The following is a 288358-nucleotide window of genomic DNA, read 5'->3' as shown; positions in this document are numbered from 1 at the left end:
AGGCCGGGGCTGTCCCAGCCAGACACATCTGGTTCCAGCCAGACACAGCTGGTTCCAGCTGGACACAGCCGGTTCCAGCCAGACACAGCTGGTTCCAGCTGGACACAGCCGGTTCCAGCCAGACACAGCTGGTTCCAGCCGGACACAGCCAGTTCCAGCCGGATCCAACCGCCCACTGCAGGGCGTGGCTGGGCCAGGCCAGGGTGGGAGCACCGTGGGAGCAGGTATTCAAGAAGGGAGAAAACACTGCGGGACACCCAGGGGGGATGGAGAGATGGGGACAGAGGAGGAGGAGGGAACCGAGGAAAGGACAGCAGAGGGAACACAAGTTCAGAGGAGCAGGACGTACACTATGGCAGAGCAGGCACACCCCAGAGGCACTGCGGCCCACGGAGGGGACATGCCAGAGCACAGTGAAGCTGAAAGGAGGTAGGATTGGCAGAGAGGAACCACTGTGAACTGAGCCTCATCCCCTGTGCCACCCATCACCTCTAAAGGGACTGATGGACCTGCAGCAAGAACAAGGAGAGAGAAAAAAGGACCGGAGGGCAGAAGTGACATGGGGGCCAGCTGTGGGGAGGAGAGGTGCCTGAAGAGGAGCTGAGGCTGGGAGAGGATGACAGGTGGCTTTTTCCCTCCTTTTATTTTTGCCTTTTCCTCAACTTTTCTGGATCAGTTATTAAATTGTTAATTTAATTGACATTAAATCCCCCAGGTTGAATCTGTTTTGCCCAGGAAAATGCTTGGTAATTGGTCTCCCTGTCTTCATCTCAATCCATGGGCTTTCTCGCTCCAGTATGTTCTATTTTGTCCCTGGTCCTGCTGGCTCAGGGGCATATGCATGGAAGTGTGGGTGAGGGTTGGGGCCAGCCTGCCGTACAAACTCTTTCCTAATGGCTGTTGCTGTGACACCAGAAAGGGTCTCTTACACCTTCATCGTGCAGGTGTGGCCTTGTGGATGGAATTTGGCCCATTTCTGGTGTCAGTGAGAAATAACACCTCTCAGTGTTCAGAGAAATAACACGTCTCCATTCAGTGACACAATGAGGATAAAATCTCCAATTTGGATAGGCCTGAACATTCTTCAAAGTCAGACGTGAATGAGAACAACCCCTTCACTGCTGAATCCAGAGCTCCTGAATCTAGCATTGGCCCTTCTCTTTGGACAGTCTTTAATGACTTAAGCTGCATTTCCTTTATTCCTGTGGGAATGTGGAGGAATGTTGAAGGAGGTTTATTGGGTTCCTGTCACTTTTCTCCAGCAAAGACAGCTTTCCAGGCTACACATTAAGGTCAAGATTGTGACTGTGAATGTAAATACAAGAATATATTGTCTCTTAGGACTGACCGTTCTGATCTGTGTGTCTGAGATATTAAATCCCTTGGAAGGGATCTACAACTTCCTGAAGGAAGGTAGCCATGTAGGGGTTGGCCTTTTCTCCTAGGGAACCAGTGATAGGACCAGAGGACACAGTCTTAAACTGTGCCAGGGGATGTTTAAATTGGATATTGGGAAGAATTTCTTCATGGAAAGTGTGATTAGGCATTGGAAGAGGGGTTGTTGGAGTCTTTTCTCTGGAAATGTCTAAGACTGGATGTGCACTCAGTGCCATGGTCTAGTTGACAAGGTGGTGTTCAGTCATAGACTGGACTCAATGATCTCAGAGGTCTTTTCCAACCTAATTGAGTCTGTGATTCTGTGAAGACCAGCTAAGAGGAAAACTAATTCTTAGCTATGCTACAATTATTTTATCTTCTGGCATTGTTCAGATTAAAGGTTGTAAAAATTGCATCTCATTATATACTGGAGGGCTTTTTTTTTGGTTTTTTTTGGTGGAATTTACTGTATGTAACCATCTACAAGAAACTGGGAGGGTTCTTGAAAGCACTGTACCATTATTTGAAAGATATTCTAACCAGTATATAGGTACACTGTCTTTTAATCCTTTGCATTTTGACAGCAAACCATCTCAGACTCTAGTTGAAACTGAAGCTATTATTTTGGATTCCTCCTTCAGATTGCCTGATATTATGATGCTTTGGTCCTTGGAACATACTTGATATGCTTAAATTAAATTATGCTCTGAAGCACTTCAAGTGATAAAGTTATGATAATAAACCCATCCAATGTCTAAATTTTGCATTTATAGAAGCCAATATTAACGACTAATTTTCTGGGTGGGCATTTATCTCAAAGAAGGTTTCTGAAGTGAGTCTGTTTTTGTGCTAAAACAGTTATACTTTTGTTTTTACATATACTTTTATATATGGTAAGTGTATATATAAGTGTATATATATATACTTTTTGCTTATAGTTTTGCTTTTCCAGTCAGTGCAAGTGGCTTTTCGGAGTGGCATGGAAGCAGTGAGCCTGAAGGCAGCCTGTGAGGCGCTTTTCCCACTAGATGGCAGAAGATACTTTGGACCAGAATATTTAGCAATTTGAACAACATACAGAATTACTGGACTTCTATACTATGTTTTGCTCACAAGTACAGAGATTTTATTTATTACAAGTTTATCTGGTCATACATTCTCCAGGTTCCTTTGAGTATACAGTCCCATTCTCCCTCTCTACAAATAAAGCAAGTAATAAGTAAAATAGTAAGTAAAAAAGTAAGTAAATAAATTTAAATTGCAAGGGTTTGACTGCAAAGATCTCTCATTAGTTCGATGACACTGAAATCAGAAGTGCTTATCGAAATTTCTGTATTAAAAAAATCTATCTAAATGAAGCTGCAAAAGTACAATGAAACTGATGCAAATAATATTGTGTACACTGTTTCCATTATAATATGTACCATGTTTTAAGATTGTATATATAACACATTATTTGTGTTTTAAGTGTTTTGTATTGAGTAACATATTGAGTTGATAAGTTTTTTTATCTTGTAATAGTTTTGGCTAACATTTGCATGGATATTCAGTTTAACATGGCTTAGGATACAGCACTGTGATAAGACAATAATTCTTGTTTTGCCAGCTCTTCCTAGAGCATTTGCAACTCCAGCATCTGGAATCTTCATTGAATAATGCAGCAAATGTGCACTGCACATATACATAGATATAGAAATCTCCCTCTCTGTTGTACACTGGCATTTATGTAAATATGGACCATTGCTTTCACTTACTTTTCCTTAAGTGTTTCTCTCAGCATCAGCTAACATAGCTGATGATAAAATTGTTTACTATGAAAGTTTTTCATCCACATTTGGCTTTAATATCATCTGCAGGCTGGAAATACTGAAAAAACCAGCTACCTCACAGGCTGAAGGTAGTAGAATGTATTCTGAAAAGGTCAGTGGAAAGCAAAAGGGTGTAAAAGACCTTAACTCCAGCTAAACTTTTTTATGGGTTTATATCCATGGAACAGATGAACTACTGAGTGTCAGTAGAAAGTTTCCAAACATAAAAATACTTGGACCTCAGTCTGCTTTAATTAACTGTTAGTTTGTTATCTTGTCCTTTTGACTTAAAACAATATCCTAGATACTATGTAAATGATTTATTATTGAGACTAGTTGAATCACCCATGCTTTTAATATTGCCAGTTCTTGTTGGCGTCTGGCTGCTGGTCTTCCCTTCTAGGCCCGGTTCGTGGTGGCTGGGAAAAGGCCGGCAGTGCCTCCGAGGGTCTGAGGGAGCAGGGAAAAACTCCCCAGCTTAGAGCCTTGACAGTGGCTTGGTTGTGTGGGGTATATAACAAAGGGACGAGAACAACAGGAGTACTAGAAACATCAAGTTTAATATCATGAGACATTAAAAGGAGCAAACAAGGGCACAACATAGAACACGAGCCAAACTCGCATAGCTGCTACAGAAGACTGGTGCAGGTTTATATAGCACTGCAGAGGACCCCGAATTTTGGGTGAGTACAAGTATATATAGTCTTAGATGGAACAGTCTAGAAGGGTTCTAACCAATCAAGGATCACTCTTCTTTACATAATCAGTCCCACAGTCCTTTGCTTCTCACCCTAAGTGGGTTGGATGTCTCTCATCTAGGCCTCCTGCTCTCTAGGACTTGATGTTGATTTCCACTGTGTGGCCAGCATTTAGCTTGTATTCTCCAGAATGGATTCCCACAGGTTCTAACCCCCATTTTTCATCTCCTTATGATTTTCTGAACTGTAACACTTTTTTCAGGGTACTATTTTATAGCCTGACTGTGCCTCAGGCCGAAATTCTTGAAAAATTTTGGCTGAGAAGATTCAGGAAAATAGATTATTTGTTCCATATTAAAAAAAAAAAAAATCTGGGATCTTTTCTTTGAATGAGTCTTGCTGTCTGGTGCTCTGGAGTAAGGGATTTGAAATTCTAGTGAGGAGGAATTGGTAAGGAAAGGCATTTTGGAGTCAGAATGTGACCTTTGTTACTCACAGGAAAGGCTGTCATAGGCCTTTGCAAAATTTTTCTTGCCCATAGGTTGTATAATTTCCATGGTTTTTCTTGGTGAATGTTTTCAGGAAATGTATTTACACATCCAAGGTCTGCCAGGGAGGGCACAGAGCACCCCTACAGCATGAGTGAGCACGCTGCCCTCCGACCATGGGACTGTGGCCATAGACAGGAAAGGATCAGGCTGGATTCATCACTCCCCATTTCATGCATTTCTGTCAGCCACTGCGTGCTGCTCCCTGCACAGCCTTTCTTAGGCACAATGCATGTTCTGTCTTTTAAAGTCTGCTGCCAGGGAGTAGGGTAACCCAGCTCAAATGTATGTATATATTTCTAATCTGGATGAATTTGATCTGATGACTCCAGTGAGAGAACTGATTATGCAATTCTGCAGAAGGAAAATTGGGCTGACTGAGCATAAAAGAATGTTCTCAGCATAAATTTGTTTGAGGTACAGTGTTTTGCTTGATGAAAGAGACACCCTGACAGTATCTGAAAGCACCTCAGTATTTTTTTGGCATCAGGCAAAAAGATAATATACTGGTGGAAGTTAACTATGCTGTTTTCTCTCTAGTGTCTTTTGAGCCTTAGAAAGACACTGTGTTCTTGCAAGAGCTGTGTCTCACAGAATGATGTCAGTACCCTCACACTACCCTGAAAATTCTAAATTCTTGGATTACATATGAAATGGCAAAACACAAAATATTTTTTGAAGAATACCCTTCCTTGTATTGTGTAGTTTGAGGATATCCATTGTATTACTTTTAACTACTGAAATTATATGCTGATACAAGCATATAATAAACATTATACGCATATAATAAGCAAATTATTTTGTAACTTGTTGGAAATTTCCCTTTATTTTGGATTTTGGTTTTATGCTGTTGTTTCTTAATCCTTTTATCAGGCAGAAATATAAACATTGTCAAACTTGTTTCCCTTAAATCATGTCTCTTGTAGAAACATTGTGCTGTCAACTGAATTTCTTAAGTGATCTCAACCTTGCTTTCCCTGCTACCATTTGCAGACCTACAACTTCACAAATCATGCATCTCAAGAAACAATTATTGCATAAATATCTTAAGAGCACTGTGTGGAAATCTGCCTAATCTCAACGTCTCATAGAGACCAATTAGGCTAAATAAACCCATTTTGTTCCTAGATTGGAAGAAGATTTGCTGGATAGTATAATGCTATTTCTTTCTACATTGCTTAAGGGAACTATTTCAGTGAGGTCTGTCACACAGAATGTCATCCATGTCAAGAAATACTCTTTCTTGTGTATGTGAAGTTATTTTAATATGTATATTAATAATTTTGTTGAAAAGCTTGCCTAGGTATTAGTTTTGTTTTTCCTAGTTTTCTATTTATAAACATAAAACAGAGGGCAAGTGTTCAACAAAAGGAAATTCCTTCTGTGAAATAACATTTCCAACCAATCAGGTATTCATTACAGTTCTGGACAGATTAGCAGACAGTAATGCTACTTTGGGGTTGTGGTTCTAAGCAGACTTTAATGCTCTTGCTGATACCATATAAATATTCCAAGAATACTTACACTTAAAACCAGTTAAAAAAATCAAGTATGTCACTTGGGGGTATATTTGGGTCTATATTCCCTTTGTTGTAGCTGTAAAAGATAACACAGCCCTACTTTAAATATACGTTTCCTGTCTCCCATAAAAATCTTGGCTCTTAGTTTGCTTTCATGTTAGCAGAAGAGATTAGTTCCAAACAACATTAAGAATCAAAGAAACTCAGCAAATTGAAGTGCCTTGAAATATCTGTCAAATAAATCCAATATAATGGGTTGTTTGGGCTTGATAGTGAAACAAAACAAAAAACCCAACATCCCATGTCTGCTAAAATTTCAGTACAGTGCTGGAATGGAGGTCAGAGCTTCCTCAATATGAAAAGGAATCCTGTTACTGGGATAAGTAATCAACCACCTGGGAGAATATAAAACTAAAATGAGAGGTGTCCACGGAGACACAGCAGTGCTGCCAAGTTAAAGATTTAAATCCAAATAAAATATTACAGTAGTCTCAGGTGATAGCATCCATAGAAGTTTGGACCTCATTAGGGGAATTGAAAAGCTTAGAGCTGTTTCCAGTAATAACACTCAATTTAGTTGGTTAAATTAAAGCCAAACTAATCTCCTTTCCATGAAGTGTTTGAACAAGTTGTAGAAAACTCCCCCATCAGTTTTCTTGTAGGAGAAAGAAATCTCATATAAATAGTGCTGCAAGACTGAAAAACTCTTTGCAGCAACCTGGCAATTCCCATTTACACTTTGGTGTGGTCCTATCTCTTCATCTATTAAACAAATCTAGAGATCTTGCTGTTTCATCCTTCATCAGATTGTATAAAATGAAGCTTCTGGAGAGTGTTTGGGTTCACAAGTGTCAGCTTTCATAAAGAAAGTGGTGAGTTCATGATTTCAACAGAAGCTGGTGCAATTTGGTTTGAAGGAACTGAAGCAGAGTTTTCCTATTCCTGCGGCATCCTCCGTGTTTTTTTCATTTAGACCTCAACCTCTTATAAAGATTCTTAGGAAACATTTAACTAATCAGAGTAAAAGTGAAGAGATGAATTTAAAGGAACTGTTGAACTAAGGAACAGAACATGCTTGATATATTAGAAATCAGAATTAAACTGAAAAATCAGCCAAACTAAGGAAAAGTTATATGTCTTCATAATTCAAGGAATAGCAATTACAGAAAATGACTATGTATATACCGTGTATGTGAATATCCATCAGCAAAGCCTTTTCTATGAGCCATATTGACAACATGACGGTAAAATTAAAAACTTAAAATGTGCATTGGTGATTGCACTTAATCAGTCATTCTTGGTCTACCCAACCTTAAAAAGTATTAGTGTCCCTCACATTTTGCATTTTTCCATGACACTTGTCAATCAAGTATCAGTGGTACAACAAATTTTGTTTTCCCATTTTCCTTGGCATTTTTGAATGTATATACAGCCCGGCTGAATAAGTTGTCTGTGTTTAGCTCTATCAGCTATATTAATCCGACTAAAATCGGGGCACTACATCAAATGCTGTAGTGATACCATCAGGATAATTAGTTGTGGACATCATGAAGACAAAATTACCTTGTTTTGTATACAGAGTTTTAGTAAATGCTTATAAATAAATCTTTAAACATGTGACATGTCTGTTGCCAGTGTCTGTTACTTAACTGTGTTCTAAAACTTATCCTGGATCTAATAAAGTGCTTAAGAGGAATTGGCCTCAGTGAATTTTTGCATGTGTTTCAAGGTTAGCATATGCTGGAGGGCTTTGCTGAACTGGACATCTTGGTTGTATCTTATGATTTATCATGCTTTTATTATGCTGTCTAAGTTTCTCATGCTTGTCGCCTTTATTTTCACAGCTTAGATAATTTCTTTAAAAATTCACTTTGGTCTTGATAAGTAGTGAAAAATGTCCCTTTTCAAAGCACAAAGTGTCCCATGGAAACTGTGTACAGCAGGGATGAAAAACAAAAGATGAGAAGATCAGTGAGAGCTGTTGAGTCAACTGGACTGAAATCAAGAAACTGCTTTCCTATCCTCTTAGATAAGGAGGCATGTTACTACAAACTCTTGATGCTTCAGTGTGCTGCCACCATTGTATCAAAAACTTCAGTGTGGTCCATTCAAAGTTTTTTTATGTGGCTTTGAAAAGATGCTAAATGTGTTCATGGCAGAGCTTAGAGTAACAGAAGCCTACAGAAAGGATGACATTACACCACTAATGGATACAGACATCCACAGTATTCTTCTTGGGCAAGTTATGGTTACTTTTCACAGGAGAAACAAAACATTACATGAATGGGTGCTTGAGACTCACCAACTCAAGTCACTATTGCTCAAGTCACCTACTCAAATGCACTATTGCATTTGTCTAAAGTTTAGGTAAGCCTTGGTGTTGATGAGGGAAAAGCTGTTGACTTAAACTGGCAAAACTTCAGCTTGACATCAGTCTTGCAGATATGGTCATGTAGTCACTGGTCATACCAGTGATTTTTGGAAAAAGCCCCAAGTTTCTGCTTCAGTGATAGATGGGAAAAAATGTGGGAATATGCTGGATGGGTTGGACTTAGCAGCCTGGGGTGTGACAGGAGCAGAAAGGCTCTTTCCCAGACTATGATTGTTTCTTTGCTGGCTGACCCAGGCAGAGCATGACCAGGATACTGCTAGTAATACCCAATTCTTTTTAGACACACATGTGTCTAAATGCCTTAATGACTTGAATAGTCATAGAGAACAAATAAATTAACAGCCTCATTTAAAAAATAAAATAGCAAAGAACAACATAAGAATGTTCAAAGGTTAAACTGATATTCCATTAAAATATACCCTGATTTTTGCAACAGTTGAGGCTATTTATGCTCTTCAAAATAGCTTGTGTTAATCTATGTTACACAACACAGCCTTAAAGGCACAACGATGTGTTTTTGATTCAGTTTGGTCACAAAAAATTGCCATGACTTTTTCAGTTCCCCTTATTAAAGTCTCCTTTTGTACTTTACTAGGGCTGCTGGTACACAAATTGAGATAACATGAGGCAAAAATAAATTTCTTTTTAGGAAACAATTGATCCAAAGGCTTCTTAAAGACTCATTCTAGATAAAAAATATTAAAATTTAGCTGAGCTTACTTAAAAGCTATCCTACAAAAAGCCCAAGATAGAACTTCTTGTTGAGACAAAATTCAATGGAAGCTGTGCTATTGAAAGGAAGGCACATTTGGACTCCAAATAATAACAAAATTATAAAGGGATTTCATTTTATTCCTGAAATTGCTAGTCAAAGGAATTAAATTATAGGTATGAAACATGTGCCTATGGAATACAGCACATTGTGAAACTAGCTTCTCATTTATGTTTTATTCCTATTGTATGTAGAGTCAAGAATGTTTTGTATTTTTTTTTAATAACCAAGTATAGCTCTCTTAAACTGTGCAAGTCTCTTTGGAATATAAGCCTGTTTATTTTATTGTGCTCTGTTTAGTTATTCTAAAAAAGAGTTACAGACACATAATTGTAGCCATCTGTTGTGTTTTAAGTCCAATCTAGCCCAAAAGTCAAAAAAGTCATGGCAACAACTTATAAAAACAAAGGCAATAATATGAACTCACTATGGTTACTGGTGAACCTTTATTTCTCCCTTCAAATGAAGTAAGTTTCCTCAGAGAATTATTTTAACATTTGATTTATTTCTTTATTAAATATGCCCACAGTATGACCAGTTTCTCTATCAAGATTGTCATATAGCTGTCTCCTTGATTGTAAATCTGTGTTTCTCCAAAAACGTGAATTCTCTTATGATAAAACATGAAGCTATAAGTGAAACCACAGTACTTGCCATATATTACTTTAGCATAAACCAGCAAGCAGGATTAAGATTGCTTAAGAAAATTTATTAGTGGTGCTGACTAATATTTATCATATAGTATATTTTACCCATATTCTGACAGATTTAAAATTCATTAGTTATACATTTTAGATATTTGATGTATTAGGTTTAATAATTCACTGAGATATTTAGTAAATAGTTTCCACAATTAACTTAATCAAAGTGTCAGTGACTTTTATGAGACATTGTCAATTTTCAGCATTATTCTGTCTTCTGGACATATTTGGTTTGTAAGTGTATCACAGTTACTTCAGCACTGAGCGATGCATTGGTACTTGCACAGTGAACAGTAAAAGGTGTTGAAAATGACCTCTACCTGTATTGGATAAGGTCAGATAGATGCTTTCTGCTACTGCAGATTGTTGACATGGTATTTTTCATCAATTCCCTTTTCTCTATATTTATGGGAAAATCCCAAGAGAGAAATTAACGTACAAGTGCCTTTACTGAATAATTCACACACCTAGCTCCTGTTAAACAGAAAAGCTGAAGTGTTTGAGGAGCATTACTGTCCTTTGAGGAGAATTACAGGCTGCAGAATTCTAGTGGCTTGTAACTTGAGAACGATGAGGATGCCTGAGAAATGAAATGCATCCTGGTTAGACCCATTCCTCTGTTTTGACTGTGAAGAGCCTACCTTATACTTGCCATTGGATGAGTACAAGTCCCAGCCACCTCAAGAGAGATGGTGGCCCAATGGCAAATGGCTGGCTGTCCTACAAAGTCTATTCCCTAATAGTCACCAACAAGGAACTAGGTTGTTTTTGTCAGACTGAAGTGGGCACTGGAACAGTGAAGCTAAGATGAAAAATAACAGAGATCAGTTTCCAGTTTTTCAAGCCATTTTATGGGAAATAAGAGGAGATTTAAGGAACGGGCTATTTGTAGATTATTTTATTCCGGTAGTAATAACCTAAATAAAATGGCAGGTAGTTCACACTGCCGTAGATTGGAGGTGAAATAAGAAGTGTAAATGATAGTGTCTGTGCAAACTTCACTCACAAGCATAAATGTCATGTAAATGTGAGCTCAGTTTTTTACTTCTCATTCCCTGAGTTAATTGTGTGTGGATATCTGTGCTTTTACTCTTGATTCTTTTGTTAAATAGTGCCTAGTGAGCATGGGACTGAACCATTCCTGTTGGTATCAGTTTCATACTACCATTAGAAAGGATGGTGGAGACTTGCTAATTATTCTTTTTCAAAGATGTACATAAATATTGGTTTGTAACCTACAGACGACATATTTGCAGCATGATGGTAACCACAAAGCTTTGGTCCATAACATTAACTCTGATTTTTGTTTTTTCCTTAGAAACTTAAGATGAACAATTTCCATGTTTTTTATTGAGCTACAATTAAAACATTTCTATTAAATATAATCTCTTCAGGAATCACTCCCTTTTTTTACTCTCCTACTTTTGCTTTTGATAGACTTTTGGCTCTCTCATATTTTAAGTATTTTCCAAGTATTTATCATTAACTCTTGTTTGTGTATGTGTTTGTTCATCTGTAACTGTCCGTAGCCACTGTCTTTTAAGTTTTAATGAACAATATTTTCTGGTTTGATGCAGCATTTCTTTTATTACCTTTTATCAAATAACACAGTAATTTAAAGTTGTATTTTATGTCATCAATACAAGGCATTCATTTCTTTACTACTTTATTATATAAATATTTCTCTGAGTATTATTTCATTACAAATAAAACAGTGGGTAAAAGCAGGGCATGCTCATGGTTCAGAAAGTGAAAGGTGGCTGTGGAAAAGAAGCTGTGCCAGACTGGAATCTGATCAGTAGCACTCTTGGTAGCCTCACTCAGACATCACCCACAGACAGCTGGGGCCACCTGCAAGAGGTCCTGATTTTGTAGATATTGTGTAATCTGTAATGGGTAAGAGAAATAATTTTATGGAAAACAAAGACCTTGGGTCATTTTTAATTTTCATCCCAGGAAACTGAAATACTGATGACACCAATTTAAATGCAAGTGGAATGGTTTGGGATGACTTAAAAACAAGGATATTTCTTTAAAAAATTAGTATTCTGGAAGACTGGAGGCTTAAGTTTCTAATCAGAGATCTCATCTGTTCAGCAGGTGGTTGCACAAAACCATTTGAAAAGTATTAGTAGGATTAAAATATTGCAGTTGTGTGTTGCTTTGAATGTCAGTTTGCTCTAAACCACTCTCCCCCATTTCATCTCTTTCAGTCTCTGGTTAGTATTAATCCAAGCAAATAGTGCAAACATTCTGGGTGTGATGGAACAAGGCATAAAAGCGTGTTCATAATTTGGAGTATTTGAGTTATCCTTTCAACTGATAAGCAAATGATTGAGTGCTCTGCTGGAAAAGGGCCAGAGAACATTTTGCTGCTGATTAGAATGAGTTTACATATGTGCTGTAACATACACACCTTTATAACCAAGTACCTCCCTACGACCTTTATAACCAAGTACCTCCCTACGAAGGATGGAGTTGGTACATTGTGGACAGGATTGTTATTGCATTAAATAGCCAGACAGTGCTCATGTTAGCCTTCAGTACCGCACAAAACAAACAAACAAACAAACAAACAGTGAGAATCATGTTCTGAGTGAATAAAGAGAACAGACCCATTTCCACAGTTCAAATGAAGGGAAAATCTCTCACTCACTTAATTAGGTGCACTGCCTGACTAAAGCCTGCATGATTTGGCCAACATTTCCTATCATTCCAATGTTATGACAAAAGTTGCCAGAATAATTCCAGCTGAGGAGTCATGCTCAGCACTGCATTCAGAGGACAAATGGAAGATGCATGCAGAACCTGAAAATGGATTCACAACTGCTAATGATAGCACATTATCCTGTTGCTCAGCTCCTGTTGAGCTCTCAGGTTTAATAACACTGCTATTGTCATATAACATGAGATAGAAGAGGTTTCCTGTCAGGTAAAAAAACCAAAGCTTTTGCTCTTAGCTCTCATACATTTTGTATAGGAAACCCTATTTTGACAAATACTGTAAAAATAGTATTGTATTTCTAATAAAAATCCTTAAATTTAAAATTTAATATTTTAAAATTTTTACTTATATTTTTTCTGCTTTTGATATGTGGTGGCAGAGATTTAGGTTCATTAGTTTCCTATTTGTGTATCATTCTTGGGAGACTGACATCTAATTCTGGTTTTCCAGCAATGACTCCTAATAGTATTTTTAATTATCTCTCTTCTTGAGTAGTCTAAATCTTGACAATAACTCAAGTTCATATTACAAGATGCTTCAAGAGGAAAATCTATTGATTTTCAAGAACTTCTCTGTCTAGCTGTCTTCCTGTTGACCACAGAAGAGACAATAATTCTCTTTTTGCTTTTTCTGACACACCTCTTTTTCTGTAAGTTTTGTTTCTGTTTTTGCTCCTTTTAAGGGGACATATTAACTTCCCTTCTATGGCACAAAAACACAAAGTGCTGGAGTTAAATACATACATCCTAGGAGATGGATTCTACTAGTTTCTGCTTTCACCTTTGTAGGCATCCTTTTCTGGGAATTAGAAGAAGTTTTCCCATAAAACATGTGGAATTGATAAATGTGATGTCAAGGCAATCTGTCTAGTCAGTTTGGATAAAGGAGTCAGATCATGGAGCTGGATTTTTTATCTTTTTCATTGTCACATGCAGTCTGTTTGTTGGTCCCTCTCACTTCCTGCTTAATGAAATATTGCTCAAGCTGTATTTGGAGAATCAGAGGAAAAGGTGTTTTAATATATGACCTACATTAGCACTCACTACAATAACACTTCATTAGCAGTCCTCAAATCTACTATGTTGTGTAGAGTCTGGTGGTCATACCCCACCCCGATTCCTTGCTCTCAGCTCTGTAACCCTGCTTGGAAGATGCTGGGTGCCCCTCTCGCTGGACAATTTCCCTGAACAAGGATGCTCCTTCCCTTGTGTAGCATCAGCTGAACTGGAACTTGCTTGGCATCTCACCTTACAGCCTTCCCTCTTGCTCATGATTAAAAGCAAGGGGCATGTCAGAAAATGATCCACCAGTGCATCAAATAGACTTTCCTTTTCCTTGGGACCTCACTGGACCTTGGCTAGGTGTGGATTTGTAGGCTCAGTCATCCCACAGATTATTTTTTGCTTATCAGTTCTTCTGACTGAGCATCATCACTGAAACATATTTTACAGCTTTTTTCCCTCACAGAGTTGAAATCAATGCCACCTAATAAATAGCTGGTGAAGAGTGATTTTTAAGATATTTGATTTCTCAAATAGATATTATAGATATTTGAGAAAGGCCTGTGATATAATTTCTTTGTATTTTCTATGGATTTTCTTGCTATGTTTTCTTTCACTTACTCTTCATTTTGGATTTGTTCTCCAAGGACACAAAATAGAAATAAACCCTTTTTTTCCCCATTTTTTTTAGTCATCCTTTTGGCCATAATTATAAGTCTTTGGAAATGTAATACTGGTAAGTGCTTCAGGATCAAAAAGAAAGTCACAAGCCAATGCCACTATTTACTAGATTTTTTTTTTCCTCCCATACCATGCAGTGGTAGATTATATCCTGTGCTCTTTTCCTGTGCTTTTCTTCACTTGGAAGATCCAAAAGCAGCAAAGTCTTGTTGAAGGTCCTCTTGGCAGGAGACAAACTTCTGTAGGAGGAAGCAGAGAGAGATCTGCTGGTAAGGCTGACTCGTTTGTCTTTTTTCCTAGTCTGCAAGTGTGTTGGAGAAAGGAAAGGAAGTGACATAATTAACTTTGATAATCTCTCTGGTTGGTAGACAGTCCTGGGGGGAAATGATTGAATCATGTTAGAACAACATTGTTCCGAGGCCAAACAGAGAGAAAGAAAGGGACTATGAACAATGCTTTTAGCTGAGTCTGCTGTACTCAGTGCCAGTCAGGCATAGAAAAAACACACACAAAAATGTTGAGAAAAATATTCTATTTGTTCTGAACTCCTTCAATTCATATGTTGCTTCCAGTTAAAAATGCTAAATGTTTCTCTAGATCTCATGCCTGTTAAGTTACAGCATCTTAAATTGCACATAGGCTGGTGTGACCTGCTTAATTTTGTGCATATCAGGGTCCTTCTCTGAACATCTAATTGCTTGCTGTCAAAATTAGATACCTGGTGCTTATGGACCAGGCACGTACAGAGTCACTGCCATTTGTCAGTGTGGGCTGTGGGAGACACACTCCTGCAACGGGGAGAACAATTGAAAGAATTCAGGAAACAAAGGTAAAGCTGAAAACGTAGGGAATGTGTTTGTAGCATCAACTGCTGCAGAGGTAAGGGGTGAGGGTGAGGGCAAGGCAGGTGGGGGAGCATGGCCAGCAGAGGCCACTGAGGGTCTGACGTGCTGCGAGGTGGCAGCAACCGTGTGGCATTGCCCCAGTGCCCGGCTGGCTCCCCCCAGCACTGACAAACTGCTGATGTGTCTGAGACCACCATGTGCCATCTTTTTTAATTTCAGCAATGTCCAGGGAGCTTGTAACAAGTAGGATATAAGGCTCAGTGCCAGGAACTGAACTTCTCTGTCCCTGACATGATGCCCGTGTTGGGACAGCAGAGAGACACTCCAATGGTTTTGGCATCTCTGGGTAACAAGGCAGTAGTACCTGCCTAGGGCATTAGGACAGCATTGCCAAAGAAAATGCTTTCTTATGGAAGGCCTGCATGGCACGGATGGAGGCAGATAACACAGATATTATAGTCTTATCCTTATCAGAGACCTAAACTGTAAACTTTTTTTGGTCACAGATGAGAGGAACAAAGATCTCCATTAAAAAGCATATAGAACAACTGAAGTCATCAAAAGACAATAATGATCTATAAAATGCATGCAATCTTCTGGTCAAAAATATAAAATGTATTTAAAATATTTAACAAAGAAAGACTACTAGAGGCAAGAGTCTCTTGTAAAAGAGTGTCCTGGCAAGAGGGGCGGCATAACAGTCAATTATTACAAACAAAATCCAGGTTTCTTAATTAAAATACAAAATGCTGGCTCTGCTGTGTAGCCTGTAATAAGTTATGTCTTGAGAAGACTGTAATTATGCTGGCGCCTGCTAGTGCTGCCATAGTTAAGTTTGTCACCATTTCCATTATAAACCCCATTTTTAAGCAATTTATAATGTAGCCATAAAACATGATTTTAGATTGAACTTGGAAACTAAATTCTTAGACTGAAAAGTTTTGTTTTTCTCTTTTTTTTTTAATTTTTTTTTTTTAATACAGATAATCTGTTTGGTCATCTTTATGCTTTTTAGGAGAGCACTAAATAAGCCTGAAGTTTTATAGCTTTGAGGCTCTCTGGCTATTCCGTAGTATAAACTTTTTTTTTTTTTTTTGTCTGCATTAACAGGATCAGTCATTGCTTGAAAGCAGAGAATTTTAGTTCTTTTAATGTCCATAAATATAGAAAACAAACTTCACAAAGCTTTACAGAAATAATGAAGACTGATTAGCTTTGAAGTACAGTGAAGAAATGAGAACTTAGTTAACCTTGGGCCTCAGAATGAATTGTTGCAAAATGCTTCTGCCATGAGACTGACCCTCCCTTTCTAGCACCCTTCTCATGCCAAAGGAAGGTGTCAGAGCCAGGAGGCAACAACATCTCAAAGGTGGAAGCATTTCTCCCAGCCCATTGAATCTGATTCTTCTAGCAGTGCTCACAGAAGCATACAGAAAATATCCAAAATGCCTAAAAGTCATAGAAAATTCTCATTGATCTGTCCCAATGTACATTTTCTTACTAAAAGGTGATAAAGATGAGAAAAAGAGCACATAAAATATTGGGCATCTGCTCTGAGAAGTCATGATGAGAAGGTGCATTCACATGCTTGGGCTATGCAAAAGTATTTTTATTATGTGTATCATTCAAATCTAAGCTGTTTGTGAAAAAGATAGTTTGTTTTTTGTGATTCAGTGCTTGTTTCTAGAGAGGCAGATATATTTTTTTGTGACAACAGATAGCAAAATCTATGAAAATATCACTGTGAGCCCACTTCCCAAAGGAAAACACTGTCCTGCAGTCTCAATCAGTATCTGTAGCTGTTTCATAATTTCCATGGTTTAGCTAGAATTCCTTTGGGAAATATTTTTTTCCAGTTTAAAGGTCTAAATGTTAAAGAACAGACACTGAAAGTAGTAAAGCTAAAAAAACAGAAATGAAGGACTGCTTGAGTCTCTTCCATGTTTAGATTACAATGCAGTTTCAGATGCAAGGATTGCAATGTACATCATGTCCCTCTTGCCTAAGCCTACTTTACAAGAGACTTGGATTACTCTATTTAACATCATGCAGGTCATGTTTTCAGACGTCTGGGTACATAAAGGGAAGTTTAGTAGCTACAATAATCCTTCAACTTCAATGTAAAGATTTTGCAGCAAATTTACTGCAGATTTTAGGTATATATTTCTCCAGTATTTCAGTTTTTCTCAACTATCATAAAAAACATCTGAGAGAAACAAGTGGATTTTCTAGACCAACATCATGAACTGATTTTTCACTTTATTTCTTTGCTTTGCCAGCTTAACAAATTCTGGTTTGAACAGACTGCTGTACTAAATACTGGCAATGGTTACTCACTGTTAATTAAATAAATTTCATCAGCAGTGGCCAATTGTAATAATTTTTTGTAAAAGATGAAGACATTACATGCTAGAAGAGAGTATGGTCGAATGAGAAAAATTCAGAAAACAGTATTTTATTCTAAAGACTTTTCTTGGTTTGTGTTTTACCATTGCCACCACAGTGCTATAGCATGTTGGCTGATTAAATAGACCCACATCTTAAACAGTTGCATTTTTTGCTGGATTAAAAACTGGATAGCTGGGCCCATGGAGTGGTGCTGAATGGTGCCACATCCATTTAGTAACTGGTCACTACTGGTGTTCCCCAGGGATCAGGGGTTTGGACCAGCCCTTTTTAAAATCTTTATCAATGATCTGGACCAGGGAATCAAGTACACCTCAGACAGTTTGTGGATGACACCAAGTTGGGCAGGTGTGCTGATATGCTGGACTGTAAGAAAGGGTATTTGGATGGGCTGAATCAATAGGTAAAAGACAATTTTATGAGGTTCAACATAGCCAAGTGTTGAGTCCTACATTTGGGTCACAACACCCCCACCCAGAACTACAGGCTGGGGGCTGAGTGGCTGGAAGTCTGCTCAGCAGAAAACCTGGGCGTGCTGGTCACCAGCAGCTGAACATGAGCCAGGGTGTGCCCAGGTGGCCAGGAAGGCCAGTGGCATCCTGGCCTGTACCAGCAGTAGTGTGGCCAGCAAGAGCAGGGCAGGGATTGTCCCCCTGTGCTCAGCACTGAGATGAGGCCACACCTCAAATCCTGTGTGCAGTTCTGGGCCAGACTGGAGCAAGTCCAGAGAAGGGCAATGAGGGTGGTGAAGGGCCTGGAGCACAAATCTTATGTGGAGCATCTGAGGGAGCTGGGGTTGCTTAGCTTGGGGAAGCCTAGGCTCAGGGGAGACCTTATTGCTCTCTTCAAGAACCTGAAAGGAGGGGTTGGCGATGCAGGGGTCTATCTCCTCCCAAATGACAAGTGACAGGACAAGGGGAATTGACCTCAAGTTGCACCAGGGGAAGTTTAGATAAAAAATTTCTTCACAGAATGGATTGTCAATCAGTGAAACAGGCTGTCCCAGGGAAATGGCTGAGATGCCATCCCAGGAGGTATTTAAAAGACATAGATGTGGCATTTCAGGACATAATTGAGCGGTGGACTTGGCAATGCTGGGTTAATTGTTGCACTTGATTATCTTAGACCTCTTTTCCAGCCTAAATTGTTCTATGATTCTATGTAGAAAGATCAGTTAGCACATATCAAAGATTTTAGGGTGTACATAGTCTAGCAGTTGTACCATGCACATCTTTTTGTTTCACAATCCTCCTCCAACAGCAGGAGATTGCTAGTCTCTCAAGGACTGTGTGATTCATGGCAGTGATCATTTTCAATTGAAAGTACTGGAGCAGCAGCTCCTTTTTTACTGCCGGAGAGGCCAGCTGATCTCTTACAAAAGGGGAAACTTTGCTAAACAAGGGAAGTAATTTTAAAAGAAGAAAATAACATCTGTCTACAGATATGTGGAGAGGGAAAGAAGAAATGTGAAAATGGAGATGGTGGGGGAAAAAGATTTAAAGTTTGAAAAGCTGAAATGAAAGTCCATGTGGGATCAGAGGCAGCACATTCAAGTAGCAGACTAAATGTAGAGGGACATAATAGAAGAAAGTATTGGGAAGAGAGGGAGAGTGTGTATAAAACAAAGCAGAGGAAAATGGTATAAAAGCCCTAAAACTAATTTAGAAAGAGATTAAGAGACTGCTGCACTATCCCATTGCCAGTAGAGGTGCTAAAGCCACAGCTATGGAATAGACTAGCAAAATACTCAAGGGAAGAAATAATTCCTATATTTAGATAGGTAGAGTATTTCACGATATGAACAATAGTGTAGTGCAGCTACCCAGAAGGCATCTATTTAGAATTCATTTCTGTATAAATCTGTAGCTGAAAATCAAAAGAACTTCAGCAAGAAGCAGAAGAAAGTGCTTGAATGAGCCTGGGAACAGCACAAGATACTTCTGGCTGTGCTGCAGCCAGAGAACAAGGAGACCAGCAGGTACCAGTCTGCAGCTGGGGCACAATAAAACCCTTCTACAAGCTGAGCCAAGAATAATCTTCTTTAAAAATGCTTTACTACTTACAAATGTTGTTGCTCTTGTCCAAGTGTTTTGTATTTGCTTCAGTGCAGTTCGTTTTTTATTTTTCTTTAATACAAATAGGGGCTTATTGTAAACCAAAGGGGATTTCTGGGAGCTCTTTGAGTTTTTAAATTATGCAAATGATAGTGCTGTGATGTTGAATCAGATAATTAATTGTATATTTGGTTGTTCTCATTTCTGAAGTATATGTATGAAACAAGGATTTTTATTTCCAAGTTCATGAATACAATAAGTTTCTAAAAAGTCTTCAGGCAGATTACAAAATTATTTTTCTCAATTTTCTTGATGTTAAAGAAAAGTATAATTTTAATACTGCAGAGAATTCTGTGCTGATAGTTTTACAACATTGTGTGTGTACTCTGAATAGAAAAAAACTTCACAAACAATTGTACTTAAAGCCGGAGCCCTTTCTGTAAATTTTAAACGAAGTGTTCTGTTAAATGCCACCTATAAAATGCTTGATGACTTATCTCCTAGGCTGATTTGTGATTTTTGCCTGTGCTTTTGAATACCAGGATGAAAAACTTGTTTGCTACAGCAAACTGGTTTGTAACTGAATAAATAACAGTGTAATCTAAATACTGAACATCTCCACATAGTAAGTGTTATTTTGCAAAGGACTCATCTTGCTGTAGCATAAATTGGAAGTACTCTGTCTATAAATAAATAATATTCTGAATAAAAGGGGTTTACAAACATCATACTTAATGTATGTCTTAGCTGCCAATTTCTGCAGTTAATTCTACCAGTTTTCACACTGTGCCCATTACAAATGGAATTATCTTTGCATTAGAAGACGTGTCTTTCAATGATACAGAAAAATACATTAGTGCTTCATTCTTATGTTAGCAGGGTAAGAATACATCAGTCATACAACATCCAACTCAATAAAATAAAAAACTGAGTGAACGTTGTCGTATAAGGTTTTTTGATTGGGCATTTGGAACATTTGGACATGTGCATACTTATGTCCAAAGTCTCAAGTGTACACCTTATGCAGTCCATACCACTGTAAATCTGAGTTGGATACAGTTAGTGTAACAGGTTTGCCAAATTATGGTGTCTGTGTCACATTGCTCCTGCAGGAGATGTCCAGACTACTTGCTTTCTTTTTGCTGGGGAAGCTATAGCTTTAGCAATTAATTATTCTTCAGCTCTCATGAAACCTTTTAATAGGAGTTCTTCTCCCTGTACCTTTTGCAGCAATAGCCTTGCAGGGAGGTAACAAGAACAGATTTAATAATTTTTAATGCTGGACTATCTGTTTATGCATTATATTGAGCTGAATGTCAAATTCAGCTGGCCATTAAGGTGGGAAAGGGCCATCAGAATCATTCTGCATGCATGCATAGGTTTCAGATTTAGGCTGCAAATGTCCTGAACAGGGTCTGCATTTTAGCCTAATTTGCCAAACAGTTGCAAAGGATCATTGCTGTGGGGAATCACCCTCTCTTGATGTGACATTGAGAACCAAAGGGATTCTGCATTGAGTAGCCACCCACTGATTTTTGTATATTTTTGAGTAGTGGGCATTGCCCACAAAACCACTTCTACCTTCAATGATTATAGTGGTCTGCTGGGTAACCATAATTTTTTTTCACCATTATAGTGAATGGTGATCCATTGGAATGCAAGATTGGCAAGATCTGGATTCCCAAGTTTCATTACTTCCCTTACGATATTTTCTCTAACATTGTTTAGATGAGTACAAACGCAATGAGCTCTGAATTCACTCCTCATGTGCATACATGCCACACTGTTGAAGAAATTTCATGCAGCTGCTTCCTATCTTGCACTGCCAGGGTGCCTGCACGGTGCTCTGCTGCTTTCCTGCCTCCGAGTCCCTGCTCTCCAGGTGCTCCTCTGTCAGATATCTATCCCGAAGGGGAGCTCACTTCTGGAGTCATTTTAGTCTTCCTTTTATTTTTAAAGGGCTGTTCAGGTGATTTCTTATGTCTCTACCAGGGTTAGCATCTGGGGAAGAAAGGAGTTCATCTGTGTATATCTTGACATGCTGAAATGGTACTTGGTATTTTTTCTTTCGAAGTTCCTTGTTTCAAATTGGAACTGCAAAATGGGGTCTATCAGCCATTACAGACACCTTTCCCTTTATGAGCAAAGACTCTCAGTTTTAGAGCTGTATCTGCCCTGTGTGAAATACCCAGGCTAAGAATGAGTGTTTATGGAATATAGACTTATACAAAAGTACATAGCATTTATACTAATAAAAACTTTTTTAAAGTTATGTTTGTATTCTAGTCCAGGACATTTGGTGACTCAGTGTAGTGCAAGTTATTGTAAAAGAAATCCTTTGTATTTATGTTACTTGTTTGGTTGTGGCTCTATCAAAAAATAACAGGAGCTCTTTTCACCAAACATATGATTACTGGTTCCAATCTGTTCTTATTTAGTTTCTGTCTGGAAACTTTTTTTTCTACAGAAAAATATTCTTGAATCTAAAGGCATTTTTGGCTTTTTTAATGAAAAAAATTAACTAATGTGGTACTTCTACACTAGTGACATAATATAGGAAATTTCTATTGCTGGACATATTGATGGGCTGAGGACTTAAATCCTCTGAGCAATCAATCCAATGGCTTTTATGAATGCTTAGGGAAAAAAAGGAAATATATTACTGGAAAAGAAGGAGAGATCTTTTTGCAGGATATGCGATGGCCAAATTCAGAAAAGGCATATGTATGGTAAAGTCTCATGTATCATTGCAACTGACTGAGCAGAACAAGTGAAAAGAAAAAAAATCAGGAAATAATACTTCTCTTTTAACAAATAGATTTTGAAGGAACACCTTAGCAAGGAAAGAAAAGTATTCTTATTATGATTGCTCTTCTGCTAAGAAGATCAAGACTTTTGCTAACTATCTTCCTAATTTTAGTGCCAATTCAGCAGGTCTAGCATGAGACAAATCCTTTCTTGGGAGAAGCATTGTTCATTACATGTGCTGATTTATGAGAGAGGATCAGCTGTATTTAGGTGATGGCTGTACTAGACTGTAAAGCTTGTTTGTGCTTAATATACTAGATAAATTGTTCCTGGCTTCTTAGGGTGTGACTATACTTGCTGTCACACTCCCAAGTTTACTCAAGGACTGTGTGATTTGCTGAGTAGGTGTCATGTAAAGGAAAACCCAAAGGCATGGATTTTATATACCTAGTTTTTCCCCCTAATTTCATGTTGACAAAACCCCTTTTTGTCCCTTTTTTCTACCCTTCCTCAAAGTAAAGTCTTCTGAAGGCTAAAGGCAAATTTTAGCAGCAAGGAAAATGACCACCAATAATCTGAGCAATATGAAATTGAACTCAGTGATTTTGTTTTAGTGAGAGGAAAACACCAGTTACTGGCTGTCAAAAAATTCTATACTGAACCTTGACTTCATGGGCAGCAGCTTTAAAATCTAGTTAATAATCTTATTCCTTCAGCTAAACTTTTTCCTTCTTCAGTTAATAACAGGCTGTGGGATTAAATCTTAGCTTTTCATATTTACTGGGAAAAGTAGTATAGCAATTTATGAGCAAAAATGTTCTTTGCATAAATTATCATTGCAAATTACAGTTTATGAAAGTTGTGACTATAACTATAATTACAGCATTGGCTGTGCATACTTTGAAATCTTGCTTGCTGAATAAATTTGTTTCCATTCAGATTGCATTCCCAACATTTTTAGAAAAGAGTGAATCAAACCTCACTGACAAAATTTCCTACAGAGTTTATTAAAAAGGTCACCTGTGTTTGCTAAATCTGCTTAAAACATAAACTTTTCTCAAATTAGTGAGATGCTATTTTAGTCTGTTATGAGAATTTCCTACTCAGGTTTACTAAACTATAGACTCATAAGGAGGCTCACCAGAGCTTCTGTATTACGCCGTCTATATATCCTAAAATTGTTAAAGGTACAATTGATTGTGCAAGCTGTTAAGGAAAAAAAAGCCAATAGCCAAAATTAGGTATATTACTGCAAATTGGAGAGATGGGGGAGAGATTTAAAGCTCTATCTGGCAAGCAAAGGGTTAAGGACTTTTTTGCTATACCCGTTTCAAATTACAATGAGAAGCCTCTTCTTTCCCAGCAGGGTTGTGCTTACATTAGTCTTTAGATCTCTCTTGAAGAGAGCTGTTATATTTGTGCCTGCTACAGTTGGAAATTACAGTTCAGAAGCTGAAAAGGGTTGAATGGATTTACAGAAGGTTATTTTTTGCAAGTAAATTCATGGCAACACATTAATTTGATTAGTACATGCTTTAGAATTACTTTACACTCAAGCGATTCAAAAGATGTTAAAGTTATCTCCAGGCTGCTGGACAAATATGTGTTACACCACCAAGGTACAGATCAAGACAAATCTGTGACTCAGGATTTTATCTTGGGAAGAGCGCAAGGTGTACGAAGAACTCAGAATAACGAGGGAAGATAACTCTGGGAACTACAGTGTGTCAGAAGAACATCTCTTGCTAATACAGCTCCCCACCAAAGACCTGGTTATCTAAGGTTTATATAGGAATGCCTAGGTCAGCTGACAAAACACTGGTCTTCTGCTCCATAAATGCAGAAAAAACGATAACAACAGTGGAAAACTGGAAGTCTGAATTTCAACTTTCTTAGAAATAACTGCAACCTGACACATTCCATAACATTTAAACAGGGTGGGGGGAGAGGAATCACCAAAGATGTTACGATGTTACGTTTAGAGATGACATTGACATGAAGAATAGGTAAATTTTGTTTTTCAGCTACTGGGAAAGCAAACCTCGTAGGAACTCAGAACAAGTAGGAGAAAAGTTGTTGGTTTTTTTTTTTTTTTTTTTTTTTTGGTTTTGTTTTGTTTTTTACTTGTTCTTTTTCTTTTCAAAGATGAACCTAACTGCGCTCAAAGCTTTCGTGGGCTTGCTCTGGAATTGCTGGGTTCTGGTGGGTCACGCACAGGGAGGTTTAGGAGACAATCATGTCCATTCGAGTTTTATTTACAGGAGGCTGCGGAACCATGAGAGAAGGGAGATTCAGAGAGAGATTCTCTCTATCCTGGGTTTACCTCACAGACCCAGACCATTTTCACCAGGAAAGCAGGCTTCTTCTGCACCCCTTTTCATGCTGGACCTGTATAATGCCATGACAAATGAAGAGGATTCTGAGGAGCTGGAGTACTCACTAAAGGGATCAATGGCAGGGGAGAGCAGAGGGATACGAAAAGGATACCCTGCCTCTCCAAATGGATATTCGCGGAGAATACAATTATCTCGCATGACCCCCCTGACCACACAGAATCCTCCCTTAGCCAGCCTGCACGACACCAACTTTCTGAATGATGCTGACATGGTCATGAGCTTTGTCAATTTAGGTACGTGGAAATATTTTTTGTTTTTGCTCTCTCTGACAAACTGTTAGTCTGATCTTGTGAAGGGCAAACCTCTCGGCCGAGCTGTAACCTGTTCTAAAGCAGCAGGATGGGGCCCAGGCTGCTGTGCCACTGGTAAAAGAAAAATCATACGGATGGTAAAGTAGCTGCTTTGTAGGTGGCCGTGGAAAAAGATTTTTCTCACTGTTTATATAAAGTCAGTTTCTATAACTTCCCTCTGCTGGCTTCTGTTTTCTTTCTTTCATTGATGTAATGAAAATTCTAGCCTTAGGCCAACTAACTCCTTTTTTTTTAAATCTCTAAAAATCAAACACTTATGCCTATTGCTCAGTTATTTCCCTCAGTGTTTTTCTTAAAGCTTACATATGAATAAACATCAGTTGTTAATATTGTTAAGTCTAGAAAGGTATGAAAACGGAAAAGCTAAACAAAACAAAACAAAACAAAACAAAAAAAAAAAAAAAAAATTCTTAGGTTATTTAATGGGGTATTTTTCTTTTCTTTTGTTAAGAGCCAGAGTTTCAGATTTTTATTATCTTTTCAGTTGAATGGCTGGATTTTAGATAATCTGTTGCTGTTCCTTTGCTATTTCTATTTAATAACAACAGGCTGTGTTTTATTATACTGCTGTGGTGTTCAGAATCTACAATGGTTCCTATTTTGTCTGTCATAAATAAATTAAATGACAAGTAGAGTATTAAACACTACAAACATGCAAGCAAAGAATGCTTTTGAAAATTATATAAATTCAGATACAAAACCTGGTAAAACTAAATTATATTGGCTTCTGAGTGTAATAAACATGCTTGCCAGTTACATTGTAGGAAAAATAGCAGTTACAGATTTTTTTACTAAAACGCAACTTAAATCTTATCTAGAAAGCTGTAAATAATTCATGAAATTAATTTAGTATTTTTTAAGTATTTGAAATGCTGCAGGACACATAAATTTGGCTAAAAAGCCACTTCTCATTGGACCTGAATAGCAAGAGATTTAATTGAAAACTTGAAGTTTCATAATAAGCTGGTACAAATGCTGATGAACTCTTGTTTTCCACGGTAATACTTTCTGGAGAAACTTTTTAACAGTAGCACATGTGCTAAAATACCTTCATTTTAACACACACATTCTTTTAACACACACAGACTTTTAATGTCTACTAGGTTTCTTGTAAATATTAATACTCTAAATGCTAACATTCTAGGAAAGTAACAATCTAGAGTTTATTTGCCATAATAATAAAATCACTTTTCATTAATTATTTGGCTGACAAGGAGGTGTTCAAGTCTGAGATAATTTTCCTTAAAAGTAACAGATGTCCTCACCTCTAAATACATTTGCTTGTTGTTTTTGCTCAGGAAATAGAGGGTTAGGAAAGAAATGGAATCTGGTTTTGGAATAAGCATTCCTTATCATTAAGAAACAGTTTTATATTGCTCATGTATTATTTTTAAATTAACATTGTGTGCCTCGATGTACCCAGAGGATCTGGAGTCAGCTGAATTTAAAATAGCAAAGTTATACAGAAAAATTGGAAATGCTCTTAGCATTAGTCAAGGCACCAATCCTGCAAAAATTTTCCTTGTGTGTCCTGAGAAGTACTCTCTGTAAATATATCAGGATCCATTCCATCAAAGTCCCTGAGGACTATTTACATGGGACCTAGCCTTTGATTTCAGAAATGTCTTTGATTACAATAGGACTTCTTGCAGTGAATGAGCAGAAGTCTTTGAAGTTTCAGTGTCAGATATGTCCTAGGCTGATCCTACTGTGCTTTCCCAGACAAAAATCTTCTCTTGAAGAACTCAGGTTTCCACTGAGTGTCTTACCTTGGGTAGGAATTTTCCAATAATTGTCTTATTTTGTTGGGATGTCAGTGTTGCCTTAAGAAAGTAATTCTGAGAAGCTAAAGCTTTTCTTATGTTTCAAAACTGTGAAAACTGGGGCTGAGAGGTTGTATTTTTCTAGTGATTAATATTAATAGACACCATTAACTTATAACAAACTACCGTGTAAATATCAGGTTTAATTTGGCATCTGTAAAATCAAAATGTGTCTCAGCTCTAAGTTAGTTTAAATCCTGATTCACTTTAAATACCCTTCCATACAAGTTGGATATTTTGGTATAGCACACATTCCACAGTGTAAAACGCGTAAAAAATATTGATGACCAATTAGATCAGCTTCAACATTTTTATTAAACAATCCTATGTTTCAGAATAATTAACATAAAAATGAGATAAATCATGGAAACAAGTAACCATTTTATTTGATTTATGCAGTATGAGATTGTGACAGATGAGGGGAAGCTTTTTTAATGGACAATGGGGAAAAATATGCAGTGTTAAGTGAATGCTAATGCTGTACCTTAAAATCAATAAATGCTGATGCAGCACATTAATAACTCAAATGGATTTAGAATTGAAGCCCCAGTCAACTTACATTAAATAAATCTGCTCTGAAAATAATAATCACCATGTTCATACTTGCACACCATTAATTACATAATATGTAATTATAAAACTCTATTAATCATCATGATATTTTAAATTGAAACTTTTGTATATCGTTGTACCAGTTATAACAATTTAAGATGTATATATTGAAACAAGAAATATGTAGCTGAGATCTTGGATAGCAATTATTCAGCATAAGAATTGAAAAGACTCAATAAGATTAAAAAGTAAAGAAAAAATAGAGAAAACCAAATAATGTTATACTAGAGAATAAAAAAATTAAATTTATGTGCTAACTTTGATTAAAACCCCAAGCTGTTGGAGCTGCAAATAATTCACTTTCAAAAACAAATTTAGAAAATTATTATCAAGGGAACTGCAATCAAAATTCTGTCAAGCAACCAGGGAGAAAAACAAGAATGCATTTATTTCTCCTGAAGTTAAAATTGTAAACACCTGTTCTTTCTACTGAATATCAGAATTTCCATCTCTTCTTTCTTGACAGATACAACAGGACAGATACAATAGGACAGAGACTATGTCTTGTCCTGTGTTTTGTATAAGGCTGTGCGTGTTGGCAACTCTCCATATATATTGATGAGTGTAACAGAGGAGTTAACTGGGTTTGCTCCAGCAGTCAAAGAATAAATCCTCCACGAAACACACCGAGCTTTTCAGAGATCTGATTATATCACCTTCTAATTCAGAACTTTGTTCTCCTGGCTGGGTGTTTTTTATCCTATTATAATATTTTATTATATTGCAAAGTCCCGTCTCCTTAGGGTTCTGGCATCTTCTTTTTGGCTGGTCTCCCAAAATGACATATATAAGATACCCTGTTCCCCAGAGAACAGGCAAATAACACTTATGCAGTCCAACTCACTTTTTGCTCACTCAATATTTAGTTAGGGAAGGACTTTTTTAAGACAAATGTTAGTGTTCCCACTCTTCACCTCTTACAAAAAGAGGAAGATTGAATGAAATATATCTACATGGATGAGGCTTGCAAAAACAGCAGCATTTTTGTAAAGTACATTTAAATATTTCAAATACTGATTTTTCCATTATCATCAAAGTGATCATTAAATCTGCTATACTTAGATATTCCTTCTCATGCCATTCAAAAGATCTGTATTTTAATTTTTTTTTACAATGTGTTAATTTTTCTCCTAACAGATTGTTTCATTTGCTAAGCAAATTTGTTTTCTTTCTTCGTATTTTCCTGTTAATTGATATAAATCTTCCATAAAATGGGGGATATATATATGCTTTTGTAGTCTTCTGTTACAACTTCTTTTTTAGCATATAAAATTAATTTCAAAAACTTGAATGTGGAGATCACAATAACATTTGTGACCCTGATGTATATGTACTAAGGATACACTAATTATTGCAATTTTTAAAGTAACCAGCACACCCCAGAAAGACAATTTTTTTTCTTCTTCACAGACAATGTGAATGATTCCACAGTCTTAGAATAATTTCAAACCCCCCTGTGCTGTGTTCACTTCTTAAACCAGACAATGTTCATATTTCTCCAGCTTCTCTATCCCAACTTTGAATACTGTTTTACAGATTATATTCTTCTTAAAAACCTGAATCATTGAGCAAATACATAAATTCAAAAGATTTATAGCCCATTGTACTCATTGGAGAATGCTAACATGGCATAGAACAAATTTTACAGCTACTTTGAGAAACCTATAGTACATCAATCCACACCAAATACCTGTACAAACATACTTTTGTTACACACGAAAAAGAAAGGATTCCTTACTGCAATCAGACCCTAAACATACATAGTAGCTCTTTTCTTAAATTAAACTAATTCAGTTTCTACAACCTTCCACTCACCGCTAACATATCATCAGCGAGGAATATGGACTACTAAGCTATAAAATACCAGGAGCTGAAGAAAGGGTTTGAAGGATACAAGCAAAAAGGCCTCAGGATCATTAACTTCTCTCCTAAAGCTTAGGAATGAGCACACTTTCTTTCTTTTCCACAGGATTTCAGATGTTACTGTCTTAATTTTAACCGTACGTGAATTTCTTTGGCTGTGGTACAGTTTTGGTATATAAACGCAGGCTTCTAATGAAAATATTGACACAGCCTTAGCTGAAGTGGTGGAAAAAGCACTATTATCTTGCCTCGAACAGAGGCATGCTATTACAGAGATAAAACTTGTTAAATAGCAAATAGACCCCATGTCTTTAATTGTGGAATGTATTAATAATGAGAAAAAATGAGAAAATGTTTGAAGATTTTACTCAATGGCAACCCCAAGTCTATAAGGTGTCGTTTTTCACTCTTTTACATAACATTTAGAGCAAACTGGATCAAGCAGACCTCACTTAATTTTCATCCGAAGTAGACATCACTTGGCATCTTGAAATCCTAAGACTTTTTTTCCTTTATTAAAGTTTTGTCACCCAGTTGGTGAATGGAATGAATTTCTTGTGACCTAGTACAGTCAGGCATAAGAAATAACTATGAATTATGAAATAATTTTCTATTTTCTAATTTCTATTACAAATTAAATATTGAGACATCTCTTTGCAAAATAATTTTATTTGTTTCTAGAACAAAAGGACTTTACTCACAGGATGACATGAGCTAAAAATCCTCATCTAATACTTACAATTCATTAGAGTTTTAACCAATTTTTGTGCAATGACAGAGCAGGTTTTTAGAGATTGCTTTTAATTTTTAGCAAGAAATACTCGCCATATCCCTTTTTTGAATTACACTGCATTTGTTGTTTTATATTGAAATATTTTATATTTCCTTTGAAATCTCTCAAGTTACATGAATCTTAAGAACTGTATAGCTCTACCTCAAAATAGGTTCGTGTGATCCATAAATATCATCTAACAAAATAATGTTTTTATAACTGTCAATTAATTTTTTTGCCAAAGTTAACACTTTAAATCCAAGTAAATTATTGGATCTACCCAGCCAAAGAAATGTCAAGCTCTCCATTAACTGGGGTATAAAACTGTCTGACTCTCCTTGCCAACAGGTTTGAAAGAAATTGCAGATAGCTGAAGAGAAACTGATTTAGCAGATGGTTAGACGTGCATGGTGAAAAGCTATATATATGTATGGATATATAAAAATATATATTATTATTAATATTTTTCCCATTGGGAAGAACGGCTGACCCAGTTCCGCTTCGTCTTTAGAAAGCGTTCCTTTCCAGACTAAACACAGACTTTGGGTGGGGTTTTGGGGATTGTATGTATTGTACAGTGCATATTTTCCCAGGAAAACACAATCTGGCAGTGACTCTGGCTAACCATGAAAGAGAAAGAGGCCGGCTTGTGGAGACATCTCTGTGTGGAGAGTATTCGGGGAGGAATCCTCCGTGCATTGGATGGAGAGCCTCTTGGTTCTCTCCCTAAACTCTGCACTGTTTTCTTAGATAACTGAACAACCTTGGAATCTATGTCATCTCCCACACTTACTGGTCCTGTTATTATTTTCTCTGCATGTTAAATTATGCAAAGAATTTTACTGTGGCTACCTGCCTACTTACTGCCTGATTTATGGGGATAATTATGACAGGGCCAGTTCCTTTTTCTTTTCTTTTTAGCCATGGCAGTTCCTTTCAGCTTGGTTTCATAGGCCCACAGACTAATAGAATTTGGAAAAAAATTGATTGATTGCAGTCTGATCATTCTAGGTGTCATCTGGCGTTTCCACATAGCTGAGAATGAACAGTTTATGAAGTGCCAATTGCAGCCTCCAGCTAAAGAAAGGCTCCCCAGGGCTTCAGGAGAGCTCTGGCTGCTACCAGACTTCATAATTATTTCCCACACTTTTCCCTATCCTCTCCTCCTCGTCCTTTCCCTTGTTTCTAACCCCTGCTGCCTAGGCAGGGTCACTGAACTTTAGTTTTATGTCAGTAGCATTTGGCTGTAGAAAGGATTAAAGGCTGAGAAGTGGTGAGACCAGGCGACAGAGTGGAGATGGAGAGGGAAGGAATGAGAGCAGGCATGAGAGAAAAACGGCAAAGCACAGGCTGGGCTTTGGAAGGAGGACATCACTTGTCTCAGTAGGCAACAGCCTGCCTGCAGGGCTGGATGCAGACCTGCTGGGCATGGGAAAGGTTCACAACAGAGAAATAGCCTCTGCAGAAGTTGCTGGAAGATATAGCCTTACTCTGTGCCTCACATGGAGTGTGATGTTGCAGCACTGAGAGCATTTCCCATGCCAGTAGAATTACAAAAGTGGAAGTTTGTCATGGTAGGGAGAAGGTGAATGCAGACGGAGAAAGAGCAAAGAGCATGATAAAGATAAATAATGTACAAATGATAGGCAAAATTAGCCCAGTTGTGGGTTTCTTCTCTGAGTAAGCCTTGAAGGCAAAGAGAGCACTTTTCTCCCAAATCCCGCGTGACAGAGCAGCTACCTCAGCCTCCCCAGGTGCTTGGCTTCCCAGGCAAAACTTTTCATCCTTGCAAAACAAAATGCAGCTCCCCCCACCCTTCGGTATGTGTGTGCTGGGAGTACACAGACGGGCTACTAACATTTGCAGCCATAAATAACTTAGAAGCTGCTTTTAAAAACCGCAGGTTAAAGGATGAGGGCTGCCATGACGCACACAGAGGTTGAGATCAGAGGAGCAGCTAAGAGGGGTCAGGAGAAACAATGAATCCCCTTGTTCTGAGTCATATTTATGAGTGCTCCATTGCACCTAAAGTTCATATTTATTGGCTAGGCCATGGGGTTTCCCCATTTGCTCATCTCTTAAAATAACACCCCTGGTTAAAATTTCCTATAAAACACAGAAATTCTACAGCAGGCAGAACTTGTCAACCCTGACAACTACATTATTTAAGTTTGTGGGTGGGGTATATCAAGCAAGAGCTGGTTTGTGTTTTGTACCAAATTATGAAATTGTTTCTATACAAAATATGACTGTAATATAAATAGAACAGGAAAGATTTTATAGCTCAGCTTTCCCTTCAGAAATTTCCCAGTTATTGAGAGATGCTCCAAGAGGTGAATTTAAGTGTTTAGTTCCCAGCTCTTTTTGAGGAATTATTCTGGTGCAATAGATCCAGCTTTCATGATTCTGTAATTACATCCCTTTGTTGACTGGGTCTTTTAGATAAAATTACTGCTGTTTAATTCACAGGTATTTGACTATAGTCAAATTAATGAAGTTAAATTAGTATGATATGGTATGCTGTACCCCTATTCCAGAGTAATTATTGTCAGTTAAGAGCAATTTGGCTAGGCATACCCATTTAAAACATTCATTTTGAAAAAATGGAGGGGAAATACACATGGGGTATGCAGCTATAAGATACTGCAAAACAATTTCACAAACTAATTTTATTGGACTTTTTCAATTGTGAATGGCATCATTTTTGGATGTAGAGGTGTTAAATTCTGTTCTGACAAAGAACAGAATTCTGGAAAAAATATGTGTTCTGTTTTGTTCTAGGCCTTAGAAAAAGAAGGAGCAGGGACACTGATCAGGTACTCTGATTTTAGGGCAATGGGCAGATGGTATCTGATGGCATCTGGTCCTAGAGCCACAGGATTCTGGTGGCACAGTTTTAAAAAAACACTAGCTGAGAAATTGAAGGAGTGGGAGAACACTGTGGATGTTCTGTACCACTGTAGTGTGGTATTACACTGTATTATCCACTGTAGTGTGGATAATATCGCTATGGGAGCAAGTCCAAGCCCAGTGTACAACCCCATAACAGCTGTAGTCTTTGGGGTGATTTATGATGGTGGAGATCCAGCAGGAACATAGCTCTGGGAAGGTTTTTCCCAAGGTTAGCTCAGCTGGAATATTTGTCAAGAGCTACAAGTCATAACATGCTAGTGACACCAAAGGTTAATCTGCTGTTCCTGACCAGGTTACCTTGCTGCCTCATACATGAAAATTAAATGTGTGCAAAGGTTTTCAGTGAGTCATTCCCATCCCCAGCCAAGTCACAGTAAAATGTCAAGTAACCTAATAGGAAAATCCTGAAGAGCCTCAGAGAGAGAATGAAAACTGTGTACCTCTGTTTTCTAGTCCATAAAATGAGAATGAGCAAATACTCCTGTGTTCATTTTCTCTTCTGTGCATTGTCATTCTTTGAAGTTGCAGAGCACTGGTATAGCTTTCTTCTTGTGAAGCCTTTTTTTACTCTGGCTGTAGGCTCTGTAAAATATTTTGCTTCTAAAAGCCTCACAACACCTTGCATTTCATCATGGTGATCTCAAATTTTACTTTAGAAAGGGCTAAAAAAGGCTCTTCTATAAGGGCAACAAGGTTCTTCAAATAGACAGTCTACAAAATAATGAAAATTAAAAAGAATCTCTGGAATTTAAGCACCAAAACTGAGATTTGTGTTTTGGTGTAATGAAGGGAGGAAGTGTGGCTAGCTTAGCTCTTGTTCTCAGAATACAGGCTTGTGTCTCTGAGTCATGTATGCATGCATATCAGTGCATGGCTTTGTGTATGTAATATAGAAAGCATGCAAATCTCTTCAGTTTATAGTCACTGGAATTTTTTCCTCCTTAAATCATAATATTCTTTCCCATCAATACTATGTGGCTTTAGCAGCCCTGACCTTTCAAGCTGCCTGTTTGGACCAGTGTTTATCAGATGACCATTTGACCTCCTTGTTAATTGTACTTAATTACATCCTGTTGTAACATTTTGAAATAAGGAGGAGAGTTTATGGATCTGCTGCAAAGACCTGAAGACTGAAACAGCAGCAGAATTCAGTGGTATGAGATGCTGAGTAATCTTGTAGTGAGGGTTGTGAGAGCTGTGGCTCTTCCAGTCAATGGCAAAAATTAGATCCTTAAACCAGTCCTTTTCCATTTAGGATCTTTGGTACTTCTGTGAATAAAATCACAGATTTTTTTTTTCGTTCTGAGAAAGGCTTCTCCTAACTGACTATGTAGCTTGGATATTTCTCCAAAGAGATCAAGAAAGTAGTGGGATACCAACAGTACTGCGAGGGTTGAAGTTCACACCTGATGATATAAGAGACAGTAGCCTCTGTTTCCACAAATGATATCTCCATAGTTTCCTAAAATTTCACAGTTTCCATGGGAATTCCGTAGAATTCCCAGTTCCCATGGGTTTTCTGAGACTTGTATAATATTTGCTACAAGATTTTCTGGGCATTGATGATTTATGAGCACATTTAATGTTTTATTAAAGAGAAGCAATCGTCCCCTACAACTGCAGAAAAACCAAAATGAAAAAAATCAACATCCAGAAAGAGCTGTAGTTCTTGAAAAAGGCTCAGAAAGCTACTTCAAGCACTTTTTATCTTACAAAGCTTTTCATATAGTCGATTTCTTGTGAAACACATTGACCATATCACTTTCATAATGATTATATATATACACATATATTTCTTTTTCCGTTGCTTTTCCATAGATTACTTTCCACAAAATACATGATTTCCTAAAATACACGAAGGAAAAAGCTATAATATTTATCATTGCCAGGTGAATATCTACTCCCAAAATTTTAAGGCAAGACAAAAGAATGCATCTTCAATTTTGTTTTATTATAACAGTGATAAATAGTCTTATTGCAAAATGAAGTGCCCTACAAAAATTTAGCTGTTTGTAGTGGTTAACTGCACATGATTATGGCATTACTGGAATGGGTTATCATCCAGCATGAGTCAAATTCTAGCCAAAAGAGATAAGTTGGGGTTGTGTTGTGAGACCTTTGGCTGATGCAGTACTGCCCATGGTTGTCACTGTGAACTGAACACTATTGTAAAAGCTAAAACTCTGCTCTGTCTTTCATGTAGCAAAAGTTAAACTTATAGTTCAACTAGACACAATGGCTTTTACATAGTTAAATTTCTTTTTGTGTACTGATTTAAATTACAAGCTTATATGATTAAAAATAAAACAGAATTTGCTGGATGTCGTAGTAAGGTATTCAAAAAATCAGAATTTTTAAATCCTCTTGCATGTTAATCAATAGAAAGTGTGCTTGAAAACATACAATTAAATATGATGACATTCAGGAAGGGCTGGTTTCTTTTTCAGAATTTTGAGAGGTAATATAGTGTGACACTATATAGTATTGTATGTGAGAGTAATTTAAAATTAAATATTATTTCAGAGTAAAGTTTTTTCTTTTATTTAATTCTTTGGTTATCTTCCATATTATATCCTATAATTATCAACTATGGTTCTTCAAGAGGTAATTTTTTTTCATCACTTCTTAAACTATTGAAATAATAATCATGTTTAATGAGGTTATATATAATACTGGGATCACATTTACAAGGATAAGCATTTTTAGATATATCAAAATTTTAATTTAAGTAAGTATATCTTAAATACATTTATAATTTTATAAAATAGGTGTACTTATATTTTTCTACAGAAATATAGATATGTGTTAAAGCAAAATCCAGATGCATTTGATGCTATGAAGTAAATTCTAAGATACAGATCACAGAATATTCAGAGTTGAAAGGGACTCATGAGGATCAAGTGCAGCTCTTAAGTGAATGGGTCATATGGGGCTTGAAACCCCAACCTTGGTCCCCAGCATTAGCACCATGCTCTGGCCAACTGAGCTAATCTTGAGATCAAATAGTTCAAGTTCATGCTGCAATTCATTGGGTCAGAATGAAGAGAGTAATGTCATTAAGATTAACAGCATATTGCCACTATTTGATTGCCCTGCAGTTCTGCATCCTCCATATTTGTATGTATTCCTTATAAATGTAAAATATAAAAGATATGCTTATTAGCACGTGTGTGCATGGGAGACCGTGTCTAAAAGGTGTTCATCACTCAGCTGGAACTGGTACACAAGCACACTCAGGAACTGAAATCTTGGCTCTGTGGGCACAGCTCCCAAACAAGTTATGACCTGTTCATGCTCTGTTTACATCACCATGTGCTGCTGTACAGTAATGAAGCTTCTTTTATTAACATATCACCATATCGTTAACATTATATCATTATATCAGTGAGATTTAATACAAACTCCATTAAATCCTGCTGCTTCTCCTTGTCTGCATGTAGGGAGCACGTTTTCATCAAAATGGGAATGAAAGCCTGTCTCCAAAAGATGAGATTGTGATGCTTCCTTATTGACAAATGGGGTTTTTACCTCATAAAAAACCTAAGCATATCCCCAAAGATTAGAGAGTTGTCACTTCAAAACCTAGTGGAAACACAGGTTTAGAGCAAGTGTGGGCAAAGGTTGATCAGCTGCTGCAAAATGCATGTGAAATGTTCTTAGTGGTGTTACACCAAAAAGATTGCAGGTCAGGTTCCCATTCCCTGCTCATTCTTACCTTCTGCTCAGAAAGACACACAAGTTTTGCTGGGGGCATATCAGCTCAGCAGAGTACATGCTCCAGGAGATGATCTTTGCTGTTCCAAAGAGGTGTTACATCTATAGTGTGATTGTAGATACCTCTACAATCAGCTTGGGCATTGTCTTTGTAAGTAACCATGTGAGAAACATAAGGAATGCAGTCTCAGGTGGAATAACACTGAAAATGCAGAAATATTACAAGCAAGTCCACAGTCCTAGGCAACTAGCTCTAGGTGGCTGTGCCTGAGCCAGGAGCAGATGATCTACTCAAGTTCCCTCCAACCACAGCCTCTCTGTGACTGTGACAGAGTAACTGCAAAGGGGGACTTTATTCTTGTCGTTGACATCAATCATTGGGGTTTTTGGTAGCAGAGTGACAATCTTGCACCAGACAACTGTTGGATGAACAGCACCATGTGCTCAAAATGTCATAATTTCTACTTTGGAAATCATTTTCTTTCTTGTTATATCATTTTGTGTCTTTCTCTGCAAGTCTGTCCAAAAGAACCTCCCGTGAGGGATCAGGACCTACTGTCATGTCATGTTACCTGGAGCTAATCTGAGCTCTTCACAATGTTTGTGAAGGTTATTTTTCCTTTCCCTTGGCAGTGCAGGTGTAATGCTGGATGGCCAACCCAGAGGTATTTTATTCACTAACAGTCAGTGATTTCCTGCCCAGAAAAAGGGTCAAAATGAATAACCCAGTATTTTTCCTGCTTGTTGAGGGGACTCATTCCATATGGGGGTGAAATTTTCTCTGTGAGAATAAATCATGGTCAGATTAGACTGACAGAGCTGCAGAGGAAAGGGTAAATTTTGAACCAGTATTAACAAGCTGTTAAAATCAGATCTCAAACTGGCTGTTAAAACCTGCTGTCTGAAAGTGCCATTCCTCACTACCCCTGGCCAGTCTCCTGTCTGGTCTTCCTCCTCATCCTCCTCCTGTTTGCCTTCACTGCAGTGTCTGTGAGGGCCTGCCCCTGCTGTGCTTCTGGTCCCATTGCTCTGTCCCTCAGCACCACTGCTTAGGCTCTCCTAGGTGGCCAACAGCAAGAGTGTGCAGGACAAACCTTCAAAACAAGGGCCAACAAGTTATAGAAGATGATGTTTAGTCTCCTTACATTTTTAATTTTAAGGTGATGACTCAGTATAGCGATTAGCCCAATATACATTTGTGCAACCAAAGCATAAATCAGAGGACTTCTGATTTTATTTGAGCCAAGCTGACATAATAACTAAGTACATAGCCTGTGAGTGGCTATTTTTTGCAATTGTATTTAATGTCTCGCCTATAATATAGTCTACCAAAATTTTTTTGATTTCTTATATGTAAAGAAGCCTTCTTCTACTCTAGATGAGATGTTCTTGAGGGCTTCCTTCCTTTTCTTTATTACAGCTGGACTGCTTTTATGGGATGTTTAGTCAGTGTTAATGGGTATGGGTAATAAAATACTCAGATGCAAGCACAGAGTAAGCAGAAAATATTGTCTATCCAGTCATATCCAGTTTGGCGTGCAGACACAACTTCCATGGAAGCATTTCCAAAATATTCCACAGCAGAAAATAGATGGAGTTTATTAGACAACATGTGTGAATGGTAAATGGTAGAGTGACTTGCCACCTCTGGCTGGAAGTGAGCAGAGGGTTAACATGAACAGAAACTAAGGAGATGTGAGAAGATAGAGTGCACTTTAATGTTTGGCTTTTCCTCCCCTGCCAGTTGCCCTATGATGATATATGCCCTTTCACCCTCCTCAGAAGTTATGTTCCATCTGTATACTTTTACAGTGTCAAAACAGTTATAACTTACACCTATTTTCTGACCATTGGATCCCAGAGGTATAACTTTTGTTTCTATTCAGTTGCAGTTGAACCCAAGAGGGATCTTTTTTTCTGTCATTTGTTAACCTTGAGGTTGTGTTGATCTGACATCCTGACTTTCACACACAGGCAGAAACCTGGCAATAATTGTTAGTTTTCTTTGTGATGATCTGTGATTATAGAAAAACAAAATTAAATGGGAGAAAGAATGGAAGTCTATTGACAGATGGTACCAAATTTTTCTGGCTTTGCCAAAGGTGAGGCAAAATAGACATCATTGAAAATAGCAGACAAAATTAGCAACTTGAGGCTTGGTGGTGTAAGGATTAGCTAATTTGTCTATGCATTAGCACAGAATTATGTCATAGAAGGATCTTTGGTGAGTTCTGTTTTTCCAAGTAAAGATTTACTTATCACTGATGAAACGGAACTCAATCAGAAATGTAGTGGATTTAGAGTAAAACACATATTTGTGATTGAAGTGCTTTTGTAATACAGTTTGTCTTAAAACAATAAAGAAACCAAAGGCTCCTTACTTGTTAAAGATAAAATAGCATGCATGAGCAGTTATATCTTCTGCTTTGCTTCGTGCTACAGCTGAGCAAGTGGAGTGAAAGATTTGCATTTGTGAAGTTGAAAGATACAGTGCACTTTACTGCCAAAACCATCAGAAAAAGGAGATTTTGAGGAATCACGTTGCCAACCATCTTTTATGTTAGAATTGTAATAATACTCAGACTCTCAAAGCCCTGTTCACTTCTAAAACTCGATCTCTTTGGTTACTTCTTCTCTTGTCCTGGCCGGGTTTAAGGCAACATAAGAAAAGCAGGGTGTTGCTTTCCCACTTATTTTGTATCAACAACTGAAAGCCTTCCAACATTTAATTATTATCGGACCAGCTGCAGTGCAGCACTTGTTTTGACTTGTTGAGCAAGTGCATTTGACTTGGAAGAAGAGTAAATTGAATGAATAACACATGTTCAGCAATGAATTTTTTAACAAAACATTGGCTATTGAATGAAGACCAGCAATTTCTTTAAAACTTCAATTTCACTCCATATTTTAATGTAAAGTAACAAGAAGGTATCATGGGTAATCTCACAGTGTCCAGATCACCTGGGAGATTATGTGTGAGAAAGCCAAGCCCAGTTCTGCCTCTTTGATTGAGGCCTTTCTTCAGGCATCTGATTATAGGAGTTGCTGGCAGGCACTGTTACATGGTTTCTGGGAACTCTTTCCTTCTCATCGTGAATGCTGGAAGCTTTTAACTATTAACTGAGTTCTAATTCTTAAAATAATTCATGGAAAAAAAGAGAAAATAATCGTTTTGCATTTCACTTATATTCTAGCATGGATGTATAACTCATTATTTACATGAGTACTGTCTATAACTTACTAAAGTGAAAACATTCCATGCACATTTTGAGGGGATTAGAAAGTAGAAATCACATAATTCAAAAGTCCACCTTAATAAAATTTTAGTCTTTACACTATTTGGAGTTTTTGAACTGTGTGTTTTGTTAATTGGCAAGGATCTATGAGCTCTTATTGACTACAATAACAAAATGAAGAAATTAACATTTTAATAATAGAAGAGCACTCTCAAAAGATATAATACTAAGTACTTGGCTAAAATACATTAATATGTTCTAACTTTTACTTTTTCTATGAAGTATGGGATATTGAAATGCATTTCTTTGAGGGTTAAACAAAGAAAACCAATAAGCGAAATATTTGCTTAGAAAAAAGACAGGCAATGGGTTTTTTTGTTGATTTTTTAAATCATATTTTCTCTTTTCCTTCTTTCTCTAGATTCTGCTGCCATTGTTGAAGGTTCTTTTCACTGACATTATTTTGATTTAAATTACTATGCAATTCATGCATTTGTGTAAATCTGTTCAATTATAGAAGGGATGTTTTACCACTAAAAGTTTGGATTCGATAAATACTATTTCATTTATTACAATTATCACTAACTGCACAGTATTTCATCAAACAATTTTCAAACTGCCTCTAATTTTGGTAAAAAAATAGGAAAATGTTGTTCAATGATGTGAGTAGCTGATCTGAAAATAAAGAATTTATTGAAATAACTCTGAATTTATGGCAGTATGTCTAGCTTCTGCATATGACTGACCAAACTTTATTCTTTGTGTTTTGAAAAGACAGTGTATTTTGTGTGGAAGTAATTTACATCATTATTTCAAAACTGTATCTGTAAATATATAATTACTTTAAATACAACTAATATAATAATAATAAATGCAGAGAAAACTCAAAAAGTACTGCAATAAATCAGTTTTTAAGAAACAGAACTCTTGCAGTGAAAAAAAAATTTCCAGACTTGCCCTTTCTAATTAAGCAAAATCCCCACTGATAAAGGAAATAGCTTTGCTCTAGTTGGAAGGGGATGTGAACGTAGATAAAGTTTCTGACAATGACTTTCGTGCCTAAGATAGGGTATGTGTGGAATGTAATTTTGGGGACTCCTATTTTCAACCTCTGCCTACATTTTTAATGTAAGATATTACAGAATCTTAGAATCATTTATATTGGGAAAGGCCTTTAAGATCATTGACTCCAAGTACTAAACATGCACTGACAAGTCCACCATTTAGAGGGCTTCGTTCTGATCCCTTTACCTCTCTTCAGCTTCAGGGAGCTGGCACTCAGAGAGCAACTGGCCCAGCTCTACTAAAGGGCGAGACAAAGTACCTCAGCCTTTTCCTTATCCTTTGTCACTGTCCTTTTTTCCCCACATCCACTAGAATAAAGATTCTCCTTAGCACGCCATTTGTTGCTGATGTATTTACTGTAACCTTTCTATTGTGTTTTAAGGCAGTGCCCAGATTACATCATAGTCGGACTTCAGCCCTTCTAATTTTCTCTCTGCATAACCTCATGACATCCTTGTAGTTCTTCTCATTTCCTGCTCCTTCGTCCAAAGTGCATAAACTCCCCTTTTTTTTCTGATCTCCAGCCAAAGCTGTTTTTTCAGGCAGGCTGCTCCTCTTCCCCATTGGCTGGCTTTTGGCACATGGGGACAATCTGCTCTTGGTCTTTCAGATTTCTGTCATCCAGGACTCCTTTGCCCTTCAGATCAGCCTCTCAAGGGACTCTGCCAACCAACCTGCTAAACAGGCCAATGGCTGCCTGCCCTCAGAAAGTCCAAAGGAGCAGTTCTGCTGGGTCCCTACCTTCTTCAAGGATTAAAAACTCCATTAAAACTCCATCATTTTGTGATTGCTGTGCCCAAGAGGCCTCCAACTATCACATCACCCAGCAGTTATTCTCTGTTCACCAGCAGCATGTCCAGCAGGACATCTTCTCTGCTTGAATCCCTCACCAGCTGTGTCAAGGGGTTTGCATCCACACATTCCAGGAACCTCCTAGACTGTTTTCTCTATGCTGTGTTGTATTTCCAGCAGACATCTTGTAAGTTGAAGTCCCCCATGAGAGCAAGGTCTGGCAATTGGGAGACTTCTCCCAGCTGCCAGCAGACATTTCATTTGCCTCTCCACCCTGGCTGGATCTATAACTGACTCCTACCAGGATATCTGCCATTTGCCTTCCCTCTGTTTCTTACCTATAAACATTCAACCCAGTTGTCACCACAACTGAGTTCTAGGCAATCGAAACTCCCTAATATAGAAGGCTGCCTCTCCTTCCTATCCTGTCCCTGCTCAAGAGTTTATAGCCATCTTTGGCAGCACTTTAGGTGTGCAAGCTATCCTACCATGTTTATGAGGTCACAACTCAATCATCCTAAATGGAAGACATGCAATGGGGTCTGTAACTCTGAAGTTCTGTAGTTAAAACACCCAGACAAGTGATTATGGTAATGTAAATGTCTAATGCCAAATAATAAAAAAAGTCAGATGTGGGAACAAACACCTATTCTTATTTCAGCCCTCAACCCCAGCATTCCTTCTGTGGAATGGCTCAGGATGTCCCATTGCTGGGCTACTGGCATCCTGGCAGTTAGGACAGTCATCGAAATCAGCTGATAAGGGTTGAACTGTTCTTTGGCTGAGCAAGGACTATCTCATTCTGATTCTCTGGAGCTGCAGTGAACTAAAGGGGAAATATAAATAAACTCCTTTGTTCTGTTTACTGGCTGGCACAAGACAGTTGACCCTTAACAGAATTGTCTCTCCACTGACTGTATCAGGCAGCCATCTCTGGTGTCCAAAGCAAGGCTTTAAGTACAGGTGACTATTTTTTTTTTTTTCAATTTCAATGTCTAATTCAAAATAAATTCCCTGAGTTCAAATCATTCTAAAAAACAAATAAACCTAGTGGAGTAGCAGTGCTTAGAGAAGTGGAATCATAGTCTGCCGTTTTTTTGTTTTCTAATCATCACTGTGGGAAGTTATTTTTCTTCATTCTTGGACCTTAAAACTCCACCTGATTTAAAACCTTTTCTAGAAGACTATGATCTTCATATAAAGGCCAATGAACAGAATCAAATGGCTGCCACTTACCTTAATATTAACAAGATTTTACATTTTTAGGACTTTCAGGGTGAAAAGATTAAAGGTATGCCTGCCCAAATAAAATTGATATTTATTTTCTATAATCCAAAAAAATTACAAAGCTTAAAAATATCAAAATACGTGTTTTGATATATGTAATCTGATGTCTCTTCAACAGAGAATAACATTCTGATGAATGTCCTTAACTTCTCTCAGATGCACTTCATTAAAATATTTACACCTAGCATACCTGTTTTATTTTCGCAGGGTTTTTTTAACTCTGTATGTTTCTCTAGAATCACTTTTCACCTTTCCACACACCCTACAAAACATTTATTGCCTTAATTTATGAAAGGTGACTCACTTGAAACAGTCTCATCTATGAGACTGGAATTTGAAAGAGAGAGAGAAGAGCAAGAATGAGGTAAACAGCTATTTGATGTCTGTCTTTTCACAGTAGCACAATAGCTAATTCCTAGGGCCTCTGACCTTTCAGTGTCCTGTAACAGAGTACTTGCATTAATCTGTTGCTTATCTGTCACCTACCACATTTGATATTTCCAGCCTCTGCTTTCAATTATCAGTCATTAGAGGCAGCACTGAGTAATTTCAGGAGAAAATGCCTGGAACCTTTGACCTGTTTTGGTCAGATAACCACAAGTGTTCACTGTAGATAAACTATCATTTCATTATATTCAAGATGTAAATAAGTGTCGTTTGTAGTGTATCAGCTTACTGTAAACTTTATCACCTTGGAGTGATTAAAACTGACTGGTTTACTTAGTACTTACACAAAGAATTTCGAGTCAAACAGTGAAATTCAGTGAGATTAGTGTAAATGACCCTTTATAGTTACACAGGTCTGTAAGTGGCTCCTTTTTGCCTTGGCACATACATTTAGTAGTTAAAAAGTGGCATGGATTAGTGAGGCTTTACTGTTTGTGAATCCAGTTGGGATCCTGGGATCTTATATTGTAAAATCAGCTTATTATAACATGTCTTTCAGCATGTCTTTGGTTTGTTAACCGTTTGCCAAAGCACCTTTCACTTTGCCTATGTGTCACAGCCACACACCAACATCTTCAGGAAAAGTGAAGTACATATCAGTGTGCAGCTAATCACTAATGAAAGAAAACAGCTAATAGTCCTTCATGCACTATGACCTAAAGTCATTGCTAGCAGTTTTTATATTTTTTAAGATCAGTCAACATAATCAGATATTTATAGCCAAATTTCTAAAACACTGATTACTTCTTATACATCCATATAAGTGATTTGGGGGTTTTTTAGTTGTTTTTTTTTTTCATAAAATAAATAGTTTTGTTAATGAAAATCAGTACACGATATTTTCTTTTGGTCTAAAAAAACACCTCTTTTGCAAAATACCCTCTTTTTGTAAATTTGACTTTTTTTTCTTAGAGTTGGACTTAGTGTTAATACAGTGTGGATGTTTCATCAGTTTGCCACATGAGTGGAAAATATCATTCTTTCCCATCTTACACACAGGTGTTTGTGATATTCCCCTGAGCCATGATTTGTCTGATGTAACTGCAGTGCTGCATATATTAGTTTCAGGTGGTATAAAAATACCATTTTTAAAAATCAGTGCTAAGAATCTTGATCAATGAGAGCAAAGGAAGATTTTTGGGGTTTTTTTGTAATCAGTATTGACCCCAATATTCTACTTATTTTGAAGTTAGAAAAATTATATTCCTCCAATGATTAAAAAAATACTTACTGATTTTCTGGTCAACCAGTTTTCAGATGTTGTGATTTGTTCCACAGAAATGCATTTTGGCAAATGTGCTGAGCAGGGCTGGAATGACATGAGAACGTTCTGAAAGGACCAAATACTTGCAAATCTTAACCTGTGTTTTTCAGGCTGCCAGTGTTGAAAAGCTCTTGCCTGTGGAATAAAAATATTTGAGAAAGGGTGTCTCTCTGCACTTCATGCCATTTCAGCAGGACAAAGGGCCTGACAGATACCCAACTGTGCATTCATTGTCTTGCCTGATGAGGCATTTATTAGATGAAGAAGGGATCAAAATTTGTGTATTATTTTCAGTAATAAAGTATTCAGTACAATTAAATAATAGTTTACTTTTTAAACTTGGCTACCATTCAAACCATTGGTCATTATTGCAACATCACCATCACTGCTTTTTTGCAGTCTGCCATATAATGCAAGATTTTGAGTTGTCTACATTTGTATGCAATTTTGCTTTGCTTTATATATTGGCTGATACAAATTTACAGAGAGAAATTCTGGATTCATTGCAGGGAATGGGACCTCCTTGGACTTGGGGTGTTTTTGCAGTGTTTTTCAGTGCCTGTTTCCTACCACCCTTCACTTCTGCAGGCTGTTGCTGCTCTGAAGTCCTGGCCTGCCTATAAATGCTGTCTCAAACTGAAGAAATTTTGAACTTGTGTCCCTTTCAGATGACAGTGCTGCATCTTCCTTGGGTATACACATGAAAACACAGATAAGTATTATCTGTGTGAGTTGCAACAATTAGAGGCCCACCAGAAAGTGGCTATCAGTATTCTTTAGCAGTTGTGAGTGATCCTGAGAGATCCCCATTGATATTATTATGGGTACTGTGGAGGTTTCTGTTCAAGTTATAACATATAGAGTGACAAGTACTCTTTCTAAACTGATGTTACTAATTAGAAAGCACTTAGTAGAAACTAGACACAAGGAAGGTTCAAACCCAAATAAAAATCAATCAGTCCAGGAGTAGTGGCACTGAAACCTTTTATTCAGTGTCTGAATATTCAATATTTACTCATAGTGAGTAGTGCTTAGTTACCCATGCATGCTGTAAATATTTTTTGAAAAAATATTATCCAGAGACAGCAGAAAGGTTTGCACTACACCAAGTCTGTCTTAAATATACTTCTCATTTGAAGGTTATTGACATATCTGTTCCATGACAGTTTTGAAATGCTCTGTTATAACCTCAGAAACTTGCAGCAGAGTCTTTGTGCTAGAAAAAACCCTCCCAGCTCAGTGCTCTTGCATATGCTAATCTCTGCCAAGTTCCTCTGAAATGAAAGGCTTTACATGGGTATTAAAAAAAAAAAGCAAACAACTCCCAAACCTAAAGTCAGATCTCTGTATATATCTCACAGTTTAGAATCGGGCAGTGGAGCTGCTAAATAGACTGTATCCTGTTTCTCTTCAGTAGCAGCCCATTCATCTTCAGGTCCAGAGCAGCCAGTTTACATGCTTCTGCTGCTTTTCTGCTTTGCTTTTTCGACATAGCGTTCGATGGCAAACCCATGTAAGTTAAATATGCACTTGAGCCAAGTAAACCTCACAGTTAGCAGACAATTTTCCTTTTGTCAGCCAGGAGAAAGTTCATTTTCACTGAAGATAAACTGTTCTTATAACCTATATGTTTTAGTTTTGGTGGTTCTTAAGGCAACACAGATTTGTGCGTTTAAAAAAAAATAATAAAAGGTAATGAAAGCAAGGAGAGTGAACATTTTTGAAAAGGTGACAGGGAAGTACACTCTAAAGGACTAGTTACATGACCCCAGGTGACTTAACTAGTAACTACTCCTCTGAAAATACTGTTAAACCTTTTTGTTCAATAGCTCTCACTTTAATATGTCCATAACTATATCCTTATATGGCAAGCCCCAAATGATTTTTTTTTACCTTTTAGTCCATTTCTATTTTGTAAGACAACATATACATTATAAAAATACATATATATAGGCTCATATATATAATTATATCATTATATGTATATACATGCAAATACAAAATATGTATGTAGAAAAATTTGTTTGGGAGGGATGTATATATGATCATATAAGTAAATACTGTAATAAATACTGTAAATAAATACCGTAATAATTTACACATTATTTATACATGTAGCAGTTAGTAATCCAAATGTGTGCTTTTTCAGAACTGCCATTGTTCCTCCTTCGGATCTGAGGACTAAAATGCAATGAAGGAGCTGAGGTTACAGGAGAAAGTGTTTAGCAAAGCTGAATGCAGCCACAAATATGTTGGTTATCTAAACCAAATCCCAACTCTGAGTTTTAGACTCTGTCCACCATCAGTAAAACAAAGCACGTATGTCACGAGGCAAGTAGAATTTTTCCAGGAGAGAGCAATTCTGTCTTCCCACGGAGCAGAGCTTATTCATAGGTCAATGATATGTTGTACTCTGTGGAAGTGGAAACCATGGATCATTTTCTTTTCCACATCCTTAAAATCCGAAGTATTAATCCCATAAGGTGATCATCAGTCAGCACTATGGCCTGTAGTTTCTGTTGTCACATCAAAACATATATTCCATTGCAAAAGCTGCTCCTAACTCAGAATCAGAACTGCAGCAGACAGTGGAAGTAGACCTAAACCTGTTGTAAATTAAAATCCTCTGGTTTCTTCCTCTTAAAATTCTGCAGAAACCTTAATTAAGCAATAATGAGGTTTGCTTTTTTTAGTTTAAATTGTGGCAATGTCAGGAACATTGGGAGCTGCACCTGCCCTCCAAGAACAGGTTTGGGGGACTTCTCAAGCCAGAATTGTACATCCTATGCTGCTGGAGTGCCAGAACCACTTGGCCCTCACCCACAGTTCCTTCTTCTGACCACTGACTGGAAAGATGACATGCATGCCATTCGAGTCCAACTTGTGTTAATTTATATGACTTAACTCCTTCTGAACTATAGAGTTGTTGCAGTGCACTTTAGTACCTCTTTTATTATGTTAAACGGAAATGAGCTGCATTCCTCTCATCAGCCTTGTTATTAGAGGCAATTAGTGTTTTCCAAAGTCATCTATAGTTCTGACATTGCTATTTCTGTGCTTATGGCTACACTGAAGTCCTAAATCCTTTCACAGCTTTTAGTTTTTTCCATATTTCAAGTTACTTTACAACATACCCTCTTTCATCCATTTTTGATATTCTTTCCACTCCAGCTTCTGGAATTTATACAGAAGCCACAGAGGTTTTTTTCCTTTTGAACTGAAGATACTGGGCTGGTGGAATTTTCCTTTAACTGGAAGTTTGTCTGGGCTTGTGGTTTTATCATTTGCACAGTTTTATATTGTCATGTTTGTTTACCCCCAAGCAGAGGGAATGCTCCATTAATCATGGGAAATGGGTTTCACATCTTTAATTTACATTCAGTTCTTTTTCTCATAGTTGAAAGGGACAAGGACTTCTCCCACCACCGAAGGCACTACAAGGAATTCCGCTTCGACCTTACTCAGATCCCTCACGGGGAGGCAGTGACAGCAGCCGAATTCCGGATATACAAAGATCGGAGCAACGGCCGCTTTGAGAATGAAACCATTCAGATCAGCATCTACCAGATCATCAAGGAGTATCCCAACAGGTACCCTCCTGGCATGGACTCACCACGTGTTGAATACCGTCCCATCCACCTGTCTTAAGCAGGAAGGCAATAGTGGATCATAAGTGTACACCTGACAAGACCTCGTGGCTACCTCTGTGGATTGTGCAGTATGAATTCTTGGGCAACAACAGCAAACACTGAACAAGAATAAAACTTACCTTAAATGTAATTTATTCCAGGTTTATATCCAAGTTCACCAAGTAATCTGCCCATGCACAGAGTAGGTGAGGGTTCGTGTTCTCAGTGAGCAAATGTCAGAGTCCCATGCACAGTCTAAATGTCTAGATTTGGGAAATGCACCTGACACTGAGGTGCTACAAGTCAAGATTCACTTAGCTCCTTAGAGGCAGAAAGATTGTCTAACTTTGATTACTTCTGAAGAAGTATGGCTTTTTTGGTTGTGTTTGACAATTCTGCAGAGGGTAATTAAAAGATAAACTCATGCACTAACCTTAAGATGACATGTGCATACTTAACACATGCTGCTCACCTTAACTGAAAACTAAAACAAATCATAGAATCATCTAGGTTGGAAAATATCTTTGAGATCGAGTCCAACCATAAACCTAACACTGCCAAATCCACCATTAAACTATGTTCCTAAGTGCCACACATGATGTTGCACATGAGCAAATCCCTGAATTTGTCTTTGCAGAGCTCTGTGTATGACGTGTTTCCACGACTCTACAGTACCTCAGTAAGTTAGCAGATTTCTCCAGACAAAGTAGCTAAATACTTGAAAATTATGATTAAAAACTAGTGTCAATTCCAAGATGCTTCTAAAAGAGATACATAGACCCAAAATATGGGGGTTGAAATTAAATCAGTTTATAAAGTTATAAAATATTTATGGCTGTAAACAGGGATTCATTTTATACCAATTGAATCAACAGGAGGGAAAACACTCATCCTTCTAGAATACCTTTCATTTTCTTAGTAAATTTGGGGATGAAGAAAACAATGTGGGTTGTTGTTGTTTTTTTTTTTTACCTCTTCAACTTCCCCAAAACTCTTTGAGTTCTAAAAGAAACTTCTAAAAGAAGTTCTAAAAGAAACTTTTTAGACTAGACTAGACTAGACTTAGAGGAAGAAATGAAGCAGGGAGGAGCAAAACACATCTTTTTAAAGAGCACAGGTCAAGGCTAAGGTGATGAAAGCTCTTCACCTGAGAACTGATTTTTAATGAAGTAATGGGAAAAGTTAATTATTCTAATACTTTTGATCCTTTCTTCTCAAGCTCTTGAATATTTTCACAGTAGATGGTTTATATTCTACTTTAGGGAAAGCAAAACTGTTTGCCACTGATGAAAATCACCGTTAATACTATCAGACTTGTGCTGCTACAATGCTTTTGAGTTCTTTCAATGCATAAACAGAAATTTATAAATGCTTTACATTTGCATTTCCAATTATAGAAGCCCCATGCCCTCTAATGGAAGCATGATGCTGAAATGAGAAACAGGCAATGACATGCCATGCATTTGATTTCACCAGTGTAACTACAGAAGCTTTAAGTGTTTCTCTCCTATTGCTGAATTTGACAATTTCTACTCATATATAGAGATATATAGTCAACTGCCTCAGTGGAACAGGATGGGAGAAGACCACAAACTCTTCACTGTTCAAATCAGAAACAGGAAAATTTTTTCCAGAAGCCCTTTGCTGTTTCCAGACAGAAGAGACACCAAGATGAGTTCTCAGGAATTTATTTTTAAATTTAAATTTAAATTTAAAAGTCACATCTTTTGCTTTTGGGCCCAGACTGTGATTTTCTTGACTTTGTCACCTCAGGTTTGTTTTACATATGTACAGGTTTTAGGTGCAAAAGTTTTAGAAGCTGCAACAACAGAATGGGAGAGTGAGAGAACTGTGAAGGTGAGGAGGTACTGGAACATGTTGCCCACATAAGTTGTGAATGCCACATTCCTGGAAGCTTTCAAGGCCAGGCTGGATGAGGCTTTGAGGCACAGGTCCTACTGTAAGGTGTCCATGCCCATGGCAGGGTGTTGGGACTTGATGGTCTTTAAGGTCCCTTCCAACCCAAACCTTTCTCTGATTCTGATTCTGTAAAGTCCCGCAGTCCATACTAGTGACATTCCACAGCAAAACTGCTCCTCCACCCTTCTTTGCTTTGAACAGGAAACATGAGTGTCTGACAGTGATGGCTTGGGAAGGTTGACCCAAAACAGAGACTGGACAGAGCTAGAGAATAAAGTAGGCATTTATTGAAAGGCGTCCAGGATCCACCTTGGGCAAGACAGGAGCCTTACCAAGGCTGCACCTAGGGTGAACTCAGAATGGTCACAAAATGGCTGACTGGTCATGAGATCTTACATTTTTATAAGTTTTGGTTCATTTGCATATTGGGGTTTAATTGTCCAATTACAGCTTCAGGTTTGAGGTCTCATCCTTCTTGTTTTCTCTCTTCAGCCCACCGTTGTTTATGTTGTTGGGCCTGAAAGTTGTCCTTGTCCCTCAGCAGGAGAAGGATTTGTTTTGTCTGCCTCCTCTGTGAAGAGAGCTGACTTGCACTTAATATGAGGGTCAGAACCACACCCCTAGGCAGCACAGAATGTGAAAATATGAAAGCTAAAGCTTAAGACATTAACAGGACTCTGCAATCTCAAAAACAGTCCTGCTATGATTTCAGGGAAGGGGTGCTCGGGTTCAGGGTTTCCAAGTTGCATACTAAGGATTGTGCTGTAGCCTTCGGCATTTTTCCATCTCCATGGCAGCATGGTTACGGAAGTGTTTAAGTCTGTTTAATTCCCTTGGAGTTTGCTGAAGTTCCAGTCTTTGGGATTGTAGTTTTCTATTTGGTCCAAGGAAGCACGTACAGCATGGCCCATAGCAGGCTGACTTCCTATGGGCCCTCACCATGGACTCCTGCCTCGATCTTTTCTCAAATGTAAATATTGCCCAACATGCCAAATCTTTGTTCATGATTTGGTGACAGCTGGCCACTATTTAAGTAAACCCTGAGGGCTGGCCCCACATTAGGGAATGCTCAAGTGGCAGTAAGGCACAAAAGCAGGTTTCTAGAATGAGGCAGAGGTAAAAAAAAACATTATTGCGTTGGCCTATTACATTGTAACAATTATTAGATCTGATTGAGAACTGTTCTGGGTTTCAAGGAACGTACGGATGGTTTGTTCCACCTTCACTTCCTTAAGTGTCCCAGGAGATGTGGAACCTCTTAGACGTTCTGCCTGCAGCCTCTTTGCTGAAATTCTTGCCTGTGGCAGCATTTCTCCTGTAGAAAACTGATCACTGGAGACCAGGCTGAAAACACTAAACTTACACATCCTCTGTAAAGGTAAAGCCAATTGGCTGTATTCTGCCTGAATACATTCACTGTTACATTTCGGGCTATTTGCTACACAATGCCTTAGGTTTTTATTACATGTTGTGGGCTGTGTTTAAATAGAAATACTTTTTAAAATTCAGCCGAAATTTGCATCTGTTTTTCATTTTAAGTGTGATTGCATAGAATAAAGGAGAATTCCAAAATTAAAAATGTCACAAAATGTGACGGGAAGTTGGAATGAATGACATGAGCTAGTTGGAGAACCCTGATTCCAGAGTTCCCACTGCCTTATCAGGGGTCAGGTTTTCACTTTTTATCCATATCAGTTGTGAAAGAAGTTGTTTTTTTCCCCTGACAAATACTTTGAATTTCTGTAGTAGCATGCTGTTATGCGAGCTAAATCACTAAAATTGGTCCAGATACATTTTCTTTATTTTACTATGTGTTCTCAAGAATCAGTTCTGGTTTTCTCTAGGTGTCTCCAACTCATTTTCATTTGCTGAGTTAATGAGTAAGAGAAATCTGTTTCTTTAACCTTTATTACCTTAGTCAAATCACTATACTTGCAGGAAGACAGACAAGTAAATCAACATATCAATACCAAAGACACTTTAGTTTTGATTTTTGCTGCAGCACAAAGTAAAAAAAGTCACATTGAGGAAAAATTTGTCCTTCATAGGAATTTCTGAACTATTAGTTGTGCCTTATTCTGATCTGGCATGGGAAACATTGTGATTTTTGAGAACATTTAGTATCAGTCCTGTATTTGGAATGGAAAGACTCTATATGAGAAAACAATTATGTATTCTAGAAGGAGAAAAGATTGGTATGTATATAGCATTGTAGTATTTTATATTCCAAACACTGTTACAGTGTTTTCTATTAAATCTACTGAGTGATGCAAAAGTACTTCTAAATGAACATCTCAAAGACAAATACAGTCAGAATTAAACTTTTCAGGTTTAAAGTTCTGATAATACTGCTTATTAGAGAAAAAAGTTGGTATTTAAGACTCCAGAGAGTATTATTTACAACCTTGTGGTACGTTGTTAATTTGTTCAGTGCTAGCATAGCAGGTTGGGCTCTTCTGAATGGTAAGATTTGCTTCATGTTAACTCCAGAGGGGGAATGTAGGTTTTCTCCTTGTGTGGTCATTAGCACAGTTCTACCAGAATGGAAGTGATAAGAGCTCAGCAAAAGATTATCCTTTCACAGAAGAAAAAAAAAAGGTGACTTGAAAAAAAGCCCATTCAATTCCCTTTTTTTTTTTTTTAATTACCTTCCTTTATAATTTCTGAGCTCTTTAACCTGATTTTGCAGATATATCTCACATGTAAAAAACCATATGCTTGTCATAGTTCACTTGGTCTTATTTTCCTCAGTATTTAGCAACCAGGGTTTTAAAAGGTGCACTTGATGTTTTTTCAGTATCAGACCTTCTAGGTGCATTTACTGTGTTTAGATAAGACAGGAACTTTCTAAGGTGTCATTGTGATTAAGCATTGTAAGAATACAGTGACAAGACACTAGCAATTTTAAATTCACTTTTTTACACAAAGCCTGTTCTTTATGTCTGTCTTTCCTCTTTAAGCATATATTCTTTCTGTTTGTAAGACAGAATGTACAATTCTTAGATCTACATGAGCCAAGTCTGCCTTTAGCTGACTTGTACAGTAAAAAAATTAGAATAAAACATTTTTTTTCTTGTATCTTAATGTTTTGACTACTATTTATAGCATAAAAGAAATAGGTTTCTATAACCATAGATTTAGGTTTAAAAGGATAAATGGTGAAAACAGTTTTTAATAATGCATGCTGCTTTGTAGAAGTGTGTAAAATGAAACTGATGAGAGTTAAATACCTTGGGTTTAGTCTGGTCATTGTAGTAAATTATTTGTAATACAGATGATGATCTGGAACCCATTGTGTCAGGAGATATGTGAAAACAGAACAAATAAGTGACCCATGCTAAAAATTTAGTAACACAATTATGCTAACTCCCCTGAGCAGCGCTTCTGAATTACTGGAAGATTTCATGGGAAAAAATTTGAAAATATACAAGGCAACTGAGGGTTAAAATATAATAATTATATTATTGAATAGATATGTAATTTCTGCTTTGATATAGAGACTTATTTTCTAAACATCTGTAGTAATAGGAAACAGTCTGAACTGCATCTATTCATGTTTTGTCAAAGGATACAGCTGCCGTCACATTATTAACAACAGATATCTTTTTAGCAACGCTATGCCTCTGAGTTTTATTTGAAATTCAAAAGTGATTTTGATATTTTTTTTGTCTCTTATGCTGAAAAGTTTATAAAAGTGAATCTTCCTGAGACATTCTAATGTTGAAAGATGATTTTTTTTATACACAGCCTCAATTATGTATTTCGTGTAGTTATCTCAGGAAGTTGTATTTTTCAGATTTTTCCAGAGCTATAGATTTTACATACTGAAATTAATTTCAGAAAGGCCTCTTAGGGGAAATACCTGTATTATACTTAACAGCTAGTTAGCTACAGCACATGCTGCACAGTGTCATAATGAGGATATGTCAAAGGATTATTAATTTGGACTCCAGGAAGCTATTGTCAGCAAGAAAATTAGGGAAAAAGGTAATAATATTTGAATGCCTTGACTCTCTATTTTCTTTAACTTAGGGATGCAGACTTGTTCCTGTTAGACACAAGAAAGGCTCAAGCTTCTGATGTGGGCTGGTTTGTCTTCGACATCACTGTGACCAGCAACCACTGGGTGATCAATCCGCAGAACAACCTGGGCCTGCAGCTCTGCGCTGAAACTGGCGACGGTAAGAGCCCCACTGCGGATCGTGATGTGCTCCTGTCAAACCCTGCTGGGGCTTTTTTCTGGATGGGTGTTTTTTAACCTGACTGGGTGACGATTCACTGAGAGCTTACAAGGAAATAACACAAATCTTATCCTGCTGTTGTTGTGGTCTGCAAATTTCCTATTATTTTCAGTTCTGTAGAATATGTCACTTATAAAACTAACTGAATCAAGTGTGATTGGGGTCAGGATAAGAGCTACTACATACAAGATTAAGTTCCATTTTAATGTTCTACCACTTATGATTACATTCAGGAAACTCAAACAGATTTGCAGAACTTCTTGGGCTGAAGCACGGAGAAAGTTATAAAATAGACCTCAGCCATTCTGAAGGTACAGCAGCTGTTGATACTGATGTTGAAGAAAGATTAACAATAGGGCAATGTGGGAATTGGTTTTCTTTAATTTGAAAAAAAAATATTCTTTTATCTTGAAATGGGTTAGAATTTTGAAATCTTGAAAATTAAAAAAAGTCACTATCAAAACTGAAGTTTTGAGCTGTGGGAGTTTCAGTACAAATTTACTGGGCTACTGTATTATTCATAGTTATGCTCTTCATTAAATTTGAAAATGCGTCTCAATGCAAAACAATATTTTTAGAAGAAATGTTCTTTACTTAGACTTCTTTAGAAACTAATAAAAAGAGACTTATATACTGTTTTTTCTGTGATGGTTCACTTAATCCATACCACTTTACAAGCAAACTCAGATTTAACCCTTTTTGTCAAAAAGCTTTTTATGTCAGAGGTCAAGGGATCTATGATGCCAGTTAATCTAAACCTTAGCTGACATAATGTTAATGAGTAGCAGAAGAAACCCTGGTGTAAGTATTAATATTTTTTTCTTCTTTGTTCTGGCTACATTTTCTCATTGGTTTTGATCTAAATTCTCCCTCAGGCTCAGCTGGGTTGTGAACAAAGAGTCTCATACTTTTTCAGCAAGTGCCCTGGCTGCCGGAGAGTTATGCAGAAACTGTCCTTTGGGCACGATGCTTAAAAAGGGAGCTGGCAGGCTTGCACCAAAGCTCGTGGCCATTTCATCTAGTGTTGCCTTCATGGTCAGAGTACAGTCAGTGGACAAGGGGGCACCAATGCAAAGCAGACCACGTTGTTGCTGCCTTCACCCAGCCTTCAAAGGCACCACTCCTAAGCCTGCTGTTTGGTTGGGGAGTAGATCTCTTAGGCAGCCTGGTTTAGTGAGGCCATTTTAAAGCCCTTACAATTCTGGGGAGGTGACACCTCCGTCAGGAATCCAAATTAGGTGGGCTGGCATCTGGCCAGCTTTCCTGCTCCAGAATAAACTCCATCCTTGATTTTTTTTTTTTCCAGGAGATTTGAACACAGAAATTGTTGAAAATTAAATATCCGTGAAAGGCATTCATTAAGAAACCCTACAACCAGCAATTTGTTGGTTCTAGCCTCAAAATTACATCCGTTTGGTAAACTACAGGAAAGTTTGTATGAGTAAAAGAAAAGTAAACCTTTAGGTTTTTTTGTATTAACCTTTAGGTTAATACACTGAAGAAATTGTAAAAGAATAGCTCACGTAAATATTTCGCCTGTCCTACTCCCAAGATCAAAAAGGTGATAGATAATTTTCTACTTTAAATTCCAAAGCCACAAACAGCTTTACCTTTTTCACCTTACTTTTTTGATTTAAGAAGTAATTTGCCTTTTCCCTCACTTTCTATTCCCTTTTTCAGTTTATTCATACGAGGAGTCCACTTCCAGGGACTAAAGTTTTAAAACTATAGGATAGACCTGTGCTACAACACTTCAGCTTTGCACAAGCAAAATCGTCCTTTCATGCTCTTACAATTTTGCTCTTAAGGCTTTGATTATTTTTATTGGGTTGCTGTTACTTCTGGAAACTATTAGAAACACCAGCAGTTGAATGACACGTTTGTGTACAGATGGAACATGAATTTTTATACAACTCAGTATGTAGCAGACTCGGTTCGTAACCCAGAGAACCCCACCCACCTTTCCTCCAACCAGTTCTCTCTGAGAGCTCAGGGACTGGTTCAAATCAGCAGAAAAACCTTCCCTTGGCTCGAGTGAACTTCAGGCCACGGTGGTCTGGAGCACATTTCTGTGTGCCTCCAGCTGTCAGTCAGAGTTTACAAGAGATATCCAGGGAGTCCTGGATAATCAAGTCTGTAAAAACATACTAATTGTTAGATTTATTCATACAGCCAATGTGTGACACCAATAGTTGCTGAGAGTCCAGGGTGCTACTGTATTGTTATCTCTACCATTAAAAATCAACTTTCTTACAGTTATCTATCAGAGACATTTTGGCAATTACTTGTGTAGATACATTTCTTTGCATCCCTGAAGATGGTGCAATAATAATAATAATAATAATAATAATAATAATAATAATAACAATGTCTACATAAGGATTAAAAAAAATTGTAACTATTTAATATAACAGTGTGGAAAAAAATCTTTGGAAAAGTGTCTGGTTGTTGTAATTCGTATTTTTCCCCCTTTGAAAATCCTGAAAAAACTACAAAAAGCCACATGACATTGGAATGTGTTTTATTTTTTCTTTAGGACAGTATTTGGTATCATACGTCTCATTTTAGCATGAAATGTAGACTTTTTCTCTTAATGGGACGTTTTATTTTGAGCAGTAAGAATAAAGGTTTGCATGACACATATGGAAGCTGTCAACATATAATGTACTGTTTCCCTGGGGCTGTGGTAAATTAAGGATCAGCTTTTTTTGATTCTCTTTTTTAGTGTGTCCTCAACATTCTACAGCATCCCCTTTTGGCTGATTCCCTACTTTTGACACCAAAACTCTGTGTCATGATTCAAATGAGGGGTGACCTTTTTCATGCTGATGGATGCACAGGTGTTGGATGAACTGCAGCATAAAATCAATACAGATGCACAAACAATTTGAAAAGCTCCATGCAACCTTTTCCCATATATATACCACATGTCTCCTGAGACTTAAAACTTGTTCTGGTGAATCAGCACTTTCGTATTAAACATTTAGCATTTTTATAAGCGGACACTAGCAGTAATCTGAAAATCACTGTTGCTGAAGGCATATAAACAGCTACAAGAGTAATCTTTTTTCGGTTTATGTCATTGCTGAGGAGAACCTAGGGTTGTTTACAGAGAATGGGAGGGATATAATGTGCAATATGATTGGTGGTGATCCACAGAATAAAACAGATTCCAAATACACATCTGTCAATACAACATCCTAAGTAGCCCCTCAGCCATGTGATTCTGTGCCTTTTATTAGATTACTGCAGCTCTCACTTATTTTTCATCTACCAGTGCACCAGAGGGGAAGAAACTGGTGTTGCCTTTGAAAAAACCAAGATTAAGATTTCTGTTATCACATAGTCCCATAGAAGGTTTCTTTGGCTTTCCTGCTTTTTGAGGTGGGCAAGCAGCAGGAATCCTCAGCTCCCTGACTCTGACTCTTGCTTCAAGTATTTTTTTTCCTCAAAGCAGAAGCAAACTTGAAAGAAATAGGTTCCTCCATCCAAGTGAAGCCTGTGGAAGGCCAATTCCCCCTTCAGCATGAATTTGGATATGCTCTGATGTGCATCCCCTGGAAGGTGGTTTGGTTCTTAACCCTACATGCTGCACGAAGAATTGGTGAAGTTCTTCTCCAGAGATGTTGGGGAAGAAACTAAAAAACACAGCCTCTCTTTTTCAGCCTCTCTTCCTTTTAGTCTGGATGTGCCAAGGCCCCTTTCTCCAACTAAGCCTCCAGAAAGGCAGCCTTCTTGGGGTGGCATGGAGTGGCTGGTTTGCTTTCAAGACATGACAACCTGTGGCAGCACTCTGGTCTCCTCATGTACTTGGCTGTATATTTGATGTTGTTTTGGCCTCACCATTACCACACTAAATGTCATCAGTTTATCCCACAGCTGCCCCTAGACCACCTTGGCACCTCGCTTACATGACCATGGTAGCTACCAAGTAGTCTGGAGGATGCTGCTGGGTTGTTACCCTTAAACGTCTTGATGGATCTGGTATTTACAAGGCAAAGTGTGAGGAGCAACTTCACCTTCATTACTGTCCTTGTAGTGGGGGAACTTAGGAAATATGTATTTATATTGATAGATATATATGGACTTTGGCAGGCAATAGCTCTGACTAAATTCTGAGCCATCTGGAAGCCATACAGCCATGTTAGCACAGCACTGAACCCAAGCTAATACATCCTGCCCCTCAGCAGGTTTTATTAGCTTGGGCTCAAGCACTGCCTAAGTACAGCTACATTCATTTCTGCTTCAGAGCTGACTTTGGCCAAAATTGCACTAGTTTTAAATTAAACATGCTCAGGAATACTGTGGTGTGAAACAAGCTGGAGGGATCTCCAAAACAGGGTGATCCCACAACAGCTGTCCCCATGAGAAAGGTCCCAGTGCTGCAGTGCTGCCTTGAGGTTCTTTATACTCTGAGGTCCACCTGGCTGGCACAGGATGTAAGTGCACCAGGAGCACACTCCTAGACTGAGCAGAGCAGATGATTGAGTTCCAGCACTCTTTAATTTCCTCAGATAGGTGAAACCACTGTTTCCAGCTGGGTCACAAATATGGTCTGCATTGTGTTGGCTTGTAACAAGTGAACACAACCTTTGTTGTGTTAACCCTTTGTTAGTAAGGGTGCACTCATCTTAAGCAGAAGGGCCAAGGAGGGGAGTGAAATGGGCTCCCACCCCTTCTCCCAGCACCACTGCTGCACACTGGTCCTGGCTGTGCAGCTGTGCAAATCACCTCACACTTTGCTCCCCAGACAGATGAAGGATACATCTGCTTCTCAACACCATTAGTTTAGAGATAATGGCATTTGCATTCCATTCCATTCAGAAGGCTTTTATCCATTTTTATTCTTTGGTGAATGACCAATTAATCTAATCTCTCCTTTTTTTATTGTCTTCCTGAACACATTTTTAAATGGTGCAGAAAAGCCCCAGGACTCCCACAAGCTGCTCACAGTTTAAGTGCATTAACTTGAAAGGATAAATCAAGTACTTACAGAGCATTTTTGTGTATAATTACATCTGATTTTTTTGTGTAAGCATATATAGTACTGCCACACTATACAGCAAATCAGGGTTCTTTATGTGTTCCCAAGTGCTTTCTTCAAGAGCTTTATGAATACCAATATTAACACAAAAAGATACCCAAAATTCCTTCAAATGAACTAAGTGAAAACAACTAAATGTAAGATTTAACAAACAAAAGATGAATCTAGTCTTGACTAAAGCTGTGAAGCCTATGAAAGGCGGAGCAGAGCATCCAAGACCACCCATTTGTCAGAATTCCTTAAAGCCTCCAGAGAGAAGGAGAGTTAATAAAACACATAAAGCTTGTGTCAAAAGCATATTTTATGTTGTTATAGATAATGTGTCAACCAAAGGAAAATTCGTGCAACAGTTTATGTAGATAATACAATAGAGACAGTAAAAATATTTTAGAGTTGGAGTGTTGAGGATGTGTTATATATGGACCATCACGTTGGCATTATTAGCTTTTCTCTTGTCATTTTTAAAAATAAGCTTGGTTAGCCAAACTCTACCTCAATTCTTTTGTTTCAAGTCCCACTGGTCTCATGAGTACTGTTCAGGCATAAGAAACCACAAAAATATCTCTCTAATTTTGTAAACTACTGTGTGAGCTTTCATAGTCAGAGCCTATGGGCAGTTTTTTGCTCAAATATTAAATATTACTGGACCTTGGATGCTCAGGATCTTCCTTCAAAAGCCTTCTCCCAAACCTTATTTCAAATGTCACTCCCCAAAAGAGAAAACCGTAGGTGTGGCATTGGAATTTTATTTTTTTTTTCAGCAAACTATATTGAAATGAATTCTCAGAATCACTAATTTTTTTCATTTCTAAGTACAAATATGTAAAATTATTACCCAAGTGACAACTGTGACCCAGCAGTTGTGGTTAATCTGTAAAATGTGTTTTGTGACTTCTTGAACACTTTTGAAAGTAAATAAGTTCTTGTTTTTCATAACAAAATGAGTGGTTTGGTGCAGGCTGATGACTCAGGACAAAATAATGGATTTTGGAATTACTCATTGTGCAGTGTTGCCAGTGTAAATCTGGCTAGGATGCATAATGACTGAAAGCTCTTGCAAAATAAGTGTCTGATCAATATTTTACTTAAAATATATGCTGTCTGAGGAGATGAAGCCAAGGCACAGATCTTACTGTCATTGGCATCCACACCGGCAATCTCAGAAAAAGCCAGCTTTCTGAATGTTGTGAAAAACAAGGATATATCTCCAGGTCAAGACTGCAAGAGACATTGTTATTGAAAGCTTGAAGGGTTCTTGTATTTCCATTTGGAGCAGCTGGAGGAGAAATGAACTTTTAAGATGGAACTCGATCAGTTCACGAAAAGAATTGTATGATATTGCTGCATGTGACAGTCCTGAAGCAGGCATAGTTACACAGCAAATAGCTCTGCAGTTATCATCCTGAGGGCTATTCCTATTTTATGGGTGAAAAAACAAAAAGCACAAAATTGCCAGGATTGTTAGGACAGGACCTTCCTGTAAGCTGAACTTCACAGTCATTTCTGCAGCAGCGACTCCTGTATTATTAGGGAAGAAATTGTGAAAAAGCAAATGATATTCATTCAGTTCAGTCAGTCAAACCCAAACTTCCGTGCAAGCTTTTATGCAAACTGCTAAGGGCACTTTACTATCAAATAGTATAAAAGCCAAAAAGAAGTTTAAATGCCAAGTCAAACAAATGTATCTTGCCAAAGACTCAGAATCCTATGAATAAGGACTAAGGAGTTCAGCAAATTTGAAACATAATGCTTTAAATAAGTCTTAGTCTCCAAATATACTTGCCAGTATGTAGAAGAGACAATTAATTGTCAGAGCAGTATTGAGAAGTCCGTGCCAGAAAGTGAAGAATACAAAGGCTCTGGACTATCACCACACAGAGTAAATCCATCTTTTGTGGTTTAGAGGTTTTTCCTAGGTGCAAGGGCAATTGCAGTGGCTAAGTTCAGTGGAGCAGGCACTAGCAGACTGCTGGTTACTTGCAATTTCTTATTTTCTTCTGAAATCTGAAGAAATTCTTTGAAATCCTCAGAATTAAAGATATGATGAAAGGAAAAAAACCAAATCCATTTTTGAGGATGCTGGACAACATTGTTCAGAGATGATCAAGAGAAGCAGAAAGACAAACCTTGCTGTTTTGGTTTTACAAGAGTTTCATCTGGCTGAAGCTCCCAGTGTAGTTAAGCAGGTCAGCCTGAGTTATTCAGCTGACTTTAGAAAGTATTGCTTTAATGCCACAGTATAGGACAACCACGTGCCTGAGAGACCTGGATTTTCAGTTGTCATTGAAGCCAAGAGCTTTCTAAATGTTTACAAGAAACAATAGATTAAAAACATTTACAAAAATGAAGCCCCTGAATTTTTTTTCTACAATAGGAAATTTAGGGTAAATTTTTAATGTATTCTGAAATTGACACTACAAACAAAAATAAGGACTAACTAACAAGACCATGGCACACACAATGGAGCTACTGCTATGGCAGAAATCTTCATGCTTTTCAGAGGCAGAATGCTTTAAAATGCCTCCTGCTCAAGAAGGGGCAAATGTTTTTTAGACTGAAGGCACATATCACACATATACACAATTTTTTTTTCTTTTTTTTTTCCTTTTTTTTTCTTTTTTTAAATGAAGGATAATAGAAGTTCTGTAAATGCAAACTTTCTTTTGAAAAGAAACAATCTAAAATGGAGACAACATATGTAGTTTGAATTTCCAAACCAAACAGTCTGGAGATCCTCCTCAGAAGAAATATAGTGTCTCAAGGGCAGTGTATATTTTGATTGCTTCTTCTTCTGAAAGTTTCAGTTAAGCTAAGGTATATGATAAACTGAGAGAGAAAAGTTTAACGATGTACCCACAGAAGTCAATAAAAGTTTTCCTCTGCACTAGAAGTGGATCCAGCACATATACCATTCGTGAATTGAACAAATGAGTCCTAAAAACTTATTCTGGCTGCTTGTAAGATCAAGCACATAAAGGAATATAGTCACGTAAGCTGTTTCTCTGTGTAAAAAAGCTGTGGGTTAGAGGATCAATTTTTTATAGTGTATCTCTATACCCTGGATAACCAAGTAAGCCTTAACTTGTGGAATCTTAATAGCCATCTCATTGCTGAAGTCCAAAGGAAACCCAGAGGAAACTTAATAATATTAAAAGTTATTTTAAAGGGAGTTCACATTGGTTTGAAGGATATTTTGCTTCGCACACAATATCCACCATTGTAAATTCAGAGAACCTATATTTAAATTCAGAAAAGCTTCACACACCTTTACAATTCTCAACATATAAATCTATTTGTATTCTTAAAATGTCCACCAGTAAAGCATTAATATTTTACAGATAAAATTAAAATTCTGAAAGTCATTGGAATGAAAAATAAATAAAAATAGTAAAAAAATATTCCCTCTAGAAATGAAGGGAAATGTGGAATTTTGTGGTAAGAAGCTAGCCTGTCTGTGTTGTTATGAATAGAGAATAACGGGTACAGTTTTTCATATCTGACTTGCAACGGAAGATTGGAACATATAGCAATTAATGTTACTGAATTCTTTAATAGTAACTCAAACACATGAAAAGAAGAATTAAAGAAACACAAGACTAAAAAGGCATTTAAAATGAAATCAGAAGCTTCAACAAATATATTTTTCCCTTGCAGTCAAAAAAGTAATTATCAAAATTGTTCAGAATATGTTGCCAATTACTCTGCTCCATAACTGCTAACTTTCTCAGTTCTTCTCTTGCCTTTTCTGGGTTCTCTGTCACTGGAAACATCTTAAACCAATTTAAAGTGCTACACCTGAATAAACATGTTGTAAAAGTGTTTATGTATTGAAGTGGGTCAGTTCAAGGTATGGTATTTGGCTGGAACTTCTAATTTCTCTTTTTACTGCAAAAGGGCTGCCAGAAGGAGGAAGTCTGAGCTGAATTAATACATTTGTTACAGTGGAAGTAGAATGGAAACTACTTTAACCACAAATCAAACTGCCTCTTTCATTTACGCCAGTGATAGAGTTTTTTTAAGAAATATAGACTCTGGCGTGCTGCCACTGTAAGTTTGTGTTTGAAAAGGAAACCTATATGCTTATTTCTATAAGGTTTACTCCTGTGCTTGTTTGCAAGTTCTTTTTCAGGGTGATTGAGTTAACAGCATTATACATTTGTGAGGCAGATGCTCCCTCATTGCCTCGTAACAAATTTTCCAGTGGGTTTAGAAGAACCCCGCGGCGCCCCGATGCCGTGCAGCACGCGGTGCCAGTGCCCCTACCTTCCCGTTTAAAGGACCTCTGTGTCCCCACCCTGCACAGCTGCACAGCTTCACATGACACTGTCTCATTTTCTGACGGTTGAAGGGCTCTGCATAATACATGTACGCACAAAAGTGTTTATGCTGCCAAAATAAATTCGGTTAAGAGCGAAGGTTTATTTGCTAAAATGTCACTGATGCAGTTTCAGTGACTTGTTTTGCTTTCCTTTCTTTCAGTGAGGTTTAGACCACATAACACAGTGAGGTTACAACACAGTCCTGACTGAACAAATATTTTAAAGAAATATGCACATCCCCTGGGAACAGAACCAGAGTCAATAATACAAACATTTTAAACTCTCTTCTCTTGAACAACTGAATGGCTTCCTACCTTTACTAGTGAAGAAACATCAGTTCGAGTAACACTGCACAATATTTATTTTTAAAGCAGAATTATATTTATTATCTGCACTTCTATTTGCTACTGATTTGCTTTGGGGATATAGGGTTCCACATCCTACTGAAATGATGCAAAGTTAGGAGACTGCATTATATTATCCTTTCTATAGAAAATAGATATTAAAGGGGCTCATTTATTTTTCAGTTCTATAGATATATGCATGAGACTGAAATGAAACGCCTCTGTAGTGAATGAGATATATGTCACACAGGGGCTGTAATTTTATGCAATAACAAATTGTACCTCTAAAGCTGTTGAAACTTTTGCAAGTTGCTGAGCTTTTTGTCTTTTTAAGTTGTGTTCAACAAAATGTGGATTGGATTCCTAATCACTTTAATTCAGGATTGTAGCAAATTCCTTGCTATGATTCAGTCAGCAGTTGAACTCCTGCTGTGTCTTTGGGAGGGGCAGAACTTCAGCTTTTAACTTGCAATTTCCACTGTTTTTAGGTCGAAGCATCAATGTTAAATCGGCTGGCCTGGTTGGAAGACATGGGCCTCAGTCAAAGCAGCCATTCATGGTTGCATTCTTCAAGGCAAGTGAAGTGCTTTTCCGCTCTGTCCGAGCAGCCAATAATAAAAGGAAAAATCAGAACCGCAACAAATCCAGCGGTCAACAGGAGTCCTCCAGGATGCCAAGCGTTGGGGGTAAGATGGAGCTGTGATTTACTGGTGTTTTTACAGGATATGGGCACCTGCTCAAATGCAACGTGGTCACAACAGCTCAAAATTATGCTTCTCACTGGCTGAACTGTAAGGAACAGTGCTCCCACTCCTCTGTTGTTATGTTGGTCCTGGGCATGGTCTACCTTCTGTGAGTCAGATCAATTAAATGTCATGGGCTCCAGGAGGGTGAAATGACCAAGCAGTTTAGGAAAGGCTGTGTCTGATCTTGAAACTAAGCCTAGGCAGCATGCAAGTGGATGATATCTTTGCTATGCATAAGTAAAAAAATAGAGGTAAAGAAAAGAATTGCACCCCTACTACTTGTCTAGGAAGCCTCAGCAAAACTGCCTCTCAGCTGAAGAAGGCAAGATGTAACAGAAAAATCTCAATACTGGAAATGAGGAAGCTTAACCAATCTGAAAATCTGTAAACTGTTCAGGAGTTCAGACCAGCAGACAAATAGTGATGTAAATATAAAATACATCCCTTTATGGAGTGAATTTGGTCCTTTACCTGAAAGGTAATGCACATGAAAATGTTCTTAATTGCTTTAGAGCCTGGAACAAATTTTGCTCCACTTTTTCCTGAAACAATCCTTTCAGCTGAAGGCACAAAATCACTTTCTAAACATTCTCACTTTTGAACAAACATTTCTACTTTTTGGGAAAAAGCTGTGAAAGTGTTTTTTTCTAGAAGCATGGCAGATTTAATAACAGCGTATCAAAACCTTAATGTAAGTGCTGTTCTTAAATGCCATGGCTGTCTACAAGTAAATCAGTATTTTGTGGAAGGAATTTAGTCTCAGGGTGGGGCTCACCTATTTGAGGAGAAGTGTTATGAGCAATATGCATTACTCATATCTGTCTCAGAACCTTGACAGAGGCAGACTAGAGACTACTCTAATGCAATGCAAAAGCCTTTCCCAGATCTTTTGCAGAAGGATAATTTTACCATAACAACCAAAAATTACTGCTGAGTTGCTAAAGAAATCAAAGAAATTATTTAAATAATTTTTCATATTCCCTGGAATGTCTGCTAATTTTAAGAATCACATTATTTTTGGTGAAGGGATTATCACTGAAGTCCATGGTACACACAGGATACCTAAATATAAATACCACTATGTAAGATCTCTTTCAAATGAGATTTCAGTTCAACAAAACCAGACTGGTAAAACAAGATCAGGTTAAGAAGCAATTGCACATGAAATTGCATCAAAATCAGAGGCATTGACCATTGCCTGGAGAAGGAGGCAGCAAGGCTGGAAAAGATGGCAAAGCTAAAGGTAGATAACATAGCTTTACATAGGAACATCCTCTGTGGCAAAACTGCTTGGAGGTGTCACAGAGCTCCTGCACTGTGGCAAACCACATTCCATGCTCCTGCCTTGCAATTTGCCTCAACAGTCCCCATGTCACATATAAACAAACTTCTTTTATTTGGGTGTCATTAATGATCACTCACTGGACTTTCCCACCATGGGTGATCCAGAACACTTTTAATAACCACAATACTTTTGGAACAATACTTATGAAATACTGTAAATGAGCATGTGAAGGCTACAAAGGCAATGTACGGATTCTATCCAGATGTCACTGGCTTGTGAAAAGACATAGAGAAGGGAACATATTCTTACTTCTCTGATCTCTGAGTCTTTTCAGAATGGATTCCCTTCAATGCAGAGAGCCTGCTATCAGAGAAAAGCTATGCTCTTTTTATCTCTTTCCCAGCCCCAGGATCTGGGGGACATATTGCATCCCCTTAGGTTTGTGGAAAAGGCTAATTTTGCAATTTCTCTACAGCTTCAGTAATAAGCAGAACTTCAAAAGCATAATTCATGTCTTCATATTTAAACACAAAAGCTTTTGTGTGAAAATCAAATTTTGCCCATCACCTTTCTCATGGAAGACTGTCAATAGATGATATTCAATTCTCATTCACTCGTTGATGCAAGACACTTGACACAGTGACAGGCAAAGATAATTGTGTGATTTAGGTCTTTTGTTTCTAAGCTTCTTCCATATCTTGTATCTACAGCAGCTAAGACAGACACAGTGAAAAATGCTCACTTACATAGCCAGAGGTAATGTAGCCAGACCCAGATAGGTCTGTTGTCATTCATATATGACAGACTTTTGATATTTCTCTCTTTATATATCAGTCACAACTTCACCACAATCACGTCTTCACTTCCTCCTTGCTTCATTCTTCATTTTCTCTTCCTTTTTCCCCTTTTCTTTTTTATTTCTCATTTTTCTCCTGTTTCCCTTTCCTCTCACTTTTTGTCGTCTTTCTTTTGCCTCTTGCCTTTTGCATTTTTTCTTCTTTTTCCCTTCTTATTTTTTAAGTTCTTGGATTTCAGCAATTAGTTTACTGTCTTCTCAGCATGTTGAAAAGCTCCACTGGACAACTCAGCTCTTTCCTTCCAAAGAACAAGATGCCTTTAATTATTCCTGAAGTTTCATGAAATCATAGACTGGTTTAGGTTGGAAGAGACCTGGTCTAGTGGAAAATGGAGTCCCTGCCCCTAGCAGAGGAGGTGGAAGTAGATAATCTTTAAGGTCACTCACAATGAAAATTCTGTGGTTCTGTCATATACACAATCACAATATGAAGAAAATAGAATCTTATATATCAATTATTATAACACCTGAGAATTGTTGACAGACTTGGGGTCATCATCCCCATGTTGCCAAGAACTTCAAGGGCAGATGACGTCAATGCAGTGTAAAGGCAGAGAGAATTAAGCTTAGCATTCAGGCTCTACCTGCCTGCTATGCACAGAGGATTAAACTCTTTTTTATTTACCCAGTTTTATTTTTGTCAAACTGTAGATAGAAGAAAAAATAATTAAAACCCCCAAACCAAAGCCAATCAGATTGTTGGCAAAGTGCATCACATAACTGTGCTAAAAAAAAGCTGGCTTGATTTTAATTTTTTTTAGCATTATGTAAAGAGTTCCAGTGTAACTGGGCACTGGAGAATATCCAAATTTAAATACTGAATAGTGACTTACACCAGGAAACTAAAAAACAAAGCTACATGATTTTTGTTCATATGGAGATAAAATCAGAAAGAGTACTTAAGGCGACATTTTGTGTATGCTATTGAATGGTGTTATGTTAACTGATTCAAAATATAGTATTTTGAAATAGTTTGTATAAGCATTTTTATGTCTTTATTTCCCCTGGAAAAGAAATTCTCATGAAATTTCTTATGTTTTATTGAGTTCCTTCCACAGCTCTTTCTGCTACGTAGGGGTTTTGATTCCAACTGCAGTCCCTGAATAGCTGAGGAACAATGTTTTCTCAATCACAATAGCCTGTGGTTTTGATTCTTGACAGAATAAGTATATGGGCCTTGAAGCTACAGTGTGTGAAATTGAATCCTTAGCACCACATCTTATTATAAATGTTACATTTGATACTTACATAAAATGTTGTATTACACTCAACATTTGTCTTACATGAAAGATAGAATTCAAGGAAGGAATTCAGACTTTCCTGAGTCTCACTTTCTTCATAGGTGAGTGGGTTAGATGGCTTACAGTCTGTACATGCTGGCCATCCTATCAGGTGTTCTGGTGTGACCACACATCATTTGAACCCATATTCAAATCCTTCAGAATATCATGGCAATGATAACATCTGTGCAATGACTTGCATATATATCATTCAGATTTTCACCTTTAGATGTGGGAACTTCTGCTACATCCTGGCCCTAAAATTCTAAAATTTCTGTACATGTTCTTGAATATGAAAATGTCACTGCAGAGAAAGCTGACAAAACCAAAATCTTCAGCTTTCATTTGTTTGCCTGTCTGGGTGCTCTAAAAACCATTTTGTGGCTTTCCTGACTTTCTTATGTGCATCTTTTCCACATTTTTAAATCACAGTTTTTGCAAAGTGACTTGTGTTCTATGTGCATGAATTTTAAATTCCCTCTAACAGCTGAGTCAGAAAAACTCTAATACCTCCTATGAGCACTTATGTTAATGAAAATGAATGTATAGATCCTTGTGAAGAGTGATCAGTGAACACAGCTTCATTTTTTGAAATTCCTTTACTTTCAGCTACTTTCACTGTACTCCTAGAGTGTTTGCAAAACCCATTAGATTATTACCAACAACTCAGCACAAGGTATGACTCAGGGATTTTGGTTGTATTAAAAGAGTACAGATTTTTGAAAAATTGAGATGTCTTAGGGCATTAGTCCAAAAAGACATAGATATGCCATGGGATGTGGGTGTATATTTTGATTCTGCATGCCCTGGCACAACTGAGAGTATCTGAGAAGGCAACAGATAACCAGCTACACGTGGAGATCCTTTAATGACTGTCACTGAAGGGATAGGAAAGTACCATAGGAGAGAACACTGTGTTTGTCTTTGAAAACTATGAGGATCAAAGCTTAGAGAACCTATGAGGCATCAAAGCTTAGAGAACCTAGCTTAACATCCTCGATGCTTATTTAGTATTGCAAATGGATGTATCATGACTTGTAGACAGTTTTTGGCACAGTTTTGGAAGTCATATTGGGCCCATATGTATTCAATAGAAAGTAGGTACACAGCCTGTTTAAAAAATAAAGAAAAAGCCTATTCAAAGAACGTTGCCAATAAGAGAAATAAATAATGTATTTTGAATGATGTCTTGTCAAGTCTCTTCTGAAACTGGTTCAGTCCAACCTTTTATTGGTCATTTGGATGATGGAACACTCCTCCCAGATCTCATATCCTCTGTGAACTTCCTGAGAACACATTCTGTTCTATTGTCCAAGCTACTAAAAAGGATGTTAATACCAATACAGATCCTTTAGGGGCCTCCCTAGTAACTAGCTGCCAGGTGTACTTTGTACCACTGATCCCAACTGTTTGGGCCCAGCAACCCATTATATTCTTACCTACCAAAGTTACTGATTGGTTTGACCAATTTGACACAAGGAATACTATGGAGACCACACCAAAAATCTTCCTAAAAGCAAAGGGATCAACACCCAGAGCTCTTCAAAAGCCTACAAAGCTAGTCAGATCATCACAGAAAACAGTCAGGTTGGCTAGGCACAGTTTGGAATAGTAAACTCATGCTGACTGTTCCCAAAACAACTTCTTGTTCTTTGTGTGCCTGGACAGTTTCCATGAGAATTTGTTCCAAAAATTTCCCAGAAACTGAGGTTAGGCTGATTGGCCTTCTTGAAGATGGGTGTGGCATTTTCCATTTTGAATCATCGGAAATGTCTTTTGGTGTATGAATGCTCAAAAAGGGCAGGAAGTGACTTTGCGGTGTGGGTCTGCTCATTTCCCACCCTGAAATTCATCCGCTCTGCTCACACGGACTCATGTATCTTCAAGCTGCTTAACTGATTCCTAACTCTCTAATTCTAATCTCTTCTACTGTGGGTAGAGCTTCAGCCACCAGGGTCAGGGACTTGGGAGTCCTGAGGGTAAATCTTGCCAGTAAAAAACAAGACAAAGAAGTCATTGACTACATTAACCTATTCTGAGTCCTTGATGCTAGGTCCTTTGCTCTCCTGAACAACAAGGCTTTTCTTAAAGGATTCTTTTTGCTATGAATGTACATGTAGAAGTGCTTCTTCTTGACCTTCACATCCCTCCAACATTTCAACTCCAGCTAAGCTGTAGCTTTCCTAACATCCATCCCTACATACCCAGGCAATATTTTTATATTATTTCTGTGTGGTTCATCCCAATTACACATTACTTTCGCTTCCTATTTGAATTTGAGTTCAGAGAGGATTTTCCTAGACAACCACAGTAGATTTGTGCCATATTTTCTTGACTTGCAACAGCTTGCAATGCTGTTGTTAATGTCATCCCTCAGAACCTTAACTCTATTCTACCATGGTCATTGCAGCCCCATCATGCTGCAGTTCTCATCAACATCCTCATCCCCAATCAGTTCTTTATTCTTCGATTTGTATAACAACAACAGACCCCTAAGGCTGACAAGATAGGAATACATTAAAATAAAGGTTGGAAGCTGATTACTTGACAGTGTGGTTTTACTGGAAAACTCCTATTCTGGTTTATACTACTAGGAAACAAGCCTGAAATAACTATTTTTCTTTATTTTATACTGTGTTTGGTTGTGGCTATCATATCTTTGGAAAGAGAAGCTGAGGAGAACCCAGAGAAGCAATGGCAGCAGAGGTCAGGATGGCTGACAAGAAGCACTTGACAAATTTGCAGAAAAACTCCTCTAGGCCATATATTCGGAAGAGTTTTCTGCAAGGATGATGGAGAACTACACAGATTAGTTTACAGACTGTAGAAGGTCCTTTCATTTCACGTGAAAAAGGAGTTTCTCTCTGACTCTTACTTATTCTGAAATTTTTCAGAAACCTTCCCATTTCAGTGTCAAGTGTTCTAGTGTTAAAAAAGAAATGTGCCTAAAAAATTCTTTTTTCTGAAATGGAAAGATTTTTTTCTTTTTCCATGTCTTCCTTGTTAGGGTTTTGTGGAATTTTGTTTGTTTTTTTGCTTTTTCTTGTTGTTGTTGTGAATTTTTTTGTGAACTCCTTTTTTTTTTTTTTTTTTTCCCCAGAATGGTTATTTTGGTTCAAAAAGTCAACTTAAGCAGTCTTGAATTGGAAACAGAGGAGACAGTCTGTACTCCCTGCTCTGTCACATGCCCCACTTATGGCATTGCATGAATAGGTCTATAAACCAATTTTGGGGCTAATGTGATGAAGGCATGACCCTGTTCCCTTCCCTTCCTGTTACATAGGAGCAGTGAGGAACAAGTACTAGAATTTCTCCAGGAGTAAGGTTGTCATGGAGAAACATGTATGGAAGGTTCTCAGTGTCCTTCTATCCTGACACATCTTTGGCAGTGAGCTTTCAGTCCTTTAAAAAGCACCTGTTAGTCTACTTGTTTACACTAGTATTAGCAACTAAAGATCATCAAGTTGTGAATATTTCCAGAATATATGGTAAAAATTTAGAAGTATAATATGTGCCACTAAGAGACTTTTGGAAATTCCCTTGTTTTGGGACATTTTTTATTGTTGTTAATTCATCTTTTGAACTGGGTTACTTTCTTTACCTGGCAATTAAAACCGTGCCAACCTACTGACGATTTCCCCATATTTTGGATTAGGCTCTCACTTGTCCTCTTTGATTACCCATGTGGATATTATTAGAGATTTACCCAGCTGGCCAGCAAACAGACACCTTGTAAGGCTGTTTCCCCTAATGCTGTATGCATTATTTTGCCAGTGGGCAGAAATTGTATCAGTCTGATTGCGCTGATTCTGTATTTTCAGGTTTACATTGCCTTTATAACTAACCCTAGGAATATAAATGACAGTATGGTTTTCCTTTCCTTCGTACAGCTTGGTAAGGATCTCAAAAATAGCTAAATCTCATCAGTTCTAGCAGTGCTTCCAAATAATTTATTAATGTTATTTACTTCCTGTAGATTATAACACAAGCGAGCAAAAGCAAGCATGTAAGAAACATGAGCTTTATGTGAGTTTCCGAGACTTAGGATGGCAGGTAAGATTATAAATGCTCTTTCCTTACAGTTCAAACTGGGACAATCTCTTTCAAAGTCCCCCATTATTTACACTCTGTTTTCTTTATGGAAATTGGTATTACAACGATGAGAGAGAAATTCTTTAAATGCATTTTGTAAAAAAGCCTTATCAGTATTGCTATCACTATAACTTCACATTTTTTAGCTCTTCTCTCAAAGATATTGCATACATTAGTGGCTTTATGATTTGGATTCATTCACATAAAGATACATTTAAACTACTGCTCAAGAAATGAGTGAATCTGCAAAAGTGTAAATGTAAATGAAACCAAAATCCTCACACCAAGTAATGAAAGGTTTTAAATTTTCACTAGTTCAGATTTAAATCTCCCTTGTTCCGTCCTGTCTGCTGCAGGTCATAGAGATTTCACTGGGGTAGGGTTCTCAGGGAAATAAATCTTGGATCATTGCTCAGTGATCTTTATGACACCATAGCTAATTTTATATAATTTTTGAGGAAAACTTATCCTGCCATACAGTAACAAAAAAAAATGTACTTACAGTAAAAGGTTGTGAAGTCAGAGGCAGGGCATTATGGGAAAAGAAAATAGAGTTCAGTCTAGGTTTTTTTTCCAGAAAGCAAGGAACTCTCTATAAAGAAAGAACAAGAAGGCCTTCAGCAAACCTATAACTATTGCATATGTAGGTAAGAGCTCAGGGATGGTTGTCTGTGCATTTCACATTTCTCTGAATTATTTTAAAACGACTCTCCAGGAGCAGAACAAGTCTATGAGGAGAAAAAGTATGCTATCTCTTTAGTGACAGCTCATCCCTTATGTATCTGGCTCAGATTCTCATATGGTCTCATTATTCTCTCTGATATTTTGTACTATATTTATCTCTACAGCAGCCTGAAGTAGTAGGCAGAGGCTGTTTTCCCAAGTCTGCAAATTGTAATTACTCTGTCCAGGGCCACAGAGCAGGCTTGTGGTATTGAACTCAGGCCACTGAACAAGTGAGCCATTGTCTCCTGATTACAGGTTGGGTTGTTTTGGGTTTTTTTTCAGATATCAACAGGTTTTTTGTTGGTTTTTTTAAACAGTATATTCTGGTATGCTCCAGGATGTGCTAGGCTCTCAGATCAGTGGCCACACTAGTCAAAGAAAAAAGAAAATTTATTTTTAACACAAAGACTACTGTAAGAATTGACAGTTTCAGCTGGAAAGCTGTACAATACAATACTACACTGTACAATATTTGATCAGTGAAACACGGAGTGAAATATGACACAGAAAAAAAAGATATAAATCCCAAGAAGTAGCTACTTGATCCTCTCTGCCCTTCCTGCAGCACCTCCATTACCTGGCAGAGGAGGAATGCAGCAAACTAAACACACAGCTTTCATTAACATTTTAAAATATTTTCCCTCTTGTGGTCTTTTGGCCATGGTGTGTTGCTTGGAATACTGAAAATGTATTATTAATTGACATGCCAACAGGTAGTCACTAGCAATGCTCAGTCTCACACAATAATACAGTTGATAGTATTGAGTATGCTGAAGGAAGAGAATGCATTTTAATTGATTTTGTTGCACCAAGAACTGCTCAAGATTTTTAGTGTGTAAGGAAAATTGTTCTGCAAATATATTTTAATCTTTAATCTTCTTTATAGCCTCATTAGTTGGTACTCAGTGCAGATTTTAGGTTTAATTAATTTTCATTTCAATTTTGCATGAACAAAGCAAGTACTTTTTCTAAAAAATAATACCCATTCATTTAACATGCCACCTTCTGAAGTTCATTTTGTCATTGAACAAGCCTTGGTTTGATATAGTTATAAATTTCCTGAGTGAGAAAATATGACGAGTGGATTTCTTTGTTCTTGTTTTAGGACTGGATTATTGCACCGGAGGGTTATGCTGCGTTTTACTGTGATGGAGAGTGCTCTTTCCCCCTCAATGCCCACATGAACGCAACAAACCATGCCATTGTTCAGACTCTGGTATGCCTCTGACTGTGTTAGAGTTGCCTGTGCTGCTGTTGTTTGTGTCTTTTCTCAGAGTCTGACTCCTCTGTTTGCCACTACTGAATTTTGATTATTTCTGGGTAAATCATAACTCATTTCAAAACCTGCTTTAGTGGTTTTGTTGGAGAGAGGATGAACTGCTCACAGTGGCCTGTGTGGTAGGTTTCATCTCCATTTCGAATGCAAGAGCACATGAGAAAACTGTGTTATATTACTGGAGAATTGTGTAGACAGGAACCAAAGGGGCCCCCTATTCTGACTTCCAAGAGTTTTTGCAGCTTATTGAAGCTCAATGTTAACATCTACATGTTATACCTTCCAGAAATGATGACACTTGGCCACACTGTGGACCTCTGTTGTCAACTGTTGGCAGAGATTCTTACACTGTAATTTAATGTGAAGCTTTGCAACCAGATGCATTTGCATGTAAGAAATTGTGTTCAGTCATGCCTGGCTTACAAATGCAATTTAAAAATAAGTGTGTTTGGATCTGTTGCTCTGCCTGGTACATGTAAAAGGGGATTTGCAGCCAGCTTTCTGCCTCTGCTAATTCTTATGTTAGTCCTGTGCCTCAGCTGGAGCAGCCAAAAAGATGATCTTAGTTGAGGCAGCTGGCTAGGGCTCCTCTACCCCAGCAGCATTCAGCTTCAGAAATTATGACCTTTAGACTATGACTAAATGTAATTCTGTGGGGCCAATGTCTGGTCAGTCAGGTCAAAACCTGATTTTTCACCTGTGCCAGCTGAAGAACTGGCTCTGAATAGCACTGGTGTTAGCAGGATGAATAAGGAGAGCAGTGAGAGATAATACGCAAGGAGGGAGTCACAGCATGAAATGAGGACAGGAAAGGGTTATCAACCCCAATTAGTTTCTGGAAAGTTCAAGGCACTCAACTGAGATTAGGGAAACATAGATTTAAGGTTCCATTGGATTTAAACTGATAATGGTAAGGTATCCTGACCACCAGATTATGTTGATGAGTCTGTCCAAGGATAATGATATTTTTCTTTTATTTCACATTAAAACCTGGGCCTGAAAAGACTTTCCTCCTTGAGAAATGAGTGGAGTCACTACCTGGGATATTGGCCCAAATGCTTCCCTCAAATTTAAACCCCACACCAAAAAACAATAACCCCTACCCAAAACCAAGCAAGCAAACAAACAAAAATAAAATTTGATTTCTTTCTGATGGAAAACAAGTTCTGTTTGTGAAAATTGCCAAGTATTTCTACATGAGAGGGACATTTTCAAAAACTCAGCATGTGCTGAGACCCTTTCCCTTCTATTCAATTTTTCATTTACTCACCTTCTCCAAGTCTAGTCACCAATACAACATTATTCCTCTATAATATAATTCTAATCAGCAAGATTTACAAAAAGAAGGGAAAATGTCAGAGGCTGAAAATAAGTAGAAATGTGTGAAGGAGTTCAGGTGAAAAGGAACAGAGAATGACAGCTGGCAAAGAATATAGCAACGTTCTTAGAAGACAATGAATAACAACATATCTGCAGTCCTGAGCTGAAAAGAAGTAGGTCAGCAAAGCAATAATTTAGTATTATGCAAACATTGTCCAGAAAAGTTGCCAATATCACTGAGATCCCCAGGTTAGAGTTCCCTCCTGCAATTATGGAGTGTTAAATAAGAGCTGGCTCCATGCTTTCTCTTGTGTGTCTTTCCTGTCCAAAAAAGGTTATTTTCCCATTGTTAAGAAATGTGTGTAGTTTGTCCTATTTTTTAAATTGGATACTTAATTTTCCCTCTTTTTATGGCCATTTTGGAATTGTGTGTCTCCCTTTGCATGTGCTGTACATTCATTCAGCACAGCCAAAAAATCATGAGGCCAATTACATTTTAGCTGTACATAAATTTGATGAGATAACAGTAGTTGAATGTTTTCTGGTTTAACTTATACAAAATTCAGATTTACATAAGGTGTGCATATGGGGATGGCTTGGGAAGCAATTATTCACATGCTCCACCCTAATCCAAATGCAGTCACCTCCTGGCCATATTGATTACACCATTCTGAAAAAGCCTTTTCTTTGGGTTGGGAAGTGATTGTTCCTTGGTACCCCTCCAAACTTTACTGAGTCTTTTTTATTTTCTTTTGTAACAAGAATATGGGCCAGTAGCTCACTCTCTCTCTCTTGTTTTTCTGCAACTGAACTCAGGCAACCAGACAATACAGATGCATATAAATAAATGATAGGGTGCATTTAATGAGCTCCGTAAACTTTATTCTCTCCTACATCACCCTCAGAACAGGCACAGGGGTAGCATTGATTTCATGCAAGGCAGTGGATCACCAGGTTGGCTTGCACTGAATTTGTGGTAAACATTTGAAAAGGCTGTGAACATCCCTTCCACAGGGGTAGTGTGGAGCCACAGATCTTCCATCGGGGGTGGCAGGGGCTGGTGGGACCAGGATTTATGGCTGGACAAACATCTGTCCGAGTCAGGCACAATAATTTTTTTCTCATGTGCTTTGCTATTCATTCGTTAAATACTTTTTAAATGTGTGTCTAAACTGTTACAAAACAGCTACTTCAGGATTTATTATTGCTCATTTCAAAAGACCTTCTCATGGTAACTGTTATGTAAAAATCGTTTCCTGATAGACTGTTCTCTTTTGTCTGGCAAAGGCTCTGGGTTTATATCACTGCAACACAGATGGCTCTAACAGATTTGCAAAGACTTAACATACAAACAGAACCTATTACTGCTGAAGTCTTCATCCATGCCTTAATAATCTATTGCCCTCTCTATAACATAATATTAATAATCTATAATCTTAATAATCTATAAGCCCTCTCTCTGGCTTCCCCAGTTTCCAAGTCTTCAGCATGTGTAGAATATTACATCAAACCTTCTTTCAAGTACAAAGAACTTGTATTTCCCCCATTTTATTTCCACTAGGTCTTGTTTGTTTCCTTTCTCTTTAACCTTTCATTGATATATATGTCAGCCTGGTGAACATAAAGACTTCTCTACATTAGCCCCTGCCCCAAATATTCTGTCCAGCTGGCACCCACCTTATGAACTGATTTTGATTTCAGTGGAAGTAGAATTGGATCCACTGATACCTAAGTAATACATTAAAATGCACTCATGCTGTCTGAGACCCCATATCTTACTATTTCATAGTCTGAAAACAGTTTTGTTATGAGGCTTTGCCTGCACAACCTTTGTTGTCTGCAGTAGATTTTACCTCCACACTGAGCCCCCGACACAGGAAAGCATTTTGGTTCATGCTGGGGTCCTGGTGAGACCTGAGGCTTGAGCTTTTGCTTTATGATATGCCCTGCCTGTGGCAAAGATGGTACGGACAAGACGTTTAAATGTTTTCCTGAGCAGCTGCCTAACTCCAATTCTCTAAATTTCATCTGAAAGCAAACATTCTGTCTTGGCCACTTCTCATTTATCTCCCCATCTGCTTTTATTGTATAACTCTGCCCATGCAATTGAAATCAGAAAAATGTGCTGGAGGTAAGCTGTGCTTTAAAGTCGTTAACTGAGGAAAATCTGTGACCACAGCCCTTGCTGAGTTGCAAAGACATGTTTTGCACTGACATTGTCCTTGCACCTCTCTGTTTGATATTTGAGCTATGTATTTATCTGTCTTTCAGGTTCACTTGATGTTCCCCGATCATGTACCAAAACCATGCTGTGCACCAACAAAACTGAACGCAATCTCCGTACTCTACTTTGATGACAGTTCCAATGTTATTTTAAAAAAATACAGGAATATGGTGGTGCGTTCATGTGGCTGCCACTAAAATAATAAAAAAAAAATAATCTAAAGCAGAGGGTTTTATTCAAAATTGTAATAAAGTCAAGATATGAGCATTGCTGATGAAAAGGCAGGCCTAAATTTATTCCATTTCATGTCGTCTCTCATTTAATTGTACAGTATAATGTATATAGTAGCTTTTATTTATTTAAAAGTATATAGTTTCTTTTGTATGAGCAAAATTTCAGAACCGTTTATTTAATGGGTCACCTCACTATGCAGTAGAAGTTCACAAATTAATTTTTTCAATTGACCATGTTGAAATCTGCTTTATCCCATTTCTCTTCAATATGGTAAAGTAAGGCTCTTTTGTAGAGAATTTTTTAAACTAGGAACTCCAGAACTTCTGTAACTGCTTTGTATTGTTAGAAGAACTAAAATGCATTTGTTCATATTATGCCAATGAAAACTGTGGCAAGGTATTTATTTAGAAAAAGGCACAGGAGGACAAAAACTAAACAAAACTGCTCAGCTAAACATATTTTTTATTTTAGAAGTTCTGCTCCATTAGAAAAAGTGAAATGTTGAACAGTGCTTAAGTAAATTAATAACAGATACAAAATAGAAGTGAAAAAATTGCACATAATTGTTATAACTATTTTTTTAACAAGATGAGTGTAAGTGGAGGAGTATGTTAATTTTTTGGCTTGTGAGCTGCAGAGTTTGCAAAAGGCTCCAGGCTTCAGAAATTCCATGTAGACAGACTCTTGCCTCTATCTATGACTTTCCAAGTTAACCCTAAAAATTGAACTACAACATTCTTACCTCAAATGAAATCATGTATGACACCGCTCTGGCAGGTATTTTTATAATATGGTAAAACAAGACAAAGTCAAACAAAAAAACCCACACAAGCCTTCCCATTACATACACAAGTTATTACATACAAAGTATACAGAATACAGGATATGGAAGGGCTTTGCTTGATTTAGCTCCCACTTCTGGATGTATTTATGAGTATGCAAGGGAAGGCAAAGGGGATGCAGCAGTTGTCACTTGTTTAATCAAAAAATCTCATCCCTGGTGGTTGCTGTTTTCAGGAAAAGATATAAACACCTTTCCTAAGAAGATATTGGGTAGCTTGCAGCCTACTTGAGTCCCATCTGTTTTTCTATCAGGTGGGAATTGGTTTAAATAATGAGATTCAGTATTGGATACTTTACTTAGCATTATCTATTGTAACTTTAATAGTTCTTAAATCCATTTGAATAACTTTAATTCCACTAAATTTCGGCCTCAAGTTAAATCCTTTGGCTGTGAATTACACAAGCAATTACAAATTAACCTTCCCATCACCACTACACAGAGGTCTATTTTGAGTTAATTACACTTGATGTCTTTGGGCACACTTTTGTTTTAGTGTTATGAAAATAGGAACATAAAAATGTTTTTCTTTCTAGTACATGGCTAATTATAACATATGCTTTTATTGTGAACTGCCTTCATTAAAAATGCTTCCTTTAAACCATTCTCAAAGAGTTGCTAAAAATGGATAGAATTTATAAGTTTCTTCTTAGACAGTCTATTCATGTAAACTCTGACTTCTCTGGTTATTTGAAACATCCCAGAAAACTCAGATGATTACAGACTGATAAAATCAGCATGTGTGTGACTATATGTATGCATGTGAATAGGCAGCTGTCATTTTTGCAGAAACTAATTTATTTTATCTTGCTATTGGAGTAATACATAAATCCATGCTATGCATACACTCAATTAAAAAAAAAAAGAAATTAGCAGTTCTGATTTCAGCCTTGGGAACTCTTTTCCCTTAATAGAATAGTTCCATTTTACACTCCCGTCTGTATTTTATATTGATATTACCTACATATCCACATTTAGTTGCAGTTCATGCACAGGAATGTACAGGAAAAAAGGTCTGCATCTGAATTAGCATTTTAGAAAAGTTAAACTCTTCTGTTGTCTTCAAAAAAATGACTGGGTTTTTGTATAAATTAGGTAGGTGGATATGCTTTTTTGAACTCAATTTATTCTAAATGGAATTTGATGGATACTAAATTTTGGGTACATTAAGTAATATATTTTTAAATAATGGTGTACCATTTTGAGACTAAAAAGCTGAAGATTATTGTTATATTATTCTTTAAAATATGCTGTTGGAATATATTTCTATATTTTGAGACATAATAAACCAGTAATAATGTTTTCCTCTGCTGTGGCTTTGCTTCTTAGACACATGACAAAATGACACTGACTTAATGTATCCTTTTAAAAGGAGAAGAAGGAGATCATCAATGGTTACGAACAGATTTTGTTATAGTTCATTTTTAGTATAGACATTTTGAGAAATTACTTCTATTTTGTTGCTTCTTAAACAGCAGATTGTGAACCACCTACACTACAAATAAAAATCGTACCTTCAAATCATTACTTCCAAGTGCTAGTTCCCTACTCAAAATACACTGGAAAAGAGAAATGTTTTTTAAAATTCCTAATAAATCCATAACTGATCATTCCCCTGTTTGCAATAAAAGATAGTGGCAGCAAGCTTTCTGCATGCTCTGGAGAAGTAAGTGTAGGCATGTTTTCATGTGAACTTGTTCAGATAAGCTATTCTTCAGTAATACCAACTAATGAAAGCCTTCCTGTTCTTTTCCTTCATGCTATCAAATACTTATTATTTTATATATGCATAATATATGCACACTTATGTTTAATGCAATGTGTACATAATTATATGAAAATTTACCCTTCTCTGAAGCTGTATCCATTTCTCTAGTTATTATAAGACTATTCCATTATCATTTAGGACACAGGAACTTTGCTCTTTTTCAAGTTGTTTAAGGTTTTGACATCCTTAACAGCTGAACCTCAAGGGCTGAAAACCCCAAACCCCCAGAATTAATGTTACAAAGCTAGAGACACGTTGGAGAGTCGTTGATGTGGATGTCCTCAAACACAGTGATGATCATACTTCGTTCCACGGTGCGTCTGTCTGAAAGGCCGCTCGGACCGACATGTCCTTAACAACGCCACGACTCTTCCTCCTGCAGGATGCTGCTTAGGTAAATGTGCATTTGTGTGGGTGATTAGGTGGTGAAAACGAAGCCACACGAGGAGCTTGGATATCGTTTGGAATAAGAAACCAGGCTTTGCTTGCTGCACGTGAGAGAGCAGCGGTTTGCTTTGCATACTGGGATGTATAAAACTATAAAGCTGTACTTAGTCGTCTTTGCATTATGTTATGAGTCAATTGTCAGACCAGTTGGGGCCCCATTTTGGTAAATGGTAGATCCATGAGTGGTGTGAGTTACACCTGTGCTGTAGACACCTTAACTGAGACTCTCTTAAGGACAACATAAAAAAGTTGCTTTTTTGGTTTGCAATTCACTATTTCTCTCCAAAGACTACAGAGTAGGTTTAGTACAGTGACTTTGCTTAGACCTTGTTTAAGCAACTGTAGCCAGTGACAATCCCTGACACCTTAAAAATAACATATTGTTGAAAAAGTTTTACTCAGATGTTTATTTTGTATGTGAAGCTTTGAGAAATCTTCTGTTATGATGATGAGATGTCACACTTTTGCTTTGGAATATAATTTTCTCTACCATTTACTGGGGAAAGGTTTGATTGCTCACTGTGTACTTCTGTTTTGTTTTGGTTGGTTGTTGTTTTTTGGGTTTTTTTGTCAATTCCTCTTTTGGAAAAGTTGCACGATAAATTGAGTTTGACTCAAAGATTTTTTAAAAAATGGCTTACGTTTGTACTCATAAGACTCTGAATTGTTTCACAATAGCCAAAGCATTCTAATTACCAGGACTTAAAATCATGTTATTTGTTGTCTCTACAGCATTTTTTGCTCACACATTCAGCTGTGTAGAGGGAGAATCTGACATGTGCTGCCTGAATGACAAACTAGCCACATGTGAATTATACAGCATTATCTTTTACTATCTCATCTGAAGTCACAGAACTTGCAAAATGTGATTTACAATGTGTTACTGAATTGTTACTCACAGGGCTTGAGCAAGAGCTTGATTAAAAACAAAAGAAAACTAAACTAAAAATGCAACAAAAAACAGTGAGAGGAGGTTTTCTTGCCATCTAAATTCAAATAAATCAGCATCAAATGTGGTATATGAGGGGTTGTGAATCTCATGTGAATTAAATGGGCCTTTTGTATTCTATTTTCCACATTTACAACACATGACACAAACACTTCTTCCAACTGCTATATTTCCAGCTAAATGCTTTCTGTTCTCTTCCTGTACGTTTTTGCTTCCAATAGGCACCAGTGATTATTCTTATTAATATGAATGAATATTTTCATTGCTTTAGCAGATGTTAATGCTTTACAATAAAAGTATGTGTTAGTAGTATTGCTAAACTTTACATGTACATGGAAGTGGAGCGGCTTGACAAAGAGAAGAGCAGATGAGAGGCAGTATAGGGAGGACAATTAGGCCTCCAGTTCTCTAAGCCCTGTTGGACACTCTTGGTGAGTGATGTGTACACTTGGCACTTCTGTCCATGAAGCTCATAACTTTAAGGAAAGATAGGCAGTCTTAGGGGTTACCTGGACATATACTTTGCACTTGCAAAATGTTTTTCTATTTTCATGGTTATTTGTGTGCGGGATGTAGACCAAACCTTTCCTATGTGGGAGTGGTTTACTTAAAAGCTACTTCTAGGGGACCAACCAAGATTATCTTGCAGCAGATCTTGGAGCACCTTTTCAGCAGGGTCGTAAATCTGTACCGGTAGAGTTGAAGGCAGTGTTACATCCCTCCTTTTTCTTACATTTGCCTCCTCCTCAGTGGGAAGTTCAGCAATGTGTTAAGACTGGGACTGTGTTCCTATCTGTATAGCAGGGGTTCTCAGGCCAGATGTTGGCTGGAGATGTGAGAGCAACTTATTTCCTAGGGAACAACTCTCAGGGAATAATATTGAAGCAGAGATATGGGAGCAGATCTCTGCAAAACTTGTCCTGGTCTATTCTGGGTTTCCAGCTGACTTATGAGCAGAAACCCTTGTGAAAATGAGAAAGGTCTTTGACTAAATTATCAGGAGAAAACTTTGCAGGGGATCTTTCTGGCATCTCTGCCCCCATAAATTCTTTGACAGAGAAGTTCAGGCTTGAACTGGGAGCTACTTGACTGCAGAGAGACCAAAAGTTGGACAAGACATGGTGGAGAAACACAGTGCATATATCAAACACCCTAAACTGATCTAATTGGAAAAATAAAGCTTTTCATGCCTGGTTATTTTCTTGGTTGCTGAGTGGTTCTGCCACAAGAATGTGTGTTCCCTTTTATTGGGGCAAATTTTCACATCCACCACTGGGATTCTTTTCCAAAATTAGTGTTCCTCCCTTAACCTCTGCAATGGCTCTTTTCAGCCCTCTTTCCATGTTATCTGTTTTATCATTCAAGACTAACAGCTCCCCTCAGGAATGTTCTTTCCTAGACTGTGCTGCAGGGACAGAACAAAGACAAGACCTGCCAAGTCAGTTACTTGTTTAACTGGGATGTGGAACTTTGAGAAATCTTTTTGCTTATTTTTTCTTTCATTTCTGCATGCCTTTGGATTTTTCTTGGTTTGCTATCTTGGTAAGAATTCTTGTGGATAAGAATACATAGGCAAGTACATGGGGTTCCATGAAACCTGTCTGTGAAAAGGATTTGTGCATTTAGCAAGAAACAAAACTCCCTAATTGGTTTCATCTTTGAAAATTGAATTAATATAACTGATTGTATTCCCCCTAAAAGAAAACAGTTTTTAGCAAACTACTAAGCCTGAAATATTTCATATTTTGAAATCTACTAATGTAGTGAAAATTTAAGAGTTTCTAATTAGCGAGACCTTCATTGTGTACCTCAGGACGTATATCCAAAGCCCAATATTCAAGATCAATATTCTCAGATGTATCCGTATACACCCAAAATCTATCAAAATGAATAGTGCCCTTGAAATACTTGTAAACATATTCCTGATTCTTTCTGTTTACCCATGTTGGACAATGAGGTAATAAGAATGGTATTCATGCCAGAATAAAATTAACACCTTAATTCTCTTAATATGGGTGAAGATTACAGGAAATTAATTTAATGCTTCAGAATTGAGCTGAATGTGGAAGTTCCCAAACTTTCATTTGAAGTTTTAAAAACAATCATGAAAGCAGTTTTTAGAAAGTTTTTGAAATACCCTTGCAGATCTGCAGAACTCACCCCAGCTGTAGAAGTGGCCATAGGGCAGAGGAGCCAGGACTGTGCTGACAGCTGGCAGAAGCCCCATCAGCCTGGCAGGGGCTGTGGCTGCAGGGCACTGACGTGCTCAGCGAGGAGCCAGCAGCCCACATTTGTGGAGAGGAGCCTGGAGGCTGCAGGGTTGCCTTCTCTAACACAATGCAGATGCAGGGGCTGTCCGGCAAGGAAACACAAGTGTCTCATAGAATGGTGCACAGCAGAGCTCACTGAAAATGCTTGCATTAAATCATAAAAGTGCTTAAAGATATGGCTCTATTTCAAAAAAACAGAAACGTATTCATTGTGAAATTCCCACCCTGGCTAAAATTTCTCCTGATATTTCTGAGTAAAGCTTCACTGACATTTTCACAGAGGTTTGCTCATTTTTGGCAGGAAAGAATTTGACCCCTCTCTTCAATCACGTTACACCCCATTTCCACTGACTGTCTCTTTTCCCATTCTCTTGGTTTTTCCCATGATGTAAATACAGGCTGCAGTAGAAGCAGCAGTGTTCCTCTGGATTTACTCTAGAACAGCTAAATAACTAATAATAGCTAAGAACAGCTAATTGCAAAATATTTCCTACAATGTTTTCCTCTCATTTCCCTGAATCTTTTCCTGTAGCTGACTTTTGTTATTGAAAAAAGCTGTAAGAAATGAGCCAAATAATTATTGTTAAGGCAGAAATCATGTGAAATGTACATATTTAAATTGTTTTAATTAGGTAACTAAACATGACATACAGCTGTTATATCCTGCTGCTTACAGTCCTTAGTTACATGGCACTGCCCTGATTCTAAGCACTAAGGCCTATCAGCCTTCCAGAAGAGCAGTCTGCTTGAACTTTCAAGCAATGCCATGCTATCAAGCTGTTTCATCTCACAGACTTTTGCAATTTTTTTAACAGATTGTTCCACTAGAAGTTTACTCAATACAGTAATGTTCTTCAGAAGGGCACTGCTGTGCAGCCACGAATGGTAAACTCTTCAATTAATGTATTTGGATCATGATGAGAACACTTGTCCCCAGTTTGGTTTTCTCCATGTACATGTACATTCATTATATTCTAGATATTAAGAACAGCACTATGGCTTTTCTAGCAAGGAAGAGGTCTCTGTCAGACAGTAAGACTCATCTGTAGTATTTTATAATTAGTGTTTCTGCCTTTATAATTAAGTTTTTGTGATTGTCCAAAGACTACAGAATCCATATCACTATATCAAATATAACAATTAACTTTCCTGTGGACTGCTCTAATCTCATGCATTTCTAATCACTCATTTGTTGTTTAGGTAATTACTATGCTCATTTACTTGCAACCAGATGTTTTAGTAATTATGTTTGTTTCCTCATTTTCCCACCAACATCAGCTTTTTCTCCTTCACAGTCACAATGCAATCTTTCCACATTGCAGAAAATTTAGTATTCTGGTTGTGAGGAGTTGTCCATTTTTTTCCCTTGTAAAGAGAAAAGGAAGTGATTTCAAAGCTATTTCTATATGACACAAAACACTGGTTCTATGTAGATATTTGAGCTAATAATGCTCCAGAGGCCATGAAATTGTATTTCTGCCTATTTCCAAGTTTTTTGAATACCAGCAGCAACTCAGTCAAAACCCATATATTGACATGGAAATGCACTGTGTGGGGTAGAAATACATAAAAATGTTGTTGGTCATTTGAGGGTCACTGAAATGAGTTAAGATCCAAATGAGTGTGCAAAAGTTTGTGAATGGCAACTTAAAGTGTGTTTTCCTGTGCATTTCCCCCTTGATGCAAGCAAGCCAAGGGGTAGAATTAGAGGGTGTCCCAGTGAGCACATTTCTGTGAGGTGTATTCAGTGAGATGCAGACCGCCAGCTTGCATTGAAATCAGCTTTTAATTCACACTTAGGATTTACTTTCTCTTGTGTTTTCCCATAGAGACTCAGCTGCCTTTAAAGTTCTGTTATAACAGCACCATCTTCTGACTAACGTCCTGTCAGGAGTACTTTGGAGTATTTTTATCTTTGGTTCATTGCAACTCTGAGGGTCCTACTTCTGTGAAAGGTGGCTGCCACCCTGCTTCATGCAGTGCTCCAGAGATGCAGTGAAGTGGTTAACCATACAGTGCAATCATCTGTGCAGAGCTGGGGATTCCTTGACTTTGGCAGCCCAATGTTGAACTGTACGCACATTTCCAATGAAAATGTTGAGAGAATTAAATTAAAACAGAAAGTGCCTTGCTGACATTTTTGGTGCTGACTCAGTTTTGCCTAAGAACCACTGACAGCACTTGCATTCTCAGTCTCTTCCAAGCTCAAGACTGTGTGCTAGATATTTTGAAGAGTCTACTACAGTATAAATACAGCCCAGCTAGTAAAGTTTTAACCTTACTCAACCTTTGCTTAGGCACAAAGATGTAGATCTTCAAACTACTAGACATTGTTGGATGGATTTTGCAAGAGGAAATGGTATGATTTTCATATCAGAAACACTTTGGCTCTTGGCTGTGCTCTAATACATTGTGGGTTTTTTCTTCCCATTTCTATCTGGACAGTAAAGACAGGAGTGACTTTCTGCTGACTATCAAAGCAATTTAGTCAATTAACTTTGGAAAGGTTAGAGATTAATATTTGAAGTCACTTGTCCAGTTCATTTCATATAAATTATTAATCTTCAAATACAGTTTAAAGGGCATAAAACCACAGACAGAAATCTCCTTGATGCAAGAAAATGAGATGGGCTTAAAAGTCCTGGATTTCTTCCCTGCTTCTATCATTGATTCACAATGAAACTTTGGAAAACAAGTATTCCATATCTACATGACTTTTTCATGAATTTATAAAGGACAAGTGAAACTAATTAGGCTTTGTGAGACCTTTTGACATTGAAATCCATTAAGCAGAGGAAAAATAATGCTATTTTTGGCCTTAGATGCTGCTGTTGGTTTGCTTTTGAATTCTTATCTGCTATACACTTCTTTTAATGATAAACCAAAATTTTCACAGTATGTTTGCCTCTTTCAGTTCTCATTTTTAATATAATAATAACAACATTTACCAGTATCAAAGGAGAATTAAGAGGATAAATACCTTAATATTAATGAGAGGGTCAGATAACAGATAGTTCTGTTTGTGCATATTTGTTATTTGCATATACAAATGCAAGTGTGGAAACACATGCCATCTGATATATTTCTTAATTAAAAGAATATTCCTTAATTAGAAAATTGTATCTTTTTTCTAATTTTCACTTCAATTCAAGGTACTATTTTTTTAATACTAAAGAACTCCTTTAGTCATAAAAAAGGAAAATTATTTGCTCAAGCTATTTTTTTGTTTATTCCCTTCAAGTGACTATCTCCAGTCTATGAAATGTTACTGTTCATGTTCTCAGAATTTTCTAGGTATTGTGAAAAAGTCTGAAAAGCATAATGTGCAGAGATGATGACTCATTGAATCTAAGAGGAATTTTCCCTAATTAGTGACTTAGTGGGATGATTCATTGCACTGTAGCAGCCTTTGCAGAATTTTGCATGTTAATGCAAGGTGCAGGGCAGAGAGAACTGAAATAAATGCCTAAATGGATATTGTGGTTGTGTTGATCTTTATTCCCCTCGTGACATAAAAGTGAATAAACCAAAGAAAAATATGTTGTTGGTTGTAGTGATATTCTTTACTGTATAGCTCCATTGGGATATTAAGTGTCACTACAAACAGAGCAGTCTGGTGCTTATGCACACTCAGGGCCATCTACAATTGTTCACTGCAGAAGCCTTTCTCCAAAGTCATGGTGAACTGGCTGGATCTCAGTGCTACCATTTCTCCACTTATTTTCAGAACATAAAAAAAGGTAGATGTAACTACAGACCTCATCTAAAAGGTTAAGAGAAAGAGAACTATCTTAAAATAGCTTGTAGCAAGATGACAGACTCTGTAGTCAATTAAAATATTAGTGAGATGATACCCCCAGATGGATTTAGTTCTAACATTGGTTTCTAGCTATAAGTATTTGTTTCATCTTCTGCACATCAAAAAGTAGGGTCAGAGCACCCCAGGGGACCAAAAGCCCTTAGTCAAGAGTATAGATGCCCCAAGAATCATAATTCTCCTAATTTTCTTCCTAACTTTCCCAGCTCTAACCCCGTTTACACTGGTAAATTGTAATGCATACTGAATTCACATTCAATGCATTAGTGACTCTACCATGCAGATCCCTTTGATATCTAAGAACTTTTCCTCTTCACACACTATCAGTGAAAAATGGCTTTAGATGTCTATTTGTTAACATATGTTCTCAGTATTTGTGTATCTGTGTGTCTTCCCATGTGATATTTGTTTGTATGTATAAATAAAGAAAATGTTTGTTGTTGGGATACAGATTGGTCTTTGGAAAGGATGTCAGCCGTTTTCACTCTATCCATTTCAAAAAAGCAAAGAATCACTGGGCAAAACAAATTGGGCTTAATATATTGGTGGAAAGATCAAAGCACAGTGTGATGGTATCAAACTCTACATTTTGTTTCCATCTTTCTGAATTCCCTGGAAGTAGCTAAAGATCACATGGAAAAAGCCATGTCTCTCTGGGAGATGGATCTGTGCTTGGCTGATTTATGGCTTCTCTAGGCAGTGTATGTAGCAAAGTGTTCAAGAGTAGAACAACATTCTGTCCCTGAAGGAGTGCACATGTAGCACATCCTTTAGGGCTCCCCTGTCCTCTTTGTTCAAGTTTTGCTGTTATTTCAGGATTGTTGAGCACCAGTGTTTGTCCACCTGTATCAGCTCAAATTGACATTGTCAAAAGGCATCAATGTCTTTGCATGAAAATAGAATTGTTTGGGCTTGTATTTTGGTGCTTTGCTCATTAATTTCTGAGATGTCATGCATAAGACTAGAAGCTTTAGTCCTTGAGCTAGATCTGCAATTGGTTCATTTTGAGGCACTGTTATTATGTTTGGCTGGTATCTCCTAGACTTTTGACGCTGTCATCCCATTGCAGCAGAGAAAAATTAAGCTTTCCCACATCATACAGTGCTGTATGTGCTGTATGCACAGAAAGGAAACCTGGATTCAGAATTTATCCAAAAGCAAGCAATTATCTCAATAATAAATTTTGCAGCTTTACAAATAATGGAAAGATGCGAAAAACCCAGATTTTAATCCCATGGGTTGTACTGGCAACAGAAAAGTCTAAAAATTTGATTATTTCTAATCTTACTCTTGTTTCATGAAAAGCTACACATGCTGTAAGTTGACAATTTTAATGGGTGATTCTTAATATAGGTTTTATAATTATAATACAGATAATAGAAAATCTGATTAGAATGTCAGTATAAACCCTTTTTCATCTTGGTTCCCATGAAATTTTCTGGTTTAATTCTGTTGAAATAAAGTTTGAGAATTTACCTTCCTCTTGTGGTTTTTTTTAATCTAATATTTAGATTTTGTTTCTCATTTCTCAGAGATCAGACATTCACAGGAAGATAATAATAATAATAATAATAAAATACAATGCATGGAAATGCATAAAGATGTGATCCTCTATTGTCCTTTTTGCTAGCAGATTTTTTTAAAACTGCTATAATTGCATTTCAGATTTCTTCACAAAGGTCTGAAGAATAAGTAGAAGTATGCAAATGGCAGCCTGTTGGTTTTGCTGCATGCTCCTTAGGGGATCACTCAGAAAGTGAGAGAAATCTAATCAAGGTTTGGATAAAAGTGCCTTAAGGAGAATAAGACATTATGGATTGTGGTTTTTATGTCTTTCTTAAGAACTGGGAAACACGATTGCCTCAGGCTAAGTTATTAAAGTAAGCACTGTAAGTTATATAATTAAAAAAAAATATTCATAGGCATGTATTTTTCAGCCGCTTATTCTAGCACTATAACAGTTACCATAATAATAGTTACCAGAAAACAGAATTTATGACACTCAATTGCAATCTGTCTTTCAAGAAGGCTCTAGCCTTCTAGATAACAGGGTGCTTAGTAATATTTGGCACTTGGAATCAGGAGGCTCTTGTACATCATAGAAATTATTACAGCCTTTACAATTAGCCTTGAATGGTTTGGAAATAGAATGGCTAAAATTCTCAGAGATACCCAGGGTAATTAAGAATTTTCATAACTTTTTCAAAAATACCTTTGATATCATGAGTTAGAAATCTCAGATTGATATAGGAAACCAAACGTTATTTAAATGCTGCAAAAACAATCATCCAAACATAAATTCAGATAAACATTAATATAGGCATCACTGAATCCTTAAGTTTCCTGAAGTCTAATTTCTTCTGGTAAAGTTCCATAAAATGCTTAAATATCTCCCCTTGAGAGGTACTTTAGTACTAGCTACACTTGCTTAGTAGCCTGATGTCTAAATGTTTACAGCAGGCATTCCCTACCTGTTTCCTTGCTGGCTCAATGGCCTGGTGTGCAATCATAACCTGCCTTACCTTTTCCAAGACCCCACCCTTTGCCAGGGTCCTGACATCTTCCTTTCTGAGTTTGTTTGGCCTTCTCTGTGCTGCATCATTTCAGCATGCAAATCCAACAGAAAATGTTGGATGTGAGAAAAGGTGTTTTTTCCCTCAGCATGCTGACCAGGATCAACACACCACCAGCCAAATGCTCAGGTGAGTGTCTTAGAAAGGGTGGGAGCAAAGGGTGGGCGGAATCATCTAGCTCAGCCTGCTGCAGAAACCCACCATGGGCAAATGCTGGATTACACTGTGTGCAAAAGCAGGAATGAAGATGTTTTCTTCACCCCAGTGGTTGTGAAGGTTGTTTCCAGTCACTTAAACCATGGAGGATTTGCACACTCATTTTTCCATCTGCTTTATTTGCCATGAGCAGTTTAAGTTTGGCTCTTATTTGGAGGCCAAATCTCCTGACTCTGTACATGGGCTGCTGTGCATCCCACATTTTCTCTGTGGTAGCAGGTGACTCAGGAACAGAAGCAGACACTGCCAGACCTTCCTGCAACCTGGCTGAGCATCCAGCCCAGCTTACTCCACCCTCTGGGAATCGGGGCAGCCAGTGGACTCATCTTCCACCCACAGACTATTCCTGCAGCTCCTCCATGGCCCTCTGCTTTCCCAGGTACGTGCCACACAACTTCTCATTCTCAGCCATATGTGTGTTAACCAAATATTACAAGTTGACTTTCTCTTCTGAAGGATATTTTGGGATAAAATGGTCTCTGTGTTGTCTGACAGAATTGTTCCTCTTTCAGTAGCATACTTAAATCTTTGTGTAGGAGAGAAAATATGTTTATGATTATGAGGATTATTACCTTCATGACTGAAGAACTCATATGGGATATGTGGGCTGTAATCTCCTCAAGCGGCTCTGAGCCCCATGTTACCTCACCTTGCTCTCTAAAACTCAGCTTTTTGGGTAAAAGGAAACACTGTCACTGGCATGACTACTTTTTACCCTAAATACCACACTTTTTTTGCCTAAGACTGCAAAAATATTAGTTCACAAAGGAATTTATGGCACGAATTCCAGTTACACAGGGCCTTCTTCTCTGGCAAATCTTCAAAAATTACTTTAGCAGTATCTACTGCTTAGCTTAGTCAGTTCTCCTCTCATTTTCTGTTCAGAGCCAGCAGCTTTAGTCTTGCTGATTGCTCTTGGGGATAGTGAGCTATGCAAACCCTTGGGGTTATGGTGCTTAGCTTTTTGGTGATTATGCCCTGTATACAGACCAGGGTCCTGACTGGAAAGGGAATGTGCACCTTTAAGTCCCTTCGAAGCTTTTGAAAGTATCATTGCCTGCCATATTAGCTGAAAAATGTTTTATGTCGAATGTGATACTCCCTGCTTGCTTCAGGATATGCAATCTGGACTCTGAACCCTGTGGTCACTGTGAAGCCTCCCATTCACAGGCACATTAGAGAGATGTAGCCCAAGAAAGCTTATTGCATTTCTCTGGAAAATGTAATGTGAGACCTCCACATTAGTAGCTGATCTAATTTTCATCAGACTCAATCTTTTAGGAGATTTTGCTGCAGAATGTAAAGGAATTGCTTCCATGATGATATTTCAGCAATCAGCTTAAAAGTGCGGGAGTTTTTCCTCTTGTTTTGCATTGTTGGCTTTAGTTCTGTTCTATGATTGCCAGTAAAAATTGCGTTTTCCTTGTGACTTTGGTGTTTGAGAATTGTCTTTAACTAAAACATTGTAAGACCATGCACATCAGATCTGAAAATGCTTACAAAAATTTTGTCCATTTGCCTCATCTATACTCTTGAAATATATCTCATGATACAGAATGGCAATTTTAGCCACTATAACTATGTCTGCTCTGGCTTAACAGGGACGGGCATGGGATCATCTTGTTTCTGTGTTCTTCTGCTGTCCATCTCCAGACTGCAGGTTAACAATTGCAGGTTTTTCTCTGGAGTTTTGGCTCATGCTAGCTAGCACTGTCTCACAGGCTCCATTCAGGGATGGTATGTGCCAGGGGCTGCTGCCAACAGGCAGGATGGGTGAGGCCATCCTGCCTGGGAGACAAGCACACTTAGTGTACCTAGTGTACTCAGTGGACTTGGCTCTGTGGACATCACCCTGCCAAACCATTTGTCCTTTGAGCCACAGGGTCCTCAGTCATTTTATTCCTTAGTGTGGATCTACAGAGGGCAACAGACCCACTTCCAGGATGAAAAAGAACTTTCAGCAAGGATAAGACATTTGTTTCAGCCAGAGAAGACTGATCTGTCCAGACCTCTCGAAGAGCAGAGTATAGAAAGAGCAGACAATTGAACGTGGTCATTTGCTAATAGGCTGTTTCACTTTTTCCCCCCAGATTTTATGCCCACTTGATTCCACCCTGATATTTTAAAAGAGCTGGGTGAGGTGCCACTGTCAGTGGAAAAAGTTATGATGAACAAAGAAGCAGCAATTCAGGATTGTTCTGCAGAGACCAGGAAAGACTGAAGACGAAGTAAATAGTTATAAAGAACAGAAAAAAAAATTAGTGATATTGGGAAATTCTTCCCTCATTTAGACATGATTGACATTTTCTGATTGAATACTACTGATTTGTGTATTAAAAGGAAAAAAAAATTAATTCTCCAGACTGTTTAACTTCATGTTTCTTTTTCATTTTGAGTTGCACATGTCATATTGGATCAAATTCATATGATATTTGACCTCAGAACATTGTTTAAAATTTTGTTTCATATTAATATTAACAAATATGTTTATTTTGTTTTGTTCGCTCATTAAATTGGCTTAAAGGTTTTTATATTCCTTTTAGGATATACAACTATGTTCATTAATCTTTAATAAATTATGTATCAGTAGCCTTATAACTAATTATAACATACATATTGATTGTGGTACTGAATTTCAAAAGTTTATGTTTAAAACATTTCTTTAATCTATATTTTCTATTTTTGTTCTATAATTTTCCCTTTTTGTTGTATCATCAAAAATTGTTTGAAATAAATAATTTCCCTAAATGATATTGCTTATTTAGTTTTCTTTTTCCTAATGTAGCAAAAATAATAGAATCTTTTTTATATGATTGAGGAACAAGACACCCAGAGTGCCTAAAAGACACATGAAGATATAAGGGAAAACCAGAATCAAACATTAACACATATGCTTCAAAGAAAAACCTTTAACTGAAGAAATGAAAGATATAAGGAGTTCTCTGTCTTCATCAGAAAATACCATTTTATTGTGGGGGTAAAAAAGGCATTCTAAGACTTCTCTGAACAGAATATTATAGTCTGGATGTCTTTGTGCATGCTAAGGGAAGATTTGAAACATTTTTTCATTAGTCTGGCACTGAATTTAAAATTTGGTAACACATTCCTTGAATCAATTTTGCTGAAGATGGCAAAAAGGTAACTTTTGGAATGCATTTTCTGCTAATCCAGCTACTTAAGTTTGCACAGCTGGGAGACTTCTATTTTTTCCTGCAGCCTTTTCTCCCCCTCCCTCATTCTGATCTGTTATTGTTTGAAATTCTGAGAATGTTTTACACACATTTTCAGTGTACAACATTTGGATCCTGATAAACGAATGACAAGTATGATATAAAGCCTTGTGGAAGACCCTGCAGGGTCTGCCCAGGGAGAAGAACACATCTGTCTCCAGCTGTGCAGTTCTTTAGGAGTGAAATTACTTGTCCTGTGTTGGGCAAAGATAGTAATTATTTTTTTTGTTGATGTGAAGATCAAAGGTTATTCCCAGGAAGGAGGGACAAGGACTGTGGTATTTAGCAGGAGAGATTTATCCAGAACATAATTTAGTGCATGGCTTGCACGTTAACCTAGTGCTAATGCACGTAGATGGCAGAGAAATTGTAAACAGTCTGATGTAAGATAAGTTATAATTGGTGAAAAGTAAATTAATCTACTGGTCATGAATCTTCCACAGTTAGCAGAATCTTGAGCAGCTGCTATATTCCACAATCACACTTTGAAAAGAGGCTGCTTCATCTGAGGATTTCTTGCTACAGTGCAAATAACTTCTTCCTCCTGTTCCTGTGTAGCTTTCTGTTTATTTATGTATTTATTTATTTATGTATTTTAATAATGTAACCATGATTTTAGGAGCAGTATCCAGCTTTAGATGGATATAACTCACAAATTTCTTCCCATATGAGTGAATCCCTTGGTTTTGTGATTTGCAGCGTGCAAACTAAGAATACCCTCCCCCTCCTTCAAAACCACAGAGGTAGGAGCTTATAAATATGACTTTTCATAACTGGGTGTAGTATGACCTCATGGGCAGAGATGAGATATAATATTTATTCCTGCACAATTTCCTGATGCTGTTTCCATGAAATAGGTTTCTCATGTTTCTCATTTCTAAATTTGACTTATATATGCAAATACATTTATTCTTTCAAAAGTTACCCAGTATAAAATATAAATATACAAATTGTGTGAGAAAAGTGGAAAAAAAAGCTACAGAAACAATGACTGAAATCCCTCGCAGCAGACCAAGACTTAATTAATAATTATGCACTATTGTGACACAAAACATTTTTCAATAGTATTGACATAGGCAGAGATATTTTTGTTAAAAAAATGTATGACTTTCACTATCCATAGAACCTCCATGGTTCTCTTTACTAAGTAAGATGCTGCTGACATTTGTGCTGCTTTAAAAAAGGAAAGTGCCATGAGCTAAAATGAGATATACTGATATAAATCCAGAATAAATGATCTTAAATTTATGCTCATGCATAAAATGTTTATGGCCAATTCCCATGACAAAAATAGTCCGCCTGGAAGAGGTTTGGCAAAAAAACAGAGACAGCAAAACAGTTTCATAATTGTAGCTCATTCACAAATATTAACGGAAACATGTTTTGCCATGTATATTAAAATTCAGTCATTTATCTCTTGAATAATTGATAGGCTATGGAGAAACAATGAAGAGAATGAAGTTCTAGACTTTTTTTGTTCTTTCTCTGTCTTTGTTTTCATTTCAATATGTTCATGAAAGCTCATCCAAGGGATCAAAACAAAAGACTTCTCCTTTTTCAGATGCCTTGCTATGATCCAGTCATCAGATGTCTGAGGGAAACAGGTAGTGATGGATTGCTCAGAGAATACCTAACTGAGCTTTGACTTGGTAGAGAAGTTTTCACCATAAGCAGATTTGTTTTTCTAATTTTGTGCAGGCCCTGATAAATCTCTCAGCATAGACTAATCTGCTATTACAACAAGTGCAGCCAAAATCCAGAAATTCTCCAGCTAATTCTGGCTGCAAGCCAAACCTCACTATTTCCCCACTGTACTGCCCTCCCACAGAATAAAATTTTACTGGGTTCCCTTAAAACAGCAAATGAACTTTGAATTCATTGAGGGAAAATCAGCTCTAACCAGTGAAAGACAGGCTACCAAGACTTCCTAAGGGTTACATGCCATTTAACATAAAAAGGCTACATGTAACATATATTTTAGCATCTCAAGAACTGGATAAATGTAGCATTCCTGTGCATTTAAACTCTTAAGATGGGGTGGTTCTATGGGTCTGCAAAGGAAAGTCAGCAACAGTATGTCTTGGAAGAGGAGCCTTTCACTGGGCTCTTTTCAGGTACACCAAGCAGAAATCAGCAGGTACAGCAAGGTTCAAGGAGAGGCCATAAGCAGTCACTACAGGGCAGAGATAATCTAAAGCTTACATGCTACAGACTTCAGGTACTGAAACTGTAGCTCCCTTACTTACCTTGGTGATGAAGAGCTTCCATGTTGAAAGATTGCAAGGGTGCCAGCACTCCATAGTGTCAAATTGCTGGGAAAGGAGCATGGTGAAATCAATAGCAGAGTTTGTGGGCATGCAAAGATCCCTTCCCTCCAGCAAAGCTAGGTCATATCAGGTGGAGTATCAGGTCATATCAGCTGCAGTGGTGTCTCTGGGACTGAAACAGCCATGTGTGCTTTCTGCCTTTGCTGACAGCAGCTGTGGTACAACACCAGAACTACTATAAATGTAATAAAATTTGGGAAAAGGTTATGCGTAGTCCCACTGATTAGTAGCCATAGAAAAAGTTTTGTTTACTCAACTACCAACAATTAATTTTTAAAAACCCATTAATGTCTTACATTGTCTGTAACTTCCTGTTCTTTTTTAATATATTTTTTTCATTTTCAGAATGTCCTAATGCATGTCTTTTAAATTTTTTTTCAATTTTACACTTATTACTCAGCTAGTACTGTTTTTAAAATTTCTCTCAGTAAGACTGAAGAAAAATTATCTATTCCTTGGAAGGAAAAAAAATAAAAAGAGACCCCAGACTTATCTCTTTCAAATGTTCCCTAACAACAGAAGGGAAAAACCTTCAAAAATATTTTGGAAAAAATTTGCTCACATAACAGACACTTTATACACAAAAGCATGTGGAATAAAGGTATGCATAATTAGCCTCTATAGTACGGGATGAACATTTGTAGTATGGGATGAACATTTGCCATATAACTTGTGTTTTTCAGGATGAATCTACACTCTATGATTTTACTTATTTTATATATCTTGTGGTAGAAACTCATAAAACTTAATAGAACACTGTTAGTCACTTAATAAAGACTAACAACATTAATTGGCCAGGGATGGGGAGAGCAACACAATCAAATCATGCTACTGAGTAAGACAGATTTCACAACTTTCAACAAATATATAAAATATGAACAAACTCCTTAGAGGACAATCTGATCTTAAAAAATAAATAAATAAATAAAGCAGACAGTGTCATTATAAGCATGCAAATTTTGCCTTGCAAACCTCATAACTTCCTAGTATCACAAAATCATTGTTGTTTCATAATGTATCTGGGGGAAATGTGGTAAACACATACTGTTATAAACTGAAAAAGCAACCAAAGCATCATCACATCCAGTGCATCAGAAAATTTAAAAAAATAAAAACGAAACGACAAAACACCATTTCTTTCAAGCCATGCAGATTTTACTTTTTTTTTCTTTCCAAGACAATAGCTGATGATCTGCTAATAAGGCCTTTTATTATGCAGGAATGTTTACAGTCATTAATCTTCAGGCAAAGTTCATCAAAAGAATACAAACAACAACTTCAAAAATACCTGTGGCACTTAAAAATAATACCTGAATGACATTTTTTCCATAAAATTTTATGGAAAACATTGTGAAATCTGTGCATTTGGGTCAATCTTTACCCTGTGCTGTGTAGTGTAGGGGCATTGTCTGGCCCAGCAAGAAACTTGCTTTAGAACAGCACTGCCATGAGCAGTGGAAATCCTGTATTTCCCACTACGAGGGAAATGGATTGCCTTGTCCCAGCCTGAGAGCAGAGTTTAAACAGCACCACACACTCTGGACTGGGCAGCACAGTTTGGCGAAAACCACGAAGAAGAAAAGAAAGACTGACTGATGTGTTAAATTAGAAAGGGAACATAGAAAGGAAAAAAAAATCTTTGGAAATATTCCAAGAAATAATGAAGCACTGTGAACCCCCTAACTTTTGTCTATATTATATGGTTTGTATTGCATATTTATATTGTGACTCTTGTATTGCAAAAAAATGCTCTTACAAAATGTTTGAAAAGTATTCCTGTACAGTTAATGAATATTCTAAAAAATTATTTGGAGGACGAGTCATGTGTATAATTCAGAGTGCAAATATACATTCACTTTGGTTAAGCAGAAGAAATAAAACTTTTCAAGATTAAAATACAGTTTCTCAAGTTTCAGTTTTAGAATGATTTTCCATATATTATATGTATTCAGATTAATCTTAATTTTAATTTGTTTTGAGAGCCCTTCAGTATTAATCAATAGATTTTTCCAAAAAGCATACTTTTTTCTACCTTCCTTTCTTTGAGTCCTTGTATTTAATAATGTTGGGATTTCCTGCTCCAAAGAGGGATCTGCTAAATAAATTTAAATGAAATAAAACACTTTAAAAAAAAGAAACGTGTGAAAAATGTAGTCTGATAAGATCAAGAGTCTGAATCTATAATCCCCAAAACATGACAATTTGAAATAAAATCTGAATTGATGTGTTCTTGAATTACTATTCTGAAACATTTACTTCTTTCTTTTAAAAAAATGTTTTCCCAAGTCCATAACCTGAACATGAAGTTCATATAGGAAAATATTCTAGAATAAGGTTATTATTATACAAGCCCCATGACTCCCACAGAATTTCCCTTATGAAAGGGAGCTCCAGGCTGGCCAGTTGGCTTTCCAGTCATCGTTGCTGGTAGACACATTCAGTGGGGTTATTATTGTGGGGAATGCCCCATATGCTTCCTGCATTAAGAAGGTGAGGGGAGATGAACACCTGCCATGACATAAGTCATAATGAAATTCACTTCACAAAGTAGAAAAGTCCTAAAAAATGAGTGGAAAAATCTCTGTTTCTGAATTTGAAAGTGGAGCTGTAGAGGGGACTTCCAGCCAAAAAACAATCAGGTTTTCAAATGGATGACAGGGATAGTCTGCATCTTGCATTTGGAAGATTTTAGAAAAGAAAAAATTTTAGAAAAGAAAAAAACAAAAGTTGCCAGATTTTTAAAACAGAATAATGAATTCTGGTTTTGGATGGCAGCACTGACAGGTCTCACAACTTCCTTGGTGTTAAGTACCAGGCAAAGAGAAATGTTCAAGAGTGAAAGTACATTCTCACATGCCTCACCACAGGCATTTAGACACGGCAGAATGAACTGACAATAATATAACTACTTAGAAGCAGGTTTTATGATGTCAAGTACAGTATACATCTGCTAAGATGCATCTTAAAAGAAAAAAAAACCCAACAGAATAACTCATTTCTGTGGTGAACATGTAAGACAATGCTATGACAGTAGCTGGAGGGGCAGAGGGATCATTTTTCTCTAAGCAGGCAGATGCTGAGCTTGGACAAATACCTGGTCTGACCCATCTGTGGGTTCTAATGCTTTCAAAAACCAGCCAACAAAAAGGACATGTGAATTGAATCCTCTGCTGGTTTAATTTTAGTTGTTTAATTTAATTTTTTAGTTGCTTCATCCAACATTTCAAACAGAGCTGTATGAATGATGCTTTTTTTTGAAAACCAAGCAATACTTTTGCCTCTAAACCTTTTCCAGATTTGATTTCACAGGGTGAAACTAAGCCACTGTGAAAATCTGAAGTGCCCAGAATGGAAATGCTGACAAACTTTCAGGTGTGGAAGTGCTAGCAACCCACCTCAGCTGTAGTGTCATTAATTAAGCAGATGAAACAGAAAACAGAGGAAAATTAGCTAAAGTTCAGTGGTTAGTTGTTGCAAATTCGTTAATGGGCTCTCTACCATTTACAAGGTAGAGATATGTAAAATAATGCTCCTGTTAAAAGTTATGTGGAAAATAAAGGTTCTCAGCAAGCTAATTTTACTCTGTTAACAAAGCATGGTTTCAAGCTATTCTTGTTAACCATCCACCCACTTTCTTTTCCTTCACCACCTCAGATTTGCAGATAGGAGCTAAAATTACCATCCTTTGTTTCATCCTGAGATCTCCTTACAAAATAAAGTCTGCTTTTATCCTGTTGAAACCTATGTGCTTTCCTTCATTGTGTAAAGCTAAAGGAGTTGATGTCTAACTTTGAAGTAATCCTTTGTGCTGCTCTTTTCCCCTCCTCCCTGCTTTTTTGTTGTATGTATAGCCTAACTGTGTGCCTTCAATTGAACTTTTCCCCTGTCAAATCACACTTAAAGCAGGAAAAGAGGCTGGGGTGAAATCCTGGCCCCACTATGCTTCATGGGCTTTAGTGGGTTAGGTTTCCACTCTAGTGGCCACTGCTCCTTGAATTGCTTCTTTTAGTCCTGCCTGAGATGCTTTACCACTCATGGAATGGAAGTGTTCTGGTGGACATTTCTGGGCAGATGGTCTGCTGCAGCGAAGGAAAGCCAGGAAAGTGGGTGATTTAACTGGCTTTGACACTGTAGTGGGATCATGATACAAGAATTTAAGGACCCCATTCTTAAAAAATGCGCAATTTTGAATATAACTCTGAAAGAATTACAATAAAGAAATGATATATTTGTAATTATATTTGCATTTTTATTCCTCTAACAGCCTGTTTTTCATCTGTCAGAACATGCCAGGAAGATTGACTTTTCCAGTGTACTTAATAGGGTGTTCTGGGCATTTGTAACAGAAGAGGAAGCTGAGACGCACACCATCACGATCATCGGAGAAACTGCTTATTCCAGTTTGCTTCTGAAACTGAAGGCACTACCTCTCTGAAATCAGTGCTGTATTAGTGATGCTTAAAAGATGCAAGTCTTCATCCTGCCCTCAAAGAGATGTGCAGGATGCTCTGAACTTGTTCGCAGAAAACTTGCTTTACTGCCCATAGGCAGCCATAATCTTCCTACCATCTATACCCATCCTCAGCTGAAAAGGAAAAGTAGTTCCACTGTCCTTACAATATCTTTTGATACTTTGAATTTTCCCCAATATTATTTTTCCTATCCTGTTCTCCTGACACTGTAGGGAGCAGATTTTTAACTTCATTTATGAGACGGATACTAAAAAAACATCATAGATATCTCTGGTGTTTGTATTTTGCATAGGATGTTGAGAAACTGGAGAGGCTGCAACATGATTTGAGAACTGGAGAAAATGTCTAAACCCCTTCAATCTGCTTAGGTTACCAAAAAGAAAACAAAGTGGTGACTTGCTCACTGTGTTTAAGTACATCTGCTGAAACATTTTGACCTTGTAAACTCATACAGAACAGGAGCTTCATGAGGACTGAAACCACAAGCAAATGTCAATGAATTCAGAGCATAGAGACAAAAGTGGAAAATCTTTTTGTTTTGGAACTTCTAAAGCTAAAGCTTATTTCTGCATTTGAAAATATTTTAATTTAAGATTTAACTACGTGAAAAGAGTTTAAAAAAAAGGGCCTAGCTAATCATTTTATATTGACCCAAACCTTTTGTTTGTTAAAGCAAACACTGGGCTGACTCATCATGTTGATAATAACTGCTCTAGTGGTACAGCTACCACTGTGTTAATTATTCTAGTGCTGAAGACAAATCCCCTGGGGTGGGTTTTGTACTTTGAAGCTGATGTAATTAAAAAAAAATGCAACAAGATTCTGGAACTATCTGAGGATTCTTGAGCACACAAATAACCACCATCTTCTAGCAATGAGAAAGTTAGAGCGTGGCCTCCCAACATTTCATTCTGATAATTTTTCTCACAAATACTGAGAAGGAGAGGTAAAACCTCCTATTATTATTATTGTTGTTGTTGTTGTTGTTTGGTCTTAGTAATCATTTAGATCTTTTCCATGACAACTTTCTGATGTTACCAGCAACCTTCAGATGGAGTTTTCTTATATCATCTAATATTTTTGATTTGAAGATCAGCTTCATAAAAAGTATTTGCTAAAATAATCATTATAAAGATTCCTGCACATTAACCAAAATATTTTAGATCGTTTAAACTGTTACGTGCCAGGTTGTAGGGAATTCAAGTAAAACAGACACCAGGGTGAGACTGTTGAAGCAATCAGGGAAATGGGCCCCTTAGGCAGACAATCCAAACTTTTTTTTCTGAAAGAGGAATCTCAAGCTTAGGGTCTAGGTGAGAGAAAGAAAAAATTTGAAATGAAAGAACACATTTTCAAAATTCTTATGAAGCAAAGTCTCAATGTGTTTGGGCAGCCCTTATGCTTGCACTCAACATTCTGGCTTAAGTGGTAGTATTTTTCTCTCCCTCTACAGAATACCAAGTTTAAAGACAATAAGATTAACTATCTCCAGCAACAGTACTTACATCTGCTCCATAGGCCAGCCAGCAACTCTGGACTCCTCCAAGCTGTTCTGAAAAAGAAAGCACTTGGATAATTGGACAAAGGTGCTTGGTGGAGCTCTAAAATAATCACTACCATCCCTCATCTTTCCCAGCCCTAAATATACATTTGAACTCTATCTTTTCATCCTGTTTTTTTGGCAGAACATCTTTAATCTCTTGCCCTCCATTCTAAGAAAAATTCATCCGCATGTGAGTTTAAGTAGAAGTTACTATTTATAGCAGTTTAAAGTGGTTTATATTGTCTATATTTTTATTATACTGTCATGATAAATTTGCAGGCTTTTTTCCCAGTGTTCTGCTGTGAATAGAGGCTTAGATGTGTACTCTGCTTACACTGTCTAACTACTGAAGCTGGATAATTTTTTTTCTTCCCATAACAATTACCTTTACCCCTTCATTTCCTTTTCTAAAATACAATTTGAGGAGATCTATAAAAAAGCTGAAAAGTTGACTTGCATTTTTTTAATTGTTCCTGCCAAGTGAAAAATAAAGACAAAATTTGGTAATGAGAATTTTCCAGATGCTTTAAATCCTATGGTTTTGTTCACAGCAAGTCTAAGGCACCATTCACAACTCTCTTGCCACTGTCAGTGCACCCACAGGTAAGATGCAACATGGTAGCTTGGATATTTGATTAAAAGATGCCCTACTCAAGTCCTCTATCTTCTCTTTTGGAGTGCTTCAAGCCTCTTCCAGTTGAATGCAGTGTGATGGTTCTCACTGCCACTCTTCGTGAACTCCTGTTTAAACTCCTAAAATGTCTCAGAAACAAATAGTTAATCTTACTTTGATTAGTGAGAGAGGAAATAAGAATTGCATTGTATATTCTGGTTCTGTGGTCATGTAGAAAAGCAATTATTTGCACAGCCTGCTACTCACTCCCTAAATATTTGGGTGATGATTTCCTGGATACATTATGTTGAGCTAATACAGAAATTTGATGCTGTGTTTTGAGTAGGGGAAGGTCTAAAAACTGGCTGGATTAGTCACTGGCCTAAGGACTGCTTACTTCTTAGTGACCATTACACAGGATAACCCAGGTTCTTAATGACTGTTTTATTTTGTTTTAATTCCACGGTTGTTGTGATAGGATGAATTATCAGATGTAGGAAAAAAGCCAGCTGGGTTTAATTAATCATTGGGCCCCTCAACATTTGCTGGGAGCTGTGGCAAGGGTGGGGAGAAAGTTCTGAAGCCTCTATGAGATGGACTTAACTCATGTACAGAGGAAGAATTTTGCAGAAGTCTCTGAAGTATAAAGAAAGGTCTTCCTAATGTAACATTATCAGACTGAAAGGTTCATTAAATAATTCTATTCTGATCAAGTCTTGCTGTGCCCAGTTCCATACCTCACATTTCAGGAAAAAGGCGTATTTCAAGTATGAAAGGAAAGCAGAATGAATTATCTAAGGTCTTCAAGATGTGATTTATCTGGGAAGAATGAATGGTGTTAAACTTCAAGTAGTGTGCCTGGTGAGAAGATCTGAAATAAAGAGAGGAAGAAAAAAGTTTGATTTCTTGGTCAGTTAAGGACTGATCAAGAAGTATTAGGCAGAAGCCAGAGTAGGGGAGGTACAAGTAACCAACAGGAGAATTTTCAGTGATTAAGAATAAGGACCATGTTCCTGTATTCCTGGGGAAAACTTACCTCCAAGAAGGCTAGGGTTGAGCCTCCAGCACTATCGTGTCTTCTGCCACCAGGGAAACTGAAGTTTTGATCAACCTCCTTTAGATGAATGATCTGAACCTTAGACCAGTGGTTTCAAAATTGGAAGATAAGACATGATCACAATGTATGTGAATGAGCAATCAAGTCTAAATTAATGAGCTTTGTTTCTGCAGGACAGTACCAATATCTTGTGACCTGCAAGGAGGTCTGCAGGAGGGAGCAGGCAAAGGAGCCAGACCCAGTAATGTGCAGGACAGGGCTGATTTATGTTCCTGACTCAGTAATATAAATTCGGGTTCTAGTTAACTTACACAACTATTTGTTGCATGGGTTTCAGTCCCTGATCTAGTGTATAAAACAGCAATGCTTCAATGGAAGAAGTTGAGTCTACCCAATTGCTCCCACAAGGTTTCTAATTTTCAAACCCTTCTTTAAAGGTAAAATCCCTCAACCCAGAAAATTCATTGGCTACTGCCTAGATTAGTGCTTTAACCCCTGAACTACTGGATTAAAAGTAGAGAGAAATGTTCTTCACACCAGATATTTTGTGGAAAAATTTGTCTTGAAGAAAATCAAATGAAGCTATTATATATATATTCAGCAGGATTTATGTATAGTTTTAGAAGACTGAAACTGAACTTTTTGAGGGGAAAAAACCCTGCGCCTTCTTACCACTGTAAACTACTGCTAAGATGTTCTTCTAGCACTTTTAATTATGTTACAGTGTTAACACATTTAGTAATACAAAGTTATACCTCATGTTTGGACATAACCTTTTTGAATATAATGTCTTCACTCTTTTCTGGAAAGATATGACCTGACAAGAGCTGTTACTGTTCTGAGAACAATGTCCTCAGTATTGTTCAGATGTTTTAAATGTCTTCATTTCTTCTGCTGTTTAAAATGTCTTCAGGAGACCAGGGAACATTGCTTATCTATAGTTTGTTTTACAAAGGCACAAAAAGTTAACTGTGTCATGATCCTAGAAGATGAAAAAAGAAAAAAAAAGACATTCTGTTTTGTAATTAGACCACAATGCATACAAATACCTCTTTTTTACTCTGCCCTCTGATATTAAAATGTGGTACCAATTGCAAGACTTAACTGTTTATAACATGACAATATTTTTCCTTTTTTTGCCCATTTATGAAAGTAACAAAGTACTAGAACAACCTCTCACACTATTTACAAATTATAAGAAAAAGTTTAAAATTATATTCCCATACTGTTTGCAGAGCAACTGTGATATAGTAGAAGTGCCAGTAAATGGATTATCCGTTGCAGCACATAGAACCTACATATTTCTCAAACAGCCCAAATAAGCACTCAGCTACTTCTTAATCCCCCATTGCTCAAAGCAGAGAACAACTGTCTTCTGAGCCATGGATCTGACTACTGTTCAAATTTGATTTTTTTTTCTCCCTTTTTTCCCCCTCAGCTATCAGTGATGGGATTGAAAACCATCATGGAGAGAAAGGTGAGCCCACTACTGCAAAAAGAGAAATGCAATAAGCAATATAAGTGCAAGCCAGGAAATAGAAACTGGGCAAAATAGAGTATTTTTGGTATTTTTTCTTTCCATGTTGTTTTTTACTATTACTTCTCATTTCAAGAAAGAAGTTTTCCCATTATAAGCTGCTTTTTTAAATTAAAAGAAAACAAAACTGGCACTAGTAAAGAGTTCTATGTACTGTTTTAATGGGGGAATAAATGTTGTAAGAACCTCAAGAGTAGATGAAGGGCTGTCAAATCCTATAGCTATGACAATGCTTGTGGGAAAGTCTGGAACAGCAGGGAGGAAAGTGTGAGCCAAGAAACCTGAAAAATTGTCCAAGAACTTTCATAAAGTCCTTCTTTTAATAATGTGGGTTTAATTTTCATAATATATTACCATTTGGTTTGTTTCTTAGGGACCTGTGTTTATTAGAGAGCATTCCCTGAAGCTGTCAGTCTATGGGAGTTCCCCTAAACTCCCTCAACATGCAGCTTTAGTGGTTTTCCTCTGTTTTGAGAGGGTACATTAATAACCACATACTAGTCTAGGCATTAAATAGGCCACCCGCCCTTCAAGAAGCACAGTTCACATTTCTATCCACTCTTAATGGCAGCTAGCCTAATGGGAATGATGTCAAGGGGTGCAATGAAATACTCTGTGTGTCTCTTTACTCCTGTCTCCGTGAGGACTTTGTCCTGTTTGACAGCTTTTGTTCAGTCAGGAACTGTTCAGAGGGGTTGATTTAGTGCTTATGAGAAAGGAATGGTGTTACCCTCGTTATTAGCAGGACTGGTGTCCAGATTTGCTGTTGCTGTTGCCCTTTGGTCATGTCTGCACATGTATGACCTAGAAGACATACTCATAGCTCTCAAGTTTGCCACTCACACATGCTGCACAACCACGACCTACGAGCAACATCTGCAGAGGTGGGAGCTTCATTTTCTGGCTGACTCCTGACTGTTCATTCTTGCTCTTGTAACTCTCTTCTCATCTGCCTCTGGCCAGCTCTGCTGAGTCTATCCAGGAGCAGACACATGGGCACAAATGAGGTTTCTGAGGAAGTGCGTGTGTGTGTACAATTCTTTATTAACAGCAGGGCTGGCAGCTCTGTTTATTTAAAGTTGCCTGGCACTTTCCACTACAAAATCTAATTTCCAGTTGCCGAAATTGATCTATTTGATCCTACATATTTCAAGTCAACAGCCAGCCTCTGATTCAGAAGTCTGTAAGGAGTGTGGACATATTTATTTGAAGTTATCAGGCAAGCCCCTTCAGCAGTTTCCTGAAAGTTAAGGACACCAATACTTTGCTTTACAAGCAGTACTTCTGCCACATAAGAAAACACAGATCTCTGGCGAGAACCTATGCCTTCACAGTAGCAGGAGTGTCTGCCAGCTCAGTTGCTGGCATATTAGCAGCTGCTAATCTAGGTCAATACTCTTTCATTGATAATGTGTCCAAATCTGGCTGAGATTTAGGTGAACACATCAGAAATTGCACCTTGCCCTCTAACTGCAGTCTTGTTTGCTGTTGCTACAGGCACCTGAAGGAACATCAGCTGGTTGTAAGCTGCACTCTAGTGTCCCTTGATTGACAGGGCTCCAGATTCTACTGCTGCCAGAACTCAGGTGGCTGACACCCTCCTACAAGTCTTTAGGACATGCCTCACAATGCATCATGCATTTGATAGCTCCACATTACACTTGTGACCAACATTCAGTGATCTAAAAGGGCCAGGAACCACCTCTAGCTCTGACACCTGATAACTTGGCTGCATCCACACTATATAATACTCCATCTAGTGTCCCCAAAAACGTGTAATATATATATGCATTAAGCAGTTTTATTTGTGACATGCTGAAATCACTGCACTGAGCTGTTTCTCTCTGATGTACTGCATTCACCACTCTTCCAAATCTGCCAGTGCATTGTAGCCATTCCTTTGATATTGCTCAGCATTCCATAGCCCAATTAGCCACTTCCCTGACCAGAAAAGCACACCGGTGGGGTATGCAAATACCTCCAGGACAAAGATCCTTCTTTGAAGAAAAAAATAAGGGTACTTATAGCAAGACTCCAATATTCAGTAATCACATTTTCAGACTGGTTGGTGAAGAGGCCAAAATCAAGGAGGCTCAGAAGGACCAGAAGGGGCACGTCCCAGCAGGCAGTTCTTACCCACCAAAGGCAACTCTCCTCCATCAGAGCACAACGCTTGTCCCGCTATCACGCCGCTATCAGCAAATGCTAACAATGTGACCCATCCCTTCCAGTGATAATCAACAAAGAAGAAGACCCATCCAAGTGTGATATCAAGTTACTTCATTTGTTCAAGTAGAAGAAACTTTGTCTGGTTCAGTGGGAGATCAAAGGGCTGTTATATCAGGTTTCTCTTTTATCTTTTTTTAAAAAATATTTATTTATTAAATTTTCTTTAAAATGAAAACCCCAGATCTTATTCATACATAAAAGAATAGTAGTCTAATCGTTTATTCAGATACCCATAATTTAGGAATATCCAGACCTAAAGGCACTTCCACCCTTTTAATATATATTTTAAATGTGTGATTTTATTTATGATTTAATAAAACATAAATATAGAAAATACTATATAGTTTGCATTGGTATAAAACACAATTAGATTTTTTTTACATCTTAATCACAATGTGCATTTTTCTCTGTTTCCTAAAGTAATCTTTTATTAGTGTGTCTGCTTTAAAAAAAATTCTTGAATTTTTTTTTAAATGTCCATTAGTTGTCTAATATAAATTTCTAATCAGCTGCTGAAAAAATCCTTAGTTTGATTGCTCCTTCTTACTAGAATTGCCTTCCTTCCATGGATAATGAAGTCAATCACTTAGATACTGGAAATACCAGATTAAAAAAACAATCAATCATTTCTAATAATTTTAGTGTTGTGAAAGGAGGAAAAGAACCCCTAAAACAGCACACGATGTTTTCAAGTAGAGCAGCTTTTGAAAAGCTTTTATCAACAGCAGCTGTCACAGATGGGTTATGTTAGTCAAGAAAATTCCAAAACAGAGAAAAAAAGCGCCCATGCTTATATAAATGAGAAGAATATCAGCTTGATTATAATACTCTTTCACTGAGAGAATATACAATGTTGGGCTTGTCTGTCTTTGCTTAAACATGAGTAAAGAAGTGTAGACCATAAAATACACTTCATAGTCCCTTTTCCCATCTAAAAAACTCCCACCAATTCATATGCTGAGTGATTAAACAGAACACCATATATCATTCTGCATGTTTTGAGGACTTTGTAGGAGCCTGGATGAGAGAAGTGCTAAGAAGATCTTGAAGCCAAACATTGAATTCTTCAGTCAAAGTAGAACAATTGCCAGATTTGTTTCTGAACACTATAGATATTTTTATCTTAATGTATTACAAATTGATGTAGTTACTAATTTTTATTTTAAAATCTTTCCAGAAGATTTAATTCCATTTAAACAAAACTGCTTTCCATAAAATTAGCATAGACAGTCACAAGCCAAAAGATATTAATAAACTGAAAATTAATAGAACTTTGTCTGATGCAAGCTCACATTTTATGATTTGAGTCATGTCAATAGAATTAAGTGAATTGTACTCAGTGATTCTTGTAATCTGTTATAACACCACTCTTCATGAAGTAAAAATGATGATGGTTTTATTTGTCAAGTTCATTGATGAAATAGCAAAATATTTCTCTAGCCATATCTATCACCATAATCTAATAACAAATTATCTCTTTTAGTCTTTGCTATCAAGATTATGTTCTTTATTCTTTCCATACGTGTAAAGAGCATATAGATAAAAAAAATTCAAGCATGTTCTTGATTTATGTACACAGCACTTGTATGATCATAGGGTTGTTTGGGTTGGAGAGAACCTTAAAAATAATCTAGTTCTAAAGCCCCTGCCACGGGCAGGGACATCTTCTGGGTTTCTCAAATTCTCATCCAACATGGTCTTGAACACTTCCAGGGATGGGACATCCACAACTTCTCTAGGTAATATATTCCAGTGTCTCTCCATCCTTATTTTAAGAAACATAATTCCTTTAGGTTCCACAATTTGTGTTCTTGGCAGTCCAGTGGTGCACCTTCAGCAAAATAGTCACTAGATGGTTTCATTTTCTGAAGAAAATAAGGATCCAAATCACCTGAAGTTAAAATAGGACCTTGGCCACAAAACACAGGCATCAGAGTACTACTGAATGGTGGCAGTACTACTGTCACATCTTATCTGAAGAACAGGCCAACCATTCACATCAAAAAAACCCAGTTTTAGAACATCAGTTTCAACATCTGAATTCATATTAAAGAGCAGGTGAAGTATATGTGAGGGGCAGAAGTCTGTGCACTCTCCTTTGGCTATGTCCCTCAGACTAATGTAGGTTAATGTTATCCACACCTTCCCAAGGAGGCTGTCTTTTTCAATTTATTCTATAGGGAATGAAGAGTCTTGACTCAGTGTTATGAATTCAATTTCCTAAGATTGGCACCTGCAAATCAGATGTATTTAAGCCACATCAACATGCTCTTCTCATAGTGCGCCCAAGCAAGAGAATACCACTCACACCAAGTGTACATTACAGTGTACTGCAGTTTGAATTGTGCAGGTTGTTGGATGCAGAGGATCAACTGGAGAAAAACTTGTCTCCGTATTCACTTGCACTTCTTTACAAACTTCTTTTTCCCCCTTATACCTGATATTTTGGTATCCTGACTATATTAGAAAGGTTTCTTTAACAACCTGCCTGACATAACCATTGGCTTTCTTTGAGCACGGAGGTGTCGAGGGAATCTTAGGACAGAAGTTGTTCACTGTAATTTATAGCATGTTCTACATTCTACTTCAACTACATTCAAAAGAGCCCCTACCTTCTGAACTACAATCCTTCAGAGAACAAGGTTCCCTGATATCTGTCTCTTGGCTCTTTAAAGACCACAAACTTTGTAAGTTTTCCTGTTGCTGACATCCTCCTTTATTCAAATAGTCTGAACAATATAATTAATTCAGAAGAGTTAAAATTAGTCTGCAATTAATTTGAAGGTTGCTGCCTGCATTTCAGATCAGCCAGGTTCCATGTTTCTAGGTGTTATTTCTAACACTATTGATCTAGTAAATACCTACTCCTCCTAAAATCCCTGCCCTATATAATTGAAAACCCCAAACTAAGGAATCCGTAGGAGATCTATTCTGAGCTTGTCTGTAAGTTCATTTTGTATATCTGCTAAATATACAGAGTTTTCTAAACTCTTTTAAAGATAAGACACTGGCAATTCTATGTGGGAGCTATCATATAACACATTGTAAAACTTTTAAAAGTTTAAAATGTTTCACTGTATCAAGATGCCAGAAAGATAAGACAGGAATGTGTTAGATTGCTTTTAATAAAGACAAAAGGGTGGGTCAGTAAGTAATGAATAGTAAAGCTACTAAGATTAGAAGGTGCAAAATTATAAGTAAAATGACAATACTATTTATTACAATTACATTCTCAGTCAGATTTTGTATATTTTGTTATTTATATGCATAGTAGCAATATATTTAGTATTAGCAGTAATGTTATTTTGATAAAAAACTATTTTGCAAAATTATAATGCAAGAATAAAGATAATAAAAAAGGTAATTAAAAATAGAACTTTCCTAAATGGCTCATAAATCTAACACCTAAACAAAACAACAAAATTTACTTCAAGCTCATGGTAAAATTAAATTTGTTCGAATATGAAGTCTTCAAATAGTAATGAACCAGTAAAATTGAAACATTCTTGAATGTACATCAAGATACCATCAAAAATCCACTGCATCTAGAAGTGGGAGACACTATGAGTGAATTCCGCTTAGGAGTGAACAATGAAAATGGCAAGAAATGCAAACAGAAATGTTATTTATTTTTCTTATTCAGTCCTAATCAAACACAATAAAAATTTAAGATTGCTACTTCTCAAAACATATTCAGAGTGAAATACTGAGGCAACCCATCCTTCTATCTAGCAGTTTCTTTCTCTTTTCCCTTCTTTCTTGTTTGTACTGCAGGAGGATTTTAGCCTAGGTCCTACCAAGTGCTAGCCCTGACTGTCATATTCTTTTCCTTATTTTTCTTAAGATGCAATTTTAAAAGATCTAACAGCTACATTTCCAATCATACAGCTGTAGTGGAAAAGCCTGTATAGAGGTAGCAAAGACATCAACCTTCTTGTTCTTATTTCTATCAAGTAAATGTAACTGTTCGGTAAACCAGAGGAAGAAATTCAGGCTGTACATAATATTTTCACCCAATTTCCTCTTCAAAGTCATTAACTTAGTTAGCAGAGTTGTAGTCATTCTGCCAAAACACTGTGGATCTTTGGCATTCCCAATAATCAGACATAGAATATACTCCTGTAAGTATTACTGAATTCTGAAGTAAGTACTTTCTGTAGTATAAAATACACTTGAGCAGCATTTTTGTTACAGCAGTTAATCCAGCTGAATTCTGTATGAGTGCCTCAGAAGAGTATTGTATTTGCAAAATAGATTTGACAGGTGTACAATAGTTCACAAAGTATTTCATAGAGATAAAACCTCCAAAACATAATTACTTCCAAAATAAAATGAATAAAAAAGAGCCTTCAATATAATGAATCTGAAAGCCTACTTATTTTATTGAAGTACCTAAGCGAGACCAATCTTTCCAAGAAAAGTGCTGAACTCTCTTAAAAGGAGAGGCAGAATGTCTGCACTCTAAAGAGGACTTTCAAAATACCAATTTTTTAACGTGACTTTAGTAGTTTTAAGACATAGATTGGTAGGAAAAGTATTTTAGTTGGGTTTTAAAATTAACTCCTAAGACTTGTGAAAATTGTAATGATTTATTTTCAAAACCACTACAGTTCATTACAAGACATAACAAACGTTATGAATAAGCATAGTAGCCAAACTGGTAAATTAAGGCAAATCTGGAGCCTTTTTTTTTTTCTGCTTTCTTTCTGAGATTTCAAAATTTTGCAAAGCTATACTTAAAGAGACATTTATTTCCTTTTGGTTACTTCAGATGGTGTTTCTGTCTTTGCTGAGGAGATTACAAACTGTAGAAAGCATATCTGGGTAAAAATAAAAGTTAAAAAGACAGACATCTGATAAGACATTTCATTAAATATATATTTCAATTCCCTTATTGTCCAAATTTATGTCCAGATAGATATACTTAATAATATATGAAACAGATGTTTTCAGAATGGAAAAATGTAGAAATTTTATGCAATTATCAAAATTAAGTCTAGTGTCCTTTTTCTGTTTATGTGTTCAAATGCTGCAGTGAGAGGTGTCTGAACTGCACAACTACACATAGCTGCTCTTTAGCTATGTAGTTGGTAATCTGCCAGCTCTTGCTGCCTAATATCAGCTGCCAAGTGATTGGAGTGGAGTAATTTGCATTATTGTTATATATTTCTTCTTCAAGAGACATCAGCTGCATAGGCAGATCTCTACCCAGTGTGATACCTCCTGCCCTGAAGCTTTTCAGAAATGTCAGGGCCCTGGGCAGCAGTTTCTCTCCTCCTCCCCTCTTCTCAGCGCAGGCACACAACACAGTGCAGCCCAACCCTGCCCAACCCAACTCAACCCCATGGTCCATGAAAGACAATGAAAATCTCACTCCCCCCACGCCTAACTCTGTGGCAGGTGGACTCAATGGAAGTTTTGCCAATGACCTTAGTAAGAGCAGCACTCTCTAAGCCTCCTTTATTCCAGCAGGCCAATAAACTTCTTATTTGCACAGTGACAGCGACATATTTGTACCACATATTTTTGCTTAGTTAGACTAATTTGACATTTGAAAAAGTTACATAGTCATAAATTCTGAAAGCATTTAATGAGGCTTTTAGGTATATAATCTTCTGCAAAACAATAGAGATTAGGCAGCTGAAACCTGATGTTCACTCTGAAAGCGCTATTGAGGTACCATTTTCTTGTACATAGTATGGTTGTTAGTAGACATGTGGGCTTTTATACGAGAATAATGAATGAAAACTAGACATTGTTTATTTGTAATATATGCTATGGAGCATCTGAATTAATGAAATTGAATTTATGGATGGATAGCATGTCCAAGGAAGTAGAAAAAAATATTGCTTATAATTCAACCTCTGACATAAAGAGTGGCTGAGACAGAATTTTGACATGTTGCTGGATATGCTGTCTCGTCTTCCTAAGAAAATGTTGTTTCAGTAATAACTTCAGCTTTAGAGGAGGGAGAACAAATATCCATGTTATGAGCACAATTAGAAAGTAAACCGATTTAGGCAAAGCTTCTTTCCAAACATCAGTCTCTAGCTAGTGCAGATGGGAAAAGGCATCACAGACTGAGATGCCTTTTCTGGCTGGAGAAAGAGAAAAAGGTAACTGTGATGGAGTTCTGGGGTGACCAAGTCTGCCCATTAGGAGCTGGACATCCATCTCTCTTTACACAGAGAACCCAGCAGCCATGATTCACAGAAGAACTCTCAGCCCATTACCAACAGCTGACCTTGTGACCTTACATTAAATACTTCACATCCCATTACTTTCCTCCCAAGTCATCTATTTTCCTAATTTTTTACAATAATGCACTTCAGCTTTGTCACACATTTCTGGCTCCAGTTCTGGAAAAAGTTTCTGTTCAAGAAAACACTCCATTGGGTGCTTTATTTTGCTTATCTCCTGAAATCAAAATGAAGCATGCTGTTACCATTTGCTCTCCATAGAGATAGAACGAAAACACACTTACAGGCTTCTCCATCCTGGGCTCTGAATGATGGCAGTTATTTTTTCCAGTCTGTTTCAAACAGAAGAACTAATGTAATCATAAATGCATTGAAATTAAATCCTAATAAAGGGTCTTCAGAAGAATATTCATGTTCCCACTTGAAAAAAAAGGTTTATTATACTTGTAAAAGATATTTGAAGCATTCCAGCTTTCTAAAGCACTGTAGTATACTTCTGCAATAGCTAGCTACCCATTACTGAATAGATTTAATTATACTTTCTCTGTAGTAGAATTACAGTTACAGATGTTTTTTTGCTACTGATTGGAACATCAGTAATAATTTAATTAGATATTATGACAGTTTCCATAGCTTATATGTTAACACAGTTAAATTCTCTCTGTAAACTAATTTTGAGAACAAATGTTTCTATTCAAAATCTTTTACAGTGGAAATGTTTCAAAGGTAGAAAAAATTAATTACAAGGGGCTTTTTTCCCTTCTAAATCCTCTGAAGGAGCAGGAATTTTTCCATGGAAATATGGTCAGTCACTGAAATGTCAGAGGCTCTAACTGAGCAGTGTATGGAAAGTATATGAAATTTAAACTACCTCACAATCTAAGTTAAATTGTACTATTTATTTATATAACTAGAGTGACCCTCAGTGTGCAGAAGATACGCTTTTTATTGCGTGGTTTTCATGGATGCGAGAACATTGAATGGCTGTATTATATTTAATTAAAAGCAATAGTGGGCCTACCCAGATGTTAAAAGGGCTTGATCTGAGCTCTGTGTTGACATCAGATGAATAGGAGAGGCCACCTGCTAGCTCCACTTTTGGCTTTGTGGATGATTTGCATTCCTGTGGCCTGTTGCTCTGCATGATTGCTCTCAGCACTTCACAGCCACATGAACTGTTTAATATCATGGATACCTTCCAGCCATGCAGGCTATCTCCTTTTGTAACATCAGTGCAAAAGAAAGAGTGACCACTTGCATGATTCTGATGGGTAGAGCATGATGTTTTCACTTAGCATATACCACATCAAAGAGGAGGAAATGCTTTTCTATAAACCAGATTAAGATAAAAATTAATCCATTCTTGCCTAAGAGTGCTAACAGACCTTTTTATCTCTTTCTGAAAGATGCTCATCATCTGAACCTGAGTACAGTACAGTTCAGACTGTATCCTTCTTTTTACCCTTGAGCACAGAATGTTTCCTGTTTAAATATGTAAAAGTTAAATCATTCACTAAATATGTGTATTGTTTGAACACTGAGAAACCCTTCAGTAGCATAAATGTATTCATGAACACAAAGGAAACTATTAGACTTCATGTGCTTTATCACTATTAGATTGCCAGCGCTTTCCTAATTGCTGTTATCTTCCTGAAAAACTAAATATTCTAGGGGGAGAGGCAGGAAAAATGTAATTAAAAAGAGAAAAACATCATAATACCATTTTCCAGCAGATAATACTAAAAGACAAAGGAAACATTTCAGATCCATGTTTCTGTGAACTGTCCTTTCTTGAGACTATATGTACTGCATGGAACTATCCAAATTCCTTGTAAGTTCCCAACTTGAAGGTTATTGTATCATCATTCAAGGAGTGGAGGGATGCCATTATCTAAAAATACCCATAGGTATTTTCCAGATTCCCTTGTATTTCCAATCTCTATTTATTTCTGGAGTGATTAGCTGACTTCATTGCAGCAAGCTCTCTGTGACATTTACTTACAGTTTTATACTTCAATACTAATTAATAAAATAATACTGTGCTTGTTTTTGTGTTTGATGATTCTTTTTCCTTAGGCAGTATAATAATTTAAGGTACAAGACAGAAAAATCAGATGTTAATCCACAACAGATTTATATACAAAATATGTGATAATTCACTTCTACCTTGAGGTTAAAAAAAATTTTAAATTTTGAACATTTTGAATAATTTTTTTTCTATAACCAATTACTTTCCTGAAAAATTATTCAGTTACTTAAGAACTGGGCTAATAGAGATTAAAGAAGAATTTATATACCCAGATGCCTCTTTACCAGCTTAACTCTAAAGCACAGATTTTCTGACTCCTTACTCAGCCAGCTGCAGTGTTATAAAATTCCTATGGATTTAAAGTCATGATTCCAAAGTTGTTCTAGTATCACAAATTTTATTTCTCAGCATATCCACAGACAACTCAGTCTTAAGGCAAAGAGAGAGCAGAGAGTTAATTTTGAATTCCACAGTAGACAATGCACTTATCACTGTTGGGAAATGTGGTTTCAGTTCCATCCTTTGGCTGAAAGGGTCTGGATCTAACAGTGTTTCTAAACTGCCAGGCTTCAGAGGTTTCAGGGAATAGGAGCTGTCACTTTCTCCTGCTTATTTAACGTTTTCCACTGCCTGATTAAATGTTTTCTAGTCAGTGGCTGTGATTAAGTCAGTAAGTCCACAGCCTGCTGATTCGTACTACCCCAGGACAAATTCTAGTGATGGTTAGGGAACTTCTGCAGTTAAATACGAGTGCTCAACAGTGCTCAGGCAGGATGTGGGCTGCTACCACTGGACTGTGCACTGAATAGAAGGAATTTGATTGTTTCCTTCAAAGAAAATAACTGCTCTCAGTTTTTAAACTGAAACATCACAAGAGAGAAGTATCTTTTTAATCTGTAATTAAACATCCCAAACTTTTAAAGGCATGGAGCTGAAGATAATCTCCTATTTATAGCATTTTAATTTGAGGTGCTCGGGGATGTCCAAGATATCTGTGGCATGTTTGACAGACTTCACAGGGCCTGCAGGAGACTACTTCTCTAGACGGGCATCCAGGAGACTTATGGCATCTCAATTTTTGTAAGCAGGCATGTTAAATTTAGGCAACTGAATCCCAGTAAGGGCATTTGAGCTGGTGTGATAGCAGTTATCTAATCAGCACAGTCTAGAGAGTGATTTAATTCTCTTTGTGCCTGGAGCTGGGAATGGCTTTTCCATCTCTAAGGACTGCATATGCTAAGTTTTTCCTGGCTGCCACTGGAGCTCATGTACCTAGCACAAGGAGAGACATTTGCATGTAGATATATTTTTTTTCATATATTATTTTGCATATAAATTCAGGTGTCTTAATTGTGCACTGAATCTTATAATTACTTGTCATATTTTCCACTACTTTCACTGTGATCAGTAAAACTATTAGGATTTAGAGAAGATATTGCTACAAAAGCAAATGTTGAAAGTCACCTAACTCTAAGCTGGCCATGGAAGCCAGGTATTACACATGTGGACTTTCAGAGCTATCTAGCAGCACTGGGTTTGACCAACAGCTAATATAGCTCAAGTCCACCACACTCCTGGACGGGCCCTCCAGCCCTAAAAAAGCTGAAGGGCTTGTGATTGGCAGCAAATGAAAGTTTAACATGTAGTGCAATTTGTATCTTTTAGAATCCTACATCACTTCCCCATCATAACTGTGTGTTAACTGCCATTACATCCAAGTATATGAAGTAATAAATAGGTCCCAACTGCCAAGTAAATGCTAAAAAAATCTGAGGCATTTCTTCTCCATGTGGGAACCATCTCAAGTGAACTGTACTTCTGTGAAAGGAAAGTTATTACTGCTGTTCTACAAGTGCTTTCCTTCATTAGAAAGGAAAATGACAAAGAGTTTACTCTTTTGTTGAGTGCTCTGTAAATTCTGTATGCCTTCTCCAGATACTGTTTGCAGATGGAAGTATTTGAGGTGAGGATGAATATCTTACTGAATTGTGACCTGCTATAAGTTTTCTTCTCAGCCTAATTCTCTCTGGCTTGCACTACTCAGGTGCTGCAAAACAGCTGCTGGATTAGCTGATCTATGCAGATTTGAATTATCTTGTGTGCCTAAATCCCCAAGTCATGGGGATGGAAAAAAAATGAAAAACTATGTACCAACTGACTTCCAGCCATAAAAAAAGAAGTGGGCTCTCCCTGAAGAGCTAATAGTCCACGGCATTTCTGCACTCCACCAATTCATGTATCTTTGGCTCTATGCACAGATTTGTGTAATTTTGAAGCAGAGCTAACGTCAAAAACAGTCAAAATAGTTTCTTCTGAACCTCAAAAAACAGTGAAAGTGACATAAAACCATCTTTCCCACCCATACATGACAGAGGCTTGTGCTTAATCAGCACTTAGTAAGGAATTCAAGTAGAAAAGAATAAGATTATATAAATTTCACTTTTAAAAGCAACTAGATTATCACCACTTTGACCATATCTCAGAGACAGCTTTATGATAATATCTCCATTTATATCCAAACATGATAAGGAATTGATAGTGGATGTTTTTGTTGTTATAGCAAATGGAGTGGTAAGGCATGATGATAACTGCTGCTAGGCATTGCTATTGTATATATAATGATGGGGTTGCTGGGCACCACACTCTTTAGGGCTTATCTCTGTCTATTTTTAAGCAAAGTGTTAATTGAGTGCAAATGTGTCTGATTCTCTGATGTAGAGAACTGTTCTTTGTTGACCGTCCTTAGTTTCTTGATTGTTCTTTTGGTATTGGCCAGCTGTGGTCTTGAGTGATGAAACACCTTAAAATATGAACTGTGGTTTCTTCAAAGTGTGTATTTTGCCTTCAATATGGTGAAGCAATCAAACTCTTACACATAGCTTACAGGAAGAGAACAACTTTGCTATAATAAGTACTGGGGGGCCTCAGTTCAAGGAAAGAGAGGATGCTGAGGAATGTTAAAAGCAGACACTGTTATCACTCCCTTTGAGTACTGACTTTACCTTCACCCATAGTTGCTTCAGCTCTTCCCCCTTGAAGAAAGCCTTTCACAAATATAGTGACATAATTTATGGAGGGTGTACCACTGGGGAAGGATGGAAAAGAGAATATCTCCATCTTCTCTTCGCAGTATTTTTAGAGAAAATGTATAGGCAACCCTCTGGATTCATGTAGGTTTTTAAAGCTCTGCCTTCTGCTAAAATGAAAAAAAAAAAATGTACCCCTGCTAACTTAGTAGAGGATCAAACCCAGTTTCATTGATATTCTGACATGAGAATCATTAATGGATTCTTTTTGAAAAACACACTTTTAGTATCATTCTACAATTCAAAACCTTAAAATTTCAGGGCCTTCCTGATTACAAAATAAAGAATTGTCCCCAACATTGACAACACCTCCTTACTCTCTAAATGGACACCTAGGTGAGAACTGAAAGCCCACTGAGGTCTCTGTCTTCCCTTGACCTGGAATGAGGCCACTGATTTCAACAGAGCCACTCAAAAGGAATGCGAATTCACAGGACTGAGCACTATGTATGTGCTTGTCCCATATAGAGAAAACATCTCTCTCTCTCTTGGTTACAACTTGTCACTTGTATTTTCTCTTTACTGTATTCCCTGAAGTACCTCACAACATTTCTTCTTGTCCTTGAAAAATAAAAGTAATGATCATATTTGTGGCTCATGTCTGTTCCAGTGGGATTCCTGCTTCCTTGCTCTTTTGAAATGCTTATCACCTATTTCCCACTCTCCGACACTCTCTCTTATCTTCATTTCATGTCAGTGGGAGCAAGTGAACCCTTCTGTGACTCTTGGGGAGCATTTGGTTCCCTTGTTCTCTGACTAGTATTTCTTACCTGTTGAAGGCAAGAAAGTTTTTTCTCATTTGATTTAATCATTTTACCAGCTATCCTTTCTGCTGTCTTTCTTCAATAGAAAGAGTTGAAGGCCTCCTGGTCCCACACCTTGTTTACAAGTGCTTTGGAGAGATTTACAGGTGTGGGCAAAGTGCAAATCTCAACAGCTAGAAATCGACAGTTATAGGAAAAATTTGGTGCAGTTCTTAACAAGCTGTATGTGAAAAACATTAAAAAAAAAAAAAAAAGCAAATTATGCTTTGAATCAAAAAGCCACCAGATAATTGCCTTTCTATTTGCAGTGATCATGGGAATTGGTAAACTTTAAGTTGTAAAAGTCTTTCACATACACATCACAAGTTTATATACACCTATGAGACTCCATCTTGCACCTGGTAAGATCTACAATAAAGCTAGGAGGGAGTAGTATTTGACACTTTTTTCTGATTTTTCTGTAAATCTTTAGTTATGTCATAAGTTCAAGACATTACTTAGGTTGCTCCCTTGAGATCATGGTAAAAGATTTGTTTCTGCTGTTGCTGGTGAAACTCAGTAGGAAATAATTCCACAGGGTATAAGCTTGGAGACACAAGAAATTTCTTGCAATTGGTGATTGGAAAAGGGAAAAAAAGGAAGGAAGAAAAAGCAGAAGAGGTTAGTAATGGAGCATGCTATTCCTTTTCCTTCCAATATGAGATCTGGAAAAACAAGACTGCTTTCAAGATTGTGCTTTCAACCTACAGAAAAGAACCTGGACTTCAAAAACGAGGGCGGATTTCCATCTTTCAGCCTCCTGTAATATTTCCATGAAACCAGCAAAAGAGAACATCCATAAAAAAAGGAACTAGTATGAGACTGAAAAAAAATGAATTTAAAATTCTGTTATCAAAAAGAAGTGGTATTCCTAAACCACTTTATTTTGCTTAATTACCCAGTAGAAATATGTTACCTTTGAGGATTTGATTTTTTTTCCCCTCTCTGGTACTTATATGCACACTAGCAGGAATCCTGAATCTGGAATATCTCCTGCTGAAGCATGACTATAGTTATCTACAGTCATGAAGCACTGCACTCTTCACAGTTAAGAAGGCAAAGCAAAGGTCAGTAGAAGCTCAGCTCATGACTTTTTACAGTTCTCTTCAGCACACAGCTTCAGGAAGTCCAAGCTGTGGTGTTTCAGTCACATGAATGTCTTTTGGCTTTCATTTCAGCTTGTATTTAAAGGCGGATAACTGTTTTAAAGGGCACTTGAATTCAGTGTCCTTTGTAGCACACTGACCTGCATTGCTTAAGAGGTGTTCCATGTGCTTTTGGCAGATGATGTTTCCAGCCATTCTGAAATGTTTAAAGAGGCCAGTTTTCTGAACTGCCTGCTGATATGCTGTAATTTAAATTTGGACTTTTGGAGTTATGAATAAATTCAGTATTTTAGATGTACTTTGTTGTCAAAATAACAGTAACAATAAAATACCCCCTCAAAATACAAATAAAGGAAAAAATATCAAAATACAGGTTTAATATTTTTATGGTTTATCTTTTTTTAATTTGGAAAATTAAGTTTTTGGGGCTTCTGACACTGCTGGCATCCAAAAAAATCAGTTCTCACTGTGTCAACATGGAATTTATCAGGCCCAAAATATATAATTGCAAAAGAACAAATCATCAATTCTGGCTGAGCAAATATTCTCAGAATATGATATTATCAGAATGAGAAGAACAAATCTTTATGCGATTATATTACAGATTTTGACACTTCTCATTGCCACACAGGAGACATGAAATCAGAAGGACCGATCAAAGAGAAAAGCTGTTTGACCTTGCTTCATTATGCAAAATACATAGCTGAATGAGTAAGATGGAGTGATATATATGGATGCTCTTTCTTTCCTTTCTGTTTTGTTCATTAGAAAAAAACTCAGAAGTTTTTGTGAGAGAGCATATAACAGCTTAAAATTCAGAGGACCCAGAACTGCTTATCTTTCTGTTAGCCTTAAACTACTTGTTAGACAATTAAGGCAAATGCACAGCCATTCTAAAAAGGCACAGACCACAGTCCCCTGTGTCTGCCAATCCCATTCAAAGCATGTATCCTCTCTAATTTTGTGTTATTCTCACATAAATATCTTGTTAAATACAGTGCTTAAAGATACCAGGCATCCACGTTTATGAACCTGAGTCACTACTCAAGTAATTCTGAAGAAGCCATAAGGGAAACTGGTCCTTGCACCCATTTATGACGAGTGGTTCACTTGTTATGTCTGGTGCTGCTTTCATGGGTAAACAAGTACCCTGTGTAATTTAGATATAGTAAATGTAGATATATCAACATGTGAATATTAGTAGAAATATCTGTGAATGATGTGCAAGCTCATGTGAGGCTTCATCTCAGACTGGTTTCCACACTCTGTGATTTGCAGATCAAGGACTAAAAAGTTTACACCTCAGTGGGAAATGTCCTTTATCTACTTTCACAGCAGGTGAGTTTGTCAAAGGTGAAGAAGGATACCAAGAAGACCTTTTCCAGTCCACTTTATCTTTCAGTCTTGTTATGCTTTATTAAATTTTTTAAACAGTTCATCAGGCTAGTCACCAAGCTTTATTCTCTATTATTACACTAATTTTAAAATGATATTATTTTGACTGCAGGAATAATGAGAAAAAGTCTCTGGGGATCAGCTGTGGATATATTGCCACTCTTTTGCTCATGGTCTTGTGGGATGGATTAGTCATGTGTTGGTTTAAAACATCCCTACAGGCAATGTCGTATTGCTTAAGGCTCAGAAATATGAATAATAATAAAACTAGACCATAAGATATTTAGCTTACTAGAAATTAAATTTAACAACTTCAACTCATGAATCCAGCTGTAAAAGTACATACAAAGCATTAAATTAACAGCAACACATGGAAATCTGCAGGATCGTATTCCAGAGGAACCAAGTTTTGTGTTTGTTTTACCAGTTAATCTGGTAAGACTAGACAAAACAGATTGGGGTTTTTTTATAACATTAAACTTCTTATTCCATTAACCAAATCCTTCTGTGAAGAAACTTGCTGCTGCAAAACAATATTTGTAACCCTGTCTTGTCATTTGTTCATAAAAACACTGAATCTGTCAACTAGTCAACTTCCTTAACCCTGTTGCTAGAAATTGATGGACTAGGATGGATTAATGTACCCAAGAGATCATATGGTTTTTTTCTAAAAATATTGATGAATACTACTTAAGATAATCATTACACTCACAGCACTGCTTCTAGTGTTTGTATTTGAGAATATATCCATATAAACAAAAATTAGCAACTATAATCTTGCCTCTCAAGAACAAGCTCTAGTCCAAAGGAAGCTTATTTTTTTTCCAAAGTAATTGCTGTTTTTTCCAAAGTAATTGCTGATTCTGTATATGAAGCAATCAAACACTGCAGGAAAAGGCGGCAGTGTAAAATCCCAGGGACAGAGCGCTTCACTGATATTATCATAAGATATATTTGAGCCTTGTGAGGTCGAAGAAGTTTCATATAGGAAATTTCTGTGTTAAATTATATGACTGCTCTTAAGAAGGGATAGGTAACGAAATAGGGATGACAATACAGTGGGCTTCATGAAAAGGTGAGCTTCGTATCTGTTACAAATACTGTTAGCAAATAGGCAGTTGACACTAGGCTGGGGGGAATGTCAATCTGCTGGAGGGTAGGAGGGGTCTGGGAGGGATCTGGACAGGCTGGGGAAATTGGGCAAATCCAACAATATGAACCTTAACAAGACTAATTGCTGAGTGCTGCACTTTGGCCACAATAACCCCCTGCAGTGCTACAGGCTGGGGACAGAGTGGCTGGACAACAGCTAGAAAGGGACCTGGGGGTACTGATTGATGGCAGACTGAACATGAGCCAGTGTGTGCCCAGGTGGCCAGGAGGGCCAGTGACATACTGGCCTGTATCAAGAACAGCATGGCCAGCAGGTCTAGGGAAGTGATTCTTTCACTCTCCTTGGCACTGGTGAGGTCACACTTCGAATACCAGTTCTGGGCCTCTCAATTTATGAAGGATGTTAACCTGCTGGAGCATGTCCAGAGAAGTGCAACTAGAGTGATGAAGGGTCTGGAACACAAGTCCTATAAAGAGCAACTGAGAGAGCTGGGGTTTTTCTGAAAGGGAGGCTCAGGGAAGACCTTGTCACTCTACAACTGCCTGAAATGAGGCTGTAGCCAGCTGAGGTTTGATTTCTTCTCCCAGACAACCAGTGACAGGACAAGAGGATGCAGTCATAAGCTGGACCAGGGTGTTGGAGCATGAATCCCCCTGGTCCAAATCCACACAGTCCCAGGAGTGCCTAGAAATGTGAGGATTGAATTAGAACCTTCAGAAAAACTAAAATATATAAATACACACAGACATGAGGTAGAAATGCAAATTCAGTTTTAAATAAACAGAGATTTTTTAAGTGCCTTAAACAAATAAGAGACTGAAGTAGCTAGTAAGAAAAGGACAGAAAACCTAGTTTAAAACTCCGTAGCTTTGCCTTTTGCAAAGATAGATAAACGCTAGACATAATGAAAATAATGTAACCTTGCTAAACATTCCTAGATGGAACACATAGAATTATACGTGTAAAATTTGTGTAAGAATTCACAAAAATTGTTGCACATCAATTTTAGCTTAGGATAGGTCCAATACTTTTGTAGAGAGTTTGTGTTTAACCCTGACTGGCTAAAAATAGAATAAAATGCACTGAGAATGTTAGAACACACATAAGACTCACAGAAAACACCGATGCCGCTGCTGTTGCTACTGCTGTGACTGCTATTGATAAAACACTCACGCAACACAGATTAAGAGTGCTGTGGTTGCTGCTAGAATAAAACCAGTAATATTAAAGTGCTTAGCTGTTAGTCTCTGAAAAACATAAAAGAATAAAACATAGCTAGGAATACTGCTTGGGACTTAGAAACTTTATGTTAGAAAGCTTCTGTGTATTGCTGTGGACTCTGATAATTTTGCCTTAGTGGGACTGATTTAGCAATGCAATAAAGGACTTTGCCATTTGTAACTACCTATCACCATAGTCTTCAATGAAGACAACCCAAAAACTTGACACCAGTTGGGCTGGACAATACGAAGAAGTTTTCCACAGAAAAGGTGATTGGGCATTGTAATGTGCTGCCCAGGGAGGTGTAGAGTCACCATCCCTGAAGGTGTTGAAGGAAACACTGGATGCTGCACTCAGTGTCACAGTCTAGTCAACAAGGTGGTCATAGGTTGGACTTGATGATCTCAAAGGTCTTTTGCAACCTAATTGATTCTGTGAATACTTGTTGGGGTAGTGCAAGAGTAGAGCAAAAGAGAACATATGGCAGCTTGTCTTCCTCCAGACAGAGGAAGGCCAACTACCTTGTCATTACACAGGATATCAGAATTTTTTATTTTGCAAGGGGGAAAAAGTGCTTTTTCCCTTTTTTTGTCCTTTTTTTCTCTTTTTTTCTCCTTTTTTCTCATTTTCCCCCTTTGCCTAGGGGAAAATCCTACTTCTGAGGCCAAGATAACTCTTTCTGTGTTGCACTTGTATTTTGGCAGCACACGGCAGGACAACAGACTTTGAGGGTTTGTCTGTGTACAGACCAGTGTACCAGTAATGGCTAAGAATGGGAACCAGCCCAATGACCAGCTGCTAGTGAGCTCTTTTTCTTCTTCAGAGTACTGAGTGACACCAAGAATAGGATGCTCTGCTTACTTATCGCCCAAGCCCAACCCCCCGCCCCCAAAAGATCAATCACTATCAAAGTATTGATTCATATCTTGTATGAAGTCAGGTGCCCCTTGTTGCCTGGACATCCTTTACTGCTAGCCAGCATTTTTAGAAGAAAGTTGATTTTATCACAGCCATAGATCCGTGAACTTTATTGATTTCTGACATCATCCCTCACAATGTTGCTAGGTGAAATCATGATTGAGCATTTCCTGTTCATGTTATCATGGTTATTGTCTATTCAGCTATTGCATATGGTCTTGTGTTTTGTAGTGCTACAGATGGAAGGACTTCCTTATGGCACCATAAAAGGGAGCAATCAAGTCTTTAAAATTAGCATCCATATTAAAAACATAACATTGCATATTGGTGTACATGATGTGTTTTGTTTACATCAGATGTACGAATTAAGATACATTTTTTGTCCATATTAAGATGCAATTAACATCAGCTGTAAGGTCTAGCTAAGAAGTAACGTGTCTCAGGATCTGGAATCCATTGGTTACTACACAAAATCAGACAGTAATTTATACATGCTTCAAGTAGAAGTCTCTAATTCCACCTACTGTCAACTGGGTAAATAATCGCTATATTTTTAAACTTTCTTTTGTAGCTATCTTTTCATGCAGATAGACAGTAGTCCTTCTTAGAATACTGCTGAGCTCTTAGGTTCCAAGATCTTATGCAAAGAAAATAATCCTTACAAGTTAAGAATTGCCTAAATATGTACCATAATAAGAGCATTGTAATGAGTTTGAAGTGTTCTGCCTGACATGTGGTACACCCTTGTTTTGAAGTTTTAAGGAAAAATGTGACACATTCAATTTTAACCTGGATCAAAACGTCATAATTTTCTGATTTGTCATGATGATGTATTAGGAATCAAAGGAATCACTTGTTTTCTTAATGGTACAGAGATATAATTTGTTGTTGAAAACTGAATCACTGTTTCCAGGTATTATTCCTAGGAAATATGTTTTTAGTTATATCTCCCTCCCCTTTTTCTCTCAGACTAGTGACACAACCTATTTAAGCAAGGCATATTATTTTTTTTTCTTAAAGATTTCTTCTGAACACCTTCTTTTCCAGGTCTCAATTTTTTGTTGGAATATGTAGAATAATAGGCGACTTATTTTATGACCAGTTAATCCTGAATGTGCATCTCAGTGATTGTGGACTTCATTCACTCTCACTTTGATTTGTACACCAAATCACTGGTGTTGTTCATAAAGACTTTTAAGGCCCACTGACAATAAAAATTTTATATTTCTTTAGTTCTTTAATGAATTATTTTATTCCATGTCTGTATATAGTACCAGCTGCACAATAATTCATGACTGTAAATTTCAGATAAACCACATTTTGAATATAATGCAACAATTACCGCCCTTAACAGGCCATTTATGCTTCTAGAGAAAGATCCCAAATCCATCTGGATGGACTAGAGGATTAATGAGAATAATGGTGGTGAATTATTCATCAGGCAGTACTCATTAATTTACTGCTGCACATTTTCCAGCAGAAAAGACACTTCAACTATTTTTGCTTTTTCCATACAATTGTTTTGTGGAGCCTTCATCAAATTTATCCTTTGAAGTAGAAATTTATGCCTTGCTTAGAATTTTACCTCCAGCTTCAGAGATCCCCATGTACTCCTCTGCTGCTAGACCTGGCTTTGACCTCTCTTCCCTCTAAGAATGGCTGTACAAACTCCCTTTGTACCATATCACTGTTCAAATGGTATAGCAATGATTTGTTCAGATATCTAACTTTGACAAACAAAATTTTTTCTTTGTTTTCTTGGAATGTTTTTAACAATGCACACAGTTCTTCATAGTTAACATATTAACTTCTAAAATCTCATCACAGATAAACAGAGAACAGCAAGAGCTCTTGTACACTGTCTACCATATTTTCCTAGCTGCCTCTGTCTAAAAGGAACAGGCTGGCTATATTTTATACTATTTTGTCAATAATAGGCTTTGAAAAGTTGATATTTTTTCTGACTACCTTTCTCTAACCATATTTTTATTTTCCTTTGATAAACTGGGATAGGAAATATGTTTCGTTTTATGTCTGGATACAGTCAATCTCAAGGCAAGCATGTAAGTGGGGTTATATTTTCATATGTTCGTCATTAGCATCTTATACACATTACCTGAATGATCTCTTGCTGGAAATCATTGTTTTAGTAGAAATAAAATAGTCTACAGGTATAACCAAATTCCTTTAGAACTTGCATTTTCTGAATTAGCATTCTATAAACTTTCTATCCATACTATAAAAAACACATGCATCAAATGTGTAATCTCTGAAGCACAGCATCCTGTCCATGATGGTAGCCAAAATCCCCCTACAGTAGGCAGATGTTGGATTATTTATCTATTAAGGAGGTCTCATCCTAAACCCTGATACTTAAGAGATTGTCTGAAGTCCAAAAGCATGAAATTTTATTTTCATTCCAGAATTCCTCCTTAGTGTCTCACTAAGTTTTACTCTTTGAGAGTGTTTTGTGTGGAGCAGTGGCAGGAACTGAGTTATGTGGGCTCCAGATGTAGGTTCAGTATTGTTTCCCATGCTGAAGTAACATGCAAGAGCAAAATCTGCTCAGAGCAACTGAAATATTAAACTGCTTAGCTGTTAGTCTCTGACAAACATAAAAGAATAAAACATAGCTAGGAAATCACATTTCTCAACATTTTAGAAATTAAAGTGATATTCACTGAGACAACAGAAGACATGTTCCTGACTCCAGGCTACACTGCTGCTGAACTCCAAATTCTTGCTACAAGACATGGAGATCTCTGTCCTTTTAGAAATAGTTCGACATACTTTTTTAACAGGAAAGTATTGGCAACTTAAATAGAGTGGTCACTATATCAGGCCCAGATGTAACACGGGTAAACACCACTGTATTTACAATGGGAACACAAGGTCATTCATTGTCTCATGAACATATGTGGTGACAACACTATGGGAAGGAGCAGGAAATGGATGCTAATGAGGCTGAAGAGCCAAAGTCTCTCTGGGACCAATTGTGAAAGAAGGTTAAAGCTCCCCTTCCTGGCTGTCAAGCACTGGAGCAGTCCTTCTGCCTCTGTGGCTGCAATGCTGTCTCTCCTGTCTGTGCTGGGTCTTCTGGCACCCCATGGTGACCAGTTCCCCTTTGCTCATGCTTCTCAAAAGACTCACTGAAAGAGAATTTTAAAAGCTCATACTACCTCAAATCTCCATTAGTGTTCTGCTTGAGCTCAGAATAACAAATCTGATTTAGAATAATTGAGGCATTGTGTCAAATGATGTTCCTTAACATAGTGCAAAACACCTCAAAAATTTTAATTGAAGTTCTGCATGAGCAGAAAGGAACTAAAAGTTTTACCAAAAAAAACCCCAAAACAACAAACATCGCCCAAAACCACAAACCAAAACACAAACAAAAAAAAAACCAAAACCAAAACCAAACCCAACCCAACCCCAAACCCAAACCCAAACCCAAACCCAAACCCAAACCCAAACCCACCAACCAACCAACCAACCAACCAAAAAAAAAAAAAAACAAACCAACCAGACAAACCCCCCCCAAAACAAACACCCCCCCCAAACCAAAACAAAACAAAAAACAAAACAAAAACCCACAAAACAAACAAAAAAAACCAAAACCAAAACCAAACCAAACCAATCAAACAAACAAACAACCCACAAAAAACAAAAAACACCAAAAAACCCCCCAAATCCCCAAAAAACAAAAAACCACAAAAAACCAAAAACAAAAACAAAAAACCAACAAAAAAAACCCCAAAACAAAACAAAAATCACAATAGTTTTAAGTCCAAAAGTCTGTTCACCTGTTGACCTTCTGGAAAACTACAGATCTTAAAGAATCTTTCTGCACTAGGACCCGTGATACATTAAAGTCAAAGAAAAGTCGGAACAGTAACACTAATGTATTATTATAGAACTTAATGAAATACTTTATGTATTGTTTTTGATTCCTTATCACTCAAATTCCTGGCTATACAGTGATGCAGTATCAACACTTCGTTTGGAATTTAGGATCCTCTCTTAGTAAATGGGAAGTGTACGTATACTCTGAAGGCTTCTCAAACTCAGCCAGAAACTTTGTAGCTATTCCTCTGTGCTTGATGTTTCCTACTGGCCAAATTCAGTGGCAACCTATTCAACATATGCACGTATTGCCCTGCCTAGAAAACACAAAGTTTCCTTCATCGAGCTGGAAAAGCAAGTTTGTAGCTGAACTGGAGAAATTCTTCCTGAAAGTGATGTGGACACCTAGGTCCCTCAATAACTCCAGAAAAAATGCAGCTTAGGCAGCTTAAATCTCTCTAAGGGCTTATAAATGCTGCAATGCCTAATTTAAGTGCCTAAAGTAGGAGGTTTGACTAATGCTGTTCATGTCTATTTTTTTCCTCTGCAGTCTCATGCAGATTGGATCTGTTTGCTGTGAGTTAACCCTGGTATGGAGTTCAGCCCCACACTCACTGACTTCCCCACAGTGGGACTGGGGAGAAAAACAAAAGCATGAAGGTGAGAAAAATTTTGAGTTGAAGTAAAGACAGTTTAATAGGCAAAGCTAAGCTGTGCATGTAAGCAAGGCAAAACAAGGAATCAACTCAGCACTTCCCATTGGCAGGCAGGTGTTCTGCCATTTGCAGCAAAGCAAGGTTCCATCACATACAACTGTTACTTGGGAAGACAAATGCCATAACTCTGGATGTCACCCTGTTTCCTCCTTCCTCAGCATTTATTAGTATGTTGATCACTTTGGGGTCGGCTGTGTCCCAACTTCTTGGCAGTTGTATCTCAACTTCTTGCCCTCCCCCAGTCTACCACTGGGAGAAACAGGGAAGGCTTTGACAATGATCAGGAATAAAATAAGAAAGCATGGGTGTCTTATCAACGCTGTTTACATCACAAATCCAAAACACAGCACCATACAAGCTGTGATGAAAACAATTAACTCCATCCCAAGCCAAAACTAGCACCCTGTTATACTAGGACCACACTAACACTTCTTATAGTCATTATTTGCAATCAGAAAGATGAGAAAATTATAAATTTCCCTAGGAAAATTCTAGTTCTTGTGTTGTCACATAACTGTGATGCTTAGGCACTTCAATCTGACCCTGAAGTTAAATACAAACAGAAATGGAGAAAAAATTGATGCACACATCTACTTGATCTCAGATTACTTTGCATGATGGCACATGTGATATTTGTTTTTATCCTACATTACACACTATTCTAATTTATTTTTCATTATTTAGGAGTATTTTGTCCAAAAGTTTTTGTTCTGTTGATAATCTGAAAACTGAAAACTGCTTTCAGTTACTGTGGATATACATTTTAATTGCACGTTGTTTAGGCAAAATGATATGAAGTATATTGAAAAACATGAAACTGTCATATTAAACATGAGCAAACTACCTTGGCAAGCACATTCTTTATGTGCAAACACAAACTTTTCTTTGTCTCTTAAGTAATAACTCTGCCTTTTTTACTGTTTAGTTACCAAATAAAACAAGTTTTAACTGCACCAGAAAACTTCTCCATTGTTTGGGGGTTTTTTTGTCCTAAGTTAAGTAATGTTGATATACAGAAGAAATAGAAAAAATCTAGTGTGATTCTGATCATTATATTAGAATTTAAACTGTTGCTATTGCTCTGGAACAATTGCTACAGAGGTGTAGCAATTTGGGACATACTGCAAGTAATTTTAAAAGTGTATTTATATGGCAAATTCCTCAAAAAAATCCTCAAACACTTACTCCTGGTAATAATGCCCACAAAACATGTTTTGCAAGTTAACTTAGTAATTACAAGAATAAAATTTAAAAAGAACATGTAAATTTAGCTTTTAGATTCATAGCATCTACATACATTTGCGCTTTATTGGATAGTGCCTAATTAATTTTCACTTGCTGGACAAGTTTTAAATAAAGAAATTACATATTGTTTGTAAAAGATGGTTCATTTGATACTAATATGTATATCTAAAATAAATCAGAAAAACTTCTCCCTAAGAGAACAGAAATGATTCAGTCTTTAACTCTTTTTTTCCTGTTTGGAAAGCACTACTCCCAGAATGCAAAGCAGGTAGAATTTTCAGGTGGTTATTTTGTTCTGTTTTGACTAAATGCTGATAAATGCTCTCTATTTGAGAAGCCATGGATATAACATAAAAGCTGCATTTCTTTATCCAACAAACATTTCCTGAGAGTAATTTATGGTTTATCCTACATGATGTAAAGGGTCACTTTTGAAAAACAAGAAAACTGGCTTCACTGACAATCAGTACTATTTTGTTGTCTCTCAATAATATAAGGAGAGGGAGGAAATCAGAGGTTATTGCGTATTACACCTTATAATCCCTGTAAGAAATCATATCAGTATTTATTGGCAGAGAAGACTGGGTGGAGATGGAGATACTAAGTACATTGATGTGAAAAAAAGAGGTGGAAACAAAGTCTGTATAACAGTAGGCAAAACACTTGCTCTGAAAAGCAAGTGTTAAATATTTCAATAGCACCTTGAAAATCCATTCAGGAATTGGCTCATAGTTTCTCCTGATACTGTCGAGTGGTAGGTCAGGTCACTGAGACAAAGAAATTACAGTTTAAATGATGCAGTCAGACAAGGGACACATTTGGTTCCGCAGCATTTCTTTCAGTTATGGAAAAATCTCAAATGGAAAATGTTATCCATAAATAAGCACTTTCTGCTACAATTCTCTGCTGTCCTTGATACATCTCATAACAATTTTATCTAGCTATGTAGTGCTGGTACTTTGGAGACCACCCAAAGACTCAAAGGGCTGCTGAGTACCATTTTTGCCAGTGTAAAAGTCAGCACCCTTTACAAATGTAAAATAACATAGCTTATGACATGCCCCCTTTTTAATGACTCTGTGTATGGGTGTATAACTATGAAACCAGGTCTAAACTCACAGAATTTCCTTCTTTTCCTATTGGTGCTGCATAGTAGCGTGAGAATAAAGTTAAAATGTGTCCCTTTTTGTGTTTGCTTGTTTTACATTGCAATCTAGTTGTCATAAACCCTGCCATCTGACCAAATTAGTGAAAGAATAGAGAAGAACAGGCTCCAACATCTGGCAAGACGTTAACTTGGAGTTTCTTTTTGATTGTGTCTGTTTCAAATGCCAGGTGTCTATCACCTGGGATATAGTTTTACTTTGGCAAAGTAAATCTGTTACTAACTCTCTGAAGAATGCTGTCTCTGAATGATGCTGCAGCTAATGGAATACTGATTTACTGCCACAACTGTAAAGGGTATTTTTTAACATTGTGTTACACTTCCCATCAATTTAGATGAACCAGACCTACCATATGTGAGAAGTTATCTACATTTTTCTCCAATAAAACTGAAATGATGAAAGCTTTGCTTTCCCTGAGGTATGATCCAGTGTTGGTAGCCCCATTGTTTTTTTTTTAACCCTCATCTTTGTCAGGGCTGGAGCATATTATTCGTGCAATGCTTGCCAGAATTCTATAGCTTACTTGTTGTTTGAGACTCACCATATGTGTCTTTGATCCTTGCCTAGTAGGCACTTTGGCTGCTTGCCAGTTTGGCACTTATGATTATCATCAGTATGAATAGCTCCCTTGCTTCTGATTCTGTCCTTCTTGCTGTCATCAAATCACTCTTTAAACAACTTTCTTATTTTCTTTTAGATGCTTATAAATGATCAACCTATTTTTACCATGACTTTCTTGGCCAAAGTTTTGTGTCACACTGCAGGAAATCCAACAGTTCTATGTTTCCACTCCTAATGATCTGACTGCCAATTACCTGTGTAACTGCATGGGAACAATAAGGAGTACAGAAACATCTCCTGTGATAGTGTTTGGAGTTACTCTGCATATTACACAAATATGCCTGTTCTCCCCATCTGGTTGGCTTGGTGGCATGACTTCTATAAGAGATTATTTATTTCAGTGAAAAGCATTCTTTTTAATAAATGTTTTAAAACCTTTGACCAGAACACAGTGTGAGCCAATGACAATGATAAATTCAGAGGAGTATCAGAATGATAAACAGTTTTAAGAGACAGATGAAAAGCCAAAAGCCAGTCATGCTTAATTTCTACTCAGTATCCTGATACAGCACTAAACACATCTGAGCCCTTCCATGTGTTCTAGTAAACTGAAGTTGTTCCAAAATGCTGTTGTTGAACAAAAAACATGCAGAATCAAAATGGGGAACAGCACAGGGCACATAAAAGTCCAGACCACGAGAGGCCCATGTGCTGTTACAGAAAGATCTGCCAGAAGTGTCCATTATTCTTTACATGACCCTGCAAACCTTTCAATTAGTAAATATACTGGTACTATCTATCACAGGACAAGGGTATCTGCCTTCACATTGACTCATGAAGTGGGGTGGAGTAAACTTTGTAGCATCTGCAAGCAAAGAACATTATCAAAATGATCGTGTGTGCCTAAAACCACAGTCCTTTTGGAGCTTCTTGCACTCTGTGCTGTCCAAAGTGACTCATGTTTAGCAATACCAATGCATTTTAGCTCTAAAGATTTTAACACACGGGGCCTTTCTCAACAGAAAAATTATCACACCCTTCTCCCAAGAAATATTCACATTTCAGTTGAATGTGTTTTATTTGTGCCTCTTGTTTTTGAAACAACTCCTTGCATTTAGAAGGACCAGTTGAAAAATTCAGTGCAAAATTGGCATGGATGAAAAACAAATTCCAACTGCAGAGAGAATGAGAGGAAGAACAGAAAAGAAACAACGAGAAACTGTTGCTTGAGAACCCAATTTGGGATTACTTTAGCATGTATCAGTTATATTTTCCTTCTCTGCCCAACAATAGTGGGATTTCAGATAAAGATGTTCTTTTTCAGCACACGTGGACTCAGCACTCCGAGTCTTGAAGGAGGTTTGCGGCAGTAAACATTCACACTGGATGTAGGCTGGAAGAGCCCACCAAGGTTTTAAGCCCTACAAAAGCAAAACAGTAACAGACATAAAACAAATACCATTAGAAGGGATTTAAAGTGGAGAAAATAGCAGTTTGATATATAAGCTACCTGCAGAGCCTTACAATGCAGTTAATTTCAGAGGTATTTGTGAGAAAGATGATTAAAGGCCATATGAAATTTGACTTTGGAACTGGAGTAACTCAAGAACAGGCGAGGTAGGTAGGAGAGGTGCACTTTATTCAGACATACTCCTAACTTTCTTGCAATTGCAGGTTTTATCCTTTTCCCAGCTGGCTACGGATTGTACAGAAAAGTGAAAATGAAATTATTGATCTTAATAAAGTGCCTTTCCCTTCACATATTGAGAAACTTTCTCTCATGGGGAGACAAGAAAGAAAGGCCTGATTTTTTGCCAGCTTCCCTATATTTTATCCCTTACTATACAGGTAACAAGACCAAAGCAGTCTTTTGCTGGTCTCTAACAAGACCAGAGCCAGCATTTAAGTGGAATTTTGAATTATGAATATAAAAGCATGTTGAATTCACAAATATTTTACTGGAAAAAGGCAGAAAAGATACTTTTCAGTGGCAAAATTGCAGAGATGACCACCAGTAATATTTTTAAATTTTTATATTGTATTTTAAATATCTTATTTCTGAAAAGCCATGATTATCCTTGAAAAACAAAAGCTTCCCAGCCAATCAGTCAGCATCCACTTTCGGTTTACAATAGCTATGGAAATACAATTTTTAGATGCACAGAACAACAAGGATGAAATGCAAAACTGCAAAAAAAAAAAAAAAGATGGGGCTTTGGGAGCATCATGTCTGTCTGTGAACAACTGAAACAGAGACTTGGTGGCAAACCTGATAATCTTTAGCAGAAAATGATTGACACAAAGGTTAATAAATTTAACAAAATACCTCTGATACCCAGAAAAGGAATCCAGAAACACTTTTTCTTGAGAGGAGTTTGGAAAGTTGGCTGACACAATGAACGTAAAGGAGCAGACAAAATACAACTTGCTGCCGCGTAGAGAGTTGTTGAAACCTGAATAGTATTCCATTTGCTATGCTCTAAGTTTTTGCTGCCTACATGGAAAGCAGAAATGCCAGTGTGTGCACGAAACCCCGTGTCACCTGCGCGCCCGAGCGAGCACAACCTGGTTCATCTTGCGCCATTTGCACAGCCCCGAGATGCCGAACAGGACACGCAGGCTTGGTCTGGAAGCCGCCCTATCCCTTCCCCTTGCTCCTCTCTTTCCCCCCTGCTGCCTAAAGCCTTGCCAGGTCGGGCTGCGCCCGGTGTCCCGCGGGCGTGCGGGGCGCCAGGGCGGATGTGGGGCAGGACGGCTGGCCGTGCTCTCCTCAGCCGTCTCTCCCGCACTCACGGCCCGCGATTGCGGGCTGCTGCGGCGCCGGCCGAGCCCGCAGCCAGCCCGGCCACCCGCTGCCGCGGCTCCACAGCCGGGAAGGCGAGGGGGGCAGGAGGCGAGGGGGGCAGGAGGCGTGCAGAGGCACGAAGCGAGCCCGGGGCCGGCGGGCGTGAGGCGGCGGGCGCCGCGGCCGCGCGGGAGGGGACGCGGCGGCGCTCGCGCTCCGCCAATCGCGGGGCTGCTGGCGCGCGGGCCGGAGGCTGCGCCCACCCTGCGGCGGCGGCTGCCGGGCGAGCCATGGGCACGGTGCCGTCCGCGCTGAAGCACTGCCTCAGCTACCAGCACCTCCTCAAGGAGCAGCTGTGGATCGCGGAGCCGCCCGCGGCCGCGCACCCCGCGCAGGTACCGCCCGGCGCGGGTCGAGGGATGGGACGGGGCCGGCCCTACGGGGCGCGGCAGCCACCAGGGGGAGGACGGGGCGCCGCCGCCCCCTCGCCGCCCCTACGCCCCTGAGGGCCGTCCCCCCGCGCCGCTGCAGCCCCTGCCCGCCGGCAGCGCCCGGCTCTTTGCTCTCTCTCCTCCCTCTCCTCTCTCCTCCCTTCCTGTCCGGGGGAGGGGGAGAGGCCCTCACCCAGCGCCCAGCGCCGCTGGGCTGTGCCTGGTGAGTGCTTGAGCACACGGCCGGTGTTACACCGTGTTCCAGGCAGTGCGAACACAGATGCGTGGCGACGGGGGCGCTGAGACAGCGGCAAACCCACCCAGCAGTGGTCCTCGCCACGCGTGAAAATCACCGTGTGAAAATCATGAAACGGCAGGGGGACACGCGTTTGGGGGCTCGGCACTGCCCTTGCTCCTCGCAGCTTGTGTTGCTCACACGGGTGCGGCGGGCGCGTTCGCTGTCGAGGGAAGAGTGACTGCGTTCGTGGGGGTGCGGAGGCAGAGCCCAGGGCTGTCACGGAGGCAGAGCCCAGGGCTGTCACGGCGGGGAGGGTGAAGGTGGCTGCGCACCCTCCTGGCTGTGAGCTGTGAGCAGCTGTGGACAGTGGCTGCAGCGAGTGTAGGTTGGATGAGGCGCCCGGGCAGGCTGCCAGATCAACACCGTAGGCCGTGACTGTCCTAAACATGGCTTTGTAGGGGAAAAAGTGAAGGAAAGTTACCAGCATATCCTCTCTGAACAGTCATTCAGTCCAACTCCATCTCCAGTAATCAGTGCTTCAAACCTTTAAAAACATTAGCCAAGCCTAGAACAAAATCTTTTAAAATATATTTAAGTGTGTTTTTAATTTTCTTTTTTTAAGACTACCTCTTATTTGTTGCATCATCTGTTTCCAGATAGGCGGTGGGATCATCTTCCATTTTTCTCCACATGTTGGAAGTGAAATTCAATTACTAGGTAATGGTGTGACTTCAGAGGTGGAGAGATGATGAAAAATGTTCTGAATGGTATGAAAACTGCTAGCATTTAAAATTTGCTTCACAGGGTCTAAGCCTCATATCTCAAAAGATGTGTGTATAGAATACCCAAAGCAACATTGTTGTGAGTGTAGGGCTTTGTATAGATAAACCCCATACAGTTTCCAGCTATCATAATTCCCAGGGAATAGTGTCCATTCAGCACTAAATTTTGGGGGAAAAAAATCAACCTGTCTTTTTTTTTTTTGTGGAAAAATGTTTTCTATGGTAAAGAAATAAAATAGAATTAACAGACTTTTATGTATTAGGCCTGAAGCAAAGCACTATAGTTCTTTCTGTTCATGTGCCCTCACTACGTTTTGGTGCATCATTTCCTTTCAAAAGATCTGAACACTTTTTAAAAGTTTTCTTCAAAATACCTTGATATGCAACTTGATTGTGTCAGTCTCGTCCATCAGATGAAGTGTTTGAAAAGGCTTTTGCAGTCAAAAACAATAACTGACATCTTCTCAGAAAATAGTACATTAAAAGAAAATGTTTTCTTTATTGTAAAGGATCTTTTAACTTAATTTTTGCAGTGCTCTTCTTTAATTTTCATCACCATTTTTCTTCCTCTAAGGATACAGCATGATGTCTTCATCAGTAAACAGCAAACGTGAGAATCAACAGCAGGCATTCTCCCTGTGCACATTGATGTGGGTGTGAACTGCACAGTACACTAATTAAATCCAGAGTTGGTCATTGTTCATGTTTTAACATTTGCTTCTGCATTACCTTGCTGTGATTTTACATGAATCTGTTCCAATTTCCATTTTTCCTCACATGAATTCTTAAAAAACCCACAAAGGTTTTCCCTATGTAGGAGTGCATTCCATACCAATCTGTTCAAGAAAAAAAAGGGTTTCTTGTTATGTGATCTAGAAACTATACTGGCTCAAGACATGCTTGTAAAAAGGTTTGTTGGTCTTTTTTTTTTTAAATGACCAGTGTATGCAAGATAGTTATGGTAGCACCATTATGAGGGTACACGAAGAAATAAAATAGGAAAAGGAGTTTAGGTGCAAGAACAGTTTCCCAGAAATAATGCTTTCATGGCTGATAAAAATAAAGAGTTTATTTACTTGCTGAAATATTTTCAAGAGTTCCTCAGGATTTTTCTTTAACCACCAAGTAAAATGTAAATGTTGCTGCCAGGGCTCTTGTAAAAGATAAAATCATTGCATTTTTTCTAAAACCCCAAATATATAAAAATTTGGTTATATACTGTGCTGACTAATTTGTAGTCCTGTCTAGGTTTAACCACTTGAAGCTGTACTGGAGGTGAAATAATGGGTTCTAAAGTGAGTAGTGGGATGTCTTAGTCTTTGTTTTCCCTTATTTTTTCTCTTTCATTTAGCCAACCATTTTTGTGGTATTTTTAGAACAATATTTGACTTTAAAAGATAGAATTTCTACTAAAGACTAGTAAAGTTATTAAAAAGGAGAGATGAAAAGTAATAGGTAATATGGCTAAGTGGCTAAATAGACAGTAAATAGAATTTTCTACTATATATTTATAGAAGTGACTAATACCTATTTCAGTCTTATTTAGACTGGTCTGTATTGCGTAAAAAAATCACAGAAAACCTGACTAGTCAATGAGACACCACATTCCTGTTGCAGTGTGTTCATCTTCATATTCTAAATTTCTTAACCATTTGCTTCAGAGTGCTTCCGCAATGCTTCATAGAAGGAATACAGTTCAGCTTCATTTTCTTAGCATTACCCCAATGTACCTGGTTTTTATTAACAGATCTGATTAACTTAATACTAAAGGTCTGATTTATTTTTACTAAATAAGAGCTATAGTCACAGGAGAATTTGTTAAAGACATGGATTTATATCAGAAACTGATATAAATCAGTAAAATGTGCTGGCATCTATGCAGAAAAGAGGTGGCTGTAGATGTTGCAGTATTGGGGAGATTTCTGCAGCAATCAAGGTCCTTACTAATGGTGACCATGGTCCTCTGGTTTAGCAGGAGAAGAGATGGTCTGAGAGTCACTGACATTGGTCTTAGCCTACAGACTTAATATTGTATTTTCATGTAGGCTAGAATGGAATTTTGATGCACTAGGAATATGCTAAGGACACAGTAGGGAAGAGCTGGATGGCTAAAAATGTGTAAAAGACTGGGATGAAATTCAAGGATACAGAATAATTAGGTGCTTTGAGACCTGTAACCCAAACTAGAAACTTTGACTTTATTGTTAAAAGACACTGAAGAACTTTGGAATCCTCACTATTCATAGGATGACTATGAGTTGCCAATATAGCTGTTAAAAAAAAAATCAAGTCCTTATATAGAGTAGATCAAATATTTCCAGTCAAACAGGGAGATACTGATGCCATTGCAAAGAAACTGTATCTGTTCAGTTTTGGTTAGTCTTGTTCAAGAAATTGAATTCCAGCTGGGATAAGTTGGGTCTTGCACCACTGGAATGATAGGGAAAAGGGAGGTGAAATGTAAAATTACTTAGGTTTGTTTGATAGCTAGTGTTAAGACCTGGAGGATGTGCAGGCGGGGTGGGAAGAAGACAAATTAGCTTCTTAAAATAAAGGAAGATGTTGCTACCCACAAACACACACTTATACTCAGTACCTGTAATAAATATAAAGTAGAAATTTAAAAGCTTATTATCCATTAGTGGAGTTCTTTAGGAGCATTGTCATCACAGTAATGAGGATATGATTTAGGTTTACTAAAAGGATTATATGATGTGGCTTCCAAAGTAGTGAAAATTATTTGGTTTTTAAGAACTTTTAAAGATTATATAGTAAGGAATAGAGGATTAGATAGTTAATTGTTTTAAAACAGACAATTCCATGTTGGATTTTTAAATTACATTGCATGGTTTACAATACTTTGTTAAGGTCAGAGTGTCAACTGTTGCGTGACTACTTATTTGCTGCTTTAAACAAGGAAATCCTATTCTGCAAGAGGGTAGTGGTTAAACATAGCTAAATTATAAGCATCTTTGTCTTAAACCCTTGCATTTATGTACTACTAGCTAGATGTACTAATGGGTATAGTAAAATGAGAATACATTAGGGGTTGTGGTTTGGCGAGGGCTACCTACACTTACAACAAATAAAGCAAAAATAAGACAAAAATAAGACTCTAGTCTCTTATTCTGCAGGATGTAGCTATGACTCTGGGAAGTGTAATTTGTCTAAATAATGCTAATATGTGTGATGTTATGTTGTAGGATTTCTGTCACAAACTTAGGCTGTCATATGGAATGCAATATCCAGAATCATTAACAGTTGTTCAGGATATTACAATTGGAAGGTTTTATAACTGGAGAGGAACAGAAATGCAAGGTGCTAAATACATAAAATAATGAGCAAAAACTTGGGTCCTCTAATTTAGACAGCTAACTTCTGTTTCAGAGCCTTGATTGCAGTGATTTATATGCTACATGCCTCAATATCCAGGCTGAAAATGCACAGACTAAGATTCCCTCAGCTCCTCACTGTATGACACTCTTGGATCAAGAGACACACACACGTGTCTTACTTTTGCAGTTTTAATTCGATAGTTTAGATTTTGTAACAGATTGTCAAGTTTTAAACATGTGCTTGAAACCTCTCAAATTTATTTTTAATGTAACTCAAGAATAGCAACAAAACCCACAGTTCATGTGACAATTATATATGTCTTACTTATGTTTGATTCTTGATTCAAATTACAGCATAAAAAATGAAGGGTATTGTAGGAGAGGAGGAGACAGATCTCTTTTATTTGAGTCTTTTAGGTACATCTCACAGGAACTGATCTGAGACATACTGTATTTCATGTTCTTTTTATCTCCATGTAATTATATATTCCAGGAATAAATTAACATTTGCAGGCTCTCATCAAATAACTATTTAGGCTATTTTCATGTTTTAATTTAATTAATTCAGTTAAGAAGTACTGTAAAAATTGCTGATAACAATATTGCAAATTTATTAATTTACCATGACAATTACCATACATTGCTTGCACCTTTTTTTTTTTCTTTTTTTTCTGATGAAAATTGCGTATAAGAAGAGAAAAAACAAGGTAGTTTTTCTGGACTTCATGTTGCAGTTTTTGTTTCTTAACTCTTTCAAAGGATGGCATTATTTAAAGATAATTAAGGAAATCTTTATAGAAAAAGTATGTTAATTTCACTGGGCAAAGATCTTTTTTTCCCTCTTTCCTTTGCCCACCATTCTTACCTCATTCTGTGCTTTCGTCCTGACCTTGTGTTGTCTTTCATATAACCTAAAACCAAATAATTGATCACTAAGACACTACAAAATTCCTGCTTTCCAGTCCTACATTCTTCCAGCCCTTCTGTGTTCTTCTGCAGGCAGAGGCTTTGTCAATACAGAACTCATTAAATGGATCTTTTTCTCAGTGAGTACATTACAGGAATGTCCCAAGAATGGGACATTTTTTCTTTGCTTTGTTGCATATTCTAAGGAACATTTATTTTCTTAGTGTTCATAAGATGTAAAGCATACAAAGTTATTATAAAAATAAAATAGAAGAATAAAGTAGAAGATACAATTTAATTTTAAATTACAGCAATCTATTAAGTTTGTATCAGCATGCTGCTTTTTCTTGTTGAATTTTGAAATTGTGTATGATATACAATATGTGCTGACACTGAAGGTAGTAAATAAAACACCCTCCCACAGAATTTAACTGGAGTAGGGAGAGTGCAGTGCTGAGCTCTTTGTAAAATATTCTTTGAAGTCAAGAGGAGTTTCCCCTTCAGAAGATCCACTCACTAGACTCATGCCAACTTCTTCAGTCGGGTATTTTACATGCTGCAGAGTAAGATCTCAAGAACATTGAACAGAGAAAATCAGAAAAAGCTGAGTAGCTGGTTTGTGAGGGGTGCCAAACAGGATGTTAGAAGTTAAGAGGCTGATAATAAAAGTGTAGGTGAAACCTGCAGCAGAGTCACTGACTTTCAGTTCTTTTATAACATTGGCCTGAAAATACTGGACAGATAACAGGAGCTTTTTAGTTGGTAGACATCTATGCTATACTGGGATTATTAAGGGAGTTTAAAATTTTGTAATAAAGATGGAGATATTGTAAAGGATTTGCTTTGCAAATTTAGGTACTAAAAAAAATGCACGGGAAGTTTTTACGCAGACCCTGTATCTGCTTTTTGGTGAGATCCCATTTTTGACTTTACCTGTCTCCATCTCCTTCAGAGCTTAAATATGGGCACAGCGATGTTCATTTCCTCACATGCCAGCTCAAGGAGGAGGATTGATTTAAGACACCCCACATGACAAATCATCGTTTTAAAATTCATGCATCTTGTGATAATTCTTTTCTCATTGCTTCACCTGGGAGTGAAAATAAATGAATTGCCAAAGATGAACCAGATCCAAATTTAATTCCTACTGAAATAAATGGGAATATCCTTTAATAAGGATCTTACTTACAATTTGTGGATCTTCTGTCTTTCACTTTTGGTAAGGAAATCTCAGTTTAGAAGATTACTGTACCAGTTGGTCAGACATAGAAGTTTCCATAAAGCAAAATATTTACTGTTCCTAATTAATCAGATTTTCTGGATTTGAACTGTCTGATGTGGTTACTAATAGATAGTAGGAACTGTTGTTGCTGTAGTAGCTTGTATCTCACTTGAGGGGTTGTTTCGCTTTGAAGGAATGCTGAGTACCTAGAATACTTAGGGTGGAAGTGCTGGGTACCTAGGATAAAGTTAGTTATTTTCTCTTCATTTTAATGGTAGGACTATTTTTTTTGTGCTTCTGAGGAAAAAGGTAGCTTTAACTCTTGCAGCACCTGGGTTCAAAGATTCACGTGTTTATGGAAGTGTGTTTGAATTTCGGTTTATATGTGAATGTCATGCAGTAAGAAACTGGTGTATTGTAGGTACAGTCCAGAGATAAGGCTGAGTTCTTGTCATCTGTACTTCTTTCACTACATAAATATTTGAGGTGTTTAAACAAGGTGCTGATTCTCTGAAATTTTAGGAACTGAGGGCTATTGAGAATCTTTAATGTGTCAAGTATGAAAGAAGGTGTGTTTAAAGAAACCGTGGAGGGCTTCAGGAAAGTAGTTCTTTAGTACTTCAGGCTGTGTTGAATTCTCTTCTATTTTTTAACTCTCTGGTTCATTTAACAAAGGTATAATATTTTCTGTAGCATCCTTCTTTTTCCCTAAATGTATATTTTAAAAGATAGATGAAGTATGAAAGAGAGGATGTTGTGTGATATTGTGAACTTGCTGGGCAAAATGTGCCACCTTAAAAGTTTGCTGCTGGACACAATAATGCAGATGTGAACCTTGACATACAGCGTCATGTACTATGCGCTTAGTAAGACTCACAGTTAATTGAACCTCAGAAAATGCTAGAATGGAAAAATAATAATTTTAAGAATGGAAATAAAAATCATGCAGAAATTTGTAGGAAAAGGTTCTCTCTATCTAATCCATCCATCTTCTGTCACTTAGGAAAACTCATCAAGATACTGACATTCTGAGAGAAGTTGCTTTATTGGTTGATCTGAAATTTTTGAGATGAGAGCATGATCAAAATCAGACTTTCATACAGTGCTAAATACCTGTAAAAATTCAGTATTTTTGGTTTTCAGCAAAAGGGAAATATTTTATTATTGCTGTGTTAATGTATGCTTCTATAGCCCTTTTGGGGTAGAAATGCCAAAATGGTGCATACGTTTTAAAATTAAGCACTGCAGTAGAGATGAAGGATTTTTTTTCTATTTTTTAATATGTTGATAGGGACATAACATGCAGTGAATATTAAAAAGAACTTACATAAGATATTAATAATCAGATACATATTTTATTATCTGGTCTTTTAGTCAGTCACTTCAGAGGAACCAGAAAACGGCTAAACGCATGGTTTACATTTCAGAAAAATACTTCCAGGGACAGTTCTAAGGATTGCCTTTCAAACTTGAGTTTATTACAGCTAGAAGTAATCAGCTCATAGCTTTTCTAATTTTTCCTGGGTTAGGCATTGTGTCAGTGGTGAAGATTTTGATTAACATTTGGGATAAAATTCTAATTTTGCAAAAGATGGAAAAGATGCTGCAGGTGATAAGAAGGAAATGATATTTACTGTTGGAATGTTGTTGTAGCTGGTATTATTTTTAGATAATTCCCTTGTTAAATGGAGATTTATTTTACAGTTTGATGTAAATGAATGAAAGTTACTCCAGTTGTGGCATACTATATGAATTTATTTGGATTAAATATTCTTACGAGAGTCATTCTCAGCAGCTCTTGTGACAAAACCAGATTTATTACATGCAAAAACTGCTAAAAGATGCACTGGTGAAAAAACTGTGCTGGGTAGACATTTCTTCTTTGAGTGGGTTTTTTTTTTGTCCACAGATGTTAGCTGTTTTGTGTGGGAATAAAGGTGTTAGTTTATGAGTTTCTTGGAAAAAGACATTTAAAGGCTTTGAATGGATGAGATGTGTGAACTGAAGCGCCAGAGGACATTGCCGGAATGTTTGGTGAAACCCATAGGGAAATAATTCAACAGCAGCATCTGGAAAGGAACTGTATGTGGCTTTAGGGCTTACTTTTAATGCAAATAGTTAAGATGAGATTAAATATAGGTGTTAGTATGTGAGAAATGGAGGAACAAGGTAAGTGATGAAGGTATATCATGTGGAACACTGGGATTAGGGAAAAGATTTAACAGAATCCACAGCTGATCACAGCTGAATTTTTAAAACCATGGAAACATAATTTGAATTGAACTATATACTAGCTTTGTAGAAAGTAAAGCAGCGTACATTACTATTTCACTGGGGAAAGGGAAGACAGTGTATAGACCAGTCCATTTGCCTTGGCACGTCGCTTTTGCCAGAATGGGATGAATGAAGATGATGGAAAGTCAAGCTACTTAGCCAGTTGACTGTTGGCTATGCAGAGAGGAATCAACTGGTGATTGAGAATTTTCTCTTGTCTGCCTGCCATTTTTTGATATTCATGACTTGATTCAATTTCATAAGCACTCTTTGTCTTGTGCCATGTGAGATGCCCTGAGGTAGCTGAGATATTTTATAAGGTTGGCAGGTGTTGACTAGGATTTACTGGAGACTCATGCTTTCTGGCACAATGACTAGAGGTCAAGTCAGATGCATCCCAAATGCCCAGGGGTGCCTGCATTTAGCCATCTGACTTGTGCCCCTTGTGTTTGCTGAGTTGTTGGATATACTTTTGGCCATTGCTGACAGTGCTAAGAGGTGGCTTCGTTCAGTTGGCCATTCTTCATTGATGGCGCCATTTAAGAGACCCTGTAATATCCTCCTTTATCTCTGGCTTCCAAAAAGCCATGGGCACTGTGTCCTGCATGCTGTGCTTAGGGAACCTTAAGACATTTTGTGTGAATATATACATTGACTGTACAGGGATACCTAGGACACCTGAAGATATAACTGTGTAGATACTTAAGTTCAGGTGTTTTGAAGTCCAGTTGAGTCCTGTCATTAAGAACATTTCAGGACATTTTGGGCTTAATGAGTAGGATGGTTGCATTGCCATTTAGTCCATGTAGTATTATCTATTGTCGGTGTTTGGAAAAATCTTTCAGTTAAGATTATGTGTCACAGTAAAATGGAAGTACAGCTAATAGTAGTACTATTAGATATTTTTTTCTTTTTTCTTGTCATTAGTTAACACTGGTCTTATTACCAGTTTTACAACAACATACATTTCTTTCTCATCAGTTGAGCACTTTATTATCCAGAATATGGAGGCTTAAAAACCCCAAGCTTCCTGAATATTCAGAGTATAGAAAAGAAAGCAATAAAAATTTAAGAAATATCATGATTCATTTTGCCATGACAACCGTTAATCTTTTCAAACATTCCAAAGTGATATGTTCCAAATTTGGTTTTGTCTTTCTCATAGTTCCTCCAGTACCAATATATTTTCTTCTGCTTGTTCCACTTTACTGTTTTCAGGTTTGCATGATTAGAATGTGCTAAAATTTACTATGACATTACTACTTACTGTAATAAATTAGAAATTTAACCAGTTCAGAAGATGTGACATATCATTATTACATGAGTATTTTTAGTAAGCCTTTAGAAAGTGATAATTTATTTTAAATGTTTATTTAAAAACTAGCACCCTATATCTATATATTTTTAGAATTTCATATGAGGAAAATTTTTAAAGCCTTAAATTGTTTTCAGCATTTCAGAAATAGGAAGAAAATTATATTCTTTAAATATGCTACATTTGACTAATTTCATTGTGAAAATGGAAGATTTTTATAACATCAAGAATGGCATAGTATTAAAGTTATAATTTCCTTACCATTATTGAGAAATTATTATGATAACACTTTACAGATGTTATTTTTTAAAGAGCTTTATAAATTGTAAATTCCCATTCATGGAGCATGAGTTGCCAACAGTGATGAAATAAATAACCATTAAATTTTAATTTTAATCAGTGTCTTTTGGAAAGAGAGATGTGGAAAATGGTGGTGGCCCACCTGTACTTGAATTCATGATTTACTTGATCTTGTAGGCCCAGCCTTTGGACACAGAAGATAATTTTGATTTCAGTATTGATGGAGAATAGTGATTTACTTTCAGCTTTTAATTTTAATTCTTAAAGAACTATGCATAAATCACTTTTATTGACAATGAGTTATTTGGAGAGACTTACCTGATAGGGTGGATGGGCTGAATTGTCAGTATATTCATTTCCCCCCCCACTGATATCTGAAAGTATTTTAAAGAGCAAATTACTTGCACATGTTGGATTTGTAATGATGATCATGCTTCTGCTTTTTCAATGTGTGTGGAAAAACACCACTCTTTCTCCTTTCTAGAATTCTGTCTTTAGTTTTGCCTGTAAAACACCATACACACCATAATACTATTACCATAAATAACAGTAAAGGAAAGTGTGGGAGGTTTTGGCTCCAGTGTCATCAGTATGCTGTTGATCTCCATTCTCTGTATCCTTTTAATCCAGCCCAGATGGCAGAGTATAATTGCTTTTCCAGGCTTTGACCAAGATAGGGATATGGATGAAAGTGAGTTGGCTGTAAATCAGCTTGGTTAATGGAGAAATGCTGCTTGTTTGCCAAGGGAAGCATTTAGCGAAATAGAAAAAGGTAATGTATACACCATGTCCTGAAAATACATTTTTAATTTTTGCTGAAGTAACTGACTGTGTTGGCCTCCTGTTAATAATAGAAGTCTCTAGTACCATTTATTATTGATTTCATTGTTACATAAGTGTGGTTGTCTATGCCTCTGCTACCACCTGATGCTACTAATAGATTCCTTGATCATTATATTTCAAGTTATCAAAAATTGTCTGTGACTACAAAAAATTGTCTGTGACTACAACACATCTTTTTAGGTTTTGTGCCTTTTTAGGTTGCATGAGCTGTTGGCTGTAATTTGGGTATTCAGATCTCTTCTATTCCATGTACTCTACATTTGTTGAGAACAGCAACAAATGTTTTTTAGAAGGTGTCAAGTCATCAGTTATAATTCAGAAAGTTCAGTCTCATCCAGGGGACTATTATTGACAAATGTGGCCTATAGTTTTTGTTGCCAGATTATGAATGAATTTTTGTAAAAAAATTAATATTAAAATAAGGTATTTCTTTGTTTTCAAAGATAGCAAACAATTGCACTTGATTTTATCTTTCTGTTTGTCCTGTAATGCTGCTACTTTTTTTTTTTTTTTTTTTTTTTTTTTTTGAGAGCATCCAACATCATGGCAGAGAATTTGGACATGGTTTCCAGTTACTCTTAGAACTAGCTGCTGCTGCCTCTGTTAGACACTCAGTCTTCAGTTCCTGAGATTTCTTCTTTGAAGAGCTGTCAGAACAGCAGTTTTGTTAGCCTGCCCTGTGCCTGTGGAATTTTCTGACCCACTGGAGCTTGTGTTTGGTGAATCTTAAGCTATGACCACAGGAGATGTCTGTGTGACTCTATACTGACATGTAGTAAGTTGTCCTCGGCTGCATAGTTAGAATGTAGCATAAACTCTCATGGTTTTGATGATCACAATTTAAAATGTGTAATGTATACAATTCAATGTTTGTAATTCACATTTCTTCCCTTTGCTTATTAAAGGGAAAAGCTTCTGGGGGTGTGTTACTATCTTCAGATCAAGATGGCTTCATAATATTTTCTAGTATACTTTCACTGGCTTTGTTTCTATTGAGTTATGAAAATAACAATGAAATGTATAAATTAATAATAAATCTTAAATGTTGAAAATTACATGCTTATCTTTCCCCATATTTATTAATATTATTTGAAATACTACTAGTAATTGTGTTTTGTGTAAAACTTACATGTGTTTCTTCATAACTGCTTATATTAATAGATTTTGCTCATAGCTATTGTATAAAGTGGGAAATACTACTTTATTGGTTTTCTGTCTGTCGTAGCCTTTACTGTATCCCTGAGATAGCACCACTGGTTAAGCTGTGTACTATCATTTCACCATATCTATTCTTTGTACAAATTGGGGTTGAAAGCAATTTATGAAAAGTTACAAAGCAAGGATTTAGTCAGGACTAAGGCTAAAGAATATGGGCTAACAATTCATGGCTTTATATCCTGCTACTCAGAAAAACACTTGCCTGGCATAGTAGTTCAGTGTAGCGTGTCAGTTTTGGAAGAAACACATTTTGTGTTCTCTTCAAATGGAAGAGAGATCAAGAAAATCTAGTTTATGAAGAAATTGAGAAGGTCATAAAGAAATACAGAATAATATTGTTGCAAGATCAGTATGGTAACCCATGTAATTTGTTTGATTAAGAGTAGTAGTTTCAGAATGCATTCCAAACCCACAACATGGGGTAAAAAACAGTGAAGAGTCTTTAAGCTTGTTTACTACTACTGCATTTCCTCATGGAAGGAGAAAATGAGTAATAACCTAAGAAGGAACATGAGTTTAGTCTTCGATGTGATATGAAAAGTACAACAGAAAACAACTTTCATGGTCTCATGCATTTAAAAATGTATTATTATTATTATATTTTATTCTTATGCTTTTAAAATAAAAGTGAAAGTGGGCACCTCCAAACAGTATTCAAATGTATGACTACCCTTTCAATTAAACAAAACAGTTCCAGGCTTTCAGTTTCTGTGTGTTCATAGTTCCAGCTGAGTTCAATTCAATTGGTTATATGAGGTAAATTGTGTACTGGAGGCAGCTGCAGGTTCTGGTTTCCCATCCATTAAGTACATCCACTGTAAGCAAAAGAGTAAACTACAAATCATAGAAAATAATCAGCAGGTGTTTCACCCAAAATATGTGAGAGTTGATCTCTTCTGATCTAATATAAAGGAAAATAGTCTGGGAAGTGAGGAATTCCTCCGGTTTCCTCTCTCAACTCCTGCAGGCAGATATTATATTGATTTATTAACTCTGTAGCTCTTTATATAATGTCCTATTTTGTGTTTGTCTGAAAGAAATATTCTTTCTTATAGAAAGGAATTCTTATTTTTTTTGCTACATCTCACTGCATTTTGCTAAAATCAGGGAAGTACTGTGCTGTGAAATTAGTTTGCAAACTTAATATCTCTGTGGCAGTTGTCTTTGTGATAGGTGATTTAGCACAATTGCATATTATGCTTAAGTTTTCTCTTTTATAAACATGGTTCTGTTAATGTATCAGACAGAGCTCTTTTACTGTTGGTTTTTGGTGTATTTTTTCATGTCAAACCCTTGTTCATTGCTTGGATAAAACATTGTTCTTTGGGATTACTGTCATAGCATCTGATATCTGTAGCCTCCAGTGGGTAAGGAGATAAATCAGAGAGAGTTAATACACAAAACACTAATTTTCAGATGTATTTTATGAATGCTGCTACTCTAATCTGAAAAGTGTGATATTTCTGGCCTCCGTCAGCAAAGCTTATCCTTTGGGTGCTCGGCATTAACAACTACACTTTTGTTTTAGGTGCAACTGACAGAAAGGACAAAGAAAGGGAGAAATAGGCTGCATTCTAATGCCAGCCAGTTTGACATGGGGTAAAGAAATACTTAAGGAGCATATATCTGAACTGGACGTTAAGGAACAAGGTTCAGATATAACAATGAACTCTAGAATAAGAAATTTCTCCATCATGGAGCAGTGAGGGCCAGCAGCTCCCTAATGGAGGGACCCAGCAGTTGACTATGCAGTCCCACAGGAGCTAAGTGGGGTGAGAAGGGTAGGTCTAGAGTGGTATCTTAGAGGGTAGATCTAGAGGGGCTTCAAGCACAAGCCCAGGTCATCGGATGAGTTTGTGTTGTTAAGGGAAGTCCAAGGTTACAACTGGGAGTGCAGGTCAGTGAGTCAGGCTTCGGTCCAGTGGTTGTAAACAGAGTTGGCCATGCAACCCTGTGCCTGTCAGGCAGGTCCATGATGATGAGAGAGATCCGGGGTCAAGCTGCAAAGTCGGCCCATGGGTCTAGGTGTCTTGGATTATACTTTTTTCTGATCCAGAGACGGGGCACTTGAGAGGCGTTTTAAAAACTTTTAGTCTATTTTCAGTCTCATGTGAAGGGTGAGACAGTACAGATGTTGCAATTCATGCTATTACAATCAGAAGCCAAACTATTTCTTAATTGCAATACATTATAAGTGTTTCTTGGCTTATCAGCTTTTGCCACACAATGCTGTTAATGCCTCAAAGCCAACCATCTAGAAAATTACCCCTTGTGGGTCCTACTACAATGCATCTTTCATAGTTCTATTTCTCTAAAGTATCTAGTCTATTTGCAAGGCCATAATTTGAAACTTGTTTCTAATTCTATTTCTCTCTCAACAATGTCTGTCTTATTCTATAGCATTTCTAAGTCAGCATTTTTTATCTCAAAGTTTGCATACAGATGCATACTATGTGAGCTTTTTGTCAAGCTTTGAGAATTCTCTGTTTACAGAGGAGTCATGGGAAAACAAGGCAAGAATTAAGTTGGTCTGATTTGCTTCTAAAGTGTAGTTTGGGCAGAAGAGTAGAGATCGTGCCAATTGCTCCGAATCATTGGACTGATGGTACCTAAGTATTCATGTGCTATATTATGCCTTTCATATACCTGGAAAATTGTTGATGTGTAAGATATCAGCTACAGAAAATATATTTTGGATTGAAATTGCTACAAACAGTGAAGTTACTTGCTTTCTTCTACATATTTATCTGTCTTTCAGTTGTTCAGAGGGAAAGAATTTAATGGCAAAGGTGAAATCGACAGCAGGATGGATTGGGAATCATGTCAGCAAGGAAGGCTGAAAACTTGATTTAGAATGACGGAAAGAATATATTCCCTACTGAAGGAATGAGGAACTCAAGTTTCTCTGATTTCTCTGATTTCTCTTGATAACTCATTAGATGATACATAGTTCATCTGATGGAAATGTTTGCTTGGGATTACAACACCTGAATGAAGACATAAGCAGGTATCTACAATATCTGAAATTCATGTGATAATCACTGCAAACATGGGACAAGACTCAGTTGCCTAAACATAGATGCCTAATGCCATTGGAAACACAAAGGATGAGACATCTTTCTGGGGTAGGGATATTCTACACATTGTAAGATGCTCAAGAGACCTGTGCCCTTCTGGCGTTCTCCTAGCAGTTAAACAGACCTGGCAGTTGAGATCATGAGCCACTAGGTGTGAACCCTAGGATGACCTGATTTATTTTTTATCTTTATCAGCCATATTGGAGCTTCTTCAGCTGAAACAGCAATTTCGACATCTATTATGCCTTCATAAACATGCATAGGGGTAACCATTTAGAGGCTCAGTTAGCTGCCGAACAGATGTGTCTAGTGCCATTTCAGATGCCTGTCGGTGTAATGACATTTTGATAGATTTGCAATGAGACTTGCAGTAAATGGACAAAGCAGGACCCTGCCGTTTCTGAGCAGGACTTGGAGACCAGAACTCTGAAGTCATCCAGCATGACTCTGGGTTGATCTATTTAGACAGTGACAATGAGGTGCAGTTTCTTAACCTTGATCTGAATACCTTGTCTGCTGTAGCTTTGGAAGACTTATTTTAAAGGATTTTTGAAAGGAATAGCTGTATATAAATGGTGTTTTGCTTTTTAAAATTTGTAACTGTATGAGTAGTGTAGCTGAGTATGACTTGAATGTTCTAGTTCTGTATAAGAGTAGTGTTCAAATACTACTATTTTTTTTTCAGTCTTTTGAGCATTCCTAATTAATGTCATTCATTACCTTTTGATTTGCCAGCTCATCAGAATACTTGACGGAATTCTTTTTTTCCAAATCTTTGTACTTTATCACCTTTAAAGTCCTTTACCATTAAAGTCCTCTTTGTCAACAGGATTAGATCAGACAACTGGACACTCCAGCAGCATAAGCATAATTCTTATTGTTCAGTTAAATTCCTTTTTGTTTAAAATCATATTTCTTATGTTTTCATATGAATGACTTCTACTGTAAACAGCCCTGCAACTATAAGAAGTAGTATACTAGCAGATCATATTGGAATTTAATAATTAATGTAAATGACAGTAGAAATGTTAGGGCTGATACTTGACCATAGCAATCCCTGCAGTGAATTCTCTCTCAGTTCAGACAGTCCCCTGATATATGTAAATCACTACTCTTTCATGAGCTCAAACAAACCTTCTGACCTCAACAATTATTTGGTTTATTCCAGATAAGTTAACTCTGCTCTTAACTAATTTTATTCTGGAATGATTTACTTGCATTTTATATTTTGGCCTCCCATGGACAATCTCCATTGATTGACTTTTTTTCTGAAGTAGAAAGTCGCAATATTTCTGCTCATTAAGTGCCAGGCTACTGTTTTATCTATGACATCCTAGTTTATAGCCCAGGATCAGTTTTGCCATTTCATTTTTTTACTTAGTCAGACAGCATCAGAAACAATATGGAATCGTGTTATCTTACATATTGCTTTTATTGAAATGCATCTAGTATGTCAATGGAATTTTGTACTCTGCTGAAACTGCTTTGTTTGGGGTATGTTTGTGTTAACATTCAGGTCATGTATATGAAGCAATATTATGAGAAAATGTCATTTGATGAAAGATTCTCAGGGGGTGAGGGGTTTTGCTAGTCATGGTCCATTCATAGCTACTCTTCTTCCAGTGATCATGTCAGCAGCATATAGCAGAAGTTCTAGAATGACTACTCAGTTTACTGAGTATTATCTTTACTGAGCGATATTCCTCAGGTGCATCTGACTGGTTTTTGAATCTTCATTTTTTCTCTAGTTAAGCTGGGATTTTATATGTTTAATATGTGTCTTCTAGTAGTGTGAACTGTGTGAACAAGGATTTTTGTTTCTTCCTGTTTATTTCCTCTGTATCTTGTAAAGCTTAGAGACATCTATGTGTTCAGAAGATTGACCAGTTTTCATTATTCTCTTTCCAGCAATCATATTATTTATCTTAAGCCTTCTCCTGATTTTTGGGCATTTTTCCTTGTCACTGCAGATATATGTTATGGAGTTTGATGCCACCTCCCTGCTGATTCTTGTTGAAAACTGCTTTCCTGAGTAATTCTTCTTTTTACAAGATGGTCTGACCTTTCTTCGGTTGTCTTCTGTGCCAGAACACCACCTTGTGGAAAAGGAAAGCAGAGGTTTATCTTTCATGGTTAGAAGGATTGAAAAGACCTGAACCTCCAGATCCTTCTCTCTTTTGTGTTTTTCAGTTACCTTTGAGAAGCTCTGGGTAATATTTGCTGTTTCTGCCCTTATGAATGACCTTCATGGAATAAAAATCATAGAAAGAACCTCAGCACCTTTACTAGAAGTAATGAAGTACTGACAGAGCTTAAAAAGTGTATTTATTTAATTTGTTTACATTTTTTGTTACATTAGGGATATTATACTGCTTTAATTAAAAGTTACTAGGGTTTTCTATAATGAACCTAACTTTGCAGCTATTTATAGTTGAGAGAGAATGTTTCCATACAGAAATTTGGCATTCAATGTCTGAAGCTAAATGGTTTGGTTTTCCTTTTTCTATTTCTTTTAAAAATACTCTTTGGCTGCATTCTGTTTTAGGGAGGCAATTTTTTTTTTGTGGTTTTATATGCTTTTTGTGCTCCCTTGGCAAGGTTTGATACATGGGAAAAAAAATTTCCAGGCCCTTAGTCTTTTATGTCAGCTATTTCCTTTTTGATATTTAAAACATGGTACTTTGGTGGTCATTACTTTTTAACAGAGGCCCCATATTATTCAATAAGCAGTTACACCTAAGTATTTGCCATTAGTACTTTTCAAATATTGTTACATAAAAATAGTTCATGTAATTCAATTTAGTAAATATTTTTTCTGAAACAAAATTGTATACCTGACATGTTTAGTAGTACTAAAATTAGTACTTGTGTATTTCTGCAAAGTTCCCCATTTCTCATTCATTTAAAATATATAAACTGGTTTTCATTTTTCTGTTTGTTTCTATTTTCTAATTATTATCTTTAGGGCATTTAGTGCTATACTTAAAGGTGTTGAAATTCCCTAAGTTGGTCTTGTTGGTTCAGAAAATCATTCCTTTTACTCAAGGGTGTAGTGTACATTTGAAATGCTCCAGTTAGCATTTGGGGAAATGAGTCCTTTAATTCATGAAGCCCAAGTCCTGGTTGAGGTCTGATGCCATCCAGGTAGTAAACAGAGAAGTGTTTAAACTCTACCGAAGTTCTTACAGACTTCAGTGTGTTCTGTGCATTTGAAGCTTGACTAGTGAGCGCAGGTGGCATTGAGCCTGACACAGAATGTGGCTTGGCTCAGGATTTTCTTCAGATGTTATTTAAGTAATGTCCAGATATTCTGCAAGTGTGGCACTGGATTCAGAAAACTTCCTAGAAAGTGTGGTCTCCTTTTTCTTCCCAACAGCTTTGTCAAGTACGTATTTCTTTCTCTCTTGGAAGAATGTCCCAATAGCTAGTTACCAAGTATTCATTCACAGGACAGGTGAGAGTCCTTTACTCCTTCTATTCAGCTTGAGCCACAGCATAGAAAAATGCTGGAGTCACTTTAGCAGAAGGTGGTACACATACTCTTATAGTCTCCGGTTTGTTTCTGAGTTCTATCCAGCATCAATGGACTCTAAAAGGTATAAAGAGTATACAGGGACCTGAACCTAAGTATTCTGCCTGTCTTTGACTTGCTTGTTATCTGATCTTCAGCAATGCAGCACAAGAGAAATTATTAGTTACAGTAGGGAGAGAGATGATCAGAACAGAATTTGTGAGATGAAGAAATTGGCTGAGGAGAAAATGGGAGATAATGTTGCAAGCAGATTTATTAGGCTGGAAAGACATTGCTGGGTGGAGTTCCTCCATTTTTTAAAAAACATCTTTCTTCTACAGCACTAATCTAATTATTTGAGATAATATGTGTTTGTACCAAAGGTAATGATGTTAGTCCAAAAGTTTTCACAAGAAAGTATCAAGGTGGTAATATCTGCTGATAACGGATGCACAGAAGACATCTTCAGTACAAAATTGGATGGCTCACAGGAGGAACTGAAGATAGGAGGAGGAGGATGCACCATATGCACCATAAATAAAATTAGATGAAATGCAAAGCAAGATTCTTCTGGACTCATAGCTGAGACGTTTACTCTAAGCTGTTAGTTCATCAGCTTGAAGAGTGTACAGATTTGTGTGTAGTACTGCCTTGAGTTTCCAGTGTGTGGGAGCCATTCCCTATGTGGTTCTCAGTGTTGTTCTCACTCTGTGAACAGTGAATTCAAGTTGAGACTGGCTAGTGAACAGGAAGGCTAGAGAGAAAATCAGGGGCTGAGAAGCCTGGATTATGGTTCAAAGAGATTGTATATCTAATATCACAGGCAGAAAATAAAAAACAATACTTGAATGCCTTTCTGCAGTATCCCCTCCAAACTTTTGACCCTTATGAACTCCAAGGGCTGTGGACATCACCTGATGTGGTGTCACAAGGGCTGTGTGAACCATTCTGTACTTGAAAAGACGAGTACAACTCTTGATTTCCACAAATTTTTGCCACAATAGACACTAAATAGGATTTACAAGATTTGGCCTAGAAAATGAACACTTTTGCTCCCAAAGTTTTATGGACATTTTTCATGCTCTAAATTATGCTTTGGTTCACATAATCTATTTTAGCTTTCTTTTTATTTTCCTGTCACAGCGTCACTCATAGCACAGCTGTGGCATTTGTCTTGCAACAAGAAGGATCTGATAATCATGAAATAACCCAGATTTATGCCTGTAGTGCTGAAGCAGTGCCATATTTGTGAAAATAACTTAAGAGGAACAATATGCAGCAGATGTGAAGGTTTTACCTTCACATTTAAGTAGGTTTATACTGTCAGTGAGTGTGGGCTTAGCAGGGCCTGACAGAGTTTCAACTTACCAGATGTTCCATGTGATCAAATAGATGCTATACAGCTGTTTCCCATTCTTTTTACCGGGCTCAGATAAATATACAGTAAATGATCTAAAATATATTTATTGTATTTTGGCAAGTCCTGCAGAGAACTGCCCACAGGCATCAAGAATGCAGGGAGAAACCAAGGGTGCTCATAGGCATGCTCACTTTCCATTACGGAGGAGAAATTAGCAGCTGTTTGGTTGAAACAACCCTGATGATACTAGTCAGGGAGAAATAAAATATAGGGTTTTCCTTTGGTTGTGGATGTTGTGAGATTAGTGGCTGTATTTATGGAAAATCACAGGTCTGGGGGAGCTGTTACTCCCACGGGTGGGAGCTGCCCCTGTGCTGTCAGTGTCACCCTTCCAGTGGTGCTAAACTCCAGGAGAGGTAGTGGGTTCGGTGGAGCAGCTGTCCTGCAGGTAGCTTGTGCTGATCCCAGCTTTCAACACTGGAGTGGAGAACTGGATTGGTTTCTGTCCTCAGTGTGGTACAGAAGACAGGGTATTTCCAGAGCTCCTGACAAGGCTGTCTGTGTCTCTCCTGTCCACTCCTGAGCATGGACAGTGTGCCCCAAATTAGCTATGGGGTGTGTTTTTAAGGGCACAGAGCTTTTGAGGTTCAGTCCAGCCAACTGCTCTGAACTGTTTCAGGACTTACAGGCCCAGTTTACATTAAATGCCACACCTGTCAACTTGATTCAATCAGAGAGCAGCTAAATAATAAAAACTGAAGTTTCATTTCCCTTCACCTGCTCTCCTGTTCTCATTTCTCCTTCCTCCCCCTCCAGTTCCCCATGTTTTCCTTAGCCCTTTGACCTTACTGCTGCCTTCCTTCCCTCCTGTCCCCACCAGCCTCCTGCCTTTCCGTAGCTGCTCTTACATCTGAAAAATTCTTCTTCCTGTCTACTGGAGGCTTTCCTTGTTCTCCTTTCAATCCTTTTTTGAAACTTTCATTTTCAATTGGAGAAATAACACTCATTTTTCATTAATAATCCTTTTAACATTTCTTGACTGCTATGTTATTTTCAGATTTATAGCTAAGTCTTGCAAACGTTTACAGAGAAGTACCTGTTAAGTGAAATTGAGAACATTCAGTTATAAGTTTGGAGGACTGGATTGTTCATTGGAAAGATTTTTGAAATGGAACTATTTCTCACTGTAAAACTCAATGTTCATTTATGGTTCTGTGTACATTTTTAATAAACTTTTGTGACCACAAAGGAGCAGTGGAACATTCACTAACTTCTGTTTTTAACTTTTATTCCTTAGGTCAAGGTGTGGAACATGTTCTCACAGATTTTTAAATGTGCTAAGCAAACTTAATGTTGACAATATGACTTTATACCCAGAGTCATAGGAAAGGACAAGTTGTACTTTTTGATCTTGGTGACCTTAATTGTTTTATTTTTCAGTATTGATTTTTATTTCAGGAACCTCAAGCAGCTGGATTGCCTGAGTACATAAAGATTGTAGAAGTTGGGCCAAGGGATGGATTACAAAATGAAAAGGTAACTTTTCTCTTTAGGTTTTTGTGTGTGCTTTGACATGCATGTTAGTGTTATTTTCATTGTGTAGAACAAGTGCATCCTGCTAATTATGTTTCTTTCATTTTACTATTAAATATATGTATTTTCATATTGATAACTTTCCTTTATCTTAGAATGAAAGTGTATTCCTATTTACCCAGCATTTAGATCATATAATTTCTTTCTATACTTGGCTAACTAGCCTTTCTTTTACTCAACATTTCTTTTTGCTGGGATTTGTCTTGTCAGTCAATAACTTTCTGTTGTGACATAATTGGTAAGCACTGAAACACTGGATATCTTTGTAACTCATGTTTCTGCTTCAAGTGTTCATGTAGAGGGAATAGTAAAATAGATTTTATCATGCTTCCTGCTAAAGAGAGACGGGAGAAAAGTATTACTCTTTTGATAGCATTATTTGCCTGAAGGGTGGTAGGGAAGCATGGAAGAAGATTGAAAGAGGTTATAGGTACATGCATAGAAAGTAATCTATTTCCACAAACGGGAGGATAAGCTCACGTATAGCATTGTTACCTGTACCAGAGATGTTAGTGGTATTAGCAGAATAGAGTTACTCTGCCTCAGCTGTGGAGCTTTTTTCCTCATTTTTCACTGGTTGCACTGTTAGTATTTCCTTTGTCAATTCTTACTGGATTGGTGTTTGGTTAATAACAAGTAATGAGGACGGATCTATAACCGCTTACACAGAAATGCTTCCTTTTGTGATGGACAGAAAATCAAGATCAGGTATACTGCCTAGTACCTTCCTTATACCTTCCTTATACTTCCTACTGTCAGGAGAAAGTAGCATTATGGTAACATATCTAAGTGTAGTTCATAATTTTTAAAAAAGTATTGGTTATGTACAGGGAACATTTCACTTACAGAAGTTTCTTATGTGTGAAATACTTTGCTAAAGTATGTCTCCATGTCTATAGGTGATAGTCCCAACTGATATAAAAATTGAGTTAATCAACCAGCTTTCCAAAACAGGCCTGCCTGCAATAGAAGTGACCAGTTTTGTTTCATCCAAATGGGTGCCTCAGGTAGGTAAAATCAGCTCTATTCAGAACTATTTCAATTTAAATGCCATTCCATTTATTTATGTAACATTTAGGTGTAAATAAAGATTCGGGATGGCAACACATCATTAATATAATTTAATGTTGTTTCTACTTCTTTTCTACTCTTCTAAAACTAATAGTCCTTGCTGTAAAAAAGAAAATTATTATACATTATTTTCTTTTTTTCTAAATGAAATGTAATTTTCCACATTTGGAAATGTGTTTGGAAGATCTAAATTTGGGACTTCTGTGTATGTAATAGTAGTTAGACACATTACTTATTTTGGAGTTCTAACACTCTATCAGCAACTACTCTTAAATTTTGATGAATCATAATAATTTGCTTATTATTTTTCCAGAATTAATTTTTACATTTGGTAGAATTCAGCAGAAACCTAGCCTTTCTGGAATTGGCAGCAAACCTACACTGGCATGAGACTGCCCTGTTTCCATTTGAGATTTAACAATGCAAATTCAGGCTTAGTCCTGAAGTTTACTATTTAGCACCTTTTTGTGCAAATTAATTATTTCTTAAATAAGGAAAATAAGGAAATAAATCAATACTTGTATATATAATTTAAAGTATTTTTCAAGAAATTGCAAGAATTTAAACTAATTTTTAAGAAATTCAAGAACTTGTTTGCACAAATGCATTTGAGTACTTTATATTTGAAAAGGAGCATACAAGTTTATTTACAAATTAAAACAAGAAGTTAATTAATTTGAGGAAATACTTCCATTTTAACAATGTCTATTGTATGTTGGACATCTGAAAAAATGTAGATAAAGTTTGTTCATTTTAAACTGAGAATACATCCTGGGCCTGGACTGTATTCTAGGCTTTTCTTTGAGAAAAACAGCCATGCTTGTTCATGAGTTAGCAAAGCAAATTGCGCAACACTCTGAGGGACTCTTTTGCTTTATTTCAGTGTTCTCAGGATCACCAGGGAAGAGTCTAGAAGAAGGATAACAGGAAAGCTCAAAAGAGACAATGCAGAATTTCTTTGGCATCAGTATAGGGGCAATCATATCTTGTCTGTTGAAAGGGAATAGGTTAAGTTTTTCTAACTGCCATCACACTTTGTCAGTTACTGCAATGGAGAATAATGTAGTTTTTTAAATATTAGAAGAAAAAGTCTATAGCAGAGGTGTGTTTCTTCCTTTTTTGTTTGTTTCCTTTTCCTGTGAGCCATTACAAGTACCAAACTAACAGGTTTGTCAGTTTAGAAAAAAATGAGCAATCCCTTCTTATCTCAAATTCATGTCTGAATACTTTGTTTTAACAGCTTAATTAGTGTTTAATTTTTTTTTTAAATTTAAAACATAAGATTGTGTTGCTTTGACAAAGTGCAGTCTTGACTTTGTCTTCTCTTTGCTCTTTCTTTTTTTCATAGGTCATAGGAATAGAATTTACAGTTATGTTTAGATCACTCATTCATTTATATCTGGTTTTAGTATTTTAAATTTTTATGGTTTCCCATCCACTGTTGTTTTTGGCAAAGATTTTTTTTTTACTGAAAAATCTAAAAGAAAAAGTTCCACGGTAGCAAGGTGCCATATAAAACAGGATCCCACACCTATAACATAAACAGCCAAAAATTATAAATGTCTACTATTAGGAAGCTTATTTTTAAAGAAATTGGGAAAAGAAATATTTTATTACAATTTAAAATCTTACAACTTACAATATGTGCAAAGATGGGATTTACTTACAGGAAAAATAGCAATGGGACAGATTTAATATATATAATATTATTTGGATCTGGCACATTTATACTGGTTGAAAAAGTGTCATTTTGGTTTTCCAGTATATTTTAAGACAGGCTATAGTTTTGGAGAGTGAATTTAGTTCCAGAATATGCCATTCAATTTATCATTTGGTTTCAGATATTCTTTTTTTGCTGTGAGAAATGTAGCTACTACTTATATTAAATTGAGAAATGAAAATTTGTTCTTAAAAATATAAGGTGTTAAGAGAGGTTTTTTGTGAGGTTATCAGACCAATCCAGTTCACATAGAAGCAAATAAAAAAAGTTTTGTTCTATCACTTATTTTGTAATGAGAAGTGAGTTGTGTCTGACTATAAAACAGCTTATATACCATATATACTCTTCCTTATAGATACTTGTTTGGCTTATATTTGAAAAGGAATACATGGAATTTTATGATATTTTTAATCCATTCATTTTCATGGAAGGAAGCCAGTGACAGGTAGATTCCAGGTTACAAGTAGTATTCTTATTTAAGAATGTGATATAAGTTAATACCATGTATTTAGAATTGTGGTGCTGCATGGCTATCAATAAGGTCTCTGCTGAAAGTAAGAAGTAATGAAAGCTCTGTAGTTCATATATCTTTTCACATGGTACTTCTCAAAATACTTTTCACCAGTGTGGAAAGAAACAGAAGTGCACCTTAATAGTGCTTGCTTGAGAGATTTGCTTTTATGAGAGCTCATTTAAAATTATTTAAAATGTACTATTCTTTTTTTAAAACTCAGAATCTTTAAGACATTAAATAAGAGGAAGAAATATTATTAATAGTATTGTTTTCAGGTGTGCGCACCATTGAAAAATATTTGTTTTCAACCCACTTATTTTAAGAAAATGTACTTATCTAAAGAATCTGCCCTTTATTGAATAAATGTTTCATTCATCTTCTTCATTACTACAGGGAGTATATTTAATTCTGAATGTATGAGAGATTAAATGTAAGACTATCTCAAAAAGGCAGATTTTCTTTTGTGAGGGGAGACCAAGGAAAACAAGTACTCTGATCTTTGCTATAATAAAGAAGTATTTTCTTTAGAAAGAAACTTCTGAATATATTAAAACATTGCACTATGCGGACAACTGGATTTGGCTGTGTTTTTAAGAACACACAGATGTGTTTAGTCTTCAAATGTTCTGATTACAGTGTTGCGTAATTCAGGTTTAGTTGTGCTTAACATGGTGAAGTTCCATTTTTCAGAGTGCTGAAGTTTTCAAGATTTCTATGTTTTTTAAATCTCAGTTATCCTGTTAATTCCACCTATTAAGTCCAGTGAAGCAAAGTCAGAGTTGCTGTAACACTTCATGAGCAGCATGATCGTAAGTCTGTCAGTTTATGATGGAAATTATATGTTTACACAAAGGAACACTATAGAAGTCTTATCCCCAGTTCTATATTCACATAGATCTAAAAAGATTACAACACAAATAGTCAAAAGTTAAGAAATTAAAAAAGAGTATTTGTATAAAATCAGTTTAACTCCCTTGTTGTTAGTTTTTTGGTATGAAATATAAAACCAATGAAGGCAAAACCACAGTCTAAACCAATTTCTGTTTAGCTATATAAAATCAGAAAATAACTGCTGAACAATATAAGTTATTTATATCTTTTAGATGGCAGATCATGAAGAAGTAATGAGGGGCATTGAGCAGCATCCTGGAGTCCGATATCCCGTTCTCACACCTAATCTTCAAGGTTTTCATTCTGCTGTAAGTGCCTTCATAGGAATTGTCCACATTTACCTCTTTTATGTTTCAGACACTTTCAGTTCAATACCAGAAACTAGCTTTTTAATGTTAGAAGTAAGCTATAGTTTTTTTCACTCAAAAGTCAATTTTCTTTATGAAAAATGGGGTAATTCACAGAGGGATGTAAAGCTTGTATTTTAGTGGAGGCATAGATCAGGAACTTTGTAAGTTCCTTTAAATGATGCTTGTATATAAAGGGCAAGACAGTTCTTTCTCTTTGACTTGTTGGCCCTAGAAAAGTTTCTGAAGAGTGTCTTCGTGGAAAATACTGAAGAAGGATGAGAAAAGACTCATTTAAATGAAAAAGCTTTATAGCAATTCTGAATTTCATTTTGGTTGGGTTTGAAAGTTTGTTTCACTCCTTCCAAAATAGTCAAAATTGTAGACTTGGAGTGTGTAAAAGTGTGAAAATGGACCAGTTCAGCCATCTTAAAATATACACATTGTTAGTCAAATCTTTACACTTTTTTTGTTTTTTGAAAATTTTTAATGCTTGTGCTTTTGTCCTGATGTAGGACAAGCCGTATTTGGGAAGTATGCTGCTGGGTGGACTTTTGTGGTCTAGTCTGTCACAGTTCTATACTGAAATATCTGTTAAAACAGAATCCTGTGCATAGTTGACTTAACTATCAAGAGTGAGATTATAGTGCTGCAACTTTGTCTCAATGAGTTTAATTAATTGTGCTTTATCTCTGTGCTGTATTTAGTGATATAATGAAGGGAAAACAATGAAACAATAGTTGTAGATTACTTCCGCATTTTTACTTACTGCTGTTTTTTCCCTCTGTCTGAAAAAACATTTGTCCCTGTAAGGGTTGCTGAATTACAGACATTACCCTTCAGAGGCAGAGAGAAATTGCAAAAGCTCCATACATTTTCATTGAACAAGAGTCTTATTCTGACTGGAGAGTGAGAGTTAGTTAATTATTCTCCTAAGCTTAAATGTTTTCTTCTCCTATCAGTTGACTTTCAGCCTTCTGGTTTGCCTCATGTTAGTTAATTTACTGAAGTACTGAATACAAGCTCAGGCTAATTGCCCCTTCAGTGAAGTCACTACATTTACACATTTTCTGGACTGGTGTTTGCTGTGAGACTTCTCTCAGTAGACTCTCATGTACGCATTTTTCATATTATCCTTAGTGACTGTGACACCAAGACCAATGGCACCCTTGATCCTAGAGCTGGCTCTAACAAGGAAATCCCTGTTGTTGTTGCTGCACTAGACATATGCACACAGAGAGCTTTCCCAAGCATGACAATGACTTCCTGGTATTCAGGAAGAACAGAACAGTGTGAGAGTTCTTGTGTGATCTTTTCCTTTTCTGAAAAGATGAATATGGGTGTCAATGAGAGTTGTTTGTATAGTTGGTTAATGTGATGTCTTACATCTTATTACCTTTATCATTCATCACTTTAAAAACATGTTTAACTAATGGCTAAGAAGAGGCAGAAAATATGCCATAGTGAATGATGTCAAAATTTGATTCAATTTGTCTGTATGCTATAGCTTAAAAGAAATGGAATTAAAGTTAGATTTTAGATATGGGTGATATACTTAGTGTACTTCAAAATTTTAGAATGTTGTACAGAATTAAATGCCTAATCTAATACTTTAATATAGTCTTACGATTCTGTTTTCTTGAAATGTGTTTTTTAGATTGCAGCAGGAGCTACAGAAGTCTCAGTATTTGGTGCAGCATCTGAATCTTTTAGCAAAATGAATATTAATTGTTCAGTTGAAGAAAGTATAGAGAGGTTTGAAGAAGTCACTAAATCTGCAAGGAATATGAACATTCCAGTGCGCGGGTAAATATACAGATTCTAAAGTAATACAGAGTTACTGGAGTCATTGTTACAGGGGTTTTTTGGTACTGGTAGAAAAGTTTATTACCAGTTTTTTACATTTTCACATCAGATGAATTGTAATAATAGTCTTTACTGTGATTTTTAATTTTAAGATTGAATATATTTAGATATTTTTCCATTTTTAGCTACTGATGGTGACTCTTTTGCTGTGGAAATTGAAAAATGAAAGCTGTGTTTATGAGATTTTATTATACAAATTAGTTTTTACTATCACAGATGACATAATAAAATTTCTTTTGTGCTGTTGAGAATTTGTAATGCTGGCACCTTGAAAAAATGCCCTAAAATTTTTATTTTATTGTAGAATTCGTAATATATCACTTCATAGATTGCAGCATCAAGGTATAAAAGTAGAAAACAAATCTACTCCGAAGAAAAAACTTATTCTGTGAATAAGTTGTCCTGAAGACCTAGACACTGAAATTTTTGTCTTTAGTGCATGAAACTCTAGAATTGTCCAGCATTTATTTTTTAACATAGAATTATCCTGAATGGTACTTGTCTCGGTTTGAAGAACAGGTGTCTGTTACGGAGGGGCCAGTACCTCCTTTGGAATGGAGAATTCAAATCCCCTCCCTCTAAATTATTATAATTCAGAAAATTAAAGGGGCTTTCAGGCCGAGGTATGGGGATAGGAATAACAGTTCTTTACTAGTGTGATTAGCAAGGCAAATAAACAATAACAGCTACAGCATTAATAATAAACAGAACCAAGAACCTCAAGGGGCTTTAGTTTCACAAAGCCAGGGGCAGTCTGATCTCTTGGGACTCCAAGAGCACCCAGCAGGAGCAGTGGAAAATCCCGGGCAGGTGGATGAGATGTATGAGAAGCTCTGTCGGTGGTAGCTGGAGTGCCAGGGATGTCGCGGCAGGGCAGGACAGTGCAGGGCCACAGAGTAGCAGAAAGCCTCAAAGCAGCGGCGGCGGGACAGGGCCAGCCCAGCAGGACAGGAGGAGGCAAGCTCAGAGGTCCGTTGTACACGAGCAGATGGTGGTCAGTTTTCCAGGACTGGACGGGGTTAACAGCAAACTCCTCATGGAGCAAGCAGTGGCCTGGGCGTTCTCTCTCCGATGCCCAGAGCAAGAGAGCCAAGCTGCCCCCAACCCTGTCTTTTACCTGCCCCCAAATCTCATGTTATCTCCTCCTGCCCCACCTAGACAAACTCCCAAAGACGAAAAGAAGTGTAGCCAGGTGCTATAACTCCTCCCCTCTGGCCCCTTTGTTCTGCTTGAGTACCTACAAGTACCCAGTAGTTAGTTTCCCAGCAACTTAGGGAAAAATTCTATAAGTAAAAAAAAACCAAATCTAATCCCCAGCAGTACTTCTGAACAGTATTGATATTTATTTCCATTTTCTTTTCTATCACAGGTAAGAGCTGCTTACGTAAGAATATTTGTGAAGGTCCTTGAAGGCAGAAGGGCTCATGTAGATTCAAGGAGAAACTCAGCAGTGAGATTCCTTGAGGGTTACTAGTAATATAAACTACATCATGCTCAGAAAATACCTGGAATTGAAAATAGGTAGAGGTAGATAACTCAGAGACTAAGTACTTGAAAATCAGTCAGGGAATAAATACTGGTTTCTCTCTTTGCTCCAGAAATAGGGATGAGGTAATGCTACTGCATCCTTTTTTCACAGTAGTGTGTGGTTGTTTGGGCATTTGCCTTAAGAAAGTGAAATCTGACTTCTAGTTATACCTCTGCCCCAGAGGATCACAGAACAGCAGTATGGTTTAGATTGAGAGAGAACTCTGGAGATTATTTTGTCCAGCCCAAGGATTTGTGGATGATGGTTGGCAAAAAACTGAACCTGAGCCAGCAGTGTGTGCTCACTGCCCTGAAAGCCAGTCGTGTCCTGGGCTGCATCCAAAGCAGCATGGCCAGCAGGGCAATGGAGGAGATTTTGCCCCTCTGCTCTGATGAGATGCCAGCTAGAGTGCTGCATAGAGTTCTGGTTCCCCAGCATAAGAAGGACAAGATGGAAGTGTAATAAATGCTGAGCCAATTCCAAATTAATGAATGATTTTATTAATTTTAGAAAAATAAATGGAGAGAATTTCAGGTAAGCCAACAATCAAAGAATCAGTGTCGAGTCCCAGGATCAGCACTGGGTGAACTTAACTACAGCCTCTATCGCACCGCAGCTCCCCCTGTTCACGCTTTCAGTTCTGTGAGTCCAGTTTTTATACAGTTTCTTTAGCGGGACCGAGCATTACTTCATGCTTTCTTTGTCTCTTCAGTTTTCCTTCATATTCATGGAGATTCATCCTTGCTGTTGGTCGGTTGAATCAGTTTTCCTTCATATTCATGGAGGTTCATCTTCGCCGTTTGGTCAGTTGAATAGTTCTTCCGCAGGGAGATGAATATTGGATGCAACTTCTGGGAATCATGTATTGAGATGCGTGTCCCTGATGGTGCAGCATGGCCCATCTCGGTGGTAATGGTTGGGTCGTTCGCAATCCCATTTCTGGCGAGGACCAATCTTCCTTGGACCCCCTCTCCTTTTCTCTTGTAAATCCGGTCGTTCCCCAGTTCCTGGCAAGGTCGTTCCCGAATCCGTCTACTCCCCCCACCAGCCTTTTATGATTTTACCGTTTAATCCAAAAGGGCATAACTTGATTTATATTATACATAGATTATAAACACAGATTATCCCACGCCATTTATCAAAGAAGTGTTGGAGCAAGTCCAGCAAGTCCAGTCCAGAGGGACTGGCGCATGGCACCTACAAGGTCAGGCTGAGAAAGTTGACTCTGTTCAGCCTGGAGAAGAGAAGGTTTTGTGGAGACCTCATAGCAACCTTCCAGTATCTGAAGGGGGCTGCAGTGGAGCCAGAGAGGGACTCTTCTTCAGAAACCGTAGTGATAGGACAAGGGGGAAAAGCTTCAATATGAAAGAGTAGGTTTCAATTAGATACGAGGAAGACGGTCCATACTGTGAGGGGGGTGAGGCATTGACACAGGTTGCCCAGAGAAGTTGTGGATGTTCCATCCCTGAAGGTGTTGTTCAAAGCCAAGTTGGATGGAGCTCTGAGCAACCTGATCTGTTGGAAAGGAGGTGTCCCTGCCCATTTCAGAGGTGTTGGAACTAGATGGTCTTTAAGGTCCCTTTCAACCCAAACTATGCTGTGGTCCTATGAGTTTCACACACAGAGCAGAGCCAACCAAGGATAAATGCTTATAAATGCTTGGGTTCTTTTTCTTTATCCTGGCTATATTTCAGGAGGAAAGTCACCGAATAGAGAAGTAAGGATGTTCGCTGTATTAAGAAATAGTAACTTGTACCAGAGTTTAAATACTTTTTCCAGTTGCTAATCTGCCAATAGAGTCATGATTTGCCTCCCTGAGCACCTTTTCATATAAGAGGTCTGTTATTTAAAAACTTTCCACGACCATAGTTCGTCACATTTTTTTCTAAAACTAAATTCTGAGCTGAGAACATAACTAGCAATTTGAGTTCTCAAGGAGGATTAAACTCAGGAATGCCTGAACTTTAGGTCTGAGACAGGTGTGGTTAAAGGAATAGGCACTCAATTCAAAAAGAACAGCAAGTGTATAGCAACAAACCTTATCCACTTGTGACCATTTTTACACTAAACTTCTGTTTTCTGTTTTTTTTAAAAAACTAGGCAAGTCAGGAGGTAATTTCCATTTAATATCCCTGCATTTAATTAATAAAATTCAACTAAATGGTACAATATAGGCAACCAATCATCCAGGAAATCATAAAAACGTATGTATTGTAGAAGTTTTTGGATAATTATGGAGGATATCAAAAAAAGGACTTTGGAACTTGTCCATAAGTTGTAAATTGTAGGCGATGAAGAAGCCCCTGTGGTGTACTGTAGATAGATTTTCTGCTTAAAATATTTACTTGTCTTCTGTGCTATAGTTTTCATGTGTTTAGAAAAGTGGCAGCCTGGTGCTTTTTCCTCCCCATGGATTATGTCTATTGATTTGTAGCATACCAGAAACAATTATTCTGGCACTGATACACTGAGGTGATGGAAGTAACTGTTCTCATGACAGGATTCTACAGCATTCCCAAATATTTATTGTCTGCTATGTTACAAACCATGTGGCTTTTTCTTCACACAGAAAAAGAAAAAAGGAAAAAAAGAAAAGAGAGAGAGAGAGCAAGAAGTAGGAGGCAGAAAATGGTAAAACAGAAGAACAGCACAGCAAAGAAACCAAAAATAATTTAAAGAATGAGAATAAAGGAAAGACATAAAAGGGAGGAATATCAAGAACCAGGTGGTGAAACAAACAGAACAGTACAGAGATGAAGAGAAAGGAGATAATTGAACTCAGGGAAAATACAATCGGATTATACTTTGAAAGTGCTTACTTTGTGTATCCAGTACAGATATCTCTAATTTCAATGCAATATTCAAACATAAGATGAACTTCATACAGTACATGCAGGAAAATTTATTGAGTCTGTCATGCCAGGTGCACTATGTTACAGAACACCAACAGAGAACCGCTTAATATCAGATATGCTACAAAGTGAGCAGATTCAAAGTTGTGAATAAAAATCATGTAAGTGCACTCCAGCTATAGCTTTCTTCCTTAGGCTTACAGGTCTAGGAAAAGTGAATCAATCAGAATTAAATAGCCATTAACAGAATAATTCCGTTTGTGGTGGTGCTTTTTCTTGGTCTTAGAAAACTGAGACCCAGACACAGTTAAGGGATGGAGGGTTTTCACCTTGGTGTTTTAATAAGGATCCTTGGGGTGCACTGTTTCGCCATGGTAAAATTTGCCAAAATGCACACAGACAATTGATGGCGTATGCAATTTATAGACCTTACAGATTAGCATGTCTAACAAGGGTGCCCCAATGGGAGGCCTGGATGAATGGTGTGATATTCCTCCATCTGTAGAATTCTCCCCTGGAGGGGAGAATCTCCATGTGTCCTAGAGAGGACCTTGGTTTCCCAAGATGGCATAGGGCTTTCCAGCCTCCTACTGCAAGCCCTTTAGGACGTTTCGTCTCCTGGCCTAACAGAATATGCTAAGGACTATGCTAAGTTGTCAGATGTAAGGAATTGCAAATCTGCATGCTAAGAATACTGAGGATACATAAAAATTATACAAAACATATATTTTAAAAAAGGCAAAAAATAATCTTGGCATCAGCGGGATTGTAATGAAGTAAGGGATCCAAATAAAGAGCATATGTATATTGAAGAACTACATTTATGAGTATTATGTGTATCTTCATCACATTATATTAGTTTGAGAATTCATTTATCCAGTAAAATATAGAGGTGAGGCACAAGAGATAAGAAGATGGACTAATGTTACACTATGACAATCAAGAAGTTTAAGAGAAAACTGCTGGTATTTATCCAGGGGTCATCTAATATAACTCCATAATAAAGTAGCTAATCTGCTAAAAACCTGCTGAGAATCTAAATTTCACAATATGGAGCCTTATTTCATAACAAAAAAAAACCCTTCTGAGGCAATAAATATCAGTACCCACTGAACATGGATTTCAGTATATGCAAATATTGGAAAGAAGGTTTTGAACACTATAAGTTAGAAGATTAAAGAGAACTGGTAAACCCCATACCTTTGTATTTTGATTGCACTTTCAAAAAAATCATCCTAGGAAGATTTTGAGGAATCAAAATAGTAATTAGTAAGAAATAAAATAGTACTATGAGTCAGATTCTAGACAAATATGTTTTAAAGAGAATAATTGCAAAGTATTATGATACTTTGGCTCATGTCCGTCCCTGTTCGTACTCATTCAGGTGCAGTCCTCATGGGTTGTAGTTATAAGAGTCTATGGGAAGCATTGAGGCAGAACGACTGCTCAGAAATAATAATCCAAAGTGATTATTTTCTGTCCGTATATTTCACTGCTTTCTTTAAACCTCCAGTGTATTTTCTTGAGTAGAGTTCTGAAGACCAGAAAAAAACAGCAGAAGCCTGAATATGGAAATAGAAGATTCAGAAGGACTTCTTTTTTTAATAGTAGATCTCCCAGCAGTTGAAAAAAAGGTCTAGAAGGTGGACTTAAAACTTTCAATCAGTTAAAAAATGAAAAAATACTCTTAAAGAAGAAGCATCAGTTTTGAATGCCAAATCCAGGAAGTAAGTAAATCTGTTTACAACATTTCAGATGCTTGAGAGGGGGGAGGTTATGGTATTTCAGACTTAATTCTAGAAAACCAAACTATGACTTTCTCTGGTAGAGAAGCCTGCACTACTACAGGGAATCCATTAGTACTTGAGAGAAAGTAGTTCATTAGTTCCCAAATATTGCAGTACATTTGGAAGGCCTCTGGAGTTTTTCATTGTATTTAATGAACTAAAACACTGAGTTTCTGTTCCTCAATGAAAAAAGATAAAAGATAATCAGAAAGTAAAACTTAAACTGAGATTTCACAGAAGTATTCAGTGCAATCCGGATGACTTTTTCCTGGAAATAAAACAATCAAAAAAGAATTAGTTATTAAAGTCTGTGATTTATGATCCCATATTTAGCTGCTTCTAAAGAAACTGCTTTTAGTGACAGATACAATAAATGGCATTTTGGTATCCTGATTCCATGTAATTTTTTAAATGCTGAGACAGTCAGGGGTTTGTGACAAGTTTTTTTGATATTCAGTATTTTGAATAGGTGCTCATGGTTTGACTGGTTGTTACTCAATTGAAGAAGATCAGTTTCAGTCTTTTTGCTATGTGGCTGTTATTCACTGACAATAATTATATTTTTTTTTCACTACTGTAAAATGAGGCACATCTGAGCATGACCACACAACAATTGCCATCCTGACTCTTCTAGTAGTTACTAGAGGGGATTAGGCAACCTTCCTGCTGTGGTTTACTGTATGTGGTTTTTTAACATGCCTGCCATAGGATAAGACAAAACACTCTCTGAATGATCCATCCTTTTGGCTGCAGAGGAGTTTAGGTCCATCCAGTGTTGGTCATTCTGTAGGTGGTCGGTCTAGGGCTAGGCTGTGGATGACTGTCTGTGATATCAGGAGTAAAAAAAATGAATCCCATTCTACCCCTCCATAGGCGAAGGATTGGGATCTTGTAATTTGTGTGAATTATATGAGATAGAAAAATGTATTAATAGGCTTTGTGCTGCAAGGTGTCACAAAATGAAGTTGTTGACTATAGCTACTACAGAGAAGGATTTTTACTCTTTGGACTTAGGTTTTAATCAATCTTTTAGACATTGGCTGATTTAATAAACCATAGCCAAAACCTGCAGCCCTTCCTCAAGCAAGCTCCCAGAACTACACATTTTAAATTCTAATATAAATTTTGTAGGCTAAATATTTTGCTAGAATTACTAAAGTAATAAAAATAATAATATGCATAATTTGTATTTGTATTCATTTCAATACAGAGATTGTTTCCTTTCTAAAGCACTATTATTGTTTAAAGCATTATTTATTTGCAGGAAATGGATAATTTAGTGCATTGCCCTAACTCCTTATTTGAGCAGTTGTAAAATACTTCCAAAAATAATTTTAAGGGGTTCAAATTGTATTTCCTATTTTTACTGGCAATTTACAATTTACGTAGTGAGCGTAAATCATTTGAAATCCTTGAATCTTATGAAAAATGCACTCAAATAGTTGAAACTAAACTTTAAGCTTTTGCATGTCTTACTGTTACCACAGCTGCACTAACACTGACTCCATCATCATCCAGAAAATTTATGTTGTCAGCTGTCACATTTAAAATCTGTAGCACAGTCCAGTTTTCTAAATGTTTACTAAATCAGTTAAAATGTTTATGAAGAACTGAAATGTTGCATATGGTCTTAGAAGTTAGACCATATATTAGCATCATAAAGGGATGGGGTTCTGTTGGTTTTTGTTTGGGGTTTTGGGTTAGTGTGGGAGTTTTTTTAGTACATGCATAAATAACATCTGGGACACACTCTGTGAAGACACTGAGCCAAATCAGTTATGAACTGTGTGGTCAGCTAATTACTGCTATGTGTGTTTTACATGTAAAGTGACACAAAATAGTGCTGGTTTTAAATTTGCACCTTGCAATGCATAATTCAGGTTCTATTAAAAATATCACAACTTATTCAGTGATTGAAAATTAAGTCTTAACAGCCAGGATTGATAAAAAATGGTGGGAAATGGTAATTGGAACTAGTCACTTGGATTGTCCATTAGCTTGTGTATCATGAATGTACATATGAAGAAAATGTTATGTAAATTCTGAGTAAGCTGGTTTCTTCCAAGTTAATGTATTTCATTAAGCTAGATTATTCTAAGTTAATGTATACCAAAATTTTAAAAGACACAGGAATTAATTGTAATTAATACAGTAGAACAGTAAAGGAAGTAAGGACTGGTATTTTTCTCTTTCAAGAATGGTGCTTTAGGTCCTCTGACTATGACATAAAATTAGACTATCTCCCTCTGAAACATCCAATATGTAGGACTGCCTTATTCCTAATAAAACACTCAATCAAGGATTTAAGTCTGAAAGGTTGTAATTTTTTCCTCTACTAAAAAAACCACCTTTTCATGGTCAGCAATTAAAAGCTGTATTTATGTCCCAGACCTGAAAAACTTATGTGAATAGCCCTTTAAGGCCATTTGTTCAAATGTGAGTGTGTGTGCAAGTATTTAGAGGTTCAATATTAAAAGAACAGATACAAATGACTACTGGAGAATACCTCTAGAGGCATTTTCTTACAAAGCTGCTGCTTCGTAAATAAAGCACATGCAATCACATTAATTCTGAACTGCTCTATGTAATTCCTTTGTTTATGTCCTATGCCTTTTGGGCATGATTTGTACGGTGCAGTTCACAGTACCTAAAAGCATTTTGAAATGTATAACTATTTGGCTTACATCTGTGTTTGTACAGAATTCAAATACTGGTTTATATATTTGAAATAAAGAAATGTTTTTTCCATGACAAATAGATAGCAAACAAACTCTGTTGTGTGTTACTATTACTATTATTATTATTACCACCTTTTATATTATGCTCTAATAAAGCTTACAGGTTGCAACATACATAATTCCTTGTTGATTATAGGATATAATCATTGGTTCACTCTGATGCTAGTACGCATTAAACAAAATATAGTCAAGACTTAAAGAATTGATTTTAGTTATCTTTTTCTTGTGCTCATGCTAGATTTCTTTTGGAAAAAAAAGTTTTGGAAGAATAAATTTTTTTTATTTTAATGTACTTGTAACAATTTGTTTTAGAAACTACTAGTGAAGCCTGTTTTGTTTATAAAGACACATCCTGATTATCTAAAACTCCTGATTGTCAAGATAGTCAGATCTCTATATTCAGTTCAACAGTGTTCTTTCTTTTCTTCTTTTATTACAGTCCATCCTAAGTAACTTAAGTTGAGATATTTGGATGGCCTTACAGTAGTGAACCTTTTACATGTCATTAGAAATACCATAAGATAAACTCAGCAATTCAGTTTTTCACAAATACATACAGTTCAAAGCTGTGGGTGTCTTAAAAATACAGACAGAAATTCAGAACGCATATTTTCTGGTATTCTGGAATACTTATGACTCAAATGCACGTTTTTTCACATTGCTTTAGATTATTAATATTAAACACTACACAGTGTAGCATAGTCAATTATTTTGAAAATATTGTGATTTATGCTATGATCATTTTCCTAGATAGTAAAATGAGTGTGAAACCTTCATATGACTGCAAATGAGCCTATATATTTGGGGTTATGGAAACAACAAAATGTAGATGAGCATTTAATAGACTTGGAAGAAACACATTTTTGTATGTTAATGGTAAGCAAATCTACAGGGTTGTGCGGTATTAAGCCAGCTGGAATCAGTGCCCGGGAGAAGTTTAAGAAGCCAGACTGCTGGGATATGGGGACTTAGTGAATTTCTCTGTACTGGAAATAGGTTAAGAAAAGGATCCTGGAGCCATTGTACTGACTCTTTCATTCTGGATGAGTGCACTATGTGAAGGTTTTCCTGAGGAATAAATGTATACCAACTTTTACCCATTGTTTTTCTGCCTGCAGAGAGAAAATATTAGTAGCTGCTTTAAAAGACAAAAGAAGAACTGCTTTAAGAAACAAAAAGAGGGATCCCTGTGGGAAGTAAAAATGATCCCCATGTCTTCTTAAAGGGTAGCATTAATCAGATGTGTAACTTATAATTAGTATGAAATTATAAGGTAACAAAGTGATTTGTTTGCTGGAGTATTACCGATAGCTCCATAGGTAACTTGAGAGAGTTATTGAAAGTTAAATTGTTAAGTGGCCCTTCATTATTGTAACAGTTATATTTTTTGAGAAGTAACTTGGAGAATTTTTGAGAAATTACTTGAGAAGTAATTTTCTAGAACATAGTTCACAATTTAATAGTGTTTTTTTGGCATTTAAAAATCTTAACAAATATTTTTTCTGTAGTATTCACTGAGAAAAGGATACATATTACTTGTAACTGGGCACTAAATACATGAAAAGATTGTTTCTTTTTTGTTTGGTGGGGGGAGGGTGTTGGGGGGGGGGGGGTTGGTTGTTTTTTAAATCAAATGTGGAAAAAGGATCCTGGCCTTATTTAAACATTTTGGACTTGGCTTGAAAAATCTGTTTCTGGAAGAATCTCCTTTCTCTCACTCTTCTCTTCTTTGGGTTTTCTCTCTGCTTACAGTAAAGATTCCCTGTTTTTAACAAAGGGTTTTCTTTGCAATGAGACAGAATAGATCAACCTTAATGTTATGAATTTACAAATGATAGGCATGTACATTTTGGCACAAACATCCAATAAAAATAAATACATCTGCAGTGAACATGGTAAATTATATGCAAACTTACACTATAATAATAAACAGGAAACAGCAGCATCTGAGTCTGCAACTGGCTTCTCAGGAGGCTTCATGCTTCCAGCTGTGGTAGCAGCTGTGGATCTGGCTCTGGGACTCCTGCTGAAATAAGTTGACAAAGGGCTGATTACAACATGGAGTTCAGTTTCTGCTTGGATTCATTTTCCTTTTAACACATTTTGGTTAAGAAATGTTTGCTCATTTACCCTGTTTGTGGTTTTATATCCTTCACAGGCACTGGGCTGATGTGATTATCACCACTCCTAGTGACCTTGATCGTGGGGACCTTGTGCTGTCTATACCATTTGTGGAACATTGAAATTTGGTTTTGGTGTACTGGAAGAAACTGAAAACTCTCTTCCTCTTCCTTCTCTCTCCTCATCCCCAGAGGCTGTTCAGCATTTTTTTTTTGTGCAAAATATACACAGTAATGTTGTGGGGTATATTGTTTTTGTTTTATATGCATAGGAAACAATTTAGTAGAAGACTGAATGATAGTCTGCAGTGAAATCTGTAGACAGATGAGAGACTGGGTAAACTCTACTAGGTGAAACATATAGAAAACTTCTTTATCACTTTTTCTTAAAGGAAAGGATTTTGATTTCTCAAACCTAGTGAGCAAAACAGCATATACCTGTGTGTTGCTAAAGCAGCTGTATCAATGTGTTCGCTTGCAAGTCCTTCTTTCCATCTCTGGCTTCATGGGCTGTTTTCTTTTTTTGTGTGCCAAAGATGTAGTTAAGCTTTGTCTGGCCTTGATTCAGCAAAGATTTAAGCATATACTTAGAATTAAACACTTCCATTGTAGATTCCACTTTGTGAACTCCCAGATATATGCTTCTGCTCTCATACTGTGAAGTGTCTCTGGTGAATATTCTGAGACCAGGACAGTCTTTTTCATTATGGTATATTTTTTTCTTTCAGTCCTGCTGTCTTTTTAGAAAACAGCTATATTCTCCAGCTTAATTGAATTCACAAATTAAATCCGAGTTGCCTCTGTAATTTACTGCCCCAACTCTTCTCTTTGCTCTGCTGCTTTTCTTCACATAGGATCTTACTTTTTCTCATAAGAATAGACACCATATCCTCTTCCTTCTGTCCTTTCTCCTCCACTGTCAGAGCAGCAGAAGTTTCCTGTCTACTTTCCATCTGTGCCCCCTCCACTTGCCCCAGTGACCCCATGTTCTGTTCTTCCTCTTATTTCTTCCCTCCCTTATTCCCTTTCTTAACCTCTTACTGTCCTCTGGCTCTTTTCCACTTGCAATATAAGCAAGCATCTGCCTCTTAAAAATTGCACTGTTGACCCTAGTTGGTTCTTCATATCATATCTCATCGCCTATCTCTTCTGCATTCCTAAGCTCATTGAAGGCGCTGTTTATAATTACTGTCTGGAGACCCTCTTCTGTGAGTCCCTCCTATAACTCCTACACTTTGGCTTCTGTTCCTTGTATGCAACTGCAACAACTCTCACCAAACTCCCTGATGACAAGATCTCGGAAACAGTAGTCTGTCCTCATTCTTCTTGATTTGTCAGTAGTGTTTGCTGCAGTTGACCAGACTATTCCTTTAACTTGTGTCTTCTGTTGCTCTCTGTGGCTCTGTCTTGGTGATTTTCTTCTTTCCAAGCAGTTCTGCAGAATGTTCTTCAAAGTTGTTTCTCATGTTGGAGTCAGGTGGGTGGAAATCTTGAGGCTCTGATTTGGTTGTATTTTCTTGTGATTTTAATGCCCTATGGGTTGTTTCATATCCAAAAGTAAAAGAAAAATGTAACAGCCAAGTTTATCTGTAGATAACAGATTTACCTTTGTATTGAAACCTTTTTCCTCACACATCCACTTAATGGTTTGGAAATGCACAAATGCAATTACAAAGCATCCCACTCAGCACTGCTTTAATTCTAGATATCCTGGCAAATACTCAGGCCAGACACATGATTATCTTCTCTCTTTCACACAGACATGCATGTTTTCTCCTTTCAAATGCTAGGTTTTCTGTACCCCCACTAACAGTACTCAGTGCTTGCCTGCGTATGCTCCAGCATGTAATTTTCTGCAAATGACTCATTTCTTATAAGAATACAGCAGGACCTTTTCAAAAAGAATTCCACAGGGCTTCACCTTGGCCCTGTGTTCTTCAACATCTTCATAAATGACTTGGACACAGGACTGGAAGAGATAATAAGCAAGTTTGCAAATGATATAAAACTGTGAGGAGCTGTCAACTCCCTCAAAAGCAGGGAGGCCCTGCAGAGAGACACTGACAAATTAAAGGGCTGGGCAGTCACCAACCATATGAAGGGCATGTGCCAGATTCTGCAGCTGGGATGGGGCAGCCCCGGATGTACGGACAGACTGGAGAATGAGATGCTGGAAAGCAGTGCCACGGAAAGAGATCTGGGGGTCCTGGTCAATGGCAAGTTGAACATGAGCCAGCAGTGCCCTGGCAGCCAGGAGAGCCAGCCCTGTCCTGGGGGGGATCAGGGACAGCATCTCCAGCTGGGCAAGTGAGGAGATTGTCTCTCTTTGGTGTGGCCTCACTTTTAATATTGTGGGCAGTTTTGGGTGCCACACTCTAAGAAAGATATTTGTGAGCATTCAAAGAAGTGAAACAAAGATGGCAAAAGGCCTTGAGGGCAAGGCTGTATGAGGAGCAGCTGAGGTCACTTAGTCTGTTCAGCCTGAAAGATACTGAGGGGAGACCTCACTGCAGTTACAGCTTCTTGTGAGGGGAAGAGGAGGGGCAGACCTTGATCTCTCCTCTGTGGTGACCAGTGGCAGGACCCAAGGGAATGGCCTGAAGTTGTGCCAGGAGAGATTCAGGCTGGATATCAGAAAAAGGTTCTTCCCCCAGAGGGTGGTTGGGCACTGGAACAGGCTCCCCAGAGAAGTGGTCACAGCACCAGCCTGACAGAGTTCGAGAAGTGTTTGGACAATTCTCTCAGGCACATGGTGTGACTCTTGGGGATGGTCCTGTGTAGGGTCCAGAACCTGGTCAGGCTCAATGATCTTTGTGAGTCTCTTCCAGCTCATCTTATTTCGTGATTTTGTCCGCTATTTTATGTGCACATATAAAAATGCTTATCCTGATATACGTCTGGAGTGCACTTCACTCTTTTAGCTGCATTTTATGTATTTCACTTTCAAATTTAATGTTATCACCACATGTCTACTTTTTATTCCAACTCATTAAGTAAAAATATTAGATAAAATTCTGCCAAGCTCATTCTTGATGAATTTTACTGAAAATTTGTTTTTTCATTCTCCGCAGGACTTTGTTGTCTCTCTGGTAGGAAGTTCTTTTCCTGTCAAATTCTTTCAGTAATCCCTATTTTTTCCAGTTTAATATTGAATATCAGATGCCCAGATAGATCATATCTACCATATTTTCCTTGTTTAAAATGTCAGTCTAGTCGCAATGGTGTAAGTATGCAGGGAGTTCATAATCTCAAACAGATTTGTGTATTGTAGTAGGCAGATTCCTTGGGTCACCACATACTTTCATACCCCAGTAGGCCCAGCTGAATTATGTGAGCTCAGGAAAGTTTCTGCTCTCTGGTGTGAACCACAGGGAATATTCTGTTGTTCTGTAGATACCTTTTGGCCTGCTTTTACTTTTTTTTCCCCTACTCCATTCCAGATGTAATTCATGCCACATTATCACTACCAAATACACATCCTCTTGATCTGACATACGTAACCATTAGGAACCTGTAAAGATATGTAAGTAAAGGGAACAGATGCACATAGGTGCTATATGTTTTGCATTTACTTAGTATTTAGGACTTTTCTTAATCACGTCATAAAAAGTACTGTGGCTGATATTGAAAATAATTTCAGTAGGTGTATGCAAACACTAGCTCTAGGCACTGTAGTATTATGTAAGAAGCAATCCTTTGGGTCTGAAATTCTTCATGCTTAGTTTCATTTGAAAATCTGTATGCTTAAAAAAAATAAGGAAATTATCCTGAATTGTTTTTGAGTTATGTGTCACTGAAAATCAGGACAGTGTTTAACTGTTAACAGTAGCTACATTTTTATCTTTAATGTAGACATGAAAATTCAGAATTTTGGAATTTAAACAGTGACATCTAAATTGGGGCTGATAGTTAATGAATTCTGTGGCCAAGTTTCAAAAACCTGGTTTTCATAATACCATATAGATAATTGAAATCATGCCTAGTAGGCATCTGGATTACAATTATGAGCAGGATGTAATGGACCCAACCACTTTTGTGGAAACAAAATTCATTTCCATTTCTTTGTCAGAGCTAATCAAGCTCTTTTTAGATTTAAAGTTTGCTTCATTTCTTACTGTTACTTCTACTGAGCCAGCACCATGCCTTTGTATAAGGGATGGAATATGCTCTATGTATTAAAATATGGACTTTTTTTGCAATTTGTTTTTGCCTGTTACTGATCCTAATTTCACATTCTATCAACCAGTTTCTCCTTCAACTGCAAAGAAACAATACGTCCTTTACCCCATGGACCTTGACTACATACAAACTGGCATCTGTTCAATCCCTTTTGCATTATGCAGTGTATAATTTTACATTATATTCTTCAGTGTTGAGCGAAAGGGAATGGTGGGAGATCGATGACAGCTCTTGTTCTCCTATTAAGCAGTTGACTATCCTCCCACTGGGGCTGGGGCTCTGCAGGCCTCTGAATCTGTTGTAAATCCTTTCACAGTCAGTCTTTTGATTTTGACTGGATGTTTCTGGTTAGTTTAATCATATTCCTGATCATTTAAAGATAAATAATTAGAAGTTTACTTAGAATTTCATGGCTCTTAATTGTTGATAAAAAGAGGAAATTTAAACCGAATTCTATACTAATAGAACATTAGGGCTGAACAATGGAGGTTTGGTTGCGGCTTTCAGTTTTTGTTCTTTGTGGAGTCAGTAGTTGCTGAGGGACACAGTTTGGCTTCTCAGTTTCTTCTTGTGCCAAGGCATACCTAACCTACAGCTTGCAGTGGACCTATAATTCTTCTGGGGCACTGGAACAGAAATACCAGTACAGAGAAACAGAGTGAAAGCTTCCCCATTCGCGACAGTTCTGATGACTTGTGTCCTCATCACAGTTCTGATGAGATGATGGGGTTGTCAGATGCAGTCTGTGTCCATGGTTGCTCACCAAGATCTGTGTAGGTAGTACAGGGGAAGAAAGTAGTATCTTCCTCTGAATACCTTGTGGGGGTGAGGCAAGGCAAAGTTTAAGCTGACTCTTGCAACTTCAGAAGGAAATACCAAGAAAAACCGAGTCTACTACAACACTGTAAACTTGGATGCATTGCCAGTCCTTTACAACATATATTGAGCATAAATAAAGCTATGCATCGCTGTTCTGTGATCTGAAAGGAAAACTGATAAATCTTCTGTTTTCATCTGATGTGAACTTTTCATTCGAATCTTTATGCTACATTGACTGGTTTATATGTTCAAAAACATATTTAACCAATTTTTAATGTAACTGGGATGAATACACACAAAACAGAACATTGTGTGTTGTTTTTGTTATAGGTATGTGTCCTGTGCCTTGGGATGCCCATATGAAGGAAGCGTTATACCGGATAAAGTGGCTGAAGTAAGAGTGCATTTCTGGCTTGTCTTTTTCATGAACCAAAAATACATTTAAAAATTTCTATAAGTAATTTTCTGAATCATAAAAAGATCTTTAATGAATAAAATTTAGGAAAACAAGCAAAAAACCTAGCTAATGCTAAAACTTGGTGTATAAGCTCACCTAACTATATACAGTCAAATGTGAGAAAAGTAGCATACTTTGATTTTTATCAGTCATGAGAAAAAAATACTATGCACTATTTTGTCTAGCAAGAAGGTAAGAAATTACTTGAGGAAGTAGACTCAAGCACATATGTCAATGGACTATGTTGTACAAGAGGATTTCCAGCACAGCTTCTTGCTTTTAAATCCATTTTATGGTGGAATAGTCACACTGTGCTTTGATTGTGCTTCTGGTGAGGGTCATGTGATTGACGCATGAACTATAACTCACCCCCAATATGATTTCTTAAATTGCTCTAGTGCCATGATGGAATAAGTTGCGCCTTCCCTCCCTGCTCCTTTTTCTCATTTAGAATAAAGGATAAGGAAAAAGATATTTTAGTCCAGCCTTTTTTCCAGAAGAGAGATGAGTGAAACACAAGTGTAAAATTTTGCAGGAAGGCAAAGAGGGCATCAAAGCTTAAATGGACAGGACAAAATGAAAATGGAGTAAAAATTCAAAGAGGCTTGGAACAGAGGCAAAACATGCTGGCCTTCCACCTAGAGACAGGCTTATCTTCTCTGTTACACTTAATCACTTATTTTTGTTGATCTAGCAGAATATCCAAACCATTATTTTTTAATTTGTAGCACTAACAACTAGTCAACATTTGTCTGATATATTACGTTCTGTGTGGGTGGTTTTCAGGTCCTGGTCTCCTGCATCTTCTAGTATACAACTCCAGATGGAATTTGTGATAATACTTCTCCCACGGCATCCACGCATACTCAAGACTCTTTGGAAAAAAAAAAATAAGGCTAATTTGGAAGATACTCAGTATTTCTAAATTTATTTGCTGTAATATGAAGTGAAGGTTAGAAATGACACAGCTTTTGTTAGAGCAGTGATGACATACATGTTACCATGTTCCTCAACAAGCTTCTTTCCATGTGTTGCTTGTTTTTTTACCAAATCTTCTTGCACAGATCTCCTTCTCAGTTTGCCAGTAGGATTGCTATTTAATGTTCCAGACCTGCAAACTTTTACCCACACAGCTATTTTATTTTCTATCTTCATCCTAATTAGTGTCTTCTTGCATACCTGTATACCACTGTGTATGTGTTCATGAATAAAAGCTACCTCATTAAATTTATTAATTCCATCCCTGATTCAGCAAGCATTGCTGTATACATAGAAGCAACTGATGAATTTCATGTCAATACATGCACAGAATCAGTATTATTTACTGGCTGACTTGCTAAACTCTTTCAGAGAGCTGCTGGTCTGGTCATCTTTTTGGGATTGGAGCATTTTGACTCCCTTGACTGTGTATTGCAATCTGCAGCTATGATGGAAAGGTCTAGGCAGTTTCTCCTGCCATCAGTAACACTGACCATTTTTATTTTTTTTAAGCAAAAGATTTTTTAAACTGAAGCAAAAGCAATTAGAAGAGGTGGATTATTTCAGACTACATGTATTATTACAGGTTGTCGCAGACTACATTAATTTCTGGCATACTAGGTACATAGCTGCTTTACACATCTGCAAAATTCAGGTGCCTTCAGATTTCTGGAATCTATCAGGTACATTTGTATGGTTCTTTATTTGAAACACACAAACAAACAAACAGTTTTCATATTCTAAAAGTAATTGCCTAGTCTTATTACTCTGCTGATTCTTGAAAAGACATCACTGCTTAGCCATTTATCATTTTGTGGTTTGAGAATTTCAACTTTAGGCAGATAAAGCTTGAAAGTTGTTGGAAACACTGTATAACATCCTTGAAGCCAGTCGTATAATCCATTATTACATAATTCCATCATATGCTTGGCTGTTTTTGTATTTCTGCCTGCTTTCCTTAGCTTCCTTTTAGCCTAAAGCAGTGAATTCCTTAAATTAAATATTATCCAGGACATGTTATGATCAAACTATAGAAAATGTATCTACTCTTGTTTGAATATTGTTGGATCATTAAAGTTTCCCTTACAGAATGAGAACTGCAAGTTTTTTAGATTGTTAATTGTTTGAAATAATCCATAACTGGATTATCATATTTTTTATTTAATATAAGAGTATAGTTTTAGATATTATTTCTGGGAATAGGACTGTTCACATGGCCAAGAGGTTGCAGTGCTGGTTCCCCATTTCCCATTTTGATCAATGCTTGGTGTCAAGGCAGTATTCCCAAGGGGAGTAGCATAAAACACATGCATAGCAAAACAACCCTGTTCAATCAACAAAACTGCAAGCTCATAATCACATCCTGATTGCATAGAAAAACCTGTGTGTTCTCTTTTCCCACAGTCTCCTCCCAAAAATCCACATTGAAAACTTAAAAAAACTAACAAGCTGCCTTCTACGATGGTAGAATAGAAAATTCAGTACAAAAAACTCCCATTCAGCTTCCAAGCATGCTTATTTTTCTTTAAATTAAATATATATATCTTTTTAAGGATCACTTTAAGTTTAGATCATGACAAGTCAGTGATGATGATCAGCTTGTTAACAGTTTCACCCTCTCCCATCTTTCAGAACTCTGCATTCAAGAAACTGAAAGACCTAAAGACCTAAGGGCTGAGCATTGAAACGAAGTGAATGCAATATGATTTCTAGCAGTTTATATAGTCCAAGTTATGGCTAAAGTACTCATCTAGAAAAACTCTGAATTATGCATTAAGAAGAACAGGGGGAGAAATGCAATACATTTCTTTGCCTTGATCTTAAAGAAACACTAAGGCTTGGGGTTTAACTGAATATAATCCACCACTAACTGCAGATGGTCCTTTTTTTTCTTACAACAGTAGTCTAGTTAAAATGCCTGCCATGTGTTGAGGATATAAAAATATGCTGTGAGATGAATCCCTTTTGCATTCCGTTGAATGTCCCTTTCTTAAAATATGTTGAATTTATGTGTATATGAACCAGAGAATTTGACTTTAAAGTACAGTTTTACCACATTTGCAATACTCACAGCACTTCCAAGCCTTAAACGGGATGATTCAGACTATTTGAAGTTCTTTTTCAGCTGTTCTTTGAATTAAGTGAACAGCAATATTAATCCAGAACTTCCGAGACTGCTGGTGCAGCACTTTGTCCACTTCCTCAGACATGCTCACAGCAATCCCACTGATGAAGTCCTGGAATTGTTTTAACAGCAGACTGCAGTGTGACTTAAGATGTCTTTTTGGAAGAGGGTTGTATTTTTTCATTTCTAAACAGTTAGTTTCTAAACTGGGATTCCGTTCCAGTGGAGTGCTCTTTTGGGATCTTTCATACACAGTGGGGAATCATAAAGGGGACAAACATATTGAGCAGCTGAAAATAAGGTGGAATCTTTCCAAATGAATCCAACAAAAATAAGATGGAAAGATCCTGCATTCAATTCCTGAAGCAATATTTTCAGTGAAAACATGATTTTGTGCTTCTGAATGTGTTTCTCTCCATGCACAAATTATGGAGCCAGACCTCAGTTTTCACTCATGCAAAGAACTCCTCGAAGATGTAATTTCAGAAATATTTAGGGCTCTGCTTACATCTATTAGACCTATTGTATATGGTTTTGTGTGATATTAAGAAAATTTTTAAAACTTAAGGACTAGAATGTTAATTAACTTGCACTTTTGCTTTGTTAGTATTTTAATGTTTGATTTCATGAAAAGCAAGCAAAATTAATATTGACTGCAGCATGTTAAAATTTCAGTTTTCATTGATTTTTTAAGTGCCTAGAGAAAGAAAAATCAGACTTTTTGTTAACTATTTATTGTCTTGGTTGGCTTCATATAATATGCAAACGAAAGGACATGTCTTTACCTTGCACAGCTTGTAAGCTGAAAAGTACATGGAGAAAACCAAACAGCTGAGAAGTCCCCAGAGAGAAGAAAATATTAGGAAGGGGCTTGACAGAAACTTAATTCATAATGTTAAAATTTTGCTCATTTGGATTCTGTGGGAGGGTCAGAAAGCAAGTTTTTGGTGGATTTGACTTGGTTAGCTATTTCACATACAGAATGTAGTAGAAGTATAATTTTAAAATAAGAAGATCTGTGGGGTGTTTGTCTTCAATGGCAGTTTTCAAGAATGAATATAGGGTGTCTGATAAATAGATCCACCACAGTAGGTCAAAACCTAAAACCTGTACAAAAGTATGTCCTTTGTAATGTATGTTCTTGACTCTATTTTAAACCCTTTCATCCTGACCACTTGGTGTTTTTCTGTTTCTAATCAGGTATCTAAGCGGCTGTACAGTATGGGCTGTTATGAAATCTCTCTGGGAGACACAATTGGTGTGGGGACACCTGGAAGTATGAAAAAAATGCTGGAAGCTGTTATGAAAGAAATTCCCGTGAGTGCTCTTGCTGTTCACTGTCACGACACGTATGGCCAAGCATTAGCCAATATCCTCACAGCCATACAGGTGACTTGGTTTCTCATTTTATATACACAATAATAGTATTTTTGTTTTAATTCAATGTGCAATTTAAAAAAATCCTACCATTAAAGAAATCATTAGAGGAGAAAAAAGGCAATCAGTAAACTTTAGGAAAGTAATGCTCACACATCAGATTGTCTACTGGTATTGCTGTTGCTTTTACCAGGAAATGTCAAACCTTATCTGTTAATTGCCTTCAATTACATACAAAATCACTAAGAAACAGTGATGATTGATGTCATTGACAACAGATGAAGGAGGGACAATAAATAATTTTTTTCTGATATCTCAGATTTCATGTTCTTAGGAACATCTGTATGTTTGTTTTCCATTAACCTAAAATTTCTACTTTATAGATGTGTCTAAAAATAAAATGGCATAATGCATAATTACATCTTGATTTCAGATGAATAAATCAAAAATATTGGTAGTTATATACACAGAATAGTCTAGATAATTTTATCACTATTCATGAGCCTTCATTATTCTTTTTTTGTTTATCAGTTATGCCTTCCAAGTAAGATTAGCAACAACTTTATATCTTATTTAATCAGCTTTCAAATCTAAATAATCAAAGTTAATTTCTGTAAAAGTTTTTTTCCCTTATGTTGATTATTTTTCAGAATAGGACACGATGCAGAAAACAGACTGCAAGTTCTAATGTAGTTTTTGTAAATATATAATTCTGAGAAATATCTTAATATGCATATGGCTTTCTAAGGAGAACTACTTTTACTAAATGTTATAGAATCAAAAGCTATTTACAAATTGTAGCCCTTTATTGCTATTTTATACTTAATGGCATCTTCTGTTTCCTTGCAATTCACACAGTCATTCTGAAGGTCAAAGTTTTCTTTGTCTGTCTTGTTATTTTGGCAGAGCTCATATTATCTTATTTAGATACAATTGTGTTAACAGTATTGTGGTATATGCCACAAGGAGGAAAAATGGAAGTTTCAATATGGGAATCTCCAGGTATTGGATTAAATAGGGAATGACAAAAACTGGTAAGAAAGGTTCTAACTTTTGCTCACAGCATATACTCTTCATGCTTACTCACTTTTACTGTTGCAAATGTGCGTGTATGTACCATGGGATAAATAAATTGCTAATTTCACAGTTAGCTTCAGTTGCAGATGCAATAGCTAAAAGCATGAAAACCCTTGAGCATGGGAGGAGTTGGCCATAAAAATACTTGGAGCACTGTTTTTCAAATCCTTCCTTAAAGTAATTTCTGTCATGGTGCCTACTAAACACTGAACAATGGCTATGCTTTGTTAACTCCAGTATTTTTTGTAAGTGATTCTTGTCTCATATTTACCTCTTGCTCCTATCTTTTTATTTAGTTCCTAAATGAACAGTGTAGGAGTTAAAGGTTAAAAATCCTCTTAAATACCTAATTTGCAGTTTAGGATAATTAGCATGCAAATTTGAGAGAGCAAAATACTTAAAAGAAATTGCTATGCAATCTTCTCAGATTTCTGGGAAGGCGGGGTGCCTGAGACCCACCAGAAAACTTCCCTCTGTTGTCAAGGTCTCCTACAGTACACGTCTAAAGGTGCTGTGGTTTTGGCTGAGCTGAACTTGTCATAGAGTTTGCCAAAAGTCCTTGATGAAGGAGGCATTACACAGTCTCTCTGACTGGCTTTGTGCAAGCAGCTCCTTGGCTCACTTAAAAGAAGGTCCCCAGGCTTTTGAATCTTCAAGCAGATCCTGCACCTCACAGTGCCCTCTCTTGTCTCTGGTCAAAAACCCAAGGGAGTTAGCAGTGAATTACAACTGCTTCAAAAGCAATACTTCTAAAACAGGGACTCCTTCTAAATTGCAGGTCAGCTGTGTGGTAAAGTGCTAAACCAAGTGGATCAGACTGCCCAGGTCACTTCTAGTCCCTGCTGTCTGGCTTTTCTGTGCTTTTATTTCTGTCAAAGATACAGGAATGGCAGAGCACTGGAATAAAACTCCTTGTCTTCAATTCAGCTGCTGTTTCCTAAACCAAACTCCTCTCAGACACAATCCCTTTCCCTTCCCCCTTTATGGGTCTGCGTGACCGACACAATATTTCAGTAAGAGTGAAATGTATTTGGGGGGTCGTAGAAGTAATAGGCTACAGGTATTGTTTGAAAACGAGTTTAAAGAACATTCAGCAGACAAATTACACTCTTCCTAAGGCATCGCTAACAACCCCAGGCTGAGTACTGTTGTATTGTATATTGTATTTCCTAAGAATTAATGAATGACAGCTGGGAGGCCACAAATCACTCTGCACTAATTCATGCATTGCTTCAATGGGAGATCTTCTAGGAGTGGAAAGAGTTGCTGGTGATTCAATAAGTGATTTTTTATACAGATCACATTGTTTCATGCGGGATTATACTACCCAGAATATTTTCTTTCTTTTGGGGCTGATCCAAAGTCATCTAGAACTGACAGGCCATATCTGTATAAGAAATTAGCAGGGCAGTAGTCTTGCAATTTTAGTATTCAGTTTTATATGTGTTGTTTTAGCAAAAGGATAGGTAGTGAAAGATGGGAGAGAGATTAGCCAACTTTTAAAGCATAAGTAATTTTTTGAATTGCTGAAGCGAATAATACAGATAGAAAGGAAATTCACTTTATTTTATGAGAAGAATCTGTGTAAAAGTATGAGGAACATGAAGTGATGCTTCAAAACAAACCAGTAAACATTTAAAGTAGAAACATGACTGGCTCTTGTTTACATGGCTTAATATAAAACTACAAGAGTACAGAATTCACCAAAGACACAATTCAGAAGATGGGAAATGGTGTGGACATCTAGTTAAAGGTTATGGTATTTTGAGTAAAATTGCATGTGTGGGTTAGCTAATGTGACAAACATATACTGTAGCTAAATAAATAGTAAAACATTTATAGCAAATTGTTACAGACCTCCAAGGGAGGGTAAAAAGATGGGTCAGGAAACTTCTTTCTTGAGAGGCCCTGGTAAGGTAGGCCATTGATCCGAGATTTGAGTTTTGTTGACAATTGACTCCCATTGTGTGTACAGAATGGTTATGGAAGGGAAAGTATTTAATGGAAATGTTAAAAAACTTTTTCCTGTAAACCTTGTGTGGTTGCCAGAAATAGATTTGTCTGTCTTTATAACATATATAACATGATAAAGAGTATGCTAAGAGCAAAGAGGATATTTGTCTGGCTGTGATACCACAGCCATAGAATAAGGGAAACAATCACATGATAGTCCCATAGAATTTTATCAAGCTCAAATTGCTGTCCTAATTCATTAAAATGAACTGATCCCTACATTATGAGGATCAAATTCTAACTTAAAGAAAACAAGTATAAAACTCTAATGACTTAGAAGACCAAGGATTTTTACCACCTTGTGTAATCATGTTCACCTTATAGGACACAATGAGATGAATGAGATTGATTACATGCCAAATGAAACTTCATTTTATTAGTTCTTTCTTTTTCCAGAAAAAGGGAATTTTGAAATAAAATACCCACTTTAGTACCAGAAACAGAATTTAGCAAGCCTGTAATTAAACTTTCAAGGTTCAGACTGCAAAATCCAGATTTGAGAGTCCATGTTTTTATTGAAAAGATTATAATATATCCCCTTTTAAAGAGCTTAAAATATTTAATAATATTTTATGAATTTCTTTAGGATCCTTGAATGTTAAAGATGAAATAAGCTTAAGAGAAATGCAATTCCCAATAAGAATGGCTGACTGCTGACCTTTTTTCCTGCATCACTTAACTAAATGGATTCTAGCCTTTTGGTGTATGCTGGAGACCCTAACTAAGCTGCATACTTTTGTGCATCCAGTTTACTTCTGTAGTAAAATTCAGGTTCACTCAAAGGCACTCTATATTGGCCTGGCTGTTTTAACTGCCAGAAGCAGGAGAAGAATCTGAATGTAGGTGCTGAAGTTCATGGTTTATTAATTTACAAAGATAGTTTTTTACAGGAATAGAGTTCACAACAGCCGGAAGCATGAAATAGTAGAGCCTAAGTTAAGCTACTAAAAAACCTCCTGTGTTTAAAATTCCCTTCTCTATGATTTACGTGAACTTCCATGCAAAACATTAGATGAATGAATTTTCCTTCCAAAACCATCTCCTAGATGTACCTGTCCATCTTGTCCTTTTTTTTTATTTTTGTAATACAGGATTTGGGTTTCGTATCTGTTGAGCTTGCTTGAAGTCACAAGCTGTCATGGCCTCTTTCAGGTGCAGTTTAGAGGCCAGCTTGCTGCTGAGATCTCTTGTCCAGGAGCTGTTTGCTGCTAAGGATCCTCAGTGAAGGCTCCCTCTCCATCTGGTGGGGGCTTTATACCTGAAGCTCTAGTGCTTGGCTCTTGCCTGAGCCACTCTGCAGCAGCCTTGCAATTGCACTTGTGCCATCTTGTACCTCTCTGATTCTCATTCTCATCCTCACCTGCTGGCTTGACTTACTGGCTTACCCTCAGACCTGGCTGATCTTTTCTTTCTTGGTCATTCTATCCAGACCTGATTCAAATCTTGAATCTCTGACTCAACTTCTTGGCTTTGCTTTTCTGGTGATGTTGCTACCACTGCCTGCCTCAGTATGACTCTGGGCTCCTTGCTTGCCTTCTTTTATGGAGTAGTCTGTCCTTGCTGCTTTTTAGGACAGTTGAGTCTTTAGAGAAGGGACTGGAAACCAATAACCTGAGCTTTAGGGATGGATTTTAGTGGCATGTAGTGGCTGAGTGCTGAGAGTTGGCAGATCTCATGAACTTTGATCTTGGAGCTCAGCTGGAGGCTTTGTCTTGCAGAGGCAAGATATTCCTACTCAGTTAAATTCAGAATGCCTTTTCTGGTCTCTGGGTGTACACAAAGCCCTAACAGTTCTCCACTTGCAGCTCTGTTGGTAAAAAAAAGACTCAGGAAAGCCTGATAAATTTGTGTTGCTGTCTGACAGCACTTAAACATCTCTCTCAGGTGCCAGATTATGTTCACTGACATTTTCCTTTTAAGTTTTCTGGTCTGCATTTCTATGGCTGACATAAAAGAATATGCCTGTAAATGCCCATAGTGATGAATTTCCAAATAAATACATCTTATGTACACAGAACACTTCTGTAGTAGAAAATTCACTTAACATTTGTATCCTGCAGTTAGTTCTTTCACCTTGGATTTGTCCGGCATATTTTAGTAGATATCTACAAGGATGAGGGCTCATCCTAGCTTATCTCAGTGAATGACTAGTAGTTCCAGCTGGAAGCCAAGCTAGTTAGGTTCTGAATAGAATTGAGTAGTGGGAAAACAAAATGATGGTAAAATGACATGAAGATATGGATAGAAGTGGTGGAAAACTGAATAGGAAAAAGGCATATGTATGTGTGTAGTAGTTTCAGATAAATTGTTTCAGGGTTTCTGTTGGTGATTTATTACCTTTTCACTGAATTAAACATACAAACATGTATACAGTCACCAGTTCATCTCCTGATTTAAAAAGAAGCAAAAGGATAATTTTCTTCAAGTACAGTTTTATGAAACTATGGTGTAAAAAGTTTTAAGCACAATTTCTTTAGTTTAGTTTTCACGAGCTTCATGAACTGATAAAGGAAAAAAAAAAACCCAAAACAATTTCTTATCATCCTTCAGTTTTAAGGAACACTGTCTTTTTATTTTCCTGAAAAGTGCAATCATCGCTAGCCATAGTGCAGTACAATGAATTGACACTTTTGTTTTAAGGCAGAGAAGATAGATAAGTAACTGAAAAGTGTGAAGCCTTGCATGTACTTATTGTGCTAGAAATTTCTCCTGTAACAGTGAATATGAAATTTTTAGCTGTGGAAGCCAATCCAGCCAGATTTGCTACACACATTAAAAAAAATACTGGGTTTGGGGAGTTCTATAGTAACTGGCAAAATGAACTTTTTTTTAAACTTTTTAATTTTATTTGTGAAACAGAAATAAGGCTTATCTCTTTTACTTTGTGAAGTACTAGGAAAAAAACAGAGGCAGATCATCAGACAAGCACAGATAATTTTTATGAAGATTTAAAACTTAATTTTTGAAATTGAAATTTATAAACAGAATAAATTTCAAATTTTGTGTAGAATGTACTTTTCAGATTGAAAAAGCTAAGGTATATGAGTGAGGAAATGATCAAAATACATTATCTGAACCCTGTACCTTCTACTTCTTTTATCCCGCACAACCTTCCCCTCTGAAGACATTATGAAGCACAATGTGAGCATAGCAGAGACTTGCTGGGATATTGAAAAAAAAATTAATATGTTCACATTCCTATTTTGAGGAAAGCATAGAAATGGAAAGGCTTCAGCAGACCTCACAAGTTTGCTTTCCTCCACTGTTTACAAATACATGTCAGGAAATTGCAGAAGTTTTAACAGAGATCTCCAGAAAGTAATTTCAAGGTTCAGATGGGGAAACATTACAAAAAAATTCAGCTTGACTGAGAGTAGCTGTACAGAATTCAGGAAGGGCTGGTCATGCTTCAGTATTTTGCTGGAATTCTTTGAGGCAATCACTGCCAATGAAGACAAAGGATGTACAATGGCCATCATATGCTTTGATTTTTCAGAAAACAGTTTACAGGGTTCTGCACTGGAAGTTCATTTTAAGGTGTGGAGGCATGTAATAGGTGGAAAGTTGGCTAAATGGCAGGAAACAAATGGATTATGAAACAGAACTTCTTTAAACTGGAAAGCACCCATCAGCAGAGTTGTGGATATATTGGCTTGTGGATCCTAGGTTTTCCTGCTTAAATGAATAATTTGCAATAGTGTAATGCTCATGTTAAGGCTAATTGTTCTAGCTTATAGAACTTAATTTTTTTACAGTTTTAGATCTCCATTGTGCGAAACAGGATAGCTAGCACAATTTGTATAATGGAAATCTGTAATATTCTAAAACATGCAAAAGAAAATGTTTGAGATCAAACATAAGAGAATGGGAATACACAAAATTTCTGGTAAGCAAGAGACTTTATTACAACATGCTTGTTCTTTTAAATAAGTGTATTCCTAAATTTCTACTTTTGGATTTTTCTAAGAATTAAATGATCCTGGGCACTCACTAGGTATATTCAGGGTTTGAAAGTATAAACAGTACTTTTGAATTACTTGTTAGCAAGTTAGGCAAAATGTTGGCAGTAAAACAAAATTCTTTAGAAGATATCAATTTGCCATTTTGTTTCTGTTTCCTTTTTTTATTCTCCCTTCCCTGTAGAGATGACATAGCACTTAGCTAAAGCTAACAATTAAAAAAGCAGATGTTGGAGACGAAGTACCTGATATTAGGAAGGCATGTGAGTAGAATTGAGATTGAAATCCAGCGAGACAGGTGAATAAAACTATTTGAAAGCAGATATGTTAGGGGGGAAATGGCAGGTGAGTTATGCAAAGGTAGCAGGCTGCATTTTCTTCCTCTGAAGAAAACTTAAAAAGAGGATGTCTAGTTTGAGAAAGCAGAAAAAACCTTACATTTGATCAAATAACATTGCTACTGTGAGCAGTCAGCTAGTTACTATTGTAAGTGAAAAAACATACTGCATAAATGGATAAATCAGACCTACATATGGGAAGAAAATGAAAACATAGGCATTCATGTTTAAAATCTGACAGATGTTTTCCAGTATTTTTGTCTTTTTTTTTAATTGGTTTATGTTTTTGCCTGTAATATCAGCAAAATAAGGAGTTAAGCAAATGAACTGGCAGCATCACTCCTACTCTTTTCTCAGATCAGTACAAAAGAATTAGCAACTGTATTTTTTTTTGCTTTCTGCTGCTTTTTACAGAATGTGCACAGTATGCAATTTCTAAGGAACTGAAAGCTTTTGACCCCTGTCCTTATGCTTCAGAAAAACTTGATAGTCTGAGAGTCCACAAATAAATTAATCATTACTATTATTACAACTGTTACAGTATAATTGGGAAAAAAACCTAAATGGTAGGCTTTGTTTGAAGGTTCTTATTGTTTGAACATTTTAGGATAGGAAGGGGAATATATTTGTTATTGCGTGTTGAAATAGCAGTGAGAGTTCCTAAGGCAAAGATTTGTTTACATGCATATACCATAGGTAGCTTGTATGTATGGTTTTTATTTGAAATGAAACTTAGCATACTATAAAAAATTAATGAATAATAGAAATATACATTGTTTTAGCTACCTGTAATGTGCTGATTGGATTTCAGAAGCTTTCAGACCTAGTTACTGAACCAACAAACCTCAAGTCTAAGTCTGTTTCAGAATACTAAAAAAGGAGAGCCTTCATCAGGTATAAAGTATTCTCATCTTCAAATTACCTCACTAAAGGTGACTTGGAACAGTAGACATGACTTTCCTTTGGCTTACAATCAAACCTCAACTGTCTTCTAAAATATTTTTAAATATTTGATTTTCACATGCAAATTTATGCATCTTTATATCTCTGCAAATTCATGCATACTTATCACTCTATGTCTGAATGCCATATGAAAGGAAAATCATTGCAACAACTATACAAGTAAATCTGAAGTGGTTTTAGTTTCCTGTCTTAAGAGCAAAGATAATTTCTATACAAATAGTACTGAAGCTGTGTATTTATTTTAAAAAATAATTTGGCCAAAATATTCTTTTTCTGTGTTTGTGTCCTCCTTGGACTCTTCTACATTTTTTTTCTTGCAATGCTGTTTTGTTGTATCTTGCCTAATTGTGTCTTAAATACTTTAATTTCTGAGTTCTCCATCCTGTAAGTGGCATTCATTTGCACATTTCATTCTGCAGTGTCAGTGGTACATTCCAATTTAAATTTCATGATCATTTTCTGATTCATTAAGTCTAGAACCATTAAGGCCATACTGATTTGGCTGATCAGTACCTAAAATGAATTTCTAATACTGCTTTCATTACTGTGCATTTGTCCTCTTGTGAAAAATAAGCAGATTCAGAGAATTTACTTTAAATGGTTCTCTGGTCTTCATCAGATTCTGTTCTGCTGCATCTTTAGTTGTCATATCTGGAACTATATTTCACAAAAGGGAAAGGAACTAGTTTTAATCAAATATGAGAAGACAATTCTGGTTTTTCCACCTTTTTCCAGATTATAAGAAGCTTGTGCATTAGTGCTTGCAAACAAGGCTCCCACAAAATAGCCTAGAATATAATTTAGATACGAAATTAGCAGATTATAGTTGCTTTTTAGGATAATACTCCACACAGCCTGCTAGTGTCTTTGTCCCCTTCACCTTCTCCTTTGTAATGTCTTTTTGTCATTCTTTGCCTCTGTCAGTGCTGAAGCTGTGTAAATATCCTGCTGGCAGCTCCTTGGCAAGAGGAAAGAATGATGTGAACCGTGCTCCTGCATTCACCTAACCTGAATGTTTTCCCTGGTACTTATGTTAATTTTTTTTTCTCTCTTTCACTATTTTCCTAGTCATTGTTTGATTGTTTTAATCCACACAGCCAGAGCAAAAGTCTCTTTACAGACCTCCTTTTATCATCCCAACTGTGTCTTGTTTAACTTGACTATTTAAATGGCTAAGAGTCAGCATCATCCAGTTCTGAAGTGGACTGGGCAGCAATCCAGCTCTTTTTGTTAGAGACAGACATTCATTTTTTTGGACTAGAAACAAATTACTTCCAAATGCTGGAAATGTAAGAAGGCTTTAAAAAAATGAAACAGAGTTTCAGGTGTTTATCGAACAAATTAGTATAAAATAGCTTTCAAAATGCTAAGCCACATTTAAAATAAATAATTAGTACTTTTAGAAGCTGCAAAAATACTTCACTAAAACCTGAAATCACTGATCTTTAGCATGCATAAAAAGTATAGTGAGGGCACACTGGTGTCAAATTCCCCATGCATATTTCTATTGTGCCTTGGATTGCTTGCATAAAAGGTTATATTTTGGGGTGGTTTTTTGCATGATCGTTTGCCTAGGCTGGGTACGGGTATAAAGTCTCTAAAGATCTTACCACATCTTGATATCTAAATAGAGTAATTTATTTATACAAAAGCACATATCTGAAGGCAAAGAGTTCTGAGAGCGGCCTTATTCTACAACCAATTACAAACCTAGGCAAACAAAGTCTAAACAAGACAATAACTAAAGCATAGAAATCTTAACACACAGAGTTCTAATGAAACAGCAAACAAAGCACAGAATTCCTAACAAGCAGAACTAGTAAGACTATAAGCAAAGCACATATCTGACATTACAGCCTCTAGGTAAATCAGCCTCCCATCTGACCCCAAGCAGGGTTTTCCAGCCGTGGGGTCACAATAACAGAAAGGGAACACAAGATCACAGATCCCAGACAGGGGTCCCGGCCGCAGGGATCACAGTGGCAATGGAGGGGTCCCCAGCTTGGCAAGAGTTCCCGAAAGCAGGGTCACAGGGACAAGGAAGGGTCCCGGGGTCCCAAACCCTTGCAGTTCCCGGTTGCAGAGACAGGAACCCTCACAGACTCCCCAGCAGCCCCGAACAGAGTCCCGGGGCAAACACCACAGGGGAAAAGGGAAGGGACGGGATCGCAGAGGCAAGGGAGGATCCCTGGGGTCCCGAACCCTCGCAGGAGGAAGGGACGGGACCCCAGGGCCCAGATGCCAGGCTACCTTTAGATGATACCTTTAGAATCCCATTCGGCTCCCTGGCAAGGCTCCTTCCTCAGGCTGCAGGAGGTGGAGGTTGGATCGATTGATCAGATTGATCACTTGACCAATTCCTCCAATCCATCCCCCTGACTGACTGACACAGAGGCTTTTTATCCCAAATTGCAAAATGCATATTCATATTTTTTATCTACACACTAACCAATCTAGGTACAATTCTAAAGTTCGTAAAACTACGAAAATCAGCGTCAAAACCTACGCACAAAGCATATCTATTAACGTAAAACTCTATCTTACTAGCATAAGGTTCTACCTTGTTGTACATAAAACTCATACTAAAAATTATAAACAGTACCCTACTCTATTTTTGTTATGTCTGTACTCTATCACTAAGCCTGAAGCTGTGTCCTTCTACACTGAACTAGGACTTAGGGCATGTAAAGCTTAAAGCTAAGGGTTAGATTTCTACTTTGTGCATTTAAAGCTTTTATATATTCTAATTTTTCTAAAGGCTTTAATTCTATCTCTGTACTTTTCACTCTCTGTGGAGGATCCATGGAAACATGGACTCCGACAATCGTTAGTGGTTGGCTGTAGGTTTAATGAGATGACTGCCTGTAGCAATCAAAATTTGAACTGATAACTGTTATTTTACAACAGTGTTTGATTCAATTCCTAAAAATGAAAGTCTTGATTATCTAGATGAGTGGAAAATAAAGAGTTTTCATTGGTCTGAAGATTGTTTCTTGTGCCTGATTCAGCATTATGTAAGTACTCATCCACAGAAAGACAAGCTAGTTCTCCACAATTGTCCCTTTCAGTTTTATGGTGTCTTGCTTGTCTCTCCCACACCTTCCAACTTCTACGACAAATGAAATGGGATTTCCACAAATACAATCCTACAAAACAAGCTCATCTCAGAACCCATCCTTGCAAGCCCATCCCATTCTCCCTTCTCCCTTCTCGTCATCCTGCCACAAGATGCATTTATCCCTCAATTCCTATCTCATTAGCTGCCATGGTAATTTTAGAGATAAGGTTGTATGTCTCAATAGTTTGCATCCCTACCGTTGCCATATCACTCCTTTAAAAGGTTGCCACGCCCAGCATGTCCTGGCCTCTCTGGCACTATGGCCAATGTATTGCTATGTAAAGCTTGCATCCTGAAAACCAAACTCTTACCTTCCAAAAATCCAGACTGACAACTATGGATGATCCCTAAAGGGTGCTAGTTCCCAGACTAGCCAGAAATTGCTTGGTGGAGCTCTGTCTGCCCCAGGGCAAAGCTGTGCCAAGGACTGCACACAGTGGACAACTGAATTCCAGTCCTGATGCCATTTGGGTTTTTGGTCATATATATAGCCACAAAAGAGCACAACTTCCTGTGCATTAGCCGCACACAAGAGAGATTTTTGCTGTCATTCCTAGTAGCATTTGTGCCATTCCACAAGTGGCAATCCATAATAATATCTAAGGATGCCTTTGGAGATAAGACTTTAGAGGTTCTGGTCAGCTCTGTGTGCTGCTGATGTCTCTGGGGATTTGAGCTAACAGGCTGGACACTAAAAAGTTATGTGGAGCAGTGACAGAAATAAAATACAGCATTTCAATGCAATTTTTAAAAGAATTGTGAAAGAAAAATTTCAAAAGTTTGGTCAAGATACAATTATTTTAAATACCTTTAAAACCTTTTTTTTTCAGAATTTAATTCCTCATCTATTTTACATTCTTTTTTGAAAATAAATTATTTCTCTAAGTGTTGCTTGACTTATTTTTAGAAGTTCTCCCTATAATCATATGGAACTTTATTCTGTACACATCAGCTAGAAGATAAATGGCTTTTAGACATGTTTATTTTTCTACTTGATGGGAATGACTCCCTCTTCCTTTTTACCCTAAAGTAGTTTTTCTTAAAGTTTAATAGCAACTGTAAAAAAAAAGGACAGAATCGCTACAATGCTTCCCTCTTGGAAATTATTTTTTTCATGACCTTTCCTTATTTGTGAGTGTGTGTATTCTGGTTTTTGCCTGAAAAAGAGGACATTGCATGGAACCTGCATTTCAGACTGAAGCAAGGATCAGAGGAGTTTGCCATGGTTGGAACAGGCTTGGGAAATGACAAATCCCAGGGTCTCCAGTAGGGAAGTGTAGTGTTTACAGGATGATGCTTCCTTCCTTTTTGGGCAGCTCTACAGACAGCTGTGCTGAGGGGGTGGAACTGAACCTCTGGCCATTTTTGCATATTTACAGCTCCTCAGAAGGAAATTTATTATCATCTAGCAAACAGTGAAGGAGGGAGAGTTACTTCCTATTCTGAGATGCATCAAATAGCTTTAAACAAGATCTATGGGTGTTTTCTAAGGTAAATTAAACTGCAGAAATTCTGTAGATAACTGTGACCAGAAGGCTGGAGTTGTGAACTCACTCCAGATGAGTGTTGGGTGGATCTTTGCAGCTTGAGAGGATAAGGGAGCGTTTGCATAAGTGGAATAAGTTGAAGATGACTCTTAGCTAAGACAGAAACCAAAGCTGATGTAGTACTTAAAGTATGGCAATAATTTTTTCTTTCTGTGCTGTGCAGAAGCAACACAGAAACAGTCTCCTGAGTCAAATAGTTTGTCATTTATCTTTTTTTTTCTTTTGAAATATTGCAGTATGAATTGAAACAGCCAGGCATTCAGAAATAAACCTTTTTTATAATTTTTAAACATAAATGAATGGTAGTGTTATACACTCTGTAATTTTTCCTGCTTGCATGTTTTCCAGCTTGCCTCTTTTCTCTTCTTTGTTGCTTAGTGCAAATGATAAGCACTAAGATTGCCAGAGGCAAAAGATATGGTTTGCTTAATGGAGTCCATTCAGATGCATAAAGTAAACAATTAGAGAAAGAAAGATTTTTTTTTCTGATCAGTGTTCATAGCAGTTAAATTTTGCTTGCACTAAGAGTTGCAACAATAGGAAATAATTTTTAACTTGATGGAGTATTTTTTCCTCTAAAGAGTAAACCAAGTAAACAAAATAAAATAGATTTAGCAGAGCAGTATAACATGCATTTATAGCAAAATATAAGATGTTAAGTTAAATGCCTTGTTAAACAAAAGAAGTGTTCTGGCTATACTGCTGGCAGATTAATTGGATAGACAATTACAAATGTCTTTTTATGAAAAGGAACTTCCATCAGAATAAGAGAAAAATATTTTCAAGACATTTTACATTTTGTGGCTCCCCACCTTAATGCTACCACTTAATTAGTCAATGTATTTGAAGGGTAGGCAGTGTAACATACTTAGGGACTGTAATGTGATTAACATTATAAAGTTAGTCCAATTATAATGGAACAGTAGAAAATGACAAACTATCACACTTTTTAAAAAGTTTCTTGCATTATAATGAAAATTGGGATGAAAATTTTATTTGAAATAAAAATTCACTCTCCCTAGGGTGTCCAAAAAATGTCCTATTTGATTGCATCTTCTTTGCCCATGTTACAGTAATTATTGCTACTGTATAATCCCATCCTGGAATTCTACTCAAGGCACTGTATTTTTGCGCAAAATATAAAGTGCTACTTCCTTGAAATTATACAGATGAATGACTAAAACATATATTCCATGGCTCTTAAAGGGAGATTGTTCCTTGGTTCTGAATCTTTGCAGTAGATTTTCCAAGACTGTAGTGGTCTCATTTGTTAAGTACATTTGTCTGAGTCTTGAATCGAATAAGGATGTGCACAGCCATTTGCAAGTTCACAGGCTATTTAGCAAGAATGGATCTTAAGAAAAAAAATGCCATTAGAAGTAATATTTTTTCTTGTTAAAAAAAATATAAAGGGAATAATCAAATTTCAAGCAAACAGAAATATCTGGTACATTACTATACTATCATGTTTACTGTAATATTGCCATGATTTTTGCTTAACTAATTGGGAAACTAGTCTTTAGTTACTCTAGAGAATGAGGTGAAGAAGAATGAATACATTTGGTTTCAGGTTTTGTTTTATGGCATTTGATGAGGTTGTATTTTTTACTCTTGCAATCATTTTCAAAACACAAATACCAGTGAAGGGAAAAAAAAAAAAGAAGCAGGATAGCTGCTGTAAATATTTTGTAAAATTCCCATCTGAAGCCCCTCAACCTCTGCTAATTAGAAGCCATACAGTGGAGATTGACAGAGTAAATTACCAGTTAATGTTTACACAACAAAATGTATGCCCAGTACAATATCCTACACTGATGTTACTGAAACCGGAGTCCGGAAATGTACAGTGGAAACAAGACGTGGTACTTTTCTTGTGCCAATATAAACAGCAATTATAGCACAGTGTGAGAGAAGTCATAAGAAATACTACTGCGTATCAGTAGTTCAACAAAGTCAGCACTTTTGTGTAATTGCAGGGGAAAAGGGCTGAAAAACATTACAGATCTCAGCAAGAAATGGCCCTTTATACTTTTAAACTGATCCTTGATAAAACAATGCTGGGGTCATGAGAAGGCTACTCTGCCAATTTTGCTTCACTGTGGGATCCATTGACATCTGGCTGAGCTGCGGAAGCTGGAAAACTTCTTTAATATTCTCTTGACAGTAAAGTGGACATGTGGAAAACATTCTAATCTGTTAATCTTTGGTGCTCCTGAAGAAAAAGGACATTTGGCTTTATACTTTGTGATGATAAATATTGTCTCCAGTCTAGCTGTAAATAAGTTAAAAGCATTTGAATGGAGGATGCAGTTCTTATTTGCCATATATGGGAGAATATGCATGTACACCTGTGCAATCCAGAAGATGTAACAAAGATTTTTTCCCCTAAGGTTAGTTTACCATACATCTTGTAAATCCACTTTTCTTTATGCTGAGTGTGGTTTGTCAATGAATGTTAGTGAGCAGAGTCTCTGAACCTCTGTATATCCTACATACTAAAGTAGAATAAAGTACTTTTTCACTCAGGGGATTCTGAAAATAGAATTAAGAGAGATTTGAAATAGTTGTTAAGTCTGAATAAAAAGTGCAGGTTTTATTTAACAGCATTAACTGTACAAGTTATTTTTGGTTGACTCTAAATCTAATAAGGAGTGATAGTGAATGATGGAGATACATATCTGATCAACTTGAGTAGGATGCACAGTTGTTCATTTCTGTTGTGAGACTTGTCTCCAGAAATGAGAAGAGGAATCTCTCATATTAGAAAATAACTGCTATAAAATTATATTCTGTATTCCAAGTACAAAGCATCTATTATGTATATTAATATAAAATGCAAAAGTTACTACAGATTATGTAAAGATCAAAGGATTCAAAATTCTACATATCCTTGTAGTACATTCTAAAATAATCTGAAAAATTCTTACAATGCAAGAAGGCTCAGGCTGAATTAAAGTCAGATGTCATTTTAAATGCTGTTATTTTATTCCTTTATATACCCTGATGCTGATACACGATAATGCTACTGTGGAATGAAAATAGTTCTGCTCTACTTTCCCTGTGTTTTTATAAATGCTGTCATTGCTGCAAATTAATTTTAAAACAATAGATGTTTTCTGCCATTCATCTATTTCATTTACTCACATTGGTACAAGGTGGTGTCCACTGCCACTTAGTGCATAATGCTGCAAGTGTTCTGATTATAAGAAGTGAGGGAAATTACACCTCCAGGAACAATTTGGTCATCAAGTTTAAGCTCAAGAGTGACTCAATCCAAATTGGTCTTCCACTAACTAGAAGGGTTGGGAGCTGGCAGAAAGCTAGCAAGGGCAAAAAACAAGATTGAAAGAATTTGTAGATTCTTTCTGAGGTACAGACACGGTAAAAGGGGTACATAATATAGAGTAACTTCATTATATGCTCCCTGAATGTAGGAAAAAAGGGGCCTTTTCAAATACTGTCATGCTTGGGTCAGATTTGCCATTCTCAGTGTTAGACTCACATGTTCCACATTTGCCATGTGCACTTCAAATACTAGACCATTCAAATCAGTGACTTTCCCTGATTTTCATAGTACTCCACTGCCCTTTTCAGTATTGTGGCTCACAGAGAAGTGCACTGTCTGCAGCTTGCATCTTAAACATTGATTTTTACCTTCAGTCAACTCATTCTCAGCTGATGTCCCATATTATGATAATTCAGCAATTTTATTTTAGTGAATGTGTGTCTACTCAGCTTATCTTCTGTGAGCCATCCATGGAAGTACGTGGATATTTTTTTCTTTCTTCATTGGACCTTAACAGTGTGCAGCTCCAAACATTTTTTATGCAGTCCCAGCTAAATTTTCCTCTCCCAAAGCTACCCTCAGTAACTTTACCATGGAGTTAAGTAATCATCTATCTCCCCTGTCCATTCAAAGCCCTCTGTTTATTTTCCAGTTTATTTTTAGCGATTTACAGTGGCATGTAGCATATGAGAAAAACCTCATTGTTACCTGCTGATGTGTAAGGGCACAGCAACCGGGCACAGCTGTTGCACCTCTGGACTAAGTTCTATCTCAGCCTACCCCAAAGCTCCCCTTTGCCTTTTCTGTCTCATTCTCCCTTTCCCTCCAGATCCCAAGATTATTATCTTCACTGCCCTACCTATTTCATTGGTCTTCGGACTGTGTCCAAACTGTCTATAAAACAAATACCTTGTGTTTATAGATGTGGTTATTTCATGACATAGTAAGCAAATAAATTGTTAAACCATCACAGGTTTGCTTGAGAGCAGCAACTTTTGCTGAAGAGTGTCTGGGGCAGTAGCTGCTTACTTTGAGTCAGCAGCAGCATCTGGCAATGCCCTGGTTTGCCTGGGGAGGGAAGGAAGGGAGACTGGAAAGTCACTCACTGTTTTGATGATCATTGCTTCTTCATGGGTTCCAACAAGACCTTGGCGTGCCTCCTGCTCCCCCTGCAGCTTTCTGATCTTTAGCAAGGGAGAACTTGAGCTGAGCACAGCCCCACACCAGCAAAACCCAGTGTCTTTAAATAAAAGAGTGCACATATTCCTAAAAGAAGCACAATAAGCCTGCATAGGTAATATGAATAACGATTTGTGAACATCTGCTTCATTAATTGTGTTATGGCAGACGATTTTTATTAGCATTCCAAAATCTCAAAAACAGTCTCATGTTGAATGGAGTTGATTCCCCCTAAACATCCGTGAATGTTTTCTGAAGAACCAGATCTGCAACACAGACCTCACTGCTAAGGCTTTTTGTGCAGGTGATGCATTGTCAGTCAGAGACACAGATTTTCCAACTCAGTCTCAGAGAAATTGCTTCACAATTCTTTGCTGAGGTTAAGAAAAATCATGGTCAGCTGCTGCTCTCCTGACCCTTGGACATTTTAACTCCCAGACTGACCAGTTCCTGACAATAAGGTGGAAATAAGGTGGAACTTCCCTAGGCTTGTAACTAAGTCCAGACTGGGATCTCTTAAGATCAGTATCTCTTCTGTGCCAGACTTGGGAGTGCAAAGCTACAAAAATATCTCCAAGAAACCCATGTAAAACTTATTGACTGTTAATGTAACAGAGTGTTTTTCTTCCCCAAAACTTGTTCCCGGAAGTGGCCAAGCCCATTTTTTACTAAAATTTTCAAAACAATCTAGTCTGAGGCAGATAAAAGGTATGGAAAATATAAGTTCTAGCAGTTAAAGGATGAAAAAGTAATAAACAACTAAAAGTGGGGCCTTATAATAGAAATTGTTAAGGAACTTAAACTCTAGATGTCATTGCCAGCTTTGCTTAGAATAAATGTGTCAGTAGCAATATGAAAAGATGCGTACCCTAAGTTAAAGGAATGCGGTATTAACCACCTATTTTATGTGGCGCGTCTGACCACAAATTGCTTGCATCTCAATATGTTTTGGAAGAAAAGGAATTTTTTTTCCCTCAATGAATGTATTAATTTTCGAACGACGTGAACTGGGAAATTAGAGATTTTAATGTAACAGTGACACCCTGTGGTCAGTAGGGATGGTGTTAACTCTGAAAAGCAGTTTTGCGATGTGTTAACCTTTAGCAAAAGCAGAGAAAAAAGATGCAGGAAGGAAATGCAGATAACTTCCAGGGATTTCCACTGAGAGAAGTTATCCCATTTTATTGCCTTATAGATAGAAAATTATGCTTTTAATTTCTTAAATACCAAAATAATATTTATTTGCATACATTTATTTTATTGAAATACAGGAGAATGGCAAGCTTTGATTTTAGACAACTTGACAGCATAAATTAGGGAAGGGTCTTTGTAACCACTGAACCTTTCAAAGCATTGCTGTCATTGTTACTTCTGTTTCTGTGGTTACCTCTCTGTCTCTACAGGGGAGGGTGTTTCTGCCAGATACCATGTAGTAGGGGGTAGCAGGCTGATGCCAGAGAGACACAGTAACAAGGCAGAACCACACCATTCCAAGAGGGCCAGCTAGGCACTGACTGGGCTGCAGGATTAAATAGCATTAGTCTTGTACTGCCTTTTCTGTGGGCAGCCTTTGACCTGACATATTGTCCTTCTTCCTCCCTGCCTCCTCCCTTCATTGAAGAAATGCTGAACCAATGCAGCCGCTCTTTGCCACATCCACATGCACCTATCCTTAAGACATTGGGAACTAAACTTCACAGCACTGTGGCCCCTTGACTTTGTGGCACAAATATTTTCCTGTTTAATGCATACCTTGTGTCCTTGATATTATGCTTTCAAAAATCTCATCGTTTAGAAGAAGCCTAATTTATGAAGGACCTGATTTATAGCTTCTGATTTATACCACATACTTTCCTGGAGTTACTGATGCTGACCTTGCCATTTTTAAGAGAGAAACAAACTTCTGCCAGACAAACCAGGTTTAAAGATCAATAAGGAAGGAGACTGACTGTCCCAACAAGAAGTTATGGGGAGCTAGTAATGCAAACTGAGAAACATGAAGCATTTATTTATTATTCACTGGCAATAATGGTTTCCTGTTAAAATTGGCTGTTTGACAAAGGTGATGAATTTAATTCTTTGCTTTCTCATTGGGGAATTAGGAAGTTAGCATAGGACAGGAGCAAAAAGTTCTCTGCCTTCTCTAGAGAATAAGTTCAATCTGGCCAAAGCTAAAGTTCGGAAGGTGTTCAGGAACCACTGTCAGGAATTCTGTGATTATCAAAAAGTGTCAAAAAATACTGAAGTACTATAGTTGTCTTGGAAGCCAAACCATTGTTCACCCCCACACATGTCCATGTGTAAGCAGCTCAGTGAGTGTTCATCTAGGACATATCCTATGAAATAGCTGCAGTACAACTTCTCATGAATGTCAGCACAATTTAGTGCCTGTCAGGAAGTGACAGTGAGACTGTGGACTTTTTACATATTGACAGTGAATTTTTTGCAAGCTTGGATTGCTAAAAGGATTGAAACTCATTATCTCTTGTAGAACTCTGACAAATATGGAAGATGTGATGAAGGAAAAGACCTTGTTTTAGATATTTTGTCAATTTTTAGGTTTTACTTTAGATCTCCTTTAGAGCATTAGTGCTTTTAATGACTGCAAAAGCAAAACTGCTTCATAGCTGCTCAGATGTGCAGAGGAGTTATTTATTAGGTGCTATTTTAGACTCTGTGCTTGGACAGGCTGGGCTGTAATATCAACCTCCAAATTAGTTAGTAGCACTGCTGAGGGATGTCTTCCAACATCTGTTTTTAACACTGTCAGGTTGGAGCTGAGAGTATGGATTATTTCAGGACTTTTTTGAATGAGGCCACACTGAAGATGAGCTGGAGTGGTTCTGCACTTGAGTCAGCAAACATATTATAACTGTCTGTACAACATGCAAGAGCAGACAGATGCAGCTAACCCCTTTGCTGAAATAGTAGTACATTGCAGTAGATATCCTATCAAAAGTAGTGTGGAGAGAACTCTAAAAGACATTATCTTAAAAGAGAGACACCTGCTCACTGCATATTAAGACCACTGATTTGAAGAACTGTCAGATTTGGAGGTCAGCCAGGGTTGCTGTATTATATATGCCGTGTTTAGACCTTGTCTGTCACTGGTTTAGTGTTCAAATAGCAAATACATCATGATAGAGATACAGTTTTAGAGACTTCATGTTTATACCATTTCTGGAAAGTAATTGGGCTAACTTTCCTGTACTAGGGTCAAAGCCATCCCCCAAGCATGCTACTACTGTAACCTTCTCCTTTTTTTGTATTTAGCCAAAACAGCCAATGATTTAAAAGACAGAGCAATTATCACTGTCCATCATGTGGAAATTACTGCTCCCACTGCTTAGCCAGCAGAAGGCATCAGGGTTTTATATGCTTCTGCATCTACAATAAGATAAATTGTCTGAGCTTACTCCAGCTTCTAGTGAGGGTACTTTGAATAAATTTGAATAACAAGGCTGCCTGAGAGTACAAGGGTGTGGTTAGACAAAGATGTGTTTCATTTTATCTTCAAGTCGCTGTGATATCCTGTATTCATCCATATAGTCGCCAGCACTTTCAACAATTATAAGAAACCTGTACCCCACTGCTGTGAGATTTGCACTGGAAATTCAGAACTATGCTGACATCACTAGTGTTTGTACAAGGATATCAAGAATTAATATGTATATATATTCAATACCTTTAGAAAACATGCCCTTTTAATGCTGGAGGATATTGTTATAGTTTTTGCTTACAGTTAGTGCCCTGTGAAGGACTGGAGCAGGCTACTGACTTTTTTGGCTGTTTTTTACCAAATGCTATTTAGTTGATACTTTTTCCCCATCTGTGCAAAAGGACAAGAATTTATTGAGGTAATTTTCTGGGATCAGAAAGTGACTGTTTATATGCTACTGAAGCTGTTTCTGAGTCTGCTGATATTCCTTGGGAATTTAGCAGCCATGATGTACCTCACCACATAATTTGCCTATAGTTTTATCCCCATGTAAAAGTTACTGAAAATGAGTACATGAAGCATGGATATAACCTTACAAATTGGGAAAACCTCCATGAAAGACACTTTCTTTTATCTTTTATTCTCTGAAACAATGATTTCTGATGGAAATCTTAAAATCAGACTGAGAGAGTAGGCATAGTAATGGGATCATGCTTGTATCAATGTGTACATCCACATATTAGACACCCTTTTCTGCCAACATTCACCATACCCTAAATCTTTCCAATAAGAAGCCTTACGTGTGTCTCTGCATGTACACTTGCAAGCTGAAAGCTGCCACTGTGGAGCTTGGAGCAATGACTTCTAGAGTAAATGTATGAATCTTAGCAGCTACATACAGCTAGAGCAAAAAGAGACAGAATTTCCAGCTGTCATGAATGCATATCCTGTGTGTACTGGACATAGATGTGTCAAATAACAAATTTTCTGACTAGTGGCTGACACAAACAAAGAATGTGACAAGCAACTGAAATGTGAAATATGCATTTTGATGATTCACTCCATAAGTCACAGATTGGTGTGCTTCAAAGAACAGTATCTCTTTTTAGAGACTCTCATTGTGAGAACAATATTAAATAGTACTCTCTTGCCTATCACAGTTATGCACCTCAGTTCCTTTGAGGTCTTTATTGCAGGCTTTTAGCAGCTACTTAGATCAAAATAATATTCTCTGTTCAAGAATAGGACCTAGGACAACACTTCATTCTTTATCATTGCTCTCCAGAGATGTTGGAAGTTCAAAGAGCCTGTAAATGATAAATGATAATGATAAAACTGTGGAACACACTGTTAAACCTAGAAGCAAATACAAAAAACCCAACCACATTAGGGTAGTTTATATCCGAACTACAAAACCAACTAATAGGTATATTTGGAAAGGGGACTTAAAAACTGCAACATGCAAGAGGTATCATTTGCCTACCTTGCCAGCTAGCTGTGTGCATGTCTGCAAAGGAGAAGCTCAGGCTCCCAGAGCAGCCTGCAGGCACAGGGAGGTTCCTCAGAAGGGAGATCAGCAATCTGTGCAGTCAGGCCTCTAAGCCAAACTTCCTGACTGCATGCGTGGGTAACAGGCATGGTTTAACCCCTGAATCTCTCTGTACTTGAAGTCAAGGCTTTGAAAATTTATGTCTGCATGGGAATTTCTGTCCTGAATTTCAGTCTGCCTGACCTGTCTTACAGTTTTGGTAAAATTATTCCTGTGGGGAGGGGACCCCTCTATCTACTAATGGCAGAGAGGAGCCTGTGTCTCTGAAGACCTAATAATTGTTCTGCCTGATTCCCTTGCTACCTTCTGATTATCTGTAGAGCCTGAATGCCTCCAGAGGCAAGGGGAAGGCTGAAGAGCCTTTTCTGACAAGGGAGACCCAGTGTCCTGCAGCACACACCTAACATGTTGTAACAGGAAAAGATTGCTTTCCAGTTTCAGCTTTATTTTAAAATCAAGTCACAGAAAGAAGAAGGTGCAAAAGTTCACTGAGTATATCAGTGGAAGTCACTGGCTCAATTTTTTGTCCCCTCCCTTTCAGTCTCATAGGGAAGACTTTATCCCATAGGAAGTGTAATATTATCTCCTGGGTGGAGTTGGTAACTGGTTTTACTACATTTTATCATGAGTATGCTGAATGGATCAGAAGACAGAAGATATTCAAATGCAGCAGTAAGAAAATAAAAAGCAAACAATTATGAATTTACCACAACTGAGAGCTTTTCAAGTCTTACTTAAGTCTAGTTTAAATGAGAAAGCCTAACACTGTGCACCAAGTATTCTCTTAAAAATATTCCAAGCTCAGAACCTATATATATCTATGAAGAACTTCCATCGATTGGGGTTTTTTTTGCATGAAAACTTCATACTAGATGCAGGTTATTTCAAAACATGAAGTTGAAAGATAAAGAGAGAGAAGCCTCTGTCTATAAGACAGCAATTATCTGCCAAAATCACATGTAATGGGCCATTAGTTCTTTGTTCCATATCCTGTGTTTGAAAATTCTAACCTTATAAAGATGTCAGGACTAAACCATTATAAGGAATTTCCTCCAAGGAACATATGCATTTATGGAGAAATGCATATTTTATGCACAGTAACTAATACATGTGACCTGCCATATATGAAAAATTAGAACTAATACTCTGTGCTGATGCTTCATTTTTGTGTTGTTATTTTCCAGATGGGAGTTGCTGTAGTGGATTCATCTGTTGCAGGACTTGGTGGTTGTCCCTATGCAAAAGGTGCTACTGGAAATGTAGCCACAGAGGATGTGATATACATGCTGAATGGTCTGGGGATCAACACAGTAAGATATTTTAATTTTCTACTTAAGACTTTAAGGAAAAAAATCTAGGAGAAATATGATATGTACCTCACAATAGCTTCTTCTGTACAATAAAATATTCAGAGGCCATAGTAGCCCATAGGTTTTGTAAACTCAGTGCTTTAATATGGCTTGACACATAACAGGAATGATGTTGTCTTCATTAGCAATTTAGACTAGAAATGGTTTGTGTATTTAACATAATTTGAATAACCTACTTCTTCTAGTTAAGCCAAAACAGTCTGATTATAGGAAATATACCATGCCCCAGGCTTCTTGATAAGATTGAGCAATCTGTTAACAATCTGGTGGCCAAGCAAGAATCCAGCTTGTCTTAAAGGTTGATACCAAATCCCATGGAGACAACCTCACCATCAAATGCTTAGTTCTTCTTTTGTTTGGTTTGGTGGTGGTTTTATTTAGGTTTTGTGTAATTTTAGATTTTAGATGTTGCAATAGCAAAACACAATGCTTTGCTTTTTGAATCCTTTCTGGCTAATTAAATAGTTTTTTACTGGATGAGAAACCTGAACCCTCAAAGTTATTGCCATTTTTGTCTTTATAAGGTTGATTGTTTTTCATACCATTGACAATTCTGTAAAATCATCATTGAAGAAAACTATTAATATGTTCCTTTTTGTGTAATGGCACAAAATGAAATTGTAATTGTTAATGATAGCCATTTGCAAGGAGCACTTTCTCGTATTCATCTCAACTATGCACTAAAGTTCTCAGTTAGTTGACTGAACTCACCTTAAGTTTGAGGCAATGTTGGACAGTATTTAACCATACATTATTTTAGCTTGGTTGGTCAGAGCATGGTCACAGGTTTAATCCTCATACAGGCCCATCACTTAAGAATTGGGCTTGATGGTCCTTGTGGGTCTTTTCCAACTCAGAGTATCCTGTGATATCTGTGAATTATTGACTTCAGATTGACTAGATACATCAAAATAATAATTGATTTTTTTTTCTATACTGTTCTTCAGTACACATAAACAAGAAGTGACCCGTGAAATTAATCTTTGGCAGACTAAATGTGAAATAATTTTGAAGTCAATGAGAATTAAAAGATTTTGCCTTCTGGCAGAAGTTTTTGTGATTTAAGGCACCTATCCAAGTTTATAGAGAATATTAGAGGCACTTTTCTTTGGAGTTTTTGAGGGGGAAATTAATTCCATGGTGTGAAGGAGTAATTCTGGATATACAGAATGATTACCAGGTATACTTACTAAGTACATTCTGGGTATTTATCTGAAGACACATTATTTTGTTGACAACCTTACAAACTCCTGTCCCATTCCCATCTCTGAGTTATGCTAATGAGTGCTGGGTTTTGTGCCCTCATGATAGCCCTCTTTGGTTCACAATACTTATATTAAGGAAGGCAGTATAAAAAGGAGTATAAAAAGTATAAATTCGTGTATTCCACTTAATGAATGTGAACTGTGGAGGTATGTTTCTTATCAACACATATCACATTATGCAGTGTTGCAGTGATGAAAACATGACTGTTGTGTAGTTTGGGGAGTTTATTTTGACATCTTCCATAATCTAACTACCAAATATGTCTATGTATGTTGCTCATTTCTTCCTTGTTAAAAAGCACAGACAGATTAAAAGTTTTTAGGTTATGTGTGATAGCACTTGACAAACTAAATCTAAGTAATGACCCATAAAGGACAAACAGAATAAGCTGAAATTAACCTTGTTATAACTGTATTAAAATGAGATAGTTATAAAAGAATGTATTTGAATTGTGTGGTTTAGATTTTTTTTCAAATTAAAAAATGTTTTTGATTACATTTCTGCTAAGTTATTTCTATTCTCATTAACATTTTTAGCCAATTCCAAGGATGAAAAAGGTGAAGTTTACCACAGAATGTGGAAAAAAGTGCTAGATACAGTTAAAGGATTAAGTATTTAAGTCAGGTTGTGGTCTAAATATTAGTGCATCAATTTGGAAGTGTGATGAAAGTATAATTTCTGGTGCAATACACGCTGTACTCTTTAGTGGAGAGTGACACCTTTCTCCCAGTTTTGAATGAACACTCGGTGTATTGGTAGTTCAAAGTCTCCTTTTGCATCCTTTTTTCAGGAACTTTAGCGTCTGCATTGCAATCTTTGGAGCAAGTACTTATATCACTTATATGATCTAACTTTAAAACTTCTACTCTACATGAGCAATAAAGGAGACATAATTAAGTGGTTTTGCTCTTTAATCAGTGATCTGCTTTAATTTTAGCAATCAAGCAGTACTGATACGTATCACAATTAAAAATCAGTTGCTTGAAGGACATGTTTTTTAACATGGGCAGATGAAGCAGTTGTGAATTTTTGCTTGGCTGTGCTATCAAGGTAAATTGTAATTTTGTATTGAAGTGGACTCCTCTAAGAAGGAGATTACAGTTATTCAAGAGAATACAGGAGCCCATTTCCCCTGGATTCCTAGTTGCCAATACCAGCGTGTTTCCTCAGTTTTCCTGAGCTGCAAGTGGGGCACTTGCAAGCATGAAGATTTATAGTGTTGGATAATAAAGAAGTATAGCACATATTTACTCACTATATTTTTCTTCTAACTTCTAGTTGTAATTCCAGTTCCTCATTCCTGATTCTTTTTGGGGTTGAAAGATGTTACTCCAGTATCTATTCCACTGCTGATGGGACAAGAAATCACTTTCAAAGTAGTACAACTGTACTATCAATAAATCACCATAGCTTTACTGATCCCCATTACTGACCTATAACGTGAATCATGCCCTTTGCAAAAATTACACCCTGGAGCAAAAAACTTGGAGTCTAAGCATTTTCAATATGTGCATTTATTAGTCTTAACATTTTTCATCTCTTTTTTAGGGAGTAAATCTTTGTGCCGTGATGGAAGCTGGAAACTTCATCTGCACAGCGTTGAACAAGAAAACAAACTCAAAGGTTGCACAAGCTTCCTTCAGTACTTGAACTATGTATTAAATGCATTTTTCTTTTTGCAGCTTGACTACATTTTCCATTTACCTTGACCAAGGACATTTGCATCCTTGCAAGAAACAAGAAAACCATTGCATCAAAGAAGCAAAATAAAACCGATAAATATTTTTTTTTTAATGGGAAGAGTTATTGTGCTGTACTGTCAGGAACTGCCTGATATGTAAGTAAGAAATAAATTACTCTAATACAGAACCCTATACCTGGTACTCCTACAGATGAGAAAAATGTATAAACACCAGGATATTTTACCATGTTTTAAATTGAATTTTTTTTTCTTTTCAGGAAAACCAGGTAGAAGCAGTGAGTACATAGTTAAATTTTAATCAAGATGTCTTTCAGCACAGTGCAAATATTTTCAGTATTTTATGAGATCTCACACTGTATGTGGCCATTCTATTATGTATTTTATTTATCTGAATTCTCCTTTTTCGTTCATCAAGTCACGTGTTATGAACATGGAGCCAAATCTGAATTCATCGTAAGAATTTTTTAGCAATAGAACTTCTTTTAAATTTTGTTTAACATATGTTAAATTATGGATGACTTTATCTTGTTCCAAGACATTGTGGTATATGGCACTCTGCCAGATCCTTCAAATCCTCCTGCAAATTTTCTTATTTGTTACATATGTTAAATTTGTTGTAGTTGCCATTTTTGGTCAACTTATTAAAACCTAATTATATGAAGCAAATAAAAAATTGGCGAGGTTTTCAATATCATTCAGGTTCATAGTGGCGTAGAAGGGGCTATATTTTCATCCAAGGTTTCATCAAACAATTAGATTTTTCGTTCTGTAGGCTATGAATTGATATTCTCATTCAGAAGTCAGGTTTTTTAGGATAATAGTATTTTTCTGGACTTGCTTACACAAAGGAGACAACTTAATTTTTTTTTGTGCTCTACTGATAATGATATTGTTCTTTTAAATGCCTTAGTTCAACAAGATGCCAGTGAAGTGCACTGTCATTTTTAGATCAATAATGAACAAATGGACAAGTTCAAAGAGCCTTATTCTATTTATAAGAGTTCAAGTGTGCCAGAAAAATACTGTCATGTTTTTCAGCCTGAAACTTCAGTACTCTTACTGGTGATTGTGTGGGATCTGTCTGTACTTCTCTGTGTACTTAACCTTGATCTATATTTTTTCTGAACATGGCCTATTGACATGAAAATCTAAAACCCTGGACTGTGGTCTTCATCCATATTCTCAATTTTCCTCAAAAATGTAAAATCTCTTCAAAAGGTAAGATGAAAGAAAGTGAAAGATAACACATAAGAAAAGAAAAGACTGAATAATTTTTTGTCTGGAATTCAGGTCTGCCAAGTTACAGCTGAGTCATCGTTTGCCTTTGAAATACCAAAGTGAATTTTTCTGAGATCTTTTAACCAGCTGTGTAGTTTAGAATTGGCATAACTTAAGAAAGTCAATCTTTGCATTCCAGGTAATACAAAGCTATAAATTTGATATAATACCTCTATCCTGTTTATGCTGTAATGATAGCCAAAATTAATATAAGCTACTTTGTTTCACTCTTCTCATGGTAAAAGTCAAAGGATAAACAAAAAATTTGTTCAGGTGAGGCAAGAAATATCTTGCTTATCATTCCAAAATACTAAATCCTTCCTGTAGAGTCTACTGAGAAGACTTTCAAGCACTCCTGAAGGTGTAAACACCCTGATTTTCTTGACCTGCCCTGGATGCATGGTTGGATCAGCACAAAAAAGCTCTTTCCTCTTTTTCCCGTGTTTCAGCTGGGGCTTTGCTATTTAGCAGCCACTATAGCTCATATATCAAAACATAAACTTTAATAAAACTAGGTCTTGAACCTTTCACACACTTAAAAAATCTGTTAAGGAATAGACTCAATGAAGAGGTGAGGAAACTGCAGCAATACTTAGACTATACTCAGTCTAATTAGTAGTTAAGCCTAAACATAATGCCAGAATTGACATCTTAAAGACTCCCTAATTTATGTGCCATTTACTCCTGAAAGTGACTAACCTTATTGTAATACTTTCCTGTTTAATAATAAATTTTCCTGTTTAGTTTTCTCTGTAGGCACACCATTGGCTCATTCTGAGCTCAAGTGTGCAGTTTTCACGTAGATCCTGATGAATTTTCTTCCACCCAAGACCCTCTGAGCAAGCATGTTTAATTGAAATAAACAATATTGAGCTTATCAAAGACTGAAAATGAAGTCAGTCCTTGAAAAAACAGCTATTGTGATGCAAACCTCAATGTGAGACTAAACAACTGAACTGAGACTGAGATTGCTGCTCAGCCTGGGAGGATTAAATACACACCCATGACAGGACCTGAGGGAATGGCCTGAAGTTGTGCCAGGGAGGTTTAGGTTGGATATTAGTAAAATGTTCTTCACCTAGAGGGTGCTTGGAGACTGGAACAGGCTCCCCAGGGAAGTGGTCACAGCACCAGCCTGACAGAGTTCGAGAAGTGTTTGGAATGCCCTCAGGCACATGGTGTGACTCTTGGGGATGGTGCTGTGAATGGCCAGGAGTCGGACTTGATGATCCTCGTGAGTCCCTTCCAACTCAGCTTATCCTGTGATTATGAACTGAAAAACAACACACTTCTAGTAAATCTGGATGAATTTGTGCCACTGGGTAGAATGGAATTAAAAATTCCTAAGACTAGAAAAATCCCAAGAAAACAATGTCAGTGCCTCTTGCAACAGGTGGTGGGGTTCTGTTCCTTGAAGATGGTGGTGAGGCCTTCAGTTATCAGCCAAGTAAGGAACTGAACAACTGGTGTCCACTTTTATGTCTCTGTACACAGTGCATCCTAAGCTTCTCAGCATATGGACTGTCTGGTTTGAAATTCTGAGGCTCTCGATTCTCCCTATGCAGTGAAACAGGGTACCTATTAAATCATGTGGATGAACAACCTAAAATGTCTCAGTTCTTTATTGGGTCTGTTTTAGAAACTACTTGTAAACTTGTGGAGAGCCTTAATTGCAGGTCTGTTATTCTGTAATGATGCAAGCATTGGAAAAGATGAGCAGTCACATCTGGAGCCTGTACTTCACCCACATGTTCAGCTTCAACCACATCATGAGTAATAGTAATCCAGGGTGGAGGTCACAGACAAATAGATTGTTTGTCAGGATTGTTACAAGATAGAAAGAAACATAGAGCCAGAATAAAAAAAAGCAAACCCTAACCCAGTGTTTATGTGCCAAAACCGTTGCCACCTGGGATGAATTTAGGTCTGTGGGTCCAGGTGAGCAGTCCCTTTAAAATCCTTGTTTACTTGTAATGTGAGTGAGAATTCTGAGACATCTTATGTTCTGCCTGCAGACATTTTTTTAGGTGTGTAAAATGCTGCTGCTTGCTTTCCTGTGCTGGCATAATTTTGACTATGCAGAACATTTTGACACCTAATCTGGCTTCACAAAATAAGCATCTATTGCTTTTAATAGCAAAGGCTAATCCAATAGCTATGCCATGAGTGTGCATCGCTCACACAGGCAGCATTGAATTCAGCACGTAGTAAAACAGCTGAGACTATACCCCTTCAAAAACATGTCAAGACATGGGATGGGGCTCTCCAGTGCTTCCTAAGCCTTATATTCAGAGGGACCCATCACCAGTGGTGCCTGCTCTTTTAGTCCCTATCACTGTCCCCAAGTGAATACATTGCTGTCACTGAAGTAGCCCCCTGGATGTGGAGGGCTTGCATCCAGGTGTTTGGCTTCCATGGCCAGGTGTTCTTATCACCGTGTCATTATAAAAATTACAAGTCAAGATATTGCATTGTTAAAGGCATGACTGGTGTGCTTTGTTGGAGGAGAAGTTGATCAGTTCCAGTAGTATGGGCATAACCATTCTTCAGTGCCTTCCAGAACACAGCAATGACATAGATCCCATACAGTTCTAATGTCTTCCAGAAGCAGCTTGCTTTGTAGTTTAAAGTTTTATGTATTCAGACAACTTGGCTCTGGACCAGCACTTTAATGGTTCATTTTCATGTATAATCAGAGCTTATGAAATAAGAACTAAATATTCTAGTGTTGTGCATAAGTCCAGAGAGGCTTTGGCTAATTTTCCTCTTTTAATAGTGTCATTTGAGTTCATAAAACTTTTATTATTGTATTAAGGAGTCACAAAATGAAGACTACAAGTCTGTGAGGTAGAATTCTGTTTGGGATCAGTGCTGTTGAAATGAAATAATACTTATCCAAAGAGTTAGTGTGAATGTATAAGATCTGACTATTTTTTCACTGAGTTTGTTTTAAGGGGTAGAAATATTGTTTAGTTACTGTGGTATCAGAAAATCGGTACTTTCTGACACTGAATTTTTCTATGATTTCCAACACTGCCTTAAATTCTCCTCATTGACTGTGAAGTATCTAGGAAAGTGTCTAAATAGGTGTAAGAGTGGCAAGAAGTAAATGAATTCCAGTTCTGGACTTGCCGATTAATGCTTTTCTTTTCTTATGTTATATTTTTGAAGATCATTTTTCTCTACAGCCCTGCTGTAATGCAGTGTTGATCTTCATTGCTGCAATAACACAGCAGGCAGAAGGACTACAGCCAAAGTCAACTGAGTCCTTTGAAACCAATGTCAAAGTGATGATGTTTGTCAAGGAATTGTCATGTATCCGCCTGGTTAAATGCATTTGTGATTTTGCAATATGTGGTGTTAAAGCTGAAATAAAACCTGTCTCGCTGTTTATTGAAACTGATATGCTCATGTATTATGCCAGATTCAGCAGCTCTGACTAACCAGCTCATGCATACAGCCTTAGCAAATATAAGCTGTCACTAACATGTATGCCTGTGTTGACTTTGTTACCTTGTAATCCATGTTGAGTGCTTTTTCTTAGGATTACCTTTTAATTTGGTGTTCCTCTGTGTTTTTATAGCAGACAAATCTCTTTTAAGTTACTGGGGAAACATTTCTTTCCTCCATTAATTAAACATTAAAAGCTACAGGCAGGAATGGAGGTAGGAGTTGAAAAAATTCAATGAGGCATTATCTAACTTCAGATGTTCCAATGCAGGATGGAAATCTGTGCTGTCCAAGTGATGTCTAAGATTCCCTACACACTTCATGGGAGACTGAATGGCTTCAGCATGTGGTCTGAAACATCAAAATGCTGATGAGGGAACTTTCTTGGCAAAGTCAACAGCAAAATTCCCTACCCCATGCTACTCTTGAAGTGCCTCAACATGAGCTGCAGTTAGTTATCTTCACTAGTTTGAACATAAGAGTTCATATTTTTCTTGGTGGAAAGACAGCCACAGTAATTTTTCAAAAGAACTGAATGATGTTCTCTGTTTTAAGGCACCATCTTCTGGTGATGGTGCTGCTTCCATCCATCTTCTGTGTTCCTAGCTTGGTCTGATATCTGGCTCAGAGTACCGGGATGTGATTCCCACAACAGCCTCAAAAGGCTAAGCCAATGCCTATCCATGTAGCTCATTCTTTTGACCACACAAGCAGGTGAGACAGCCAGGGAAAAATGTTCCTTTTGAAGAATTCAAGACTCACTGTGGCATGACAGAACTAGAAACTTGGGCTTTTCAGCCTTGTAGCTTCACACTGCATAAGAGCTAGTCCTGTGTACTTGTCTCAAAAAATCTTCACACATTTAATTTGAAACAATTGTTAGATAAAATGTAATGCAAAATATCATGCTTTCTCCCTCTAGCCCAATCAGCCTTCATTTCTTCACTCTGGGATATCCCAGCTCCAGTGGAAAGAGGATGAATGCTACATCCTTACCCAAGATGACATGTGTCCTGGGAATCCTGTCATCAGTGAGACTTCATTTTCCTCATCTGTACTGGATGCAGATGTCATACTTCAGGGGAAAATATTTTAATAATGAAGCTCTTATGAAATGATGCTTTTTCTCCCATCATGGTCAGACTGTAAATCTTAAAGATCTTTTCCAAACTAACTGATTCTATGATTCTCTGTTCAGAAAACTGTGAAGCAGTTATAGCATAATCAGGATCACAGGAATACAGATCATCCCAGCAGAAATTCCTTTATTTAATAACTGACATCTAGATACAATTGACAGACTACTTTTAACACATAGAGTGGAGGGAATGTACTTTTCCCATTAAGCATTTAAACTTAAGAGCCTAAAAAATTGCAGAACAATACAATAGCCACTAAATATCTTGCTGTCTCTCAGAATAACATACCCTCAGTTTCAAATACATTTTACATAATTGTTTGTGAGTGTGTGTGTGTGTCTAAGCACATATATGGTTTGGGTTTCTAGTGTCTAAATACAAGATAATTAGAAAACAAACAGTTTCTAAGAAAGAAGGTAATTTTTCTTGTTGTTGTTGACTGAGGTTTAGTTAATTCTGAATTTAAATGGATCTCCTCAAATTTTGTGACATAGAAGGTTCACTGATTTTGGAAGTCAGACTCAAAACCAGCACAGGTTTCATGTCAGAAGTACATTTCCTGTATAATGAAATGTTTTTATCCAACATATTCTCAACAGTATTTTCAGTTTGAAGTCTTCCCACCTCACAGTTTTAAAGTTAAGAATATGAATATACCATTTTGGTGAGAGTTAAGGCAGATGCTGCAAATTTCTGGACTGCTAAAGGATATCTTTTTGATTAGCAAACTAATCTCACTTTTCTGTTTCTGTATTTTTTGTCCAAATGCTGATTTAATTATGACAGAACACTTCATTGTAAAACAAAAATTACTTTCTTTGGCTTATGCAGATAATAAAGACAGAGAAAATCCAAGTTTAATAATTGTTTAAGATTTCTAAGCCTCTCCCCAACACAACTGCATAATTAAGGTTTTGCTCTACAGTAATAATACAGCTACCAAAGTACCAGAAGTAAGAGTCACATAGAAGAGATTCTTGCTTTTCTGATCACATTAATTTCTAGTCCTAAATCTGTCATTTAGCACTAGATGTGGCCCTAGATCAGTTGTCCTGTGGTCAAAACTGGAGGTGAGTTACATTTAGTGATAATTCAAACAAAATGAAAACTAATCAAAATAAAGCTAATTAATCAGATGCTATTATAACAAGACTATACATGTGCTATTCACGGTAACAGTTGAATAAGAAACAGCAGTCCATTATTCTGTGCTCACCAGAACCAGATTGTTACAAAGATTTAATAAAGACACCTCACTGGTAGTAAATAGAAGCTTAAATCTAGCAAAACCACTCAGCTATAGAGAGCAATCCAGAGCTCATAGCCACAGGGTGGGATCCAGAATGGTGCTTAGGGACCATGACTCCCAGTACAGTGCAAGGGGCCAATTAGGTACTTCGGGTCTTGCCTAGAGACAATGAATAGGAAACAGAGATGATGAGATGGGTCATAGCTTCTCTCCTGAGAAGCAGGCACTTCAGCCCCAAGCAAGTGACTTTCTCCACTGGGCATTCAGAACAAAAAATGTTTTCTAAAGTTACTGTATTCAAAGTGGCAAACTTCACTCATTTCTTTTTGAAGCATATTGGAGGAGAAATTAAAAACAGTTTCAGCAACAACATTTTGGAGTCAAAGCATTTTTCCAGAGAATCATTTTAGTTCTGAAGGAGTTTGTAATCCTGATCTCCTCCTACCCTGCAAGTGCTCCACCATTAAATTACAGGCAGTTTAACTGTGACTGCTGCTTTGGGTACTTGGTACCTGGAAGCCTGGTGTACAAAACTGCCGCATATGTGCTCTTTATCAGGTCTCTAAAATGTTTCTGAGTGGATTTTTTTATTTCTTCCAGATGAATTGAGATCAGAAAGGGTGGGCTTCAAAGATTGCCATTGTTGATACAGCATTTATACCAGTGTCATGTGCATCTAAAAATGTAGGAAATGTACAGCTCTGGACAGATGAGTGAATCTACACAAATATGAGAGACCACAATTTTACCATTTTTACCCTTTTTTCAGCTTTTGAAAGGCTTAAAATAAGCTAATAAATATAAGAAAATATTTTGTATGCTTAACTACAAAATTCCATAATTTATAGAACTTTTTCTAATATATATTTTATTATCACATATGTACAGCAGACTGGCTTTCAGGAATAGCCTTAAAAAGCATAAGCAACAGAGTAGTTCATCTGTGACTTTTATAATGGGCCATAAACATTTCAGAAGAATGGTCTGGCGAGGGACTTCTTGACTTATATTTTGTTCTGCAGGCTCTGAAAACAAAGAATGTGCATGTATTTAACAATAAACTATACAACTTTTGGATGAACTTTGGTTTAATTGAAATCAGTGGCAAAATCCCCCTCTTTTTATGATGAACACTGTGGTATAAAATAATCCCCTTCGTTGTTATTAATGCATTATTATTCCTTCCATTTTCTGTATTCTTTAAATCTGAATTCTCTTTATATGCTGATATTCCTGTAACTGCAAACCTTGAGAGAAAGCCTCTGTTCCCATATATCCTTGACTTGCCTTTTGCATTTTTCTACAATTCCTCTTTGATCTGCCTTGGAATTTAATAATGAAATTTGACTCAATATCCCTCCCACTATATATAGGTCCTGCTACATCATGTTCTGTTACCTATCATCTGACAGTGTAATTCCTGAAATCTGGCCATTTAATTTGGTCCAAGAAAATGTATTATTTAAGAAAAGGCCATGTTCATTTAACTAAGTGAATGCACATTTCTGTTTTCTTACCAAGCATTGGTGTATGGGAAGTTTCTCATATGGAGGGAGGGAGGGAGGGAGGCAGGGAGGGAGGGGGGGAAAGGATGGCAGGGATGGCGAGTGTTGTTTACAGACTCCTATGAGCAAAAATGGCATTTGGCAAGAATATTAACTACAATAGCAGCATTCACGATTTGGTTTTTAAATATGTTATAATGCTGAGTATTCTCATTTCCTTTTTGCATTACCCCTGCCTGCTATGGGGCTAAGAACGTAGTCTCACAGAATTTTTGAATTCAGATTTCACCTTCCCCTGCCATGGGACAGGAAATGAAACCTCCCAAAGCCTGGGATCTCTGCATGAATGGAGGGCATTGTAGATACATATCGTATTTCTCTCTTCCCTGCTGACACCCACGATGTCAGTTCTTTCCATCACTGGGGCATGCTGGACTGTTTTTAAAGACAATCACAATGTCCACCTTTTAACTAAGTCAAAACGTTTTATTTTCTGTTTTTTCAATTTCCTAGAACCAGTGATTAATATCCCTATCAAATTACCTGATCTTTAGGAGAGTCAACAGGACTATTCCTAAGATGAGAGCTATACAGGAGGAGTAAGCAATAATGTAGACAATTTCACCTAAAAAGAAAAACAGAAAACAGAAATGAAACATTTGCTTTTTTAGTAATAGGAATCAGATTTGAGATCTGTATTGGAAATCATACATACGTGAGCTAAATTACCTATCAATTGGGACAAAAGTAATTAAAAGGAGGAAAAAGACCTAGATGTATGCCAGTGGTAGGAGTAACTCTTCCTTTGCCATTTGATGCAATGTAATTTTCACACTTCTTTTAGTAAATACCAGTTCAAATAGGGCTTCATGTGTATAGCAGTACCTTTCACTCTGCTGCAGGGGAATAGCTTGTTACTACAATTTTTGTTTTGCAGTATTCTCCTTATTGATTTAAAAATGTTGATTTTATTCTATCAGAGCAGACTTGGCTCTAACTTGCCTAGACGTATTTTCCTTTTTCACATATTACTGTAATTACAGTGTGGAGCAATACTCCACCTAGAATCAAAATAACATAAAGTGGGATCTAACACTGTTTTTCTGGGCCCCATTCCCATGGAGTTTCCTTTTTCTGTTAGGCTTCTCACCAAAAAGTCACTTAGGTGGCTTATGTGCTAAAAATTCCAACTGTTGAAAAACTGGAGCTGTTTCAATTTTTTTTTTCCAAAGGAGGAGTAGCTCCATTTTTTTTTCCTCAAATTATCAAATAGCAGAAGGAAACATTTCAGTTGAGAGTGTAATATAAGCCCTGAACACAGGATGGAGAGGTGTGGAGGTTAGATGACTTGACAAGTGGCCACAAATGCAGAGTCACAAGCACAAAACATGAGGCCTTCTGTTGATGCCTTTGAAGGCTGAGCTGAAACAGAGACTGGACAGAGCTAGAAAATAAAGTAGGTATTTACTGAAAGGCCTCCAGGATGCACCTTGGGCAGAACAGGAACCTGACCAAGGCTGCACCCTGGGTGGACTAAGAATGGCCACATGAAAAAAAAAACGGCTACCCGTCACGAGATACTACATTTTTATAAGTTTTGGTCCATTTGCATATTGGGGTTTAATTGTCCAATTACAGCTTCAGGTTGTGAGGTTCCATCCTTCTTGTTCCTCCCCTCAGTTCACCGTTGTTTATGCTGTTGGGCTGAAAGTCGTTCTTGGTCCCCAGCAGGAGAAGGATTTGTTTTGTCTATCTACTCTGTGAAGAGAGCTGACTGGCACTTAATATGAGGCTCAGAACTACATCCCTAGGCAGCACAGAATCTGAAAATATGAAAGCTAAAACCTAAGGCATCACTGTGACTTTCCTGTTGCACTGATTCTGTCATATTTGTACAATCAGGTAAGTTTACTTTATATAGGAATTCAAATGCAGAGGGCCCTCGCTGCTCCCCAGCTTCTCCATCTTACATAGCCAGTGAAATATTCACTGAGGAAGAGTTGGATTCCTGGACTCATCACTGAGCCACTTATCTGGGCTGTGAGAAGGCCATGTTCTGGTCTCTGAATAAGTTACCAGTTAATGTATGTTCCATGTGTCATGTATATGCACACACCAACCTTAAATGAGACATTTCTGTGCACACTGCATACATGCAGCAGGTGTAGGGTGTCATATGATACAAGCACAGTTGGTATGGATGCTGGAGCAGCCCGGGAAGAGTGAATATGTATTCCACAGCAAGGAAAACAAGGAGCTGAGCAGGGCATTGGGCCTGCCTGGCTTTCATTGCAGGATGGTGCTCATTTTTTCTCAAAAATCTATCCCAATTTCAAGTCTTACAATATAAGAAAATGAAAGCAGCGATCGAGCCACTACAATTTGCACAAATGGAAGGAGCATTCCATTTAATCCAATAACCTACTGGAAGATACTTTATATGGTGAATTTTAGAAGAAAGAGGGGTGAGGTCTATCTTAGAGAAGGACTGCTAATAATATATTGTAAAAACTACATCAGTAGTTGTCCCAGCTTTCAAGTTACAACATTTCTTTAAGATGATTGGGTTTTTTTAGCAAAAGAGTAATTTGTAGGCATTTTTTTCAGTTTCAGAATCTTAATTGTACACGAAGCTATTTTTGAAAACTTTTTACAAGTGTAGGAGCAGTTGCAAGGGCAACAGTTTCTTACATTTTGAAGTGGAAAGTGTCTTTCACACACGTTTTAGGCAAATGGAAACTTAAATTTTGTCACCACAAAAATTATTATATCTAACAAATTATATATTGTACAGTCATGGATGGTTAAAAATGGGCTAATAAATTTTCAGCAGAATATTGTGAGCTTTTTCTCATAAAATTTGTAAAAGATGTTTCATTTCAATCAAACAAAACACTGAAATGACCAACTGAATTTTATTTCAATTTTTTTGACAAAATCTGAAAAAATGCTATGTTCTTGATGAATTGCTGGTAAAAGAGATATTGGTTCAGTTCTGTTTGGAACAAAGAGGGATTTTGGTGAATCTTACTCTATTGTAGATCTATCTGCTTACGTACAGCTTGTGCATATTCATCGAACAGATTAATCCCAGCCTCTGCTCAGAGGTTTCTTGGCTACCTGCAGCTTGTCACAGGCTTTTTTTCTACATTTATAAAACTGTCAGACTGACAATGTTTGATACCTTACCAATTAAAGTCGCTGGAGCTGAACTAATCTCAGTTCCCACAGCAGCTGGTATACTTACAAATAAACCCTGCCAATTACTTGTTTATCTAAATACTCAGCACAGCAAAACTCCTCAGTAGGAAATATATGATGACACTACAATTTAAGACAAAATTTCAACAGTTTTGGGTAAAGCCCAATTTTCTTGTATCTCGCAAGAACAGGGTAAGTGTTCTGTATTTCTAGCTTCCTTTTCCATAAAAGCCCCACAACTTAGCGTCAAAGCTCCATGGTGATGAAAGTAAATCCTTATCTTCCCACATGAATCATTTCTCAAACTAAAGTGCAGGAAGCAATCTTTTAAATTATTTGGATCTGTAAAGTCATTGATATAATTTGCATAGGAAAAGCCAAAACCAGGCTGAAGATGCATGATTAGGTAGGCATATTAGAAGTTTCAAGGAATTTTATTTGATTTATCACTTTTTGATATTATTTCCAAAATGAGATACAATTCAAGCTTACAGGAAAAGCCTCATTAACTTTTATATGGTTCTGACTCTGCCCCCATCAGATCTTAACAGAGTTGTATCAGCCCAAAGATGACTCCGTTGGCCTGTTCCCTCCTGAGAGTGTGAATGTGTTTAAATCCAGTCAAGATTTTTACATAATCCTGGTATCACGTTTTTTCACCAAAAGCTGGAATAATAGTTTTTTAGCTCCCATGGTTCTATTTATTTACAAATATATTTGAATATATGTATATATGCTTAGATTTATTATTTGTTGTGAAAGACTCCTTCTATTAAAGCAATCTTATCCAACGGGATTTGCAATGCTGCTGAATAAAATAGAGAAATCTAATTGGTTTTTTGAATAGTAAGCTATATTTTAAAGTATAAAACTAAGAAAAAACTGGAGACATACTGAGTTTCCTCAGAGCATGTTCATTTGTAGATGATGAAAGAGTTCCTTGTATTTTTCAGTGATAAACTAAGTAAAAGATTCTTCTGACATTTTAATGTAAAGACATCAGCAGATTCTATCTCACGTTTTCAAGCAGAAAATAGCCAAGAAGCAAATGTCTTCAAAAGTCTTCACAGATGTGAAAGGCCATATTTGACAACTTAACTGTTTTGACTCTGTGACCTAAATTCTTCTTGGGATTTGATTTCATTAAAGATAAATATTTTGTGAAGATGATATCTCCCTTTGCAGCCTGAGTAATGCACATTTATTAGCATGTGAATCTAGGACACTGAGTTAGATTTTTGGCATTGGAATTTATGAAATAATTTGCAATATGGTTTTTACCATCAGGCAGATATCCTGAATCAAATTCTTCTTCTTGACCTGGCTTCCTATAAGACTTTTATGGCTTAGAGTTCCCATCTCATGTACATGACAGCTACAAGAGAAAGAATATTTTATTGTATGGTTCACGCTGGTCAGCATCCCTTTTGTTTTTCTAAAGCCATCCAAAGTTCTGTTAAGACTTCAAGGAAAGGTTTTTGGAAGGTATGCAGACTTCAGCTGTGAACAGAATTAACTGGGTGCAGGCTGCTTCTTGCAAATATTTATCTGCATCTCTGAGTGAAATGTACAACATATTTTACCTACTGAAAAGGTCTGCAGTTAGAACTAGTCACAGTTCTGTCAATATCCCACATTTTACATTTTCTTAGTTAGTGCGGTATTTCTTGTATTATGACTTGCATTATTTAACCACTAGAGGCTCGTTCTAACTAGGGGTTCAGGCTCCTCTGTAATTGGCAAGAAGAAGTCAATACTTTCAGCAAATGCAGTCCAAAAAGATTGGACTACTCTTCCTTTGAGGGTCCCTGACTTCTTTCTTTGGCTACACAAAACACTTGGATGACATGCATGATTCTTAAGTAACTTTAATGCTAACGCTACAGCCAAATGTTTAATTATGCACATACAGGTCTCAGGAATCCCGTTCCCTTAATCCATTTTTATATCCCTTATCCAGGTTGCCCACTTCAGCAATAGGTGAAGGATGGAGAGGTTAGAAGTCACTTCATTTTCTACTGCATGCAGAGATGGAATTATTTTGTTCACAGTTAAAAGTGTTCTGTAGGAACAGTTCTGGGAACTAATTTGTAGTATGGTCTGCAGAAATGTAATCTGCCCTGCACAAGGTAGAACAGGTCATTCTCATTACAGGTGATATTTGTGCATTAAGCTCTTTAGTGTTCTCACTCTGTAATTGGGCCCCTCAAAAGGAAATATAAAATAATGTTATTTCAGCAATGAAAACTTTTGTATATTAATTCAATATCCTTTAACTTTATGTTGCTTAATTTCCTACTGTAAATGCATGGAAATAAAAGCAGCTGCAGCTCTTCAACCCATGGGATAATGTGTGCCCTTCTGTTGTGTAAGAAGGTAGGATCTGATGGAGTGTAACACAAGCCCCTTCTCAGACCACTTACTGTGGCTTCTAATTTTGTTATTGTAACCACTGTAGAAAGTCAAGAGAGATAAAAGCAGGTGTGACATCAAAGACAATAATTTGTATTACACATTATGACTGCTTCTCTAATGTCTGTACAGAGAGTCAGGCTCTGGCAGGCTTAATAGCTTAATTCTCCCCAATTATAATACAGTGATTGTGAGACATCTATTTCAAAACCATTTATCAGAGTAATTGGTTCAGTCTGATTAACTTTATTTTGTGGATATATAAGCTAAGCCAAACACGCAGGGACATTTCCAGACCAAGTGAAGGCGCAACATGTTGAGCTCACTTGCCTGAACCCATCCAAGGGACCAGCCTTTGGTCTTTTCTATCATACATGGGAAATATCTCAAGATTAGTGCTGTGGAGTGCATGGAGTGACTTGTCCAAACTCACCATTAATTGTAGAGGAATGGAACTGTGCTCTGGATACCTTTTCCCCTGGCATTTCTGTATTTACCCAGAGAAAACCCTTCTGAATAGAAATCTGACCTGGATATTGAAAAGAAAAGAGCCATTCAAAATATTACTTTAAAATAATAATATGAGATAATATTGTTTGCTATTTTGCTAACAGCCACATAATTTATAAAGGGAACTATTTAAAAATCCCAGTTACTGATAGTTGATGAACAAATTGAATGAGTGCATAACACTCATTTTTCCTGTTCCACCTCAGTTTTTTCTTATGGATGACAAGCATGCTCTGAAAATATTCTCTGCCACAAAAGAGCTCAAATTCTCCTTTCACATAAAGTGTTTTAAAAATAGGCCCACCAAAAGAATTTGGGTCCACCAAACCAATACAGAAGTGATGAGAAAGGGGTAGCAGTCTGAAGTAATTTCCACAAGGCAGAGTTTATTCTCCAGCTGCATTGCTAGACCTCAACATATTTTTTCACAAAGACCTGTCCCCTCAGTGGGCATAATTTCATGAATATATCTGAAAATACATATCTTCTGTTGAAATAGGAGGTTTACTTAAGTAGTATAGTTTACAGAGTAGGAGGCTAAACCATACTAGGATACATCTGGTCACTCACATGAAAAGCAAGCTGAGAATTTTTTTTAATATAAGAACTTCAAATTGAACTATTTGAACTATTGTCCAAATAACAATGGACTAAACTTATTTGTAATGTGGGTTTTTTTCTGTGAGATGCAAAACTACAACCCAGAGTTAAAATATTTTGGAAACTTAAATTTTTCTTTCCCTCACTGACATTTTTGCTTATTCCTGTTGAGGCACTGATCCTACAGTGGCAATGATCCACACTGTGCTTCTGCTTCATACAGCAGCAGTCAGTCACAATTCTTGCCTTTTACTGAGTCTGCAGCAAATGCAATGCTGTGATTACACAGCCACAAGAGCAAACACCTGTAGCAAAAGCAGTGCAGTGCAAGAGTGGGAAGATGAGGTGATGTAAACAGCACTTGTGGGTCTGTTCACACCAGTTCTAGAGGCAAAGATCCCCTTTCCAAACCCTGGGTATTTGCCTATCCAGAAATGTTTCAGAGTTTAAGATCACTGCTGTTATAAGAGTGAAAGTCAGCCAAAGATCACCACCAGACCAGAAGAAAAGTCAGCAGGTGGGGTTGGGAGGGCAGACAGAGTAGTTACTCCACATCTCTGTACTGCCATGCAGAGGATGGCACTAAAAACATGCTTTAAAAAAAAACCCATAATCATCACCATCATCAGTTTAGCTGCATTACAGTTAGACATCTAGAAAAAAAACCCCACCAAAACAAACAAACAAACAAAACAAAAAAAGCACCACCACACCAAAAACCCAAGACTGGCAATAAGCTGCAAGTGTTCTGTACAGGAGGTACTGATCCACCAATGGCTCTGGATCCCCAAGTTCTTTTTGTTTAACTGCCAGGAAGTTGTTGCACAACACAAGAAACACAAGCTTCTGTTCTTCAGTCCCAATTAGGTTAGGGAAGTTTCAATCACAAAAACCCTCAAACCATTTTATCCTGACACTGCTTCAGGGAAAAGCAAAAGCTCGTCACCAGTTATTTGATTATTCAGACATGAAGATCATAATTTGCTTTGCAGGTTAAGAAATAACTAACACGATGATGTGTTCACTCATTTGGACTGTTAAATTCAGCTCTAAAGCAAGCAAGTAAATAATATTCATCAGCAAAATCACTGCTAGATGTCTCGAGTCAAAGTGTGTTACATTATCACTTTTCCAGGAGAGCTGTTATAAGATTTTTAATATTTTCTCAGAGTCTGGATTTGAGTAATGATTAACTAAACTAAGACCATTGTTTCAGAAACTTGGTTTTAATTTTTGGGTAGCCTTTGAGTGACACAAAAAAATTACACCCTTATAAGTGGTACCATTTTGGTTTCTAGAACTAAAAGAGTAGCTACTTAATTCAGTGAAATGCATGCATGGAATCCATATATGTTTTCAAAATACTGTCCATCAGATTAAACTATGAAAAAACCATTTCTTTTCATTGAAATCTTTAGGTATTGTTTCCTCTCCCAGGTTAGTTAAGAATATATGTAATTTTAGAGTGTATATGTAGAAGGTAGCTGGCATAGGGCATGATGCACTAATGAGTAACATATCCTAAGAGGATTTATATTACAAAATAGTTGGTGTGATAAGTCAAAGATTTGAGGAGAAGAGAATACTTTGGTCTTTGATCAGGTTGATGGACCAGATGTCTGCATGCAGCTGGGGCACTGCAGAGGCTGCAGATGAACCTTCAGGTTCAGTTTATGCTGCAGGAAACCTAGAGAACCACCCTGTGATGTGACCCATGACACAATACATGGGGGGGACAAAGAGGAGCTTTGCTTTGAAGGCACTTTGCAGATTCAGAGTAAAACATTATTATTTGCTCCCATATTGCCATTTATTGCATTAACAATTCTCTTAACCAGAGGCTTGGCAAGGACATGTATATTTAACAAAAATAATTAGCTCATTAAGCACATGAAAGCCATTACTGCTTCTGAGAAAATGCCTATATTTCATCTTAATTACACACAGTGTTTTTACTGGAGACCAAATCCTAAAGCTTACTTTAAACAATTGAAGCTATTTTCAGCAGAATGCTGTCTGTTGCTAAATATGTGTAAGATTTACTAATAATATTCAGACTCCAAGAAAAAAGAAAGAAAAAACTAAATGCTACTTCATATTATTTGTAAAAACAGTGTACCAAAGTACAACCTTAAGCCAAGAACTGGAAGACTTTGGACTTTTCTAATCTGCATATTAATACAGACTCTAGAAATTATTTATTTCAGAAAATTTAAGTAATGTGACATGTAGTCAATTTAGTTGGTTTATTACTTTTAGAATCTTTTCCCCAAAAAAGAGGAAGAAGACTGTATGTCCAATTTTTGTTTTGATTTGGATTTTTAAAAAAACACAGGTATAGATCTTGCTGAAACCAGCGGTAGCAAACATATAGTAAAGATTTGATGTAAATTAACATCTTAGTTCTCTTCAAAACTAATTATTCTGTAAAGTTGTAAGCGTTACTTACGTAAGTCACTGAAGCAGGATTTGCTGTGCAGCATGTGATGGAACAGCTCACACAAAGGCTGCTCCACTGGAGGCAAATTTTGGCAGGTGCACTCCATGTGCAGCATCGTGCCCCAGTTGCTGATGTAGGCTGCTTTGCAATCAGCGTTGGCAGAACAGGGCATGTCATCCTTGATTAAAGTTTCAAGACAAGCTTCATCATTATAGCATTTTTTTGTCACGTGTCTCCAACACTTTGACTGAAAAGTTGTGTATTTTTTCCTGGTAGGGGAAAAAAAAAAGAAAAACGAAAGGAGTGTACAGTGACACTTTAAAAACTGTGATTTCATAAAAAGACATTTAATGAACACCACTGAAAGAGAGTATATTTCAAAGGTACCACTTAAGCCTTAAAAATCGCAATATTCAGTGATAGCTGACAAAAGTTCTGCTCTGATTTTTAGAAAAAGCAACTGCACTTCTAATCAGCACCTGCTTCCCAGAGTCCAGTAAAAAACAGAGTGAATTCCAACAGTCACAGATACTCAGAGAAGAAATGTGAACACAGGAGTTTGACCAGTCATCACTGGTCTAATCACATCTAACCACACCAGGTGCTGTTCTAGTGGATCAGTTTTTGAGCAGTGTGAAGGAAGAATAAACATTCAACTTATTTTGCATTAAATAATCTACATCCAATGTCAACTCCTTGGCTCCCTAATTGCTAACAAAATACAAAATGTCCAGGGCTCGGGAAAAAATACAAGTAATTCCGTGAATTTAAAGATAATTTGATAGTATAAATAAATTACATGATGAATTAACTTGTTACACAGTTCAATAATCTCAAATTATTTCTGTGTATTTGCTGCTAGGATGGAATAAAATTGACCTTTAATACACTATATATGAAAATAGAAAATATACATTATAAATTAACTAAAAATATGTAGATATTAATTAAAAACAAATATATCACATTAAATTTCAGGGGATGATAAATGTAAAGTCCAGTATATTGTACATTAAGTTATTAAAATATTCTTCCTTAAGCATGTAAATATATTATTAATTTGCTGTTGATATTGTGTAATAGCCACAAGAATGTCACATGGAAAAGCATGGACTGTTGCAATACTGGCTAGAAAATTTTTGTAAATATTTTCATTACACAAGCAAAGGTTTAAAAGCAGATGCCACCTCTGTTCTAATGGAATTATTTTCATTCACCTCCTGATTTATGGATGTGACTAGCCCTAATTCACAGACTAATTAACAGACTAATTTTGCTAATTATATGCATTTATTGCCAGTGTCAGGAAACATTAAGGCTCCCAAAATGGTGGGGAATTCAGTTATTAAGGTATTACATGTCCATACATGTACAGACATACATTTATTGCCTTTTGGACATTCTCACTGATATCAACCTGAATAATCTGCACAAAACCAAAACCATCTCTTGGTCTCCTGGTTTATTGACTGAAGGTTAATTTGAGCACAACTTTGAGGTAAAATTCAACTCTAATCCACAAGGCGACCACACTGGAAAACAAAGTGGGCCAATTGACCAACCATAAAAGGAGGCAAATAAGTTGAACCACAGATATGGATAATCCTCTTGCATGTTTTAAAAATATAAAATGGAACTTCGAAAAGGCATTATCCTTCATGAGTTTGGTGGTCTGTGCATGTTTCAGGCCAGATTTGTGAACACTTTTTGCAAGTATCCTTGAGATAAAGAGAATAAAACAAAAGGGTTTTTTTTAAACAAGCCAAGCTGACTGCATGGCTGTAGGATACCAAGAGTCAGACTCTGCTCTCAAAAGGTAATTACTTTTGCCAAACAAACTTTGTCTGGTCTGCTGCACAACTTGGGCAAATTGCTGGAGGGCAGAAGTGCAGAGAGGCAGGTGTTATCTGAAGAAAGTGGTAATGAAAATAGGCAATAGCACAGTTTGTCCAGCAGAAATGGTGTTAAGTGTCATGCTACAGGCAGAAGAAAAACCCACATTAGATTCCAAACCTTTCTGAAAATTAATCATTTCAGTTTACTTGTGGGATTACTTCTGGAATTACCACAGTTAATGTAAACATCTGTGAAGATGTCAAACATGGCAGATACAGCACAGAAAATAATTTTGTCATAGTTTATATATAGAGAGTATAATGAAAATGGTTTGACCAAATCATTGCTCAAAAGCACCTTAGTGGGCAAAATACTTCTACTCACCTGCACGATTCGTTCTCTTCACACATGTGGATCACATCCAGACATGATGGGGGTGGAACTGCAGCAACTGCACAGGGCTTGCCATGGATAAGTTCTTTGGCTCTGTGGCAGGATTCATCACGCTGGATACAGTCACAAAATATCATCATTTGGGCAACTTCAAAAGGCATATTTTGATAGAAGAACCTTATGGCTGCTTGACATCCTTCCGCATTGCACTTCTTATTTACTGAGCAGACTTTAAGGTACAGGGACAGCTGTTTGTTACACACTTCATCTTCAATGCACTCCCTGTTCACATCCAAACAGCTTCTGTTTGCTGTGTATGCTAAAAAGAATAACACTTTTTACAACAGAATCTCAAGAAAATTTTTCTCAAGTGATGACTGGTAGGTATCCTGCCCACAATACTCCCAGAAAATCAAGCTTGATTCCCAAAATCCTGATCCAGCTCTTCCAACATTGCTTCTTTTAAGCCTGCTGAGTAACTTCCTACTTCTTCCTTGTGCTGCTTGGCCCTCACACGCAACCCTCCTGAAAATGCTGAAATCTCCAGTGTGCAGTCTTATATTAGGCTATGTAATACTAGCCTATGTAATGAAGAAGAGAATATAGGTGGCATTTTTGTGTTTTGAACATCAGTTCAGATATTTCTAGACTGAGAAAGAAACCTTACAAAAATATCTAGAAAATTCCAGGCTCTAAAATGCCTATGGGATAAGATTTGTCTCTGTAAATTTGACAGAATCATGATTGTTACCTGATTTAAATTCATATAACTTGATTGGTACTTGTTACATTTTTGGGTTCTTATCTACTCAGTACCTTAACTGAAAATATGTTGGATCTGTTAACTCTCTGTTTATCCATTTGAATAAAAAGTATTAATTTTACTCTGTAAGTACATTGTACACTATCTGAAAACTGAGCTAAAATTATTTATTAGCATTCATAACTAAATTCAGACTTACCTTGTTTGGAGAGAGCAGATAAACCCCATTGTAATTTTGTTTCCATACTAATATTTTCTAGAAGAAAAAGATACAGGTACAGGCATAAATTGTAAATCTTAGCTTTTCAACTTTAAATCAATGTCTGTCTTGATGGCATAGTGCCAGGAGTAAAAATAAACCAGAATAAAACAAATTCGTTCGACCAAATAGAACCTACTAACAAATTCTAAACCCACTATTACATATATTCATAAGTTTCAGGGTCAAAGCACAGTTTATCAAAGGCTGCTGCTAACATTTTTTTGCATAATTATAGATCCTGTGAACTCAAAAAGAGTTTTTTAGAGCTTCTCAGTGCATTATAAAGTCAGATTTCTTGTGAATAAATAGAAGTCAGAGGTCTTAATTTGTTTATTCGTGGAGCACTTTTCAAGTTTAACTAACTGCTTGTCATGACCTAAAGTCAAGGCTGGCAGACAATTCTTGCTACTAGAAAATTATTTTTATTGGTCTTATCCTGTTTCTAGTTATCGTGAAAAAGCAAAACCGGCTGATTTAGATGAGGATGTATCAAATTAACACATTGAAGGACAACAGTATTTGCACTCAGGCTATCATTTTCTATCAGATTGTGAATTTATTTATAAGCAAAACTCCCCAAATGATCATGTTTTCAGTGTTGCAAATGGGCAAGAAAACCTTTTTTATAGACTGTGGACACTACTGTTACGTACAAAAGCATTCAGACTGCTGGAATAGCACTAACCTGTGTCGGTGACCAGATTTTTCTCGCCATCAACATCAGCATCACCACTGCCATCATTTGCACTGGCTCCCGAGGCGTGGCTCTCCTGCGAGTATTGCACACAAGGGTTGTTAAATATTCCCTTCCAGATTTTAATGCATCTGGTCTGAAGTGGCTCTGGGCAGGTGCACTTTCCCAGAGCTGTTTTCCTCAGTTCTCTCCAGGCCATCCAGCACTTTCCGGGCCCGGGGAAGGCGCAGGTGTGCGCGGCTGCCCTGCACGCCCGCTGGAAGCTGCGGAGCACGGCCGAGCAGCGCCGCTCCTGCCGGCAGCGCCGCCGAGCAGCGCCGCACTCGCTGCCCGGCTCCTCGGGGTGCCCAGCGGGGGTCAGCTCGGCGTCTGCCCTCAGGAAAGACTCCAAATAGTCTGCAGAAATAGGTGCGAACAGAGTCATACATCAAACGGATGGTGGATCATCATCACAGCACAAAATCTCAGGAAAAGGGAACTTGTCTTAATGCATTACAGTGAGTGAAACAGTCCTAGTTTAATTGTCAGCAGCATGTAAACAGACAATAATTTCAAAATCTTACAAACTGATGAATCCTCCTCGTGTTTACTGTGCGCTGTTAGCTGTATAGTACAGTCCACTCTAACAGTTCAGCTGCAAAACAGTAGTAACAAATCCTCACTAAAATTACTGCATAAAGAGTTCAGCTTCACAAAATTTTAACCACCTACACTTTGGACGTATCATAGATTAACATCTTAAGTAAATGCATAATTTTTGAAGAGAGAATGACAATTTCAGAAGATGGTTGATTCATTACCTAAAATAGTAATTTAAGTTAGGGAGAATTACTCCTGAAAATGCCTAGCAGCACAATATCCTCTGTAGGTAAACTCAACACTACTGTAAATCCATCCAAACTTGTTTCTACAGTGGTTAGAAATGTAATCTCAATTGCCAAAAAAAAAAAAATATAACATTATGTCATTTTGCTAGAAGAAAAAGCAACTGCTCCAAATGACATCAACATCAGGTTTCAGCTATCCATCCTTCTTGTTTGGGGCAAGGAGTCTGGGGCAGATCAGAGTGTTATTATTCCCTCTGCAATAAGGCCATATACTCTAGTACTGTATGATGAATGCTGTGTGATGGATCAGTGACAGGAATCACTTTGAACTCCGTTTTGCAGATTCTCATTCACTGGCTGATTTTACCTCACTTGTGTCAGCTTTGCTAATCATTATGCCACAAGGCTTTGGACAAGAAACTGCAACTTCATGCAACAAACTGCAATTAATTCTCAATTACACAGATAGGCTTTCTACAGGGATAGTTGTTCTCAGAAAAATAAAAAATAAGTTGAGGGGAGCTGGGCCCATTGATTACAGGAGAATTTTTTAAAGATGCGCTCTATATATTATGTACAGCTTTATGAAGGTGGTGAATAGGTTTCACACATCCAGTAGCCTCTCCTAGGTGTAGTGAAGATCCTCCTGCAACACAGAGCGACACAACTGCACCGCTGTGCATCCCCATTCCCTCATCCTCCCATTCAGAAGGTGCTGGATGTGTCTCTCTACATACGCAACCTAGATCCAGCGGCTCTCAAATTTCCATGGGCAATGAGTAGCTCCCAATACACATTGTGTACTCACTCTTGCTTTCCCGTGGATTCAACAAGAGTTTTAGAAGCCACTTGAATTTCTCACATGCATTTTATTGATTATGTTTGTGACATTTTTTTCACGTGTATGCTGGAGTGTGAATATCATAGAAAAGACAAAACTAATTTTTGAGGGGTATTTATCAGACTTGAGAATGTACAAACGAAGTTGAATCCACTTAAAATGGTGGTTACAAAATTACTGGGTTTGGTCTTCATAGTTACAACTTTATGTTTACTTACATTTATTAATGCCACACCGTTTCCCAAGCAAAATTGTGATGTTACAGATATCGTCTGTAGAGCAGACACAGTTTTTAAATTCCGGGTATTCATCAGCCAGGACCTGGATTATCCTATTACATCCAACAGTGTCTTCTGCCTTGCATCTATTACCTAGAACTCACCATTAAAATTATAATTTCATTAATGTTTATGAATGCTTAAGGGATATGGTTACATAAAACAATTCAGCTGAACAACAAAAATAATATGCTTTGCCAAGAGAAGATGGTTTGTCATATTTTAAAAACTTTAATTTATATTCAAAGTAATATAATAAAGCTGTGGATACCATGTTGACTTCTTTTACTTGATCTGATCCATTGCCAGAATATCTGCTCTCATTAACAAAGTATATAAAACTGCTACCCTGTAGAACAACTTCACTGCCTAAGTTTGAGAATGACAATAAATTAAAAGTAGTGCAAGAAGAGTCTGATTTTTCAGATTTTTATAATAAAAATGAGGGACAAGTTAACATAAAAATAATAAATGTGTAGAAACCTTAGTTTGCTGGCCCAGTTTCAATCTTTGCATGTGCACTTCTATTCAGTGGTAAAGAAACACAGGATGTCAGGTCATATTTTCCATGTATGTGTAGTGACAGTAAAGAGCATGTACTAGTTTGTGGTAAAGGTAAATCAATCAACCACCTACTTTATGAGGTAAAAGCTTTTCAAAAATCTTATTATTCCAGTAGTGGGATCGAGTGCATCCTCAGCAAATTTGCTGATGACACCAAGCTGTGTGGTGCAGTTGGCACGTTGGGAGGGAAGGGCTGCCCCTGGAGGGACCCTGACAGACTTGAGAAGTGGGCCAATGCAAACCTTATGATGTTCAAAGTGCAAGGTCCTGCACCTGGGTCATGGCAATCCCAGACACACCTGCAGGCTGAGCAGAGAAGGGATTGAGAGCAGCCCTGCAGAACAAGACTTGGTGTGAAGGTTGATGAAAAACCCGTCATGAGCTGACAGTGAGTGCTCACTCAAAGCCAAGTGTGCCCTGGGCTGCATCAAAAGCACCATGGCCAGCAGGTTGAAAGACACCTCTCCTCTGCTCTGGTGAGACCCCACCTGGAGTGCTGCATCCAGCTCTGGGGTCCCCAGCACAAGGACATGGAACCGTGGGGGCAAGCCCAGACATGGGCCAGGAAGTTGATAACAGGACACGAGCTCTTCCCTTACAAGGACAGGCTGAGAAAGTTGGAGCTGTTCAGCCTGGAGAAAAGAAGGTTGTGTGGAGACCTCACAACAAACTTCAAGTATCTGAAGGGGCTTACAGGGAAGGTGGAGAGGGACTCTTTGTCAGGAACTGTAGTGACAGAAGAACGAGTAATGGGTACAAACTGAAAGGAGAGAAATTTAGGTCAGATTTTAGGAAGAAATCTTTTACTGTGAGGATGATGAGATACTGGAAGAGGTTGCCCAGGGAGACTGTAAATACCCCATCCCTGGCAATGTTCAAAGCCAGGTTGATAAAGCCTTGAGCAACCTGATCTAGTGGGAGGTGTCACTGCCCATGGCAGGGAGGGTTGGGACAAGATGATCTCTTAGGTCCCTTCCAAGCCTTCTGTGATTTATTGTTACTTAAGAAAGTTACACATTACTTAAGAATGTTACATGCGAAGCAGTTTAATTTAGGTAAGCTTTATTTTGTGAAAGCCATGATCTACCTTGTCAAAATCAGTATGTAGGTCCACAGACCAGCACATTTCCTCTCTTTACCTCACAGATATTAAATGTCTCACAAAATGTAAGAGAAGCAGTACGTGGCTCACAAGATCCAGCCAGGTCACAGGGCAGCATGAGGACTCATTAGTTTACTGAGCACACAGGCTGATGTCTCTGCCCTGTGAATCAGGTTCCTGCCTTGCTGCTTCCCCACTGGTGTGGAGCACCAGAGACTCAGTAAAACTGCACTACACTCAGTAAAACTGCAAAGTGAGAAGTCCTGTGTCCCCAGTGCCACGGGCAAGCTTTGATGTGGCCAGAGCTTTAAAATCACTTATATGTTGTTGACACAAATAGCAGTGGAAGGCAATGGGGGAAAAGCTCTGCAAGAGCAAACAGTGCATTTTGCCTGAAATAATGAGAATCAGCTATTCCAGGCTTCACATCCCTGTCCTGATCCCCTTTTTTCAAACAGTCTCTGCATTGCCATTTCTCCAGTTGCTAACTAAGGAGGACTTGGGGCATGTATCAACTAATACACTACTAGAGGGGAATGTCACAGCCCAGCAAGAGCTGCAGGTTCCAGCCTCAGCTTCCACTCCACCTCTTGCATCAGCGAAGAAGGAGGTGATGGTGGCTGGGACTGCCTATATCTCTCCAACCCCACCTTCAACTTTCCTTCTGCCTTTTCAGAAGGACATCATGATCCCTGACCCTTTAGCCCTCATAGTTCCAGAAGTCAAGGAACTCAGGAGATTTATCAAAAGTCACAGACGTAGGATACTCCCTGACCACAAAAATAGGATGGAAAGTATGTAGTGACACGGCCCATGAAGATGACTGTGTGGATATTCTACTCTATATTTTATCAACTAAGTAAGGGATAATAAAAGAATTTTGGGAAAACATATTGCAGTAGAAAAAGAGAATAAAGTTCAGGAGTGGCTTGTGTAAAAATTACCTTATTCACAAAATTTATGACAGTCATTTTCAAGGTCCAGAGTACACTTCAAGGATGGTGAGTAGAACCTTTATTAGAAGAACAAACCCCCATAGCCCAGTATATTTTGTGCAGCACCCCAGCTTGCTGAGGCCACCTGTCTTCATGACACTGACAAGTCGTGGCCCGGAGTCAGGGGCTGTGTTCAGCAGCCCCCTGTGCTGTGAGCTCACCGTGCTGAGTCAGCACCTGGCTGGGGCTGGGGGAGGGGCTGTGGGGCCATGAACATGCAAAGGGCACGGGCAGAATCAGGAAGCACATCAGATTTATGGGGCTCCCTTGCATGACTTCTTGAAAACTGTGTAGAAATAACCTATTATCAGTATTGCTCTGTTTGTACATGGTATTGATTCAGCTGTGACAAACAGCAGAAAATATTTTATTACTGGTTTTCAATTATTGTTGCTTTACCAGAGATTAGTCCTAGGTAATATATTTTATCTTATACATATGCTTCTAATGCATTTACCAAAAAAATGCTCTCTCAACCTGATGTTTGGCAGCCATTATTCATAATTTGATTTATTTATAGGTACATAATTCATGTACACAGAACCACAGATAGAAGGATGACAGAGTAGAAGCTGACACTCCCAGAGTGATAATCTCTGCTTTTGCTTAATAAGCTCTTCAGTCATCTCAGTGGGAACTGAATTTGAAGACTGCAGGGGAAAGTCTGAGGACTGGTGAGACCACAGTTTGGACAGATCTCCAGAGATTCTTCCAACACCAATGAGTGTTATTCTAAGGAAAGTAAACTCATCCAAATCTAATTCAAAATGTGATGCCTTAAAATTTAAATGATCTGAGTTGTTTTTCCTTTTGAAAACTCTTTCTGTTTCCCATTCAGAAAAATTAAGAAAATTTATACTTATGGTTAAATCATAGTTCAGATTTTTTTACACTGAAATAACAGAAGGAAAGCAAACAAATAATCAATCCAACAAACAAACCTTAAAAGCCCAAACTTTAAAGTCTTCATTCTGCAATGCTGAAACTCTATTGATATTTTCAAACAGAGAAATATTATTTCCTCAAAATTTAATATTTCTATCTTTTCTATCCTGACCTAGAAGCTGATTCATAGACATTTTCACACTCTGTTTTTCCTTTGCACCATATTTTGGCCACAGAGGTGAAAGAATGATGGAACTCTGAAGATTCTAAACTGAGACTCCAGAAATGCTGCTGGAGTACTGGGGAAGCAGTGATAGAAAATTTGACAGGAACAGCAGTGACTTAGGAAGTATTTTGGAGAGTGTTCCCAGACCTGTACCGAAGAGCAAAAGATGGAGGAGGTCTTGATATTGTACACATTTAACTTTGAGGTTACAGTCTGATGGACCAAGTTATTGAACTCGTACTCCAAAGGAGTTTAATTAAAATTTATTTTAGGAGTTATGTTTTGCATGAAAAAGCTAACAAAACAAATATTTACCCCATTGTCTATTGACCCCAAGTAATATGTTTGTGCTCAAAGCACATTTTCCATACCTACAGCACATCCATGAAGTTTCTAGATTTGCACATGACAGCATAATGTTGTTCTTACTAATGATGCTGCTGGTAGGTTTTCTATCACTGTTTCTGTGGCTTGTCTGAGTGGTACCATCAGCTGCCTGACTGGATTTACATGCTCTGGGATCATGGTACCTAATAAGCACATTTAGTATAATTTGTCCTGGACCCGACACAATATCTGAGTGCTCTGCAATGCTGGAGAGTCCTTCCCAGAAGCTATTATCCTAACAAAACATGCAGATGCAAATCCAAACAAGCAGTGGCAAGAATAATTATTTCTGGAAGGTTTCTCCGGCCCAGTTACAAATATCATGAATATCAGTGAATAAGTACATAGGACAATAAGAGAGAGAAATGTCATAATATTTAAAATATTTAACAGGTCAATAGAACATGGGCTGAAGCCCAGCTGCTTTGGGGACTGTTGTAACTCTTATATTATCATGTATTTTTCATGTATTTCATATGTTCTTAAAAGTATTCTGCCGTTCTATGCAAAGTAGATGGTTTCAGGGAAAGGACACACTAAGAAAGACCTCTAAGAGAATTTTGTACTCTAATTATTTTAAATATTGTCTTGGGACTTGGGACATCAAATACATGCAAGAGATGAGATAGACAGATTTATTCAGGTAGCTCAAACTGCAGGTGAATGTTTTAGCAGTGGCTCATTGACCACCAAGCCAGGCAACTTCTGCTGCCTGTGTTCCCCCACAGGTCAGACTGGGTCCTGCCAGCCAGACAGAGGAACTTTCACATTGTCAACTCTGCTGCAGCTGGGGCTCCAAACAGATTATGGCATCACAACACGGCTTGTTCTGGTCAAATAATGTCATTACAAGAAGAAGAGAGATTTTCATGGAGATGTAGATACTTCTGATTCACCACTACACACTGCCCCAAGAAAGGTGAACTAAATCAGAAAATAGTCCCTGGCCCCTAGCATTTGCTAGTGATGATGTAGTGGCAGATCACTGGACACTTATCAATCAACAAGGTGTCATTACTAGCTTGGTCTAATGACACAACCAGATTATGGTGCCACTCTTCCCTTCCATATTCACAGCACCTGGAAAGCGGATTCTCAGCATTTAACAGCAAGGTCTTGGAAGGATCTAAAGAAAGAGCTGGTGAATGACACTCAAGATTTGTTCAAGAATAGGCCTTCTGAGATAGGAACATTTTCATTTCATAGACAGAAACTAATTATCTGCCTTCATTTACATGAGAATCTGTTTAACAATTCAAGGAGGCCTAGTCATGTCATAATCTGCACTTTATCATACCCCTACCTCCTCAAGTGACTCACTGTGATGTGTTGATGCTTTTCACTGAATAAATACAGTGTGCCTTCCTACAATACAATTTTCCTTGAGGCATTCTTTTATTTTTTTTCTTGTTCTAGTACAATAATTAAAAATTACTCTGAATAACTACTACGTTGTTTTGGGTATTGTGTGAGATTATAGAACCACAGAATGGTTCAGATTGGAAGGGACCTTCAATCCCTCTGCCATGGGCAGGGACATCTTCCCCTAGACCAGGTTGCTCAAAGCCTCAGCCAACCTGGCCTTGAACACTGCCAGGGAGGGGGCAGATCCACTCCTCCAAATAGTGTAAAACCAAGCTGGAACTTCTTTTCCAGTTGCACACAGGGTTTATTTACCAGGATTTACCAGAGCCGATTTTGTGCTGAATTCAGACTTCCTGAGTTGGTTCAGGTTCTGACTTTGTTCATAGTGCAGAAGTTTCATTAATCACTTTCTTGAAGACACAGTGTGACTGTTACTAAAAGTAACATAATTTTGCCATAATTTTTCTCTTTGACATCTCACCAACTTCATTTAGTTCCCACAGCAATTTTGTAATAAACTATAAATATGCACCCATACAGCAATTCAAAATTAAGCCATGTACACCATGCAGAATTACCTGAAATATTGCAGGCATCTTCAACCATATTCCAGACACTCTCACATCCATTTCCAGCGTTAATACATTGCTCCCTCAAGTGCAGACAGTCAGTAGTCTGGACAGTAGATATACATGTGAAGTAAATGAACAACACTGTAAAAACAGAATATAATGACTATTTAATGCAGTAGATACTGTACTGACTCTTCTCCTTTACATATAATTTTTAAAAATATAATTTACGATAGTTTTTCTATAGATTCAAATTTGCTATCAAATTAATTTTTAGCAGAACAAAGCTTTTCCTCAGTTTTTCAACTGGAAAATTAAATTTAAATGTTCAAAGTTTCAGTGTGGTATATTTTGCACTGGTTTTACCCCAGTATTATAACAGCAATTGTAGTTATAAATGACATCAGTGCACAGATATATAGAAATTGCTGCAGTTCTGAGATCCACAATAAATTACAGAAAGGAAGACAGCATAAAATTCAGAGGAAACAGCATTTTATTTGCATGAAATCTCACCAATCTTGGCTGTTTAGGAATTCCTGTGAATAGAGTGCGTGAAAGAGATTTGACAACTACACAACTGTCAGATAATAAATGTGATTTTATTTTATAAATACAGTAGTTTTCACCTTCTTTACTTTTACTTCACAGATGCATCATTTCTTGAAAAGAACTCCCACATTTATGTCTTTATCTGCTTTCCTGAGTGCATTGAGCCTGTTAATTACATAAAAAGGTTGTGGAGGTTTCAAGGAAAATAATTTTAAAGCAGCACTGCCTGTGACTTATCAGTAGAAAGTTAAATTGCCGTGTTAAAAAAGGATAAATCAGCTGGAGTTTAGCTCTTTTATTAACATTCCCATGGTAAGACAACCTCTAATTTGTAATCATGTGTCTTTATTTTCTACAAAATTAAGTTTCAGTCACTGATTTCAGGCCTTATCAAACTACCTGCTGAACACCTGATGTGTTTTCTTTAGTTGTTGAAGGACACATCATCTCTCTGACAACAAACCTTTTTTTCCCCCTCCCCACGTTTAGGTAAGTTCATATGAAATTTGAGTGGTTTCCAGCATTGTTTAATCCCTTAAACATTATGTACAAGAGGCATGAAATATTGCTTCTGGATTTGTCCAGACCTTATCCAAAGAAATGAATTTTTTTCAGTGATACATTTTAGAATAAGAAATTATATATCAAATATCCCTCTTGATAACCTTAAAGAGACTCTACTGTTCAGAGGTGATGCCATCTCTTCTGGAAATTGTTTACCAGTGATATAATAATGCAGCTGTAGGGAACACTTTTTGGATGTGTGTTGGTAAATATGAAGCAACATTTAATACTTTATAATTGACAGGTGCAACAGCATCTAGGGTGCCTATGAGACAAAGAAGAGGCCACATGTGCTTATTATAGCTGGTGCTAATCCTTCCTCAGTTGTGCATATTCCTGACAGTTCTCAGGTCTGTGGTGGGGATTTCAGTGAATTCCAGCCTGAAACACTCCTAGGCTGTGTCTGTCCACCAGCATTGAGGACATATTGAGAGAAACAGCTCCTGCCTCTTGACATCGAGGAACGTGCAGCTGGCCAAATCCATAGGGATATTTTTGGCTTATTATGGCAACATTTTAGTTCTAGGACTGTCTCCAAAAGGTCTTTCTTATTGTGAAATTACTATTTATTCAGATGACAGAGAAAAAAGTTGCCAAGTACCTTACAGGTGAAAACGACTGCATATATCAAACAATATAAAATTAAAAACCCAAAAATCTATTAAGAAGACGTATTTTGCTGGATGACCATTTATCTATTTTGTAGGTTCTAAAACAACGCAAGATATACTCATCTGACTAGCATTCACAGCACAAAGTCTCTGCTCTCTTCCTCCTGTTCAGATAGTTTTCAAGGACCAGTAGCTGAGACAGTCAAAACAGGACTGATTGCACAGCCTTCCTGCCACTTTTTAGGGAGTATTTCACACTGCTGCTCATTTTGAACCTACCGAAGAACTGGCCACAAAATGGGAGGTGACGTTTTTGCAAAATAAAGAGGTGAATAGTAAAATCTATGATTGAAGGCACTTCAGCCTAAGAAAGGGTTTCTTTAGGTCTAATGACTTATTATGGACGGGTGTTTGTTTCCTTGGCAGTACAGAGGGGCTACACTACCAGAAGTCTACATGAAACAAACAGTCCTATATGATTTTAGACTCCAGGGCACTGTAGCTTATGCAATTCCTTAAATTCACAGTTATTACTTTAGTTGTTAACTTGACTTATTTATTCTAGTGTTTGTAAGACTAAGTGACTTCTGCATAGAAGCGTTCAGGGCATCTAAGAGTTTGTAGCTACAACTTTTAGAGGGAACCATATTGACAAGAAGACACACATTTCAATTTCTACAGATGTCTGTATTTTTATGCAAAGGCGTATTGATTCACTGGGTAGGTGTAAAATTCTCTGTTCTCTGTAAAATTTGGTGTCTAAAGTCAAAAGGAGGGGGGGAAAGGAACATTTTAGCATCTTCATTTTGCAGATTGGGAACTGAGGAATGGAGGAATTACATTTCCCTGTTCTGCAATCCTAAAATAAGGTAAATAAGTAACAATGAATATTGGGAAACAAAGCTGTAGTTTTTATCCAATGACAAGAGCAGCGAGATAACAAACTCCAAAGCCAAAATGGCAGACTACAGCTGAATATACTTTGAATACAGTTGAAAATTGATAAATGACAACTTTATTCTAGCAAAAACTGGGGCAGAACTATGCACGGAATACTTTTACCACAGAAATTTGAATTTAGATTAGTGGGATGACAAGGAGAGAAGCAGCATGTATACAGTACGTAGTGAGTAGAAAAGGAGAACAACAAAAATTAAAACATACTTGTCTCATCATATTCTCCATGTACCAAATCTTTCTGTTCCAGCTTTGTTGATTTTTCCCTTTTTCTCCAGTCAATCCCAAAGGAAGTAGCAGCAGCCCTGATGTAGCGCAGGCAGCACCCAGCGCTCCCCAGCCAGCAAACAAGTGGCTGTTCACTGAGACCGGGCGTCCCCTGCGGGGCTGTCCCCGCCGGTTCCATCCTGCCCTGCCCTGCCCTTCCCTTCCCTGCCCTGCCCTGCCGCAGACGCGCTCCCGGGGCTCCCGGAGCCGCGGGACCGAGCCGCCGCCGCGAGCCCCCGGCCCCCGCCTGGAGACCCCCAGGAGAAGGAGCCGCGGGGAGGGAGCGGAGGGAGCGGGGCGATGCGGGGCCCGGCGGGCCGGCCCGCCGCACTTACCGGGGCCGAGGAGCGCGGCCATGGCGGCGCGGGCGCGGAGCTCCCGCCGGGGCGGCCGCAGGTGCCCGAGCGGCGCCGCCCTTTCAGCACGGGCCGGGGGACAGCGCCCGCCCCGCCCCGCCCGCCCGGCGCTGCGCACCTGCCCCGCCGCCGGCAGGCAGGGAGGGAGGGAGCTCCCCACCCCCGGGAGCGGCCTCGGCCCCGCCGTCACACCCCCTGCTTACATTTCCTCTCTTGCCACAATCGCTGGGCCGGACTGCGGCCAGATGAGACGCAGGAGTTCCTCGGCGTCTTCCACGGGATCTGGCACTCCCTCCGCACTCAGTTCTAGTTTGATCTCCAGAGATCAGGTCCAGAACAGAGCAGGTCTTTGGCTGCTGCCTATAAGCTCTTTGGAAAACGCCTGTTGCTATGTCCTATCACCTTCTGTAAGCACTCTTCAAGTCATTTTTCAAGTGAATTTGTTTGTTTTCATCTCAGATGTGGCACAAAATCTTGATCTGTTAAGGGGAGAGAAGACCTATGGAATACGTGTGACGGTAGACCAGGGGAACAAATAATTAATCTATAGTCTCGACCCAACTGGACTATGAGTGCAACCTGTGGTGTTTCACTAAAATACCTCAAAAACTTTTTGCCATACAAAAGTCAGCAGCTGACTTGGTACTTAACAAAGAAGCAGTCAGCCATAAATAATGCACTCACACACCTGCTGGCTTCAGAGTGTGCTCTTTGCTTGTGCAGTGGAAGGAGGAGGAAGCAACAGAGCCCTACTGATTTCTTCATGCTACTCATGAATCTTGTTTTTGCAAATTGCCTATCCCATACAGAATGTTTTTAACAGTTTGGTCCTTAAATGCCTAAACAAAAAGATGTCATAAAATTTCCAGCTTACATATCAGAGACACAAATATAGCGATTGAAATCCTGTCCCTACTGACAAAATAAAACTTGACCCAAAGTCCAGACTTTGGTTATTTTCCTTAGCTCAGGAAAAATCAATCTTGCATGTAATTTTTTTTTTTTTTTTAAACACAGATTTTTATCTTAGATTTTTAACTGCATTATTTATGTAAGCTCTTAATGACAAAATTACTAAATATTCGTTTGTGGGCTTTTAAAATTGTTCAATAAATAATATATTACTTCACCCAAAACATCCAAAAGCCACAGAAAAACCTAAGTAGAAAGAACAATCTGAGAGTTTAATATAATTTTAACTGTGAGAAAAATTCTAGGTGAGAAAGCTAAATTTGCCTTTGCCTTAAACCATTGTAATATGCAGCAGTAGGTTATGATACGTCATAGAGTGAGGGCTGAGTTAAATTAATGTTCGGTGTATTCTCCAACCTACAAAGCACTCTCCAGGTTAATAATACATAACAATTTTGATAATATCAGAGAATGAGATGCTTCTCTCTATGCAGTCCAGAAGAAAAGGAAAAACACTGCGTTTTTGGAGGTGCAGACAGAGATATTATCTTGCATTCATTGTGACTGCAAGGCACAAGCTTATCACTACAGTGACAACAGTAGAGGAGGAACAGGTCAGGATATCAGACCCCCAAGACTGTGAAATATGTTGAGAGACAAAGGCACCAGAATGATGGTGGCACAACAACTTATATCTGCAGGAACAAATATGCAGTGATTTAAACCCGGTGCTTAATGCTGCTGTGAACAAGCAGAAACAATGGCATGAGAGCTCCATTTCTCCATTTCTCCATTTCTCTCCATTTCAATATTAGAAATATTAGAACAGCAAAGCAGCTAGAGGTAACAAAACCCAATTAAGGCTGAGCTTTCAGATAACTTTCAGTATTTATATGCTGGATAAGAAATGTTCATTCATTATACCCTTTTCTCACAGCTATTTCTATCTCCATTGCTGGCTAGTGCTCACTACTGGGTTAATTTCTCCCAGAGATTATTTAAATTAAAATAGATATTTCTTGAATTTTGTAAAACTAAAGAAATGAAAGTATAGGAATATTTTCATCAAAATTATATATTTTTGATCTTTTCATAAAAATAACCAGTTATATATCTTGATAACCATATTTCACCAATATTTAGCTTGATAACCATAGTCTCTGGCAAAAATTAGCTAACTCTCTCAAGCTATCCTAATCTGATTCAACATCTGATTGTAGAATTTGAGTCTGAAAGATATGCTGTTTACTCAATAGAAATTGTCCAGAGAAAACCCAGAATCATTTGCTAATGAATGTCTCATATTTTATTTATCTTCTCCACATAAAAAGGACTGTTAAGTTAAAGTTGTGGTTAAAAGAAATTCCTAGAAATGTTGGAACACTTTAATTCTAAAGATCTAGGTGAAAATAAGAAAATATTAAAAAGAGAACAAAATATATGCTTTCTCTTACAAAGAAAAAATTAAGGCCAGAACCTCCCTTTCTAACACGGCACAGAACACCTCCAGTCTCCAAAAACCACCATTGACCTTTAGTGATGTTCTTGCTTCACAACTAACTTAGCTTACACAAATTATCTCCCTGGCATTAAGGTAGCAGCCAAAAGAATATAAATTGTGTCAGCAGGTGGTGTTCCTCCCCTCTTTAGAAAGATGCCAATTAGGATTTTCCATGGGCATCAGTAACATTGATATTTTAGTTCTTTGTTTGCTGGCCCAGGTTAGGAGTACTGTACCCTTTTCCTCTCTGTTCATCTCACAGAAATCTGGGCAACACACCTGACAAGGCAAAAAAATTCTGCTGGCCCTCCACAGTGACCCATGACCTTCTATGTTTGAAGAGTATAGATACTCCCCTCTTATGCTGTCCAGGCTTTCTTAAACAGCCATTGCTTTCTGCATTCTTTCTCTTTCTTCAAAGAAAAGCTAAAAGTATGTCTTTCTGAAATAAAAATATAGCTTTGCCAAATTTGGGCATAATAGACATTTTTCAACCATGGGCTGACATATTTTATGTCTCAAATAAATGATTAGTGATAATTATTTTGCAGCTCTGTTGCTATACTAGTTTTCAACTTTTTGACTATTTATTTGCTTACAACTAAGAAAAACTTAGAGGACTTATTAAATTCAATTTTCCCATATCTGTAATGTTTTAATTCAGCAGCTATTTCTTCAGTCATTTCAAATTACATAGAAGAAAAATATACATCTTTGTCAACACTCTTTAACAGTTCTGCATTTTCCATGGTTGAAGAGCAAAAATAGCCTTCTCATGGTGAAGGAATTGCAATGGCTATGAAATCAAATCCTGCTGTGCTTTCCAGTTATTTGGGCTTTATTTTCTTAAAAGAGACAAGCCAAAATAATTTCTTTAAATAGGCTTACACATAGGAATATTGAAATTCCTGTTATTTTATTTGATATTTAAACATTCTGTCCATTTAGATATTTTTCTTTATTCTTTTTTAATCAAAAGAAGATTATTCTCTTTTTTTCTCTTTAAATAGAAAACTTTAATATACAAATAAATGCAAATCCCTTTCTCTTACTTAACACCAGTGTAAACTAGGAGGAATTGCAGCAATGTCAAGTAAAACAGCTGTTGGGGAAGGCTACAGCATAAAGTGATTGAGCACTTCATAAAACTATAGTTGCCATGATAGATAGTACATTGCATGACATTAGGTCAAAGGAAAACCTAGAAAAAATATTTACAAAAGGTAATCAAATAACACCTGGTTGAGTAATAATTGGCTTTATAGAAACATTTAAATACATGAGACGGTCTTCTTTCTATGCTAAATCCTTTTTAATGAAAAAAGTCCTCCCTCTCATCTTACCCTTTCTTTTGAAAAAACTGGACTGCAACACAAGAATAGTGCCACAGGAAAATTGCATCTACATTTCTGATAATTAGCCTTTTTCTAAACAATAGACCACATTCTTCCAGAAGGCCAAGTCTCCAGTGATGCACCATCTTCAACCTTTAAGGAGAAAAATACAATACATAGTAGGAAGCTCCAGGCCAGAGAGATTATCCCATAAATAGATATACAAATTTGTCAACTGATTGTATCTTTAGTGTTAAATGACAGCTGAGAGAGAAGTGATGAAAATGAAAGACAAGTAATGTTTGCTATGTTAAAGACTTTCAGAGATCTTCTGGAGCAACCCTTACATATTATGGACTAAAATGAGCTACCAAAGTTAAAATGTCCTGTCCTTCAGCGGTGCCGACATTTGCTATTCCCATTGGCCTGAGTAGGAAATTTGAGCCTATAGCACCTTTGAGCATCACATAAGTTTTATTTAAATGGTTACTTTTTAGGCACTCAAATCTGGAAAAAAAAAGGCTTTTGAGTGTAATCTTTAAGTGTAATCTTATGAAAACATGTGACTTTCAGCACTTTGGATTCACATCTTAGAAGCGTGTCTGTACTTAGAAAAATAATGTGGACTCTCCCCAAATCAATCTGAAATGAAAGTTCCATAATAAACATAGAACTTACTACAAGTGGACTTGCAGAAAAAGAAGTGCAAAGTAATGCCAGAATATCACTAGTGCATAAGTAAGCATTCCTTGTATATGAGTCAATCATCTATAGAAAGAAGATATAAATAAATTATATTTGAGCCTTCTTTCAAATACTTAGATTTCTTTATATGATACATTCTAGAACATTTCACAGCATCTAAAATATATAAAAATATATATCTACAATATGTACAAAGTATGATACAATCCAATCTTTAAAAACAATTGTAAAGACATGTTCTTTAGCTCATACTGAGGTAAGTAGGTTTCTGTAAGACTGAGAAGAAATAGGATAGGCAGTTATTCTGAAGGAATGCCTTTGTCCAGTTGTAGTCTGTCCCACAGCTAAAAGCATGTGACGGTCTCTGGCAGTTGTAGTGTATTGAGCCAAAGTCATCCTTGCTGTAACTCCATCGAAGTAAGTTTAGTTATGCTAGGGACAAACTTATCCCACTCTGCATTCTCTGTTTTGGCAGTGTCTTCTGCAGAAAGCCTCATGACTTCATCTATATTTGAAGTCATGTTCATCCCGGGTATGTGGAGGTGCAGTTCCACTGACTTCAGTGGGCTGAGCACAGCTGGGATATCTGTAGATAAAATACAGATTTTGACATCATTTCACTGCTTGTATCAGGTGGCTGGCTAACTCACTCTCTGACTAAAGACTATGCAGGTGATAATCTATTAATAAAATGTCTTCCAGAAAATGTTTCAAATTGCATTTGAAAAATATAAGTGGAAGCATGTTGACTAAAGACTAAGGGCATTTTTGATGCATAAATCTTGATTTTTTTTACTTTTCAACATTTTCATGTGTTCTACTACTTATTAATATGCATTATTTAAGAAATTGCCCTGTGGTTCTTTATTCAGATGCCTCTCTGATCAGCAGAGTTTCCTGTTTACATGTCAGTCATGGAATCATTGATAGTTTGGGTTTGAAGAGACATTTAAAGACCATCTAGCCTAACTCCCCTGCCATGAGCAGAGGATAGAGAGAAGAGAATGATGATAAATGAGAAACAAAGGGTGAAACATAATTTACAGCCACACTGGCATATGGGTTTCATATTTGTAACTTTGCTTGTACTGTACATAAAAGGAAGGCAATAGTCCTGAATTCAGGTCAAAAACCCCGTTCCTTCCACATTAAGCAAAAAGTGGCTTCCCAGCTGTTCCTGAACATGTGCAATAACCTACCCAACATGAAAAAGAACAGAAAATTTTGGAAAATAAATTTCTTATTTGATCAGTCTAACTCACATCAGAATACATGCTAAGCAGGTAATTTGAAATAGTAAAGGGCATTATAGTAGTTCGATCTCTACACCCAATTTTGGTTAAAATATTTGTTATAAAATATACCACAACTTATATAGATCAGAGCACAATACAGCTGTTCATAAACACAGTCCAATGATAGGGAAAATAATTTTCATACTTTCAGATACCTGTTCTTTATTTACTTAGCAGTCTAAAAGAAGTAGGTATCCAAAGAAAATATTTGTATAAAAATATGACTGCTTTACTCCCTCTGTTTCTGCATTTGAAATAAATGTGATGACATTTTCTTTCCTCATTATATAATCAAAATTATGGCATAGTCTATAAAATATTTATTTCAATTTTCTTTTCTTACTGTCAGTTCTTAATTTTAAACACCCTTCTCCCTTTGTGCTCAGATCCCAATATTGATGGATGCACAATTAGAATTTACTTCCACAGGATCAAAAGGCATAGGGACCGATATACTAGCAGTGGGTAATAGATGCAGTACCATTTGATGGAATTGTGTTTATGTTGGTCAATACAACGTGTTCTGACAGTTTTGAAACGTTATCAAAATTGCTGATCTGGGTGGTCAAGGATTTCCGACTCTCTGTACTGGCACGACCTCTGGTGAACCGTTCGTCATGGTGGCTGCGAATGCCAAAGATGCAACAGGAAAATGCTGCTTTAAATTCTTCTCTAAATTTCCCTGTCAACCACAAAAATGACTCATGAAGAAATTGTACTATAAACCGCACTTCATCAGACTTTATAGATTCGTATATAAAGTAGTTATCTAAAGCAAAATTAATGTGAGCCACCCAGAAGCTCTTCTAATGCAGAAGTAGAAAAATCACAGTTTAATCATGTTGGAGAAAGACACAAAAAAGACAACCTTTCTAAGAAGACATGCGAGGTGTGATGTGAAGACAATTATTCTTGGCTAGACAGAAGAGACAAATTAGAATGATTAATGAAACCACCTCATAGATAGTCTGCTGATTAACTACATATGTAACAAAAAAAAAATAAGCAAATTTAGGCTTGAATGATTGAATTCTTGATATGTAAAATGAGAGAGCATAGCTAATTTGTGTTTTATCATTAATAGATTTTAAAAGAAGATTCACAATGTTTGACAGTCCCATGCTTTTGGGGCTTGGAGGAAATTGTTCAGATCATTCTCATACTACACATCACAATAAAAATACGGTGGGCCAATACGTAGTGAGGATCAATAGAGTTTTGCCTCCCTGTATTTAACTGCAGTGCTACCAGTTCAGGTCTTGATTCTGCTCTCCAAGTCAAATGACACATATACAAACTAAGACAAATCTATACTTGAAGTAAACAGCATCTTGGCTGGTTCTTGGAAGTTGACCCTACTTGGGACAGTTTGGTCATGTAAGTACTATTGAAGACTCACAGCCTCCAAATGCCAATACTTGAATGTAACATGCCAGCTGGGGACAGCCCTGGGACTGTGCCACCTGCCAGAGAGCAGCCAGGGAGTGTTTAGAGGAATGGTACTTGTTTCAGATCAAAGTCATGCCAGGAACTTCTCTACCACATTAATGTCACGGACAGTCACATTCTAGCACTTGGACTCAGGCCCTGGCACTCTCTAGGTTACTTATTGGTAGACAGTCTGAAGGTAATGGGATACTTCAGGCAACTTCTTCTAGGAACAGAATCTATCTCCCACTGAAGGAGTTGAGCTGAAGTTACATAGTCATTAATTTTTGCTATGGCTCATTACATTCAAATTATACATTAAATGTTAATTCTGGTAACTGTAACTTACCACTGAGGAAGTTATAAATAATAGGATTGGCTGCACTGTTTGCATATACAAGCCAGTGTGAGAATGTGAACCAGGCGTATACAGTTTCTCTGTCATCAGCATGATTAAACATCCCAAAAACCCTACAGAAAGAGAAAAGCAAACCTGAAAGATGGCAAAATTAGAATTAATTTTAAAAGATTTTACAATTTCTAGCCAATTTTCTCTCTGATGACCTATTTGCAGTAGCACAGAAAGGCTGATTCAGCAGTGCTCTCCTACTTGAGAGAAGGAAATCCTCTCCCCAACTCTCGGCCTCCTCACTTGGTGGTTTAGCACAACTGAGAGTTTGCTATGGTGCACATGCACAACTTTTCTGCCAAGTAACTAAAGTCATCTGGTGTCCAATACACTAAGAAAAGACAGGAAAAGTTGCTTTTGATGCACTCATGTCACTGAGCTTCCTGGCTCTAGGCCCACTCTCCGATATAGTCTACAGGCTCCTCTCTAAATATCTCTGGAGCTGAAAAAGCACTGAACTGGCCCCAGACCTGAGGCTACCATAGCAGCTTCTGTCCTCCAGGGAAATCTGCATTTCCCAGACTCTCTACACATTACTTCTGCCATTTAAATGAAAATCTAACTCTGGGCCTACTCTGCTATTGTTGTTGAGGCAGCCTGTGTATTTCCTCTGTTTCGGGTTGTAGGTGGCCTGAACCATCTTCTGGAAACTTCTCTTTACATTTTCTACAAAGGGACGTGAGAATGAAAAGTATTTAAATTAGGCCTCAGGGAAGGACCAGAATTGAGTGGGATATACTTAAACCTTGAAACTGTCCCTTAAAAAGTGAAATGTTCCAATAACACCTCAAATTAAAAAGCACCAATAACATGCTCATTATTTTCTACATTATTCAAATCTTCTGCTATATGCCATTATTTATTTGGATTCCAGAGGGCTCATGAGGTGTAACTTTACCAAAGCCTCAGTCTGTCAGAGTGTAAGAAAAACCAAGAGTGTACACATTTATATATGAAACATACAGAGAGAAAAAGATTAAAAATTTAAATACAGCTTCATAGGACCAAATGAAGCATTAGATTAAGGTTTTCAAAACTGTACACGAGTAGCTTAGGTCTGAACTCAAATCTGACAGTCCTCGGAGCCAAGTCACACCACCACACTCTGCTGCTAACCTTCAGCTGCTGCTTTAGGTGACAGCACGTCCATGGGGACATTCACAGAAAACAAGCTGTAATCCCATGTAAATGATGAGGTTTAATGAGCAGATAGATTATTTCATGAGGAAGATCTTGTTAATGAGTGTTCCACAATCTGGCCTCTAGTTTACATACTATGGATAGGTTATATATATATTATATATAATATTTTCTTGCAATTGTATGCTAATTTTCCACTTCTTTATCATGCAATAAGTAAGATGATCCTTCAAAAGTATCTGACAGAATAAAAGGAAACTTGTAATAGAGGATTGTTTCAGACAGAAAACTTTACCAAATGTTTATATTTGGGGATAAACTTTACCTTTTCAAGACATTGAGGATGCTAATTGGTAGATAGCAAAGTGCAAAAACCAGAAGGACAACCATTAGCATACGTGCTGTTTTCCTTCTTGCACGAATCTGTTTTATTTCAGCTGCCACAGCACTAATCTTTGACTTTGTTGATTGTCCCAGCCCTCGGGGCTGTGCTGAGGGCTGCTGGGGCTTCCATTTCTTCTGAACAACAGAAGAAGTTCCTGGGATCTAAGGCAGACAAAATAAGGGGCATTTTGAAAAACATTTTTAAAAACTGATTTTGTCTGCAGATATAACAAGAAAAATAGACACCTTGACATACACAATGTAAGCTCACAGGGATAAAAAAGATCTTTTAATTTAATTAATTGATGTTGCTGCAAGAAACAAACTGAATTTCAGACACACTAGAGGGACTGCATAAAAAAATGTTTTATACACAGATATCAACTGATGTCCTCAAATTTTCTTTACTTCCCACATACCTTGCTTGCATCTTCAGACTATCAAAATTACCACCCCTCGTGCTGCAATTACATTGCTATAAAGTTCTACATTAAATGTTTTGTTGTATAACACAGTAGGTTTTCCCACTAATATGCTGCTGATATAAAATACTAAACAGTTTTTCAGTACTGGAAAACAAGGATTTAAAGCCTGCATATCTTTAAGTGCAATAAAACTTCCACGCATGCAACCTAGATGACAGTGAAGTAGCTACAGAAATAATCACAACTGAAGTGTGGATCTGTCTGCAAAGTTCTTCAAAACTGAGGGAAATCATGGAAAAGTGCCAAGACACGGGAAGAATTGGATTAGTCAAAGACACTTTGCAATGAGTATATGTAGGGCCATGCTATTAAAAAAAAATGGTTTTTGTTTTCTGTGCCCTCACATAAGACAAGCCAAGTAAAACAATTTTGCTTCAGTTCTAAATTACTTCCTGCCTGCAGCAAAATGTGAAAGAATACAGATGTCAAGGGCTTTCTCAGAGAACTCTATTACAATTACATTTGTAATATTTCCAGTGTCATACAGTGTGAAAACTTTTTGGCTAGAAATGCAGTTTTATTTATGTGTAGTACAATTGTGTGTAGGGTGACTAATCTCATGTGAATATTTCAAGTTCAAAAATATCTGGAAAGTTCACATTGTCTATGGTAACTTTTTTAAAAAATAGGGCTTATCCAGACAAACTGACCAGAAAATGATAAAATTTTTTATACTTGTTTTAGAAAGATAAAAGTAAGCTAAAAAGCATGTATATTATTTTGTATTCTAGAAATTGTTCTAGAAATGAGTTGTTCTAGAAAAGTTACTATGTTGGGGTTTTGGTGGGGTTTTGTGGGGTTGGGTGGGGTTTTTTATTGGTTTTTGGTTTTGGTCTATTTATGTATCTGTTGGGGGGGGGGGGTTGTGTATGAATATCTTCCTTGCACAGACAAGCCCTTAGGTCAGCATCTGTGTGCACCACCAAACATGATTTACAACTATTGGATCATTTTGGCAAAGTTGCCACGTAATGAGCAGGAAATCTGTGAAGCAAAACTGGGAGTAAGTTCTAACATTGAGGTTTACTAATGCATCCACATCCATCCTTGCACTCCTACTGGGGGTTCCCACTCACACAGCTGAAATCAGCACTTACCAGCTTCACAAATGCATGTCTGTCCTATTGCAAATGCATTTACCCTACTTGGCTGTGGGGTGTAGCAGAGAAGTGATAAGAATGAGAGGAAATGGTCTCAAGCTAAGTCAGGGGAGGTTAAATTGGATATAAGGAAAAATTTTTTCACAGAAAGGGTTGCCAAGCCTTGGAAGAGGCTGCCCGGGCAAGTGATTGAGTCACCACTCCCAGAGATATCTAAAAGATAAGTAGATGTGGCACTTAGGGACATGGTTTAGTGGTGGACTGGGCAGTGTTAGGTTGGATTCAATGGCCTTAAGGGCCTTTTTCAAGACAAATGTTTCTATGATTCTGTGGTCGTGCACATACAAGGATACACAAGTTTACACATTGGAACATAATGCACGTATTTTCTTGTTGGAAATGAATCAGTCAGAGATAATTTTGAAGCATTTGTGCAATTCCAATGTTTTACAAAAAGCCTATTAGCTGTGAAAAAACAAGTAAGAAAATTTAGAGTTACTTTGCTATACACCTTTTCTCCATTCCCTCAGATAGTTTTCAACTGTTTTATAACCAAAGAGAATCTCTCAAATGTAGTATCAACTTGCAAAGATTGGAAGGGTATATTTCAACTACCAAAAAGAAAATAGATAAAGTTCCTAATTATTAATACAAATGGGCTTTAGTGTCAATGTATTTGGACATCAGAAAATTGAAACATACTTGGAACTTGATATTGCAAATGGTGTATGAACATGTTCATGATAAGTCCATTCAGTTCTATTTGTTCAGAAGCTATTTTCAATCTACTTAACATACACACAAGAACATAGACATAAATAATATTTCCTTGCTCATAATTAAAATAAATTACTTTAAATTTCTGGTATTTTTTGCATGATTGTTCTTGACTTTATAAAGGTGAATCGTTAATTCAACATCTGCTTTATTTATACAATCAGAAATTTTAAGAGCTATTACACAAAGTACAGTAACAATAACTTGTAAATCAATCTTGTATTTTTCATCTGAAAATTTGCATGCACAACATATTACATTTCAGAAAAGAACCTTTAGAAAAAATGTAGGGCATAGCATAGAAAGCATCTACCATTTGTTGTGGTTTTTTCTGTCACATGGATTTGAAAGGCTCATTGTACCTTGCAACAAGATCACCACATTTAACTGAATTTCTGGTAAACAGCATGACTTTTTAAATTGAAACTGTTACCAAAGAATACATTTAGAGCACTGCATTTATTTGTGCTACATGACTGATTACAGCACACCTGCTGCACTTAGAAAAGTGCCTGATGCCTGCAGCCAAGTCACAGTTGATAATAAATGTGCAGGGGTTTTAATTTCACTTAGTGCAGCCTCTTATAGATAGTGCTATCATCTATGCCAGGCACAGAGACAGCTGTGATTTGGCACCACTGATAGCACTAAGCATGTAGTAGAACTTCTCTTTTTGCCACTGAAAAATAAAGGATCATCCTAACCTTGTCAGCATGCAAGATGAATAGGGAGAGGATACATGAAGAACAAATAGACCAGCTAAAAGAACTGGGGAGTGGAGGGAGGGGGAACCCTAAAAAAAAGGTTGGTTTCAAGTCATTCAACTTCTGCTCTGCATCTGAGCCAGCAATTTCAGCTACGTGGAGGTCAAGAACAACTGCTTTGCACTAACTTAGTTAATTAAGAGCTTGAGAAGATAGGTAGATTGTAAAGAAGGTATAGAAGAGAAGCTTGAGAAGGATTATGGTGATAAAGTCATTGGGTGATACAGGACAGATTCAGCAAGGCAGAGCATATTAGAACAATGTTTAGACTGAACTTAAGAACAAAAATAAGCAACAAATCATTTGTTCTGGAGAAGAGTCTCCTCAAACTGTAAAGATTAAATTTTAACTCCGAGCTGTCTTGTTATTTAATCTTATCAACCTAAGAAATTAAAAGCAAAAATAATCATTTAAAGCTGATGAGCATGATAAACAGCAATTCTGGTTTAACCTAATCTGATTTAAAGTGACAATATTTGCTGTTATGACTTATGGACAATAACAAAAATCCTGAAAGTGGATCTGGTATTTCTTGTATGAGTTATTTGAGAGATATATTCTGTCAGTATAAGATTTTAATTTTTATTTTATCATATGTATATTTAGAAATCTAAAGTCTATTTGTGATTTCTCTGATGAATCAATTTGAACTGCATAAAAAATATTCCTGGTGGGACAGGTATTATCCCCTGCTAAGGACAGCCTCAAAATTGGATGATATCAAACATGCTGGTGAGAGAGAAATGATTCATGCCCATATGTTGATGGAAACATGAACCACTGTTAGAGCCACTTGAGAGGGAATATCTTCATTTTTTCTTCAAGAGGATGAGTTTATTATCCTTTACAGAATGACAGGGCAGCTGGTGGTGGACTACAGCTATAGATAAATCTTGGACAAAGCAGAAGACAAGAAGAGTGCACCATAGACTGGTGCATGATAAATTACAGTTCACATACACAAAATAATTTTTAAAGATTCCTGAAAAAAACTACATCTTCTATGCCACTTAAATTCAAATGTTCTCTGTCTGTTTGTCTGCTTGGTGGTTTTTATTTTGTGTTTTGTCTAGTTTCTTGTTTTCTTTCCTGTATTTTTTATTTGAAGCTTAAAAAACCAGATATTCACATTGGAAATTGTGTCAATTATTTGTCATCAATTCACATCAAGTGTTTTTGATAATAGCCAGCTTCACACCAGGCAATTCCAGTCTCCCAGTACTGATAGTTGGACCTTCTAGTTTACATTTTGTTCAGATTGGACCTGCCATCAACCTAAGTAAGAAAAATAAAAATAAAACTAACAAAATGAGAAGGTCAGTCTTAAATTTTGACTGCTACAGGAGATTTTAGCAGTATAAATAAGGTCACTGCAGTTATTTTGGTAAGCATTTCAGCTACAGCGAGGGAGATCTTTCTTCTACTTATAATTAATTTTTCTGTTGCCTTGTACTTTCCTTATCTCCAAGAGAAAGCCTCTCACAGACATGAGAAAGCAGTTTAGTTTCTGACTGCCTTCATTTTCAATGCATCTCAATGCCTATCCAAGGTGGCTGTATAACCAGCATGGATGCAAAAATCAAAGTCCAAAGTGACAACACGGAGTTTACAAGGAAGGAGTTTCTACATGGGAATCTGCACAAAGCTGCAAGAGCAAGTAAGCAGAGGCAGTGCTAAGGGACTTACCTGGCGGCACCACAGCTTTCGGAATATTTGCAGATAGGCCAACACCATGAGACACAGCGGGGCCATGTATGTCACCAGGAAAAAGCACGTGTGGTACATTCTGGGGTAAACCTCAGCTGGAAGGAGAATTCAGATAGGAGAGGTGCATTTAAATAGACATTCACTTAAAAATCACCTTAAGAAAAATAACTCATACAGACATGCATGCATTTTTCAACATAATAGGAAGATGTACCAAATAATGTTATGGTCAAGATTGCTTTTTTAATCACTACTAGATACATTCTATTAGAAACATGCATTTTATCTCAAGGATCTGCTATATCACATTACTGATTTCTTATCATATTATTACTTTACATATGGAGTCTTAAGAAGTTTTACTTTTTGTTAAAACAGTGATGGATGAATCTTGTTATCTTAAAATGAAATGTTACCTAAAAGTGAAAAAATTTGTTATCTAAAAATGGGCAAGTAATCATCCAACCTATCTCAACCCTGACATATTGAAAAGTTGTGTAACAATCTTTAGTTTTAGTTCTGCAAAGGCTACTGTGCATCCCTGAGTAAACTGCACAGTCCCTCACCTACAAAGATTGAAACTGCAAACTACAGCCCACAGGACACTTGTGGGAGGAGAGACAAACATTTCATAAATCACTTTTTGGTGGCAGAATATATATGATTAAGTCTCAGTAATTAACAAGTATGATTAAATTTAAAAAATAGAATCAATACATTAAAGTGTTTTAAACCTAGGAAATCTCCAATATGATTTTTGACTCAGCTTTAACAATAATGAGTTCAGTACTGTTGTGTTCTAGTTTCCCATGTTTTTCAAAAGACAACTTATGAATGTTACTTGCTTAGAGAAAACATCTTAAAAGTGCTGTGAGTGTATTGAGTTTCAAGAACTTTGCATCCTAAGATCCAGCAGTAGTTTATATCAGAATGTGCAGTGCCTGAAAACTTGTCTTCTCTTTTGTAATGCAAAATGTAGTTTGCTTTACCAATTGTTGGTATTAATTACAACTTCGTGTCTATGAATGGCCTCAGGAAAGGAATGAATATTTTGGAGAGTAACAGCACATAGCAGAAGAGAAACTGCACCCCATGAACAGTTAAATTGCAAGGTAATCCTAAGCACTGCATCTTGGATGAAGAAGGAAAGTTTATGTTAATTTCCAGAGTTTCCAAATGTTTCAGGATGACAAGATCTGCAAGCAAAATTCTGTATTGATTGTTGTTTTAATTTTTAAAAAGGAAAGAAAAAAATAAGAGAAAAAAAAAGAGTTGCATGAGATCAAAATTTTGGTGCCTCAAAATTAGTTTCTGCCTGTTAAAGTGACTGAGACTGTGGATCCTATCAAAGAAGAGCATGTCAGGAGAATCTCAGAGCTTGTTCAGACAAAGATAGACAAAGACTTGCCCCATAACTCTCACAGCAGGAGGAGAACACCGTCCTGTAAATTCCAGGCTCACTCTCAAATGCAGACTCGAGTAATCTCACACTTGTCATTGGACCTGAAAGTGCCAGCTGGTTCACCAGTCAGAAAACCTTCAGTTTCAAGGAGACAGAAACCTGCTACAGAAAAATCCAGCCAATCTTCCTTCCAGCAAAGGTGATAGAGATGTTGCCACTGACATTTGATAGTTTTGATGGATCAGGGTTTGAAAAATTCAGATGAGTAGTATTTGACTTCTTACTTGCTCTAGGATCCTGCAGCAAACCAGTTTACCAACTCCTAACTAGCAGCTGCAGTTACTAACTCTCGTCAATGTCCCTGGGGGAGCCAGACCATTTGGGACAGTTTTTTTTATAATTGGTGTTAACCTGAGATTATGTGTTGATTGATGATCTCAAACTTGCTTTTGCATTCCAGAAAATGCAGCCTCACAGCAGCCCTGCCAGCCAGGGAAGTACTGCCATGCACGCCTCACAGGTGGAGAGATGAAGGAGAAACGGGAGTAAGGTGACTGACTGGGATCACAGGAGGTCAGAACTGAAAGTACATTCTTTCTGCTCAGGAGGAGGTGCCACCTGCCCCACCATGCTCTGCCGGCAGCCGGGCCCCTTCCAGGTGGAAGGACGGTACATATTTAAAAGGCCATCTGGAGTTTATGGCTTCCAATTTAGCATTCCAAGTAAAGTAAAACATTAAATGAGCCTAGCTATCTACAAACAACTGAGGGCCAGGTTGGAGGAAGATCCTAATGCTTGCCTTTGAAGTTTAGCCACCTGGAAAGTGCCAGCTGCTAAACATCAAAGGAAACCTGTCCCTCCTCCACCCAGGGCAAAGCCCTTTGCAAAACTTTTCCCTAAGAAGCATGACTCTGTTTAGCTTCTCAAGCCAAAGAAAAGCTTTAAAGCTGTTTGACAATCACAGCAGCAAGAAGGAGGAGGGCTGGCTAAGGATACTATTCATTTATCAAGTGAGTTCCAGGCTCCTTGAATGCAAACATCAATCAGTCTGTGGTCCTGCCTGACTAGTATGGCTGAAACTCTTACTGCCAAGCAGAAGAGGAGAAAAGTGTCCTTGCCTTCTATGGTCACATAATGGACTTCAGGACAAGGGGAGATTGTTCTTAGCTGGAGTAACTCCCTCTTTAAGAATAAAACAATGACTCTCATGTCTCTGGCTTCTAATCATGAAAAGAGAGAATAAAACATAAAGCAAACACGTGGTCATAGGGGTTGGACTGGGTTCAGATCAGCATTCCGACTCAGTTTCTTTCATACACTGTAATTACCCCACCCAGTAGAGGATCAGTATGTTAAAACAAGCTTTCATCTCTCTACTGCAGGGGTTATTAAACACATTTAAAATTTTCTAAAGCTTTCTTCTCCACATGGTCTTCCATTCCTAACCTGAAATTGGTAGATTGAAACTGGATTTTTCCAAAATTTTACTATATTTGTGTAAATACATGTACACATACATGTATATACATATGTAATCAAACTGAAATAAATTCAAATCAAATCATTTTGATCAAAACATTTTGATATGTCTAGCAAATGAAAGTCTCTTTAGCCATAGTGCTTAAAAAATTGGTACTCCTGACAGTTTCCTTAAGAATTGGGAAAAAACAGGCTGATCAAGTTGGTTGAGCATCAGCTGAGTTCCCAGGTTCCCTGCTCTCAGGAAGATATGTGTGAGGCTCTGGAGTTACCAACACAGAGAAGCAATGCAACTACAAGTGTATATTTTTAAAATAAAGTTCAATAATTAGGGATGTTAGGAAGTGGGTGTCCATAGCACAAAAAAATCAACCACATAATGCAGTGCTTCCAAACTAAGTTCCTATGTCAGAGTACTTATGGTTAGCTAATACTAACATTACATTTTGAAATCTAATGTACTGTTGCTTGAGTTATCAACTTACAATAACACCGAGGCTAATCTTAGTGTTAGAAATACTCTGACTTCCTATTGCATTAACTCATCCCATGAGGTTTTCATTAAATTTTGAATACTTCGATAAATATAATGTATAAAGCTTCTTGTAGTACTGCAACTTCCAGCTATTTGTCTTCCATAATTAGGACAGTGTGACTTTGTACTATTGTATGAGTAGTCTAAGAGGAAATGGAGCACAAAGTCTTCCCTTTGTTTGCATTCAAGCATGTAGTTTTGGGAAAGGATTATCTCCATATTCCTTTTACCATTTGCAAAGGGCTTGGCTAATGCACTTTGGCTAACATTCTCTTCTTGAACAGCTCTAGGACAATGTACTTAGCTGGCTTGGACACATGGTGAACTCATTTTCATATACATTTCTTTTATTTTGGCATTTTATCATAAAATTCAGCCCAGCAATTACAGTCTGTTATAGAACTGTGGCCAACTCTGGCTTCTTAAGTGAGCCTGCACAGGTCACATGTTGTATCTTTCTGCATTCCCAAATAAAATATTGTTATTAGACAGTACTCAAGATGAAAAACCCTCAGCCTAGAATTGGCAATGAATTTTACATTCAGGAATGCCAGAAGCAATTATAACATAATTGAGCCCTGTTTTAGGCTGAACTATTGCTCCATTTGCAGTCATGGCAGCTTTCCAACAGCACGCTCAAATCTTATTAGTCAGGGTGGCAACTATTTATTCACCCATTAAGGAGCCCAAGTGTCATAGTACTGATCAGACCTTCCCTCCAGACACTCATCAGACTTTTATGGTCTCCAGCAGCTAGTCCTAAGTCTGTGTAGGGTTCAGTGTTGTCTTCTGCTATGGTGTCTCTGACCTCTTCTGGGACATGGCTTCCAGTTACTCTTCCCCAGCACCTCAAGTTTCAATGGCCCTGGGGTCCCAGAATTACAGCAGACTTCCAAAACACATTGGAAAGTGTTATTAAGCATCCTCTTTTTGCAGTCCAAATCTTTAACATTCACAGTTTAACATCCTCAGAACATACAGTGTACAGGATACTGAGCAAAGGTTTTATCAGATGTACTGTAATTTTAGACAGCATTAATTGTATGCAGTTCTAAACAAAACAATAAACACCCAAATACAATCCCTTTCTCTAAACTGACTCTCCTATAGGACTTTCTCAGGGTCTCTTGGGTGTGTGCAACATCTACATCTCCATTTTCTCTTTGCAAATATAGGTTATTTATAGCAGCATGAATTTCTTTCTCCTTCAATATCCTCCTAATTAACTCTTTCTTGGTTGGACCCTCTATATTTGCATAGTCAAAAAAGGCAAAACAAAATCCAACAAAAAAGTAGCTATTTTCTTTTAAAATATTAACTTTTTATTTATTCTTCCAGCTTTAAGGCTTATCACTCTTTTCAAACCACTGCCTGGTTACCCTCTTATTTGTTCTTCTTTTTGGGAGCCTTTGTGATTTCAAACCCTATTTTTCAGTAGAAAAACTGAATATTCTGTGCTTTGACCTAACTCAGGGTCCTTTTAACACTTTCAACAGAATCGAAATTATTTTTTAATGATACTTTATTCTCTCTAATCTAAAAGGGATGGAGATATACATATATATATATATATATATATATTATTATTCTCATTGATAAAATATGGTCAACTCGACTCTTGCTAAACACTTCCACGATTTTGAGAAATCTGCTTGTAATTTAATGCATATAAAGTTTCTTCTTTCAAGTTACTATGATAAGCTATTATCATGAACATGGAGATTTTTCTTAAGGATATCTGAAATGCACCAGCAGAATAACTAGCAATGATGGTGCATTGCCATTAGAAAAGTTATTCATTAAAAAGGCAGCAAGATAAAAATAGGATTGTTATCTTTCAGTGGAGTGAAAAGCTTTTCATTTCAGAAAACTGTTTAATATAAAATTATTATTTTCATGCTCAATATAAATAATAATTTAAAAAATTTTGAGTGTTTGCACTTCCTTTCTGAAGCCAGACACAAAAAAATTAGTTCTATACATGAGTACTTGCCTTTATTATAATCCACTCTATCTCTCCAAACATCCAAGTGAAGGCTCACATCATAACCTGAAGACAGTAGATTTAAATTTAGATAAATACACTCCATAGGAGGAGAGTATTGCAAGCACACAGGAGTTGGGGTTGGTTGTTTCTTGTTGGGTTTTTTTTTTTTTGTATAGTGGGTGCTTCACCTCAGGCTGTAACTTCTTCAGCACAACTGAACAAGAGGCACTCTTTTAAATAGTTTTAAGCCTACTACAGACTCTGTAGTTCGAAAGCAAGACTTTCCCATTGGGAATCAAAAAGTGTCCAATACAGATCTGGAAATTCTGAGATTATGTTCCCTATAAAAATGCTGTCTTGACTTCTTAATTAATTAACCACATAATTTCCTAGGCTGAGATTAAAAAATCTTTGCTGCAGAGTTAACCCTGAAGAGATGAAGGCATGAATAATTGGTTCTGTGCCAAAATGAGTGGACAAAAATGTACTTCGAATGAAAAGAGTCAACTACTGCAGTATCCTGCAGCAGAAGGGGATAAAAAATTCTTTGCAGATGAAGAAAGAACTCTAGAAGTAAAGAGCAGATTTGTCCTCTCCAATGAAACACTAAGTACAATACAGCTTAATAGAGGCTTCCTCTCAGCTACAAACGTAGAGCACACCTTTGTCAGCAGAGAGTACCAGTGAGCTAGTGGCCACCTTTGCCCCCTTGCCTTGTCCCAAGGACTGACTGGGATGAAGGAGATAAAGAACAGGGAATGCAATACCCAGTGTCTTCTCATCAATCCTCTGGTGGGTCTGTGAAAGCTGTTAGCAGGGAAGGAACTTCCAGAACAGCACATGGAAGAGCCCTCAGCAGTTCAGGCTGTTTAAGCTAATTTATCATGATAATTAAGTACAGGTGATTTAGTTGTATTTTGTCATAATTGTTCACAGAACTGGAATCTTCTTCTACAGAGACAGCTCTGGGAGAATATCTGATTGTGTTTAAGCCGGACTCAAGGCTATTAAACAGGCACCTTTTAGTTATATGTTTTGGCAAACTTGGCTTTATTTTCCTGTGTGTGAATAATGGCATTACTGATGGTCACCATATCCAGTGTCAGAGCCACAGCATGTAACTCATGCACTCTGTTAGCCTTGGAGGTCTGCCAAGGCCCACCAGAGTCGAGCCCCCACCATTCGGGTGGGTGCCTCACACCACTTGCTGTGAACGGAGACAAAATAAAAGTATTTACTCCCTGGCAACCCTCACAGCTTCTTACAGCTTCATTCAGATACTGAACATGTTAGATTCAAAGGTAATCTGGAAAGGCAGGGTTACACTTCTTGTGTAGACTGATTTGCAACTGATCACTTTCACAAAGTTATTTAAATTATTTTGTCCATGAAAAATTTCAATTTTTCAGTTAACTCACTACCCTATAATGACGACATCTCTGTAAGTTCTGCAATGACATGTACCTTGTATTGAACTCCCATAAACATAACCCTATACACACTCGTCAAATGCCAGCAATTAGCAAAATGCCAGGTAAACAGAAAATCAGTTCTTGCATAGTTACTTCTTAAGGCTAAATACTGAAGTCTTTGTAACCTGCAATGTCCATCAGTCACGAAATTATATAAGCATAAACATTGAAGAGTGGGAACTTTTCTACCCTCTGGGAAGCATTAACGTGGTCAAGACACTAGTCAACCTCATTCATTTAAACTTCATTTAAAATGTACTTTAAGCCTCAACAACACAAAAGAAATTCACAGAAATTTCACAGTGAAAAATGATAGTTCTGGGAAACCTTATATAATCAAGAACATTTTGTTTTATGTTTATACAACTTGACTTCATATTAACATCTCCTGATATTTTGATTACTTTATAGCGGTACAAACCCAGCTCGTACGGTCAATGACAGACTCACCTCCCCAGTGCTCATCACACACTGTGAACAAGGTGGTTTTATTGGCTAATCCTGGGAACACACTGCTGCACTCCATAACAATAGCCTGAGGAATCATTATGATGCAGGACAGAATCCAGATAATTATAATGCTGTTCCTTGCTCGCTTGGCTGTGCTTTTAAACATCAAAGGGTGACAAATTGCATACCATCGATCCAAAGCAATGCAGCTGAGTGTTAGGACAGACACAGAGACTGAAACTGTCTAAAGAAAAAGGAATATTTTGTAAATGTAAACATAGGGCTTTTTCCCATAGTTTCAAAAATTATTTTTCATACTTTTCCCCCAGAGTTTTAAAAATTGTTTATATTTTCAACATAGTTAGTTCTTTATCTGCAGTTGTTAAATTGACTCCCAGAAAGAAAGGCTCCTTTTAAAATCAATTACAACAGATTAAATTAAAAGAATTACAACAGATATCCTCATCTGCTGAAAGACTACTAGAATTCACAAGACAATTCACACTTTAAGATGCTAACTAAACTGGTGCTGCAAAATCAAACTTTGAAATGGAAAATTTAATCAACTGGAAATTTATAAAACTTTATCTAAAAAAAAGCTTTAAAAGCATCAGACAGTGAATTTTATCTTTTTTTCTTTATAGAAAAGTTTATTTGATGGTTTCTATGTTATATTAGCATACCAAAGCCATTGTTTTGCTTTGTATTTTTATGAGAACAATGAAATTCAGTATCTCATTAAAAAGTCTTTGACAAGAATCAGATTAAGGCTGACTAAGACATTTTACCTTTTATTCAATAAATGAAATAACCTATCACTTCAGTTATATTCTTTCAATTTGTGGCTTGGTGATCACTCACTTTTCAGATTTTCTTTCATTAGAATGGAAGTTTTGAAAAAAAAAGTTGTGATTTTGATTCTATCAAGTAGAGCTTATAGCTGCTGGAGAACTTTGCTTTTGACAGTGTGGCTCTTTGGCCATAGAGGTATTTTCTGCAAATATGAATTGTGCTGGAGGCACAGAGCTGATGATCTGCATACACTCTGAGTACTGCTTAATTCTTCTGAATTTTAATGACTACAAAGCCAAGCACTTGTCATTCTAGTTTGCCCAATGAGTTCATCCATACTCCTATTCTTATAAAAGGTATTTGTCAATCATTTGGATGCAAATGATTTCAAAACTAGTTAAGCCCATGGGTAAATGAGTAGAAGCAATTATTGCTTAAGGCAGACAATCTGATCAACTCCCAGTGAACCTGGATGCTTTGACACAAAATCAGTAAACACAAAAAAATCCCTTATTGCCTTCAGAAGTTGGATTCTCTGTCCTGGACACTTGCAAAGCTGTTCAGATACACACAGAGAGAATATTAATGACTTTATTTGCATTTACAGATATTTTTATAGCCTTACATCCCTTCTGAATCATAAAAAAGATCACAAAATGTAAAGAGCATCAGAAAAATGTCCCAAAAATGTATTGCTGAAGTCCAACAATCAGATACTTGAAAACCAGTCTTTAGTATGCATAATCATATTCCCAAGTGGAGCAGTCTTTTAGGCCTCAGCATGTACTCTGGGATACCTACTCAGTATCAGGTACAGACTTTCATTGGATTAGAAGTATTAGGAAGATGCTATTGTCATTTCTGGTTTTCATAACATGGGCATTGCGTACACAAACAGAAAAATAATACCTGTAGGTAGGGAATCACTTTACAGAGGGTCTGCCCAAAGAACCACGTTTCTGTGATGTCCACAACTAAAGTTGCTGGAAGACAAGTAATTGTGACCAGAATATCAGCCAGAGAAAGATTCACTATGAAATAGTTGGTGACGGTCCGCATGTGATGATTCTTCCACACTGCAAGGCAAACTGAATTTGGAGACAAGTTAGTGGGATGGAAATGACTTAGGAAATGCTTTAAGAGGAAAACATTTGACTTTGTGGAATTAAGGAAATGTTTGTGTCGTTTGTTTAACACAGAATATCCGAATATGCAGTTCAGTGCAAGAACCATGTGTTTTCTTTTAGAGTGAAAACAAAAGAGTACATGTAGAGAGATTCTTATTACACAAAGAATAACTTTCCACAGGCTGCAGTGTGAAAAATAATCCAATATACAAAGCATCTTACTTCTCTGCTAGTTAATCTTCTCTAACTACTCATACAACTGTCTTCACTTCTCTTTCAAATCATTGGCTGTAGTCTACAGCAATACACATCTATACCTGTAAAAGTTTATCTGTTTTCTTATGATAGCATGATGCTTAAATCAAATTGCTACAACACAGAATCTTGTAAACTGTACAAATATAATTTTATAAAATATTTTGCTGGATTTAATGCATCTATTACATCTGCAGAGAATGTAACAATTTTCTGGGTAACTACGATTTGAATTAAATTATTAAAAGTAATTTTTGCTGTACTAAATGTTACATTTTTGATGATGATCAAAAGCATCATGTAGTAGATGATGCATTTATAAAGGCACTTTATAAGATGTGCCTTTAAAGCTTGTTTTGTATATTTTATGTAGCTTTTTTTTCAAACAGAAAGACTTTTAGGAATGTGGCAAATCAGTCTTCAAAATCATTACACTAAATTCATAAGCTGCCAAATTAAAAATGCCATAATTAAGTCAGAGAAAGTAGCAGAAAAGTAATTTTTAAAACAATTTTGGAAGTCAAACCCTGAGGGCCTGGAGCAATCAAAAGCTTTTGAATTATTTAGATTTTTTAATTCATTCATCCAAAGATCTTTAAAAACTGATGCACAGAATTTTCCAGAAATATCACCATTCTTCTTGTAAGACAAGAATACAATTCATTGCACATCAAAGGGTCTTCCCTGCAAACAATTATTCATCCATCATGCACATTTAGATGAAGATTCAAAGTCTCCTAATCTGTCAGGATATAGCACAATGCTTAATTTAGATAATATTAAACAGATCAGAGAATGTTAAAAAATTGAGCTGAAAAGGTCCTCAAGATGTTGCCCAAATCTAAAATCGAATCTGCCAGAGTTAAGCGACTCTCTTATAGTCATGAAACTAGCTAAAACAGCTGGAAGAAAATACACAGACTTTAAGGCACATAAGCTCTTGAGATCAGATGCTTCTTTAGATCCTAAGAAGGATGATGTGCCTGAAAGCTTCTATCTATTTTCCAGTTGTATCAGTTGATCTAATAAAATATATTACTTCATTCCACAAATCTTATGTCTTTAGAGCAACAGAACTACAGCAAGACTACAACTAAGCAACTGTTGGCAAGTTTACATTTGAAAATCTGTTGTATTTGAAGATGCCACACATTACTTAAATGTGTTGCACTGTTGAATTATCTTCCAAACAAAAAAAAAAATCTTCTCTTGTCTAATCTGCTTTTATTTTGCTGCTATTTATATAACTTTTTTTTCTGCACATATGCAGGAATGAGGAAGTTTTTTCCTGCAGCAATGTTTCACATATGTAAGGAATTTTGTTACATATTTCCTCAGAACTTCAGAGCTCTTTATCTTTTACTCACAGTCATTTCTAGAACTTCTGCAACCATCCTTTTTGCTGTTCTCTGGACACTTTCAAACTGAATTGAACCTCTCTGCTGAGACAGCAGTGACCAAAACTAGCAGAATACCCTTTCAAGATCTTACCAGTGCAGTAGCAAGAGCTGAGATTGTGGTGCTGAGATTGAGGGCTACGTTTAGACACTTAGGCTAGGACACAGACAAAGGGAGAGGCTAGGTGACCTTCAGTTTCTCTAAGACCAAGTGATTTTACTATTTCCTTAAGATATAGGCTTCCAAGGTTAATTTAAAACTGTTTTTTAGATTGTTTTTTATTTAATTTCTAAGGTTCATCATCTGTTGGGATTCAACATATGTTTGTCATCTATTTTAACATATTGCAGAGAGAGCTCTGGATTCTGTAGCTTATATAAATTTAATTTCTGCTATGTATGTATCATGTTCTCATAAATGCAAATGAAAACCTCTCTACAAAGACCTTCACTGTTCTTGCACTGATTTTGAAGAGAATACAGTATACATTTCTTCTATGGTTTTCTTCCTGAATACAGAATTTCAGGTTTTCTTAGTTTTGGCCTCAGATATCTAAAAGGCAAAGCTTATAAATTAAAGGCTTAAAGGAAACATATTGATTGCATTTTCTTCCCATTTGAAAGATTCAAAGTACCTAGCAAAGTAATTATTTCTACAGAATTACATGATAATTACAAGCTAAATAATCAGAACTTTATCACTGCCACTCGTGCATGGGGTTAGCACAATTACAGTCTGATAGTGCAGAGGCAGCAACTAACTGGGAAGTAATACATTGCTGCCCCTCTGGAATTTTGTTTGCAGTGGGAAATGCAATGCTGAGGAAAAAAATGCAAAAACCATTTCACTTTAGATAATTTTAATATTTAACTACAAAAATTTGAAGATTTGGGCATTTACTTATGGCTGTTTTTTTGTCTTAGGTGCAATTCATATTGAAAGTATAGTCCTGTCTTTTACTTGGCAAAAGTTGGTATTAAAAGTTGGTATTTTCTGTACTTCTTATTTCTTTTATCAACAGGCAAAAATTAAATAAAAAGTTGTTTAAAAGTTTAGAGTTTGGCTACTTTTTTCTTATATTATGGTTTCAACAGTGCTGTGTTCTACCCAATTCAGACAAGTACATCTCTTACAGCCATGGATACCTGTGCCTAAATGTGCAAGGTTTAAGTAGATATGTATGGTCTTTGACCAGGCCTATTCCCATTCCTGTGCTAGTCCTTGTGAAAAAGACCTGAACATAAACATTATTTCTGGTAAAACAAATCCATTAAATTGACAAATATGAGGTCAATCTCACTGGCAGCCAGAAATCAATTCATAGCATTTTGCATGTTGAGTTCAAAGCTGTCTATCAGTACGAGCAAATGAAACCTTGTGATACCCCAGAGATCTAAGAATTACCATCATTTTCACTCTGACACAAAGAAAGTGAAGTGCAGAACAGAAGTGGTTAAAGGCCATACAGTAAATCAGACACAGAATGAGAAACATGGACTCCTAATTCCCTGCTGTCTACTAAACCTTCCAGATCACACTGGCTTAACACAGAGGGAATTTAGATGAACTTCAGTATTTGCTGTTCCTCAGAGTAACATAAAAGACTATGCCTCTTGTTGCTCAGGGTGTAGGAGTGTTCAGGAAAGCCAAGGTGTAGAAACTACCCCTGGATTCCACTGAATTTTATTCCATGTGGGTAGGCACCTGGAAGGTGAGAAAGCCCAGTAGTTTGCAAGCATAGAAATACAAGATAATTTCTCAGTTTATATTTCTCTGCTTATGCTAGGGTATTTCCCCGTTTGACCTCTTCTCTGCAGCATAAAACATTTCCCATTTTTTTGTGACACATAGCACAAGAGCACCTTAATCAGCTTTAAGTTTACATAAATATTTACATAATACCATAATAATTAAATATCCCAGAAACTTATTCCACCAGTGTATTAAAAAAAAAAAAAAAGAGACTGTGAAAAAAAGCCTCTGAGGAGGAAGTATTTTAAAATCAAGTCAGCTTTCTCTGCCCTCATTGCCCACTGCTGTTTGCAGTACTGTTTTTCAACCTTCATCTCAAACAAATGTTTGGAAATGTTTTCTTTCAGTGCAAGGCTAAAAAGATGTGAGGGTCTGTGACAAGATATTTGGAATAGGACAGAATGATAAAAAGTCATAAATAAGTCCTAAATGACATAAGGTTAGTTCAATACATTCCTTCCAGACTCACTCTTTCTGGGTTTATTACAGTCCAAAGTTACTCAGTAGTCTTGGACAACAGCTTCATTGATAGTGCTCTAGCAGAAAGATTCTCTAGCCTGTGTTCAAAACCTATTTTATAAACATGAAAAATAGTTTGACTACGCCACTGAATATTGTGCAGCTAGTTAAGTGTCAGAACAAAAGAATTTCATATACTTTCCGCTTGCACTCCTTTAATTACACATTTTCATCTCAGGCAGTTTCACAGAGAGGCACTCAGCTCACATAGAAACACTGAAATAACATGCTACAGAAAGGAAGTTCCATGGAGTGGAAATGCCATCTGCCTACTCAAACAGAAATAGCAGAGAGCTGTGAATTACCACTTGTCCTGAAGAGAAGAAAGGATAAGAAAGGTGGTAAAGATTCTCAGTTGGGAGTGTATTCCACCAAAAAGTACTCCACAATCATAAAATAGGAGAGCAGGCCAGCAGCAGCCTTCCTAAAAAGCCTGGGAGACACCACAGAGTTAACAGGATGCCTTTTTAGCTGGAGCACAGAAGAGGGGCCCAAACTAAGCTCTTTGGACTTCCATTAAAAAAATCTGTGAAAAGTCAAAATAATTTAACAAAACCTCAATTTAACATTACATGGAAAGCTTTTATCCAGCCTTTGATGTTCCTAGCTATAAATATGACTGAGAAAGTGGTGAAAGTGGTGTTAACATAGACACTGAAGAAAAGAGGATTAGAAAAATGAAAAAAAAAAAAAAAAAGGAGAGAAATTTAAAAAAGCAGTACTGAAGCATGCTTCTGCTGTGCATTTTTCTTACTGCTAGTGCTCTAATGCAACCTAATTACCTGTCCAATGTATTGTACTATTTTCCCTATTTTTGCTTTTGTTTTACAAAACCAGTCAGAGTTGGAGCTATTCCTGCAAGTGCAAACAGGCGGGCCAGGTTTACAAGGAGCAGCTGTATTTCTAATGGCTGTTAGAGTGTCCCAAATCCTCCATCTCACCGAGGGCACTTCCCTTTGCTTTTTCTAGACTTCAGCGGAGCTTTAAGCGAAGCACTTGCTGTTCCCACCTCTTCCACACAGTGTCAGTGAAGGCTCGGAAACCAGCTGGAGCCGCCAGGCTGAAAGCGTTTGGAAAAATTTATGGAGGCTCTCCATAAGCCAGGACAGTTCTGTGATAACGAAGCTGGTTTCTGCACCCATCCTCCAAACACTATCTCCCCTTCCCCAAAAATGTCTCACAGGAAAGTCTCAACAAGGACAAAAAATAAAAGGTTAAAATCAAAGTTAAAAATCTAAGATGGATTGCCGTTAGAAATCCATCAAGAAAGCTTCACCTCATATTTCTAAAGAAAAAAACCTTCTCTAATATGACAATATAGTGAGCTTGGTATTTTTCAGGTACAAATTTAGTCCCTGTGGTTTAGTGTCCTGAGGCATTTTAATTAGAGGCTGTAATGGTGTTTAATCAATTAGCACAGCTCATTGTATCTCAAGCGGAACATGAAAACAATACAGAGGCTCCTTGTGGTATAAAGTGCAGCAGCTGCTTGCCTCCTGGAAGATTTATGCTGTCTTGAGCATATTAAACACTGTGCTGCAGTCCTTCCACTGGTGGACTCCTGGGTCAGCTGTCAATTTATTTTATACATGTCAACCTTAAATCATTTCCCTCACACTCCAGAAGTCTTGTCAACCTCTTATTCATTGGGTTATCTTTCAATGCAACTTCATGGCCAAAATAGAAATGTAATTTCCATAACCAGCAATACCTGACATTTTCATATATAAAGGAATGACTTTATCTCTTATCTCATGTTTGATGAATAATAAATCCCAGATGGAAGTAAACAAAGAATTATCATTTTTCATACTAAACGACAATGATTTTATTTTGCTTTGGTAACTCAGTCTCACAATTGTTTGACTGAAATATCATAATATAGTCATCCAGAAGTTATTTGGAACTGATGCTCTGATTCTAAGACCTGGAAATCAGCATCTCCAAATGCATTAGGCAGAAAGCTTCTAAAAAACTCTTTCGCAGTATTTTACAACCAGTGACAAAAAAATGTGATAGAGAATAAATAATCTGTAACTCAAAACTATCTCCTAACCCACCCAGCCCAAATTGTTTTCTACTCACAATTAATTTGTTTTCCACTCACAATTAATTTGTTTTCCATATGGAATTCTTCCTCTTGTTCTCTTTTGGTGATGGGGTGGGGTGTCAAGCAACACAATCACAGAAGGTTGAAAGGAAGGCAAAGCAGATATGCCACCAAGGGGAATTCTAGAGAGCTAGAGCCCCTGTGAAAACACTGAATGTACTGCTGGAAGGAAAAATGCTGTCATCAAAACTACCTTCATTATGAACCACTCCTGATTAGGGATTTTTCTGCTTTGACTTAAAAGTCTAAAAATTAGGTGCCTAAGACTAAGCTTATTTTATTTAAGGAAGGCTCCTCATGAATCAGTAATTTCACTGATTATCTCGATTAAGGGAAGAGAAGCACTTAGAGTTGCAGAGGATATTTAATTAGGGGTTTTTGACACCGGCAATGATAACAGATGATTTAAACCAAAGCAATATCTTCTTTGCATAGGGAGACATCTAATCCTTAGGCTGTCCATCTCTTACCCACTATTAAGCTCTAAGCTCACACACTACTTCATTTTTACATAACTAGTCTTATCTGAAAGAAAGAAGACCAACACAAGACCAGGCTTACATTGAAAAGTCATAGAAAGAAAATACACTGTTTTATACAATGTTCATTATAAAGGAAATACTGAAAAAAAATCCTGTGTCTGGTAACAATGCCTGGCAGATAAAAAATGTCCTTGAATACGTGATGCAATAGCTGAAAAGACAGTCAATACTCTGAGCAAAGGAATGACACGGCCAATCAGTGAGGCAATAGCTCTTCATCAACAGGGAACATTAAATGTGTTCAAACATGTTTGAAGAAATTCTTAGAAACATGACAAAAGGAGCAGGTGGCTAGGTCATGCTCCCTATGTCTCACATATAAATAAATGCATAGGTTCCATCACACAGTAAAAATACCAAAACTGTAAAAAATGTAGTTGAACAACATAGAACTAGAACATATGAAATCCCAAAGTATTTTGCAAAATATCACCTTCAATGGAATGTACTAATGGGGAACTGTCACCCACAAAAGACAGTGAGAATCTACATAAAGCAAAACAAAACCAAACAAAAACCAGATAAAAGTAACTACTCTGCTTGCAGCAATACGTTTTCTGAGGTTTTCTACCTCCCCCGTGTTCCGTTGTACCAAAGGTTTTAAATGGACTTAGGAGTTGTGGGTTGTGGTTTACTCATGTGCTCCAGCACACTTCCCCATCTTAAGCACGGCTTAACAAGGCATTAGAGAAGAAAACAAGAACTGCATTCTGAGTACTGGAAGCTTATGTCTATGGATCACAACAGGGAGTAATAGCACAACCATCTAATTGGCACCGGATTCATTTTCTAACTCAGCCACATGACATAATTTTAGGCAATTAACAATCTAATGGAAATGGGAGTTATTAGCAGAAGATCAGCTATGCTATAAAAACAGACTGCCCAAAATGCCTGGTTTGGTCAGCTCTGGAGGAAGTGAAAGGTGCCATCACAGAGTTTTCTGAATCTAACTGTATTGATTAAGACAGAATGATTAGTTTAAAATATCCACCCTCCACACCCCAAATTATTACCAGTATTAACAGGCAAACCCAGTCATCTCTGCAGAGCTGGCTCTATTGATTGACTAGATGTTTCATAATAATATCATTACAAATAAAGCCTAAAAAAATCTTTATCCACACTTCCTCTTACAGATGGAAGAGTCAGAAATTTAGATGTCATACTGTATATGACACTATGATAAAAAGATTTCACACTTTGCTGATTCAATTTAAAGCTGCATGACATTAAAATGAAGGTGTGTTTTCACAGTTGAAATGCTGTGCAACTTTGAAAAAATATGATTCAAAAAGCATCCATCAGTCACTGCAACATGAGTTACACTAGGAAAAACCTTTCCATGTCCATGTTTGTTTCTAATGGAGATGTGAGACTTAGTGCCTTTTCTGCAGCATATACAAAGAACATACAATTCACTATGTTAATGACATGTTCCAGCAAATATCTTGCATATTATACAACTTCTGAATCTGGATCATGGATCCTCATTGTCAATATAATATTCCACAAATTGGCTAAAATCCTTGCAGTGCTACTGTGCTAAGAATCAGGAGACAGAGCACAGTTTTGTCAGAGCTGAGTGCATCCCCAGGCTCTGCAGCCTCTGACCCCTGCCCAGGAGCTGTCCATGCTGGAGGCCAGCTCTGGAACCGGGCAGCATGTAAGCTGTGGCCAGGCTTCTGGGAACAGAGCTTTTGGAGCTTTGGAGCACTCTTCTGGGAGTCGTCCTTTTGCCCCAGAGCTGCATTTAAGCTCAGGCACTCACACTAAGCTCAAGCAAAGACCAGGTTGCAAGTATGCTTTTGCCTCGCTGAATTTGATTGTAAAACTCATCCGCTGCCTTGATTTTCTGGCTTAACCTCAGACCTGTTTCATCACTATAGATTCATCTGGTGATTGCTGGGAAGTGACTGAAACCTGGTAAACATCTTCAGACCTAGCAAGCTCTCAGGCACTGTGGGGCTGTGTTGGTGATTACACTGCCCTGCCAGTCTTGCTGCTGCCCTCAGCTCCTGGCACCCCTTCCCCTGGGGAACAGCCTAGCACAGTTCTTCTCCAGCACATTCCACTCGTGAGACAGGCAGTAAGTCAGCTGCTTATGTCCAAGAAAACAAAGGAGGTTTCACTTGACACACAACACAGAAAATAAACTATGCTTTATAAACCAAAAAACATCCCAAATCCTTCAACATTTTTTTTGTTTTGAAGGATGGTGAGTAATCCTTATATAATGCAAACAGCAATGTACTTCAGTTGTTATTCAAACTCTGATATAAATTGAGCTCATACTTTCTCTATCTTAGGTAGAAAAAAATATATACATATTGTCTCCTTTCCTATGTGCTGTCTTCTTAACAATGACAAAGCCATTCTAGTCATTATTCATCCAACAGATAAAGGTGACTCTCATGCTGATATTACAAACAAAGTCCTTTCAGTGTCAGATTCCCCAAGTAATCTGAAAAAAAATGAAATGTAATAATTTAAAATGTAATTAAATGAAATATGTCTCATCTAAAGCAATGAAATAGGATTCATGAAGATCATTTAAAAGAATACATGACTCATCCAGTTCTAGCAACATAGGCATGTATGCCTAGACCTCAGTATTCACAGGATGTCTTTAACATTATAACAGAGCAGCATTTGAGAGAGTTGCCTATTCATAGGCATTGAGCAGGACTCTGGTATTACAGCCATACACAGATTTTTTTGTACTCCAGCCCTAGAAAAATCAAATGGAGGCTGTTGAACCTTATGAGTCAGACCATGAACTCTTTGAAGAAAGGAGCATAGTTGGGTCCTTACAGATCTCAGAAAAACCAGCAGTTACTGTAAAACAGATAATAAATAACACATCTATCCAGAGAAGGGTAAGTCTCACAATCTCATTCTGAGCTGGAATGAAAAACAAGCATCACCAAACTGTTTGAGTAGAGAAAGTTTCTGAGACTTCTCACTGAGGTACTGCATGGTCTCTTACCCTTGGAAGTCAGCAGTGCTGAGGACTTTCAAGCTGGGCACTGGCAGTCTGTATGGGCCAAAGATTTCAGCTCCTGCCAGCTCTGGGAAGGCCTGCCAAGAAGCCCAGCAGCCCAGCTGGTGGCATGCCAGAAGGTTACTTGTTTTGCCTTCAGTCTTTGATCAAACCAAGTGATCTCTGCTGTACATTTTCATTTTGATGAATGCACGTTCCCTGAGAGAAACCGTTTCTTTAGTAAAATCCTGACCCAGATGAATGAATAACTTCAACAAGGGTCATTTGCATTATTCATATGTATAAACAGAGTTAAATATATGTAGTTGTCCATTACCTTCCAATCCCTTGTAGTCTTACTCCAGTTATTAACTACTGCAACTGATCAGCCTGGAAAGGCATCAGTAACCAGAGACCTCCAGACATCCTAAAAATACCTTTTCCTCTTTAATAATCTAGTTTCCTATTTTCAAACAATGTGTTTAATGACATGTTTTCAAATAAGGATGAAAAAGGTTTTTACAGTCAACATACATTCTACATTAAGATGTCCTATGTTTTGCACTAGATGTGCAAAGGAATTTCAAAAGTTTCATTGCTCTGCAGTAGTAAAGAAAATTTTTGGTCTTATTTACAAAACAGAAATTCCTCACCCTTCACACTTGTTCTGCTTCTAGTGATAAATAGTGACTAAGTGAAGAAGATATACAAATAAATCTTCATACTGATATTGTCATCTAGAGTTCAGATTCCCTGAATGTACATGTACATATGCCATAAAATCATCTTAAAATTGGTTTCTTTTCCTTGACTTACACCGAAATACCTGGTGAGCTGCCAATCCAGGCATACAGGAGAGTCATTGACATTGGAGCACTTTGTGTGCAACACTGAAACCTGCATTCAAATAGAGCCACTTGCTAATGTTTTTCACCTTAGTTGGTTTGTGCAGAAGCTCAGACAGTCTGTGACAACTTTCCTTATTAAATTGAAAGCTAAATAGCAACGCAGACATTGTTATATGCTATTATTAGTGGAATTCCTGCTGTGTATCTCACTCAAGAACCCAACAGATGTCATTCAAAGTTCGAGTTTCTGATTCTACCCTTGGTTGTTAATTAACTGTCAGAATGCTTCAATCCCATTTATTACTAACATCTAAGGGATGTGCTGTGCCTTCCACTGGCACAGATACAATTTCTCGGACAATCCTTATCCCATGTAGTTCACAAACCAAAATGAAAGCAGAAATGTAATTTTCAGCACTACACATGGAAAGGGAGGGTTTTTCCCTGTTTGCTTAAGTGTTGTTTGAATAGGACATGTTAAAAATAGAACCAAGGCATTGACTCCACATGCCATGAGTTCTGCAACACTGGGCAAACATAAGCAAAGGAACGCAATGTATCATTAAGGATGATACTATGAAGCATCAAGGATGATACTATGAAGCGCTAGCAGCCCCTAACACTCTCTTTAGAAGCTCTTCTACTGTTCTTAGAGAAGGTCCGTGACTAAATCCCAGATTAACATTGAATATGGATTTTTCAAGCAGCAGAAATCAATTTCTCAGAGATATCAACACATACACAATCTGATCTACATCAGATTTCACTGGTAATAAAAGTTCCTCAAAAATGCCTTTGCAAAGAGCATTAGATCACATCCATTTCTCTCCTCAGAATCACAGGAGCCTGCAATCAGTGCAGTGTGAGCTTTCTTGAATAAAGATGAGACAGTATTCAGCTACCAAGCACCTGCAGACACCACAAACAGTTCACCCATAAAAAAAACCAGCAATATGGAGCAAATAGCTTAAGGAGGATCACAGGACCATTTAGGTTGGAAAAGACCTTTAAGATCATTGAGTCCAGCTGTAAAGCTGAATTATCTACTCTAGGATTTACTGTGACTTAAAGGAGTGGATAGAAATATTTTCAGGTTCTTCTCTGTCCGTTTTAAGACCGGTATTTGCTGCCATGTACTGCAGCTTGGAGAGGGATATTTCAGAGGACAAGAATGTTTTACTGGGCATTCCATCCAGTAAAAGAAACAGTGGAGGACAGCCAGATGCCAGTTTCCATCCCGAGCAAAGAGTTAATGTACACAAATGCAAGGATAGAACAGCTACACACCCCCACTGGTATCATCTTTATTTGTGAGTGCACAGAGAGGAAAAGTTTTCTCCTCCTGAGTTCAGAGGGGGAAAGGGTAAAGAGGGTGAAAGCTCCTACAGCTGAAGATTTGACCTTGAATCTTTACAGGTGAGAGGACAGCTTGTCTACAGTATCGGTGGAGGATAACAGGTAAGCACAGCTGGTTCTCCTAAAATAGTCTTTGCTCAAAATCAGGAAGAAGGATAGCTTTTGTCCTAGTTTAAAATAAAGCCTCTTTTCCAGGGCTGTTATTTTTACACTGTCAATTAAGCTGGCTGCCGAGCAATGGACTGAGCAAACGTGCACACAGGCACTTATTGCAAGGCTACAGAATTACTTTAAAAAACATTTTAAAAACTAAATTAAAAAGCAGCATCAGTTCGTTGAATTTTTAAAAAGTGCCTTTAAAAATATTGCCTTCGGCTGCAGTCTCATTTGCATTTCACTTCGGGAAGCCTGTAGAGTTTGCAGTGACAGCCTTGTCACGCACAATTCCTTCTGAAAAACATGAATGAAGGACCCGTATGGCGGGGCGGGCCCAGCGCTCCGTTCACGGCAGAATCACAGGGCTGGACACCGGGAATGCCAATGGCCGTGTCCTAGCCCAGGCGCTCCTCCTGGCGGGGCCACGCCGCGTCCATTCACAAACGCAGGACCGCTGAGGGGCAGCGCCTCCTCCGCTCCCCCGGCCACCCGCAGCCCGGGAAGGGGCACGGCCGCGGGGAGAGGGGCACGGCACCCCGGCGAGAGGGGCACGGCACCCCGGGGAGAGGGGCACGGCACCCCGGGGAGAGGGGCACGGCACCCCGGGGAGGGGCACGGCCGCCCCGGGCGGGTGTGTGCACACGCGTGGTCGCGCTCCCGTGCACCAGCACCAGCGCCTGTTCCGACAGCCCGGCGAGAGCGCCCGCCGTGGGCGGCAGCGGGCTCGGGGAGCGAACAGGGGCGATGGGGGGCAGCGGGCGGGCTGCTGACGGGCGGGCTGCTGACGGCCGGACCCTCCTGCCGCTCCCACACACCGCTCCCGCCCCAGCCCACCCGTGCCCTCCGTCCCTTCACTATCCTCATCTCTCCGCCACACTCCAGCGCCCCTACCGCTGCCTTCGAGGCCCCGCCGCCTCCTTCAAGGATGAATGGAAGCGGGAGGAGGCGGGCTCCAGGGGAGGCACCGCCCGCCTCGCTGCCTCAATGAGCGCTCGGGAGGGGCCGCCTCGCCCCCGCCCCGTCCCCGCTCCGCTCCAGCCGCGGGGGACGGAGCGGGCGCTGCGCCGCCGGGAAGGAGCCGCGCGTTCCGCGCCCGCCGCCCCCGAGGCACACGGCCGGCTCCTGACACGGGCCGGGCTCCGCCCCAGTCCCAGCTCCCCGTCTGTGTCCTGGAGAACCTCCCCGAGCTCGATATCCCCTGCGCCGGGCCGGGGCTGCCTCCTCCCGAGCGGGCTGAGGGGCGGAGCCGCCCCGTTTCGGGAGGTTCAGCACCGGGGCGGGGGACAGGGGCGGGAGCCGGAGGCAGCAGCGCCGTCCGCCGCCTTGCCGCCCCGGTGCGCTCCGCGCCCGCTCCCGGGCCCGGCCCCGGAGGCAGCGGCCGCTGCGCAGCCCCTCGCCCGCGCAGGGAGAGCGGCTCTTACGGCCCCTGCCCGCAGCCTGAACTTTCCCCCTCCGCCGGGGGCTGCCTCCCTTCCACTGGGGTGTGCCAAACCCAACCCGGCTTCCAGCCACCCTCCGTGCAAAACCCATCTCGGGAAGGGAGAAGGGGAAGTTTTGGGGAGCCCGACTCACCCAAGACGTTCCCGATGAGCGCCACAATGAAGACGACGATGTAGCCAGCGATTAGCGCCCATTCATATTCCTTGGGATGCAAATACTCCTTCCAGAGATATCGCAGGAACTCCTCATCATCGTAGTCGGAGGAAGGAGTTAAAAGAGCCTCACGCGTTTCATTTAGTTCCGACCCACTCGTCCAATTCCTGTACGGAGGGGAACCATCCTCTGGTTGAATCCCGGACATTCCTAGTGGTTGTTCCGGAGGCTGGGAGAAAAAAACAACAACCAACAAACCCAAACCCAGACCCTCTCAGAGCATCCGAGCTTTCTCCCGCCCGTCCATCGAGGCTTGTGGTTGCCAGTGCGAAAAGCGGGGTGTGGGGAGAAAAATGACGCGGGAACTTACGGGAACCAATGCGGGAACAGGCTGGGGATCCGCGTCGGTCCCCAACCCGCCCTGACGAGCCTTTTCCCCGGCCGGGCAAGGGGCGCAGCGCTCCCCGCGGAGGCTGCACCCCCTGCACCGTCGCGGAAAAGGCTGGTCGGGCTAGGTCTGCGTGCCTCAGGTGCCAGAGTGCGCCCGCCCCCGCTGGAAAAGTCACGTCCGTTTCAGACGATCTCGATTTTTGTTCCCCAACCCATGCACACGCACCGCCCCCCCGCATCTCTGCATGCCTCCCCCCCTCTTCCTCCCCCCCCTTCAGCTCGTCCCCAGCTCCTCATCTCTCCCCTTAACCCCACTTCCAGCTTGCCCATCCCTCTTCTGACTCCTCCTCGGTTTCTTTCTCACCCTCTCTTGCACAAGCACTCCCCTTTAGACTTTTCTCCATTAGATTCCAGATATATTCAAGATATTTGTAAATTAAGCGCTGTGGAGGGCTGCAGTGGGAGGAAGCGCAGGGTTAAAGGAGCCATTAAAAAGGAGCCAGTGGCTAATGAGGCTGTCTCATTTCTGTGCTGCTTTGAAAGTTAGGCTAAAACGGGAACCCTGTGGGTTTCCCAACACCAGTGGGAAAATCCCTAAGAGAGCTGAGCAGATAAATGTGAGGTTTCATTGGATTTGAAGGTTGTGAGACCTCACTGTAGCTTGAGTTTAGCATGCATTCACTGCACTGAGGTTGTCTCAAACATCCAGCTTGGGATCTCAGTACATCAGCTACCCCTCAGCTATTCTGAAATGGGCTCAGCTGGCAGAAGGGAGCTCATGAGAACCCAGAGTGCTAGTTAAACAGCATGATAGGTTTCCTGGCTTCTGATCATTACTTCTTGAAATATTTTCATGCTTTGCCAAGTGTACAATCTCTGAAAGAGAAGGGATAGGTCTGTACTTGTCCCTCCCTGACTGATAAAATCCCCTCTTTTTCAGGCAATCTGTTAATTTCATATCTGAATAATTTAATGAGTCTGATAAAAGTGCCATATCTACTGTGACATGGCACAGCTAGCTCAGTTGAGCATTTCAGTGCAGGGTCTGCACCTCCATAGAAATGGAGGAAGTATTATGATGTGACTCTACTCCAACACAAGCATAATAGAGAGGCAGATTTTCATTCGTTAACACTGTGCATAGATTCCTTAGCTCTAGACAGTACCTTAGGCTACCCAATTGCTTTTTATCGATATACAGCCTTCTGTATGACCTTCTAAGTTCAACACAGCATACCTACACCTGGAATACCTCCTCCTGTTTCTACAAACCTACTTGCTTTGCTTTAGCTCCTTTTAAAACAAAGAAAAAATTTCTTTCCTATTCCACAGGGAACTTGAGTGAACCTTTTAGTCTAAATACATTATGTAATATACTCAGATTTACAAATAGGATCCGCATCTGTCTTACATAAATTAGAAAGGTAGAGTTTGAAAACGCCATAAACAAATATTAGATACTCTGTAGTTAACAAAAATACCTAAGGTTATATTAGTTGAGGTATGAATATTGAGAAGTGATTTAAACACTCCTGATGTTGTGGGAATGTAGGGTTACTTGGTACACAAAAGAGACCTATTTAAGGAAAGAATCTTGTCATGGTCTTTGCTAGTGGCAAAGAGATTTAGAGAATGACCAATAAATAACACACATTTATACTCATGCTCCAGCTTGTTTCATCTGCTAAAATGTTTGTATCTTATTCCACAATTTGCTTCCAAGTTGCCAAAAAATCAAGTAACTTTTTTTGATGTAGAGTTTCTTCCTCTGTCACCAATAGTGACCCAGCTCTAGTGCTGAATGCAGATCTGAGGTCCCCAGTACAGGAGGGACATCAACCTTTTGGAGTCAGTTTAGAGGAGGGCTATCAAGGTGATCAGAGGGATGAAGCACCTCTCCTATCTGGAAAGGTTAAAAGAATTGGGATTGTTCAGGCTGGAAAAGAGATGGCTTAGGGGTGACTTATTGTAGCTTCCCAGCATCTGAAAAGAGCCTACAAGAAAGATGGAGAGGGACTTTTTACAAAAGTATGCAGTGATAAGACAAGATGGGGAGTGGATTTAACCTGAAAGAGTAGGTTTATACCAGACATTAGGGAGAAGTTGTTTACCATGAGGGTGGTGAGGAACTGGAATAGGCTGCCCAGAGAAGCATGGGTGTCCCATTCCCGGAAGTCTTCAAGGCCAGGTTGGATGGACCTTTGAACAACCTTGTCTGCTGGAAGGTTCCTTGCCTGTAGTAGAGGGGTTGGGAATAGATGATCCTAAAGTCCCTTCCATTCCAACCCAAGCTGTTCTATGATTCCTATGTAAGTATATAAGAATGGAATTTAAAAGGTATAAATATTTGGAAACAACATGAATTTGTGAAAAAACTTTTCATAAGACTCATTATTTTTTCCATGAGATTACAAATTTCATCAATAATTACATAAATAATAGATTATGCAGATTAATTAGCTGCCTAAATTTGGTATTCCTAGAGAATGGGAAGACATTTGCTTTGATTGATACCACACATTCTGATTAAGGAGCAGGCTAGTAAAAAAATCAATGTAGCACACATTATAAAGATTAAAAATGGGTTAGCAAACAGATCCCAGAACAAAAAGGTAGACAAAGAATCGTTGCTGAACCTATGCATTGCTGCTGTCAGTTCTTGGTTCTGTTGTACTCATTCTTCAGTGACCTTGAAGAAGCTGGCAGGTGACCCAAAGATCAGGTGTAATCAGCTAAACACATGCTCTCATCACAAATCTGCAGCCAGAAAGCTTCATGTGATCCTTGGTTGTATGACTGAGTGTACCTGTGGAAACAGATTACGTTTTAAAGTATGAGTGAAACTTAACTTAGTAAAAATGTTCACCATGTACAAAACTCTACTACGAAGGAAATGGTTTTCAAATGAAGCCATTTCTGCTATGCATTTTAAAATCAAAATCAAATGTCTTTCAAAAAAATCAGTGCTAGATGAGATGAGAATTAATTCAGAAAAATCACATGACATGGAATGCAAGAGGTCAGACTAGATGATTATGGTTGTCCCCCTCTGGCTTTCTAATTTGTGAAAGTGTGTTAGCTAAATCAATTCCCTTGATGAATTTTGGTTCTGATTTATCTTTTCTTTTAATGATACTCTATCCTCATCAAGCTTGGTGCAACAGTTTAAATCTGTTCCTTTCATATGGAAGTGTACAGCAAATGAGCAAATATTCAAAATTATGTAATTCTTATTTTAACTGGTTTTTGTTGTTTTTTGGGGTTTTTTTTCCCCACTTCAAAGCCTGCCTAGCATGTGGTTTTACAAACTTCTATAACCAAAGAATATACTGGTGACACAGCACTTAAAAGAAGCTAAAATTCAAGGGTATATCTATTAACCTTCTTATCTCTGGAGAGTACTGTCTGGTACTTTATTTAGCTAAAAGGTTCACATACATTGATATCTCTTCTAATCCATAACTTTCCATCACTAATCCAAAAATACTGAGATTAAATTACCAGCCCTAGAAGATATGTCTTCTGGCTTTCAATATCACTTATTATATGATATTAGACCATGTGAATATAAATCAAATAGAATTTTATGCTTTGTTGCATCTGATAGCTCACAGGAACTGACATTCATAGAGAATAAACAAATCTTACTTCAGCATCCAAGTTTATTGCTTTGTCAAACACATTTCCCCCTCCATAACCATAATTTTATTGAAGACCTTCATTTTTATTAATCATACAAATAGGCAGCATTTTTTCTTCTGTTAGAGACTAGCCCTTTCATTTAAAAATCTATTTCATTCAGAGGATTAGTTCCATAGTAGTCAAATACCATATTATATTATGAGCCTTTTCCTCAGGTTAGAATTAATTTTGAAATTTTTGCAACTTGGTTTAAGAGGCAGCTCAGCTGGGGAGTTTCTGTTCTGCCTTTGTTGAACATTTTACCAGGTGATTTTGTTATTGGGAAGCAAACCACATGAACACAAGCACTTGAGACAGACTGCTGTGTTGGCAGTAGAGAGAGATTATGTAAATGCCTTCCTTCCTTCCTTCCTTCCTTCCTTCCTTCCTTCCTTCCTTCCTTCCTTCCTTCCTTCCTTCCTTCCTTCCTTCCTTCCTTCCTTCCTTCCTTCCTTCCTTCCTTCCTTCCTTCCTTCCTTCCTTCCTTCCTTCCTTCCTTCCTTCCTTCCTTCCTTCCTTCCTTCCTTCCTTCCTTCCTTCCTTCCTTCCTTCCTTCCTTCCTTCCTTCCTTCCTTCCTTCCTTCCTTCCTTCCTTCCTTCCTTCCTTCCTTCCTTCCTTCCTTCCTTCCTTCCTTCCTTCCTTCCTTCCTTCCTTCCTTCCTTCCTTCCTTCCTTCCTTCCTTCCTTCCTTCCTTCCTTCCTTCCTTCCTTCCTTCCTTCCTTCCTTCCTTCCTTCCTTCCTTCCTTCCTTCCTTCCTTCCTTCCTTCCTTCCTTCCTTCCATGTAACAGCTTTTTTCTGTTCCTGTCTCTCTCATGAAACATGCCCCTGAGAGTAGAAAACCACCAGCCTAATGTTTATTTACTAGAGTCATCGTGGCCAGTCAAATTCCAGACTTTTTCCATGAAGATCCTCTGGTAGCTTTCTCCTACAATGTTATTTCAAGGCGGAAGTGCTGCTCCCTGGCAGCAGTACCAAGTGGTTTCTAAGAAGCAGATGGGCTATTATCAACTAAATAATGAAGACAATAAATGAGCAAGTAGAAACAAGCTAAGAGCAAGAAAGGAAGACTGAAAGAAAAAGCCAGGGTTAGAAATCTATACAGCCATAAAATTCATTGATAAGGGTAGTGGCCATCAGGCAGCGAGGTGAAAAGGACCACAAAAGAAAAATAGATACTTTACTGTATTTTTTGTGAACAGAATTAACTAATCAGTTATCCTTATAAGTAAACTTAATGAAGTTCCATCACAAAATGCATTTGCAGCACCCTGTTCCCTTTAGGTCAGTTCTTGTCTTAGCATCAATTCAGTGACGAATTGTAGGTTAAAGATTCAAAACTAATTTTAGCATAAGAGATAGTCCTCAAACCTGCTGCTATTTTTTTTGAACTGGGGATACGAGAAGCATCCAGCAATTACCCTCTTTTAGGCAACCTCAGGCATTTTCTCTTTGAATGTAGAAAGCAGGATCCTGTTAAGCAGGGTCTTGTTTGTAACAATGCAAAAACTTGCAAAGGTATTATTACCCGAATATAACAAGAATA

General features: G+C 37.6%; 4 protein-coding genes across 16 annotated transcripts; 2 read left to right on the top strand and 2 right to left on the bottom strand.

Annotated features, from left to right (window-relative positions):
- The first annotated feature begins 23540 nt into the window (after window positions 1–23540).
- BMP5 (bone morphogenetic protein 5) lies at window positions 23541–81717 on the top strand. Of its 3 annotated transcripts, none has more exons than XM_063389395.1 (8): window positions 23541–23895; window positions 24538–24905; window positions 48169–48361; window positions 54353–54501; window positions 64757–64954; window positions 72412–72488; window positions 74359–74469; window positions 78121–81717. In XM_063389395.1, exons 2-8 carry the CDS (start codon window positions 24656–24658, stop codon window positions 78268–78270), a joined length of 1128 nt encoding a protein of 375 aa, XP_063245465.1. In that variant the 5' UTR covers window positions 23541–23895; window positions 24538–24655; the 3' UTR covers window positions 78271–81717. The 3 variants fall into 3 exon arrangements, with proteins under 3 accessions (XP_063245465.1, XP_063245464.1, XP_063245463.1); XM_063389394.1 differs by lacking the exon at window positions 23541–23895 and adding an exon at window positions 23907–24282; XM_063389393.1 differs by lacking the exon at window positions 23541–23895 and having other exon boundaries at window positions 23908–24905; window positions 78121–80956.
- Window positions 81718–135763: 54046 nt separating this feature from the next.
- Window positions 135764–220975, top strand: HMGCLL1 (3-hydroxy-3-methylglutaryl-CoA lyase like 1). Of its 9 annotated transcripts, none has more exons than XM_063389383.1 (10): window positions 135768–136779; window positions 158655–158732; window positions 159689–159796; window positions 163198–163293; window positions 164990–165138; window positions 181552–181615; window positions 185982–186170; window positions 209811–209936; window positions 212811–218406; window positions 218615–220975. In XM_063389383.1, exons 1-9 carry the CDS (start codon window positions 136111–136113, stop codon window positions 212910–212912), a joined length of 1581 nt encoding a protein of 526 aa, XP_063245453.1. In that variant the 5' UTR covers window positions 135768–136110; the 3' UTR covers window positions 212913–218406; window positions 218615–220975. The 9 variants fall into 9 exon arrangements, with proteins under 9 accessions (XP_063245458.1, XP_063245456.1, XP_063245457.1 ...); XM_063389385.1 differs by lacking the exon at window positions 218615–220975 and having other exon boundaries at window positions 212811–213099; window positions 213222–217836; XM_063389388.1 differs by having other exon boundaries at window positions 135764–136779; window positions 185982–186098; window positions 212945–220975.
- On the bottom strand, window positions 220105–246182 carry GFRAL (GDNF family receptor alpha like). Of its 3 annotated transcripts, none has more exons than XM_063389382.1 (10): window positions 246025–246182; window positions 242745–242879; window positions 236583–236741; window positions 234688–235092; window positions 233940–233996; window positions 232969–233296; window positions 230758–231017; window positions 227632–227727; window positions 222129–222210; window positions 220105–220239 (listed from the first exon to the last, which is right to left on the bottom strand). In XM_063389382.1, the coding sequence occupies exons 1-10, from the start codon at window positions 246044–246046 to the stop codon at window positions 220182–220184; spliced, it is 1602 nt and encodes a 533-aa protein (XP_063245452.1). In that variant the 5' UTR covers window positions 246047–246182; the 3' UTR covers window positions 220105–220181. The 3 variants fall into 3 exon arrangements, with proteins under 3 accessions (XP_063245452.1, XP_063245450.1, XP_063245451.1); XM_063389380.1 differs by lacking the exon at window positions 220105–220239 and adding an exon at window positions 220971–221105 and having other exon boundaries at window positions 246025–246167; XM_063389381.1 differs by lacking the exon at window positions 220105–220239 and adding an exon at window positions 220971–221105 and having other exon boundaries at window positions 236583–236735; window positions 246025–246166.
- A 4707-nt stretch (window positions 246183–250889) lies between these two features.
- Window positions 250890–282950, bottom strand: HCRTR2 (hypocretin receptor 2). Its single transcript, XM_063391842.1, has 8 exons — window positions 282722–282950; window positions 269013–269191; window positions 267312–267555; window positions 259966–260081; window positions 255095–255315; window positions 253570–253691; window positions 252274–252474; window positions 250890–251083 (listed from the first exon to the last, which is right to left on the bottom strand). Exons 1-8 carry the CDS (start codon window positions 282948–282950, stop codon window positions 250890–250892), a joined length of 1506 nt encoding a protein of 501 aa, XP_063247912.1.
- Between the last annotated feature and the right edge of the window lie 5408 nt (window positions 282951–288358).

This window comes from Prinia subflava, chromosome 2 (assembly GCF_021018805.1).
Source record: "Prinia subflava isolate CZ2003 ecotype Zambia chromosome 2, Cam_Psub_1.2, whole genome shotgun sequence".
Lineage (NCBI taxonomy): Eukaryota > Metazoa > Chordata > Aves > Passeriformes > Cisticolidae > Prinia > Prinia subflava.
The sequence above is the reverse complement of the archived record's forward strand: the minus strand, read 5'-3'. Positions and strand labels throughout refer to the sequence as shown.

Bases quoted from the DNA above. Each gene is read 5' to 3' on its own strand.
- HMGCLL1 (XM_063389383.1), top strand. From the start codon at position 136,111: ATGCCAGTGTGTGCACGAAACCCCGTGTCACCTGCGCGCCCGAGCGAG. The intron at 163,294-164,989 runs GTAAGTGCCTTC...TGTGTTTTTTAG, and splicing joins TTCAAGGTTTTCATTCTGCT to ATTGCAGCAGGAGCTACAGA. The intron at 186,171-209,810 runs GTGACTTGGTTT...GTTATTTTCCAG, and splicing joins ATATCCTCACAGCCATACAG to ATGGGAGTTGCTGTAGTGGA.
- BMP5 (XM_063389393.1), top strand. From the start codon at position 24,422: ATGAACCTAACTGCGCTCAAAGCTTTCGTGGGCTTGCTCTGGAATTGC. The intron at 54,502-64,756 runs GTAAGAGCCCCA...CACTGTTTTTAG, and splicing joins CTGCGCTGAAACTGGCGACG to GTCGAAGCATCAATGTTAAA. The intron at 74,470-78,120 runs GTATGCCTCTGA...TCTGTCTTTCAG, and splicing joins ATGCCATTGTTCAGACTCTG to GTTCACTTGATGTTCCCCGA.
- GFRAL (XM_063389380.1), bottom strand. From the start codon at position 246,046: ATGGCCGCGCTCCTCGGCCCCG. The intron at 242,880-246,024 runs GTAAGTGCGGCG...CTGTTTTTACAG, and splicing joins GGCCGCGCTCCTCGGCCCCG to TGTTGTTCATTTACTTCACA. The intron at 231,018-232,968 runs GTGAGTAGAAGT...TTCCCCTACCAG, and splicing joins GAAGAGAACGAATCGTGCAG to GAAAAAATACACAACTTTTC.
- HCRTR2 (XM_063391842.1), bottom strand. From the start codon at position 282,950: ATGTCCGGGATTCAACCAGAGGATGGTTCCCCTCCGTACAGGAATTGG. The intron at 253,692-255,094 runs GTAAAGTTTATC...CTCTTTCTGTAG, and splicing joins ATCCTCAATGTCTTGAAAAG to GGTTTTTGGGATGTTTAATC. The intron at 251,084-252,273 runs GTACTGCATCTA...TTTTATCTACAG, and splicing joins AAACACAATTCCATCAAATG to ATATCCCAGCTGTGCTCAGC.